This window comes from Parambassis ranga, chromosome 12 (assembly GCF_900634625.1).
Source record: "Parambassis ranga chromosome 12, fParRan2.1, whole genome shotgun sequence".
In the NCBI taxonomy this organism is placed as follows: domain Eukaryota; kingdom Metazoa; phylum Chordata; class Actinopteri; family Ambassidae; genus Parambassis; species Parambassis ranga.
The window spans coordinates 3272477-3531552 of record NC_041032.1 but is presented as its reverse complement, the minus strand read 5'-3'; the positions used below and the strand labels follow the sequence as shown (position 1 = coordinate 3531552).

At 40.7% G+C, this 259076-nt stretch overlaps 4 protein-coding genes across 9 annotated transcripts; all 4 read right to left on the bottom strand.

Annotated features, from left to right (window-relative positions):
- Nucleotides 1–15742: 15742 nt before the first annotated feature.
- Nucleotides 15743–27433, bottom strand: man1b1a (mannosidase, alpha, class 1B, member 1a). Its single transcript, XM_028418311.1, has 14 exons — nt 27167–27433; nt 26404–26540; nt 24044–24152; nt 23313–23518; nt 22794–22942; nt 22531–22643; nt 22094–22285; nt 21527–21675; nt 21103–21291; nt 20430–20620; nt 18588–18708; nt 18142–18336; nt 16678–16809; nt 15743–16377 (listed from the first exon to the last, which is right to left on the bottom strand). The coding sequence occupies exons 2-14, from the start codon at nt 26503–26505 to the stop codon at nt 16168–16170; spliced, it is 2058 nt and encodes a 685-aa protein (XP_028274112.1). The 5' UTR covers nt 26506–26540; nt 27167–27433; the 3' UTR covers nt 15743–16167.
- A 1740-nt stretch (nt 27434–29173) lies between these two features.
- LOC114444085 (collagen alpha-2(I) chain) lies at nt 29174–100730 on the bottom strand. Its single transcript, XM_028418490.1, has 68 exons — nt 100699–100730; nt 100056–100183; nt 75192–75345; nt 74605–74763; nt 73348–73540; nt 70850–70984; nt 58366–59028; nt 56807–56851; nt 56526–56645; nt 55457–55495; nt 55302–55355; nt 55161–55214; nt 53415–53522; nt 53238–53291; nt 52373–52426; nt 51915–51959; nt 51384–51437; nt 50501–50545; nt 50374–50427; nt 50226–50270; nt 50094–50147; nt 49969–50013; nt 49603–49656; nt 49225–49269; nt 49074–49127; nt 48409–48516; nt 48188–48241; nt 47207–47260; nt 47086–47130; nt 46857–46910; nt 46332–46376; nt 45527–45580; nt 44246–44299; nt 44073–44126; nt 43223–43276; nt 43009–43062; nt 41676–41720; nt 41520–41564; nt 41312–41419; nt 41130–41183; nt 40993–41046; nt 40813–40866; nt 40596–40703; nt 40325–40378; nt 40142–40249; nt 39954–40007; nt 39792–39845; nt 39444–39497; nt 38954–39007; nt 38522–38629; nt 38394–38447; nt 38223–38276; nt 38091–38144; nt 37690–37743; nt 37439–37492; nt 37288–37341; nt 37082–37135; nt 36051–36104; nt 35824–35877; nt 35629–35682; nt 34879–34896; nt 34609–34662; nt 34406–34468; nt 34157–34322; nt 31374–31483; nt 30941–31021; nt 29922–30104; nt 29174–29323 (listed from the first exon to the last, which is right to left on the bottom strand). The coding sequence occupies exons 1-68, from the start codon at nt 100728–100730 to the stop codon at nt 29174–29176; spliced, it is 5436 nt and encodes a 1811-aa protein (XP_028274291.1).
- A 2747-nt stretch (nt 100731–103477) lies between these two features.
- Nucleotides 103478–234152, bottom strand: cacna1bb (calcium channel, voltage-dependent, N type, alpha 1B subunit, b). 5 transcript variants are annotated; one of them, XM_028418265.1, is made up of 50 exons: nt 234086–234152; nt 232614–232926; nt 229683–229994; nt 227847–227952; nt 225238–225377; nt 188695–188786; nt 187565–187717; nt 183318–183505; nt 166747–166850; nt 166301–166416; nt 166120–166209; nt 164162–164251; nt 162572–162793; nt 162377–162489; nt 162189–162301; nt 160827–160958; nt 152260–152332; nt 151850–151967; nt 151188–151255; nt 151008–151114; nt 148376–148438; nt 145735–146469; nt 145426–145631; nt 145007–145136; nt 143927–144056; nt 143339–143398; nt 143048–143154; nt 137593–137689; nt 136426–136586; nt 136207–136344; nt 135093–135294; nt 134477–134641; nt 133530–133640; nt 130153–130236; nt 127148–127264; nt 126499–126564; nt 123837–123928; nt 123596–123746; nt 123214–123341; nt 121352–121448; nt 117342–117447; nt 117125–117232; nt 116711–116820; nt 116183–116361; nt 115447–115576; nt 115242–115352; nt 113675–113713; nt 111126–111390; nt 107575–107798; nt 103478–106780 (listed from the first exon to the last, which is right to left on the bottom strand). In XM_028418265.1, exons 1-50 carry the CDS (start codon nt 234144–234146, stop codon nt 106205–106207), a joined length of 7599 nt encoding a protein of 2532 aa, XP_028274066.1. In that variant the 5' UTR covers nt 234147–234152; the 3' UTR covers nt 103478–106204. The 5 variants fall into 5 exon arrangements, with proteins under 5 accessions (XP_028274066.1, XP_028274065.1, XP_028274068.1 ...); XM_028418264.1 differs by lacking the exon at nt 121352–121448 and adding an exon at nt 120397–120493; XM_028418267.1 differs by lacking the exons at nt 113675–113713; nt 121352–121448 and adding an exon at nt 120397–120493.
- A 2770-nt stretch (nt 234153–236922) lies between these two features.
- On the bottom strand, nt 236923–258737 carry ehmt1b (euchromatic histone-lysine N-methyltransferase 1b). 2 transcript variants are annotated; one of them, XM_028417885.1, is made up of 26 exons: nt 258695–258737; nt 251417–251504; nt 250834–251345; nt 249008–249254; nt 248738–248886; nt 248354–248506; nt 245484–245555; nt 245213–245315; nt 244670–244792; nt 243105–243382; nt 242768–243003; nt 242478–242681; nt 242301–242383; nt 242090–242196; nt 241850–241972; nt 241657–241758; nt 241089–241193; nt 240848–241002; nt 240592–240762; nt 240034–240178; nt 239880–239957; nt 239681–239796; nt 238757–238843; nt 238193–238271; nt 237876–238051; nt 236923–237129 (listed from the first exon to the last, which is right to left on the bottom strand). In XM_028417885.1, the coding sequence occupies exons 1-26, from the start codon at nt 258713–258715 to the stop codon at nt 236940–236942; spliced, it is 3903 nt and encodes a 1300-aa protein (XP_028273686.1). In that variant the 5' UTR covers nt 258716–258737; the 3' UTR covers nt 236923–236939. The 2 variants fall into 2 exon arrangements, with proteins under 2 accessions (XP_028273686.1, XP_028273685.1); XM_028417884.1 differs by lacking the exon at nt 258695–258737 and adding an exon at nt 254546–254780.
- Nucleotides 258738–259076: the final 339 nt, after the last annotated feature.

Below are 259076 nucleotides of genomic sequence, written 5' to 3'. Positions count from 1 at the left end.
GTCAGCAAGCCGTAACACAGGCGACCGAGATAAAAGGAAGAGCATCTGATAGCATGTGCATGGTTTCAGAAGAAGAGGTTTATCAGTTAATGATTTCCTTCACTAAGTCAAAATCTCTTCTCCAAATAAGCTATTTGGCAACAGTGATGGTTAATTTTAGTTTATTTTTATTTTTTTAATACTATGACTGAAGCTCTAATTATCTTTTTTTTATGGTAGATTTATCTGAAAATTAGATTTCAAATTAATCATGCTTGTTTGTTTTTTCTTCTAAATAACCCCCCCCCCCCAAAAAAAAAAAAAAAATCTAAATAAATAATATCAGACAACATCAGCATGCTCAGACATGTGTGTCATGTTACCCTTGCTTATAAAAATCAGGAAATGAGTTTATTGTTCCTGCAACAATAAACATCCACTCCAGGGATTTGTAATAGAATTGGGAAATTATTAACTTCAAACAGTGATGATATTTGCAATCAGGAGTAAATGCATATAAAACAGAGCCTTTAGAAATTTCTATATTGCTGCATAAATATGTCCAGAAACATCATCTGATTTTTACACACGTCCTGAAAGCAGAAAAGGAGAACCCAATCAAAGAAATGAAGCAGAAATATGTGACTGTTGAAGAAAATAATCCATTTTAACCTAAATATAACTGGCAAAAGCATGTGAACCTTCGCTTTCAGTATCATTAGCCTATTCTTCAGTACAGAACAGCTTTAATCTGAACATCAACTCTGGGCAACTTTATCCATTCTTTTTTAAAACATGTGTGTTTGTTGCTGTCTTGCTGCATGACCCGCTTTGTGTTGAGCTCACAGACAGATGTCTGATATGTTTTCGTCACATTCACTGATATCTGTCAGTTCAATGCTGGTGAGTCATCCTGGTTCAGATGCAGCAAAACAGGCCCCAACCATCATACTACCACCACCGTGTATATAGGTGATATAGGTTCATAAACTGGAATGTAGTGTCATTTTATTTTTTCTACTCTGGTCTCATCTGTCTACAAAATTTTTGCCACTCACTATATCTTTTTTATTTTGACCATAAAAAGTCCCAGCAATCATAAGTGCACTCTTGTTCTAATGTGACACTGCATACAAAGAAGGGTATGGAAAGACTGACTTCTCATCCAAAACCAACCAACCAAACCAATCTTTACTGGGCCTTTGTGTTTGTGTGTATGTCACCTGGGGTTGTGGAAGTGTTTCAAAATAAATCACCAGCAAAATGTCCTTGGCCACTAATAGTCTGTTTTGAATTACAGTTTTCATAGTGAAAAATCAATATAAAGTCAAGTGGTTCCCATTAACAAAGACACTGAACAAGGTGGTTATTATAAGCTGCTTCAAGCGACCCCTTTGAAACGGCTGTAAATAAAACAATAAATCAGTTTAACTCAAATTCTGCAGCCTTTACACTGTACACTGTATGTGGGTGGTGAGGTTAAAAACTTCCTACTGCTTTTTCCTAGAACAATCTCAACAGACAAATGAAAAAAAATGTGAATTGGCTTCTAATATGACTGAATGCTATTTGACCTACAAACAATCGGAATGAAGAAATGCTAAGCGAAACAATACATCCTCACATTCAATCAATATTCACCTAACCCTGAAACTGTGCTCATGTTAATGCGAGATGGGTAGCCTGGCCAACTATACCCATTCACTTTGAAAATTTTCTCCATGAAATGGGTCTGAAATCCTCCTATCATACCAATCGTTTGGTTGTTGATCTGCTTACGCCACATCTTTCTCTGATTGTATGCCTTCAATTCATCCAGAGGTAGCTGATTCTGTGTCTGCTGGTTCTGTCCCCTCTGCCCCCCATGTAACACAAATCCACAGAAACCAGGAGTCTGGGTTCAAGTCACCTGATTTTTCCACTGAGATTCTTTGCTGTTGGGTTTAGGCATGAAAAACAATTGGGTTTAATAATATGATTGCATAGCATTAAACCCATTTTAGGAGGCAAAACGTTAACTTCTGCTACCATAGTAAAACCTTTAACTTGCAACCACAAGTGTGCACCTGATTCATACAAACCATCACAATCTTTAAACCAAAGTGATCAAGGTTATCAATGGAGCTAAAAAAAAATAGGCATAATATCCTATCATATGAGTGCGCCATTTTGGACCAGTTGTAAGTGTAAAAAGGGAGCATAGACCACCCTCTTTAGGTTAGCAAAGGACTAGAAAATTACCCTAAAAAAGTTGAAAAAAATCACAAACATGCGTCACATCGGCACTAGGGGTGGGAATTGATATGTTTTTATCAATATCGATGACATTGTCAATTCTGCCTATCAATCCAATTCCTTATGAATTCTCTTATTGATTAAAACAGCACCGTTAGCACTCCGCAGGCAGTCGAACACATGACATTCCTGGTACTTAATTCCATGCTGGGTTGACAAATGTTTTTGCATGTTGCTAGCATTTGAACCCTTACAAGATATCATAGGATTACACTGGTTGCACATGTCCCGTTTGGAGAAATGAAGCCAGGCTTTTAACCGCTTTCTCCTCCAGTCCATGACGCTACTTTCCACCACACGGTGGAAGTCTGAATTGTCTGCAATTCAGTCTGCAACGCTTGATTTGTTGCAGAGTCTGACGCAAATGAACTGTGACGCAAAATTGCAGGAAAACTGGAAAACGTTTGCAGGGAAATGATAGTAAGAAGAATTGATGCGTCGGAGGCGTACAATTCCAATGGAATTGGTCAGTTGGAACCGATTCTGAGTTGGAACTGGGTCTCAATTTCCATCCCTAATCGGCATGTCATGTCATGTTACATTATGCTACGTTACGTACCACCTACAGGGCAGATAGTGCTACTACAGGTGTTAGCAAACAGCAAAACAGCTCGAGTACAGATGGGCATCAGCACAAAACCCAAATAAGAAAGTGATCATTAAATAAGCGAAGTTTGCTACTAAAAAGGTGGTGTCAATATTGTCTTAGCAACTCTGCAAAAAGAAAACAGTCACTGATGGTGTAAATACCTCAATACTACATTTGCTTCCATCAGAACAGGAGGTCAATGAGAGGGTGTTTAAAGCTGATCAATGACAGTAATTAGAGCGGTGGCAAACATGGTAAAGCCAAACTGTGTTATAATGGACAGAGACGCACTCTGAACAGCAAGCGGCGCAGGCAGAGACTATAAGACAGGAAGTGATTGATGGACAGAAAGAGCCGACAGAAAAAAAAAAAAAAAAGGAGAGTCAGTGAACACAATGAGCTCTTCAGAACACCCATGCAGCTAATGATTTTGGCTCTTATCGCAGTTTTCAATTTTCACAGCACAAACTCCCTCGACAGGCAAAGACGGCCTCTCTGGCGGCAGAAGAACAATTGTTGAGTTAATGAAGAAATGACCACTGTAAGCTGAAGGGCTGTGTTACACGTGGAGTGTGTATCTGTGTGTGTGTCAGACAGCTGGCTGATCTGTATAGGATCAGGGCATTTTGCCCCAGAAAAAAGATTTCCCAAAATAAAGACTCACAATTAAAATGAATGGTAAAGTGTAATCATTTAGGAGGCTTAACAAGGCTTAAAGACTTTGCTTAATAGGCTTAAGTGCTTCTGATTAAATGCTAAAGAGTCATCCATTTTCATCACATGAAAGATAAATAAACTTGGAACGTAATTCAAATAAACGCCCAATAATGCATGACGCCACATGAACCTATATTTCTATATAAACAATCAGTCAAATAATAACTGGGAGCAATTGAAAAGGGCAGAGAATTATGATCCATCCCCACCTTTTCCTCATTAATGTACACACAGCACCCCATCTTGACAGAAAAACACTGAAGACATTTTTGCAGATATGCAGGGTTAAACTCCATGCGGGCTTTCATGTGTCTTACACTGAGAAGAAGCTTCCGTCGGGCCACTCTGCCATAAAGCCCCGACTGGTGGAGGCTGCAGTGATGGTTGACTTTCTACAACTTTCTCCCATCTCCTGACTGCATCTCTGGAGCTCAGCCACAGTGATCTTTGGGTTCTTCTTCACCTCTCTCACCAAGGCTCTTCTCCCCCGATAGCTCAGTGTGGCTGGACGGCCCTCAGCTTTAGGAAGGGTTCTGGTCTTCCCAAACGTCTTCCATTTAAAGATTATGGAGGCCACTGTGCTCTTAGGAACCTTAGGTGCAGCAGAATGTTTTTGTAACATATTTTGCAGGGGCAGCAGTGGCTCAGTGGTGAGCAGGGTTGTCCAATAACCGGAAGGTCGGCGGTTCGACCCCAGCTCCTCCCTAGTCATTGTTGTGTGTCCTTGGGCAAGGCACTTTACCCGCATTGCCTCCAGTGCACTCACTGGTGTATGAATGCGTATGAATGAATCGGCGGTGGTCGGAGAGGCCGTATGCGCACCTTGGCAGCCACGTCTCCATCAGTCTCCCCCTGGGGAGCTGTGGCTACCACTGGTAGCTTACCACTGCCACTGTGTGAATGTGGTGTGAAAGAATAATGCATCTCAATGTAAGCGCTTTGAGTGCCTGCCCAACAGAGCAGAAAAGCGCAATATAAGACCAATGCATTATTATTATTATTAACCTTGGCCAGATCTGTGCCACAATTCTGTCTCTGAGCTCTTCAGACAGTTCCTCTGACCTCATGATCCTCATGTGCTCTAACATGCACTGTGAGCTGTAAGGTCTTATACAGACAGTGTGTCTTTTCTAATCAAGTCCAATATCATAATAAGTCCAGTATCATCAAACACAGCTGGACTCAGATGAAGTAGAACCATCTGAAGATGATCAGAAGAAATGGACGCACCTGAGTTCAACATATGAGAGTCACAGCAAAGGCTCTGATACTTAGGACCATGTCATATTTCACTTTTTCTTTTTAATACATTTAAAAATTGTCAACAATTCTGTGTTTTTCTGTCAATATGTGGTGCTGTGTATACATTAATGAGGAAAAATGAACTTAAATGATTTTAGCAAATGGCTGCAATATAACAAAGAGTGAAAATTTGAAGGGGGTCTGAATACTTTCCGTACCCCCTGTAAATGACATAATAGACTGGCCATTGAAAAAAAACTGTAAAAAATCTTTTTTTGCCAGAATAGTTTTTCCAACCACAGCCACCAACCTTTTACTTTTAACTTTAAAGACTTTTCTTTTCTTTTGCAGTGCATCAAACTTATGCTGCTATGAAGCAGCAAGGTCCAAGTTCACATCTGTTTAGATGAAAAACACTTTAGAACACCTAAATACTGAAAATGTACCAGCAGCAATTAAACTGAAACTATTCAGGACAAACAAACTTGTTTATTTGTAACTTTGTGGCAGCTGCAATTTAAAGAAAAAGACGCTTAATCAGTGGGAACACTGCGTCTTTTACATATATAGGAAACTTATAGATGCAGCCGTCCCTCTAAGTGCAGGGTTTGACAATAGAACACTAAGTAAGAATAGTCTGGAAAGACTCACCTCAGTGAGTCATGTTCCCTGAGTCAACTTTCCCACTAACTTCATTCAAGTGAAAGTTACCATTGCTAGCTTTAAACAGCATCAATATCTGACAGTAAAAATGAATATTAAGCCAAATGTCGAGTTTAGTGCTAATATGCCCCCTCAGGTGCTGAAATAAAATACCTTCTTTCTACAAGTGACACACAGCTTAGTGGTTTAAACAGGGTTCAAATTCAATTAAACAGATTGGAAAGATAAAAGAAGCGGTGCGTTTATGAACTGCTTTCTAGTCTTCCCAATTTTCTACACAGGTGTCTCCCCTGTGGAGAAGCTTTCATGCCGTTTAAAGAGGTGCCTCGACAGGAGCTCCCAAAGACAAGTCAACACGTAGTGACTTATTATATTTTTAGTCTTTTATGTCTTTGACAAAGCAGGTGTGTAATCTGTAAGCCACCCACAAAGGGGTGCAAGGGTTAAAGTGATGCGCTTCAGTTTTTTTCTTTTAAATAAAGCTCAGTTTTGTTTTGATGCCACCAGCACTGTGTGTGGTAGGAACACTCAAGGAACTACACAAGACCTGCTTTATGTCCATCCTCACAAGGAAAACGTAACATGAGGTTGATATTTCAGCTCATAAAAACATTACATGTGCATATTTCTCCAGCTGTATCTCTACGAGTTCAGTTTCTTGTAAATTGTGTTTAATCAATGTGTTTAAGGATGATCTTTATCTGACCTCTTACCATATTTTAATGCCTAACCTTAACCAGTAGTTCTGTGCCATAGCTGCCATTAAAAATGAAAATGAGAGTTAAAAGTGAAAGAAAACGAAACAGCACACGGTGTCAGGGGACTCCAGCCTCAGACTGCTAATTGAAAGTCCACCCCATTGGTTACCCATCCACTGTCCCAACACTACCTCCTTAGTCAGACTTTTGCAGATATGTTTCCAGATTTTTTTCTCCTGTGTTCAGATGACGTTGGGTAATACGACGGTTCGGTTAGCATATTTTCGGTTAGCATAAACGTAAACATGTATCTGGCAGGTGTATTATCAAATGTGTGTGGCAAATGCAACCTTTCTCTGTGAGGATGTGCTGGTTATGACAAAGAAACCAAACATGTTCCTTTTACAGGAAATAGAAAACAGAAAGTGAGTGAAGAAGAGGCGGGACATGAGTGAGTATTGGACCAGCAAATGCTTGTTGGTTAAACCAAGAAGAGAAAAAGGGATGCAACACCGACAGTGATGTGTCCTTGTTGGATTAAATGTTAGCTTAGCTTTTCCCCCCCATCAGTCGATGTCCAATATGAACACAACCTCTTAATAACTACACAACAACATTTGCAATGAGGTCACAAATGTTAACTTTCCAACCCACTTTTAATCCACCTCACTTCACAACAACACATTGATCACTTCTAAAAATACCCCACCCCTGTGTTTGTGATTGATTATTTTAGGTGCAGCTGCTGGACACACTGGATGACACAGTTTCACACTGTTCACACACTGGCAGGTCGGCCATCTAGCTCGCTGCGAGAGACTGGACATCGGTCGTGAATCAGGAGCGTCATTTGAAAATCGGCACCGCTGGAATCCCTGCATGATAGAGCCCGATCTGTCTATGTAAACAAAGAGATGGCAGCTGGAGCTCTGCGCAGCTCCGTACATGAGCAGAAATAACCTGCAGCCTGCATTTCAAAGACAAAGCCAGAGGCTCCATTTTGATCAGAGATTCTTCTTCAAGTTGGATGATTCATTATTCTGTATTGATCAATGAATGAATACAATAAAAAAAGACAGAAACAGAGATACAGTTCTGAAAGCAATAATAGATGTCACTTTGGGAAATACACAAGTTTATTGGCATCCCGCCTTCAATGAGGATTAGCAACAATTCCGACCCCAGTTTCAGAAGCTGGTTTTGACAGCAGTCCCCCCTTTTCTTTCCTTTCTTTTAGTTTCTCATCTGAAAGGCCAAGGGGTTGCGCCTGACATTTTGCTGATAGATGGCAGCTCACAGCATAGCATAGTGCCAAGGCTGCTCGGATGAGTTCACCTCTCAGTGATCAAGCAGCTGCGTGAGCCTGCACCACCCATGGATCACCCTACAACTGAGGAAGAGGAGGAGAGGACAGACCTGAGAAGATGAGAGGGCAGAGTATTATTTTGCGGTTGCCATGGCGAGGTAGCATCCGAAACACCACGAAATTATCTCCTTGACACCGTGGCGATAATATTAATATCATTTATACATGCAAATTAGAGTGGGAACACCCACTGTGACAGGCTGAATTTGGGAAAAAAAGTGAAGAAATTAGAAGACTTTTCTGCTCAATTTGTTGGCAAAAAGCTCCAAGTGAAAATCCCTTTTAAACTCTCCCATCGGCGACAATTAATTTGTTATTCTCCATTTTCTTTTGGGAAAGAGGCGCAGCTTTAAGCCTCGGGCTATATCTCTCGGAGCCAAACACAGCAGCAGCAGCAGCACTTTACTTCCAAAAAGCATCCCTAAAGTCAACACAGACCTGAGAAACACCCGCAAACTAATTATGCACAAGAGAAGCTGTTGGATTAGATTTGGAGTGTAAAACTGTCTGGATGTAAAATCCCACGCTCCTAAAAAAAAACTATTAATGAGATCAAAACAATATGTGTATATGGCTGCACAAAATTCCAGGTTGTATTGACAAACAGGTTTTATTTTTATTTATTTATTTTTATCCAATCTGCCCATGTATTTCACCACTGGTGTCTCTTCTCAGGATGAAAATATTCAGATTTATTGAAGTTTCACTGCTTAAAAAAAGCCTGTATCATCAAATGGCTTATGAATAATTGTAACCTTTTTGGATATCAAGTAATGCAACTCTAGATTTCAATGACTTACAGCAACATGCTATAGTGGTATGTTTCATCACATAATGGCAGCAAAGGCAACAACAGTAGAAGAAGTACAAGTCAGCGTGTTATCTAAAATTAATGTCATGTTTATTGTGTATACTTTTATCAATATTTCGTTTCCATCTAATTTTTCTGAAGCATTTTCTTTTGACATTGGTGGGGACCTAAGATTCCATCAACTGTGGCGCATGTGTTTTGGCGCTGCCAACCGACGTAGCTACACATGCGACAACAGGGAAAGGCAAAGCCAATCACATGGCCCATATGTGTTCAGGTAGGACCAGAGCCCTTGATGACACCCAATCAGAATGAGAATATCTAGGGCTTTGGGTAGGACCAACAACAGCAGGATAGCTACTGGTAGGATGCCAGAAAAGAGTTTAACCCTTCCTGCACCCAATGAGAATCTTTTTTTTGGAGGGGGTTAAATTATTGGTGGGGCAATTTGGTGATCGCAGGACACTGGTGGGGGGGGCGTGTCACCTCCGTCCACGTTAAAACTACGCCCTTCAAAATGCACATGAAAAAAACATCTACCTCTCTATGCCAGATCTCCGAGGAGGTCTCTACTAGTACGCTTGCTTAATTAGCTATTAAATGATACCACATATTTTGTGATGCTTTCAAAGGCCTATTGCTGTCATCTTCCATACATTTATAAATAATACAAATTATCAATGACAACTGCAGACTACAGAAAACAAAATAAAGGGAAATTATTTTAAAAATAATCGATTTATTCAACAAACTGTGTGACTCTCTGCAGCTATCTTGGAAAAATTAGCTCAAAAACACACAAACACACAAAGTCGGCCTTGATGTACCATTCCTGGCCAAACATATCCCATGATTCATTGTGCACCCATCACAGCTGAATACCTCTTACACTAGAATTGCACTAGTCGTACTCCACACACTGACCTCTAATAGCCAAAAAGTAAACTACAGGTTGCTATGCAACAGGAGCAGCACATCGTGGCAAAATGTACTGTATATGTAGACTGGGAACTGGGACACTGGCACATTTAAAAATTAAGCTTTCCCTTAGCATAAAGGTAAATATCGGATGCACCACATGACTTTCAGACCGTGCATTGAAAGGCATGAAAAGCAGCATCAGAACACTCATGCTGTTGTCTTTGGACTTAACAGCAATCTAATGTAGTCATGTGTGGATAAATACTTATGTCAACAAATGATTATATTTGTTATATAGTAGCTTATTTACTCGTTTTCAACTTAGCTGATATTGCCTGAGGACATTAAAGTTGATTCAACTGTTCACATTAGTGTACCTCAAAAAGCACACACTTACCCTTTAATCCTCCATCCTCATCTCATCGTCTCTCCAACTTCACCAACATCCATCCACCAATTTCTAAACTGATTAGTCCATTAGGGTCATGCTAGCAGCGCTTCGATCAGACCTCTCAGACTCCAGCAGGTTCTTCTAGCTCCCTCCTTCCATGCCAGCCAGCAGATGTAACCTCACCAGCTGGTCTTGGGTTGGTGTGCCTGGTCCACCTCTGAACTGGTTCCCCTCTGAACATGTTTTATTAAAACATTAACTTTTCAGCGGTCTTTAGACTAAGGCGATTTTTTCTTTCTTTCTTTTTTTTGATATCATCAGTTTTTGAGAATATTCTCTCACAGACCATCTGACAACAGACAACATGAGGGAGCGGGGACCTCCGGGTGTTTCTTGAACCACGTTCTGAAGCAGTCACGTGATATAATCGGACGTCACCACTACGTGTACGATACACGCTACTTCCTGGATTACTCGCGGCACGCGCGCCGAAATCCCATCACTACGTGTAGGTCTGTAGGACTATAAACCCTGATACATTGAGCACCTCTGCTCTTTCAGACAACAAATATCACACAATTGTTAAGAAAAGATACGACAATATTCAACGCCACACCAACAACATCATCCTTTGAACGCTTCAGTTATATTGAATACACAGGTTTCTTTGTGGGGTGTTCTCATTGGAGTTACCTGTGTGCTTCTTGTGTGCTGCTTCCTGGTTCGGTCAAATGAGGCGGAAGGGGGCGGAGCCTTGTTAAATAGAAGCACAGACAAGGACCAGACCATCATTTATTCTTACTTTGTGTTTGTCATAATTTAATTTAATTTAACTTAATTTAATTTAAACACATGTGCAATTATAAAGCAATCTTCCCTCCTCCTTTTCAGGCCCATATGCAAGACTCATGTGTGGTAGCTACTTCATTTTTAAAAGAAAAAATAAAATACATTCTTACTTGTCAGGAGTACAGTTATACTTCACCCTGCGTGACAGTTTGACTGAAAAAATCCCAATGACCCAATTTTTTATGCATTTATGACAACTCAAAAAAAAATCTGAATCTCATGAATGTGCGTGCTTGTGATTAAAGCCACTGTCTCTACCTTTATTGTTATTCAAACTAAAGATTTATAAATGTCTCTCAGGCTGCGTGTTGCTGCAGCAGCTGTCATAAGAGGCCGTGCAGAGAAGGTGTTATCAGGCTGAAAATTACCCACGTGTGTGTGTGTGTGTGTTTTCTGACTGCACAGTTGTATTCTGGGAACGAGAGACTGTCACACGCTACACAACCAGCCTTTACCATTATTGAGGCTTCCCAATTTATAATGTGGATTTCTGTGTCAGGTTTCATTTGCTGTAGAACGCAGCAGCAGCAGCAGGGACTGCAGCACAACCTCCACAGAAAATAAAAACACACACTCATCTCTTACACATGAACTTCTTACATTTATTGTCTAAAAAAAAACACTTATAACCGCACGTCAGTGAAACAGGAGTCAACAAGAAAACAAAGAAACTATGAAGATTTAGAAAGAAATTTTAACCCATTAATGGAGATTTTAGTGTTCTTTACAGCACTGAGCTAATTACATGACATAATCCTTTATTTGTCCAACAAGGGGGAACTTTTGTCCATATTACAGCAGCAAAACAGGGAGCAGCACACCGTTAAAAAAATAGTAAATCAATAAAAATATTATTACAAATAGTTTTAAACCTATGAATTAGTCTGAGGTCTTTCACCACTCATGCCATATTATTACTATTTTCTTTATTAGAACATTTAATTGAACTTTTTAATCACTATAGGCACAATTAGGATCATTAAATCTTGCTTTACATTCACCTTTCAAATGTGATCTCAGTTCTCCAACAGCAAGGTTGTCAACTCTAATTAATATCAAAACCTACTCATGTACACTACATGTATAGTGGAGCGGCAGTAGTGGTGTGGACCCTCACAGCATCTACCATAAAGGCTCATAAACAGCTGCTTGCGATGTCAGAAGAAGCAGCTGCGGTCATTAAAATACTCATTTTAATCTACAAAGTACAGCTTTGTGTGTTAATGTGTAATGTAAAAAAAGTGAATGGTTTCTACTGCCCCCTAGTGTTGCAGTACTATAGATCTATAGGTGCAGATTGAGTTTACGTTGTGATGATTTTGCTGATTGCGTGATAGCACACTACAGTGTACACAAAACAAGTGTAACCTTAAAGGAAAGAAAGTCTGCTGTTTCCATCGTGTCTGCGCTGCAAATACACAGAGGGATAAAAACAGTAAACACGCAACAAGAAACATTCGCTGAAAATATTTATTGAAAAATTCTGTGGGCACGAAAAGAAAAGGTTAGACTTCAGTGAACATTGCAATAAGCCACAAACTTAAGTTACAAAGTGCTGATAAGTGATCTGTACAGTCAGTGGGTGCATGATTTAAAAAAATGTTTGCACTCCATAGAAAGTGAAAAAAAAAATGGATACAAAAAAAATTAAAAATGAGGACGTCTTCAAACATAGAGATGAGTTATTTACCTGCACGCTGCTTCCGAGGAGAGACCTGACTGCAGGTGTTTTTTTTTTTGTTTGTTTCTCCTTTCCCTGCCACGACCTAATTACACGACTAAGCAGCAAAAAAACATTACTGATGCACGTCTCTGGCCTCCTGACACCAGGTCACAGTCAGTGTTAGCTGAACTTTTCATGTAAGAAACCACAGCTGTCATTTTGATATGGTTTGAATTTAATACAACTTTAAAAACCTGGGGTCAATTTGAACCAATTTGTCTTTAAAAACCACTTACAGAGGGAAATAAAAGAATGTGAAATTACAAAGCAGAGTGACTTCATACTGTGCAGCTAAATGAGACATTTCATTTCCCTTTTTTGTTCCCATCATATTTTTTTTTGCCAGAATAGACTGATTGTGTGAAGAGGCTGATATTTATGTCTGTAGTGAAGTTATCTGAAGGTGTAGATATTCTACTCTGGATACAGGGCATACTTTATGATGGTTTTAAGTACAATATACAAGGTTTTCTTAAATCCAGTAAGGAAAATTTGGGTAAAACCTGAGACCATTTTGTTATAGATGACACCATCACCACAGATATGACATTTTTCTGATCATTAGTGAATCTGAATAGCTCTGTCTGTGCATACAAAGCTTGGTACTCTTCTTTGGCCAAAAGTAAATAGACATCATATGCAACTTTTCTGTTCCCCTGGATAAAATTCAAGTAAACAAATCTCAGTGCTGCACTCTACTGATCTGCAGCTGATGTTTGCATTAATGACTGAAAAGCGTTCCTATTTTCAAACTAGTCTGTTCTGACCTCATCCCCATTCATCAGACATGCTTAACAGGCTGTCCACATATTTTTGTCCATATAGTGTAGTTGATCATTTTTCAATAAATAAATATCAGAAGGTTTTCTTACATAAAGTAATAAAAACTGACTTTTAAAGAGACAAAGCCATCTTATTGGCAGACACTATATACAGATATTACTGGATGTGTGTCTTTTTTTTATTATATTATTGTTGAATCCAATAAGAGTTTTGTTTATGCTTTTAAATCTTGGTATATCCTTTTCCACTATAGAAGTCAGCGGCTGTCCATTCAACCTTCGCCTTCAGGTGATTGTGATGTAATAAAACTGAAAAAAATATATAATCCTATAATCTATGTAATCTGATATCCTTTTACGACATGGTTAATCCTAATATATTAAAATTAAGCAAAAGTAACCGGACTGTTTTCAGTGAAAATCACACCTCATTATGGACTTGTACTGCTGTGACCCTTCTTTTACTGTTGATATGGTCACATTAAACACTCAAGGTTAATAGACATGCATATAAAATGCATGTCTGATTTCACCTTCTCGAGACAGCTCTGGAATAAATTTCATATTTAATCACCATTTCTTAATTAAAAAAAGGGTTCATAAGTTAAGAACATGGTGAACAAGACATTCTTTCATGTAGAGCAGATGTAAGCATGTTTAATTGTTGTGTAGGGCAAGGCTCATCAAAATGACTAAATGATCAGACACTGATCTCCATAAACGATCATTAATGCCTGCTGCCTTACATACAACATGTGAGAAAACATACTGTACTGTACTGTACTGACACATGATGGATTGCCATGTCACTGTCTGATGATGTCATGACTTTTCCTCTACTGCCACATCCATATGGAAGGCATCATGGATGGTGCAGAACACCAGATTTGATTCAATCACACCAATTATTTTGTCTCATACACACACACATACATACATCTGGAGTTAATATACCACAGCCCAAAATTATAAATAAACACCTCCGATGCAGCAGGAATTATGGATCACACTAGAGTAGCACAATAGATAGGCACAGCAGAGCGTTGGCAAATGTAGTGCACATTCAATAATGTGGGTCATTGTGGCTCTGGTTGTCAGAGTGTATTAACAAAAGGGAGAGTGAATTAAAATCTCATCATGACTTTCTAGGAAAAATAAAAAAAGGATAAGCCATCTCTAAAGCAGCATCCACACTGGATATGTCTTCAAATAGATTTTCCAGTGTTACTATATGAGTCATGAAGTGAAAACAAAATTAAGGTGATGACACACCATACTCGTTCTCAACATATGTTTTTAGACACTTCTTCTGTTGTTAAGGTTTCCCTGAGACACCAATGGACACAGAAGAAGAGCTCATCACTAACGACTTTACTCTCATATTCAGTACCGTGAAGGTGCGAAAGACACATCAGTCTCAGACTCTCAAGCCTTCGTTGTTTTTCTCTCTCTCGCTGCATTTTTCAGGTTCGTCCTCCATGACCTACATAAGATTGTATTCACAGCACGAATGTATCAGAATCTATGGCCCTGTTCAAACAAGGCGGATCTGATTTGCCTTTCTTGACTGTTCACAGAATGGTGCATGACCACATCCTAAAGTGACTCAAGTCTGACTCACAAATCGAGACTGGTGATCCGATCTGTGTGTTTATACAGACCTGAAAAAGTCACATCTGAGTCACATGTCTGGGGAAAAAAAAATCAGATTTGAGTTCTTCAGCCTGGTAGTCTACAGGAAGCCTAAGCTCACCATAGGCGCTAAGGCTTTTACTGTGGTAGGGAACACATGATAGAACTAAAAACACTCACTACCCAAGTGACATTAGGACTATGTAATGTAACACTTTACAGAAACTGTTGTTTTGAACAAATTACAGTCTAGTCTATAATCTAATATCACAAAACAGAAACGATATTAGTCCCAGGCACAAAGAATGGTAATGCTTATGTGACTGTTTAAATCTGACTTCACAGATCTCCTGTAAGACTGCATGGCAGCCTTAAAAAACAAGACCTCCACACAAATACTGTAAAACAAAATGTACAGTCATTAATTAAACCTGCTGTCATTGTGTGTGTAGCCCTGACAGATCATTCCTTCAATAAATCACCTTTACCTTCATTACCAATCATTTAGGGTCATATGGACATGACCTAAAGAACCATGACTGCTCTAAATAATCAGAGAAAACAACAACCAGAATTCCCACCGAAAACACAGAGGCATGGATACGCAGGAAGATTTACCATAATGTTTCACTTAAGAGTTGCCGCTACATATTTTAATCTGATTATGAAGATGAAGTGCATTTTAGTGCCCTGTCCCTTAATGGAGGCAACAATGTACTAATATCAGATGATGGAAAACATCCGATGAGAATCAAACGTAGTGAACAATAAAGCACAGACAACACAACAGGCCATAATTAATTGTAGGGAATTAAATTATTATACCTAGCCATCATCATCCTAATAATTTAAGTCTTTATTTAATAAAATACAATTTTTTTTAGGTGTAAGGAGAGTACTGCCTTTACCTTTTCCGTAAAATGTAGGCACTGATCTCACACCTGGGATTGGTCCCTGGGTGCTGCATTGTGCCCTCAGCTCCTAAACACTTAGGACAGAGTCATAAAGGGAGAGAATGTCCTGAGGGAGTTCTTTTTTATATATATATATATATATATATATATATATATATATATACATATATATATAAGTGACAATGTAAAGACAACAAATTTCTCCACTCGATCAATATTTTCAGCTGAACACGCTGTTTACATTGTAATCACAGGCTCCTGCACACAATGAACTCGTTCACACCCAGTGATGAGAGTTTTCATCCAAACTCAGGCAGAAACAGGATCCAAACCAACATAAACTATCCCACTCACCCAAGTAACAAAATGTGCCATCTAGCCTGATAGGATTTTTTGTTGTTGTTGTTGTTTACATTAGAGACCAGCTCTGTCACAAACCTTTTCCTTTGGAAAAATAAAGAAAAAGGAAAATCACCAACAAGCAAATGAACCCTCTTCATGAATCAAAGTAGGACAGCACAGGTCTGCTTCATCCTTTTCACACAGCAGTCCATGGCCTGCTTCGAGGTGCACCTGGCACGTCTCTTGTGCATGGTCACTTTGGAGGAGATGGCCATATGGGGAGAGGATGAGCCTCCGTGTTGAAGACATACTTGTCTAGCCCGAGCAGCTCCGTGTCGTTGGAGAAAAGCAAATAAAAGTACTTGAGAGTCTCACCCAAGAAGAAGCTCTCCATCTTGTCTCGTGGTCCGGGGTTAACGGGGTCGTGGACGTTGTTAATGGAAGTGTAGCCGCCATCGGAGACCTGCAGGCAGTTAATGTTCCAATTAGGGAAACTTTCCTCCAGCCAAAACAGACTTTTTATTGACTTAACCTTAGTCTGTTTTCATTTCCTTGTCAATGTTCTGTTTCAGCACATTTTTATGATTTCAAATAATTGTCTAACAATAACATGACTGGACATTACTCAGTAATATTCAAAGAACAGAATGATTTACACCTTGAAGCGAAGGCTGCGATCAAATAATAATGACTAATAATGAAGAAGTGTAATGAAATATTTTAAGCTTTAGGCAAAACCTGTCTGCAGTAACGTTGTCTGTACCTTAGTGTACTTATTGAAGCTCTGCAGTATTTCCCATCCCCAGTCTCTGTACTTGGTGTCCTTGGTGAATCTGTACATGTAGAACAGGCTTTCCACTGTCTCTGGTCTCAGCAGGTTGTGCCTGTCTGCAGGCTGGAGGACACAAGAGAGGTCATGAATAAGTATCATAATAACAACAACAATCGACAGAGATAGCGGTTTTAGTCAGACCCTTGAAAATGACTGTTGAGACGTCTTTTTATGAAGGCAATTTATATTTGAGGCACCGAAGGGGAGAAAAAACAGATTGAGAGAAAAAAGGAGAAAGAAACAAACCGGGCATTTTGTTGACATTAATCATAGCTTTGAGCATGAGGTATTTTATTTTATTTACTTGTTTATGGTTAGGAAACAACCCCAGGGGCAAGATGCAACATTGGCTTGAAACATAAGCATGTTTCTTGTCTGTAAAACTCATGCAGTCTTCGGGCACAACCTTCAGCTGCAGCATCTACTAGCAGGAGGTGGTCAGGTACAGTGCTGAGTGTCCATTGTTTGTATTCACTTTTTTAGTCATGCTCAAGCTCTCTGGACAGTTCACACAAAACATTCTCTTACTCTGTTTTAGTCTATTATAATTCCTAGTATTTTTTTTATTCTGCCTCCTTTATAGCGAAGCCCAGCTTCATTTTAAAATCAGCTCACAGTGTAATGCGGTGTAATACAACAGCCTTCAAAATGAATGAAGACCTTTGTGAAACACTTTAAAGAAATGCTGAACAATGTAACCTTCTTGAAGGTGAGATTTATTGCAAAGCTTCTGCACTAGACTGCATTAGGCTGCTAGATGAATGTGGCTGTGCAAAGGTGCGGGTGAATAAAAGATTGTAGTAAACCGTGAGTTGTAATGCAATCTCTTGATATGAAATAATCCCATTTTTGATCAGCTGCACTCTGAATCACACACAAAAAATTTTCATGGGCTGACATTTGATTCTTTAGCTTTTCATACTAGAATATAAATAAGCCGTTTGAAATGTAATTATACTTGAGGTTAACAGGTCAGCTGTGGAGAAAAAAAAACTACAGGAAAAAATATTTGATAAACCTGAGCTGAAATAAGCTCCGGGTTAGGAAGGTTATGATAACAACAAAAGCAGAATGGTTGATTAAAATTTTCTTTAGCAGTCGGACTCCGTGTATGCTGAGTCAGTGTTAGACAAAGCTGTGAGCTTACATGACATTTTTACTTTCTTGTTTTTTTATCTTTTTGGTGTCTGTCACAGTCTTATGGCAGATTTACAACAGGTTAAGGGAGCACAGGAAGTTTTTGAAAATAATAAACGAACCAAAATAATATTATTTTTTAAGCAGTCTGAGTCAGTGTTAGAATAAGGCAAGCCTCTAAATGCACATTCATTCTTCTGACAAAATGCAGTACAACTACCAAAAAAACTCTACTATTCAAAATGCTTTCAGTCTCACCTTTACAAAAACATCATGGCCGTCACTGGCTTGTAGGTTGAAGTGCGCGATCTCCGGGCTCAGCCCAGTCTCCATCTGTTTGTACATCTGATGGCAGGTCTCCAACAGCTGCACGGCCAGATCCATGTGGTCTCCTGGGAGGCCGTTTTGTGCCCCCAGAGCCAAAGTTCCAGGCAGGAAACACACTAGGTGATCCTACAGAGGAGTAATAAAGAGATACAGATACGATCAGGATGGATGATGCTGATGGAAGATAATAGTAGGAACTGGAATTGATTCTGACAGGCTGACAAGCTACAGGTTCAATAACAGCACAGAGGCAGATTGATTTACAAGATAGTCACTGTCAGCGGAGGACTGACTTTGGCAGAGTGCAAATTACCTGATCTAAACGCTAGAGGATAAGGTCAAAGGTCATCATATTGATAATGAAAGAGCATCTCTACCATCTTTGGGTTGAAGCGGTTGTGGGATAGCTCTCCAACAAAGGTCAGCCTGCCGGGGCCCGTCTGTCGTACAAGGTGTTTTTTCACTCCCTCTATGGCCTGAAGGTAGTCCTCCAACAGACTGGACAATACACACATAAAGAGAAAATATTCCACACATAAATAATGGTGAATATTATGTCAGAAATATAACAGTAGTAGTAGTTCTTAGTGACTTGTGCCTAGGGCTGAGTAATATAAATACTATCAATATTAGGACCATAGACATTTTCCCACATTTTATTTATTTATTTAAACATTGGCACAGTACTGTTTATCAAACTATGATTAAGATTAAGAAACCTTTATTAGTCCCACAATGGGGAAATTGCATGGTAAATACATGAAACTTTAGACTTTAGTCAGTACTGTCGAATGGAAAACACTGTATTCAAAATGAAATACTTATATTTTTAATTAGACTTCTTAGTGGGGTAAATGGCCAATACATTAAATTAAGTCAGGTTATATCTGCATCATTTCTGCTCTAAGAAGTGCTTTCACTCAGTTGTGCTCTCTGTTGAAGCTGAAGAAATCGTGTGTGTTTTGTTCAAGAGCTTCAGAGAGACAACTGGACTAGTAGAGCTACTTGGAACTTACACAATCAATCTCTGCATACTGATTCAATCTTTGTAATTGTGTATACAAATTAACTTTCTTCCTAACTCAAGACAAAACAACATATATACTGTATTATAAGATACTGTCTTATAAGATACCCCTCTTACAGCATCCATAGTATTTAATTAGTTGAGCTGCAGCAGGTGCTGCTGATGATCAGTCCTTGATGAACTGATCATCAGCAGGTGTACAGACCTCTATAAAAACAGATGTTTTGGCAGTTTGCTGCTCTGGAACATTCAGGTGTGTGTTAACACAATGACAAGAGGGAAATACATACACTGACCCTGCAGGCCTAATTGAGCATGTTAATGTTCTTAAAAGCACAATTAGAGGAAGACATAACAATTTCAGTTTGTTTGGAAGGGCTGTTTTTTTGGCACAGGACCTGTGCGCCTTGCAGTCATTGAGTCAACCCCGAACTCCTCTGTATACCAGATTATTCTAGAGACCGGGGGATGAAAGAGCCTGACAGCAAGAGCCTGACAGGAAAAAGTTAGAGCATTACTGATTTGTGGGTAGAACTTTCCCAGCAGGACTTGTGTAGAAGAGTTTTATATCCTCTGTTCCCATAACTGTTTCCAGCTCTGACTGCTTGTCATAGTCAGCAGTGCACAATGAACTTAGGCTGTTACAGCTGATTAAGAAGTGTACGAAGCAGCCTGGTTTTTCAGATCCTATCTGCCTCACCGAGCATGTTAATTGTTAATTTCTGACAGTATATTAAAAAAGACTGAACAAGTACAGTTTGTTTGAAGGGTTACCGGGAAAAAAAGACTTGTCTGTCTAAAAAACACATGGAAGCACGACTGAGGTTCACCATGTTTGCTGTAAACCAAACAGTATTTCAGCAGAAACACCTCATACACACTGTTGAGTATGGCAGTGGAGAGGTGACAATTTGGGCTTGTTTTGCAGCCATGGGATCGCTGCACCTTGCAGTCATTAAGTCGACCATGAACTCCTCTGAATACCAGAGTTATCTAGAGACAAATGTGAGGCTGTCTGACAGGTAAAATTTAGTCCAAACTGGGTCATGCAAGCTCAGACCACAACCCAACTGAAATGCTGCAGTGAGACAATAAGAGGTCTGTGCATAAACACACAAAATCATAAAATTAAAAAGGGGGTACACGACTGTAATCTCTCTAAACCACAGAAAAGAAAATTCTAAATTCTTACTCGTCTTCTGTTTTGCCTCCCTGGATCCACTGTTTGAGCAGATATTCGTAGTAGCTGTCTGCCCTGGCACCGAGAGTGAAGACTCCTTTGTGTGTAAACTGGCCGCTGTTCGTGTTGATGAACATGGGCACCAGGCCATCATGTTTCCCGGGCAGCTTGTGGACCAGCTTCATAACCTCATTCGCAACATCCTGAAAAATTAAGCAAACAAATCAGTATTATTAGGATTGAAATGTCAAAAATACATCTACAAGCACGTTGTAAGTGGAAAATGATAAGCAAATTCATACTCTGATGACACGTTGTAAGCAAATTCATACTCTGATGACACTGAGCTCATCAAAAGCTATGTCACTCAGCACCGGCTCAGGTTATGACAGAAATGATTCAAGTCCATGTCAGACTGAGTTGAACATCTTCAGGCACAGGCTGTGGTTTCTGGCATTGCTCATAAACTGACAACATGATGGATTTAAAACAAAATCCTGGCTCACACTTGTCATTTCAATCATACTAATGTTTGCAAGCTGTTCTTAATATAGGACCACTTTAACTTCACTAAAAGAAATATTTATATAAACTGCCTTCAATCTTTGAGAACGCAAATCAGAATTATTTGACACACACACTGCAGCATATTTCACTGTAACGGAGCCCCTCCTGGTGTCCTAACCTGGTACTGTGGGTCCTGGGTGAGGCGGCTCAGCTCTCTGAATTCCAGCTGGATGCTTGTGACTTCTGCCAGCGTGCTGTCGGACGTCCATCTTGGCGGGTGAGCGGTTCCTTTTCCGATGTTGACATCTGAGAACGGGATCTTTGAGGGTGTTTTGAAGGCAGGCATCAATCTGGACCCGAGGTCTTTCTTTAAGGGTAGAGGGCAAATTGAATTATAGGAGGAAATGCCATTGATTTTTTTTCAGACAGTAAAGTATTACTCAATTTTCCTTTGTTTATAAAGATCAGTCTTAGAAAATAAGATTTTTTTGTTTGTTTATTATTTCTTCACATTTCCAAAAACGTCCTGTGCTGTAGTAAAACTGCCATAAGACTGACAGCCACACAAAAAACAGGAAAGTGAAAATGTCATGTCAACTCACAGCTTTGTCTAAGAAGAGTTGGTCTCCTGTTAGATGGTAGGTGCTCAGCAGTCCCCCTAGGATACGTATGGTTGTTTCGAAAAGATTCACGTCCACATTCTTGCTGAAGGACAGCTCTTTCTCTACCCAGTTCTTTGCTTCTGCAAATTCTACGTCAAGGGAGGAAAATTACAGCTGTGTGAGAAGGGGAAACAGAGGACGAGGAAGAACTGCAGTAGTGTAGAAGCAAAACTCCAGAGCCTTTCACCTTTGAGAGGAATACTCCTCCAATTTAGAAAGATGGAGAACTTGACTTGATTCTTCTTTCTAACTCCACACTTGCATCCACAACTGACCCTTTAGATTTTAGTTTTTTTGGAGCAACCAAAAACTTCATGCCCAAATTCCCATATAAGCAGTAGAGCTGTAAACTTTGTTGATGCTGATGTTGGTGGAGTTAGTGAACCTTAAGTAAAATGGTCAAGCTAAATTTCATTTATATGGTCATTTCGATGTTTGTACCAACTGTATGGCAAAGAACAGAAAAAAGACATCAAAAGACAAGAGATAATAAATGACAACAACTACCTTCTTTCAATTCCATAATCCACATGGTGTCCAAAGAATCAATAAGTGTCAAACCCAGTCCGAACCATTCACCAAAAGACTTGGAGATGGGCTTGAGCTCGTCGTGACCCCAGGCGTAGTCCTTGTAGCCTTTCCATGCATGTCTGAAGGCATCACGTACTGCCTCTAGTCTATCAGGACTTCTAGTTGAAACTACACACAAGGGAATGAATAATGAATCAAAACGTTCATGGCTCATTTTCTGAATACGTGCTGGAAATATTTATATTTATATATTTAATATATATTGATGCTTTATACAAAACAGGGCTTACAATTAGTGCTGCATATTAAACAGCACCACTGTAACAGAGAGCTGGCCAAGGCAGGAGGTTGGATTTACTTTCAGAATGGACCTCAAAAAGTTAGAACTCTAAACCAAAAGATTTAGAGCTGACCTGGGACAGCATCAGCAGGGTTTGCAGGGACTGAAGTTGCAGCAGCTTCTTTTCCATTGGCAGACGGAGGGGGCTCTGTGGCTTGGTCAGCTTCGATCATTGCTCCTCTCCAGCTGCATGAAAAGTAAAAACCTGTCTTACATCTGAATTATTTATAGGTGTGTCTCTCATATGTGTGCTACATCTGCCACCACAGGGCCGAGGCACAGATGGAAAATATTTGATTTCAACCTCCTCTCATCAACATGCAACAAACCAATCACCTGACAATCTTCTTCTCTTTGTCTTCCTCTTCTTCTTCACCTTCATCTTCTGGAAGTGCCACTTGCGGTAGCTTTTCCTGTCCGACTGCGTCTGACGCATTTCCATCTTTCTGTAGGTTGGGTGGACCTCTTTTGTTTGATGGCTTTTTCTGTGGATAAACAAATGGCTAGAGCTAGAAACAAGGGGGACAACATGAACATGTCTGAGAGGGGGTCCAATATGTATTTCAATATTTGGTCCTTAGGGTATTATTATCAAATAATAACCCATGTAATCAACTTATTACTGACACTAAAAACACGTTTCAGTTCCGTAACTACATTTTTGATTAGGCAAGATTTAACTCTCCTAACAGCCAATCAGAACTTTGCTTCTAATTTGGTCATCTCACAATAGATTTAAACATATATCATAATATAATGAACATGTTTTATTATAAGATCTTTGGAGGTGGGACTAGTTTTCTGTTGTTTTTTTTAGGTTTGAAATTAAAACAAATAACGGCAAATGAAACCAACCTTCATGGGGGGTTTAACAAAAATGGGGATGGTTGGTCCTTTAGGCTCCACCACCAGGTCTGGACCTACAGCTGGCCGCAGATGTGGTCCTGCCACAGGAGCTGGAGCTTTACCTTGAGCTGGGCCTAACTCAGACTTCACACCTGGAAGAATGGGCTTCAAATCCCGGTCGTTAAGCTCCAACCAGTCATCCTTGTCAGACGAACCTACACACACACAGCAAAGACAATGTGCAATCCATCTATTAGCCGCTATATCAAGGTTCTAACATTGTCTGAGAAAATACATTATGTGAAAACTAAAAGAGAAATGGCTTTTGGCATTTACTATAAGCTTAGCTTACCCAGTGGGCACCATAACAAAGTTTCTTTTTAGATTTATCTACTGTGTGGAGAGATTTTCAGGCACAGAGACTTTAGGTATAAAAATACAGCTGCAAAGGTAAATATGAGCATTTCCAGACTCAGTGTTGACGTCATTTAAAAAAATACACCCAGTAATATACAACAGTCAAAGCAAGCTTTCTAACCCAAGTTAAAAAACAAGCACAAAACTATGCATGTTTCCTCTTGTTTTAGTAATTCCCTGCAATTTATCATCACTGCAAGCAAAGACAGTATGCAATCCAACTCATTAACTTCAGTTAGTCGAGCAGCAACACCATTAGATTTATTGACAAGCTGCCTCTGGCTGTGTGCATGTGAGCTTAGCAATGAGTGGGCATTGTTTACCTCTCCATTGCTCTGTGATGCTGGGATAAGAGAGCAGTCCTAAAATGAGCAGCAGAGCCAGCAGGAACAGGATGAGGCTTCGCTGGAGCCGAGACAGCTGCTTCCATTTCTGTGGGCAAATACATCAACTCTTGTAACTACACAGACATAATCCAAGATGTCTTGAAACAGACTATAACGCCAAACCCCTCTTAAAATATATTTCTAAATGCTTCCTTTATGATGTCTCTCCTTACCCTCAATACATATGACATCTCTCTCCACTTGTTCTGAGTACAGTGACAGCTCAAAAATAAACTACCCAGCTCAGCTCAGCAGTGCAGAGGGAGGGACGAAATCAGAGTCTCACAGGAGAGACGACTAACAGGCAGGCTTGTACCACTCTGTTACCTGCTCTAATTAACACCTGTGCAACACCATGAAACTATTGCGCAATCGTCTGTGACCTATGACGAACACACACAACACGCCGTTTCTCAGAGGACACATTTAATTTACTTTACTTGAGTTTCATGACATTTTGTACGGCACAGTGTTTGTTATACTGTGCCAACATGAAAATGTACAAGTATATCCCCTACAAGCAAGTTAAATATGTTTATGTGAATATAATGCAGCTAAAAATAACAACGGAGATGCTACTGCCTACTTCTCTATTCTATAAGAAGGCTGTTACCACTGGTGGAAAAAAGCTAAAGAACCCAGAAAAAAATAATAGTAACTATACTCTATATAAAAAATAATATACAATATGTAAACAGAGTGTAAGGGAAATACATGTAAAACATGTATACCACCACATTTTGTCATCTTTAAATAATTTCCTCATTAGTGTTATAACGTCACCCTGTGGTAAGAGCTCCGTGGTAGTCCAAGATTTTTTCAATTGTTGTGGGGACATAAATAACACTTATTCACTGGGTGTTGATAAAGACTCTTTAGACTGTAGAATTTTCTTGAAGACGTCCAAGCAGCTTCATCAGTTCTAACTGTTTGATGGGGAAACATGGTTCATATGTGCTAGATCCGCTGGGCATATTCGTGGGGTTTCTTAAGATTGCTTAAAAATAATTAACAGAAAAGCCAAAATAGATAATAAAGGCTTTTAACTATTAAACATTATCAACAAATATTTTATTCAACCTGCACCCGACTCAATCACTCAATCAATCAATTCAGTCTAAGCAGACGATTTTGAAATATTAAAGTTTCTAGTAGCTCACAGTAGTGATTAGTAGTGTAGCATAAATTCCATTTACAGCCAACCATGACGTTAAAGAGGGACAGAAATAAGGACAATTTTCCGATTTGTTTATCTGCAGACTTTCTGAAAGCTAAATTATTTCTTCTTTATTACATATGATACCAGTTTCAGGACTACACTTCAAAATGGATGCAAACATTACATATTGACTGTATGTTGTTGTCATTTCTTAGCAGTATTGTATCCAAAATATATTGCTGAATGTACAGAGGTAATGAATAACTCATTATTTGCTTAGCCTAAACGTTAATTCTTGTGCTTCCATCTGAGCCCTTTAAACTGACCCCATTCCATCAGAGGCAATCAGTTAACAACCAAAGTAGGTTCCTTGTGATGGAGTCGACAACCAGTTATTTAGGGATAACAGATTTGAACAGAGCAGCACAGTAGTTTTCAACCAACTAAGCAAGCAAAAAACAAAGATATGGATGACACATAGATCCATACAACACAACATACCTGTAAAACTTGAGTAACAAGCCCAACAAAGGAGATAAGGAGAGTCACAAGTCAACAAGATTAAAGAAAATGTTCCAAGAGACAGGAGAGGGATGCGAGACGAGCAGATCCATTTTATCTCAGAGTGGGGATCAGGCGTATAATGTGCTCAGGGGATGCTTTTATCTGAGGAGCTTGAAAGTTGAGGCAGCTTCACAACAAAGGAAGCATAAGAAAGGAAACTCTAAAGCACAGGAATTGATTTGTTGCAACAGAAAAACAGACGCACATCATAAAGAAGTAGATAACATATCTCATCAGACCTAACTTAGGACGTGGATCCTCAAAGCAGACACCTTTTGAAGAGCTGATTTAGAGCTGAAAACCCCCACACATAATCTGGGTTTTTATTAATTATTTATTATTCCAATAATGTCTGGCGTCAGTGTGCCTTTTCATTTAGTTATCCGAGTAGAAATTAGCACTATACTGTAGAGGTGAACGCCCTTCCTTTAAACAAGGAACAGAAGAATGTATACATATCTCCATAGCTCCCTTTAACCTGTATTGACTTACAGATGGAGATCATTATGTTGTGTAAATGACAACAACCTGTAACAACAGCCTGGTGTAAATTTCTCAAACACAAAGCACTCACCCTCCAGCAGGATTGTCTGCGGTGTTTGCCGTTGTTGTAGGTGTGACTGTGCGGGTCACTGAGTGTCAGAGAGATGAAGTCCTTTCTTGAGGGCGGATACATCCTCTGATCGTGGCAGACAGTCGTAGGTCATAGACCTTGCATTTAAATAAGCAAAAAAAAAAAATGTGGAATGTGAATGTGTGGTATCTCAAGTTTTAGGACTGGAAAATTAAATTTTAAAAAACAATCCAGATTTTACAGGACATTTGGCAATCTGATGTCAGTATAGTGCTTAAAGCTGACTAAATAAAACCCAGAAAAAGGAAACTTTCACTGTCTTTTTAGTCATTAAGTTATTGATCCACACCTTCCACATACTTTCAAATGCATTCACTATCTTCAGCACCATGGACAGCTAACAAATAAACGCTCTTGAGCAATGTTTTGGGGAATTTCTATAATCGATTGTTATTGGTTGGTAGCTGAACGTATCCCCGGCACAGTGATCCTAACGTGTTTACAGGAAAAACAAGGAAACAGTGTCACACTGAATGTATTCACTTCTAACCACTGTGACTGGTGACATGTCAGGTCGCTCGTTTATTTGAGCACACAACGTGTTACTGTAACTTTTGACAGTCAATTTTCAGCTACGAGCTATTTAAGCTAAGCAGACTAAATAGGTGCAAGACGAGCGTTTCTCTCACATCTATGACATGCTGTGTCAACAGACCACCGAAAAACAAATCGTAAGTCAAACCCTCAGCTGCCTCCCCCTCACCTTTGTGCCTGGTTGGCTGAATCACAGCGACGCTATTCTCTCCTGAAAGCTAAACAGCTGTTAGCTAGCTACGAGTGGCTAGCTCGCATTTCCGGCTCGTTTCTGAATGGAAAGTGTCTCTGTTGCAGTGTCAGAAGAACCAACGTGTAACACAGCCGTTCGTCCGGCTGTCAAATAACACGCACTGCCGTAGCATAAAATGTCAAACACATAAAACAAGGAGAAATATGGCTAAAGTTGGGGAATAGGTACCCAGAAACAGATGCGGAAAAGAACTGACAAAAAAAATGACGCTGTGCGTTACGTGACGTACGTACGTACGTGTGTTAACCCTTAACAACCCAAATCCATGAAAAATCAGTCTCTATGGAGAAAAAAAAAACGTTGCCATGAAACGTTGTTGTGCACATTTATGCTTCCATAAGGATATCTACCAATATTATCAGTTATATTTATGACTAATAACACTTTGTTTATGTATTTTTTTAATTGAGCTGACACAATTCTTTGATGGAGGGATCATACAAGGCAGATGTCCAGCATATTTTGATACTTTGTACAAAAAAACAACAACAACAAAAGTAACAATGATCAGTCTCAGCCAGCTAAGGCAATCATATGAAGGGCTACTGAAACTAAATAGAAACAGAAAATACTGAATATTAAAACAACAGACTAGAACTGCAGACCATGGCTAAAGCATTTATGCAGAAACCCACATCATCTTCTTTCTTATATAGCAGTGGCAAACCTGGCCCTTTGGTTATCTGAAGAATTTGGCATGAGCTAAAAAAAAAAAAAAAATAAAACTGTAGAGATGAGTGTTTTAGCTCTCTCACTACAAACTCCCTGAGATCTCACTCCTGCAGACTGTAGCCTACTCTTCATCACTCTCTGCTGCCCGAGCTCTAGGATACAAATCCCAAACACCAATTCTGCTGAGCAGCTACAACGTTTGCTTCTTTTCACCGGACCCAAGCACGTCTCTCATTGAGCGAAGCAGAAATGTATGTTGACAGCAGCTGCTCAAGGCTAAGAGGGCGCTGACAAGGGGTGCCGAAGAAGCTCTGCAGGGCCAAGGGGAGCTACTGTTGTTCTTAATGTACACTCTAACAGCTTGTTGTGGGAAGAATGTGTGCACTCTGGCTGCTTTGGTGTGTATGACAGTACTTCTCTTACTTAAAAAATAAGTAAGTGTGCTAGGAGTTCAGGGGTTAAACAGTGGACAACATTTTCCTTACATGGTATTCGTCAAATTAAATGTGGAGGACGTAAAATTTGTAATCTCAGATGTTGCTGCATTTTGTTGGCATTTTACAAAGATGATGTTTAAAAATAGTCTTAAAGATATCACCCCACTGTCCTTGCAGTGGTTGCATAAGCACATTTAGATAATGATGAACTAAGCCACAACCTGACCAACAACACCACTGCCCCTGTGTGTATCATTAACATACCTGAGATGTAATAGAAACATACAATTATATGACAACTATAAAAAAAAATCAGGAATTATTTGTTCTTGTTGACATCAGACTGTCCCTTTGTATTTGTTTTGGGATTAAATACACATTGTTTTTTTAATATCAGCACCTTGAGTAAAAAGTGAAATGTTCACTCACAGTACAAGTTTACTGGCCTTGTAAGAAACGGCCAATGGGACGACAGAAGCTGTGTCCCCCCATGCAGAACACATTGTTAAGGAGGTCAGTATATACACAATGAGAGGGTGATAACAGAATAGTTCGTCAAAAAAAATCATTGTATATAAAGGATAAAAAAAACATACATTTTTAAATTAATACAAGATAAATGTCTCTGTAAACAAACTTGACAACTTGACAAAATTGAGGGATCTTGTGCCCTCGTTCATATGGAGTCACTTAATTGAGAGATCAAATCTCCCAATAGAAGAACTTTAGGAGGTGTTCCAGATGTCCTCTCGGTGTCCATGTTTTAAACAGAGGTTTGCGTCCAGGACCTGCAAGTCTCTTGCGCAGACAGACTCTAGCTGAAACACACAGGTCCAATAGTGAGGCCAAACTGGTGTGTGAAGTTCCCTCCTCCCATTATTGCCACATCTCTCAGAGGAAGCAGCTGGAGGTCCTCGAACTCCAGCACGGACTCCCGAGGACCAGAAAGCGCCTCCTCTCCTGGCTGACAGAGAGAACAGAACACATTCTAATGATGATGATGATAATGATGATGATGTTTATGCATTGCTCCAGTCACTAATTGCACGTGCATCACATCAATCTTACCTCCCTAACTGTGATGCTGAAAGTTTGCATTAGATACATTATACAAAGTCTAATTCACATCGTCACTATTTTAACTATGACCCTGCAAACTTAAATTACTTATACAATAAGTATAAAATGTATATTTTTTTCATGCTCTAGCCACATAATCTATCACTCAATATCAATATGTTTGTCCTTCCTTGCTCCCTCCCTCCCTTCCTTCCTCCCTTCCTTCCTCCCTTCCTTCCTTCCTTCCTTCTGTCTTCCCTCTCTTCCTCCCTCCCTTCCTTCCTTCCTTAGGATCTTAGCACTAGCATACACATTGGCTATTCTTCCTGAGCTCTACTACTTTTGGTAATATGCACCTCATATCTGTCACACATCTCATTTGATAAGAATGTTTAACAAAGTGAGAAGAAAACTTGTCATGCAAAATCATAGGCCATCTTGTCACCAACATATTCCTCATAAAAAATAACAAAACAAAGACATAATAAAATAATTGTACATACCACACAGTCTTTTAGTGCTCCGAGGTAACTTTGCTTTCTTGTGTCGGTGAGGAATTTTACTTCTCTGTCCGTCTGGCCCAGTCTGTTTCCTGGATGGCAGGAGTAGGTGACCATCTGTACAGCAGTGGTACTGTGCAACCTCAGAAAACGCATCTGGACCACATTAGCACCGGGATAGTGAAACTAACATGAAAAATACATAAAGTCAATTATTATTTAATTATGTATGCTAATGTATGACACTGAAAACAGTAAGATAAATGTCAATGAACGGTGCAAGGAAAACATTGTTTACTGTCTTTCTTCTACTATGTATGATGTTTAGCCTCTTTTAGTTTGTTTCTGTTTTAAAACACATTACGCCACACATTATATGGATGAAATGTCTGTGACATCACACATAGGTTTCTGAAGGGCTGTTTTGAGTCCTTGTTGGAGGCTTTGATGGTCACTATGTTGGCAGTGTCATAGTCCACCTAAACTTCTGGATTTTTGTGTGGAACTCAAGTGGCACATCACTGTGACAAAAGACTTTTTAAACCTTGTTCCAGTCTTTCCCCATTAAGACACAGACATCTCTGAACTCTGAGTACAGAAAATACCACCTGCACTCCCTACAGGCAGGATGGGAGAACAACACACAACAACAAAAAAATGTAACCTAAAAGTCATATCAAAATTTACCCCCATACAGTTGTCAAGTTGGACATTTTCAGATGGAGGTCTATGGGGATTGAGTCACTTTTGAGGCCAGAGGCCAAAGGAGGAACTGCAGCTTTAAAACTGACCAATTCCCAGCCCCAAACACATACACCCATAAACATAAAGTCTCCACCTGTTGACTATGACAGATGAATTTGAATATATCAAGTAATTGAGTCAGAACCTTTACAATCAAACACAAATCTGACATGCTGCAAATTTGAATTAGCAGTTCTGAGAGCTGCCACCTGTCTACACACACATATATGGACAACATAAGGCAGGGCAAGCTGCAGCAAAGCATGGTATTCACTCACCTGAAATCCCTGATCCAGCCAGCTGAGCCACTGAAAAGATCCTTCTTCAGAATATTCTTCCATCCAGGCTTTCATGGGCAGCTGCGGAAAAACAGATTTGCCAATTTGAAGCAATGAAATAAGATCACCAATCGCTAATTAACCCTGAATTAGCATGCAATCAATGACTATTAATAGTGGGTTTCTTGAGGGCTGAGAAATTTGGTAATTGGTTCTGAAAACTGTAGTGTTTGCTTGTGTGTGTTAAGCAGAGAGTGGATCTCTGCTTCAAGTACCCACTGCAGGAGTCTCTGTCATTACAACAAGAGTGTGAACTGACTGACAATTCCTCAAACTGACATTCAGCTCCTACAGCGTGGCCGTAATAGGTAAGCGAGCTCATTGATCCAGAGGGGCAATTTCCTGCAGCCTTCCTCTGGTGATGTCTTCATACCTGTGAGACCTGAGGATGAAGGCAGGTCTGTTTTGATGTGGAAGAAAAGCTGCAGTGGGCCAGCAGTGCGTCGGCCGCGCTGCCCTGGTTGGGGTCGATGTAATACATTCCTGCGGGGAAAGGTTAGCAAGAGCTCAATGAGATCTGCAGGGATCAAAGTAATACGCTCCGTGGTGACAGTAACACCTACACAACACAGAGGAAACTCCAAAACACCACACTATGCTACACAAAAGATTAAAGATGTTAAATTGTAAAAATATTTGGTTTTCATTCACAAACAATATAACAACATTTCACCTCATCAGGTCCCACTACAGCATTACAATTGGCTTTGTATGGACTTTGATTTGTCCAGTCCAAAATCTTGATTCTTTTATTTTTCAGCCATTCTGATGTAGATTTGCTGCTGTTCTTTGGATCATTGCTCTGTTGTATGGTCCAGTTTGGACCAAGCTGTAACTGTCAGAAAGACGGCCTCATATTTGCCTCTAGAGTTACTGGTCCATTCAATGACTGCAAGGAGTCCAGGTACTGAGTTTCAAAATTAGCCCAAACCATCAGCCCTCCACCACCATGCTTGACAGTGGGTCTGCTGAATTTGGTTTTCACCAGACATGTTGGTGATCATTAAGGCCAAACAGCTCCATTTTGGTCCCATCTGTCCATAGGACATTGTTCCACAAGTGTTGTGCTTTTGTTCAGATGCAATTTTGCAAAACTCAGTTGTACACAGCCTGAATTAGCTGGGACGTCCACTCCTGTGAACATTGACAGCTGTCTTGAATGTTTCCAGTTGTGAATAATCTTTCTCTCTGTAGAACGTTGAACTCCAAATAGTTTGAAATGGTTTTAGAAGTCTTTCCAGATTGATGTGCAGCAACAGCTGCTTCTCTAACACCATTGTTCATGTCTTTCTCTCTTGTCATTGTGTTAACACACACCTGAATGTTCCAGAGCAGCAAACTGCCAAAACTTCTGCTTTGATCACAGTGTGATTGGATGGTGTTTTTTCTTATATAAAGTACAGAATTTAAAGGGTGTGCTAACTTTTATACATGACAGTGTATGTTTAAAACATAGGGTAAGAAGGCAATATAATGTAAACAGCAGAAGACTTTAAGGCTACCATCTATGTTTACTGCGTAGAGTCACAATAAACTTGAACAGCTCATAATGGTTCTTTTCTCCTTGCCAAAGACATTAATGAAGTATTCTTGATGCGTATGTGTGTTCCTGTGTTGACGGCTGATGACTGATAGACTGCTCGCTGTACTGCCTTGATCTTGCCCTTGACTTTCACTGAAGCTGGAGAAATACAAAACATGTTTTAACTGTAGCTGTTGCAAATCAATCAAACAAAATATAAGCTGAAGTTTTAGGTTAGGTGTATATTTTATTACAGGCTTGGGTAAACTGAAGTATAATGTGTAGAGTAGGGCTAAAACTGTAAAAAGTTGAGAGTCTGGTGCAAATCCTGAGTGAGGAAAATAAGGGTTCAATTCTGGCTTTACTGGCAGAGGGATACAGTGAGTGTCAGGTTGCTTCCATCCTTAAAATTTCCAAAACAGTGCTTCATGAGAACAAGGTCAAGCAGCAGACATTGGGGACAACAAAGCTAGGGCGGAAACGACTTTCCACTGACCAGGTTGACCATCAGCTCATTCGAATGTCACTCAACCGTAGGATGACATCAAGTGACCTACAAAAAGGACGGCACCTTGCAGCTGGGGTGAACAGTTCGACACAGGCTCCTATAGGGGACAGGGCTTGTAAAGCTCGAAAAAAGCCCTTCATCAATGAGAAGCAGAGAAGACCATCAGAACTGGACCACAGAGGACTGGAGTAAGGTCATCTTCTCTGATGAGTGCAATTTTCAGCTTTGCCCAACTTTGGTCGTCTAATGGTTAGGCAGAAACCTGGAGAGTCCTACAAGCCACAGTGACTTGCACCCACTGTAAAATTTGGTGTGTCGGTGATGATGTGGGGATGCTTCAGCATGGCTGGAATTGTGCAGATTCATCCTTGTGAAGGATGCATGAATCAAGCCACATACAAGGTTGTTCTGGAAGAAAACTTGGTCCCTTCTGCTCTGACAATGTTCCCCAACTTTGAGGACTGTTTTTTCCAGCAGGACAATGCACCATGCCACACAGCAAGGTCAATCAAGGTGTGGATGAAGGGCCACCAGATCAAGACCCTGTCATGGCCATCTCAATCTCCAGACCTGAACCCCATAGAAAACCTTTGGAATGTGATCAAGAGGAAGAAGGATGGTAACAAGCCATCAAAAAACATCGCCCAGACGCAATGTGAAAAACTGGTGGAAAGCATGCCGAGAAGGTGGAAAGCTGTGATTTATATATATAAATATAATCAGCACAATTTCAGATTAAAAATTAGATTTTAGATTAGATTAGATTTTCAAATTAAGCAATGCTGTCATTTTTGTTGAGGATATTACCATTTTGTATCTAAAATTTTCTGTTGTTGGTAACAAGGGGGACATTTGATGTGCATATGCTGTTTCAGAGGACAGCAAGTGCAATGCAAGACACCTAATCCATTCCCCAAAAAATTACACAATGTGACTTGCAATGTGACATGAAAATTACAGTGTGTGTCTACCCACCGTTTGAAGGCAAAACCTTTTATCATGTAACAGCTGAGGGCTCATAGGCCACCAATACGTACTGAATACTAATGAAACTTTTCTTTATTAGAACACTTACTCTATGATTGTTCAAAGCTTTTAAATACACATAAAAGTGTCTGTAACTGACCGCTCCTGAATTCGGGGTGGCAGAGCCAGAGCTCCAGGCAGGTGGTGGCAGGATGCTCCTTGCTTCCATCAGGAGGATCCAACAGCAGGCGGAGCTCCAGCTGCACAGAGTCCAGCAGTGTCTGGATCAGAGGGTAGTTGGGCTTATCGGACACATACATCAGGTCCTGAATATGAAAAGACATTGACACATTTAGGGGAAAAAAAGGTATGTCACCGCCACATTTTAACACCAAATTCAGACACTTGCCTTGAGTTGCGTTAAGGTCAAGTTAAGTGACTGTCCTGGAGGTCCAGGGATACCAGGTGGACCCTAAAATGCAAGCTTGATTTTAAAAAAGAATGGCTTTTTTCACCATGGTCCATTATAATGTAACATGCAGCTTCTGAAAAAAATGCACTTTATTTGGACACAAAGGAAGCAAAGGTGATCTAATAACCAGTCAAACGTACTGGTAGCCCCCTCCTTCCAGGCAATCCAGGCAGACCTTGGTAACCTTTCAAACCCTGCAGGAAAAAAAATTAAATATAAGCACAACATACAATTCTGCACAGATAGCACACACATCAAGTACAATGATGTGGAAACAAAGGCATGAAAGTGTTACAGCTTTATGATTGTATGTGTCATAAACGTGAAAGAAATTCTCCAGGCCGTTAGATAGCAGTGCTTCAGATAGCAGTGAGTAAGATGTTTGATGTGTGCCTGGGTTTATATCATACCTTTAATCCGAACAAACCCTGCAGTAGGAAAAAAAGAACAAGAGTAGAAAAGGGCATTAGTATATTTTTCCCACCTTAAAGTGCATTTATCATGAAAGAGCTTCCTATTCCTTTTATCCGTTGCATTATGAGCCCGTCGGCCTTGGTGTCTCAAATTTTACAAGCCGAGTCAATAGATTTTTATATTTTTCTTAGATACAGCAGTGGGTTGAGCGGAGTCATAATGTGCCTCTGAGCTCTGAATGATTCAACAGCCTGGCAGCTGAAGAAAAGAGTAGTTGGCTGACAGATAACAGCCTGCACTTCATGGGAATGACAAGGATTATGATAAAACAATAACAATTCCATCACTCGTTCCACATCTGTCCTGTCTCCATTTTTTTAGGCACAATGGAACAAAACCTATGATTGACACATGAGCCAGCATACAAAATATTCCAAAAACACAGAACATATAAGAAAATAAAAACACCAAAACAGAAAACTGGTAAGTTATATAACTTAGCACGACGATCAATATTTTACCAAGCACACGGCAATTCTTTTGGAAGTTAGCGCATGGATTCTAGTGCTTGTAAGTTTCCTCATTTAGAATTGAACATTATTAGTGTTGTTCTATCTCTGTAGTGGTGCTGGGGCATACAACTATATAGGATCACAGCAATGGTAAATAAGCTCTATATAACAAAAGGTGTGTGGTGTATAATAAAAGATTTAAGATGCAATACTGGATCGTAGGATATCACCTACTGGAAATCCAGGCATTCCAGGCACTCCCCTTCGTCCTGGTGGACCAATGTTTCCCTAAAACAGAAAATAAAGTGACAACACACATCTGTCAATTTTCAACCAATCAAAGCATATTTACAGAAAAGAAAGGGTCATATTTTAAGGCAAAAAAAACAAAAAAACAAAAAACGAAACTAGAATCTGTATTTTGTTTACCTGTGCTCCCTTTTGACCCACTGGACCTGGCAACCCAGGAATACCACGGATACCCTGGGAAAGAAGATTACAATGATCAACTGATCCCAGTAAACATACTTTTTAGTATATTAATTATGATATTAACATTGCTAGCTGTATCATCATCCCACAGACAGACTACCTGTCATCACTTTATATGCACATATTTTGTAGGTTTAAAAATATTAAATGATGAAGGCTCCCACCTTCAGGCCATCACTGCCGGGGGACCCATTCAGACCCATGTCTCCTTTCTCTCCCTTAGGACACAAACACACTAAAGTTGATTAAAATATTATAATACACTGCTCATAATAACTAAATAAATAAAGGGAACACTTAAAAACACAATGTAGCTCCAAGTCAGTCCCACTTCTGTGAAATCAGCCTGTCCAGTTAGGATCAACACTGATTGTGAATCAGCTGCTGTTGTGCAAATGGAACAGACAACAGGTGGAAATGAGAGGCAGTTATCAAGACAGCCCTATAAAGGAGAGGTTCTGCAGGTGCTGACCACAGACCATTTCTCTGCTCTCATCCTTTCTGTCTGATGTTTTACTCACTTTTGCATTTTGTCAGTCACAACCCACACAAGTTGCTCAGCTAGTGCAGCTCATCCAGGATGGCACATCAATGTGAGCTGTGGCAAGAAGGTTTGCCACATTTCTTTGTAGGCACACCCCTCCATGTGCTAGCCAGAGGTACCATGACTGCCATTAGGTACCAGGATGAGCGTGCATGACAATGCTAGGCCTCATGTGGCTGAAGTGTGTCAGCAGTTCCTGCATGATGAAGGCCACTTTGCACCACAGACTGTTCAGGAGTTGACTGATGCTTTAATCCAGGTCTGGGAGGAGATCCCTTGGGACAACATCCACCGACTCATCAGGAGCATGCCCAGGCGTTGTAGGAAGTCCTACAGGCACGGTGAGGCCACACACACTACTGAGCCTCATTTTGACTTGTCTTGAGGAATTTCCACTCAAGTTGGATCAGCCTGTAATGTGATTTTCCACTTTTATTTTGAGTATGGCTCCAAATCCAGACCTCCATGGGTTAATAATTTTGATTTACATTGATCATTTTTACGTTATTTTGTTCTCAACTCAACTATGTAATGAATGAGAGGGAGGTCTGGATTTTCCTTATTAGGGTGCTGTCCGACTCCGTAAGTAGAAAAAAAAATGGAGGGAAGTTTTTTAATTAAAATATCAAATTAATTATGGTTTATGTTTACCTCTTTCCCCTTTTCACCTTGATCCCCTGGCTCTCCGCGTAAACCTGGGATTCCCTTGGCAAAGACAAAACACACACACACAAAATACATTGAGTCATTATATTTAATCAGTGACCAGGATTGACTCTTAAAGAAGCAATTGCAAAATGTAATAGGTGTATATAATCAGCAATTAGGATGTTTGGTGAAATGATAAATTGACTTACAATGAGGCCTGACCACCCAGGGAGGCCTGCTGGTCCCACGTCTCCCTTTTCACCCTGAACGACAAAAACACAATCCACTGTCCTCTCATACATCACAATTACACCAAGTGTACACACACAGCCCACAGTGTGGTGTTTCCATGTATCCCACCTTTGGTCCTCTGTCTCCCCTGGTCCCTCTGGCTCCAACCTTCCCTCGTTTCCCCTGAGGAGGAGATGCTCATGTTTTTCAATGTGGCAAAAAAAAAGCAAGAGGGAAAAACCATATAGGAAACCAACAGTGTTTTATGTATGAAGCTGCTCATGCAGTTACTTTTGGAATGTCTTGTACTTGATTCAAGGGTCCACCTATATAAAAATATAATGTCTTTCACCTGCAACACTGTAGCAGCGTGTTCTTACCCTCCTTCCGATATGTCCTGTCTTCCCCAGTGGTCCAATGTCACCATCGTCTCCCTGTTACACATAATAATCAGAGAAAAATCACAGAAATTCATAAGAAGAATCACAGAAATTCAAAGTTTGAATGACCATTTTCATGCTGCAAATGAAAATACATTTAATCAGTGTACCAGGAAAAGAGATGGGCAGACGCAGCTGTATTCTGGTTAATACTTGGATGTAATTTAAACTATACTGTTCCTCCCAAAATAGATAATTTATTACCAGTTATCTATAAACTAGTGGTAGAGAATGTTTCCAATGTGAATCATCATGGTAATTAGAAGGTAATTTACAGTGTATTTTACTATGTTCACTGTTAATATCACATAAAATGGTACAACAAGATCTGAGGACCTTACCTTCTCTCCCTTCATGCCCTGTTTCCCTTCGGGTCCTGGTCTTCCTTGTGCTCCCTGCAATAAAAAAAGACAATGAACACACATAAACACTGTGACTTTTCCTATTAATTAGGACATGTTTTCAACACTTACAGGTGTTCCTATGGGACCTGGAAGACCCTGGGGTCCCATCTCTCCAGGAGGTCCCTAAAAAGCAAAAAAGAAAGAGTAACATAGACCCATTAAAGGAGAAAAACAGCAATGCTTTGCATTGATAATAGCAAAGACAAAGTTGATTCTAATCAGCGTTGGATTACTTCTCACCTCAAGCCCTGGCAAAGCTGGAGGACCTTGGATTCCTGGAGGGCCATCCTCCCCCTGTACATTCAAAAAACAGAATGCAGACTTACAGTATAAATGTCAAACTGTATACACAGAACCATCACACTAACCTGTTCTCCTGGTGGGCCTGGAGCTCCAGGATCTCCCTTATCTCCTAGTGCCCCTGGTTCCCCTTTAGCCCCATGGTCTCCCTGAGGTCCAAGCTGTCCTACAGGACCCTGGCATCCAGATGTCAATTTATTATATGAATTTCCTTTACATAAAATCAGGCTCATTATCACAAACAAATCTTCTTTCATCAAGCAATGCAATCTGATTCTGGAAGATTAATGTAATATACAGTATAGGGTTGGGCGGTATTAAGGTATTAAGGTATACCGGCAGGGCACACAGGTAAGGACGGTGTCATTATTAATACCGTCAATAAAAAAAAAATGCAATGTACTTATATAGAAGCTAAGGATAAAATATTAAACATAATTTATTTGATGCCTTGTGTGGTTGATGTGGGATGATGCGGTATCCAAGGTTTAGTTACTCACAGGTGGTCCTTGCCCTCCAATGTCTCCTCTGACACCACGCAGTCCTCTTATTCCCTGTAAACAAAGAAAAGGGAGAACAAATGTGACGTCTTTACTCACAGTAGGGAAGAAATGATTTGAACCCCTGTTGATTTTGTACGTTTGTCCACTAACAAAGAAATGATCAGTCTATAATTTCTATGCTAGGTTTATTTGAACAGTGAGAGGCAGAACAATAACAGAAAAGTCAGCTCCTTACCTGTATAACATACACCTGGGAGCCAAACATCTTGCTAATTGATAGGGGATGAAATACTTATTTCATTTATGAAAATGTTAATTAATAACGTTTTTATATGCATTTTTTCTGGACTTTTTTTCTTTTTTTCTGTCTCTCACTGTTCAAATAAACATACCACTTAAATTATAGACATTTGTTTGCGCAAACGCAAACAAAATCAGCAGGGGTTCAAATAAGTTTTGTACTTCACTGTAACAATAACATATTTACCTGAAAACCTTCTAAACCTGGTGGTCCGGTAATCCCTGGGGGCCCAGACTCCCCCTAGACAGATGGAAGAAAACCTTTTAATATCAATCCTCCAAATTGACTGATTCTATTGAAGCAGAGCCCTGCAGAGGATGTTCTGTATATAAGAAACATGGTGTCTGGTGGTGTACTTGACCTTTATTTTACTGTAGTCTGCTGTGTAATCCATGTGTCCTGGTTGTGTCTCTGAATCCGAAATTTATTTAATAAGGTTTTGTTTACCTACCACAGCTTGTACACTGTAACAGCAACAGCATTAAATAAAGTGATCATTTTGACATGTTATTGTATTAATATATCATTTATTACCTTCTCTCCCAGAGGTCCATCTGGCCCTGGAAGACCCCTCGAACCTGCGATTCCCTGAATTACACAAAATTAAATAAATGTCCATCATAGTTGTTCAGTGTTCAATAAAGGTTCGTTCAAAGAGCAGTCAATATCACCAATACATCCAGGTAATAAACTCACCTGTAAACCTGGCAGACCTGCAGGGCCCACATCACCCATCAGCCCATGGTCACCCTGTTGGAAATGATGAATAGGTACATTTTCCAAATAATGAATTCATCTAATACATTCTTTAATTTTCTTTTCTCTTCATTTGATCAATGGGTTCCAGACAGTTATAGCTTTAAACTGTGACCAACTGTGCTCACCATCAGACCAATGTGGCCCTTTTCTCCCTTTGGGCCCCTGTTACCAATTTCTCCAATGGCTCCCCAGGGTCCTTCTTGACCAGACAAACCAGGAAGTCCTACTTCACCCTGTCAAGAGTGAGCACAGTCTGTTCAGAAACCGGAATCCATCCTTGAACACACAAAGTTCCACACAAAGTTGACCTTCTCCCCTTTGGGTCCAGGATCTCCAGCTTCTCCAGGATGTCCAACATCTCCCTGCAAAAGGCAGAAAGTAGAGACAATTCTGTTTATAATCTTCATATGAAAACTTTCAAAGAACTCTAAGTGATGATGCTGTAATGCTTCTCCAAATCTCTCACAGAGCATTTTCAGCTGAGAATAATTGAATCCTACCACAAATATGCACATCTGTTGAGTATAAAGTGAATGCAGTGTAGGAGCTGAACATGTGTGGTAATGCTCATGTACCTACCTCTTTACCCATCAGTCCAGGGGGGCCCTGTAGGCCTTTAACACCTTCAAGCCCTCTCTCTCCCGGAGGCCCCTGAGGGCCAGGTTTCCCACAGGGCCCGAGGTCCCCCTATTGAACAGAACAGCATAAAAAGACTCATCGACAGAGATTAACTGAAAGGATTAAGTTGCTTCAACAAACAGTAATGCAAAGACTTATGGGTGATCTTTTTACTGACTTGGTCTCCTTTCTGTCCAGGTGGGCCCTCAAGTCCTGTTAGGCCAGGGGGACCCTGATGAAATGATGAGACAAAATGTGTGTCACTATGTGTTGATAGAGCTTCTCTGGCTACATACAGCAATAACAGTTTTGTTGTTTACTTATAATATTAGGAAAATAAAACAAAAAATGTACCAACCTGCTGTCCGTCTTGTCCTGTTGGGCCAACATCACCATGTGGTCCAGGTAAACCCTGCAGGTCAGGAGGTCAGGGATTGGATAAACATCCAACCACAACAGAATAAAAGTAAAGTGAAAATCAGATTCATGATGTACCTTGTGTCCCTTTTCCCCAGCTGCTCCTAACAGTCCATCTGTACCCTGTGGCCCCTGAGGAAACATCCAAGAAAACAATTTTGTCAGCATTTGTATGTCATGATGGATCAACAATCACAAGTTCTGAAATGAAAATAAAGAATACAAGCAGTGACATAAGCCGATGCTAGGTACCCACTCACTGGGATTCCTGCTGGTCCCTGTGGCCCCTGAGGTCCTAAGGGCCCTATACTTCCCCTAGGTCCAGCTTTTCCAGTTGCTCCATTAGGACCTGGGAGACCCGGAGGCCCCTAAGGATCACGATGGAAGCTGTTAGAGTCTGTAATGTTCAACATGCAAAAAGCCTTAGTGAAACTCCTGAGGACACCACATGAAAACTAAATAACTTACTGGTGGGCCCTGTATCCCTTTGGGTCCTTCATCTCCAGGCCGTCCCTGAGAAAAATAAAAATGAAATTTTTGTTTGAAATTTAGTTTTTTTGTTTGTCTCTCTCTCTCTCTCTCTCTCTCTCTCTCTCTAATTATGGGTTCAAACTCTTCCCTCACCTGAGGTCCCCGGGGCCCTTTCTCTCCAGGAGGACCAGGTAAACCCTAAAAAAAAATACAAATAAAATAAAACGGCATGTCAGAACATGCTAATCACTCCCACAAGACATGCTTTCATCTGAGATTGGTACTTACGCTTAAAAAAGGGTAGAATTTGTTTACTTATTTTCACATCTAAATCTTTCAACGTGCAGTATTTTAAATAAGTAATGTAAAAACAATGAAATGATGCATTTTAAATATTGATTTATTTAGAAATGTAAACACTAAAAAACACAGGGAAATTAATAGATTTTAATCACACATGCATCTGCTTTTCACTTTTCACTTTCAAAAATATATTCAAATCATGCATTCAAAAATACAGGCTAAACACTCCTTATATACGTTAAACTTCACATGTGCTACAGCAGTGGGGTCAGAATTAAGCTGATTTCTGTCCTAATCTTTTAACCGGAGCTCAGACTAAACTTAAGTCCCAAGTGTTTTAGGCCAGCTCCTCTGCAGTGTACTATATGACTTTTACTCTATGACAGATTGATGGATTTCACCACAGCAGTGAGCAGCCATGTGAGTGAGAGGAACATTTTCCCAATGACATTGCATGGAAGGACTGTAAATTGAAGAGAAACTAAAACTTTTTTTTCCCATGCAAGAAGGGGTTTCTTATTCTAAGGTCTAACCAACCAAAAGACAAGGTCCAATTTTAAGGGTGAGGGCAATTTGACTCAAAATGATTATGATTATACCTTTGAGTTGACTTGTTTGCTTGTTACACTCCATAGGAGTGCTCTTCCAACAAGGATCACTCCAAAAACAAGTCATGTAATAGGCTGCAAGGTTATAAACGAACCCACAGTAACCTCTAAGCACCTTTAGTATATTGCATTTGTGTATGGAAGGCAGCTTGACTTCCAGTTTTCCTTGTTACAAGTGAATGGGAGGTAAGCCAAGTGCTCTCTCACAGGGGAATTATTAGCGAATGTAGCTCTAAGCGGTAAACAGAACTGTTTCACCACCACACACCAGCACTAGATCCAGGTTACAGCGATCAGAGCAAATTATGTATCCTTTATTAGCTAAATATAACTGCCCACAATCAGATTTTCCACCACACAAAAATCAATCACTGCTTGCTCCCATAAAGTGGCAGCGTTTGCACACAGGCTGCTCTTTTTATTTGCCAAAGCCTCCTTGGTGTGACCCCATCATTGCTGCTCTCTTAATCAAATCTCTTGTAAAATACTCAGGCCTGCTCTCATATAGCTCCCAGTGGCTGTAGGTTAGAAAAAAACAAACAAACAATCAAACAAAAATAACTACAGACACTTACTGCAGGTCCTGGCTTTCCAAAAGTCCCAGGTAAACCTCGTAAACCCGTTTCACCCTGGTGTGGAAGAAAAAGAACAAAACAGCTCACAGCTTTCTACCAAACACATAACACAACATGCTTGAATCAACCCTTGTGGTGTTAGGGTGGATAAAAGAAGCTCATCCACCCTTACTAAAAGGTTTAGGTGAGACAGATGAGAAAAGGATGACCTTACCCTTTCTCCAATTAACCCTGGAAGCCCACGCATGCCCACAGCCCCCTGGATACCCTGGTGGTAGAGGAAACAATAAAGTTTAACTCTTATTTCTGCATTTCTTTATTAAAAATATAGAATTTGAGCCAATGTATGAATGAACTTTATCAAATTATATGATTTATTTAGGGGGTTAAATTAGTGCCGGACGTTAAAGGACTAAATGTGTAGGATTCAGTGAAATCTAGTAGTGAAACTGAAAACTGCAACCAAGTGACAACAACCCCAGGAAGTGCAACATGTTGGGCCTCCTGATGACATAATTTTAATTTAATAGAAATTATTAGCAGATACAATGCTACACACATTTTCTACTCATAGATTTTACCACAGCACACTGGTCCTTTAATCTATCAGCTTTTTTCCTTTTTTTTAGGGCTGTCATAGTTAACACATTAATTAATCAACCATAATGATTAATCCGATTAAATTCTTTTTTTTCAATTAACGCATCTGCAGCACAGGACTCTCTGGCTTGTAGTATTTATTTTCGGTGGGGGTTTTGAGAGCCAGGCTGGCTTAGCCTCAGTGAATTTCAGGTATTTATTGATTTATTTGATTTATATGATACTGTGTGCCACCATCATATTATTAGCTATTAATAAAACATTATTTTATGTTATCTCATGCTAAGCTAAGCTAACTGCCTCTTGGTTCAAGCCACTGAATTAAAATAATTTACAGTATCAGTTGATTTCGATGTTTTACTGCCCGTTAATATTGAAAAATGTTGATGTATATGGATGCATGTGTGTAATGTTGTAAAGCCATGCAGGTGTATACATATCTACCCGCCAGAAGAATCACTTACATACATGCCTACTGGGCCCTGCGGTCCCTCCATGCCTGGCTTCCCTGTAAAACCCTGAAAAAAAATACACAGCACACATATATGTACACAACACACAATGACAAACACACATGTAATACATTTCTCTGTGTGCAGATGTAAACAGAGGTCACAGTTACAATTTGTCATCTTACCCCTTCACCCAGGGGTCCTGGTGAGCCTGGAGGTCCCATCTTCCCTGGTGGCCCCTGTTAGATATAAACACACTCTCAGTAAAGGGCTAATCAATAACATGTTCATCTATTAAAGCAATCAGATTGGCAAGAATACACAGACTTGTCTACTTACAAACACTTACACTTTACAGGGTAAAATCTAAAAATCTAAAAATCTGAATGTTTGTTTTTATGAAATTATCTCTTTGTCTCTGATCTACACATTGTAATGTAGTGTAGAAGTGTAGTGTAAAAGTATTTGTCCAGTAAAAGCAATTACAATTTTTTCCATATTTTTTTTTTAGTGAATGTGATCATATCCAACAAAACTTAGGCATTGAACTTGGGTGAAAGCTTGGCTGCCTTCACTCACTTTCCAAAGTAATACTGTCCCAGAATTATTTGCAGCAGTTCATGGTAATAGATGGTAAATGGTCTATAGTGCTCTGGTGAATGTGCTCAAGCGCACACATTCACACACCAGTGGTGCAACCCCTGTGAGCAACTTAGGGTTAAGTGTCTTGCCCAAGGACACATTGGCCTGCAGCCAGGGCAGGGGATTGAACCACCGACCTTCCAGTTGGTGGAAAACCACTCTAACACAGCCAACCAGAAAATACACAGATTACTGACATCATTACTGACTGACTTATTTTCAGCCACCTGTTAGAGACATGACAGAAAAATGTGTGTGTACACAACTGCGATGTGCTGTGCATTGATCAGACAGGAGTCTATAAACTGTGACTCTGACCCTCTATCTACACCAAAGATCCTTAGAAGCCTAAGGAGCCTGTTTCTAACAGTGCTATTTTGTCTCAGTCTCTCTCTTTGGAGCTGCGCACAGAGCCAAAGGATCCTGCTGCAGTGTGTGATTCTGCAGGTAATAAAGTAAGCAGAGCATATTTTATTTAAAAGCCAGATTATATCATTACTGCTATATCTCACAAATAATCTATGACAAATTTGGTCAAAATAAAGTTGTTTGTCATGCTGCTGTAATCAACATACTGAGAACACTAACAACATTTCAGCCTGATAGACCTGATAGCTCAGTGAAAATGCAATCACATTCTCTCAGCATTGGTGATGTCCTTAACTAATTCCTTAAGAAGTCTTTTTCTCACATTTCTTTGACATCATTTCCATTAACGTCAAGGAATAGTAGCTAGGACCGGACTGCAAAGGTCCATTTTTTGACTATTCACATTCGACTGCATACACAACTCTCCTCCATGGATGGAATGACAGCACACATACCGGAGAACCAGGCGGTCCATCTGCTCCTCTCTCCCCAGCAACTCCTTGAAAGCCCTAGAATACAGCAGAAACAGTGAAAGATGAAGAAAAACCGCCTAGCCTAACTGCAATTTATTTATAGCAATTAATACGCAGTGAGCAGTTAAATTATTGGTTTGAATGCGTTGATTCAGTATTTCACTAATAGATGTTTAATGTTGCATTTAATTGTTTATTGGCCAGCTCATTAGATGGAACTTATGAGGCTACTCAAATGTCATTATCGATAAAGGATGGGCAATTAAGAGTTTTATTTAAGACTCTTTAGCTGTTAGCTAATGATGTGACTGTAAAACTGCTGTTATGAAATGTGCTAGTGAGGAGATGTAAAATACTATTTAACTTTGGAGGAAAAGTTTGAGTCACATGACCCTCAATCTGATTGGCTAAATCCAAATACATAAGAGTTTGCTTATTGTGTTAAGATTAATGGCTTTGCAACATGTTCAGCAGTTCATCTTTATACGCAAGTGTGTTTATAATTCATACACACGTGCACCAGGCCTTGTACAAACACACCTGATATGTTTAACTAGTTGGTAGCAGGCTCTGCTCTGGCTGTTTGTTTCCTGCTTTTATTGGCTGCTCACAAATCTATAAAACCCTCCATAATTTTGTCCCGGGCTGTCTTGTAAAACTGTAATAATGTGTTTTTATTCTGCTGAAGTTTGCAGGTTGTGGCAAACAGCCAAAAAAAAAAAAAAAAAACTGGCTGAGGGTGTGATGTCACCAACTGCTGAGGTCGTTCTGCGGCTAACAGTCTTACCGTCGGCCCTTCAGTGCCAGCGCTGCCAGCTGCTCCCGAGGGGCCCTGAATCACAGAGAAAACAACAATAATGCAATTTTTTTTCCTAGAAAGAAATGAGTCTCACACATATAGAAGTTATAATACTGATTTAAACGACATGTAGCCCTTTTTAAAAAATAATAGAACAATCACAGTCGCTAAAATATGTCTTTAATATAGGCTAAAATGCAGTGATGAATCAGTGATGCATGAACTCTGCACTGATTTCTTGACAGCTGTACAAACACTGCCTCCTACTGGCTGAACCAATAAATACAACACTCAACCCTTGAGTCATTTTTGACAGTTTAAATGGCATTTCTTTAAAATGAGCACATAAAACTTTAAAGAAGTGTATGACAAACTGATATCAAGCGAGAAATGACACAAAAAAATGATGCTGGTGCTACACATTTTGAGGCATAGTTATATGAATGGCACACACACACATACACACACAGCATGTTCAGATGATGGGATTGAAATATGATAGAGAATGGGAACCTGTGTACCAGGCTTTCCTTCTGCTCCCTCTGGTCCAGGTGGCCCGGGCAAACCCTAGAAAAAAAAACACACACACACACACACACACTGTTTATCCTGTATAACTGTTTTTGTACTGTACTGTCAAAAAGATGCAGAATAAAAACATGGAGGTAAGCTCCATGATATTGCATCGTATCACATCTGCATGAGAATATCAGTGCAGCAGATGCATCAGTGCAGACTTTACCGATGGGCCTGGTTGGCCAGGGTGGCCTTTTTTTCCAATCCAACCCTGGAGAGAGACAAAAAGTTAAGTCGCATCACTGTCTTATAATGCTTCCTAACAGAAAGGCTGTAATAAAGAGTACCTTGCTCCCTCTGGGTCCTGGTTTTCCGATGCGTCCGTCTGGTCCTCTATTCCCCTTCAAGAAGGTTAAAATGTTAGTAACAGTAATATCCATCTAAACACTCCTAACGTGTGTGTTCATGTATATTATTAAATTATATATTTTCATTTTTTAATTTAATTTTTCAATTTTTACTATGATTGTACTCATGATTCAAAGAAATTGGTGACATCAGCTGATGTCATAAAGGGGTACTCCATCACTTTAGGACATCTACGTCAGTACAAGTACAGCTCAGCCAACGAAAACTGCTGTGTAATGGATTTCTGAGGCTCTTTTATTAGTTCATTTTTTTAAAGGTGAAAAGGTGATGTGGGCTACGTTCCAATTCTGCAGCCGCATCCTTCAAAGGCTGCTTTTAAATGCATTCCATCATCAAGTGGATCCTTTGTGACCCATCCCATCCCAATGAAAATCCCAAAATGCATTGCAGGACTTAATTTCCCTATGGGGATTAATAAAGTAAATTTTAATCTTAATGTTTTTTTCCAGTAAATTTCAAACTGGAGCAGGAGTACACTGTTAAATGTGCTCAGTTGTCAGTGTTGCTAGGCGACAAAGATGAGACTTAATGACAGCAGATGATTAGGGAATGTATCATTGAATGACACACAAGCTTTGAAGCATGCAGCACCTGAATAATGACAGACTGCATTGTGGGAAACGTGGTCTTTGATGTTGGTCTATAGATTGTGGTAGCTTTATAGTGTTTTTATTTTACTGTTATTTAGTATGAAGTCTCTATTAACTTTATTGTAAACTCTACTGACTTTGATGTCAATGCTAAAGGGAAAAAAATTATTGCATTTCTGTGTAGTGTATGTAAGAATAAAAACATATACTGTAGCTGCATGCTGGTCTAACGTTTCATAGTTAAATCTGCATCAACATATGAAGTCATCTGACATTTCCCTGCGTTCAGTCGCACAAATCATCACTGACCTTTAACCCGTTGCTGCCCTGTTTTCCCTGAGGGCCACTTTCTCCATTTGTGCCCTGAATCAAGAATGTAACACAATATTAGGATGCTTTTTGTTACATCTGGTGATTGTAGTATTAGTGTTTTAATAAATATGTTTGATAATCTCAGCATCAGTTCTAAATTGTAAATCACAGATTAAGAAAAGGAAAAGATTGTTTAACTGTAACACCAAACACTGTACCTCAGTGCCTATAGAGCCAGGTTGGCCTTTTGCTCCTGGGAAACCTGGGAAGCCAGTTGGGCCCCTCTCTCCCTGAGGACCCCTAATGCCAGCTGCCCCCTGAATACCCTAAAAGAAAAACACAGCAACTTACTTATTACTTTTTACGCCATAAAAAAGGGCCTTTGTGAGTCACACATGATGTTTCAAATTATTTTCACTGTTCTTTTATTCCTTAAGAGAAGCCTGTGTGAGTCACACAAAATGTCATTTTTATTTTTTTTAATGTTTTTTTAGTGTTCTTTTATTCTATAAGAAAGACCTTTGTGAGTCAGACAAGATTACTTTTTTTTATTTAATTAAAATAAAACAACTTTTTTAAAAAAATTGGAAGCACCTTAGCTAAACGTTAATGGCTATGTTAACTAATTATACATTATTACTTACGTATCATAAAAATTCTTTATGTAGCTACATAGTAAAGATAGGAACTTCATGTACATATTTTTTTTATTCAAAATATTTATAACTATTGCAGAAAAAAAGATCCCCTGATGTCGCCTATCTAGACAATAGGACGAAATTGTATTTTGAATCACTACTTTAGTCAAATGATAGACAGCTGTCTTGTTAAAAGAAGCAAATGCATGTTTGCAGTTTTTGTCAGTGTTGTTTCAGGTTCTTACTTTGTCGCCTTTAAAACCTGGATCCCCCTTGTCCCCATCTGGTCCTCTGTTACCCTGTCAGGATAAAAAAAAAACAGAGGAACATTCAGCTAATCTTTGTTATTATGATTATGATTATCATGATGATGATGATGATTATTATTTTGCATACCGTAACTCCAGGAAAACCCACATGACCCCGTTTGCCTGGTGGACCCTGCAAGAATGATACAATAATCATCAAATAATGCAAGTAATGTAAACATTAGTCTTCAGTGCAACACAGCAACCTATCACAATTCAGTGACACCCTGACACCAGTAGATGGCACTGTGAGGCTTTTGAAATATTTTATTATATTAATATATTTTTCTTTTAAAGTGCTTTTAAAGAACATTGTGAAATTACATTTATTTATTATATTTTATAAGACCACTTACAGAGCACTGTCTCTCTACACAGCTGGCACACGTTTACTTCTTTATAACACTCTAACTTTATCTGCAAGTGCAATGATGTAATACCCAAGCGAGGCGTAAGTGGAACTTACCATAGGCCCCTCAAAGCCAGGATCCCCCCGTTTACCCATGGGCCCCACTGGCCCCTGATATAAAAGGAAAAGAGATAACACAGAATGAAGACGATGTGTCTTTTTTAGGCTTCTTATCATGCACATCAAGCTTTATAATTAATTCTTTTACATTAGCAGCTTAATATGGAATAGAATATGAGTAAAATGCTTTTATTAAATGTGTTTTAAAAAGCCCTCTAGCTGATTAAATCAGATCAGTAAAGCGGTGGAGTGCCCCTTTAAAACACTGCCCTTTCAACAGTTTTCACAAATTCTTTATTCTGACCCAATTTTCTATTTGAAAATATGAAATACATAAAATAATATTGATGACAGCAAACTTACAGGATCTCCTTTAGGTCCAGGAGCCCCCATCAGCCCTTGATGCCCCTGTTAAGATGATTATTTTTAATGTATAGCTGTTCACTCACATCAAAGCTTCTATAGACAGCACCTTGATCTGTACTCACCTGAGGGCCTCTGAGTCCTGGAGGTCCCATCTGTCCCTCTAAACCTGGAGGCCCCTAGTCAAAGAAGAAGGACGGTGACGCATTTTATGTCAAGCAGAGACAGTAAACAAATCACTCCATAAGCACACATACCTGTGGGCCTTGGGGGCCAACGCTGCCAGCAGGGCCCATGTCACCCTGGAGAAGGAACCATTTACATGTAAGCTAGGTTTGTCACTATAAATGGAATATAATAACACATTAATCAGGTTAGGATTAAGAAGTAATTAAAATTCTATACCCTTGAGCCATTAACTCCTTGAGCGCCAACTCGTCCTGTAGCACCGGGTGCACCCTGTGACACACACAGATTTGTACTCGGCACAAATAGACAAATAACTTGTGATCTAAAATGCCTGTCTGCTTACCGGTGGCCCTGGCAAACCAGAAGGGCCATCAAGTCCACTCTCCCCCTAGTGACAAGAACAAAACAGTAATGGTTGTTTTTAAGTTTAAAATAAACTTGTTCACTTGTTATTTTTAACAAGTTTAAGGCTCGTCTCTTGAGGAATCGTAGACCATTCATCTTTGGTCAACCTGTCGACCTGCTCCAGATTTGATGGTTCCCTGACATGGACCTTGATCTTTAGTACACTACACAGACTTTTACACAGATTTAGAGTAAGTCAGGTCTTTTTGCAGGCCAGTCAATAACATCCATAATAATCTTCACAAGAAGAGACATGTTTTAGATCATTCGTAAAAGAAAATGACAATCAAAGCCCAGTTTTGCTGTCAATGGCCTTAGATTTTCCTAGCGATTTAGACTTGGATAGCAAAATTGGTGTTTTTCTGTCTCACTTCAGCCTCTTATCAGGCCCATTGATGACACTCAAGTGGTCTGCATCCGTTTGCTACATCTGAGCCACAAGCAAGGTCAGACCGTAGCCACATCTCCACCAAAATGAACCAAATAAGCCGCAACTGGCCCAAATCAGGACCACTATAGAGTCACAGGCATATTACCAGGGCTAACCGTGCCACATCTTAGCCAAAAGAGGCCCACATTAAATTTGGGAATTTTAAACCAAATGCTTGCTATTTTACATGTGGGCCACTAGAGGCTCCCATCCATTTCATCACAGGGCCAGATGAAGGCTAAAAGTGCTGTATCAATGCCAGAAGTGGGCCACATTGACTTGCTATCATGAGTCCTTCCACCCTTACAAGATTCCCAGTTCCACATAGTTCTTGGAACTGGAAACTCTTTGATAAACTTTGATAAACTTGTCGTGCAACTGCATCACTCACATCAGGTCCAGGAGGCCCCTCTGGCCCTGAGCCACCTCGAATCCCCTGAGGCCCCTGCAGAGAAGATTAAAGATGTCGTAATAAATGTATGTATCGTTTAAACAGTGTATTCAAAGAGAGGACTGAGCTTATTGCCTGGAGGTCAGAGCGTATGTACTAATGCTGTGACTAGACCGAAAATAGCCCAATGAGGAAAACAGGAGTTGCTGTTTGGAACTCAAAGCTCAAAGGGATTAGGGATTAAAAGGGATTCAGGAGCGCACGTCTTTCTTTCTTTCACATAAACTAATAGTTTGTTTTGTTCTTTTTATACTACGGCAGTTGGACGCCACACTAAAAAAACAAAAAACAAACGTGTCACACATGGACAGCTGGTTCTGTCATTCTTGTGCTTTTAATTGATCCTTTACCACACTGGCCTTCTGTCCAGCTCATTGTACTTAACATAACTCCATGAAATATATAAAGGAAAAAATGTTTCCAGCTTTTAAACCACATTGCTCATACGCTAATAATGGTAGAAACACTTACTGGTGGTCCGACAAGTCCCAGTGGACCAGGTAAACCAGCTGCACCCTATATAAAAAAGACCACAGTATATTATTGTGACAACATATTTATGCAAATATAATGATAGATCTAGGCAGCATGGCCTGTTAAAAAACAATATGAAGGATTAACATTCAGAAAAACCTTTATTTGTCTCGCAATGGGGACTACAGGATGATGGTCCTTACAGAAGTTAAACCTGTTAATTGCAATCTGTAACATCACCACTAGATGTTTCTAACACACTGTTACTTTAAAGCAAACCCCATAATGAGGAACCAAAAAATCAAGACCAGGACAAACCCATTGGGGAGGATAGAGACGTAGCCCTTGTTTACAGGTCTTACATATTTCTTCCAAGAGTTTTTCACATCATCTGTCACTGCTCACAATATTCTGGCTCAAAAGTAAAATAATCAGGTTATATTAGAAATGAGTACCTTCTCTCCAGGTTCACCAGTTTCCCCTCTTAGACCTTTGGGGCCAGTGAGACCCTGAAAAGATACACAATGTGCACAGTGTGTACAAATGATGTCTGGTTTATTCTGTATACATCAGTGTCAGTGACTTTGATGTGCATGCATTGCTATTATCACTATTGTTATTCTAACACTGAAGCATCTGTGATGAGACTCTGTATCATAGCGAACCTGCAATGACCATCACACATTTTATTTTTTATTAGAGGAAATAATCAAAGCTATGCTTTTGGCTAATTTGCTTAATTTCTACAACTGGAATAAGAGTAAAACCCTGGTTTGGTTGGGAAAATACAAATGTTCAATGTGCTTTTTTATTATTAAATATGACTGTTATGACTAATGTAAGGCTAAATGTGATATTTTGAGCTCTAAAACCTGCCAACACATAAGGAATGATACCATTCATCATCCAAAAAGAAAAAAAACTATTAAATACAAAAACCTCTCTAATGTTTTTATGGTCCTTGAATGCACCATAAGTGGTTTGAAGAGGTTGGAGAAAAAAAGTTTTAATTCCCCAGATTTAAAACTCCTGTGGGTACCTGTAAAAAAACGTGTACATACAGTATTTTATTAGTATAATTAATGATGAAAATAAATAGTTTTTTCTTCTTTTGCACCTGTTTTCTTACTTCACAGCCATGTTCTGTTTTTCTATAGAGGTACAGGTTTGTGTGAAAAACAAGCCCACACTGACTAAAAAATGTTACAGAAGTGAAAACCTTGTTGGGTACAACACACACAAAAAAATACAGGAAATGTACAAAACAACGTTGTGTTCTTGACTTTTCGTCCTTACAAAAGCAGCTGTGCTATTCCTCACCTCATCACCCTTTTCCCCTTTGGCGCCTCGCTCCCCTCTGTATCCCCACGAGCCCTGATGTCAATGAGACACAAGATGGAAGGATTTCAGTGGAGGAAATCACACTCAATTTATCATCTGTAACAGAGACAGTTCTGTGCTGTTTAACATTAAAAAAAAAGTACAGTATGTGCCCACCTGCTGCCCAGGAGCACCATTTGCTCCAGGTTGGCCATCTTCTCCATTTTCCCCATCTCTTCCTGGGGTCCCGGCTCGTCCATGTGGACCCCTGGGACCTCGATCCCCCTGTAAAGAAACAGACAAATGGAATGTGAAATCACACAAGCAAAAGTAAGATCTCAGTCCAGTCTCCAGCACACTGTTAATGGTGGATTATAAATTAAACTTTTATGCTGTGACGACACTGGCCCATTTATCACACAGACAGGACATCACCTGAATAACAACACGCTGTCCAAAAAGATTGTGCTGCGCAATAACTCTGCCTGCAGACAGGTGGGAAACATGTACAGATCCAGAGTCAATGGCAAAAGCACCTGTGCTGGCGCTGGAATATGTTAGGATGATGGATGCTGTGTTAAACATGTGCAGGCTGGCATGATGATTTATATAAGTCGGGCATTTGTGTATTTACGAATGAAACATTGGATGATGCTAATAAACAAACGTCCATGTAGGCGATACATGGACTGGATTGCCACATACGTTTTTTATTCTAAACCACACTGTTTCTCATTACCCATCTGAGACCCCACACACAATACATGGCACCGCTGCTGGATTTATGTTTATGAACTTGAATATGGCTTTCTAGATGACTATAATAGAGTTAAATGTACCTTCTTGATGTGACTGGATTTGTTTGGGTTAGCTTCTCAAATTCACTCCAACTCAGCAACAGAGAAACTTATGAAATAACATAATTTAAACTAATTAAATTGGTAAAAAAAAAATATGGAACGTCTCAATTCAGTTATAGAAATACTTTTACGGCTTTTGTAGTCTGCATCTGAGAATGGTTACATCATAGGGAGCTTTGTGTTCACTCCACTAACCACACTGCTCCACCAAAAGAAGAAGTGTTAACACCCACAGAAAATCATCTGTGACATTCCAAAGTTTGTGTGGAAAAAAAATGTGCACGAATGTATTTAAAAAAAGAAATGAAGAGAAGTATACAGTGGTATTCAGTATTCAGATCCCCTTAAATGTTTCACTCTTTGTATGTATATCTTGTACTTTGTATGTCCATCTTTGTACTGTTTGTATATGAGAGTCACAGCAAAGGCTCTGATACTTAGGACCATGTGATATTTCTCTTTTTCTTTTTTAATACATCTGCAAAAATGTCAACAATTCTGTGTTTTTCTGTCAATATGGGTGCTGTGTGTACATTAATGAGGGAAAAATGAACTTAAATGATTTTAGTAAATGGCTGCAATATAACAAAGAGTAAAAGATTTAAGGGGGTCTGAATACTTAGTGGGTACAGTGGGTACTATAACGTACCCACTGTAACTCTGATGCCACCTTGATTGACAGGTTTCAAAAACTGTATCATCACTATGGACAATAGTCAGTATTTTTGGCAGATTTATATAATGCAATATGTATCATATACAATGACTATTACAGTGTGACTCGGTGTACAGTATGAGGTTTTTAAGATTAAAAAATATGAGTTTTACACCTGTTTTGTCAATGACAAAACAAATTGACGTGTTTTGGCCTTGTGGCTGCCCTGAGCACCGGTACCGTAAGACTTTGTATAGACGCACATCTAAAAATGCTACTATGGCTCATTTGATTACAGTAAAATATTCATTCATCTCTCACACATACAAACAGGATAAGGTGGAACGTCTTGGTGTTTTACTATACTTTCCATCATGTTTACACTGAACTGATGATCAGAAATCTCACCATCTCTCCTGGAATCCCTGGCTGCCCTCTTTGCCCAGGTTCGCCAGGAGGACCCTAAAAAAAGGAGAGCACCAGAATCCATATGAATACATCTTATACTATCATTTATATCAGCAATAGTGATTGGAGGTCGTATCTGACCTGTATGCCAGGGTTTCCCATCTCTCCAGGTGGTCCTTCAGGTCCTTCTTTAGTCTGCATACTCACAAAAAAGAAAGCAGCCTCAGGTTCACAGAATCCAATGAAACAGCTAAATCCCAGCAAAGAAAGGCTGTCAATCGCCCCGGCATACTTACAGGCCAACCAGCAGTCAGTAACTGGTAGAAATTGGTTTGCTGGAAGAAGAAAGCAAACGTGATGAGTTGCTGTTTCAAGTACAAAAATAAAAAAAGAAGAAGAAATTAATCCAACCTTCAATCATAGTGACATTTTACTGTCTCTCATCATTATACCTGTAGATAAAAATCTATTTTTGCGTCACCACTGACCCTCATTGAGAATGAATGTAAATATAAATGACCCACAGGTCCTGTCCATGTGAAGTTCAAAGCACACACAGTGACAAATGGCCTTCACAAACCACTTACAGACTTTTATTCCAGTCATCTTTTTTCAATAACCCACTTGAAGTTCTCCATCATGCTGTCATGTTGTCTGTGTATGTGTGTGTGTGCGTTATACAACTTACAGCTGTTGCCAATGCAGAGATTAAACAGATGAGGACAAAGCATTGGCTTGCACGCACTTTAACTGTGAGGTCAAAGGTTTTACAGATAGTCTAAGGACCTTATGGGTTTGTAGGTAAGATAGCTAAGCCAGGAAGAGCATTTGATGTGTCTTTTTGTAACTTATGACAATTTATAGAAGGGCTAAAGAAAAAGATGTTAACAGCATCTTATCTGAAGACTTTTAATGGCTTTATGTTTAATGTGCACTACGAGAGAGATTCATATGTCGCTTGCAAGTGGTTTCATCAGTGCACTGTGTTTGCAAGCCTATAGCTAAGCATGAAGACGATAGACCAAAAACAAATCTAACATATAACATGTAGCTTACAATTTAAAGGTAACATTGTTAGCAAGCTAGCTCTAAATACAGCCAGAAACCTTGCAACTTGTCTGCGTGCCCAGATATTAGAAGGTGATGCTAACTGATGCTAACTAACAGACACTACATGACCCTATGCTGTCAATGAATTGATTAGCCGGCAAAGTTTGGGGCCTGGGGACCACAATGGGCCACTATTCTATTTGCAAAGCCCAACTCTTATTTTGTATATTACATCCCATTTTAAAAGTAGATAGATTTCTTTATTTTATTTTTTTTACGATTACGATTATAATGAATTAAAGTAGTACACTGTACCTGGAAAGCAGCCCATTCCTCAGCAGTGTTCTTCCACAGATAGAGGGTCGGTAATCCCGGTGGTCCGGGATGTCCTCTCTCCCCCTTTTTTCCTGGTCCCCCCTCAGGGCCAGTCTTACCCTGTGGCCATGAAAAAAGAATTATGCAAAGACAAATCAATTGACAGGGGGTACATTTGAGCTTTAAAACAAGAAGTGTACAAAATAGGGGTTTAAGGGAGTCAAGTTGGCTAACCTAACACATTATCATGGGTTATTACATTGTAAACCTTATTCTGTTACCTTGTCACCTTTAAACCCAGGTCGGCCAGGCTCACCGGAACATCCCTGTGGAAACAGTACTTCCATTATTCTCTGGGAAACACTCTGAGGATACAGGAGCCTGTGGCATTGTGTTGTGTTGTGTCAGACAAGGGCAAGTAAAAGTGTTATCCAGGAAGTTTGAAGAGAAGCAGGTGCAGTGCTTTTTAATCTACTATCAATCTCCATTTTTGTATGCTTTTAACACTCTGAGTATGTCCTGTAGCTATGGCATCCTCTTGTTCAACAAAATGAGACACCAAAACCAAAACCTGGGATGCACCTAAGGAGAGAGGAGCTAACTGTCCTGTGCCCTGCAGCCGGCTCCAATCACAGTAATGGTGCTGAGAGATCCTGTGGATTTTATGGCAGCGTGACTCCAGACGTAACCAGATGTTCTGTCTGCTTTTGGTTCTGTCTGCCCTGCAGTACCCCACTAATGACCCACCTCTTAAAGCAGGTAAGCTTTCTAATTGGATAGAAATATTTGACTCTTCTTGGCTCTTCTGCATCAATCGGATAAGTCCGCACCCAGAGGTTAAAACTGTCACATTGAGTAATGCTATGACAAACTGTTGAAGCTCTTTAACCATGCAGTTCTCCAAGTCTCTCACATCACTGCATCAAAGACATGTGGATCAGCATATGTTCTAGCTGCATAACCGCCCCTGATCAGATTCAGATGGCAGCTTATGGAGAACAGCTCTTATAAGCTGTAAAGCAAAAACAGTCGTCATGCTTTCTTCATTCACAAGACTTGTCTCCATTTTTTTTAAATCTTATTCAACAACAGATAGTATGATATGATACATCAGTTTTACTGCTGAACCACTGGGAAGCTTTTAAACTTGGTAGTAAATACCCCCCCCCAAAAAAAAACCCAGACAAAAATCAAAACATTTTTACTCACAGCTGACTAACCTATAGGTTCAAACATGATTATACTCAGATAAAGTGGTGCCTGGAAACTCTTTAAACCTTTCTAGGATTCTGGATAAATATTAGATTAGATTATAAAAAAAGTCCTGCAAGCAGACTGCTAAAGATGCTAAGATGCTAAAAGATAAAGATGCTTTACTAAAGATCATGTGGAAAAGTCAGAGCTCTGCTGGGAAAATGCTTGGAAAATCTAAAATACAGAATTTCAGCATAAGAACCTTATCCCATCTGTGAAGCATGGTGGTGGTGGTATCATGGTTTGACTGTGTATGCTACCAGGATAGCTTGCTATCATTGATGGAACAATGACGTCTGAATTATTCCAGTAACTTCTAAAAGTGTTCCAACTAAAATGTTGTTGAAGAACCTGAAGGTAGCAGTTGATATAAGAACCCCAAGGACCCCATCAGCATCTTTTGAAGCTAATTGGTACCAATGAATGGGCTAAATTCCTCCAAGCTGTTGTGGATGACTGATTAGAAGTTACTTTAAACATTTAGCTGCTTCAAGCAAGGGTTCACATATTTTGTTTACCATAATGTAATATTGGATGTACATACATTAAAGGTATTTGAGCAACAAGAGAATGATGAGATACTTACTTCCAACCCTGGGGGGCCCATTCTGCCTGGTGGTCCTCTCTTAAGTCTGTACTTCTTGCCATCTGAGCCTAGGACCAAGTCTCTATCTCTGGATATGACAGTCACAATTCCTTGGCGGTCTTTGTCTGGTTGTTTAACATGCACCTCTACTGTGGTCTGTGTGTTGATGGACCCCCCTTGTTTAACTGCCTCCTTCACAAATGGAGCAGAGGTAGTGACATGAGGTGTAGGTGAAACCATGCCCGTCTGACGGTCTAGTATGTTGGGCTGTATGGATGTTATGGGACTTGAAGGGACTTTGGGAAAACCTAGTGAGGGCTTCTTAGGGGAACTACTGATGTCTAAGTCAATGATATCATCAGAGGGTTTTCCGGGGAACAGTGATGAAGACCTCTCACTAGAATCCACCTTCTTCTCGATTGTAATATTCTCCTCCAAATTTTTCGACGTTTGTTCAGGTTTCCCCTTTTGGCTTCCCTTCAGTCCATTTCTGGAAGGTTTCCACTGAGGGTTCACTTCTCCGCCATTTTGAAAGACCGGATCCAACAAGTCAGTGTCCTCGTCCACCACAAATACGTCGCTGCGACCTACTGAACCTTTCCGATCAGGTCTGGAAGGCACTGTCCCATCCCCTCGAGAACTCCCTCGTCGCAGGAATGCACTCTGTTGAGAAGCAAAACAAAAATCAAGATTTATTCACAGTCCGTGTCACAGACTTTGTCACTCTGGTATGTATCGTGCTTTAATGGTAATAGTGGTATTGGTTGCAGATCTCTTGTTGTGGTAAACTGTCTGAGGAGCATTAAAAAGTACTAACAAACATCCACTTACTGCAGTTTGTAATTTCCAAACATTGGCACGACATTCAGACAAACCAATGGTAAATAAAATATTGACTAAGTATTGACCCCAAACCTGCAAATCAGTAAAGCATGAATAAAATAATAAAAAAAAAACATCCGAGTGCACATTAAATCAAAGTTTGTATCCTACCACAGGCCCTAACCCACAGCAGACCTTCTTCCCATCATAAACCTGTCATCTCTTCACTGACATCTGGTATCAGTTCATCTGCCTTCAAGTCAATTAGTTCCTCATCTTACCGTTACCACTGACTCATCTGCCATCAAACTTCACACCACTACTGATTTTTGTTATCTCTTTTCAAAACACATGAACGTGCCTCTCATTAACATTGTGGATGTTTGCACTGAGCATTGTTGCAGCCAAATCAGTGAAAACTTCTGGTAACCCTCAGCTTAGTGCGACCACTGTAGACCGCTACTGATATGTTGTCCCTTGTTGAAGGACAGATACCCGTTGCTGATCTGCCAGGTATGTTGTTGTCTATTCTAAGCATCTTTGACAATTGTACCATCTTTGTATATCTAAGCTTCTTCCAGGAGGAGAGGAAAGTGTCAGGGCTACCCGAAGGAAGGATTCCAGACACAGACACAGATCGTTTCACAGATGTATAACCAAAAACAGGTTGGTACACAGAGAGTCAATCCAGAGACACTACAGAGCTGAAGTAGTCCAGGCTAGGGGTCGGTAATCATCCGCGAGGCAGGGGGAACAGGCAGGGAATAAGCAAAGAGCAAACCTGAGTACAGAGTCCAAGCCAAAGTCCTAACTAGGAATCAGTCTGCACAGGCGAAGGCACAGACAAGGGAGAGGCAAAAATCCAAAACTAGGTCCAAAGACAGTAGTACACGAGAATGTAATCACGAGACGATCTGGCAGAGAATGGAAGACCGGTGAGAGTTCAAATAGACAATAGGCAACACTTGATACACTCAAACCAGACACACAAGTCAGCATCAGTTGTATCAGAAGGACTGAGAATCCCTGATTTTGTCTTATGCTTGTTAGTTTAGAGAACTAATTAAAGTCTATTCTGGTTCTCAGTGTGTGTAAATCAGTCCAGTCAGCTTTCAAAATCTGAACTTATTATTACCTCTCAGCCTCCTCAGCCTCTTTCTGGCTTCTTTCTTTCAAAAACAAATACATGCAGAGTCTGTGGTATCCAGAGGTGACAAGTGAAAACACTGCTGTTGCAATGTGCACAACAAAACACACCAAAATATTGGGCCTCAGGGAACGGTGGCGCAGCGAGAGGGGAGCCTTTCAAGGGAAAGGGACTGAAGGGCTATAAATTATGTTTGATGACCCTAGTGGGCTGAAATAGAGAGCACTAAAGTGGAGCTGAGAGGCATATGGAGAGCAGGAGGAGAGGAAAGTGAGGCATAGGTGTGCAAAAAGTAGTACTTCTTGGGAGTATATTAAGACATTGTGTTGTTGTTTAGTCTCTTTTTGCATGCACATTCCCTATTTGGGATTATTTAAATGATAAATACAACAGCTTATGGCACTCCAAGGTAATGTGGATTAATTGCACTTTGAGTAATATGGATGTTTTGCTTTATTAGGTTTGAGGTTTGCAGACTGCTCAAGCTTTTAATAAGAAAACTAGGGTGTATGTCTTGACCCTTGTACATTATGTGCTGTCATATATATTCTGCCATAAATCCAGCTCACTAAATACCATTATAAAAAGGCGAGGTGAAGTAAAGGTTACATTTGGTTAGCGGCAATGTGACTTTCTGCGATTTCAAATTACCGTTTAGGGTTCTGATGTGTGCCAGGAACACCATTACACTGACAACAAACTACACTTTTGACAGGAGCCAGAAGGCAACAGTTCATAGAGTTTTGACCCTTCCATGAATGCCTAAGGATTCATAAAGGTGAAAGACAGGATATCAAACATGCATTTTATGAATTATTACTGGGAGGATCTCAGATTTCACCTTTGGTTACAGATATTTGTCAAGGCTGAAATCAATTGAACATGCTCTGATTGAAAGAAAGGTAACACTACTGAGAAATAGACTAACTGTTTCACTTTTCAAACCTAAATTATGAGGCCAAAGGTCACCCCTAAATGCTGTGTGTGCAATGAAATCTAATAAAACCCTGCCAGAGGGTTCAGGTCATAGGCAGAAGACCGAACATGGAGCCTAAATTCTAAGCAAACGTTCTATCCCAGGTTACATTTGATGAACCAGAACCTTTCAAGTCAATGAGATATCCCTATGAATTTGATAGATAGCTTATGAATCAGAAGCCAACAGTTGTTTACTACTACAAAATTTTAATAAAGAAATGCAGTATGTAAAGTCTTAGAGGAAGAAAATTGATAACAAAGGCTGTGTAGGTCACTTTTGACAAAGAAGCAGTAAAACTTCAACACCTTTAAATCACTGCGTTTGATACATACTTGATATTTGGCACGTTTCTGAAAGAAACAATGACTACATTTACATGCACAGAAACCCTCTGATATTGACCCAAATAAGAATAAGAGCACAGTCAGAAAAAAAAATATATGTAAACACATTTTCTGATTAGTTTAGCCCAATTCAGGTCAGATTCTGGGTAAGCCGTAATCCAGTTAGGACATGTGAAGTCTGCCGATCTCAGTTATATTATTGCAGCATGGAAACACCTTAATTGCACTATAGAATTTTAACAACATTTTACAGCTTGGTTTCATTGAATGAGCTTTAAAACGTGAGAATTTCCTGCGTCACTACTCTATCCTATCAGTGCTGTCGGTTCTCTTGGGGGTTCTTGGCATAAACGGCAACAGTAGCAACTCAAGCTAACACTGGCTAACTTTTGAGATGGCGAATGAGACAGCTGATGTAGAATAAAACAATGCTATCTGCTATCAGTGCTAGTGTATGTCACAGGTTTATTCAGCATATGGTTAATACGTAAACAGGAATATTGCTGCAGTGCATGTAAACACATCTGATCTGTTGGTCAATGAGCTATATGCTTAAGGGTTCTTTGGGACAAAATGCTGCTCTTTTAACAACCGTGGTGAGATTTATTAAACAGGCAACCACCAGGTCACGACCCCACTCTGCTAACCCAAACATCACCAACAGATCTGCGAAGATGGTTAACCATCCTTGATGGCCTGTTTTTAGAAACTGAATGTGTCTAAAGTCTGTATGTCAACTGTGTCACTGCATCATTTATGTAATCTCATAAATCATTAAATATACATACCATAAGCCAAGACAATGTTTACACTCACTGTCTTTCTAAAGACTCTGTAGTAGCCTCTGTAGTCTGTATCCTGAGTGTCCAAAGTCTTGTTCCTGTATACCTGAACAAATGGGACGAATGTTTCAGTCCGTCACTATGCACAGCCAGAGGCTGATCAAAAGAGACACGCGTTTAATGTTTACGGGATCCTATAAAGCTTCACTGTTATTATTGCTGTCAGGTGATAACTCTTTTTTCTTATCTGAATTGAAACCTGTCATCACTTTTCTCACCTTCCAGGAAACACAATGGTGAAACTGCTCCTTGCTTATTAGCCATGCTTTGGCCTTTTGTTTGATCTGAAAGCAGCTCACACAGCATTTCAATCAGGTTGAGGTTTGGACTCAGCCATTCTGTTATGTTTGGGATCATTGTCCAGCTGATGCATGACCCAGTTTTAGCCAATTTCTAGCCTCAGACACATTAGAGTCTAGAATATTTTGGCACACAGAGGAGATGATGGATTCAGTGACTGCAAGGTGCCCAAATTGTCAGCCCTCTGCCTGTGGCCTGGACAGATGTAGCATTGCACGGTCTGACCTTAGGGTCAATTTTCTAATGTCCACCTGTGAATAATCTTTCTTAGCCTAGAATGATGTATGAAAATGGGTTTACAACCTTACAAGATTAAGCAACAGTTGCTCCTCTAACATCATTGCTGATGTTTTCCTCATTGGCATTCTGTCAACACACCCAACGCCCAAAACTGACAAAACATCTGCTTTTATAGACATCCTCACACTTACTAATGATCATTTAATGATTTGATTAGGAAAACCTGGATGATAATCCTCATCTTAATTCCCATAAAAGCATTAGGAGTGTACTTGTGTGACCGTAAAACCGAAATTAAATTAAGATATTTTGGCTTATATCTCACCTATAATGTGTCTTTGTTTTCAACCTTGGAGGCACCTATACTTGCAGGGACTTGAATGTTTTTAATCCACCACAGTCTCATTGTCTCAGAGTACAGCTGGAGCAGCCAGGACAATTTGTACAATCATATAAGTTCAAATAAGACAAAGTGTTATGTAGATATGAGCATTGTTCATCATCATAAAACGATCACGTGTAAGAGAAACCCCGTAAATAAGAATGCTGACAGGGCACATCTGGCCTAGATTAATGGTTTTTGCTAATTACTGAGGCCTTCCATGTGGAGCTGTTAGGAGAGATGAAAAATCTACGGAGGCCTGAAAAACTGTGCTGCAGGCGCTATCATCAACACACACACAGACAATGAACACACACTCCTACAGAGGGCTAATCAAACTGCAAGGTCCGTAAATCTCGCCAAGACACAGGTATGCAGGCTGGCTGGGTCTTGCAAAGCAAGCAGTAGCCAATCTGGCCTGGAAAAACTCACAATGACAGAGGTCTGATGTTTCAGGATGACTGATGGGACGGAGACAGTGCTGCACCACTCATTACATAAGTTAGGCATGTTAATACTTGTTAATACAAGTTAGCGTGTGACTCAGCAGTGCCGGGCCGGGGGTGGCTTTAGTGGGTCATGATGAGGATTTTATTCCCAGGAGGACCACCCATGTTAGAAATGCCACCATTTATAAGGATCAAAGCAGTTCAGCAGTGGTGGTCCCTGGATATATACAATAAGATCATGAAGCATGTAGAAAGAGGGAAAGTTGTGGCACAATAAAAAAAAAATGCTCTGCAACTTCAAGCTCCCACTCGCAATGCAGAAGCACACAAGTCAGCCACAGAAACTGTGTTGGAGGTTTGGGAGGCTAAACTTGGGATACCATCACACTGCTGTCCAATCCAGATCAATACATTTTATTTTATTATTTTTAATAGTTTTTTTTATTCTATTTCTTTTATTCTATTCTATTTCTTAGGTCTTATTATTTTATTTTTTGCTGTTATTATTATTATTTTGCTATAGATGATATGAGGTACCAGGTATCCTACTCATAGTCATAAATCATGCATGCTATGTGAGCATAGGGACATCTATAAATCAATATCTATATAATCTGAAGGAAAAACAACACAACAACATCAACAATGTTTTGTTAGGATAATTATTATGATAAACTTTATATCACTAGGAAATCTTAAGGGCATTATTTTAGAACCTGATAACCACACAAAGCACAACCTTAAAAGCCAATACAGCCAAGCAGAACTGAATGTTTTGCAGAGGAACCAGAACAAAGTTTTAAAAAACCTGCATAGTACCTTTCCATTCCTTCGCCTTTGACCGTGCACATGCCTGCTGTTTAAATCCAGCAGCAGGCATCCCAGCAGCAGGTACCATCCGACATGGTGGAACATGACTGCAAGGAGACACCGCAGGTTTTGCCTGCACTTCAGCTGCACAGGCAGACCTCTCACGGGGGGTGGGGGGTGTGTGATCCAGCTCCCAATGGACACACCCACACACCTATACACCCTAACAGCTTAGATCAACACATGATACTCAGCCCATGGATGTCAATGGATCATTGTACAGAAATGGTGTGAATGAATTTGATTAGAGTCTTTTAAATAATCTTTTACCCACATCAGATGCTCTAAAACACATTCAATGCACATTCAGCTAACCAAACCAAACTAAAGAGCGAGAGAGTGAACATCAGGGTTTTTTTTGATGGTCTGACCGCAGTATTACGAGCAACTGAAAATTAGCGAGTGAAAAATTGTTTGTTCCAAATAGGGACAAGGATGCTGGTATAGGAAATCCCTTACCGCTTTCACACATGGATGGATTTTCGGGTTGGATGGAGCCTGCACAACAATAAAAAAATCTCTGTGGTGAATTAAAGGAAGGGAAGCCACAGTACCCAGATTCAGTGACAGAAACCACAGCTTAGAGAACATTTGAGGGCAAATATTCAACACAGATTCTCTTAAATTGGCTTGATTTACACTGAGAAGAGACCTCCTCTGCGTGTTTGCAGGGGTTTGCAGGAAGCATTACTTCATGTCTGTTAGGAACAAAAGGAGAGGTGGTGTAGTACAAACAGCAAATGACAACACACTGAGAGCAGAGGGAGGTTGATTCGGGGTGAAGAAAATCCTCTGTGGGCGTGAAGGCAGATACGTCTCTCTCTCTCTCTCTCCATCCATCCACCCCGCAGCATAATGTCTTCCAGAAACACAAGGGTCGCCCTGATCATTTGCTGACTCAGCACTGTTGTGATGACTTTCCATCACCTATAGCGTCTGATTTATCTTCACCCGCGCTAAATTATAGTTCCGGAGAGGAAAATTATTAGCACGAGCATGTCGGGGCTGAGAAATATGTTGTTTCTGTGCTGCTTTAGTGACAAAGAGAAAGAAACAAGTGATGATTTCTTCCATTCCTCTCTTTCTTCTCTTAATCCTCCTTCTCTTTCATCCAAGCAGCTCCGCTTTTAATAACCCAGTTCCGTGATTTGGTCTGTAATTACTTCATTTTAAACTATAAACTTTGCCAAGCAGATGAAAAATGACTAAATCCACAGCATCCAGGGACGGCAGTCAGATGAGCAACACACAAGCGTACTTTACGTTTTAGATTAGCAAATAGTTTGTGTGCCTTTTTTTAATTTTATTAAAATTGTAAAGATGTCACACTTTTTAGCAGGTCGATCTAAGGGTATTGTTTTCAATTTTATTATTATCCACAGAATTCTGCATCCTGCTGTCTGCCATCTGTTCCTCTTCTCACATACATATGTGTTTCAGTGTGTCACCTTCCTGCAATGCAATTGTTTGCTTGTTGTGTTTTATTAGACAATACGTGATTGTATTGACCTTTAAAACATAACTGCTAACAGAGCAGTAAAACTGAAAAAACAAGCGTTATAAAGGCTACCATGTGAAGGTTGTTGTGGCACTAAAGCTTTTGTTAACCCCCTAAACTGTGCAGATTCTGAACTTCATTTTCACTCCTGTCACATGTGAGCTGATGGGTCAATGCAATATAAAATTGCATATTTACACATGCTCACAGGTGTTACTCCACATATGCTATAGATGTTGAACTAATTACAAGAAGAATCTGCTTCAGTCGATCATGAACATTGAGGGTTCTATTATTTTTTTTTTTTTACTGTTTACCTTTAAGAGGAATGTCAGCATTTTGACTTGTCTTATTTTGTTGCTAAGCAACCTGGCAAATTCATCTTTGTTCACCTGGGCAACAATACAGAATTAAGTGTGTTATATAAAGATGTGGCAGAATGTGAAAGCACATGGTGATACCAATCATTTATATAGAGAACTTATTCAACAGCTACATTAGGATAATTTGTTAACTTTTTTGTCCACACAGTGCACAATTTATCCTGGTTCAACAAACAGATGATGTAACATCCAGAGTTCAGCCTTTGCATCCATAACGACAGGAGCAGCTCATATGCTTATATGTTTGTAGCGGGGGTTGAACTTAAGCTAACCTGTTCGTGACCCTGACCTGGTCCCTGACCCCTGACCTGAACTCCAGCCAGCTTCTGTTTCTGGTCAGCAAATGAGAGTATGTAAATAAAGGAAGAACTACACAACATCATAGAAGTGGAGCTAAAAAAATGTAAACATGCTATTTTCTTGTCTATTTAAATGGCTTCAAAACAGCAACAAAATCCAAAATTATAGTTTTAGACTATAGACAGGCATGTGGTGTTCAGGGTCAAGTCTGATAATCTGAGGAATAATCCCACTATTTCCCACAAAACCAGGCTGTACATGGAGAAGGAAGGTGAAAATAAATGTGAAAACAGGCCAGAATGGTAGTAAAACACCCAGAATGCATCGGGACTATTTTCATTACAAATAGACGATCAGAGGCATTAAAGCAACAACTTACAATTTTTCAGTCTTTGCTTAAATTCTACTCAAGTCATGGAAAACTGTCAAGATGATGGATCCGTTTTTTTCCACCTCTTAGTTTGCCAGTTAAAAGCTTTTGTTTGACAAGTTTTAATGAAAGCCAAGGGTGGGGTGGAGTGGGGTGGGGGTCTCTCAGGAGACCCTGTTGGAAACATTTGGATGTGATAGGATATAGAACAGGGAAGATTATGGCCACAGGCATGTGTGTGTGTGTGTCTGTCTCACTGATGGATGTAGCTTCAGGGATCAAGTGTAACTATTTATAAAAAGGTGATACCTCTGACAAACTGTAATCAGTCTCCTGGTGACGTTGGATGTAGAAAAACAATCAAACACAAGCCCTGTCATGTTCTACAGAGTGTAAGAACATTTGTGTGCACACTAAAAACTCGGTGTTTATTATATTTCCAACACATGTTCTATCAAACTGCAAAGATATGGCTGATTAGAAGCATTCAAAGCCATCAACATACTCTGAAGTTCATAGTTCTGGCTTCATAATAATATGTTTAGCTAAGGTCCCTGACCTCCAGGAGTGTTTAACATCTTAGTGTACATTTAAAGAGCTGTAGATTAACCAATTGAGCATTGTGTCTCTAAAGAGGACACCTGTCAAGGGAGCCCCCACCCCCCAGACAGGACATGCATCAAAGTCAGGAAATCCCAACGACGTGGCCCCACGCTCCGAAATGTTACGCTTCAAAGATGACGGCAGCAGACCTTAGTGAAAAGGGAATCAGTCTTGCTAATATAGCAGTGTTATTTTATTTCGATTATTTTCTTTTCAAATGTGTAGAATCTGAAGAGAGCCAGAGCCTCCACAGGTCTGCCCATGTAATCAGAAACGGACTGAAGGCAGGAAGCAGCCTTACTCTAGTTCTTTTAATTCAAACAATCAAGTTTTTTTTGTTAGTTAGTTTTGTTTGATTGAATAAAAAAATGAAATCAGCAGCTAGGAAACTAATTGCTGTTGTTAAACCCTTTCCACCCCAAGCCTATTTTAAGGCCTGATTTGCATGGCACAAAGCAAAAGTCAACCATTTTTTTTCTCGTCTGTTGAAAATTCACACTTTTACAATGAACACCTCCTTGAAAAGATGCAGTTGCAGCACCAATGTTATATCACGCTGTAGCTAAGCTTGTGGATATTATCTCTGCCAAGTTCCATTTCCTTGTAACTAAGGGAAATAAAACCAATGTAGACATAATTTTCAACATGGCTGCAATTTCAGAGAAAATTTGAGAAAATCACACATTCCAGCATAAGAACCTATCCCTTATCTGAAACATCATGTTTTTGGCCTATTATGTCTCCCTGATGAAACAATAAATGACATAGTCAGGTACTTGATTCTGATTGGTCCATCGCTCCATTCACAATTTCTGAAGAGCACACTGAGGCAAAATCGTATTTGACTTTTGTGACATTGTGTCCCATGATTCAATTATTTGAAGTAGCTGTGTGCTAAGCTAAATAATGCACAGTGATGATGATGATCATGAGAAAATTTAACCTCTAAATGATAATGAAGATACATCCAGCCATCAACCATCACTGTCAGGGATCCATTTGCTCATGGCACATCGACCCTTTAGTAATAGCTACTACTAAGGACTACTCATTTGGACTTATGCTGCCTGATACAAGTGACTGAAATTGCTAGTGTTTAATCAAGCATAGTGGCCAATAATTATAGTTTACTGGGGACAGAGAGACACAGAAACACAAAGAGACAGACAGAAAAAACACAAAGGCACCTACAGCCAGAGGAGACACATTTAGACACAATAAAAACCTGCAAAACCGAAACAGATGAAGAGATAATAAGAAAGAGGTGCAGCCATCTGAAGGAGGTTTCACCATCTATTAGGCTGGTGCAGCTTGATCCTGAAAACAGTCTCCCACACCACAAAACAGCAGGAAACAGCCTCTGCCGCGTACATCATCACAAAGGTATTCCAATGCCATCCTGATGGAGACACTCTGCTGCAGGCCTGCGAGCATGGCATGCTCTGGTTTATATACATGCAGGATGGTAGTAGCTCCTCTGGCTACGCTGACCGTAAGAAGAACCAGATCCTCCCCTGATCATTCATGAAAATGGAAATTCAAAGCAGCTTCTCTTTTCCTTTGTTTCTATTTCAAAAGCGTGCTGATGCCACAAAGACCAGTTCACTCTGCAGTGTGTCATGTGCATGGATTGCAAGAACTATATTTTGTTGGGTCTGTGAGATCACGCTGCAGTGTGTGCAGTCAAAATCAAACCACACGGGCTGTGCAACGATCCTCTGATCAGACTTAAAGCTTCATCAACGTGGAATAAACACTATGGCAGCTAGACTTAATAGGACAGACAGGTAGATGGGAACTAAAACAACAGAATTATATTAATGAATATAATAAATAAAAGCTATATTAAGGCAACTTTTTCACATTTATAACCAACTTAATCCGCTGGTCACAACATGGATGCCCTGGTGAATTGAACATTTAAATAAAGTGATGATGCTCTTGACATCCACCTATGCTTATAGGAGATAAAAGGGAGGTAGTGGCTGATACATTTTTGCCCTAAGAACATTGTTTTAAGTTTTTATAATCACCCCTGCTACAATCCATCAAAGCAGACTTGTAGCTTTAACAACCAAGTGAACCCTTTTTCTGAGCAGACACAGGGTGATGGGGCAAAAGGCAGACAGGTCAGGCGCACAGGCATATCCCACAGGACATGTACACACTTTTCAAACATCCAAAGTCGACCAGTCAGCCAAGGACAGGACAGGAGGTGGGAGTGCTGGATGGGGCCTCTGACGCCTAGAGCTCTAACGCAGCAGCGCTAATTAATGACAGACTGCCTGGACTGAGGCAAGAAAGTAAAGCCAGTGAAACCAGCCCATTTGTTGGCTGGTATATATACACAACTGCCAGGCTGGCCACAGCTGGATGTGATTGCCATGACGACTGGTCAGCTGACCGCAGTTTCAAACAAGAGCTTTGGGACACAGCTGTGAAACCAGGCAACTGTGTGTGTTTTCCTTGTTTTAGCACCTAAATAAAGAGGGGATTTCTAACAGCCTTAAAAGAACTACAAAAATCCCACTTACAGTTCGGCTGAAGCTCAGAAAGAACTCTTCAGGATCCCCCACGAGGTCCTCCAGGTCATTTGAGGACAGCATTAGATTCTGTGTGGAAACAGAGGCGACAATTGCTTAATTTAAGAACCACAATCAAAGCCAGTTCAAGGCTAAACCCATGTTGTTAAGTTCACCAGACTGGATCAAAACCACAGGAGTCAGAGCACTTTCTGTTCTAAATCCTCTGATGATCATTTATCATGCTTATATTACAGTATATAACAGGTCTTTGGTGTCAATGTATTTAGTGCAGGAGTCTGAGTGTCTGGGCTTTGAGACATCTGACTTCACCTTGAACACCTCGGTGACATGCCAGAGCCTCGCTGTGTACACAAATCAACAGTTAATTTCACACATGCTTTTCCATGACGCTCTGCTGTTCTTTCCTCACCTCCGGGGTGTGGTTGGTGCGTGGGGAGCGGGGAGGCTTGGGACCGTTGTGACTGCAGCAAGGTGGGTGGTGGCTGCAGTGCTGCTTGGCGGCATTGGGCTGACCCATCAGGAAGGTCAGCTGTCGAAGGTGACCCTGAGGAGACAGAGATGTTTGGATCAACTCTGATCACATCACAACATTTTTTAACCTTAATTATTTAAATTTGTACACAAACTACCAGGGTCAGTATTATTAGTCCCCCTAACAACTGTCTTCTTTGTTTACCCATAGTACAAATCACTGTTATACAACTATGTAGTCTATGCTCATAGTCATCTTGCAGCACACACACACACACACACACACAATATCAAGTAAAACAAGTTTTAACACTTAGAAACACATCATAGCAAAACTAAGAGAAATAAGTTTAGACATGATAAAAGGTTGCCTACAAAGAGAGCAACCGCAAACACACTACTGAATGATTTAACCAAGTCTGCTGTCTGGGAAGTGTCTAAGAGTCCTGCAGAAAAGACACCTCCAAGCCAGGAGCTAGGGACAACCTGGAGAAAGATCACACACAGTGGAATAGTGTGATTTGGTCGGATGAAGCAAATTAGAGCTCTTTGGTGGTGGCAGTATAATTCTGGGGGGATGCTTCAGTGCATAGAACTGGGAATTCCGCCAGGGTGGAAGGAATCCTGAAATAAGAAGACTATCTGAATATCTCAAAAGGAAACCTAAAGCCATCAGCAGCAAAACTGGGTCTTGGTGATTGTTTACTCTTCCAACATGACAATGTTTTGAAGCATCTATTCTAGTGAAGAACTACTGAACTACTAAGAGTGTACTAAAGTCCAGGGTTAGGGACCATCAAATCTGGAGGAACTGGAGAGATTCACCAAAGAAGAATAGACTGGGACTTCTCAGGATGTGACTCAAACTTGTTGAAGACTATACTGAATCCAGACAGTTATCAAACAAAAAGGGATACACACTTGACTACTAGGGGGGTTTCACATTTTGACCTTATTATTTTTTGGCACATAATGTTGTGTGTGTGTGTGTGTGTGCAGCATGCACAGACACGCTGCAGTCCTCTTTACTCATCAGGCTAATCAAGACAAACAAAACACCAGCAAACGTCTCTCCTCGGGCAATGTTTAGTTCGTCACTTTTAATAAACTTGTAACAATATGCAAATTAATTCTGTGGCAGATCCTCACATGCAGGCTCATTTGGGGAAAAAATTTTTCTTTTTGATCGCAGTTAAATATAATCAGCTCTTCTTGTGAGAATGTACACATCCATCTGAGATGTGTTATTTGTTTTTATGTGTCATGTGCTGTATATAGAATTCAGAACTACCAAGAAACAGACATGGGGATCAAACAACACATGTCTGCTAAACACACACACACACGACTGTTGGCTTCATCTGTTAATATGACGCTGACTTTTTCAGGTCAAGATAACTTAATCCAGGATCAACAAATCCAAATTAGCAGGATGGGAATAAATCCACAGATCCAAGCCACATTGGTCAATTTACCAAAAAATGTATTGTTTCCTGCTGCAGTTACAGATAAGAGCTGAGCTCTGATTGATATGGATTTACCATGCTTAATACAAAAGACTGTCCAGAGACAAGACTCTCGCCACCTCTGAGTGTGTGGAAGTGCTCTGTCCTTGGAGCTCGGTAAAAAGCTGTCAGCACTGGGTATATGGAAACGGAGAATTCATTTTATTGATGCTGAGAACAGATCCAGATGCTGAGTCTATAAACCCCCATTGTGTTACAGTCACGCCGGGGCGCTCTCTGATCCTTGGGCTCCACGCTATACACTGCTAACTGGGAAAGGGATATCCACAAAACGAAAGCTGCGTGCCTCATAGATCATAAAAAAATCAGCTTTTAACTGAGCGGATTTTGGATTATGCACTTGAGATGGACACTTTTCTCAACATTACGTCAAGTGTAGAATTTGTGTCAGTTTACAGTCTGCCAATAGATTTTGATTTAATTCAGTAAACACCAGATTCCAAACCTTTCAAACACCCATTTGTGCTGCCTCTGCAATCTTATGTAACACTGGTGGAGGTAAAGTGCAGTTAAAACAGGTTGCTGGGGATGTCTATGCATACTTTAGAAAAACAAACACATGGTATCTAAGCATCACACATCTTTGTCTGTGATTAAAGGCTGTGGGTGTGCGTTTGTGTTTTCCTTCCCATGCACAAAGGATGAGCAGGAATGCATGGCTTGATCAGGTTTGATTCAAATGAAGTGGACTTTATCATTACACATGTGGCTTTTTATTGCTGGCTGCCATCTGGTTATAACTATGTATCAATTCAATATTCTGTGCAACAAATTAAAAAAATGGACCACTCAGGAAATGTTTTTGAGTGTGTTAAGAAAAAGGTGTCAGGGTGTGGGGTTTGATCACACTCACTGGTTGCTTTTTTACTTTGTATGATCACCTAAGAGAAATAGTGAAAAAGCCTCGTACTTCAAACGGAGTCTCAAAGCCCTCGATGATGCCTCCGACCATGAGCAGCCCGTCCGTGCTGATCCCCATCCCGTGGTACACCCAGTCCACACTCTCCAGCAGAGAGCAGTCCACGTACAGCGCCAGCCGCTTGGTGGACACGCTAACAGCCACATGGTGCCACTTTCCATTGGACAGACCGCTGACTGGGAACCTGAGGGAGACACGTGGGATGGTACAACACTGACTGAAACAATAAAGAGAATAAGAGGATCCCACTTGGGCCTTAAGGATATTGTAATGCAACCTTTTTTATCGATCAAACAGGGAGAAGGAGGAGGAGGAGGAGGAGGAGATGTACAACAAGAGTGTGAAGGAGGAAGAAGAAAGAGAACAGACAATAAAGATGGAGGAGGAAGAAGTTGAAGGAAAAAGAAGTGTAAGTGAAAAGGAGAAGCAGGAGGATGAGGAAAGAAGAATGTAGATGAAGAAGAAAGAACGGGGAGAAGGTGGAAGAAAGAGGAGGAAGAAGAAGACGAAGATCACAGAGACAAAAAAGAGGAGGAGAAGTATGAAGAAGGAAGAAAAATAGTAGGAGGAAGATGACAAAGAAAGAACAGTGATGAGGAGGAAGAACGAGAAAGAAGAAGAACAAAGAAGAAGAAGTGTTTATAACCCTGTTAATAGTCTTAGTACAACAGATTTTAATTTAAAGGAAAACTTTCTAATAATTTTATGAATAAGTTTATGACAGAAAGAAAGCTAAAGCCAGATATTGGGGGGGGGGGGGGGTCCATCCAGGAGCATGCAGTACGAGGTAAGCACAGTATCTGTGTGTCTATCTTTGGCCCAGTTCTCTTGGCTGTCTCACAGTGATGTATTGCTTCGAGCTCTGTGGTTACCAAAGAGGAGAAACCCGCCAAGAGACGCCTAATAAATCATACCACCGTGGAGACAGCCCAGTGCAGTCATCTTCAAACCAAAACACACAAACTGCACATAAATACACTTCCAAGGGGGTTTCCTTTTGTCTCTCTCACACACACACACATACACACATTTGCATATTGGTGAAGAAGCAGGAAGAAGTCTGGGCTGGTCTCTATTAGCTCAGACAGATGTAAACATCTGAAAGCATGAAGTTGTTTGGAGTCATCTTGTGGGAGGTTTATGTGCAATTAATCATAATTTAATCTTCTTTAGAGGTGTCACCATGCTCATTATGCATTAATTAAGGTAAGAAAAAGATGGGGGAATAAAATGAAGGGTTGGGCTTACTCGTAGTGTCGCTGTTGTGTTCCTATGAAGATGACGCCATGGACGCTGATCCGGAGCTGCAGCATGATGTGGCTGTCAGCGCTGAGCATGGTGAAGACACTACGTTCCTCCTTCTGAAGGCTCCTCAGCTGCACCAGTAAACTGAACTCATCTGCAAACCTAAACACAGACACACAACGAGTTATACAATTGTGACCAAAAAGAACCGAAACAAAGCAAGTAAAAACATGCAGCCAAGCATGGGACAGTTACAAGACATTGCTTTCAACATAAAACATGATGCATTTTTTAGCATATTTAGATGTCAAAACTTTGTCTAGAGACCCACTGAGACCACTGGACCAAGAGGGTTTCTGAATGAGCCATCCAGGTAATGTTTCTGAGTTAATTGAACTACAGTAATGTGGCTATCCTGCCTCATTTCTACCATGGCACCAAGGTTATGGAACAGGGAGCTCTGTTCTGGAAAGAGGTGTCACCAACAGCAGCTTTGCATTTGCATTTTGAAGTTACGGACACAACCTGTTACAATGAAACAAATAATCATTAAAAGGGACATTATATGTAACTTGTCGATGAAACCTTACCCGTCAGTGAAGAGCTGTTGTAGAGGGAGAGCCAAGGTGGAGTATTGTCCCACCTGCAAGACTGGACAATTGTTGTTCTCCACTGTCACGGAGGCATTACTGCTGTTGGACACCTGAAGGGACAGCTCCTGCAGAATGTTCACCTCATCTGTAGTGAGACAATAATGGACACATGCATCAATAAAACATACACCACCTGCACGTGGGATTATGGGATTAAATTAAATATATTGTATTTACAACATATCCTCATTAGCTTCAAGGAACATTCTAAAAGGCTCGCCAAAATAAGAGTCTCTTAATAGCAATTAATTCATTTTCTTTGGAAAATGTCCAAATATAAACATTGGTTATTGTTCACTGATATGTGACACATTGAGGGGGCTTGTGCTATTTAGAGCAATGGAGAATTAGCTGAGCATGTTTGATTAGAATCTCATAACTGTAGTCTTTTATTAGCATGCAGAAAAAAAGATGGTGGTGAACAGTTTTGTGTATACATGAGATAAATGGTGGCAAATCCATTCCACATGTTTTTAGATGATGACAGGTCCATTTGTCACCTATAATTGGCTCCAAATCCAACATGACCTTCTCAGTTTAAAAGCAGACGATGTGAGAAAATGGCTACCGAGCAGATTAATCAGTTGTTGCCACATGTGGTTACATGCAGCTTAACAGACTCTGTGTGTCGGACTCTGCAATCAATTTCCCTAACAATACAGGATCACAATGATCAGCAGCTTTTGGGTGTTTAATTTTTAACTTTTGGCTATGTAGGCATATGTATAAAAAGGGACCCAGGAGGTGACCACCTGTGGTAAGCAAACTAAATCCTTCAGACTGCAAGCACTTAGGAAAAACCACATGCTGTGAACACAGCACTTGCTGATGGCATTACAAAAAAAGAGAAAAAACACATGGCTATTGCCATTTAAAGCTTGAGGGGCTGCTGCTATTCACTTTTTTTTTTTTTTGCCAAATGTCATTGTACCTGTCACACACAGGCTTATTTGCTGCATGTATGTTACAGGAGAGTCTTTATTTTCTCCCCTGATGTGAGCAGGTAAAGTGCCGTTCGTCATGTCTGGCCCACAGGTGGCTTCATTCATTGAACCGCTCCTCCTTACTTTATTTGGAGAAAACGAGTCACCGTTCCAAAAAAAAAAAAAAAAAAGACCAGCATTGTCTTGTTTGGGAAGTGAGTGACATCATTGCAATCTGAAATGAAAATGTCATTATGTAATTAAGCTAAAAGAGCATTTGAGCACTGCACGCGAAAGAAATCCATTTAACTGAATACTGTTGTCGGAGGTTATTTACATGAGCACAGTATGAACATGCGGCTGGACTTTTTCCCATAGATAGGATTGATAAGGCAGATTTAAGCCAGCTCTACTCAAGCGTTTTTACAAATGAATCTGTGTCTGCCAGCCCCTTTAGAGACCCATTTGTGCTGCACAGGGTCAGCCAGACAAATCACTGGTCTATGGAGAGCTGTGTGGTCACACTCTGCTGCCCTGAGGAATGATATTGCAGGAAAGTGTCTGGTGTTGCCAGGTCATAGTTTAAAACCTGTTTGACACAGTGGGAATATTGTACCAATTTTGTACCAATTATGCAATGTCAATACCTTAATAACAACAAATATTTGACTAATTACATCATTCTGGCCACCATAGTAGGCTACCTTTAAACTTGGCTCACTGTTTCCAATCACATCACTGCTCAGTACTTCTTCAACAGCATGCTGTTTACCCTGTAACAAGGTCACAGTGTGACGTTCTCTGCCCAGCTGTGAGCTTGTGGGTTGCAAGTTAAGACACCAATCTACTGCATAGAGACCTAGAGAGACAAACAACCTTTTCACATGAACACACAAATTTAGAGTCTGCAGTTAACATGAACAACTCTGGTATGTGGGAGGAAGCCAGAAAAAAAAACCCAGGCAGGTATGGGGAGAACACACACAAAATCCAGATTTGATTTATGCAAGGTTGGGAGGGTTACTTTAAAAATGTATTCCAGTACAGTTACAAGTTACCTGTTGAAAAAATGTAGTAACACTAACTTTTGTGCATTCGGTAAGACAACAGAACAATGTAACCTGAGATGAAATTGAGGAAAGCAAATTTAGGCAGTAGCTTAAAGTCCTGAAATGAAAGTGCACAAGTTTTACCCACATAGTACTATATTTTATTAAAAAAGAAATCTGCTCCTTTTACTTAGCAGACACCATATGCTCTGTTTTAGTTCATAGCATGGACCAAGAGCACCCATAATATTGTTTTAAACAAATCCCACGGTGTTCCCAGGGCCTTATTTCTGCCTCAAAACTTGAATTCATTTTTGTCTGTGTCTATTTTGTCTATATTTAAAATATATCATCCAACCAGGACACTTATACCCGTGAACACAAATTTAAAGGGTTAGTACACAATCGTGCACTGTTATTTTTGACAGTTCAACAGTAGGTTTGTTATCATGAATACATCCAGCTGTAACAACATACTATGACATCTTATTTCCTGGAGGGAGTGATGTAATCCAACCAGCCCATCTGTACCTGTTAACACACCTTTAAAGAGCCAATACACCTAATCATTCATTCTTGTCTATTATATGTGGTAGATTATAATAATTGACACAACATCGTCATGATTGAGGGGTAACACAACACCTTCTTCATCTTCATCCTCAGACTCTGGACTACAAGCAGTCCAGCAGTACTGTCCTCTGAATTGGCCCGCACCATTCAGCTTTCGATCTTTGTTGCAGCAAAACTCTATTCTAATTACCATCTCTTTAGATTGTAACTGTAACAGAATACAGTTCATATTTTATATTCTAATTATATAATGTCAGTATATATAATACATTACTCCCAACACTGGATATATGATGGGTACAATAAGGTTTCTACTAAGAGTACCCATTTAAAATAAAGTTGTTGTGGTTGGCCATTCTGGATGTACATCATGTCACACCTAATACATGCTGAACAGTATAGAATTATGAGTGTTGGATGCAGCCCAAATGAAAGTTGTGTTGCATTCTGGGAAATATAGGATCTCTCTTTCTTCTTATGCTCCAAGGAAAGTGTCATTCTTCTTTTTTTCCTACTTTGTAACACTCCAGGGTCACTGTGTTGTCTGATACTTTTTTCTGTTGATCCAGACAAGCCACAGTGGATGAGAACATACTCCATATTTAACAGTTACAGATTTCAATGGGAAATGGATAAAAGAACAGTGATTTCACACAGCTAAATCAAAGAGAACAGTGACATCATCTACAATCCAAACAGATGCACTGATCAAAAACTGTCATTAGTGTTTTGGCTGATGAACTGATGAAAGCACAGAATTGCATAACGCACAAGAGCGGATGCAATCTGAAGGTAGCAGCAGACTAAGAAGTGAGACAGGGGTCAGGTTAGTATGGGAGGCTTCCCATAGGTTATATAGGCTGGACCACACAACTGGAGCTTAGTCAGCTGTTGAGTTTACAGTAAACGAAGCAGGAATGGTAGCAGGTAGCAGTCTGCCCGAACTGAAACGTTTGTGTGACAAACATCTGTTACACAAATTAAAATGTTCCAACGAGCGCCTGTCATCCTGTCCTCCTTGAAGAACACACACCACGAAGATATATTCACACGAAACTGTTGTTCTGCCAACATTAAGCACTCACTTTCCAGAAATGTAAATGTAGACGTCCAGTCTGCATAGTCAACAAGCAAATCCCTCATTTTTCCGCTTATGTTATGACCCGCTGTGACATAAACTCGGAATATTTTACAAATTGCACTGAACCATAATAACAACATTTACATCAGTCACACAATCCGCAAACCCCTCTGCTGATGTGAGGGATGGTTGAGGCTGCAGTATCTAAATGAGCATTAATTTACAGCCTCAGGAACTGGAAAATGTTCTCACACACTTACTGATCTAATGCTCTGATGGTCCTTATTAGGCCTCAACTTGTGTGGGAGTGTTCATGAAAGTGTACTTCATGCCCAACTCCGTGCCCTCCAGGAAAACCTAAGAAACACACTCAGGTTTTTTTTCCTCACAATGACTGTAATCAAAGGATCAAACCATTATGAGGGGAAGAAGGGGAGGGGGGGGGCTGCCAATCATGCCTGTATTGTTTCCTGCAAAAGTTAAACAGATGTTTGAGTCCTGCAAATGTGTGAACAGCAAGGCCCTTCAGGGTTAGTTCAGTGCTGCCACAGGGTGGGTGTTGATTTTGTAGAGTAAAAATAGAAGCCAGCCAAAAGTCCAAAACTGTATAGCAGTTGTTTTAAGTAAACCGAATCAAGTAATAAAATGAAAGGCCTTAAACACGTGATTTTTAAGTAGAATTCTGCTCAACATAATAGTGTAGGAATTAAATAAGGACACCCTGCTTTGCTGTTCTTACTAGTAAAACGACAACAATATAGTTAGGGAAAAGATTATTTGATGGCCTACAGATTTTGTAAGGTTGTCCAATTACAAAGAAATGATCAGTCTATAATTTCAATGGTAGGTTTATTTGAACAGTGAGAGACAGAACAATGACCAGGCCACTCCAAGACCTTAACATGCTTCTTCTTGATCACTCCTTTGTTGCCTTAGCCATGTGCTTTGGATCATTGTCATGCTGGAATACCCACCCACGACCCATTTTCAATGCCCTGGCTAGGTGAAGGAGGTTCTCACCCAAGATTTGATGGTATATGGCCCCCATCCATCCTTCCACTCCTGTGGTGCATTTGTCCCATCCCCATAGCTATCAATGTTTTGAAGTTATATGCTATCAAAATAGATGTTATATATATAGTTTTTGCTCTGTGTGGCATTTTCAGTCAAAACTATTCATGTTTTACATTAAAATGTTAAACATGCTGTAAAATAGGACATTTAAGTTGGAGTAAAGTACTGGCAGGTTAAAAAAAGTGATTCATGGGCTATGAAGGAGAACTGTATTCATCAGGTGGTCTTATAACGACCCCTGTATGAAGCCAGGCATCCTACCCCACTATGAATTGTGGCCATTTAGAGCAGCTATAAACACATTTAAAGTGTTTTGGTGGTATATTGTACAAAAGTTCATTATGAGCCCAGCCACTGACCCCGTCTTGATGTCTGACAAGCTTACATTCTAGCCCATAGAGATGTTATCATCATGCAACATGGATACTCACTGAACCTATTATAAAGTTATTTGAAATACAGCCTGGCACTCGTTCAAGGCAAACAGTCTAAGCATTCTCTTGAATCAGACCATATAAAAGCAGTAATATCACCACATGTTTCGTTGGTAAGCCAAAGACATAAACGCCAAGACATACTGTAAGCCCAAACCTTATATGATGCTCATGATGAAAAAAAAAGTTATAGAGGACAGCTGTGTATGATCTTTAAGTGTCACTGCGAGGCATTTTTGGTCTTTTTGTTAGCATACCATGCCCTCATCCTCTCCATAAATCTCCTCAGTCTGCCTTCTGATGAGAAAAAGTGAAAATCTGCACACAGGCCTTCATGGCCAGCCACCATTGTCATCCAAAAGAATACAAACACCTCAAGGGAGACATCCACATAGTAAAACACACCCTGCAGATTCTGTAGTTTCTCTTTCTTTCTCACTCTTACTTCAATAGCTACTACAACAACAACAACAACAACAATAGATATTTTGATTTATTTGAGAACACTACAGTGATGGGTGAGTAAGTCAGTATTAGATAACAACGATTGTTGGGAAGAAACAATACAGTTTACAATCTGAGAAAAACTGTCAGGATCGTAAATCATCTGTGATCTTTAAGGAAATATTTCTTTGTGTTTATGAAACGCACATATGTTTCCCAGTCATTCAACCTCGCTCTGAGGCTGCGTGTATTCAATCACTAAGCGTTACTGTCTACACATGTAAGCAGCTGCGGCTGAGTGTTGATGTGTCAGAAGGTGAATGACATCTTACATGGTGTGCTACAGGCTCCAAGCAAGGGCCCCTTCTCAACACCAAAAAGTCGTTACATTGGTTGCCATAGCAACACGGCCATAAAGGAAACAGGTTTCTTCAATGTAAACATGATACGCTTAAATGGGAAGTCCATCCAGCATGGCTGTGTGGGAGGAAGTGGTTGTGATTGGTGCATTGAAAATAAGTAGAGCGTTTCACATAGAGACAATACTGCGTAATCCTCTGGCTCTGCATTCATGCCTTGGTGCTCTTCAGATTTGCTCCTATGCACATCAATTAAATCATTTTTTTAATCATAAATACAGTTTATAGTAAAACCAATACTACGATTGACTGCTCACTACTTAGAATGTCTCTGGGATTTTGTTTCCTGACTATGATGAACTATGAACTATGATGCTGCCAATCTATTCACTTCTATTCTTTGGTTGGAACAAATGCTATGTCATGCATAAGGGGGATATGGGAAAAGAAATTGTATCACCATATAAATCAAGTTTTGCAGTGTGACTTGTTAATTGTCAGTCTTTCACAGTCATTTCCTGTCACTTCTCTCCTGGTGACAGTGGGCCAATTTATATGGGGGTCGGACATTGCTTGTGTTTCAGCTTTGACGTGATTCAGCCTCATGGTTTGACCAGTGTTTTTTTTTGTCAACATTATTTTGTCTTTATATCTATATCCATTACATTGCATTGTATTCTGCTTCTGGCTGCACCCCCTACACACTGACAATACTCAGAGACAACTGTCTGACAATGGAATTATAAACACATCTGCACTAAAAGAAAGAAAAATAAACAACACATCCTTTAGATACAACACATTGTTACATTTATACTTAATAGGGAAAACGTAACATATGTTCATTTTGCCCGATGCCATCTGATCGAAGGACCAATACAGCTGCAGAAGTCCATGTTGATGGATGGGGGTACGGGCAGCACAGTGTTACCTTCACTCAGGATTCTGGGGTTTACATCCCCCTGATTTTGCTCCTCTAAACACCACAAGCTGCTTGTTTTTATTCTTGGTTTAGTTTTGTTTTTGCTTACAGTTGAGTTTAGGTATTAGACCGAGATCATAGATTGTCTTATAACATATTATGTCACAACATTAGCAGCAGGCAGCAAGAGAAATATGCATGTGACGGAACATGTCTATCCTGCCTCTTTATAAACTTTAAATAACCACAGAAACATGTATATAGTATGGTCATATGGACAAGATCTGTATCCGCTTACCCACAAAACCAAAACAAGAATCACTGTGTAGTCTGGCTGTGTTTTTGCATATTTATTTGTTTTTGGATCAGGCCCACTATGAAATGGCTCTTATACACACAAAGTCCAGCTGCTGGCTACACACAACATCGATCCAATCATGTCTCTGTAACCACAGCATATAAATCATACGGCCTAATTAGCCTCAAGAAAAGAATACGCTGTCTTAGGATGCTGTCATACATTTGTTAGATAAAAATCACTTTGACAGCAATGAAAAATGATTCACTGAAACCTTCAACAGATGGAGCGATTTAAATCCAGAAACATCTGAACATGTTGCTCCTTTTCCAGAGTGAAAACCTCAAACATTCAAATATTCCCATTCCACAGGGATGATGATGATGATGATGATGATGATGATGATGCTTCAGCGTGAACATGAACACTTGTAACAAGATTTGCTTTGGATAGGACCTTTTTTTTGTGCTAGGCCATACAATCCACTATAGTCTAAACGCGTGGACACACACCTCTCCTGATGGCTCAGACATCAGTGGAGCATATAAGGAGCTTACACAAACTTCATGGCAGGCTGTTACTGTAGGTACCAGAGCCAACAGCAGAGAATGGCATGGGGCCAGAATAAAGCCAAGTCTGTACTTCCTGTATTATTGTAATTCTATAGAGGCGCAGCAATTATCAGGCTTGGCTGGTGCTCAGTTCTCAGTCAGTCCACTGCAGTCATGCATATAAACAGTTTGAAATTAGGTAACGTTGGCCAACTTGCTAAAAGACATGCAAAGCAAATCACACTTTAAGTTCCACTGAATGGGGATCAACTAGCAACTATCGTGCTTTACATTACATACTTTATATTACATAATATAAGTATACTATGGTAATTCTGCTAATATAGATGACTTACTGTTTTTATAATAGTAACTTATAATAATTATAATAATAAATAACAATTTGTAGGCCAGCAAAGGATACATTTTGGTGTTTAAAACTGGAAGAAGAGGGCACCATGAACCATGTGAGTCCAAATTTTATCCAAAAGATTCAGGACCATGCAAGAATCATTAATTCATCCATGTTTTAAATAGAACAATCAACAAATATGAGGCTTCTTTTCCTTCTTTTCTTTGTTTTGTTTGTGCATTGTCAATGTAGTTATGTACCAGCTCATGTCTGTGCGTGGTGTTTTATTTTGAAAATTAGACTCACATTTTTAGCAGAACAGAGCCGAGAGTCACTTCCAGGATGCTTCTAAAACTCACTGCGGTGTGTCTGATGGGAGCACACATGTTTTGATTGAGTGGCTGCAATCAACTATTGCATCAAATGCACCCAGAAGGACCAAGAGGTGAGGTCTTACGTGAATATAACAGTACCAGCCTCATACAGAACACCTCTTTTAAAACACCTAATGTTCAAGAACTTCAAGCAGTTCAACTTGACTTGTAATTCCTTGGAGACGTTTCGCTAAAACTCCTAGCAGCTTTTAGACTGATAAAGCAAAAATGTCTTCAAAGAACTTTAAGCACTAGCATCATTTTATGCTTCACTCTGCTGCAGATGAGGATAGAGAAAAGTTGTGTCTTTGCTTGACAGGATTCTGGACTCACTCAGGCAGTTCAGAGAAGGATGGGGCAGTTGGCTGGGTGATTGGATCTATCACTCATCTCAGTTTACCAGTCATTATTACTCAAGTACAATCAATGATATGTAGATATGGGTGTTATACACAGGGGGCAGAACAGTCCCCACTCGTGCAACTTTAAAAACGGGAACAAACGGAACAAAAGAACCTCAGTGAAGCAGTTTGCTATCTTTCTTACATAGAGTGCTAGCAAAGGGTTTTGTAGGGTACCAGTTCATAAGTATTTGCAAACATACAATCATGCTGGGTTCGCTAGAGCACTAGTGAAGGCCCTCGCTGAGGGGGCACTGAGGGTCACAGATATAGCCCACAAACACTGAACATTCCCACAATGTAGGCCAAAGGTTCAAACTTCTTCTACAGAATGCTGACTTTGTGAGCTAAACAACGGGGGCCATTTCCTTCTTAAACCCAGAGAGGCACGTTTCTACTGTTTACATTTTACACATGGTGGACTTTGACAGACGCCAAGGGACACTGAGAGGTCGAAGCTCGTAGTAAGGTCATAGTCATGTTGTGCAGCTTGGGCAAAGTGATTCTATTACAAAGGTTATACCACAACCACAAAACAGTGAGATTTAAAACATGAACTATGCTAATTGTTGTGTATATGTTCTATGCCCACCCACGTGGTGAAATCATCAGTTCTAATGGGGCATTAGTCATGTCTTGTACTTGAAAATGAGGGTTCATAATTTCAAAGCAGTATTCTTTTACTCTGACAGTGACTGGTTACCATAGTGATAACCACAGGGACACGATAAGACATCCCCTCTTCCTTCAAGTTAAATCAACTCGCTGCTGTCTCTTGGCCTGGCTGACTTCCAGCAGCCCTAATCAGGGGAAGTGGAGCCGGCTGCCGCGCTGTCCTCCGGCGGGATCGCATTACTCTAATAGGCCGGGACGGACCAACAGATAGCTCAATTACTGCGTTGGTACAATTACTGGCCTCTGCTCTGGTGAAGGAGGCGGCCCAAACAGGCAGAAGATTAAAGACTTCCACCTGCCCTGGTGGAAAATGAGCAGGGAATCACCGGGCCAGATAAGCAGGAAATGAGCGTTGGAAAGTTGGAGAGGACACAGGAAACATAAGAAACATCTCAATCAGTCAGTCATCAGGAAAGCTTTGGGTGATGAGCACACCTACTGAAGCTTTAACTGGGAAATGCTCACAGATGCTACGCGCTAATGAAAATACCTTCTGTTAGCACAGGCAGCGGCTGCTGATTTTATAAGGGCTAGTGGCTATGACAGAGTAAGAGATCCGATCCTGGGATATTGTTACAAGTTTTACAGAGGATATGGTGTAAAATCTGTGTTTGTGTGAAGACAGGCTTGTTACAGCCCAATGGAGGACACAGCGGGAGTTAAGTGGACTGAATTGATATAACAGCCTGTGTGTGTAACAAAGCCCAGGGACTGGCATATGGGCTCTTGTCTTGAAAGTCTACAATACTTCCTCATGTGGAAAGCCATGGGACATTACAACTCCACCAGGGGTATGTTTTAGGAGCACTGATGGTAAAAAGGTACAGCAAGAAGGGTCTGGACACAGTTACAGAGCAGAGACATTCAGCATGTTCACTATAATACTTTCTTTATAATGAGTCAACCTTTAAACAGCAAAGTTTGATGAGGTCTGCTTTCACTCAAGTCTAATTTGACTGATTGATTCTACACTATATAAGTGCCCAATAATAACCAGGGCTTTAGGCCAAGGATTTGGGGTTAGGGTACATGTACAAGACTGTGTATCAAATGCATTACACAATGTTGTGTACAACTAATGGTCACCCTAACAGCATTGTGTACTGTCACACATTATGCTTAATATTTTTTACTGGCAGCTATGCAGAACATTTTAACTTTGCAACAGCAATGATGCAATCAACACTACAGTGTTAATGATGAGTAATCAGTAGAGAGTATGAGTTTCATACACAAGCCATGGTTTTGCCCAAAATGGTGGCAACATTAAAAGGCAGAGGTCCTTGACTAGAAGCACCAGTCCTCCTGTGCATCCTTCCCTCTAGAGCTGGGTGCGTGTTGATAACATATTTTGGATATTAACAAAAGATATGGGCAACACCAATTACACCCCGTACAGCATAACTAGTGCAGTGGTGGTTGGTGTGTTTACATCTAATTCGGTTACTGAGCTGTTTTGAGTTTTCTTTGGAAGGTTCAGGTCATAGTCTGCCTAAACTCCCAATACAGGCAAAACGGTGGAGCATGAGTGGAATTGAGGCAGACAGGCAAGAAGCTCACATCGTGCATCTGCTCCTGCTTATTGCATAGTTTGAAGTCTGATAAATGAAGCAAACAGCCCCTGGTACAACTGTCACAGAAAGGGAACTTAATAGAGACCGGACACTGTTTTTGTACAAGGCTGTAAAAATGTTGTTGCTCTAAAGTTGGCCATTTTAACATTGAGATCAATACAAGATACTCAGGAACACTGCAATCACTACATGGACTTCATTTCTCAAAGACACTTCAATATCTTAAGAAACAGCGCTCTTTTTTGTTTGGAAATAGTTTCGTAAAAGCACCTTTATCCCTCACAGATGAACATGTTGCTGCAAGGCTAAAGTCCATTGGTCTTCTCTCTGAGTGTTTATCCAGAGGAACTAATCACTGGAGGGCTGAGAGAGACGTAAAAACTTCCTGTGCTGTTTTTCTTTTGGTTAACTGCAGTTGTAATCCCTTCAAAGCGAGCTTTAAGAACAGTGGAGCCAGTCATCAGCAAAGGAACACAGTGGTCATTATTAGTGGCATTGAGGAAAGTTCAGCATATATGTGTGCTGGCACTGGCATTTTTATGTGTAGTTTTGGAGTACCTCAAATTAAAGTTAAATGCCCAACAAATGTTGTAGGTTGATATCTTAATACCTCACCGTGGCTAGACATCATTACAAGGACCTTTTCTTAGACAACACATAACCTTCACTGGCAGAACTTCCCCTTGAGCATTTTCTCATTTCACCCCTGAAACATAAGTATGAGTATATAATTCCTCCAAACATTTGTGAAAAAAACAGATCCCTGAGACAATGTTGTTTCCCTCAGGATGACTTTAAGGAGAGGAAACGCACAACAGAACCAGTCAACACTTGTCCGTTTCCAGACTACCAGATGAGCATCCCCCTCAGGTCAATACCTGGACAGTACTAATAACATGGTGACAAATATTTGACAAATATTTGAGCTGTTTACGCCACAAGCCTAAAATACATACTCCTGGTAATCTGTAAGCATCTTCATAAACAAATGTATTATTTGTTTTTTCTTAAGTGTACTGACAGGTACTGAGCTTGAGACGTCAGATGAAATAGCTCCGGCAGCGTAACATAAGCTTCTCGTGTTTTAGCAAGCAGCATCAGGGCAAGAGGGCAGAGAGAGAGAGAGAGAGAGAGATAGTCTGACTGTGTGGGGAATCCAGACCATTAATCAGAAATTTGTTCCACTGTTTGACACATGGCCCTCCAGAGCACAGTGACCCCTCAGGTCACCGAGGTTTAGGTCAATGCTGGTGTGACTAAAAGGACAACCGAATGTCAGTTTTAAGACAAAGATGGTGATAAATTTGGATTCGTAATCCAGCGTTGCAAAAAGTTACCCTCTGGGGTCTAAGCCATTTTTACTCTTAACTTGCATGTAAACACTAAAATACATAAATGTGTAGAAACTCTACACTTATGCACAACAACAACAACTGGTATGACATCATAACTGTATGGCCAAGGCTATATACAATTATAACATGTAATAAGTACAATAAGTTATAAAGCCAAAAAATAAATATTAATGTTCCTATAATTCACATTCATATTTCACTTTGTTCCACAAACAAACACCTATGTCCATTCATTTATTGTCTTTAGATTTGTAGTTTAGTTTAATGCCTAATAGGTAGGTAACAAGGTAGCGCGAAAATAAATATAAATAGAACAAACACAAAATTCTGAAACTTCATATAGAATAGAATCTTTATTGTCATTGTGCACAGTACAATGAAATTGGCTGCAATCCTTATATATACTATACATATAGTCCATACACATATTATCATCATCATCATGACTATAGATAAACATTCATTGCATTATATTAACTAAATATATAACATTTTATGCATTATATATGAAACAAAATACCTATTTTTATGAATTATTTTGAAAATGAATAGATCTAAATAAATAGGATAATAATAACGGACAATAAATATCTGCTGCCTGATGCAAACGGATCATACAAACAAGTGTTGGCTCATTTGAATGACTGGCTGCAGGACACTTTTTAAAGTAAGTCACTACATGCATCTGTTGCTTAGATAGTATTAAATATCTAACATGAGTGCTGTGACAATCATCAGAGAGCATGAACCCATGAGTGATGAGCCTTTCAGCATTGATATTAAAGTTTTATCTTTACAGATTTCCACAAAAGGAAACGGGGCTGTGTGTTTTCACAGATGTGAGCCTGACTGTTTGCTTCGCATGAGAGATGTTTCATTTCTTACATTGCACATCCATCTCCAGGGACAAGGCTACATCCACGGACCCCACCTATCCAAGGGCTGCAGAACAGATGAAAGAGGTTAAAGGGTCTTAACAGACAAACTCCCGAGTACATCTGGAGAAGTGGTCATGTTTTACAGACAGCTAGTCCTCTTTAAGCTGGATTCTGACCAGGCCTGTGGCCTGCAAGCAACACAAGACGCTCTTACACCGTGTCAAGCCAGGTATTTAGTAAGATTTATTTTAAGGGTTTAGCTTCAAAACCACCACAAAAAAATGTATGGATTATTCATCATTACATGCTCATTAGTGTTATTATAACACCATTGTTCCTTCTGTTGCCCTGTTCTGACCCTTTGCAATTCCAGGAAGCCCAAAGCCAGATGAGGAATGTGTCGGCCGAACCTGCGAAGACACGAGGCGGGGTGGAGGGTGGAGGGTGGGGGGTCTTCGTGGTACGTGTTTAGGAAAAAATAAAGCTGCAGAGTGGCCTGTAAATTAGCATTTTACCCGAAATGAGGAAAGCAGAGAAGGGGTATTTGGGTGGCTGAGGGAGTCAAGTAACGAGCCTGCTGTAACACTGGAAGAGATCTCAACAGGAGTGGAAAAGCGAGGAGCAAACTGGGGCGTGCGTTGGACGGCGGACAAACCGCCAGATCCCAGCAGCCACTGTGAGATTATCAGGGGATTAGAGGGGAGATAAAAAAAAAAAATCTTGTCCAAGAAAGGGAAGCCACTCTTTCTACAGAAAACATTCATATGAACGCCAGCGCTCTCTCAACACACTGAAATAAAATTTTAATTTACAGCACCCTGAGGTTTGTTGATTTGTTTTCATGAATGTTGTTGTTACCTGGAAAACAGTTTCCAAATTACATAACTGATACTGTATCTTACATTACAAGGTATGTTGTGTTGCAGGAACTTGACAAATGAAATGAGATCCAGGCCTATCAGTGTATGGGAACAGCACCATGGTGCTGCTGCTGCTGCTGTCGCCTCTGTGCAAACAATGCATGCCTGCTGTGCTGCATCTGTCTCCATTTGGCAAACACTACATACTTAGGTTAGACATGCATTGACTAAACATGATTTTCAGAACATATGTTTTTGGCTTTAGAGATAGAAATGTAGATTAAACAATTGAGTTTTCGGCTATCCAGTGAAATATCCCAAAATCTACTTGATGCTTTTGGAAATATTTGTAGTTCCCATAGAATCAGAACATCGCGCCTTCACAGCAGTGACATTAACGTGTTACAATGGGCTGATGGATTGCTCTCTTCCTTGCATAACCATTAGAAACAGCAACTCTGTTAAATGTTTCTGGCACTTAAATTACACAATACTGCAGACATGCTGTCTAGCTAATCAATACTGGTGTCTTGCTGATATCATCCTGGTCTCTCACCACAGGGATCATTAGGTTCCAGTAGCTTCAGCTGTAGTACTGTGAACACCACTGTATGGTATATGCAGTCTTTAGCTGGACATAGCCAACGGGTTCCCAGATGGAGTGCCCATAAACAAATGTTGAATGCTAATTTGAAAATGGGGAACATGGTAAATTTAGCATGGTAACATTTGATGTTTGCATGTTTATATCCAGTTTCTACCAAGTGGAAAACTACAGGGCTGAAAAATGAAATCCATATGGAAGTGTCAAAAGATGCAGTCCCTATGTGGCCTCTAGGGGCCTGTTCCACAAGTGAGTCAATCCTCAGTCATCCATGGCAGACAATAAAATTTTAAGTGCACATCTTTACAAGGTGTTATGGTATGGGTGCTCATAGAAAAAACGTCAGTAATTATTTATCAGCTTTGATAAACCAGGAAATGTTATCAGATATTACTTTGTATTATGAAATATTTCATATTTGATTTATTTTTCTATTGTCATCAGTGTCAAGTGGTACTATACTGGTTATTATATGTTATTCAAATTGTTATGTGCCAAAAAACCTTCTGATGTACGCATTTGGAAAATATTAAAGGAGAATCCAGCTCAAATGCCAATGGTCATGCCACATGGTGACCATTTAGGCCTCACACAGGGACTCTAAACAGCTCTTTATAAACCTACGGATGACATCACACATGCTTTGACCATGCAGTCTATGGTTACAACTTGAACATATTGAACATACAAAAGTTGTTTAATTAGAGTTAAATACATATTAAAAATGAAAAGAGAACAGAGTCGGACTGAGCTGTCCTGACCTCCAAAGTCTTTACTGCTGTGCTAAGCGCTGCCTTGTCTTGTTAAGTCATCATCCAGGCAATGGTGGATGGGTAAGAAAACACCGAAGTTACATTGGCGAAGCCATTAAAGTGCTTGTAAAACTCTCTTGTAAAAAACTTTACAAGACTAGCCCTCCGTTGCATGAATCCTCACCCCCTGCGAGTCAAGTGCAGATGATCTGGTGACTCTTCAGGTCTTAGTTAAACAAAGCCTGGCTGAAGGTTTGCACCCTTATAAGGAAGACAGCCTAAGAACATAACACAACAGAGGCCACTGCTATCCAGACCTACACACTGGACAATGTGTCTTCAAAATGATTTCTTTTACATACACTAAAGGAAACTCAATCTATAGGTCAGAGGCCTGCAGCATAGTGATAGCCACACTCAGGCCTCCAGAGAGGTACGTGTCTGTGAGTAACGGCCCCGGCAGCACAGACATGACATCACTCTCACCTAATCAGCAGGGATGAGAACACAGCTGGGTCACGACAGCCAGGTTGTCCTCACTTCACTTATAAGGGGGCGACCATGAGAACACACGGAGGAGGTCAAAGACGATGGTTCACCATGTCAGTCTGGAAAGCATTTTACACGGTGAAGCTATTCTATGTTCGTATCAGTTTGGGAATCATTGTCATCTGTTTTCCTACAATCTGCTAATCAAAAGCATCCCATTTCTACTAATTTAGCATGACAATGCTGCTAAATTAACCATTTTCATGCTGTTTTTTACCCACTAAATCTTCAGATGTTTATCTGTCAGTGTAAATTATAATTCAACAGATTTTTGTCCGCAAATTTTATGCGAACAGCTGTTTACATATAACTGCTAGAATCCTCTGTATACAGTGTAGCCAGGTGCGTGTTATGTTAACTTATTTCATTTAACTTATTTTTTTGCAGTGTAAGCTTTCTTATTATTCTTTATAAAAGCAAGTAGCTAAATTCTGCGTCTACAATCACAAATATCATCAGATCTCATGGACACATGCGGACATTATTAACACCCTTTATTAACCCATTATTAACACCCTGCTAATGGTCACAACAATAACATACGAAAAGCTGATCCCTGCAAGAAAAATAGTATTATTGATTTAGCAATATCATTGAGCTCTTGCATTGATGTCTGAGAAAAAAAACTAGAAACATCTAAATATTCAGAGGATGTGAGCAAACAGAAAAAAAGTGTGTGTCAGCACATATCCTGTGGACGCTTATTCAATATGCGTGTGTGAAACTCCCAGCAGGCTTTTAAAGTAGGAACACCCATGTTTCCATGGTATCCACAGCCATCTCACAGCCAGTTTAAATGATGTCACTAAATATGGATTCAAACTTAGCAATCTGGCTCTAACCCATTATAACTGAGTGTTCAGTGTTAGGTGTAACATAGTCTTTTGCCGTAAAAAAATGAACTGTTTGCAGCCCATTTTGATCCACTTTCTTTCCCCTTTTACAAACACCAATAAACCCTATGTTTATCCTGTCACATGTTCAGTTCACGGACAGCTTCTCCTGTCTATAAGTGTGACCTGGGCTGATATGTATGTAATATATATGTAAATTAACATTGCGGCAGGAATGCAGCTGCCGGGCCTTTATCTGTAACATGTCAGTCTGCAGATGTACAATCCCATGTCTCAAGGGTATGCGCTGCAGACAGAGAGGCCAGAGGAAGCACAATCAGTCGCCTTGTTCATTGTTCACATGCTTTTTTTTTCTCCTGCAATCTCTACATTTACTGTACAGCTAATTGAGGCAACATTTTGGGAGGACAACGCAAAGAGGGAAGACAAAGGGTCCAATTTTCATGACATGATGAGGATAATAGTTACATATACCCTTGCAGTCGGTAAGTGCATGGATGTATAGTGTAACATACATATATATATTAAAGAAAGACAACCCTGAAAATGCCCCTTATGTTATTTTCTCTGTAATTAGACCAAGCATTGTGTTCCACTGCACTTCAGCTTTGCTTATCACACTGACATTGATGTATGTGCAGCACATACTATGGTAATCATTATCAGTTTCTTTATTAAGTTTAATGTGACCCACAAACCTATACAAAACCTTAAAAACAAGTCTCCATTTCTGGGAACTGCTTTGATTAGAGTGGCACAGGCTTTAAAATCCACAAAGACTGATAAACCTTGAGGGGGTCTGGACCAGGTCTGAGCAGGGACTTCAAAACAAATCAATCACATTAGAGTAAACAAAAGCTTAACAGGTTGAGCGGGTCCTGACAGACAGCAGAGAACATGGTTCAACCAAAGAAAAAAAACAAAAACAAAACAAACCTAATTTGAAGTCGTTCCCTCTGGCTGTCACATGTAGTCATAACAGAGTTGTCACCTCGGGTCCTTCATCAGTCAAGTTCAGCCAAACCAATAAAGATAAGCATCTGCACATGTTCATCATGATGGAGGACATTCATGGATGTGTCAAGGCTTTTCTTGTTTTAACCCATTCATATTCTCCAGCTGGTTTACAAGTTCATTATCAGCTTTAGAAAATAAGGAATGGTCTCTGGAGACAAGACAGGAAAACCCCAGAAACTAATGTTAGACTGATTTTTACAGTGCTTGGGAATGACTGCTTATCCGCCTTCTGCACATAGACTGTAAATAAAAATGGATGACGTGACTCTGCCTCCGCCCATTGTGCAAAAGTAAAACCAAAACATCTTACTTGTGGAAGCTGCCATCTTGGAACCCAGATGTAGACCTGCCAAAACTAGCTAATGAGCTATAAATCATCTCTGTAAAAAAAATGATTTAAGTAGTACTTTGGGTTCTTAGTTGGGTCTGTGTTGCATCCACTAACATTGAGGGGGTAAAGTTTATGGCCTATACAGCAGCCAGCCACCAGGGGGCAATCAGGAAGTGTTTGCATCGCTTTCAAGGAGCTGCCATGTCATCCATCTTTCTAGTAGTCCATGTATGTCTTTTGCAGCTGGCAGTGGGACTGGAACAGAAAATAGGCATAGTTTTCTTTGTTAAATGTGTTTAACATATAAATGCTTGTGTTTTTACCCAATAAACCATGATCTGGTTTGGCCACCCTGAAAACGTGCTGTAACTGGAAAAATTAATTATCGACCAAACGTGTGGCTTATTTGTGAAGATGTGCTAAAAATGCCCCGATGCCCTTGTATTATAGGAATATCTTGACACACAGACTGCAGTGTTAAACTTCAATAATCAGCACATTCTGAAATGACAGAAAAGGCACATTTATGTAATGTAAGCGTCAGTAATTTGCCTAAAAAAAAACTCATGTTGGACTTGACTGAACAGTGCATGACTGCATGTTCAGCACTACCACATGTTTACTTTACTGTGCAGTGCACCTTTCTGATGTCACACGGGGGTCAGAGAAAATACATATGGCTACAGAACAGTACTGTCTGTGTGTTACTGTGACGTCCCACTGAAGAATGTGTGGCAAAGACATGAAGTAAGCGTGTGTAAGTGCAGGTCTGTTTCACTGGTATGAGACAACATTGCATCACCTGGCATCTATTTGACGGAACACAAGCGTACTAAGGCCATTACACGTGTCACAGCTGCAGCAGTTAAAACCAGCCTCCTGGCTCTGCCATGACTTTTTTTTCATAATGACGAATTACAATAATATGATAGTTTAAATGGGTCCTCCGGGGGCGAATTCCTGCCAAATAAAGTTGGACCATGCAATTAGACACCGATCTGCACCAGACTTAAGGTTGGATGAGCCAAAATCGTGCCAAGCGCTGTAACTGAGCCCTGTGCTTGTAACCATTGTTTTGAGGCAACAGGACAGTGTGGTTTAAGCTCGGCAAGACGAGCAATACCATATCCTAAAACGACAAACCTCACAGTATTGACATATTTCTCAAGCAAAAAATCCAAAAATAAGTAGCACTGTCTTCACCTATATTACACAAGATAGACTGTATATAAAGACAGAGGACATGACAGCTCCCCAAGTGAGTGAGGCCAAAACATCTTGATCGCCCCCTGGTGGATAAAAAAACTAAAAAAAACATGACAGTACCTATACGCAAGACACCTTGGCCTCACTACAATGGGTAATAAAAATGGATATAAATATGCCAAGTTCACGATGTCACATCAAGAATTTGATTGATTTCCTCATGTTTTCAATGTAAGGGGTTAAAATAGATATAGTTCAATTTTATAGCCACTTATGACGTCACACATTATGACACACTACTGAGTAGCAGTGGAGCCCCTTATATAAATTTAGCCTTAATTTGAAGTGCTTGATCAGCATCCATTGGAAGAATGCATGTGTGCTAACAATGTCTTACGTGTAAGAACAATTAAAGGGCATGAATTTTCCAGTTCACTTCTTATATAATCAATACTGTGTCAGCTAAATATTAAATTTAATGTGAGCTTTTTTTGTCTAAAAGATTTTTTTTCACACCAACTCATCTACAACAATGGACCAATAACTAAACAGTTCGCTTGTTGTATTAAATGCCATAGACTGCTGTCACATCTGTTACTTTAGTAATGACCATTGTGCAACTGTGTTTGACTTTTAGACCAGATGCAGTGTGAGATTTTACAATGCTAGAGAATGACACAACACTTGCAACAAAGCTTAGTAAAGCTATAGACTCAGATTCAAATTCCCATTAAGATCAATAACACAAAAGGTCTGAATTTCCCGCCTTAAGAACATGTTTCTTGGGAACATCTTTACATTCTGACTCAGATCTGTGCTTAACCGTACAATTACACATCCTCACAGTGAGCTATCGTTAGCATTCTGTTACAGTGTCAGAATGTTATTTCCAACCAAACATAAATCTTTGGTCTCATGAGACATGATTTGTGGTTTAAACGCTATAATATTGTATTACATGTATCGTAGCCATAAATACAATCCATTACCAACAGTACTCCATCAAACATTATGTGGAAGCTGTTTCCAAAAACACTGTAAAGTGACGCAAATAAAAAGAAACGCTACCGCTTCGGTGAGCTCTACCACCAGGTGTACTGTGTCACCATTGCTGCTTTTAGTCAGCACCACAGACAGGTGTTTAACATTTGTGAGCTAAATGAAGTGCTGCACATTTATGTGTGTCAACACTTTAGTCAAAGCAGAACCACAAACAGAACAGCCCAGGACCAAACAACTACACCATTAAATTGTCTCCTTTCCATATAAGTCCCGCAGGCTGTAATGTGTCTGCGGTCGCTGAGTGATGAGAGACACGCTGAGAAGAAACACTACAAAGTCACTGAGGTAATGTTGTAAATGCTCAAAAAAATATATAATAAATAGCCCTTTCTTTTATTCATCTCTAATCCCAAACATCTAAGCAACTCTGAACATTCTCACCCGCTGCCATCTGGTTCCAGTTGGCTTGAGAGGAGATTACAGATGAAAAAAAAAAATGGGTTCTGGTCCAACATGTGGTTTGCACCTAGCCCTCTCCACCCGCTTTTGTTCACACAAAGCTAACCACAAGCTGTGTCCTGCTCCACGCCCAGAACCGGCTTGATGACCCAGGCTGTGTGTGCGCTGCAGGGGTATATCGCCACGCACGCCACGGCGCATGTGGGCCTCTGTCTGGTGGACAAGCTGGCTAATGGGCTCCAGATTAGGCCTCGCCGAGCACTAAGGCCCCCCCGGGTCGGGTTTCATTGGATGCAGATGCCTGGTTATGGATCTGGCGTTATATTGGCAATGACATCATGAGCTCAACCTGCTTGAAGCACATCTCAGAGACATGGCTGATTCTGTGCTTTTGATTATGTTTGACTCAGTGGCTTCTGGAACAAAACATTACGAGAAACTTGCATTAAACTTTTTTTATCAGTGTGGATAGTCTGATCAGGTTGAGTAAAAACTTAAAGTGTGACCAGCAGGCTCTTGAGAACATTGATGCTCTTGGGAACATGAATGTTACCTTGCAAGGCACCTTGCAGTCTGAAGGGATTCTCGAGGTGTATGTTCTATTCTATTAAAGCTATGTGCGTTCAGTGCAACTATGGGAGAAACAAACCTGCTAGAAAGTACTGACATTTATAGACCTGGCTTGAAAATGTCAACAGTTGATGGTAACAACTATGACGTGGTATAAATGTTGGATATCAGCCCAGACATTGGCTGAATAGCCAGATCAGGTATTCACTGTATTCACTTTAATTATCATTTCTACTTTCCACTTTTCTACAGTGTCCACCCAGATGGTTCTGATTTGGCATATCAGGTTAGTATAAATGTGCTAATCCCATGCAACAGTAATCCACTCATCTGGTGGCACATTGTGCAGACAGGCCTATTTTAGCTCAAGAAAGACAATTTGACCTGAGTTCAGGATTACGACTGCAAATCATTTTTGGGGATACATACGCTGCTGATCAAGTGTTTGACTAATCATTAGAGATCTGGATAGGGTTTCATTGCAGTTTCATGGCAATCTGTCTGGTAATTTGAGCGATATCTTTGGTTAGGCTTCAAAGTGCTAGATGAAAAGATATCCTAAGATCCCCCTCTGCTTGGAGGGTAAACGTTTTTGAAGCTGGGTAATTTAAACCACATATATGTCATCCACGGTATATATGACTGGAAAGGTCAGCTATACGTTGCAAAAGATGCATTCCCACTTGAAACACATTAAAGGACCACTCAGTACCTCCCACTGTTGCTCCACTGACACTCTGAAACAAGGTCAAGATAGTTAGTCATAGATTTACACTTCTGACGAGCGTGTGTGAGGGCTAGGGTTATAGTTAGAGTTAGAGTGGATGGGTGATGCTGAGGAGTATGAAGACACGCGTGGGAACTCTTTAGCAGCATCTCAAAGTGTCAGAAGCTACACTAAACGACACAAGACACGGAGGAAGACCTGCAGAGCTCAAAATGTTAGGAACCTTCTCCTGAAAATTGCTGTGTTACTATTGAGCTCACTGAGCTCATCCAAACAAGCTGTCTGTCTTCACCCAACCAATCAGAAGCAGAGGGGGGCCGTTGTTCAAACACATCAATGCACATACACAGTCACTCACCAGCGAAGAAGTCACACATGCTTCTATGTCAAATCCAGTGAATCTAAAGTTAGTATGTTATGTTAACAAACTTCCCTTGTTGAGATAAAAAGCAATGTGTGCTATGTCCAGGAACAATGCATGTTTTCATGTCGGTTACAAACAATTTGAATCTTATGAACCTGTCATCGTCACAGCTTCAACTAATTGACACTGTAGGGTGATGATGTGAATTCGGAGCCGCCACATCAAGTCAGATTAAGCTTGATTTTTTTCGCTCCACAAAATCTTGTGAACAAGAGGCAACCTATGGGACTGAGAAATTCAGCCCATGGGTATGAAAGTATCACAAAGTGCAGTTCCCCTTGTAGCCTCTGGGGGTTGTGTCCAAAAGTGAGTACAGCCCTGTTATTTACAGATGTGCACTACTATTTCAGTTTCACTATGGCCCACAGTTCAGTTAGGTATTAATACTACATGTCTATGCCATGAAAAAAGAACACACACAGACTTGGCATGCAATCGGATGTTGCAACTGTTAGCACCACCAACGTCTGTCACAATTAGCAGTTAGCATGTTGGAGGACACCCATAACTGGCACACTACTTCTTCAAGAGACCCTGATTGAGCCAAACCACTCATTGTTTGTGAACAAGTTTGAGGTTGTGAACTCAAGAATGACCACAGCTGTCGTTTTACTGGTGAGGGTGGGCTGCCAAGCGAATATGAGGGTCCAGATCTGGGTCAAGTTTTAGTAACATCTCAATAAAGATGTCCAAGTACATTCAATTAAGTTTTGTGATCTCCATGGCAACATGTTGCTTCAGGTAATTGGACTTACAGTAAAGACTTACAGCATGTGCCGTTTCATTTAAACAACAGAAAATCAATTCTCAGTTAGATCTGGAGCTGGGTGAGATTGAGCGTGGCATTAAAACCTTGTGAATGCAATAAGATTATGACCGGAGTATTACATAACCAGTCTATTCAGTGACGCGTTGTGCCATGTACAGTAACCCTGTGAAAACATTCAACATAGATTCAATCAACACACTGCAGGATTTATCTGTCACCTTGGCAGACTAATCCAAACACCGATTCTCTGTCTCAAGTGCAGGTATCTAACACACAGACGACGGCAGTAAGAAAACGAGATAAACCCCCAAAACTGGCAAGCAAAACAATCCAGTCATGGATGTGTACAACAACTCAGTCGCCTGGCACAGGTCCAATCTAAAAATCAGCTCAAAAATCCTGCACCTCTGTACCACTGTATCAACAGCGCTGAGAAAACAAAGAGGATCCAGACAAATATACACACATTGATGAGACGACAACAGCTCTGGTTCTTTGAAAACCATGTTTTGATTAACCAAAGTCTGCTTGGCACAATAAAAGCATTCCATGTGATTTAATAACCGTGGATGACTTCTGGCTTCAGTTTCCACATGTGTTTTATGCAAAACTGAGAAGCATGGGTTCAAACATCTCTTTTGGGCCATATAAAAAAGTGATGATCACATTGTTTCTGTATAGATAGATAGATTTTGTCTGATTTTAAAGGTAATTAAAGGAGGCAGTCCTAATAATATATATCTAAGGCTTGCAAAGTCAGTGAAGCATTTTACAGTTTAAAGTACATTAATGAGAGATTTGGGTGTTTGAGGGTGTCAAATTTACGAGTGGATTTGTTGATGTAGAGTAGGTTTTTAATTTGAATTACAAACTTAACTCTCAAACTCTAAAAACACTTCTTAATTGGTGTTTTTTTCGTACTTTGAAAAGCTGTTAGAGTAATTAAATTAAGTAAGTAAACAGCCTGGTTGGTTTTATTGTTGTCCAGTCTGGCTGAACAATATTATTTTTCCAGTCTTGAAATCACTCAGCTGGACAATCCAAACTGAACACATGATGTTATGTGATAAAATCTTAATTTAAAAATGAAATGTTTTAGAGCATTTTAAGGTAAATCACTCAAAACAAAGCTAATTTGCAGAATAGTAAGGTTTAAGAACACCACTGTCATTTGACCATAACACTGGCCCTTTAAGTCAAAGAATGTTTTAATTGTCTTTGAATGCATATTAAAGCTGATAAAAGTTCAAACCCTTTTTGTTTTGATTTAATCTAATGTGTTTATTTAACAATACATGTGACGTTTTACTAGCTACATGCACCCCCACAGGTGTTTTTCTACCGCTCTTACCTGCAGCCTGCAGCATCCCGGAACCGGATTCACCTCCAAAATCTGCCGGTGCGTCGTCACGTGATGCGATGCTCATTGTCAGAAGCCCGAGCAAGCAAACAGTCCATTTAAAGATCAACATGTTTAATCCCTTTGAACTGTGGGATTAAACACAGACCACAAAAAAGAGCAAGAAAGTAGAACTCCAGATTAACAAAAGACAACAACAAAAAAAGTCAGAGTTGGAGCATTCTTCTTCTTCTTCTTCTTCTCTTCTTCTTCTTCTTCTTCTTCTTCTTCTCTTCTTCTTCTTCTTCTTCTTCTTCTTCTTCTTCTTCTTCTCTTCTTCTTCTTCTTCTTCTTCTTCTTCTTTTGTAGGAGTGGAGTGTGATGAAACTAACTGATCATCCTCTCCTCCTGCACCTCCTCAGCCAGCAGCAGCTGCAGCTTCTCTCTCCCCATGCAGCTGCATCCCATCATCCAAGTGCCAAACGACCGGCCAGAAAGCCACACCCCTTCCTTTATAACGCTGACCAATTAAAATCCTCCAGGACCTCCGCCCATTTTGATTTAAAGCAAGTTAGTTTCTCAATAGAATCCACATAAAAATGAAGTTGAGGTGAATAAATTGGCCTCCTACACAGTTCCTTGGGCTGATCAGGGAATTGGATACAGGTGTGCACTTCCTGAGAGGTAGGAAGTCATGGCAGGTGGGGATTGTAGTCCATAGGGACACACTCAGAAAGCCTACAGAGAACTGTAGATTGGTATTGCAGATGTACAGTCACTTTTCCACTATTGATGATCAGAGACTTAAAACTGAGCTACAGCTACACTAAACACACTCACACAGCTCTGCTTATTTCCAGGCTTCTGATTGGCCACCCTGGCTGTGTGAGTAAAATCATGTCCCTCCTATAGTGGACCCCCTCCAACCGGAGAGACTCTGGAAGTCATCAGAGCTGAGGGTGCTGAAGGTCAGAGCAATTTAATCATGTTATATCAAATGATTGCCTTTGTGATTTTTATATTAATGGCCAAAGATTGGCACCAAAATGTTTTAATTTTTTTTACATTTTCATTTTATAGCAAAAGGTAAGGGACACATTTTTGGGCCATTAATACAAAAATCCATCCATCCAAAGCCATCCATTTTTTTTTTTTTACAGCCATGATCCTTGTCGCCTGTAGTTACATCACATCAAATAAATATAAATGATAATATAATAAATATAAGTATGACACCACATTGTAAAGTACAATATGTATTTATTTAGTTTCTTGATAAGTTATGTATAGTTAAATCTACAAACCACTCGCTCATACCTACACTCATCTGTGCAATATCTGTTAATATGTTATCTTATTTTGAACTCTATTGTCTCACTAATAAGTGTTTTATTTTATACTGTATCTTTTATTTTTATCTTCTTATCCTTTTTTTGCAACAATTTCCCCATTGTTGGACAAATATATTTCTTTTATTACATACAATTTTTGATTTAGATTTTTTTCCCTCCTTGCCATTGCAGATCCTGCCAGTAGGAGGTGCTTCAGACCCAGTACTTCTATTATCCCTTGAACATAATGGGACTTTGAATGGTGGTCAATGGAGAGAGAGAGAGAGAGAGAGAGAGCACTCGTTTTTGTAGTAAAAATGTAAAGCAGTGCTTGTATGTGCAAACAACAACACAACATGATCAACATTTCATCTTGGATTACAGATCACTTTCTAGTTTTGGGGGCTGTTAGTTATGATGATCACGGGTCCAATTCGAGTGACTGATTCTTTAAAAGCTTTTGCAGCAAACTGTGGCTTTACTGTATTTATTTGCAAAATAGTTGAAATTGAAAGCCATTGTTTATATGATCCAGATTATAGGTCAAACTGGGTAAAAAAAAATATTTTTTTAATATATTTATTTATTTTAGTATAGACTTTACCTTCAGGGCTCCAAGTAACATTTTTAAAACATGACAGAAGTTGTTTCTAAATACCAGACATAAAGGCTTCTACATGCCTCATCTTGAACACTTTAAATCATTTTTCTTTTTGGTATGTAGTCATAAATGTGCTGTGAACTTTGTGAGAGCCATATGTACTCTGCCTCTTATGTGTAGAACTATCAGCCATCACTCCATCAACCCCACTTAGTCCTGCAGGGGGCCGGAGCCTGTCCCAGCTATCTACGGGTGAGAGGCTGGGTACAACCTGGACAGGTCACCGGTCCATCACAGGGCAACACACACAGACAAACAACTATTCACACTCACACTCACACCTAAGGGCAATTTAGAGTGACCAATTGATCTTTAGAATGTGGAAGGAAACCCAAGCAGGCACAGGGAGAACGTGCAAACTCCACACAGAAAGGCCCCTATATTGCAGAATACTCACCTATAAAATCCCCACCTCTGTTATGAGCAATCATCACACATCCTCGTGTTGAAATTTTATAATCATACTTCTTTATTCAGGACTTATATTCATACAAAAGTCTATATAGGTACAGTCAAAATGACTGTGGGGTAGACAGTCAAGTAACAGATCAGGCAGCGAAGGATTCAGCCACTCCAGAACATTTTTTTTTCATAGTTTTTTTGTGAGAAAGAAACTTGTCTGTTTGCACTTTGATGGTTCTGTGAGAAAATCTTAATCAAGCTTGTTTTTTTGTTTTTTTACCTAAAACATTGTGGTGTTTAGATAATCAAAAAATACAACCAGGAAATTGTACAAATCATGGACTCAAAGAAGCCAAACAATACTGTTTTTCTTTGTTTGTTTTTCATTTTGCACATGCACATTTTCAGAACATGCAAACAAAGAGATGTCCAGATGGGGGCAGGGACAGCCGTACAAAAACTGTCAAGAGGAAAACTTGGCACCAAATTGTTTATGTAGGGGTCAATATTGGAGGTTCTACTACTGGATGAACACAACTCTCTGCTCCAATATGGCGACTTACAACGAGACGACAAGCGGTTCATTGTTACTGTGACGATGAACAGATCCACACCTAAAGTTAGACCCTAAAAGTCTAAAATGTCTCCTGTCAGAGCCGCCAAACATACGTTTATGAAACGAATAAAACATAAACATAAAGGAAATGATGAAACTAATTCACATGTTGAGGAAGTTGCCAGGAGAATACAAGGTCTGTGTTTTGAAATTTAAAAATGATACCATAGAATAATCTAATTTGTTTTTCTGACATTGTAAACAGGACAAATAATCCAGGATGTACAGTAATTACATTTAAATAAAATGTTTTTTGTTCTCAAATATTCCATAAAAAAAGAAAAAAAAACACACACAGTCATTATTGATTTTTGATTGATCCACACACCGCATAAATAATAACTAGGGGGTATCTGCGTTTAAAAGTAGTCCACAGCAAATCCACTATTTCCTTGTCATGTTTGCAGAAGGTCTCAGAGTTTTCCATCTTTAGTGTGTGTGTTTATGTGAATGTGGATCAAGAACTGGTGACATAGAAATATTTATGTGTTTGATCACTTCTGCATGAATGCTTCAGCAAAATTGTAACATTTGCCAAGTAAGGAAGTCATGGTTACTTTATTTATGCCTTGACATCATATAGAAATTTTTGTGCATAATATGATGTCAACAACTTGGCACATCAAGTGTTAACATTTTTGCAGATTCAACAGATGTTGCTACTAGATTTTTTTGAGTGAGTGTGAGGGTGGGGGGGGGTTACGTTTATGGAACAATAACTTGGTAATTTAGAAATAGATAATGGCACATCACAATTATTAGTTAACACATCTCAGGGTTACACATCCCTTCCAAATGACACACTACATGTATTTTGATCTTTTATTGTGAAACTACTGTGTTTGGCTGCAACACATCTTTATAAATGAACAACACATGCATTGATAATTTCATCCTTAAGGGGTCAACACATGGCGATGCTTATAACGAATGTTCAGAAGAGAACTTAAGGACGTACAGCTGTGGAGTCACCTGATTGCAGGACTGACATGGCTGTATAAATGTCCTTGTAAGGCGGTTGGAGGAGTGGGCGATGCTGTAAATCTGCAGCACACTTTCACTCAGGTATGTTGGGTTCAGCCCTGTGATGGACTGGTGACCTGTCCAGGGTGTACCCCACCTCTCACCCGTAGATAGCTGGGATAGGCTCCAGCCCCACCGTGACCCTGCACTGCAGGACAAAGCGGGTTTGGATGATGGATGGAGGGATGGGTTCATGTTCATGTTTTGTTAAGCGCTTCATGAAAACCGCAAACATCACTTCCGTTTCCTTTTCACCCATGGTTGAGATTAGGCATTTAAAACTACTGATTAAGATTAAGTGTTAAAAACAGGATTAGGTTTAGGTACAGATCATGATTTGGGTTAAAACACTTTTATAACAATAAACACAATTTAAAGGGAAAAACACTATTTTCAGACAGAAAATATCGACATAATATCACATTATGTTTTCCTGGTGATGTGTAGTTTCTTTATAATAATTAGTCCTCTTTGAGTTGATATCTTAAGTTTTAGGAATTGGTGAGATTTATTGAAGTGTATAAAGATCCATAGTTGGGATAAAGAGATCTTTTCCTTTTTATAATGGTTTGTTTACAGTGCTAAAACATGAAGTTATGTCCAGCCGTGCTAAGAATTAGACCATATTCTGCCAGGCTTGTGGTCAGTAATATGACATTTGGCACAAACAAATCTGTCAGAAGCTGTTGGATTTATCTGGTTCGGAGCTTAATGAGATGGGTAAATGTTGGGTTAGCTCAGCTTTCTGTGAGCGACCACATCGTAAAATCCACTTTATTAATCTGAAGAAAAACTTGAAACTTGACCCAAGTCTGGAAAGAACACAGTTTTATATTTTGGGTGGTTCTATCTGAGTAGGCGTTATGCAGTCAACCTGCCAACTTCTTAAAAAAAAAAAAGAAAGAAAAAGAAATGCCCTGTGATTCACATATATCAGTGTCTGTACATCATATAATACATTTAGAATCATTTACAACTCTGAAAAAACATAAAATAAAATTTTGGTCGCAGTCACGCTTATAAAGCCTGAACCCTGGAGATTCCAGAGGATAAAGCTACAGGGGAAGAAAAAAAAAGATGAAAGAAGTGTCGTCTTGTTGCATAGCCCTACTTTTAAGTCAACAGTCAGCAGCAACAACACAACAGTACGCATGTCGTCTGCAAACTCTCACCGCTCTTAGAGGGAAAAGGAATAAGAACAAAGAGGGATGCCCATGTGATTTTGGGCAAATATGGCGAAGATGATATATATATATATACTGCATGCTTGAGGAGGCAGATGATTATTTGTAGTTTTTTTGTTGAATATTGATTTAAAAAAATGGCACTTTTTCCTCATTCTGAGCTTGCTTCTTCACACTGACTGGCAGTATATTTGAAATAGATAGGCAAACATCCTTGAGCAAAAAAATGAAAGAAAAAAAATAGTGTATAACAACCCTGCAAGCATGCACTACATGGTTTACTTTGGATTTCTAACTCTGGTACCACAGTACAAAAAAAAGTACATATATATATTTATATATTTTTTTGCATTCACCAGTTTTTGTTTGTTTGTCAGTACACACTCCAAGTCCATCTGCCACACATAGCCAGGCTGCATCTTAATACATCGTGGAAACGAGGCACTTGGTATATTAGCCACTTAATGTCAGAAAAGAGTTGTTTACAACATCAAGATGTGATCGTGGACACTGCTTTAAGTGTGATTTTTTCATACTTTCTACAGGTGTTATATAACAATTTGTTTCCCTAGTCTGATAATTTGATGAAACATAAATGAGACGTTGTGAAAAAAGTGTGTTGTGAGCAGCCACGAATGATGAGGCGTTCTGATAGAATGAGGAGATTTTGGCTTTTTGTCTTCTGCTCCACTGGATTTACTGGCCAAGGCAAAAATACTTACACATGTGCTATAATTTCAGTGCAAGTTAAAGGGGGTAGAAAATGTGTATTTTTTTCTTATTAAAAAGAGAGTAATACTACAAACTGGAATGGTTTCTGATCCCCTTTTACCTTTTCCTTTGACTGGTCTTCTGCTGCGCCACGTCACTGGACCTGACGTGAGCGCGGAACAGCACTTACAGTACGTGCTGCCCCGTTCTGGCTAACAGACTCCTTTCAGGTTTCTACCCTGTTAGCACCAGTCCTCCTCCTCCCCCCTCTCCCTGAGACTTCCCGCTCCCCTGTTCCCAGGCCCAGACGCGGAGTTGACCCCGAGGGTGAAGTGGTACCCGTTAGGCACGACCCCCGACCGGCCCTGTGATGTAGGCGTGGTGACAGGCGCGGCAGCAGTTCCGTGTGAGGCTGAGGCAGTGGTGGAGGCAGCAGTTCTGGCAGAGCGCCCTCCTACGCGGCTGCTCACAGCATCCTGGAAGTCCTCCTTCTCTTCGAGGAGGACTCGTTGGGAGGAGTCCTGCTGCTGCTGCCGGTTTAAATTAGGGTCCGAACCGATGCGGGTTACAGGTATGGGGGACTCGTCATGGCCCCCGAGTAAGCGATCGTGCTCTGAAAGGCCACGGCTGAAGCGAGTCTGGTGTCCTGACATAGCAGTGCCGACACCGGATGAGAGAGGTGAGGAGCTGGCGGTCTTGTAGGCCACGGCGGGACGGGGGGTGAGGGGTGTCTGTGGGAGCTGCCTTCGACCACGGCCCGGTGTGCTCGAACCAGGCGGGAGCGTCACAGGGCCAGCTTTGACCACACCGCTACCATGCTGAGGAAACAAAGGGTTCAGATATCGTTTGAGATTTTTCACAGTGTTTGCTCATAGGCAAAAAATAAGGATCATCTTGACAACAACATACACAGAAATGTAATATTGCAGCTCTGTGTTTGTTGAAAAAGTTGAAAACTTGCAGCACCCAGTGTGTTGCTAGGTTACATCCTAGGTTGCTAGGTTTTTATACAATTTTGGCCAAGCAGCAACCTCGTTGCTCAGACTTGAAGCCCAAGTGTCAAAACTGTAGTTCACGCTGCAACCACTGGGGGCTGGCTCCAGAAGCGAGTCATTTCCCATAGACCCCCATGTTAAAGTGGCCGACTTCACAGCAGAAATGAACATGTTTACAGCCTGGTACAAAAAACACTCTGGTCTCAAATGATAAGTTCTCTTTTAGTGTCAATTGTACGGGGGGGGGGGGGGGGGGGATTGTTTTACAACTGTCTTGTTTTTATATTCGGACTTAAAATTATGCATAATTATGCGCGTTGCTGCTTTAAGTGACAGCTGGTTGCTGTATCACAGTTTCCTGCTTGCACGATCGCTGACCCCCTCAACTCTGCTCGTGCTCCCCCTCTTTATCCGTATATGGAGTTTTGGTGGACTGTGACGCTGCCAACATTGGAAGCGGCAGTTGGAGCATCCCGGAGCCTCCCACCGAGGCTCAAAACAGCAAATGGTGACATCACAGAATCTTTGTTCATATTTCTTACTGTCAATGATTTTTGCAGTAATAACTTCAGTTCAGTGAGTTCAGTAGAAAAACAATCATGGAGGTCGATTCTCACCTGTTTGAGGATCCCCGAGTCCTGTCCCTCTCCAGGAGACGTGGATCTGCTGGGACCGGCCGACCTGGCATGGCCCTGCTCCCTGCTGCCATATCGCTCGCAGGAGTAATATCGCTGCTTCTCTCCTGCCGAGGAGTGGTGCCTCCTCTCGTGCGGCCGACTGCGGTCTCGTTCCCTCGCTCGCTCTCTGGACAGGCCATCAGCGGAGGGGTCGGTGAAGGAACCTAGAGGACGGCACCAGCAAATAAAAAGTAAGAGGAGGTAGGACACTGAGTGAGATCTTGTCATAATATGTGTTTTGAATGACCTGCAATATCTGTGCCATATAAGTAGACAGTTACTCCATATATTACTAAAATACCAGGTAGCCTACATTAGAACGGTATGTACAGTATGTATGGCCAACCTTTAAACATAATGGCTGCAGCTATGGCTGTCACAGGTGTGAAGAAACTGCAGGTTATCCTGATGTGTTATTATAAGGCCTGCTGCATGGTGGCCCCATAATATCTCTTATCTTCCAAATGCGGTGCCACTCCATTAGACCTTTAATTAAAGTCATTTTTGTATGTCTACATGACTTACTTTTCTTCACTGTTGGAATAATTCCAGTTTTGCAGATTAAAACTGTGATGACAGAAACACAGAGGCCCATTCATCATAATCTGATGTGTCATATGTGCCTCTAGAATGACCAGCTTTGAGGCCTGCTCGCTCCCTCTCTCTCTCTCTCTGTCTCCCTCTCTACCATTTAATAGATGTAGAGATGGCTGCTGTTCTTCTGCTATCTCACTAGCTATAAATCCCTCTGCTGGAGCAATCCACTGAGGCCTTTCATCTGAGCAATAAAGCCCAGCTGCTGCCCTCCAGTGTTGACACACACACACACAAAACACTGCCACCAGCTCCCTGGCTCTGATCGCTCTACCAGACGAGCCCTGACGGCAAACATAAGACTGAGACCTGCACTGAAAAAGAAAACTCTTAGCTCTTTTATTTGAGGTTTCACACAGTTTCTAACATATTTATTTGATTTACATTTATAGATTTTATAGTTGACCTTAAAGTTCAGCTAGAGGTAGAAAAGTGACCTCATTTCGTGTGTGTGTGTGTGTGTGCACTTGTATACCTATCTAAGAGAGGACTGTGATGTAATTAAAGAGTCCACGGGGTCCACGGAGCAAAGACTGGACATGTTTTTCCATTTGGACATAATTTTAATTGTTGGTAAAACTATTATATATATATAATTTTTGCCAAAATGTTACGGTCAATGCACCTACTTTGCTGCACCTCTGGTAGTCAGAAAAGGGATTTTGGAAACCCATTTACACATGTCATTTTTTGTGCTCCTTAAAGGTAGGATAGGAAATTTTATTCTGATGCACTTTTTGTTAAATTAGTGTAACTTCCCTTCCCTACAATCCGATAGCAACCGATTAGTTCGGCAGTTTCGTTTTCAAGCGAAGAATATGAATCATCTGTGGAAGCTATAAAACGCTAAAAACATCAGCCAATCCTACGAGGCGCCCCTGCGCGGAGTATTGGCTGGTTGGCTGCTCTCTTCCTGCTCTGCGCGCACCAGAGAGGTACGTGCATGATGAGGAGGTGTGGCTTCGGGGTGAACTTGGAGAGAAAGGGGCGTGTGTTTACTTTAGAAATCTGGCTGACTCTCACTGAGTTTTCAAAATCTCCTACCCTACCTTTAACTGGATGCTGCTTCACGCATGTGTGTGTTTGTGTGTGTTACAATTTTTTACCTATCTAAGAGTAGACTGTGACATTGTTACACATTCACAAAGAAGGGTCCATAGCGCTACCAGGGGACATTGTTACAGCCCCCTGTCAGGTGCTTTAAACCATGCTAAAATAATGTCTAAGGCTGTGCTCATGTTACAAACTACATTGTTACATCGCATTTTTTTCTTTGTTTAGATTTGCCTATCTTGTCAGTTGCACAGCCATGAATCGGTTCAGTTAGAACCTCATCCAGTCTGACTAATGATCACGTTTATATGTATCCATACAGACCTGAAAAAAATACAAGATTTCAGTCACTTTAGCCTGGTAGTGCACAACACTGAAATATTTAGTGTTTTTGCCAAGACAGCCAGCCACATTTCAAATGTGACTGAGGTCAAATGGTAGAAATGGAGCAACTGATTTTAAAAGAAAAGAAAAGTAATCTCCAGCAAAGTAGATTTTCCTCTAAAAGCTCACAACTCTCTGGGCTAATCAGATGGAAATCCTGACATGTAAAATCCCTGGTTGAAGCACAGCAGAAAAACCCTTCACCTACATAACCAGATCATAGGAACTTTAATCCTATAAAGAATTTCTGCAGCAATGTCAAGACATCTGAGTTATCTGAAAGGAAAGCCCGGCCCTATCTGTCGCTCCATTGAAGGGACGCCAAAAGGCTGAGGTATATTAATAAATATGGCTGAATTAGAGTGATGGATCCTTCAAAACCCTTAAGTTTGCGTTCTGTGTGAGGGCTTTTTGATAACAGACAATAGCAGTTTTGATGGATCACATTTTAAAATGACTTGCATCAGGACTTGCATATTAAATAAGTGTACATCACTGAGCTCTGAAAAGGCACACATGCACGATGATACTGTTGCATGTGTCACCAGCATCGCCAGCATTAGAAAACGTCATATGTACGACCATGCTGCCGCTGCAGGTTGATGCCGAGTCGACAAAGCCAAATGAATTCCAATATGACATGTTGCATGGCCGTAACCCTTCCATGGACCGCCACCTTATCGTGGTTTGAGTGCCCAGATGATCCTAGGAGCTATGTTGTCGGGGGCTTAATGCCCCCAGCAGGGTCTCCCAAGGCAAACAGGTCCTGGGTGATGGGCCAGACTAAGAGCGGTCCAAAAACCCCTTATGAAGAGAAGACTGGTATGGCGCAGCCGGGGCCCCACCCTGGAGCCAGGCCCAGGGTTGGGGTTCGAATGCGAGCGCCTGGTGGCCGGAGGACGTGGGGCCGACCTCCCATGGGCCCACCACCGGTGGGAGGAACCGTAAGGGGCCGATGCATAGTGGATTGGGTGGCAGTCGAAGTCTGGGTGTCCCTGCTTAGACTGCTGCCCCTGCGACCCGGCCCCAGATAAGCGGTTGAAGATGGATGGATGGATGGTATGGCCGTAAATCATATCTGATTTAGGATCACATCCTGAAGTGACTCAAGGCTGAAAATTGAATCGAAAATTGGGATTGACGGCACCGATTTAAGATACATCACTAGAAAAAAATCTTCTGCTTCAGCTTGGTAGTCTTCATGTAGTCATACAGAAAAAACAGATGCAATAAAACTGTCAAATGCTCTTTTTCATGTGGCAAATCAGGTTGCAGAGGGTGTGGGAGCTGTCTTGGTGATAACTGAGCCACAAGCTATGTTTTTTTGTGTGTGTGAGGGGCTTTTGTCTCCACCTAACCTGTGTGTTTTTCCAAAGGACGTATAAAAATCACATTCAATCCATGAGTGTGGAAAAGGGACGAGTATGTCTGCAGTGTGCAAAGCTTTTTATTTTTCTCACCAACAGTGCTGGACGGCTGCACTGATGCAGCTCTGTCCAGCGACTTCTGCTTCTTTTCTTTGTCCTTGTCCCTGCGTCTGTGGCAGCGGTGGTGGTGGTGATGGTGGTGGGCTCTGTCCTGGCCCTGGCTTTGTCCTATGCCTGCAGAGGCCTGGGCCAGACTGGGCCTTTCCAGGTCGTACTCCCCCAGCCTGTCTTCCTGTTGGTAGCGCTGCGGGGTAACAGAGGACGCCGATCGTTTGATCGGACTGAGATCGACGATCGGCTGAAAGATGAATGCGGAGAGGCATGATTAAAAAAGAGAGCAGATTGCAGGCGGTGGACGTTTCACCTAAACCACTTGTACAGGATCACCAATATATTCACAAGACACAAATGACACAACCAGTGGACGGCAACTTTTTTTTGTCTAAAGGCCGACGTTGAACCCGTTCTTCTCCAGGCACAAGATGATAGAAAAGTTTGAGAAGAATGTACACACTTCTGTGACAGAGCTTGTATACTTACTGCTACAGAACTTACAACATTGTAAGCCAGCAGGCGCTTCTGCTATAGAGAACAAAGAAGAGGTGGGGTGTGACACTGACCTTTTCGGCATTTCATCAAGTTACCTCTGACCACATGAAGAGGTGTCATGTTATGTACATGCTACTTAACATTCTATTTAAAGGAAATGGTTAGGCTTCCTTTGCTAGCCATCAGAGCTAGGATTTACATGTATTCCAATCCACATTAGCATCATATGCTACTTCTCCTGTCCTGTTTTTACAATGACTTGTTTGAGGTTTTTGGCACGCAAACACATTCACACAGAGACCATCTTAATGTGGTGAACTTACAAGTATTTAACCAATTGTGGAGCTTGTTTGTATCAATATGAACCTGTCTCATGTAGAAACATCAGGCCTAATGCTACATGTTGAAGTTTGATTTTTTTCAGCCATTTAGTTCACTTGTCACTTGTTGAATCTCCACATGTGGGGTCAGTGAGGCCTATCATGATAATTTAGCGGAACAACTATTATGTTATTATATAACAGTCTTTGTCCTAGGTGAGATCCTAGGTGAGCATCGAGTGAGCATAATACTCAACACACATTTTTAAATGTGCTGTAAAATGTTGCATCAGCCTTAAGTGGTTTAAGAGAGAAACACAAATAATTGTGTTGCTTTATGTTATATTAATAAGATAAGATAAGATAAGATAAGATAAGATAAGATAAGATAAGATAAGATAAGATAAGATAAGATAAGATAAGATAAGATAAGATAAGATAAGATAAGATAAACCTTTATTAATCCAGAAGGAATTCTTGAATAATAATACTATTATTTCATGCTTTTTATTTGTTAAATTGGACATTAGGTTGTTGACAATAATTATAGGTTATATAACATGTATGGATAACATGTATGGATAATATACCTTACTTTGTGAGAGCCAGTCGCTCATCCTACACTCAGATGTAATTAAGTGTATCTGTATTTTTATTGATTGCGTGGTGTACTTAACAGGTACCATGAATATGTCAGCTATCCATTGTTCGTCACTGCATCATAAGAGCAAGTCATGTGCCATCTTATTATTATCAATTTGACTTCTGGAAGTAGTGGTGCATTCCTGATCTTGTATTTGACTTTGATAAATGCTTTGAGGACAGTGACACTCAGCCCACCTTATTCTTACAGACCAGTACAGCTACCAAGTCACAAACTGGTGTGATAGGAATCTGGAACAGAAGCTAAGTTACCACCCCACCTGCTGGCTAACTGCAACGGTTTCATGCAATGGGTTTCATTTGAGATGATTTAGATGTTAATTGTGTTAACTTGTAATAAAATATTAGATTTGACAAAATACTGTATATTAGGCAGGGTTAGGGTGGCTGTGCTGTTCCTCTTGTTCCTACCTCACAGTTTAGCCTGTAGCTACAGTCGGAGACAACAATATCACAACACTGCATATATTAATATAGTATATTATATAAAAAATAGTCATTTTCATTTAGTAAGTCTTAAAATCTTATTTTTTAAAAAGTTTTTGTTTCTACTCTTCAAAAATTAATTAGTTATGAATTATTCTAAAAAATGAAATTTTGTTTTAAATAAGATTTTAAGACTGAATATAAGAAATGACAGAGGCGACTTTTTAGTGATTAGTTAAAAGAATTGTTCAAAGCAGAAAAGCGGCAGAACTGTCTTTAACTTTCACAATCATTCACAAACAACTACACACTGCTACACACCACAATCACACACACACGATCACTAAAGTGTAGTATCCTTAGCTGCCGCTAAGGGCTAAAAAGTGGGACACAATGTCCCTGGATACACATACAAATATATATCTATGTATTTTTTTAGAGATGTAAATGTTAGATGGGTGATGTAAATTTGTATGTTGGTTGGAGGGCTGTGAGCTGTGATGAGAGGAGCGCATGGAGGCAAACACAGACATGAGAAGAAGAAAAAGAAAAAGAGGGAGAGGACGAGAGGAGGGAGGGGAGGAGAGAGAAAGAGAAAGTGGTGGCACAACAGGTGGTACATACTGCCAGGTGGGTCCCAGGGGCGTGGCGAGGGTGGCTCCGCTATCAGACAGCACACACAAGAGGAGGTGGGCAAAACATTAGCAGTGAGCATAAAAATCAGGAGAAAGGGAGGACAGAGGAGGACAGCAGAGATTCAAGGAGGAGGAAGAGGAAGAGGAGGAGGATATTCTGGATTCTCTTGCTATGAAGACATCTCATGAAAAGTGTCTGCTCATTATATACTGCTGTTTATACTTCCTCTGTGTTTACTGGCTTCCAATCCATAGAATAATGCAAACATCAGTCGACGTACCTGTACATAGTCGAGAATTAAGCGTTCCCACTTGACAACTAAAAACACATCACAATAAGTTGGACATAGTGTCCATTTAGTTTTGGTCACATAGTATATATGACATAAAAAGACCCAAGTCATTAAAGATGCAGGCTTAATTGTTAAGAACAAAAGTTTTGGTTTTTAGTTACCATGGTTACAACTTCACCGCATGAGGTTCGGCTAAATTTTGTCTCATTGAAATTGTACAAAAATGATTGCAGCTCTGTTATTCAGAAAAAATAAATAAATTTTGTTGCTCTGTTATTTTGTGTTTCTACTACTGAAAAAAACATAATTTGCCTCAGAAATAAAACAAAATAATGTAATATATTTGGGAATATAGAGCTAATACATGCAGTAAAATGTTAAATTTGATTCTAGTGGATTTCTTGACAAAAAAAGTGAATATAGTATATCCCTAGCTTCTTCATTCAAAGAGAGAGAGAGAGAGAGACAGAGAGGGAGGGAGAGAGAGAGAGAGACAGAGAGGGAGAGAGAGAGTGTGAGAGTTTAAAATGCAACATAAACATCAGGAAAGCACATGTTAAGTGTTGTGGGGGAGAGAGCAGGGTGACAGAGAGAGAGGGAGAGAGAGAGACATAAAAACACAGACAGACCAACAGCAAAGCTATACAGACAAGATCAGACAGGTGGAAGAGTCCTGAGAGACCAAAAAAAAAAAAAAAAGACGGACAGAAAAATCATCTCAACATAACATCTATAGGCAGCAGACAAGGGTCAGCTACTGTAACTCATAAGAAAATCATTAGAAGTGGGTCATAAAAACTGAAGTTGAACGTGATGTTTAGTGAAACACTAGTGTATCAGATGTAAAAATGTGAACACTATTTAAACAATTTTTAATAAATTCAACAATTACTTAAAATCTGTTTAGTGTATTATGCTGTATAACTATATGATGTCTATTATAGCTGCTTTAATCACTCAGTACACTCAGTGGATGCTCCCCTCCTTCCTGTGCACATCTCCATCCTGTGTAAAATCTGGGGTCAGCAGGCTGAACTGATGTGGACTGACAGAGAGCAACTCTTCTGCTTCTGTTTGCTTACGGCTGCTTTCAGCCCATCAGCCTTTTTGTTTTTTTTTTTCTGCCTGTTAAAGCATCTTCTACAGCAGCCTTTTTGTTGCATTATTTTATCAAGAAACATCCACATGTGTCTGTGCATTTAAATCCTGATGTACGACTGTAAAAAAAAAAAAGATGCTGTTTGTTTTAAAGAAGAGGCTTACGTAGTACTCGGCGTTCAGTCGGGGGAGAGAGGCCGCTCTGCAGTGACCCTCCAGGCTGGGATACCCCTCTGTGTCTGAAATGTTCTCCACCTGCTTCAGTTCAACCAGTTCCTAGGAAACAAGAGGGATGCATACAGACAACACAGGTATCGGTGCAAGTCAGGATACAGTATGACGGTGAGTAAGTCATCTTTTTTTTTTGTACCTGAGGTTTTGTGAAATATTGCACATCCTCCGACTGGCCTCTCTGCAGCTTTCTCCGGCCTTTAGACCTCTGTGCTGCCTGAGAAACATCTCCAGACTGGGAGTGCTTGATTGCGCTCCTCTGGTTCAGTCTGTATACAAACACAGAGAAGCACTGGCTGTATAGTAACATTGGAAGAATACTGAATTTTACTTAAAACCTGTTTAATATGTTCCTAACCTCAAGCAGTTTGATTGATGCCTTAGCAGACACATGCTAATTGACTGGATGTGGCCAGTCGGGTATATTTTTTGCTACAGCAAATAAAATTGGCATCATTATCCTTCAAGAGAATTTTTCTTAAGGTAATTTAAGTATAATTTGATAATTTAGTCGCCCATTACTTCTATGCAGATGACAACCAGCTAGTCGGGACACCTCTACGGATCTTTTGTAGCACTGTTGGAGTAGATATTAAGGCCTTTAAACAGGCTGTGAGCACAGTCTGCTGTTTATTTCTTTAGCAGCCAATTCTTCTGCATTATTATAATTAATTATTATTATTCATTTTAATAATAATTACAATTTTACGTCACCTCCCCCAAAAAGAATACTGCAATTCCACTGTTGGTGAGCTTCATCTTAGTTTTGAATGCTGCTACCCACCTTCTAAGTTTGGAAGCTACATGTCAAATAAAGCTATAATGTTTAAATAATAGAATTTTTTCCCCCTTTTTCTTATATTGTAGTTACTCACATTGAGTCCCTGTTAATGGAGGTGGCGTTGGTGGTGATGCTGGTGATGGGTGGGGCTTCTGGTTTTGTTTCCTGCTCAGGTTGGGGTGGCAGGGTCTGTTTGGGGGTTGGGATCGATGGTTCTACTTCCTGTATTTGAGTGAGGGGCAGCACAGGACGGAACAACGCCCCCAGTTTACTCTGCAGGAGAGACAGACGAACAGCAATGATCATACAGTGAGGAATCCAAAAAGCGCACTGACTAAAAAAAAAACACATAAACACAATGCTGGTATATGATTACCTATAGAGTCAGGTGAGGTGTGGTGGATTTAACACAAATGTTGGTCTGTACGTTGCTCACAAGTTAGTTGCTAAATGTATTTTTCTGCTGTTAAAAGGGTGACGTGCAAACATGGGGATCACAGAGTGATCCATAATAAAATTAAATAAAATTAAATAAAATTAAAAAAAAAATTATATTTTTAATGTCAAATTGGACCAAAAACAAGTTTATATTGTGGTTAGTAGTTTCTGTATAACACTGTACCTGAGGCCCCCCTGAAGAATTCTGCTGCTGGAGTCTCTTGGCACGATTCTGCTTATAGTAGTCAAAGATCATATGCGCTGCATAGACCTTCCCCACTGTCAGTTCATTATCTGAAAGAAGAGAGCAAGAGGGAGAGACCATTACTGCCTGTAGCCAGCAGATGGCGTCACATCAGCAGCATAGAACATCTAAGAAAGTTAAAAGCGAAGAGAGTTCGCCAGCACAGATTGCACAGTAGATCAGAAAATATTATCTAATAATGAAAGATGAAATAAAATTAATCAATCAAGAAAAAGCTCAACTAAATGTTTTGCTACAAGTGAGCATATGTTATTTAAAAATTAAGAAAATAGCTGTCAAGTGGCAATCCAACAACTGGTCCTGTCAGCACCCAAACACACATCTGCGTCTCACATTTATGTGGCGTCACCAGCAGGTCGATAGTCTTCTGCGACAGGTTGGGCCAGACCCGGTTCAACTCCCTCTTCAGGTCAGCATCGCACAAACGCTGCGCCAAGACCCCTGTGGACAGAGCCCGTAAACACATCACACCAGTTCCCATTCTCAATAACCTCTAATCAGGTCAGTGCGGCTGCAAGGGATTGTGGATTTTGTAGTTTGAATCTTTTACCAGATGCCAGCTTTATCTCCAGGGCAGTGCGGATCAGGGCCATGAGCGTGGAGGTGAAATGCACCGTGTTGTCATCGGCGATGGGCATGTTCATCCTCACCAATCGCTGAGGGCAGTGCAAAAGCAGAAGGGGAGGGGCCATGAACCAGGAACCAATGACAGAGAGCTCAGACAGGAGAGGATGCCAAATTCAAAGACGAGTAATTAACAATATAGCTTTGCTCAATAATTCTGACTAAGAAAGGTGAATAAAGTTTTGAATTTCAAACATAATTATAAAAAAAAATAAATGATCTAAATAAATGATCTACAATCACAAATTTTATCAGCTCATATCGGAAAATAGTGAGAGGCGGCCGCTGATGTCAAACACCTCACTCCCTGTCTCTTGTGTTACAACAGCTCTAAACAGAAGAATGATGCCATTTATGGCTGATGCGGTTGCTATGAGACCACAGCATCTTCTCCCAAAACCTAAAAGATGATTAACTTGGGACTATAATGCTCAGCAGAGCGAGCTCTATGAACATGCTAAGCCTTCACTGCTGCAGCAGCATGCCCTTTATCCTCAGAATAAGGACTTAAAGAGGATGCTGGTGCTTTGGACTCTTACTATTAATGTCGTTAAGATGGTGCAAGAGATACCAATCACAGTGATGTCCTGGTGGACTGATACCCTAATAGGCCGCTATTATTCTGTGACAATTTTTCTGGCTGTAAATCAGCGTGGACTTCTTTGAATTAGGCCCTTTTCCAAAAATAGTATGTGGGATATGCTGGTATTAGTCAGGTTTTAGGAGGATTCTTTGGTTCTCTCAGAACATGCATCTTTTTTACTCTGCCCACATACAGTCCAAAAAAACATTTGAGGACAAGAAACAAACCTACTCTTTAAAAACAACCTGAAAGATGGACCAGAAAAAAGGCAATTTCTAAAGTCACCTTGAGCTCACTATTTTCTGACAGGAGTTAAAAATTGCAGTGTGCACAAAATTGTCCAGTTATCAGTAAAATTGCTGGACAGCACAGAGGCTGAATATTAAATAACATGACATTCCACACCATATACAAGGCTTCTGGATTAATGGTGATGATTTATGTACACATGCATGTTTGAATTATGATGGCATCAGAAACTTCTTCAAGCTTCTTCAAACTAAAACAGAAATAAGGCAAAAAGAAGAAGAAGAAGAAGAAGAAAAGTATCTCTGGGAGAAGCTACAACAATACACATGAAGAGATGGAGTGATGTGAGGCAAGGAAGAGGAGGAGAAGGGGGACTTCGACTGAAGAATATCTACTTCCCAGAAGAAGGATGACAGCTGCCGGCACCATAACAAAAAGAAGTACATAAGCAGAGGACACATGCTCCAAGACAGAGACTGAACAGTGGAGAGAAGTTAAAGTGAACAGAATGATCCCAAGAGAGGGTGAAATAAAGATCATTCAAAAGAGAGACAGTGGAGCCTGAAGACAGAACATAAAACAGGAAACTGTGTGTGTGTGGGGGGGGGGGGGGGGGGGGGGTAACAGGGACAGTTGTGACTATAAGGGGAAATGTGTTCATTAGGAACATTGGGGGGTCAACATGGAGCACGATCAGACAGAAGGACAGAGCAGACAAAGAACAGGGATGAGGAAAACAAAACAACAACAACAACCAAAAGGCAGCCTCGCTCTCCTGCTGCTCTGTGTCTTTGTTCATGTCTTTCCCTGTCGATTCACAAAAACAGGAGTTATATTTGGAGACGCGACCGCGTCAGACCCACAGACATTTTAACTGGGGCAAGGGCAGGGCTGTTTCAATCTGATTCATTCGGACAGCTGTGCACGAGCTGGAAACACTCACATTAAAGCTTGCATGCTAAAGAGGTAAAGCAGCTGGCACCAGGAATATACCTGAGGAATGTTGAAGAGCATATGATTGACTCCTACTTCAAGGAAAGGATCTCAGGTGCTGAGATGGTGGACTAAAAGTGATCTAAATAAATCCTTCCTAGCATCCTCAATCATTCTGCCTCATTCCATAATTTCACTTTAATCTGTTTTCTGGAGACATTGTGGCACAGTGAGAGTAATTATCTCTGGGCCACTAGGGTGTATAAAAAGTCTTTTTTTTTGCTTTTGTTTATCTGTCTTCATCTTTATTTGATGTTTCCAAAGAGAAGGCTAAAGGGAATCTAAAGGCCTGCAGCACCCTATGTCATAATGTTAGCTTAGCATGCTACCATTTGCTAATTAGTACTAAGTGCCTACTTGCTGTTTCACACATTTCAAAGCATATTCACCTAAAAAAGTCAATCTGATGGTGTTTGATTATTAAGGATTCATCCTCTGGTGACCATGAATGTTTATAGGAATTTTACCTTAGAGCCCTGCTAGAGACAGTTATCCAGCAGGGTGCATCTTTATAATATTTTAAACAAAAAAGACGATGTACACATCTACCCTGCTGCCAGCCACAAGAAGAAAACCTTGATGGAAGTACGTTCATGTATGTCAACAGATTAGTGTGCTATTCGCAGGTTGTCACTCCCACAAAGGTGGGAAATTAAAAAACAGTCAGTGGCGCTTAGAAAAAGAGAGGCCATGCTGGTCGAGTGTCCACATACTTGTGATCATATTGTGTATCAGAGTCTAGTTGCTAAATGTTCCCTCTTGTTTCACGAGCTCTGTTTACTGCCTCCTGTCTGTATGCTAAAGGGTGCAGGTAGGTGACCCACAGTACAATAGGCTTATCTGAACTAAAACAACCAACAAAAAAGAGGCTTCAACACCTATTGCACTTTGGAGATTTGTATCATATTGTTCCTGTAGTTCTCTTCCTTTCATGCCTTAAATAGCTGAAGAGACTATTCCACGATCCCTCACAGAGCAGGACAAACTCACATATAAACAGAAAGAACATTACAACAAGAGGACAGAAGATACCGGCTGAAGCGCACTGACAGAAGCCTGAAGATGTTTGACACGTAGAAGCAGCAAACCGGCAGGAAAAAAGGAAAGTAGAAGCAGAAGTAGGAGAAGGAGGATGGAGAGCAAGGAGTGATTCTACCTTATAGGCGACTCGGGGTGGACATTTCTTTCCCAAACCTAGCGGAGGGGGCATGTCACGGAGCATCTCGTACATATCGCGGTAAGTGATGCGGCCGCTTCGGTTTGGAGGTATGGGGAAAAGGATGGTGGGAAGCCATGGATAAAGGGATGAAGAGTTCCCAAGTGAGAATATGGAAGGGATTAATAGAGGTTGGGGGGGGGGGGTTACATCAGAACAGAAAAATGGGGGAGGGAGAGGAGAAAAGGAAAACACAGAAATCCTTGTTAATAAGATTTCCAGGCATGTTATGATCTGGAAAGCCATCCTGGTTCCAGATACAGGGATGGATCCCAGAGAAGGAGGAAGGAGAGGAGGATGCTCTGGAGGATTTATTCCTATACAGACATGTTGGATGGGAGGAGCCTGGTGGAAGGTATGCATTTGGGAATGACAGGCGATTTAGACTTAAAGGAATACTTCACCCAAAAGTCCTTATTTTGAGAAACACTCTGCTTGAAAGGTGACACTGGAAGAGTTGTAGATTTGAATTTTGATCAAATCCAAACTTTCCAGAACACTTGCTTTCAAGTCTACGACTCAAAATGTGATTTTCAGTGGAGTTTCCCTTTAAGATGCCCTTTGTTTCTGCATGCTAAGAGACACCAGCAGTAACCAAAGTGGAAACAAAGCACACAATGCTCTCTCTGCACTACCCACACTTCTTCAGAAGCATCTCAGATCTGATTCTTTTTTTTGTCAGAGCCTGACTTGCTACATTGTTTCCTGCACTCGCCACGGTTACGTGCCAGCTGGTTAGTAGAGGATCGATGAGTGTTTGTATGCATGTGTGGTCAGATCATTCACTGGCCCCGCAGGGAATGAGAGCAGACATCCACAAACTGAAGCCATCACAGTCCCTTGTTTTTTTTGTTTTCTTGGAAAATAAAGGACTGTGTGGGATTATAGTGCAAACCTTATAAGCCACCCTGTTAGGGCACTTCTTCCCCAGGCCCAGGGGAGGCGAGATTAAACGCAACAATTTGTACATATCTTGATAGCATATCCTCCCGCTGAAAAAGACGAGACAAGTTCAGAAGGTTAGGGTCAGAGGTGATTTCATAACATCTAGCTGTGATACTCTCATCAGTTAGCATTCATTAATATTTACACTATGCAACAAAAACAAGAAAACACTTCAGGCGTTTTTCAGTTTTTATATTACTGACAAAATCTGCAGAGTTTACTTTAAATATTCAGTTGCCTAAATATATTCTATTTTTTTTTATTATTCCCAATTGTCCTCCTCTACAGCTCACTGATTCTTCAGTTTTTGGCAAAAACCTGGGCCACATAAGATGTTGTTGGAATTGTCATTCAGGTTTTTAAGGAGCTGTTTTGAGTGGACATGAGGTAGGACTCCACCTGTCACAAACATAGTTATTGTGTAATTTGTAGTCTTAGCTCTTTTTTTGTAAAGTTGTAAAGGTGACATTTTCTTCAGCTACATCTCTAATACTTCATGCAGATAGGGACTCATCCAAATGGTAGACAGTTAACTGCAAGTGAAAACAACTTGTGTTGTCAGGGGGACTCGAACCCTAGACTCTATGTAGCCCCACTTTTCCCAACCTATCTGCTCTTGTGGCTGCATCCGCCTCATGATCAGATGGCAGGGCAGTATGATCATATGTTATGTTAGCGTAAACATAACCATGTGTCATATCTGTGTTCTTGTGTTATTAGCTTTTTGCTAATGGATGCTGGTGGATTTACAGTTTACAGTTTTGACATCCATCCATCCACCCATCATCTGAACCCGCTTCGTCCTGCACTGCAGGGTCATGGGGGGCTAGAGCCTATCCCAGCTATCTATGGGTGAGAGGCACAGTTTTGGCATGTTACTTAAAAAACATAGGAATAGTAGTCAAACATAAGAGTCAGTTGTACAGTTCATTTATTTAAAGTTTTTCCTCAAATGTTTAAGACTCAGTGAGCTAAAGAACCCCAGAATCCTTAAAAAGTATCATCTCCATCATTCTTCATGCAGCACAATTATATAATAACATTTTTAAACTGATTTTATGTCTTTAATATCCAATAAAAACTGAAAATGATGAGCCTTAGAAATGACGATGAGCTGAGAATATCCTGACTGTTACTGCAGGCTCTTCTGAAAGCATCTCATTTATATTCAAAGGAATAAATAATAATTCCTCCCCCCCCCCATAATATCTGTCAGGTGATGGAAATTTCATATTTCACATCTCGCACTTCTCCTGGAGCCCTGACTTACTGACGAGGCTCGTGCGAAGCCTTCGTGAAAACTTAACGAGCCTTGCATAATCTCAGTCAGATTAGACCTCACACCATCTCACGCTAAACACACACATTGTGCTTTGGTGGAGGTAAACGTTGTCAGGTGGGTGTTAAAGGGCAAGAGAGGCTGCTGACAGGAACCTGTGGAGGGATGGAAATCGTCTCTATCTCTCTCTCTTCCCACCGTGGTGACAGACTGAGAAGCTTTGTAGCCCTCCAGCTTATCGGCGAAGGCAAGGCTGAGTGGACGTGGAGCGGAACCGCTGGATTTACATGCATCAGTCCAGCCTACAAAGGGGTGGGGCTCGTCCCCTACTTTAGCCAACACTCTGGGCTCAGGCTTATAATGTCACTCACCCGTCGCTGCTATAAAACAGGGATTTTTCCAGTTTCACGCCACCAGCCTGCTGGAAACCCAGAAGTCAATCTGGAAAGCTTCCTGTTTTATAGCCCACCTTTGTTTTTACAATGCAAACCTCCTCTGTAAGAGCTTTAATAATAGTCAGCAGGAGCACCTACCAGGCTGCAGGGTCATACTCGGCCCACACACGGATGAACTCGTCCAGGTGATGAGGGCCCAAGATGGAGGCGTCCCTCGTCAGGTACTCAAAGTTGTCCATGATGACAGCGACAAAAAGGTTCAACATCTGGAAAATATATATTGGAAACAAAGTATTTTAAAACTGTTATGAATATTCTAGTTATTGAGTTGTATTTTATTTAGATATTAAACATATGTACAAACATATGTTTGTTTATTTTTTTTTAAATAATGTCAGACTGATTTTATCACACCCTGAGCAGCTCATTTACATTTTCTTCTCCTTTACCTGTCAAGAGAGTTCAGATGCACAATCAACAAACTTTTCTGACATCCACACAGCTGGTATGAGGTACTGACCAGAAAGGAACAGAGGAAGATGAATGAGACAAAGTAGAAGTAGGCAAAGTCACTTCCACATTCCTTCTCTGAGATCCCTGAGAGGTCCTCACACGGTCGGTTGCTGAGGCACCCCAGCATGATCTCATGCCACGCCTCCCCTGTTGCGCTCCTAAAAGATGCATGGATCACAGTAAAGGTACATATGTGAGATATTTGTGTTGTGGATTACTTGAGCTGCCTGAGCTGAAGCAAGGACTACCTGAAAAGGAGGGTCAAGGCCTGGGAGAAGGTCTGGAAGTTGTTGTGGTGGTTTATGGCTGCCTCTTCATTCAACTTGATGTTACCGAACACCTGAGGCAACAGGAGGGCAGGTGGTGTCACATAATATAATATAAATAAATACATACATAAGCCATACACTGCAGGGTTGGTGGATTACTCACTCAAGCATAGTCGTATCTTAAAATCAGCAAAGATTATTGTGCTATATGAGAGGCTTGGTGTATATATATATATATATATACTAGATTGTTGCTCATTTAGAAGGAGAGCTAGTTTACAGGCACTTCCAAAATTAATGCAACCCAAAAAAGAAAAGAAGCTTTATGCTAATCAGCCCAAACAACACATAAGAACTGTACAAAATATGGGTTGTACTGTGATAAAAGATGTTGCCATGTTCGAGTTAGTACCCCCTCTTTTAATTCTATATTGGTCTTAGTTTCAGGAAAACACAACTTTAGATAAACAACATCATATGACCTTATTACTGTGCTGTTATTTACACTTAGGGAAAACAAAGAAATGCTCATTCGGCACTTATCTCAGCAGCAAATCTACATCAGAATGGCTGAACAATAAGAGAATCAAGGAATGACCTAGTCAAAGCCCAGACCTCAACCCAGTTGAAAACAATCTAATTTTACTAATGATTACATGTGTTACATTCATGTGAACTCATATGTGCTTTAACAGCCTAGTTTTATTTGGTTGTTTGCAGCAAATTTGTATTGATCTAAATTAAAAATTGAATGTGGTGACAGAATAGATAACTGCCATAACCCATGATTTATTTTCAAATATTTATATGCCTGTTGGCATGCCCATCACACTGACCACTAGAAGCTCTAGCTGCTGAGCCCTGGAGACCTTTGACAGCAGGCAAATATGCATGCAGCATCTTGAGGAAAGGTTTTGACTTTTTCAGTAACACTGTGAAAAGTTGACTATTGCTGTCAGCTACAAAAAAAACATGCAGAATAACCTATAACAAAAATCAACTATGTGTGGTCCTGCAGTAAAGTGAGCTTTTCTTTTAGAGGGGAAAAAGCATAGGATGCTTAGAAGACCTCGAAGGGACTGAGAAGTCTTATGCATAAGGATTTATTGATAGAACTCAATAAAGAACAGCCCAAGTGAACACTTGCGTGTTTGTCTATTCAGACAGGTCCCTTGCTCCGTCTCCCAAAGAGAGATTGCTTCCTCTGTCAGGAAGACCCAGTACAAATTTGTCCTGTATGTGGAGCTGAGGTGGGCAGTAGCAGAAACAGGAAGCTAACCCTGCACCATACATCGTGTGACGTTCTAAGAATTGATATAATAAAAACAAATTAGTTGTGTAAAGATGTAAACATGTTTTTTTTCTGCTGTAAAGATGGACATTTTTGGACACATGTAGGTTATTGACAGTAAAAACTATGCACAGAGCTTCCCAGGCAGAACCTGTTTGATTCTGAAGAGCCGTTTTGAGGCTCGGTGGGAGCCATGTTGGCAGCATCACAGTCCGCCAAAACTCAAAATACGGATAAAGAGGGGGACCACGGGTGGAGTTGAGAAGGTTGGGCGATCACGGAAGCAGGAAACTCAAAGTGGCAACGCTCATAATTATGCATAATTTTAAGCAAGCGGCAACCTTCGGGGCTCAAAGTGGAAGCCCATGCGGAAGTGTCAAAACTTGTAATTCACGCTGCAACAGCTGGGGGTTGGCTCCAAAAGCGAGTAATTTCCCATATACTCCCATGTTAAAATGGCCGACTTCACAGCAGAAATTAACATGTTTACGGCCTGGTACAAAAAACCACTCTGGTCTCAGATGATAGGTTCTCTTCTAGTGTCAATTGTAGGGGGGGTGAATTTTTTTACAACCCACTCGTTTCAATTGTATTCGGACTTAAAATTACGCATAATTATGGGCGTTGCCGCTTGAGTGACAGACAGTTGACGTATCACAGCGTGAGTTTCCGGCTCCCACGATCGCCCGCCCCCCTAAACCCCGCTCGTGCTCCCCCTCTTTGTCCATATTTGAGAGTTTTGGCGGACGTGACGCTATCAACATGGCGGCGGCCATCACGTCCCGGAACCTCCCACCGAGCCTCAAAACGGCTCTTCAGAAACAAACGGGTGACGTCACGGAAGCTCTGTCCATAGTTTTTACTGTCAATGATTTTAAGTCTGAATATAATTAAAACGATAGAGTTGGAAAAAAAAATTCACCACCGTGCAATTGACACTAGAAGAGAACTTATCATTTGAGACCAGAATGTTTTTTTGTACCAGGCTGTAAACATGTTTATTATATTATATTTCTGCTGTGAAGTCTGCCATTTTAACATGGGAGTCTATGGGAAATGACTCGCTTCTGGAGCCAGCCCCCAGTGGTTGTGGCGTGAACTACAAGTTTTGACACTTCTGCATGGGCTTCAAGTCTGAGCCCCGGAGGTTGCCGCTTGATGTAGGTCTGTGGGGATTTACTCACTTTTGGAGCCAGCCTCTAGAGGCCATGGGTTGAATTGCATTTATTTTCTATTTTTTTTGGACACTTTGGCTTCATTTTTCAGCCCTTTAAATGTTAGACCATCTGGTCACTTCAAAACAAGGCTGAGAAATAAAGTGCCAAGAGTGCAGTTCAGATCAGAACCCACCTGCATTCCGATGATGGCGTAGATGAAGAACAGCATGGCAATCAGCAGGCAGACGTAAGGCAGCGCCTGAAAACAAACACATGAAACAGATGTTGCATCGGTTTCCACAAATACACTTTTTACACACACAGTCTCTCTTTTGATCTCTCCTTCTTCCTCTGCACACACTCAGAAATCTGATTCTCCACAGAGGACTAGCGCCCTTGTAAGATTTTACAGTCTTATTTAAGAACCAGAGCAGTCGAACCTGACCTGCAGGGTGGATTCTTTCAACCGGCTATTTATTTCACGGTGAGGAGGAGCCGAACGTTTGCTGTAATTAAATAGCCACCTTTTAACACTCTGCAGCTACTGTCCATTTTCATTGGGCTTAAAAGCTCTCTCCACTGACATTAAACCTGCTATAAATTCCCTCAGCTGCGGCCCCGGCGCTCCGCATTTAACTCAACTTGTCCCGAGGGATTTAGAGAGCAAAGCGGCACTGTGTGAAAAATCCAAACGGCTGTCTGCTGAGAGCCTTTTAGTTGAACACTAACAGAGGAATTCTGCAGCGAGCCTCTGCCTGCTCTGAGCCCTTTCTAACACTATATGCATTTACCCATTAAGTGACAAATGAACACAATTATTTTTGTTTGTGCATTTTTCTTACCTTGAAGGACTGAACAAAAGTCCACAGCAGGATGCGAATGGTGTAGCCCTGTCGCAGCAGTTTGATGAGACGAGCGGCTCGGAACAGCCGCAGGAAACTCAGGTTGATCATCTTGTTCTGGAAAAGAAAAAAACAGGAACTCAAAGAGGACCATACCACTTAAAGGAACGCATGCTCACTTTGAGTAATTAACCACACTCTTGATCAAGTTCTTACGCTTGTGAGTTGTCACATTTTTGCTTTTTAACAAAAAGAAGGCAACTGTTAAATGACTTCTGCAGTCTCAAAATTGATTCTATCATCACCAAGTGCACATGTTTGCAGACAGTTGTTGTCCCAAGCACACCTGATGCAGCTAATGGAGGATATTATTGATTGCATCAGGTGTTCTTGTGGCAGAACACCTGCACTGGCTGAAGGTTTGTTTAGAGTTCTGCAAGAGAAGATGGACACCGAAAGACAGCAAAGGTACCTAATATTTCTGGTTCCTAGCAGGACCTGATGTTCCACTTAGCTTACGAAACTGCATACTGAAATCTCTCAAATGAGGAATAGTCACGTATGATGATTATAATTTCATGTATTCATTCTTGCATAATGACACAAATCATTTTTCTAACCTTCGCATGACAACCTACAACCTTACCTTGCTAACATTAACCAGTTGTAGGATAGAAGTAACATCTGCAATGGTAATGAAGTGCTTCACCGAGATGAGGTTACAGCAATAGCGATGCACACTAAGGACTCCTGTTTGTATGGGTTCACTGTGGGTTTGTGCTATCACACACCCCTTTTTCACTTTTCCTAATGACTTTCACAATCTTTATACTGTGGCTGGAAAAAAAATGGGTTGTGTATGTGTTATCACCAGGAAAATGAGGTGCTGCATCTTTATGTGTTTATGAGGGCGGGACTTGACACTACACTTGCTGCAGAAGGGAAGTGTTTAATGAATGTGTGTGTTTCAGGACAAACAATAGTCTTTACCTAAGCCCTTACCATGGTTATCCTTTATGTTAACCAGTAGTATTGAATGCCTAACCCCAACTATAAGTGAAAAAAGGAACCTAACTGCAGGTGCAAACAAAACTTAAGTAACAATAAGTGAAAGCAAAACAGCTTGCGGGATCGGGGGGGTTGAACCCCAGACTCCTGGGTGAGGGTTGGCCACGCTGCATATGCCACCATTAATTGTTGATTACAAACAGTGAATGTAGGTGTGTAAGAGTAAAAACCTGGCCACTTACTGACAACAAAAAAAATGTGACATAATGTAACCCCGAAGCAAAATAAACCAACCAGTTCCTAGGATTTTTTTTGCAGAAAAGGGCAAGTGAACATTTTGACATTAGATCTGCGGATGGTTTCATATCATCTCATGTTGAGGATTCAGCGAGTGGACACTTTTAAATCAAGACTGTGGGAGAGAACAACACATGCTGACAAGGGAATCAACAGAACCAGCGGCCAACAAGAAAAGCCACTTACCGTCTAGAGGTGTCAGATGTGACAGAAGGGGCAGAGTGGGGGCACAGGCGCCAGGAAAGACACAGCAGAAGATGGAAAACAGCGAGAAAAACAAAACAAAAAACAAAATAGAGAAGGCAGAGAAGACAGAAAAGAAGACTAATGATCACGTGAAGAAAAAAGTCACACAAAGACCCACTTTGCAACAGAGAAAGCTGCAGTAATACGCCCCAGTCCTCCATCTCCACCATCAAATCCCTCATTTTTCATCTGCGGTGGATTCACAAACATCTAAACTGTATTAGTTTGAATCATTTTTGGAGATTTTGGATGAAGGACTGAGACTATATGAGAGCATATCAGGGGCGTAGCCATCGTTGCTTATTAAAAATGAATATGATTATTTTAAATTTAGATTGTTAATTAGTAGAGATGGTTGAAATTTATGAAGTTAATCTCAAAGTTAGTGTTATCCTATAGACCAGAGGTTTTCAAAGTGTGAGTTGGGCCTCTCCAAGATGGCCTCAAGGGGACACTTTATGAGCAGAAGTGGGGGAAAAAAGTGTTCTTACCTTCCTAAAGGGATACAGTAGTTTGGGACACTTTGAAAACCTCTGCTATAGATACTTCCTAAGCCTGATATAATGTCTTCTCACCTTTGATACCTTTTCATAACAGTCAATGCCGTTGCCAGTGGTTGCCAGTTCGGACTCCTGATTTGCACACTGTGCAAAGCAATAGTGAAATTCTGAGCACAAATTAATTATCACAATGATCCGAAGCGACATCATCATTTTAGCTAATACTACATATTTTTTTTTTGCCTCTTCACTATGCACTGTTTACTTTATGCATACATCTGCTGCTTTTTCAGACGTCTCTGTCACACTGTGGGGGACACGCCCCATGCGTACCCCATGTCTGCTACGCCCCCATATTATAGCAAAGCAATGACTTACACTACTGTCAAAAAGTTTGGGGTCATCCAGGCCTGGTTTTTATGGCTTCTCTGATCAGCACAACAGTTTTCAGCTGTGCTAGCATAATTGCACAAGGCTTTTCTAATTATCAATTAGCCTTGTAACATGATGAGCTAACACAGTGTACCGTTAGAACACAGGAGTGATGGCCCTCTGTACACCTACGTCTATATTCCACTAAAAATCCGCTGTTTCCAGCTACAATAGTCATTTACTACATTAACAATGTCTGGAAAGAAAAAGTTTCTAAGTGACCCCAAACTTTTGAACGGTGGTGTATACATCCATTTTGAAGCTGCAACAATGCAAAAAAAGACCCGTCTTAAATTAAAACAATCACACAATCAGGAGGATTTATATTTCTCTATAAAAAAACAATGTGTGTGGTCAAAGGTGATGGGTATGAAATAAACTCAAATATCTTACACACAAGTGAAATATAGTTCAGTAATCATTTCCCGTTTCAAAACATGTGACTGAAGCTTAATACTGGTGTAGGAAGCGACCAATGGGAGGACGATGGATGTGATAACACTCAGTGGCTGCAGCTCTTACGTTGATCTCTGTGAACAAGATGTCTGTGATGCTTCCGATCACGGTCACAAAGTCAAAGACGTTCCAGGGCTCCTTAAGGTAGCTCTAAAAAGACAAAAAAGACAGGTTAGACACAAAGAGTTTACAACATTAATAGTAAAATTGCTGTGTGTAAGTGTGTGTTTGGTTGTGTGTGATTCATTTGACATTTTATTATCTTTAACCGATGCTTCTTGGTTAATGAGTGTTAAAAATAATAATAATCAATGAATCCTTATGTGTGCTAAACTTGACTGTCTTAATCTCTACTGTGGGCCTACAACATAGAGTACGGACAACCCTAGGTGGATGTAATTATCTTTGATGTGTATGGACTTACACAAAAGTCTATCTTTACTGCTTCCTCTGGCATTAGGAGGGGAAGTAGCAGCCAGGTGCTGCTAATCAAATGATTAATTGATCATGGGTAAGTGTGCAGACCTCAATAAAAGCAGGAGTTTTCTGCTCTGGAGCACTCAGGTGTGTGTTAACACAATAGCAGGGAGGAATCAGCTGTTATCTTAAAGAAGCTTATGTCACCATATACTCCTGTGTACACGACAGTATTCTAGTGAGTCAAATGTGAGGCCATCTTTCCTACAGCTGAAGCTTGGCTGAACCTGGGTCGTGCAGCAGGACAATGATCCCAAACACAGCAGCACATCCGCAACAGAATGGCAGACAAAAGAATCAAGATGCTGCAGTGACCCGGTCAGAGTCAAAGAAATGCTGAGTGAGAACTGTTAACAAATGATGCAAAGCTCAATCAACTTAAACAATCAGTTTGGATCAGATTACTTAATCATTTGATTAGGACCAAGCTTATACTAGCTACGTATGCTACTTATACTAGCTACGTATACTCATATACTATAGGGAACCGGGATGTGCTACAATAGAGACCAGGATACTGATGCATAGAAGAACAAAACATAATTTATATACAGGTTTGTGGGTTGTTTTTATTAATAAATTAATTATAGAGAGAAGTGATGTACCAGATCAGCTCCATGTAACAGACTCCATGCGTTCTGCATGAAACTCTGGGCCTCAAAAATAAATAAATAAATAAATAAATAAATAAATAAATAGGATGAACGAAATCAATATCAAAGGCCTAAAAATATGAATTCTAAAAAATGTGAACTTGTTTGTATATATATATATATAAAATCTGAGGGGGAAAATACACTCAACAAAAATATAAACGCAACACTTTTGTTTTTGCTCCCATGTTTCATGAGATGGACTTGAAGATCTAAACTTCATTCCAGATACACAATATTACCATTCCTCTCAAACATTGTTCACAAATCTGTCTAAATGTGAGATAGTGAGCACTTCTGCTTTGCTGAGATAATCCATCCCACCTCACAGGTGTGCCACATCAAGATGCTGATCTGACATCATGATTAGTGCACAGGTGTACCTTAAACTGCCCACAATAAAAGGCCACCCTGAAATGTGCATTTTGTTTCTGCTTTATTGGCAGTCTGGGGACTCAGAACCAGTCAGTATCTGGTGTGACCACCATTTGCCTCATGCAGTGCAACACATCTTCTTCGCATAGAGTTTATCAGATTGTCTATTGTGGCCTGTGGAATGTTGGTCCACTCCTCTTCAATGGCTGTGCGAAGTTGCTGGATATTAGTGGGAACTGGTGCACGCTGTCGTATACGCCGGTCAAGCACATCCCAAACATGTTCAATGGGTGACATGTCCGGTGAGTATGCTGGCCATGCAAGAACTGGGACATTTTCAGCTTCCAAGAATTGTGTACAGATCCTTGCAACATGGGGCCGTGCATTATCTTGCTGAAACATGAGGTGATGTTCATGGATGTATGGCACAACAATGGGCCTCAGGATCTCATCACGGTATCTCTGTGCATTCAAAATGCCATCAATAAAATGCACCTGTGTTCTTCGTCCATAACAGATGCCTGCCCATACCATGACCCCACCACCACCATGGGCCACTCGATCCACAACATTGACATCAGCAAAGCGCTCACCCACACGACGCCACACACGCTGTCTGCCATCTGCCCTGAACAATGTAAACCGAGATTCATCCGTGAAGAGAACACCTCTCCAACGTGCTAGACGCCATCGAATGTGAGCATTTGCCCACTCAAGTCTGTTACGGCGACGATCTGGAGTCAGGTTAAGACCCCGATGAGGACGACGAGCATGCAGTTGAGCTTCCCTGAGACGGTTTCTGACAGTTTGTGCAGAAATTGTTTGGTTATGCAAACCAATTGTTTCAGCAGCTGTCTGAGTGGCTGGTCTCAGACGATCTCGGAGGTGAACCTGCTGGATGTGGAGGTCCTGGGCTGGTGTGGTTACTCGTGGTCTGCGGTTGTGAGGCCGGTTGGATGTACTGCCATATTCTCTGAAACGCCTTTGGAGACGGCTTATGGTGGAGAAATGAACATTCAATGCACGAGCAACAGATCTGGTTGACATTCCTGCTGTCAGCATGCCAATTGCACGCTCCCTCAATGCTTGTGGCATCTGTGGCATTTTGCTGTGAGACAAAACTGCACATTTCAGGGTGGCCTTTTATTGTGGGCAGTTTGAGGTACACCTGTGCACTAATCATGATGTCAGATCAGCATCTTGATGTGGCACACCTGTGAGGTGGGATGGATTATCTCAGCAAAGCAGAAGTGCTCACTATCACACATTTAGACAGATTTGTGAACAATGTTTGAGAGGAATGGTAATATTGTGTATCTGGAATGAAGTTTAGATCTTCAAGTCCATCTCATGAAACATGGGAGCAAAAACAAAAGTGTTGCGTTTATATTTTTGTTGAGTGTACATAGACATAGTCCTTATCTCCTTGAGAACACAAACCTTCACTGCATACATGATGAGCTGCTGCCTGCTACCTGGAACCCTTCAATCACCCCCTTCCTTAAGGCGGGGGCCACTGCCAGGCCCTGCAGCTGCATTTTAAAGAGCTGCAGCAGCAGCAGCAGCGGAGCGTTTCTAAAAGCAGATGCGAGCCCTGTTGTCTGGGATCAACAGCTAAACAGGTGGAGGTAAGTGGTGTGTGAGAAAAGCTATTTAATAAATGGGCCTTGTAAATGGAATAGAGCCAGAGATGAAATGCCTCGCTGCAGGCCAGACGGCACCATGTTGGGGGGAAGATTTATTTTTTTTGTGTACTCTTCCCATCCCTCTTTTCTTTTTGTCATCAAATCACTATTCCTAATGCTGGATTAGACTTCAAAACCAACTTCTATTAACAGTTTTTGATTGGTTGTAGAATATGTGACCTCACAAAACCTTTTGTTTGTAAACTGAGTGTTAGCAGGGTGCAGAGCACAGCATATGGTCTTAACAGCTCACCAGTGGATTGAAGGCAATAATCTTGAGGATGCACTCTAGTGTGAAGAGGCCTGTGAAGATGATGTTTAGGTACTTCAGCATGGATTCATACACATATGGGGCTCCGTGGAACTGAGGACACAGGGTGAAACACAAACGCACAGACACAAACAGTGAGTGGATAAAAACGTTGCATTTGTCATAAATCTTGAATTTCTATAGGACAGAAAGGTGAAAAAAAATGAATCAGGCTGTAAATACAGTAAAACTTCAACACCCAAAATGCACTGTGCTTCTTCTTCTTAGGCTGTTGCTTGTGAAAACTGCTGGGTAGATGTATTAATATGAGATTAAATATAACACAAAAGGATAACACAGTGGAAAATAGTGTTTGCAGTGGTTTTTTTAAGATTAAGATTAAGATTAAGATTACGAATTACTTTATTTATCCCTGTGGGGAAATTAAGTTGCAGCATATCACAGAACAATAAATACAATATATAAATAAATACACATACACACACCTAGTAGCAGAGTCTGTTTTAGAGTCAGAGTCTTTTTTAGAGTCTGTTGGGGCCCGAGGCAACAACTATAAAAATGTGTAAAATCTAAACCTTAAAAAAAATTAATAACACATAACAAAGCACCAGAAGCTAAGTTTAAACTTGGAGACTATAGCTTCAGTTTTTGGGGCCCCTGCTCCACCAGGTAAAAGGTCTGGTCACCCTATACTAACCATTTGTAAAGATATAAGGCTGCATAAAGTATATGTCTTTATGTATGAGTAGGGGCTGTGTACGGCCACCATGATGTGATTTTGTGTTTGATTTCAGTCCTCCTTACGGCTCTGCAATACATTTTCCTGCAAAAAACAGCGACCTGCCTAACTCCTACCCAGCCTGTGTTGAAGTTTTACACTTCCTGAGAGGAAGCGGCGCTCGGCCTTATTAACGGGAGGAACAACTGACCTTCATCATCAGCACGACTGTGTTGAGGGCGATTAAAGTCATGATGGCGTACTCAAAGGGAGGCGACACAACAAACTTCCACATCTTGTACTGAAAAGACTGTTTGTTCTCCGGCATGTATCTCGTTAGCGGTTTGGCATTGATGGCAAAGTCAATGCAGGCCCTCTGTTTGATGAAGAGAGAGAAAAGTTAAAAAAAAAAAAAAAAAAAAACAAAGCTGGCAGGCTACAAGAGGGATTCTAAGTGTTTTGTAATATCAAAAGAAAACACTTTCCAATATTACACAGACAAAAAAACAGCAGGAATTTTACAAAATCTCTGTGAAGTGAATAGGAGAGCAAAAAGATGAATACCCCGCTGACTTCTCTTCTGTGCTTTATTCTGTATAAGTCATGTTAATTTGCCTGGCAGTGATATTTAGAGGAGTATCAGCGTGAGCTCCAAATTCTAATGAAGAAGACATTTTTGATGTAGGAGATAAAAAATTTTAACAGAAGTCATTAGCATCTGTTTGCGACACACGCTGGGGAGAGGTTTGTTTTGTTTTGTTTCTTTTTAGGAGTAAAAAAAAAACAAGAAGAGTTTCCAGCCACCCCCCCTTCCTCTTCCTCTTCACCTCATTCTTCTCCAAGCTGCACTCGGACATGGCCTTGTCTCCCTGCTCCTGGAAGGTAATGATGATCAGAGCCACGAAAATGTTGACAAAGAAGAAGGGAAACACCACAAAGTAGACCACGTAGAATATGGACGTCTCCATGCGGAAACCCGGGCTGGGGCCCTGGTCCTCGTATGTGGCGTCCACAGAGTGCTTTAGGACCCTGAAAAGAAGGAGACCAAGCAGAGATTTACTGGAACAACAAGTGCTTTTCAAGTCCTCTACCCACTTCTGTGTGAGCAGAAACTCCATGTTAGAGCGAAAAAACTCGCGACTATATTTGAGTGGCAGCTGGGTGCTGTGTCATGTGACAATTACTCTACTTTGCTGCTGCAAAGATAATCTCTTACGGCAAGATTTTTTCCTGATGGCTGCTTGTTTGGTGTGTGTGTGTGGGTGATGAGTGAATGATGAGTGAATCTGTTGGTAATCCAATATCTTTGGATGTTTTTCTGCAGATATGTGAGCAATCATTTGTGAGAGACCAGCCAATGCAAGGATTTTAGCTGTGCATTTATACAGGGTTTTACGGTAAGGCTGCTCAAAAACAGCAAAGAAAGGGCAAAAGGGGGTCCAGATTTTAGTGCTTAATTTCAATATTTTCTTTATTAAAAACATATATTAGATTTCATAATACAGTACTGTCCATTATATATTATTTAAGCTATATTATCTAAGTTAATTTTCATGACTTATTACTGTGTTACTCTGGAGATCTGGAGAAAATTAAAGCCGAATTCAGATCAAATGCTATTTTGGATATTTCAGCACTTTTTAAACCTCAGTAAGAGATCCTAATATACAGTCCATGTTCACAGCTCCCTGCTGTAAGGCAGAAAGCATAATGAATGAAAGAGACAGAGAGTGATGTGAGTGGCACCGACAATAGCAGACTGAAGCCTTGATTGCATCTTTAGAGAATGTGCAATAATTAAACCCTGGGAGGAATCTAGCAGGTTTAATCTGAGCCCTGCTATTAGCCTCCAGGTGTGCTGAGTGTGTTTAACTAAAACGAAAGCACTGATTTTTTTTTTTGAAAGTTTATCAGGAAAAGTGTTAGATTGTCCTGACTCACACTGGCCAGCCCTCTCCGGTGGAGACGGTAAAAAGCGTCAGGAAGGCCCAGAGGACGTTATCGTAGTGGAACTCATACTTCTTCCACTCTCTGGTCTGAGCTTTGACGTCATCCCGGTCATAATCCAGGAATTTACCTCTGTCAAATCAAAGAAAGAGAGGTGACAAAAAGAAAGAGAAGCAGTGATTGTGGGTTTTTTTTCCCATGTGTTTAGTATACCTGCAGTCTTTCTCCAGGCCTTTGGACTCATCAGTGCAGTAGAAGAACTTGCCCTTAAAGAGCTGCACAGCGATGACCGCGAAGATGAACATGAAGAGGATATAGACAATGAGGATGTTGAGCACGTTCTTCAGGGAGTTTACAACGCAGTCGAACACGGCCTGGAAAACAAACACAGACTGGTGTAAGGCATCAAAACTGACTTTTCGGAACCAACAATCAATGCAAACTACATACATGAGTGCACATTTGCATGAAGTCCAACTCTCTGCCTGCCATTTTCTCTCCAGCTGTATGTCTCTGTCTGTGATTTCTCCATGAGATGAAGTGCTCTGTCGATCTATACTGACACAACCTAACCAACGAATACTCTACCTCATGAGTAATCACCGTCAAGGTTTTTTTTTTCTTACTCCAGAGTGGGGACTGAGCATATTTCTCCTCTCCTGTACAAGCCTGTCCGTCAAAACGCTCTATGCAAGTATCCGAGAAGAGTCGGAGCGTCGTGGATGGGCGCCTGTCTGCCAGGTCCGATCTGTCTCAATCATCCCACTTTTATTACTCCAATCAGATTATCTCATCTATTGTCAGATGCATTACTTTTGGGTGATCAGCTGCCTTTGCACACCAGAGGGAAGCTGTCACATCTCTGCGATGAAGGATACAGTTGAGGGTTCTTGCCTTGATGAGGGTCACAACAGCTTGTGTTTGCCTTTACAGATCTTTCTTTTGAGATCCAGTCTCAAACAAGTATTTGCAGTAGTGATTAAGAAGCAACCATCACACATGCCTAGTGTGTCTACACTAAGGACTGAGGGGTACAGACAGGATTGTTTTTCTTGGTTCTAGAAAATCTGGCCCTAATTTCTAAATTCCACAACTGTAGAAACAAAACACAGTAAATTGTGTCTATCAATGATTGATTGATTGATTGATTGATCGGTTGCTTGGTTAGTTGATTGATTTTATTTGCTTGAAGCAAGACTCCAACTACACACAAACTGAAATTCATAGACTGGGAACTAACCAATATGTCCTTTAAAGAATGTGGTCTATAGAGGTCTTTACTTTATAGACTGCAAGTGTAAATTTAGATATATCCATAAATGACTTAGTTTGTGTGTGTGTGTGTTTTACTTCTGGTGACAGATGGGATTGCTGGGATACCTTCAGCTTGGGCAGGCGTTTAATGGTCTTGAGTGGCCGCAGGACTCGGAGGACCCTCAGGGACTTGATGGTGTTGATGTCCTTGCCTTTGGTCCCTCTGTACAGATTGAGACTACAGTTAGTCTGGTTTGATGTAGTGTAGTGTGATCATGTCCTTAATCCTTTAAACACAAGCTCCAGAGAAACACCTGTTTGTAATATGTTAGTAGAGTACATGCGTGAGTGAATACTGTTATTCTACAGAAACAGGAATTATTCACATTATCCAACACTATTCTCACCTTTCTTTCTTTCTTTCTTTCTTTCTTTTGTCAATTATTCATTTTCTTCTTACCTGTCTCGCTTCTTTTCTTCTATCCTTTTTGATTCCTTCTAAACCTGCTACCAGTGGAACTAAGGTTACTTGTTTACTTGACTACATACAGTAGTTTATAGTCATGTCTTGAATGACTGTGGTGGTAATAATTTCACTGCCACACAGAGTTCACATCGTTTCTGTTGAATAACACACAAACATCTTGTACTTCTTTTGTTTTTTTCCCAGTAAATGACCAAAGAGCCTGTCCCCGATTCTGGAGGCAGTTTCTTTGCAGGAACCACTGCTGCCATGGCTGCAAGTGATGTGAACTGGTCACTGTAGGGGGGGGGGGTTAAGATAGCTGTTATGCTAATAACATACAGCTGAGGCATCACTCAGTCGCAGACTGACATTGACCAAGGACAGTGGGAGATGGATTTTTAATTAACCAGTGACACATGTCACACACAGTGTGGCTGTCACTCACCATAAAGTGAAAAATACTTTGTAGTAGATGAAAAGTGACTGTGTAAATGTGCACATAGGAAAACTTTAATGTGTGAAGGATGTGGAGGACACAGGGGATTTAAACCAGGAGTCTAAAAAAGCTGTCAGCTAACACTACAGGCACCACCGCTTCTTATGTTCACATAAGATGTATCACAAACCACCCTACTCCTGATTTTTACTCAAAATGCACCCATAGACCATTAAACAGATAACCAAAGGACACATATCTAATATGTTTGACTACACAGAGCACCAAAATATGTCATAAAGTTTTGTCAGGTGGAATATAAGATATTATGTTAGCATACCAGGCTATATAGAGAATGACCTGCATTGCCCTAATATGAGTAAAACATGTGTTTTAAAGGATTAGCAACTGGAGGCTAGCCTTCTGCCTCATGAAGCTTTGTTTGGAATGTTATAACAAGAAAACTGTGCTTTCTAGGAATCATACAGCAACACCTTGCTCTTTAATCTGCATGTGCCTGTGCCTGTTTTGCTTCAAATATCCCCTAACACACACACACAAGCGGCAGAAGCTCACTTCAAAAGACACCTTGTTTCCAGGGAATTGATTTTAAGAGACTCAAGAGACCAATAGAAACTACTAGAAAATCAGACTCTAAGCCATTAAAGTTGAAAACTAAAAGACTATGTTTGTGTAAATTTGTTGAAGAAAAGGCCATGGCTCATACCTGAAAGAAGCATGGTTCCTCATACTTTCATTTTGTTTTGTTTTTCCTCAAGGAAAAAAACCTAACAAACAGCATGCAGCCCTCATGCTTGTATAACCTGGATATCTCTGCATGCAATCTGCAAAGTCAATGCCAGCCCTGCTAATTCAAGGACCTTCGACACATTGAGATGGCAAGAACGGTACTAACGGTCCCGATAGCTTTCAGAAGCACCGTGGGTGAATTTGTGTGGCGGTGCATGGTTGTGTTCACCTCATGTTGCATGTGAGAGACATGTGAGGTCATCTCAAGTCATCACGACTCGGAGCTACTCTCTCTCTCTCTCTCTCTCCTCGGAGAGTATACAGAGACGGGCATTTCCTGTTTAGGCAGTGCCTCTGCAAAAACAGGATTCACACTAGGCTCCTTCTACTGTATTTCACAGGAACAATTACTTGTTCCAAAAAAAACACTGCATAGTTTTTTTTTTGTTTGTTTCTTGGAAAAAAACGTCATGAAATTCAGGTTAAAATTATACTTTAAAAAAATATCTGCACCAAACAATCAGCAGTATAGGTCAAGAGTTAGAAGAGTGTTTGTTTTGTGAATCTGGGACATAATCTGCAGCTCATTTGCATATGTTACTGTATTTTTATTTTTGTGTTGTCAAGACTGGAGGAAAATGTGTCCTGATCAAAATCTTTTTGTTACAAACACAAAAAAAGGGTACAAATATATTTACATATGCTAATATGTATCTTATTGTCTAAGGCAGGTCAAGGTGAGATGCTGTTATCCACTTTGATCCACTTCCTTCTATATGCTACATAAAGATGGATTGATAAAGATGCAGGGAGCACAGGTGAAGGCTTGGAGAAATTGGACTGATTAAACCTGATAGAATGAATCTGAAAAAATATCCACAGCAAACTTCTGAAAGCTATGAGGCGGACTTCCCAATATTGTCATTTTACATTAGTGTCCCAATATTGGGACAGGAGGAGGACACTTTTCTATAGAGGGAAATAAGCAAGGAAGGAAGGGACATTATATCCCAAGGAGCTTGGGATAGAGAGGAGGGGACAAGGTTAATCAATAAATTGATAAGAGGTGTGGAGCGGAAGGGGAGGGATAAAAAGGGGGGGTCAATAAGCACATAAATTTAGAGAAGGACAGTTTCCCACCTGGCCACGCTTTGTTGCGATCTGATGGGGAAAAATAATGATAAGCAAGCAGACAATACACACAAAACAAACAGCATGTAAAGAAAGACGGAGCAAAATAAAACCTTTGAGCAACATTTGCACAGAAGTTAGGTTATTGATATCAAAAGAAACACTTCACCATTTGGTAAAGCAAAGCAAGAGACAGGTCAGATAAAATATGACAGAAAAAAAATCACATTTATAGCTACAGGACAGAGGTGGACAGAAAAATGAAAATGACTGGATTCACACTGCTGAGAATCTATAATCACATTTTTCATGTGTGGTCAGGACACAGCACACTAAGATTTGGAGCTGTCCTCATTAGTGGTCTGTGATCGGACAAACACCCAAGATGAGATTCTAAATGAGGGCTTTGCACAGTGGATGAAAAGTGTACAGTTTTTAGCCAACGTTTTGCTACAGCGTCTCACTGGTGATGACAAATAACCAAGAAATGTTACAAAAACATACGCAAAATAATCTCTTTTTTGTTCTTGCTTTGTTATAATATGTAGTGCTAACACACCTTGACACTGCTAACTAAAAATCATGTTGCATGTTATTTCCTGCATGCATCACCAGCAGCAGAAGATTCTTGTAGCCTTCTAGCATTGTGAATGCAGTCTCAAGAGCACGAGGTTGATGAAACAGGAAGTAAAAATGGAACTGATGGATGATTAGTCGGTCGACGGTTGACATCTAATAACACCTGAATAAGTCCAAGTTCACTGAATAGGATGATGCTATTAAGCTTATTATACAGATAAGGCTATAGCTACATTCACTCTGTTTAACATTTTTTGCATCTTATACGTGTGCTCATTGTGTGCAGCAGTATTCAGACCTCATGTAGTTATGAATATCTGCTATGAACAGCTTTTAAAGTCAGCACAGTAATAATCACTGTGATACCGCACGTTGTTCCCGCTAACACATGTAAAATATACTTGATAAATAGAAAAACAGGTAATTGCACTTATGTAACCTGAATACAGATGGAACAAAAATGCAGTTACATAAGACAAACAGAGTAAATGCCAGTGTCTTTAATCGAGACTGTGGCCATGATGATAAGAATAGCAAATAACAAAATATGACATTTGCTCAAACCGTTTAGCAGAGAGAGAGAGAGGGTGGGGGGGAGATAGAAATTCTGCAAAATGACTCTGGCTAAGATGTAAAAGGAGGAAAGCAGAAGACACAAACAGGAAGATGTAGATAATTAAACAGATAAATAGGCATAAAGAGCAGGCTTTACCCCATAAGGCTCCTGAAAGCAATCCAAGCCAGAAAACAAAAAAAGGAGAAAAAAGTGACACAGAGAATACAGAGACAGAGTCAGCAACAGATAAAAGACTGAGAGAAGCATCAATCTGCAGCTTGCAAAGGCCAAAAAAATCAGAGGGACAGAAAGGAAAACACACAGGAGGCCACAGGAAAGAGTCAATATGAAGAATACAGACATTTAAAGCTTGATCCGGAAAACATGGAGGACACATTTTCTAGAAGATGTAAGAATCATATGCAGTGCTCCTTGAAGGTTTGTGAACCCTCATATTTCTGCATAAATATGACCCAAAACAAATGATCTCCCAAGTGACCCAAGCATTTCTCATCTGTGAAGCACAGCGGTGGTAGTATCATGCTAAATTATAACTGCATATTTGCAAGGAAAATATCAGGACATCACAGACATGAGTGGTTCGACCAACGAATGGTTAAAGAGGAACAGAAAGTTTTTACTACCTGTAATTTACTAAAATGCTAAAATCAATGTTCATCCAACTGAAATGTTGTTCGAGGACCTGAAGCAAGCAGGTCATGTGAGGGGATTTTGCATGCACCCAATAATAAAAGCCATAAAACATACTGTTTGGGTATGCCTTTTTTAAGCTGATGCCTTAAAAAATAGGCTTGAGGTGGAAAGGGTTAACACACATATATGTAATAGTGGACCATTTTTCTGAATAAATAAGTGAAATTGCTCTGTGGCTTCGTGTTGTCTGCTTGTTTTAGGTCATAAATGTGCAAAAATATTGAAAATTCTGAAGGATTTACAAACCATACATAGCACAGTATGTCAAGTACTGCATTAGAAATCAATATAGATTTATTAGGTCCTGGACATACTGAAAAAAGAACAGACTCAAAGGCTAGCATCGTACAGAAGGACACCCATTCCTTCTGCTCCATCCTAAATTTTGAAGCTGTCAGCCAAATTGTACATAGCCCAGCTTAGCGGGCAGGTTGAGACTTTACATAACAGTGATAAAGGAGTCTGGCATATTCATGTCGTGGCAAAATAACCTCCAGGCAGCACACAGTGTATAAAGTAATGGCAGCATATGATCATCAGGAAAATGACGGTGATCATTAAGGCAATCCAATCAAGTGGAGTGCACCACCTGGGTAGAAAAATACCAGGATTGTTGCCAAGCAACAAAAAAAATGTATCAAAACTTCATAATTTAAAGTTGGTTAAAACGCTTGGTTCTTAAATCCAATGTAACATCACACCCAGGCATATGGCCAGCTGATGCACTCTACTCCTGGTTTTTCTACAGCTACTCCCATGTTTGTTTGCCTTATTGTCATTACCATGGCAACCAAGAAATAAGCATAAAGTAATCAATAAAAAAACAACTTTAGATTCCTCCCCTATAACAATACAACACAACATATGTCATTTCTATTCCATTGTGTCATTAATGAGGATGTATTAGGGAGAATGGTAAGCAAGCAATAAAGAATAAATTCCAACTTACGTGCAGGCAAAGGCCACCAGAGCTCCACTGACCACAATGAAGTCAAGGATGTTCCACAGGTCCCGGAAATAAGAGCCAGGGTGAAGGAGCAGTCCCAAGTCAATCATCTAGGGTCCAAATCAGACAGCAGAATGCAGTGTTACCTCATGCACCATACATCAGGTTGTACTGTAGGTAACCTAACAATGTATGTTTACGTTCACTTTTAGTCAAATCTAGAGCACCAGATGTTTTTTTTTGACTTGCAAATCTAAAAAAAAAAACGCACTCTGATTCTTATAGCCTTCTCACCTTAATCACCATCTCAAAAGTGAAGACTCCAGTAAAGACGTAATCCAGATACTTGAGAACCTGCACAGAGTAGAAGGAAACATCCTCTGAGATGACTCATCAGCTGATCCGGTGACAGATGTTGTCAGTTTAAAACTCTTTGGAAGCGTGTGTGAATGGACCAGATATGCACAACGTGTTCCTGTGTCTCAAGCTGTCAGCTTTGCACAAACACACCCTGCCTTGAGCATCCATCCCAATGCGGGCTAACACACACACACACGCATGCACACAAATAAACAACAAGATCACAGCATCACCTCAGTTTCCCTCTGTGCCCATGACTAGAATGCTGATGAGCTGTGCTTTTCTATCAAACTGGAAAGTCACATGCCTGTGTGTGTTTTGTCCTCTCCTCAACATAAGCTAACATATATGTGCCATCAAAATATATGATCTATATAAAAATAATTTCTAAATCAATCAGCTAATCGGCAACAAATTTGTATTTTTAAATCTTTGTTTTGCTTTTTCATTTAAATGCTTATTTGTGCATTTAAATGACAAACAATTGTGTTTGTTGTGTACTTCCATGTCAGCCTGACTCACGTTGTTGTGTGGCGCATTAGCTTGCACGGGGTCCTCGGCTGCCAGGGCGATGCTGCTCATGGTAATGACCATCAGGATGCACATTTCAAAGTAGCGCAGGTTGACCACATAGTGACACAGCCGTCGCACCCTGCAAGACCAAGCACATGTAAAAACACACATACACAAGCACGTGGAAGAAGGGGACAGCTCACTGGGTACATTCAGGTGACGTTCTCCTTTAGCCACAGACTGCATGCGTATCCGTCCTTCTTAGAATATTGCACAAACGTGGACATGTATCAGCCACAGGTGATGCTATGGGACTCAGAGACATTTGAGTTTGCAATGTTTATACCTGAATTGCTAGGAAACATAAATTTCATCTGTGTGAGGAACATGCTAGTAATCTAAGTAAGCTGTAAACATCATCTGGCACACGTGAGGTGTTCGACTCATCAGGCCAACAGAACAGCGTTATCTGCATAGAAGAGCAAGCACAGATCCGCTTGAAGGTAAACATCGTGAGTATTCCAGCTTTACTGTACTTCTGCAATATGAACTTTCACCTTCCAGTCTCATAAGCTACAACCACCGGAACTAAAAAAAAAAAAAAAAAAAAAAAAAAAAAAACTGATGTGCATTACCCTAAATAGCCACTTGAAGCAGCCTCTAAATAAGGTCAATTACCAATGACCTCAATGTTAAAATGGCCATCTTCACAACAGAAATAAAAATGTTTACTGCCTAGTACAACAACAGATTTGCTTTATATTAATAAGTTACTTTACTGTCACAACTGCGTGTGTGTGTCTTTTAATTATATTAATCAACATTATGTATAATTAGTAGTATGATAAGTGAGTTATCAAAGCTTCCACAAGTCACAAGCCTAGTGCTCCAGCACCTGTCTGCCCGCCTCAGCTTCACTCTCACTCCACCTCTTTGCTTGTATCTGGATTAACTGGGATTTTAGGTGGACTTGTGATTTTATGTGGCATTATGTTATGAATACTCTGTCCTTCAATCAATAACAGACCCTTTAACAAATTCAGAAAGCATATTAATGCTTATTCCATGACACTCGACTTTGTAACTTACGGGTTTGTTTGGCTAAAGACAAACATTGAGCTGTAGGGAAGGATCTGCCGGGGCCCATTAGCTGCCTCCTCCTCTTCCAGATCTTTCTTCTCGTCACTGAGCTGGAAGTTGTCACAGTCGATGTTGTTCACTGGTGTGGAAAAATAAATACACTGATTTAGCTCAACACCAGATTTATCCTCTATGGAACTGATATTTGGTCTGTGCAGTAGCTGTAAAAAATATATATATATAATTTAACACCATAACATGGTGGCTGCAGGGTCAAGATTCACACATGCTTACTTGCTGATTTCTTTGCTGACGTCCTTTTTTTTGTGGTTGACTTTCCTAATTACCCCTAATTACCCTAAATTATTTGTCAGCAAAGTGATGACTAATGGAAATATATTCTCCCTCCCAGCACATGGTGTACTCACTGGGTATGATGGTGGTTTCTCCGGGCGGGGCGGTGACAGTGACAGGGATGTGGATGGCATTGCTGTTGAGGCCGGCCTGGCTGGCCCGGGTGGAGTTCTTCTGGTTGTCAGCGTCTTCTTGCTTCTCCCCCAGACTTAGGTTGCTGTGCATTGGCTGCAGAGGACTGCCGGTGAGGCCATCCTCCTCAGCATCTGGCTGCGTCTCCCTGAGGGGGGCGGGAAGTGATGTGTATCGTTTAATAGGCTGCAACATGCTCCAGCTGCCTTAGGCTTTCCCAAAAATGACACCTTTCTTATATCACGTCTTACCTATAACATTTGGATCCATTCTTATTCCTCATATTGTCGTCTCCACCTAAAGTAGACTGAGCTTTTACCATACGAGAGGAGCGTGCCTTCCTCTCCCTCTCTCCGTTACTGTCCCCTCCGCTACTTCCTCCTCTTCCTCTGCGCTCGCCCTGTGCATCATTTAGTAATGTCCCATTTCCCTCTTTTGGGAGACGATGGGAGTGATGGTGGCGGTGCCCCCTTTCTTCTCCACCTGTCCGTACATCATTGCCCTCCTCCTCAGGCGAGCCAGACTGGTGGTGGTGGCGCCTGTGTCCCTGCCCTCCTTCATGGCTCTGGCTCCTGTCCCCCCTCCTGTCTTTAGTGTCTGCGCTGTGTTCTTTGCTCCTGCTGTGATGGGTGTGGTGCCTCCCTCCCCTTCCATCCCCTCCATCCCCGTTCCGTTCACAGTGGCGGTGGTGCTTCTTGGAATGTGAGTGAGAGTTGTCTCCTAGTCCAGTATCCCCTGCATCTTCCCAGCCTCCTTCGGGTGGCCTGTTGGATTTGTCACCATTTTTGGATTCCACCATGAGCGGCCGGTCCAGGTGGGTCTTCATGTCGGGGTGCAGGTGAAGAGTGCTGGACAACCGCAGTCGGTCTTCATGGTCGAGTTCACTGAAGAGCGCCTCGCTGCTCGTTCTCATGGCGTGTCTCCTCAGCTGGTTGGTCCTCTGCTCCCACACTGACATTGTCTTTGCTGAACGCTGCTGCTCCTTGCTGTAATTCCACGGGACAAGATTATATAGCAGTGAAAGACAAGGAGATAGAAACATTCTGTGTAATAATGGAATTTGGATTGAACAGAGCAATCCACAGTCATCCATAGGAACACCACTTCTGCTAGTAAATCTTTTTTACTGATACTCACCAAGTCATTAACAAGGTAAGACGAGGTCTATGGATGCGTCAGCATGTATGTGTGTCCCTCATGGTAAAGCTTTCGCTTACCATGCATGCTTACTTTATGGACAATGCAGACTTATATCTACAATAAGAACATTTCCAAACACCTAAGATGGTAAAACTAAGTGGTCCATTCCAGTATGAGACAGTCATGGAGGTCTCTAAGTCCTCTATACTTAAGTCTTTGAACACAAAATTGAAATTTTTGATTCATGCCACAAACTTAGGAAACCTTAAAATCGTGATATATTTAAGACCTGTTAACCTGTGCAAAAGCTATGCTAACCTGTTGTAGTTTTGCCATCAGTGCCCACCTCCTGGCATCTCAATGCAAGATTAAAGCAGTGACAAAAGTCTATGGAGATGGCAGCAAAACGGGTCTGACTGAATAAGAATAAAATTTGTGTTTAAACAATCACCCTACTTGTCTATGGGGGAGACTAGGTCAAGAGAACTGCATCATCTGCATAGAGCAGCACAGTTCTCCCTGCAGGTACACTAGGAGAGTATCCCATTTACTGACACTGATAGTAACTTTTACCTTGCAGTCTCAGAAGCTGCAACCTCCAGGGCTGAGAAATTAAGTAAACATAAACACCATAAACATGATGTTGCAGTTCAATAAATAGCCACTTGAGGTTGCTTCAAATTAGTTTAATTACCATAGACTTTAGGCTTTAGAGTTTAGGTTGCTGGTTACTGTATTGAAATGTTTCGCAAACATATAGACATGAAAAACATGCTATGGTTAATGATCATTCCCTATATGTATATTCTTCAGGCAAAAACAATGAGCTGATTCCTTATTTGAACAAGGTCTGACATCACAAAAATGAGCGAAATGTAATTTTTTTTTCCCCCTACAGAAATCATCTTACACCATCTGATGTGTCCACATTTCCATCAGATATTGTTTCTGTATGTGATTTGCATGGGGCTTTTTTATGGATTAATTAAGTTCCATTTGTACCTCAAGACACGCCGGGTGGGGGAGGAGTAGACAGTATAACTCCTAAAAAGACAGACAAGAGACACGTAGACAGAGGACACAGGACAGGTATCCACAGACGACAGGTGAACAGGCATGATTGCAGTAAAGAGAGTGAAAGACACTGAGGGGTGTTATTTTTTTTGAACAAAGCACAAAGTTAAACACACAAGACAAGGCGTTTCTGGTAATAATTTAGCAGAGGTGACATGTTAAATTAGAGTATCTGGCCTTCCATTTGCACTGTAATTAATTAAGACAACAGATCGCTGTTCAATGAAGAGCAACGCTCGGAGAAATTAAGCATTTATAGACAAATTAGTCACATCACATCACAGAGCACGGAGCGCCAGATAAATGACTGTAGGCGCCAACACAGATGAGCTGCAGCCATCAACCAAGCACACGATGGTTGGTTGATGGCTGGAGGCAGGCGTAATTGTTTACCGTCGGCAGTTTACTCAAAATTACACTCAGTGCCGAGCATTAAGGTGTGTGATGTGCTGTCTGTGTTTGTCTGCTCTGCGGGGCTAAATAATCATAAATACATTTCACTTCCCAAGAAATTAAATTAAGACGTGCTTAAATTTATGGAGGACCAGAGAAGAGGGAGAGGAATGGTGGAGAAGGAGAGGGCAAAAGGAGAGAGAAGAGAAGCAAATAAGGAAAGGAGGGAAGGGGAAAGGAAAGGTGACAAGGAGGAAGATATTGTAACAAAGAGTGATAACTCACGGTGACTGAATGCTGTTGATGGACGACCTGCGAGAGAGTGGATCTCGATTTTGCTTTACAAAACTGCACATGCAGAACAAAAACAAAAAGAAAAAAAAATGAGACACAAAAGTGAAGAGGACAGGTGGTGTCGGTCTTTATCCGTCCACCTGTCCCCTACCCTGTTTACAGTAAAGGACTGTGCAGCAGCAACAGAAGCAGTGAAAAGAGCTCAGGAGTTTCATTCCAAAACGAACAATGGGTAATATTTTCATAGTAAAATGTGTAATTGGAATTCTTTAAAACTGCCCCTGTGTTGCTCATTTTGTGATGAAACCCTGAGCGTCTCTGAAACAACACACAGAATGCACATAAAAACCGTCCATTGAAAACAAGAAGCAGCTGCGTACATATGAGCTCGCTCACTGTGTTACCACGCTGTTCGATGTACAAATTAAAACCTGAGAACACTCAAAATAATGCAAATAACAGTAATAAGAGTGAAAAGGAGGGGGGGGCTGTGAAGTTAGCTAATCAGTGATCTGAGGCACTGATTATTCTCTACAGCCTGACTGACCTCATTCTCGCTGAGGAGCACGGCAATTAAAGAGCGAGTGTGAAACAAAGACGGTCATCACTTTGTCAAATGAGTAAAATGCCTTTGTTATAATAATACACACATTTAAGAAAAGCTTGTGCAGAAATATTCACAACACGCAAGTCAATGGATCTGAGCACAAAGCCTGAGAGAATCTGCACTATGGTTTTTGTTCTGCATCAAACAGAGCAGATGGGTGTCAGGGAACGAAGCATATTTTAACTTCTAACATGACAAGTTATAGCTATAAATTACTGAAAGCTGCAGACCAGCTATGCTCCTGACAGACCGATCATTTCTATGTTCACCGGGGTCTGATTGCGGCGGAGAGATGACAAGAACTATTTATCATCGCACTATGTAGACACCGCTGTCATTATCTTATTAGGGAAAAAATAGGAACTGCTGACAGTTATCATTATTAGGATTTTCTTCTGCTCACATGATTCTCTCTTGCTGCTCTCTGTTGTATTTAATCTGTTCATTTTTTTCTAAATTTGTACCACAAAGAAGTCTTAACTAAAAACTGTACTAAATTATATCATTACTTTTTAAGTAAGCAAAATCTATTATACAGGTTTTTCATTGAAAATGACCATTGAATGCGCGACTTGAGCATTGGGTCCAAAAATGAGCCAATCCCTATGGACCTTCATGTTAAAATGTCAGCAGCAGATATACCACTTAGCATAAAGAAAGTAGGTTTAGGGCAGGTCACACACTGCCCTAGATGTCCACACTTTATTTATAGTGTGTAACCATGGCAACATAACTGAATTTTCATCGCAGCCTCATCCTATTATGTGAAGTAGTCATGTAATGTAAACTATTTTTCATCCACATCAACAAATTACCCACTTATTTTGTAAAAAAGATTTTTTGTCATGCAAATATGCACTAATTGGGCATTTTGTGGTATAAAGTTATAAAGGTAGGGCTGTATTGGTCTCATGATTGGATAAAGTTGGCCAATATGATAATGTGTTCATTAGCATAAATAGAAGCAGGAAGTTTGTCACAGGAGTCACAGGTTTGCATTCCATTTTGTTATACTTGTAGTTAGTGTAAGTGCTCATCACAATTATGATTTGTGTCACTCTGCAGAAAACAATACATTAAATTGCATCGATGGGAGGAGTGAGAACGGTGATAGATTGGCTTTGCAGGCTGAGTCAAAAGGCCAGGCTGTCTTACTGGTTGATCTATGTTCCTACCTTCACCTATGGTTGTAAACTGTAAGTAGTGACCAAAAGAATGAGATCTCGGCCTAAATGAGTTTCCTCCACAGGGTGACCAAACTCTCCCTTTGAGACAGGAGTCAGGAGCTCGGTCATCCAGTATGGGCTCAGAGCTGCTGCTTTATAGCTCTGAGAGGAGCCAGTTGTTGTTCATGCACCTAATTTGGATGGATACCCCCTGGAAGCCTCAGTGGTGAAGTGTTCTGGGTATGTATATCTGGGAAGAGGCCCTAGGGCAGACCCAGTATGCAGTGGAGGTGGATTATACAGCTGATTATACAACTCCTCCTAGATGAGCTGGTGGATGGTGTTGGTCATGCCCCCATGATGGATGGATGGATGGATGGATGGATGGATGGATTGAGAATTATGTGGCTGTTTTATATTAAGGGATGAGGCTGCGTTGAAACTTAATATATCATAACACATAATGCAGAATTGTCAAATCTGTTCTTTCAATACCACAAAAAAGCAGTCTGGAGAGCTGAGAGATCTGGATTATATGGGATATTATTATACAGTGAATAACCTAAAGTACGGTAGCTTGGAGAAAGGCTTACGGGCAAATGTGTGAACATAACGTGCTACTAACTGAAGCTTTCTTAATTGCCAATAATATTGAAGACGGTCAACAGTGAGGTGTAATAAAGAAGGCAACACCACAGGAGCACTCTCTTAATGGGAGTGGATGAGGAGAAATACACAGATCAAACACAGCACACATTTCAGACTGAGAGAGACAAACACATAAGGACGACACACTCAAAGACAAAAGGACACTTATTCCCTGCGTGGGGGCTGTCTAATTAGAACTTACGCGGCAATTGAAATGTTGGCCGCTGACATCGGGCTGACTTCTTTCACTTCCAGAGCCTTCTGCAGGGCGAGCTTCTTATTGGCCGCCTCCTCCTGCTCCTCTTCGTCCTTTTACCAATGGGAGCCAAGACATATGACAAATGTCCGATGAATATGCACGGATTTACTTGACCCAGCCTACCTTAGTCAGCTCCTGTGCATTCGCCAGGTTATCAACAGCAATAGCCAAGAAGACATTCAGGAGGGTGTCTGAGTAGCAGTCAGGGAACAATACAGTAACCAGTGTTTGTCCTTGCCATAGGAGCAGGTCTCAGTAATGATGCTTTACTCAAGCTGCACTTAAAGGCTCCTATTTGTGAGGGACCGCCCTAAGAGTTGTAATAAAATTTAAAAAAAGGTAAATATTATACCCATATGTTTATTTATTTTGTTGTTGTTGGGATGCAGAGATAACTATATGGACAAAAGTATGTGGACACCCAGCCACCATTATGTGTTCACTGGCCTCCATGTTTCTTGAACACAGGGCATTATTAGACTGGACCAAAAGTCATACACATAAAACCACTAGATGGGTTTTTTGAGCAACTCTGGCAACAATAGAAGAAGAAATAACAGTTTCCAAGTTGAGTCAACAACCAGAGTTGTGATGGTCTGCTGAGTAGGCTACAGGATCTCTGCTTGTTGCTGGGGACTGATGTGTGACGCAGCTAAAGCCTTCTGAAACGCTGACTAAGTCACCAGACAGTAGCCGGTACCCAGTTTGGAGAAGAATGAACCTATGAGAGTCAGGCATCAATGTTCCCCACTGATGTGCTTGAAAAAAATGTACACTGAGGATACAGTTTCCAAAGAGTGTGAGGACGATGAAGTAGACGGAGGAGAACATGCCGCGCCGGACGCCTCCCTGAGACTCTATGCCATGGTACATCACAGCATTCCAGTCCTCACCTGTCAGAATCTGAGGATGAGAGTCAGAATGATGCCAGAGACTCACACCATAAAGCACTGTGCACTTCTCACTGAGTGAAGAATTAAATTACTTTACAGAGTGAAGGGTTATGAGCACACACTAATTGAAGGATTATCAGTGAGCCCATTAGGGCGCAGGAGATACACAGAGTAGTCATCAGCTCTAATTAAAATGACTGATAACAAACTTTCTTTTTCCATAATGTGAGGATTCTCTCAACTATTCGAGTGTGTGTATGCAGGTGGGTGTGTGTGTGTGTGTGTGTGTGTGTGTGTCTTACTTGGAACACAGTGAGAATGGCTGCTGGAAAGGTATCAAAGTTGGTTGTTGGCGTCTCATCTTCAAAGTTAAACCTAAAAGAATCAGAATCACATCATTACAAGGAATTAAAAAGTACTTCCAGGGGTCAGGTGTTAATGAGATCTACCTGCGGTTCGGGAAAAGCACTATAATGTTAAAAATAATAATGTTAAAAGGTTGGTGGTATATATACAACACGTACAGGGCATGTTTCATGTTAGCAGAAACATGACAGCCAAAAACACATTCACATCCGGAGTCTTCTTTTTCTTCTTGTCTGCTTGTACGCGTCAACAAACACACACACACACACACACACATATTTGTACTTCTATACTTGTGAGGACCTTCACAGCATTTATAAACTCCCTGACCCATAAATGAAAAGATAGATCCGGTTATTATAATCCTAGTTTCCAAGTTTTCTTATCGTGCCTTATTGCATTCAGATATCAGGAAAAAAGCTAGTTTTTGGACAAGAGGAAATGTGACCGATGTGTGTTGTTCATGTGTAAGGAAGTGTGGAGCAGTTGGCTGACACTGTAACCTTCTGAATAAAAATTAGTTGGATGACTGAGAATCTTCATTAATGTGTGCTGTTTCGGTTTGTTTGTGTTGTTAGATAGTTTCCATTATTTAGTTCCATCATTTAATATATATATATATATATTACCGTAATGTTCTGAAAATAGGATGACCCTGATTTATAAGTACCTTTTGGAAAATATAATAATATAAAATAAATATAATCATATAATAGTGCAAAAATTGAAAATGTCCTTGATACAGCTCTATGTGTTCATGGAGTCAGATACTTGCGATAGTATTAGGTATTAACCTTACCTAATAATTAACCAAGCAATATTTTTTAACTTTTTAACTTTAGCTAAATTCAACTCAATGAACAAGAAACCTAATAATGGGAAAATCAAAATAGTTCTGAGTGTCAGGGGGGCTCGAACAGATTTTTGTGTCAAGGTCCACCTGCTGCCTGTACCCTCAACTTGCATCCCAATATTGACTTTTACAGCTGTATTGGTATATGTACTGTATATGGCACCATTACTCATTGTTGCAGATTTTGAGACCTGAGTAAATTCTTTTCAAGAAAAAAAAAATCATCTCACGTCTGTCCTCACAAAGACAGAAATACACCACAAGTTTAGGAGCAGGTTTTCAGGTTTATTCACAGTTTCTGGTAGTAGTATCCTTATAAGCTAGTTTTGTATTAATAATGGGTGCAACTGAAGGACAGGGAGAGAAACATGCAGTCACCAGGAAGCCACAGCTCCAAAGTCCAAAACACACTGCCTCTGCAGCTCAGGGCTGCATCATGTGACATTTGTGATATATATATATATATACACAAATAGGAAACACAGCGATGCAGCATATTAACAAATCAGCATGTCACATTAGCCATCCCGAGGAAATGAAGAGGAAATGGAGTGATTTTGACATTATTCCAGCTCCTCTGGGAGGCTTTATTTTAATCAATTTTATCATCTGTGACAGCTTAAAAAAAAAAAAAAAAAAAACATGGCCATCTTGACATGCGCCCGACAGTGCCAGTCTGTTTTGGTCTCAACAAAACAACACACCTGAATGGAAAGTTTAACAATGACAATGAATGAATGAATAACTACTGAAAAAGCATAACACTGTTTTGTTTGTGTCATTTCTTTCATCTGCTCACACAACTATTGTTTACTACATGTATAAAAAATACAAAAAATAGACCAAATGTCAATAAATTTGAGTATCATATGGCCCCGTAACTGCGTTTTTATTTTTTATTTTTTGTCAACTTGCAATTGTTTCTTTAGTATTAACAGCACCTTAACTGATTATCACAGCTATTTTCATCACACATGCACACTTTCAACACAAAGAATCTAAACCTTTGCAGAAAGCCCCCAAATGACCCAACAAACCTGCCAAAACCTGAATCCATGGTCTTGAAACTAAAGAAGACAATGAGAGAATGACACAGAGATGCATAAGGATGGGTTGGTCATTTGGGTTAAAAAAAATAACCTGCATTGCTTATATATATATTCACTTTAACCATCAGATAATCAGGTGAAAGAAATATCTGGGGTTGAGGAGAAGAAAAACACAGACTATAATAAAATATGGCAAAAATCAACACGAACCTTGGATCGATGGATTAATGTACGAGAGTTGCATCCAGTCAATATAAACAATCATGAATGTGACACAGATGATTAAAGGGTTAACGTATTTTCCGGACTATAAGGCACACTTTTTTTCATACTCAGGTGTGACTTTAAAATATATATTTTCACACTTTATTTTCACACTGACAGCCGCTAGAGGGCACTCTAGGCTTGTCTACTTCCGGAGTTGTGCAAAAGTGACACAGAGGATGAAGAATTCAGTGATTTGGAGTAAGATCGAGAGTTTGATAAACTTTTTTTGTCATGTTCTTTATGCTATTATCTGAATAACTGTTAATATGTTACATAAAGGACACATATTGAGTTTATTTTTTATGCTTCATGTAGCTGAATAGTAGGGCTGCAACAGCTATTCCACTAGTCAACCAATAGTCAACGGCAAAATTCATCGACAACTACTTTTGTAGTCGACGGGTCGTTGGTGACTTCGTCGAAAGCCATGAAAGTGTAACACATTTGCAGCTGAGAATGTTTTGGCACTTTGGGTGCAAGAGGTCCTGGGTTCAAAACCCGGATGAGCTGTCTGTTAGGTCAGTGTGGAGTAATTGCGTAGATTCGTCAGGCAGATGTTGGAATGGGCGGTGAGCGGACACACACACACTCACACTCTTTTTTTTAAAGCACAAACCAATTTTCAGATTTATACATTGAAGCAGCAGCACAGAGGCGGATTAACCAACGACAAATTAGCGGTCCAAAGTAGTCGACTATTTGTCGACTAGTCTAGTCTAGTCGACTATTAAAATAGTCATTAGTTGTAGCCCTACTGAACAGCCATTAATGTGTTATGTTAGCATACCATACACCTATTCAGCCTGTTGTCCTCTATTCTATTGTATTATTATCTATTTTATTTCCCCCAAAAATGCGACTTATACCGGTATATGTTTTTTTTTTCCCTTTTCTTCTTCCTTATAGATTTTTTGGGTGGTGAGACTTATAGTCCGGTGAGACTTATAGCCTAGAAAATACAGTAATTGTTGTGGCCAAAGCGTTATTTCAAATCATCATGCCACATAATTTTTCCACCATATGTCATTTCTCCTTCTCCTTATATTTTATGCTGATGATGCATGCAAATTCTACTCCAACACCAACCACATTCTAAAGTAAGACTGGGTTGCGTGGGCAGAAAACCTCGGCACATCGCACTGTGGTATCATTTATTCTGCATATATATTAACACTAAGTCACTGTAAACAACAACATATGAGCTGACGATAGAGGAAGAAAAAGAAACTTGAGTTCTTTTTCACTCTTTCATTATTCCTGACATATAAAATGATTTAAATGCTTAAACCATAATAATTCCAAACACCATGGAAATCAACCAGAGGACCAAATAAAACACACAGGAAAGAAGAGGGGACAAAAGAAGAAGAAGGGTCTGTAAAAATGAGGTGAGGATGAGGAGCTCATTGTTACCACAGCGACCGTCTGCACAAACGACAGCTGGCTTCTTGTCTTCGGAGCAGATTCACTGATATGTGTATGTATGTACTAGTGTGTGTGCATGTGGACATGATCCTGAACGATGATGACATTTGAGGCTGATAACAATAATGAAACTGAAAACACACATTTAGTGACAGAGAAGCAACAAACAATAATAAACATCTGATATGTTACGTGAGTGGGCTCATTATTATTGTTAGTATTATATTTACAATAGTTAATTTCTTTGATTACTCATTTTATAAAAAATTGTATTACCTTGTCTTGGAATGTGAGCTATACTGTGTATTTTTACAGCATGTATTTTTTCATTTCACTGTTTTCTGCACATTAACTATAGAAGCTGATCAGCCAAATATTTCCTGATTTTTTTGTCATGTGACTGCTAGTTGCGAGTCAATCATAGCTTCTTAGTTGTGTGGAGGAGTGAAGGGTTTTTAGTATTACACATTTTTATATATAGCAAAACTGTAATTGAGGTAGAGTATGTAGAATAAAGTGATTGTGAAGACATTTTGAGCACAGTCTGGGTCATACTTTTAGATGGATCCAAACTTGGACCAATATTTTATGATGTTAAATTTGTAATTTTAGAATTAAAAAATTAAAATGTTGTGTTCTGTGGGTTACAAAAAAACTACAAAACAATGTGACATAATACGATTATTTAACAGTATTTTTCCAAATTTGTGCAAATGTTTGCAGATGACTCCACTTTTTAGAGTACCCTACACATTTATTGAAAACCCAATATTACCCTGCATGTACCAGTCATATGCATGCATGAGGGAGGTGGGTGTGGGTGAGGGATGGAGGAGGCAAGAGATGTAGAGGAGGGGAGGGGGGAGGGGAAGAACATTCAGTGAGCCTTTTCTCTCTTGGTATGTCATCGAATTCACTTTCTCGGTGCTCCTCTCCTTCTACCTTTGTCCTTCTCTGTCTCATTACCGCATCCTCCATCACCCACTCTCTCCACCCATAGCTCATCCCTCAATCCCTCCACCTCTCCTCAGTCTTTATTCATCCCTTCCAGCTTCCCGCTTTCCTCTTTTCCTTCCCCACCATCCTCAGGGATTAGCAACGAGTGCAGCGGTTTGTTGCCGCGCCTGTGTGTGCCGACCTCTGTTTACTCTGATAATAGGGCTTGGAGGCGCACTGCTCGGCTTCCACTGCGTCGTCTATGGAGACTTCATTAAATCAATCCTGGAAACAAGAGCATGTGAGAGGCCAAACTCCCGCACAAGCTTGCACCCTGTCTCCCTCTGTATCTGACTCTTACGACAATAGCAGCATTTACATTGTATACGTGAAGTCAACACACTTCTCCCAACGCACACGTGTGAATTGGAGATAACAGATGCAATATAATGGAGAAGGCGCACAGGGATATGAATGAGAATATTTTGCAACTTGCCAAGACATAAAACAAGATTTAACTATATGCAAAGAGGGCTGCATACAAAGGGGCAGTCTGGTGGCAACTGATCGTCCCCTACTTCATCATGAAAATGTGAAGTGGTTGATTATTTAAGATGGCTGGTGGTCATGTGAATGTAAAATCTCCTGCTTTTAACCATGATGGTGTGGTACCAAAACAATATGGTAATAATATGGCACTACATGAAAAACGAATGCTCTAACATAATGTAATTGTATCAGAATGTTACAGATCTTTTGGGGTGAATACTTGCGAAGACGAATTCAGGGGCAGCAAAGCACATCACTAATGAACAGAATTGCTTCTGGAAATCATTATGGCTCATTATGTGAGTTTGAATTTTGATTTGTTTTGCTTTCAAGCAAATATCATATTTATAAAAATTGGGACTTTTCAGAGTCATAGTCTTCCTAAAAGCCTGGTTAATCCAAATACAACTAAAGCAGTAGAATGTGATGGAGCTGAGGGAGAAGCAGGAAGCTCATAATGTGACCTTTAACCTTTAAGAGATAAAAAAAACTTTATTAATCCTGAAGGAAATTCTTGAATTAAAGTGATTGAGCCCTTAATTATTATCTTCATATAAATAAAATGAGTAAGATATACACTTCATGACCAAAAATAAATGGACACCATGCAACCTTATCATACTGCTACTCTGTTTTAGTTGTAAAGCCTGGAAATCTGAATGTTATGCTCTAGGTAGATCTGCAGCTGATTATTGTTTGTCAACCATAAACTTGTCAACTTCTTTTTTCAATCATTAAAAAATCTCAAAGAAATTCTTTTCTAGTGTGGTAAGGAAGAACTGTGGACGCCTGACCTCATCACCCCACATTAGACTTTGAAAATGCATTAAAGGGTGGACAGACACCCAGAAAACAACAAATACCCGAATTTCCCTGAGGGACCTTCCCAAAGGGATTAATAAAGTATATTCTATTCTAAATATGTTGGCTGGGTGTCCACAAACATCTGCCCATGTAGTGTATTCACTTTCACCTATGTACAGTAACCAGGCTGTAAACATGTACTGCTGTAAAGTTTTACAATTTAACATGGGGATCCATGGCAGCTGTTCACTCCATCACTTTCAAAACCACCCCCCTATAGGCCAAGGGAGGAACTGCAATTTTTCAAATGTCCACATGGTCTTTGCAATCTCAAACTTGGATGATGCTGCTTGGCTAACCATGAAAAAAATTCTTAACAGATTACCTGACCTGGTTGGGATTCAACACTATTGTCACAAATAAGAAAAAAAAAAAAAGGAAAGAAAAACATTAAAAAGCAATCCCTCCTCTGTGTTTATTGACAACACAGATGGTCTGTAGCTCTAAAACTAAAAAGCTATCACAGCAAACATCATTATTCCACTAGAGTAAATCCTGCACACATTTCCTTTGAGCTTATCACATGTACTTTTTTCCAAACAGTCGCCTGTGATGTCCTGTGTGTCTCAGCAGGAACACGGTTCTCTGCCTCAAGCTGTTCAATTCTCACAATTTTACCAGGAGATTACTTTTGGTGTTTTGAGAGTAGGAACATAATCTGTGAGCCAAAAATAAAGTGTAGATATAACAAAGCTTTCCTTCTTTGTAAAGAGTCATTTAATCTTTATTTTAGGTATTTTTTTTAACATTAGCCACATCTGTCTGAGGAAAGATTGCTTTTTTCTTACTTTACCCCATCTATTTCTAGGTTATACATGATTTTGTAAATAATTCTGAAATGCATTTTTTTAGATTTAAGGTTAAAAAAAAAGAAAAAAAGAACAGAGAATGACGCGCTCAGTCTGATGCGCTCGGCTGCCTAGCAGCACCATGTGGACATCAGACTCATCTCACACTTGTCCAACACCTGAGACTGATGCGATGTTAATGACGGTGCAGACAGATGCGAGGCTTGGCGCCATGGCAACAGGCAGATGCTTCAAAGACATCATGTAGTGTTTGTTTTTTTTGTGTGCGAAGGCCAAGGTGAGGATACCAGACATGGCAGTGTGCTAATCTGACAACGCAAAATTGGAGACTAGATATTCAAAGGTTGTTGCATTCAGTGCATGATGTGTTTATGAGATACATGTTTTAAACTGATTTGTAAACATCTGCACATCATGTGAGACATCATTAAATGACACCATCAGGTGTATGTTATTATTCGTGATTACAGCTAGTTATTTAACAATTTTAGTCAGATTGCCAATTAAATCTTGGCTTTTGCTGTGGTGTAATCTATAGCCGTGGGGGTGGTACACACAGGTGTGAAGGCTGACGCAAGTTAACGTTTGCTTTTGTTTTCATTCATGATTACATTCCAGGCATTGATGCTACTCGGTCGGGCACTATATTAACTTGGCCACAAGGCGTATACAGGGGAGTATATTTTACTGTCAGAGTTCACTTCATGGCCACAGTCTATACTATAAATATCCATTCCACTTCATGGAACAACTTCAAAATAAAGGCATACAATAGAGACAATTTTGCCTTAAATAAAATAATTATAATTAGTTATAGTTCTGAAAAAAGAAAAACAAAACATTTTCTTGCCTAACACATGCGACGTACATTATATTCATACTACCACAGGAGGGCGCCATATATGTAAAACATATAGGTGTTATTGTAGTTCCCTTTATGGTCACTGGTGTTGCTGATATTACATTCAGTTATTTTAGTAGTCGTTCTGAAGATAATGTTGAATGTTTCTTGTGAATTCCAAAGTGCTTCTCAGTTTTGGTTTACGACTTTCAACAGTTTATCTGACCAGTGTTAAATCAACATGTCTAATTGACTTCTGTGGAAGAGAAAACAAATGCAAAGCATAAAATAAATTCCCTAAACAGACTACTGTAAACATAATTTCCACTTTATGGATTTACTTCCAAATAAAGGCATTTAGATAAAGACGTATTTGCCTTATTTACTTCCTGCTCCTTCCATGTTGGTCCTTTATCAGCAATGTTCTAGGCAGTTGTATCTCTAAGCTGTGTAATTCGATTATAATCAGCTGGAAATGTAACAGCCCATTTTTTTCTCTTTAGGGATCACTGAATGACATACAGTGCTAAAAACAAATCAATCAAACCGTGTGGTTTTTAGCGGCTCTGGTGTCAGGTGATATGTGAGGAGATAAGAAAGTAAAACGTTTGTGTGTGTGTGAGTGGAGCTGGATGCCAGGCCTGGCCTTTGATTAACTGCCAGCCCAGAACCAGGAGGTGTTCCTGCCATTAGAATACACGGAGCTCCCGCTGAGAGCCATATCAAAGGGCTGCGGTCTGTGCTGCGGATCTGCCAGCTACCCGCTGCGTCAACATGTCTGTCACCACTGCCACGGCGGGCCAGGGATAACGCACACACACACACAGTGGTGGGGGGTTGAGGGGGTGGGGGGGTCAGCAAGGAGATAGATGGATAGAGGAGAAGAGAGTGCTGGGAAAAAATGGCTTACTGTCCGCCGAAGAGCTGCATGCCGAGCAGAGCGAAGACCACAATGAAGAGGAAGAGGAGGAAGAGCAAGCTGATGATGGACTTCATGGAGTTGAGGAGGGAAACGACGAGGTTCCTCAATGAGTTCCAATATCTGCGAGGAAACACAAACAGAGGCGTGCAGAAATGATTCTGAGTCTGAAACGACCGAAACAGAGGAGGAAAGAGTGGAACAAATAGTAATAATAGCTGTAGGTGGCATTCAAACAAATGAATGAGTCAGGGTGTACAGCTGCCAGTTTGAACTGAATCACAGGATTATAACTAATCTAATGAAATAAAAGCATTGCCGCCAGGATTGTCACTTCAGACAGGAAGGAATTAGGAAAGCCTCTTTTGAGGAAGTAGTACAGCTCATATAACATTAAAATGATGTGTCACTGAAACAACAGATTTGGATGTGAATGTGCACAATATGTGTGTGTGCCAAGTATACATTTGGTTCACCCATATAAACTCAAATATAGGGATGATGTCTCATATTTTGCATTGCAGGTACAGGTATTTGTTAGTATATTATTATTATTATTATTATTATTATTATTTTGTATTGTTTATTTGTAACTGATATAATAAATAAAATGAAAAAACAACACTGTAAAATTATTTTTTAAATTAAAAATCTATATATTTTTTATAATCTTTTTATAATCCTTCTGATTATGTATCGTGTATTAAAGCTCACAAAAACTGTGCGCTCAGGCATATACCAGGACCTCCACTGACATTTTCTCATCATTCCCTTTTTTCTAAATTTTACCCATCATGCTTTGCATTGTGCCACAGTTACACAGCATTCTTACAGCAGGAATGTCTCCAATCAGTCCATCCAATCATTAGTCCACTGTAATCAACAAACACATTAGCTTTTTCTGTTATGTTACTTGTTTGTAGCAAATGATGTATTGCTCCGTTTAAATGAGATCAATCATCCTGATAGGGCTCATGCTAAATGTCAGAGATATTTGACATATTGATGTCTTATTCTGCAGCTTGTAATTATGCCAACATAGAATAAGCATGGCAAACTACTTCCATGCAATTGTTTTTATGATGAGATTTGATAAAAGTGATAACCAGCATGATGATGCTGCTAGAATGTCTGTGTTTATGTATTCATTCTGACTGATTTATGACACAGAGAAGACAACAATATCTCATGCAACAATAATATACTTACAGTAATATACTTTATATACAACTGGTATGTTAATATGGAGAACAAAAATATTGTACAAGCCTCCAAGGTTGACAGTGACACAGTGAAAAATTCTGATGTATAATTATCTGTACTTCCACATTGTGTTTGCTGAAATGAACTCACTTGGTGACTTTGAAAATCCTGAGGAGTCTCAGGGCTCTCAACACGCTGATACCAAACGATGCTCCTGGTTTAATAATGTCCCAGATCACCTCAAAAATACTTCCCACAATCACCTGCAGACGAGAGCAGAGTGTAAAGTTAACGTGCATCTTGTCGTCCTGACTACAGAACTGTTCATTTTTACTTACCCCAAAATCAAAGCAGTTAAAGGAGGAGTGGAAGTAGTTCCTCGCTCCTAGTCCGTACATCTTCATAGTCATCTCAGTCAGAAACAAACCCAGGAACACAAACTCTGCTGTGTCTGAGGCAGGAAGTAACACAACAGGTCATAGCAGCTGTCAGTATGAATAAACAGAGACAACAGGCGTGTGTCTTACACTTACAGAGAGCCTTTGTGAGCCACTCTGGTTGGTTGTAGTGGACTATGGCCACACACAGAGTGTTGAGGCCGACCAGACACAGAACGATCCAGTAGAAGCTCTGAGCTTTCACCATACGCCGGATGAAGAAGCGGATCCTCTTCTCTTTACGTCGGAAGTAAGATGAGCTGTCCATCTTACCGCCACTCTTAACGCTGGCCCGACCGAATGGAGATCCAGGAGGAGCTGGAGGCGAGGATGAAGAGGAAGGGTGTGAGGTGTCTAATGCAGAGAATGGTGTGAATGGTGGGTTTCTGTTTGATGCGCTTACTTCCTGCCTTTCTCCTGCCTGTCATGTGACTTGTAGAAATGTTTGGAAACTCTAGGGAGGGGTCGCCCACATTGGGGCCAGTGGACCAAACTTATTATTATTTATTTATTTATTTATTTATATTGTTATTTTTTTCTCATTTCAGAGGAAGTAAAAGAAAGTCATTTAGAAAAAATAACATAAAAATAGTTATTTTTAAATTCAGTTTTCATAGGTTATTATTAGATATTTTTTGGGGGAGGGGTATTTTTTGAAAAATAATTTTTTAAACCCAATTTATAGATTTTTATTTTTCATTTTTTTATTATTTAGTTATTATTATGGTGTTCTAATATTCGTTTATTTTTCTCTTATTTTGAAAGATAATAATTAGCCTAATATTTTTATGATGATATGATGTGATATATTTTAATGACATATAGACTTATTTGAAGATATGCTTATGTAATGTGCGCCTATATATCAGTGGATTTAAATCTGCTATAGTAAAGATGGAGCACACGGATAAACAAAAATAAAAAAAGATGACCGGACCACACATATACTATATTATTGAGTAGGTATCCTTCCTACTTTATGTCTGCTAACAAGCATGGAAATGTTTGTGACTAAAATACCTACTGCCCCCATGGGAGAGAGGTAACAGCATAAAAATATTAACTGCTGCTTTACCTTTACCTGCAGCTGCTCATTAAAAAATGCTGCGCCTACCATTTGCCAACTGCAGGCATTATGTGTGAGTTTAACATCTATTCCCACAGCACTTTATTTTGTACAAAACAGTCATTAGATGTTATGGTTCGAACTAAATTTAAAAAAAAAGTTTCAATTGCCATGCTAATGCCTATTTCCAACACAGACAAGCAATTACATGTTGTCTTTGTGTGAGCCCATGAGCTCCATTAATAATCAAAAGTAGAATTCTAACATGCTGCAGGTTATTCTCTTGCTTTTTTAATTTAACATTTTAATTAGAAAAGTTAATTATACTCATTTTCCCTCAAGGTGATGTAAAGCCAGGAGAAAAAAAAACGTAGCCAGGATCAGGGCGCTTCTGCTGTAATGTACATTATTAAGATCTTTAGCTGCATGTTTTATAATGCTGAGGTGATGTGACATTCTAATCTGATAAATGGAGGCCGGACATGGTTATGTTCATTGTAGAAGACAGGCTTTTTTTTTATTATTGTAAAGGTCGACTCTGTGGACAGACAGCAGCACGCTGAGGCCGGAGGTGACCCGCTGGGGGCTGTGGATTTTTTTTTTTTAAATGGAGGATTTACCAACAGATGAGATGTCAGCGAAAGGGTCCTCTCCTTCCTCAGCACTGATCAGGTCATTTTTACCCTTCTTGATTTTGCCTCGCTTTAGGACTGTAAAGAGAAGAGAGGAAAGAAAAATAATGCAGTAGCCCTAATAATAAAATGAAATCATAGCTATGGATGGAGTAACCATGGCTGGATGAGCATGTGTGTGTGTGTGTGTGTGAGGTGGGATGAGCTAATAGGAAAATATGAATAGCAGGCATCCATCACATTCTTTTTTCATTTGGAGATTTTCTGCCTTCCTGCTTGAAGTCAGCCTTGGAATGAAAAACTGCCAGCATGACATGAATGTGACAAGACCACAGGACCACCTCCATGCTGGTGGAGTGGTGGGCTCTTTCCTCAGAGCTATACGACTGCACGAAACCTACAGCACTGCACAAAAAAGAAAGGAAAAAAGGCAGAACCAGCCTGACAAAAGGCTCTGAGACTTTAAAAATTATTATTTATTTTTATTTATTTATTCATTTTTTTCTGTGTGCTTTTGTTTGGCTCTCCTGCTGCTGAACTGACTTTTTGCATTTTGTAAAGCTTGTTTTTAAGAAAAATAAAGTCATTATTATTCCATATTAAATTTAGGAATTGCTTCAGGATCGATCATCTTTTATCTCTACATGAAACGTTCAGTCTGTACTGCATTATAAATTTTCTCTGTTTCTTATCATCAGAGGACTAGCTGAATCACTAAAGCGTTTGAAGATGTCTTCCATCGAGACTGACTGCTATGACTGACACTTTGCTCCACTATTCATACCTGTCCTTCATCTGACAAAGGCCCAATACACATTTTCTGCTCTAACAACATCAGAGTGGTTTTTATCCGGCTGTGGACTCTAAGTGAGAAATGAAGACAGCCTGCTGCTGTCCCTTTACTGGAGTCACCAGCATGGATGTGCATTCACTCTTTGTTATATTGCTAAAATCATTTAAGTTCATTTTTTTCCTCATTAATGTTCACACAGCACCACATATTGACAGAAAAACACAGAATTGTTGACATTGTTGCAGATGTATTAAATAGAAAAAGTGAAATATGACATGGTCCTAAGTATCAGAGCCTTTGCTGTGACTCATATGTTGAACTCAGGTGCGTCCATTTCTTCTGATCATCTTCAGATGGTTCTACACCTTCATCTGAGTCCAGCTGTGTTTGATGATACTGATTGGACTTGATGAGGAAAGACACACACCTGTCTGTATAAGGTCAAAGGTCAAAGGAGCTGCCAACTATGTGTGATAGGAAGTATATGGTGAATTTACTTTATCAAATCCAATCAGACTAGGACTGTAAATCTCACTAATTAACCCTTGCCTTCACTTTTTATTTTATTGTTTATTGTTAATAATATGATTCCAATATTAATTGATGATTATTTCATGTTTTTTTTAAGTTCAGTGAGAGCTAATATGGAACTAACGTACATGCATATGGTCATGCCAATAAAGCTTTGTGAATTGAACTGAACTGAGAGCTGAACAACAGTGTGCAGTAAGACACCATTAGGACTCCATATAAAGCTAATCATAAGTGCTGATTATCTGATTATACTCACACTGTAAGACTGGCTGAGGTGGGTACAAGCACCCGTTGAGTAGCATGGCTTCACATAAAGAGAACCTTCTGGCATTTCTACTATATTATATTGCATTGTAATGCAAAATCTATAAATTAAGCATTCATTTCAACTGTCAAACCTAGTGTATTATCTAACAAGATTTTTTTTTCCTATTATATATAAAACAGCATGAACTCCTTAGAGACAAAGGGCCCATGATAGATGATGTTGGGATGGTTTATGTGCAAAATCAGCCCTTCAGATGGAGATGATGAGCCTCTCATTGCCTGCTTTACCATCAGCCTCCTGTGCTAATGGACCATGGTAAAGCAGGCAACAGATACTCAGCCCTGTTTTCACCTGGTAGGTTTTGTTTCCTCTTGTACCACGCACCATCCATCGGGGACTTCTCCTCTGCGATCTCGTCCTCCTCCTCCAGCAACACCTCCTCTGCAGCAGGAGAAAATGGACTTCCTCTTAATTTGTCATGCTTTTTTTTAACAGACACAAATCTTCACACTGTTTAAAGGATGAGTCCAACCTGCTTTGCAGATCCACTCCAAGTATCCCGTGAGTTCTCTCTCAATCTGCTGCTGCCTGCGAAGCTTCAGGAACTCCTGCCTCTTCTCTACACGCTCTCGCTCTTTGGCAAATTCACTGTGGAGAAATATATACACGTAATCACATGTGGCAGCTTGGAGTTAATTTTTTTCTTTCTTTCTGTTTGGATGTGGTTGATACAGACACTGATACATTTACAGCAACAAGCAGGATACACTGCATGACAGACACGGATTATTAACGCTGGAGTTAAGATGACAGCTGTGCGGCTGCTGAGGGTGCGATAGAGGGGAAAAAGGCTGCTGGCAGAGCAGTGTGTGTGGACCGAGATGATCAACAGTGATGATACTGGCATGACGAAACGTAATGGACTTTTCACGCAACATGCAATTAAGGCAAGCGGCTATTACATGTAAAATAACTCACCCCGACAGGACACCGAGCACCAGGTTGAGCATGAAGAAAGAACCGATGATGATGAGGGGGATGAAGTAGAGCCAGTTCCAGGAGCCTCCAACTACATCATTGGTCTGCATTCACACGCATACAACATAGGAAACACAAATACACAATTATTTTAAAACATGAATGTTTTTTTATTGAGGTTCATGAATTGTCAGCCAGTGGAATAGGGTCACTGTTGATGTGGCTGCTAATAGAAGCAGCAGGGTGAATTCTGGAGGGTATAGATCTACACTCGGTGCTCAGATGCAAAACTTCTATGACTGCTGCTTCATATTGCAGATGGATAATGACTCCAATTCAGCAGCAGCTACCCAAGAGTTTCTCAAAACAAAGAACTGCAAGATTCTTCACTGACCAAGTCCCAACCCAACAGAGCTTCTGTTCACTTACTGAAGACAAGACTGAAGGCAGAAAGAGCCACAAACAAGACATCCTTATGTGTGTGAGTATGCATGTATGTATGAACCACCAAAACATGTGTGTATATGAAAATGATGTCATTTGAAAATAGGGATGTCCCGATCAGGTTTTTTTGCCCTCCGAGTCTGATTCATTTGATTTTGAGTATCTACCAAGTCCCGATCCGATACTTTCTATAAAGGCACTCATTACAGCAAAACCCATGTGTGTGGCCGCACTGAGAGATTTCACACATGCAGCACATCGAGGTCTCGAACCCAGGACCTGTTGCTCCAAAAGCAACTGTCATACCCCTACACTACAAGACACAGAACCACCCTGCACAGAAGGCGTTAACTTTGACAGCCCTAATAAATATATATCCGAGTCCTGATTGGGAGGTAATGTCTGATTCCGATCGAGTCTCGTAAATCACGTAATCGGGCCCGATTTCCAATCATGTGATCGGATCGGGACATCCCTATTTGAAAATGGTTTATGCCACACTAAAGCAGAAAGCCTGGACTTCACTCACAAATTCAATGTACGTTCGATATCTGTGAATCTGCCTGTAAGGTAAGTTTACATCTGTAGTAAGAACACTTATTATTAATGCATTCATCTTCTGATTGGACCTTTAAATTCCTTCTGAGGACTGTAAACTACAACGTTCCCAAAAGGTCATCGGAAAAACGTTTCTGAGAACTACTACATCCTCTTTTATTCATATGATGTTGTGTCCGGCTCCTTAAGGGAAACACTTATCATTCATGTGAAATGAATGATTTCTGATTGTAATCAACCGCACGCTGTGAGCATGCTGTGAGGGTTAAGGCTGCGTTTTGGCTGCTGATGTGTGCATGCTTATTGCATGTGTAGAGTAACAACCATGAAATATGAATTTGCCACAATCACAGTGACAGCTGTGTAATTCCAAGGCTGCAAGAAGTCACTAAGTGGTCTGCAAAGCAGCTCCTGTTCTTTCCTGCAATACTGCAGACTTGCTATTGTACCTGAGCCGCTACAGTAAAGGTTGTCTACTAGGATATATACTGTCATATGTACAAACTACAATCTGAGTTTGCTCTGTGATAGCTGAAAGCATTTGTAGAAAAGTTCATATGGGAAAAAACTAACCCTGGATTATGTTGTTGTTTATTCTAGTAAGCCTTTAAAACACCTCATATAAATGTGTCCCCATAGTACAAACTGTATGCCTAATTTAAATTAGCTGATTAATTAAAATGTTGATGGATTGATGCTTATATTTTTTTAATCAATCAACTTGGGATGACATCCTACTTTTTTTAATTTCCCGACAGCTGCTGTGAATAGAAATCGATTTTTTTTCACTACCATGGCAGACTGAACAAAAACTTTTAGCAACTTCTTTCATTAAAAAAAGAAATACTGACGACTTTTCGATTTGAAATAAAACAAAACAAACAATTCTCTTTCAGTCTCTTTGCCGTCAGAGCAAACATCCTAAAAACAAAACTGTCCCTAACTCCTTTATCAATGCAAACCAGAAACATCACAATATGAGCTGGTGTTGTTTTTTTGTAGTGAAATCACTAATAGTTTAGTGTATAGCACACATATACACACTCACGCAACACAATAGACGTCTTTTTTTTATCATACTGGTTGTGTCCAAACATCTCTTTGTTGTGTCCACCCTACAGCAGGACTAGATATTTGTGCCCCTCTGGGCGTTTTAGGGAGTCAGCACCCTCTGTGTCTGAGCACGCTCCCACAATGTGGCCTGTTAGCAAGGGGTGGGGGGGGGTCGACCTGCAGACTGATGGGCCGTGTGAAGCACAGTGACATTTTGCAGACACCAGTGTCGAAGTGTGTCGCTACACGCTGGCTGTAATTGCGATAGGAGGTTCAGGAGGCGGCTGAATCAGCAGGTGGGAGATCTATATTATGCACCCGAAGATGCGCACAAATTTACAGCAGCACACCAAACGCCGAGATAAAATGGCTGACATGTAGTCTTTGCTGTTATTGCTTGCCATCGTTTCCTTCCCTAGATTTCCAGCATTTCATCACTGTCTCGTCATCTCATCGCTCAACTTCATGTCTGTAAAATTCTCTCGGTATGAATGATACATGAGCGTCCTTTTATCCGCCTCCGGCTGCATTCAGTTTGATTCAGTTCAGTGAAGTTTGAAATAATTGTTTAAACTTACATGCTTTATTGGTTGAGATGAGAAGATGATCTCATATTTGTGACTGAACTGAAGGCTAATCACCCCATATGAAGCAAGAAGAAGCATGGCTCTGGAAACAATATCCTGCTGTATCTTCCATCAGTAGCAAAATGCCTTATGTGTTGTTGGATGGATCAGTATCAGTGATCGGAGGAGTCAAATCAGGTATGGGCCGGCCTGGAGCGGCTTTCAGGAGGATTCCAGATGAGCTGGTTCATGCCAATCTCGGGTTTGGGCGAGTTGGATGCAAAAAAAAAAAACGACTTCTCTGTCACTAATCTAATCTTCTTCTTGCAGTCATTCTCCAATTATCTGACAGCACAGCCCCTACATTGCAGTAGATTAGAGGGGTTCCATCATCTGAGGGAATTCCCCCTCCACGAAGGTTTAAGTTGGTTGGGCCCACAAGTCGTCTTTTCTGACTGGAGCCGTAAAATTAAACATACTGTAGCTACAGTGGTGGTGATGGAGGCCAGCATAAGGCCAGGCTAAAGAAAAGAAAGGTGTTGGAGGAAGATGCTGCCAAATGTGTGAAGTTAACAGACATGATTTTCAGAGGACAGACCCGAGCTGCAGCTGGTAAAGAGAGATATGGAAATATTTTGTATTGTCAGTAAAGGCTACGACGTTTGCAATGTCAACTTAGCGTAGTTTATTCAGTAGAGCTCAATACACACCATTAATCACAAATATCCAGTTTCAAGCTGGAAATAATAAACATAATTTAGAAGTGTAATATATTAAATCTTTATCTGATTTAAATTTAAACATACTGAACTTATACCCAATAAAAAGGCATTGTTTCATTTATTCAGATTCCTCCTCCAAGGAAAAAGTGGGCAGTTCGGCCCTGGGTATGGGTAAAAATTCAATACTTGGATGCTTCAAGAGCTCATTTACTCTGCATTGGGTGATGTAAACTACACCATGTGTCAAATTGTAGAGGTCCTGTTTAAACTAAAAATTGTATTTCTGTATTTTCACATGCTAGTCACAGTCCTCATAGATTTTAAAATATATATACGAGCAGACTACAGGTGAAGAATATCAACATTTTACATCTATATGCAACTGATGGATGTTAACAAGCTTATTTTTGCAGTGTCTTTCCAGCATGTTAATGTTTCCCTCCCTCTCTCTCTCTCTCTCTGGGGGAACCTGTATGAAGGCCTGGTGAGGAGCTGAAACGATAATGCACTCCGTTGCGTCAGCTTTCACTCCCGGAGTTTAGAGTGTGTGAGGAAGGGAAGGACTTTTCTCATTTGTTGACACGGCCTAGATTCCTCAGCTTGGCAGCTTATAGGAAGACGAGCTGAGTTCGGTTGAGCTTGTGCAAATGTTTTTCAGATTGTGAAACGCAAGTAAGGTCTCTGTGGTGGAAGCCTCAGAGCTGCTGGATTTAAGAGGTTGAACGCGCTAACTGCGCACACAATCTGGTTTTGTGGTATTTGTCTGTATAATTAAGAGTCTCATTTAGGTTGTAAAATTAAGAGTGTAAAATTGTCAATTTAAATATTAATTAGATTATGAAATATGACTTTTTAATATAAAAAAATGACCACCATACAGATTCAGTATATCATATGGTGTGCTGCCTGATTACACAATAATAAAAGAAAAGTAAAGACCTGTACTGTGGCCTCTGGGCGATAATGGAAGGACATCCATCACTTTAATTTATTATATGTCACTTTTGTATAAAAAAAAAGGTGCGATCCATGATTCTATATAGCAAACAGCCTCTGGCGCCCATCTGGCAAACACATCTGTGCTTCCATCTACACTTAATTTATATATTAAGGTGTTGAAAACAGCAACAAAATAATGAGCATGAAAATACTTGTTTATGCTTTTACTCACTCCTGTCATAGTGTCACAGTTATAGCTTTAAATATAACAATGTGTGGTGAGTGGATGTGTAATTGACAGTGCCACTGTTCAGCATCACGCAACACTGTGTCACAGAAAGCAACACAACAATAAGTGCGTTAAAAGGGAATGTATTTATAAGTTACCTCAGTCACTAATGACTTGTTATATAATAAATAGTTACATTTTAGAAGTACCTACTAACATATTTTCAGTAACTAGCTCAACATTGGTCATTTCCACTGGTCAATTATAACATTTTGAGCGCTGAGAGGTGAAGTGAATAACGCTGATTATCTGGTTACCATGGTACCTGTCAGTAGGAGGGATGTATTAAGCGGCATTTTGTCCTCAAAGTTGATGTCAGAGACAGGAAAAATGGGCCCTAACTGTGATAGGCAGGTCAAAAGTGGTCCAGAGAAGGAAACCAAGAGAACTGCTACACCAGCAGACCATCTACTGTATTAAATTGCTGAAAGAGTTACTGCTGGTTCTGATACAAATGTATTCACAGTTGGAACCACTGGGAAATTCCCATGACTAAAGCTTAGTGTCTAATACTTAGTTGTTGTTGTTAGGGATGTCTGGATCTGATCACATGATCAGAAATTCCCGATTACATGGTTTCAGGACTCGGAAATATATTTAGTAGCCTTAATATGCCCTGTGACAGTGCAACCACTTTTTTTGTTTCAGTGCATGCGTCACCACTATCTTAGCTTAGCATAGTCAATGGAATCTAAAGTAACCAACTAGCATGTCGTAAGCAAAAGTGAGCCTTTTTTTTCCTTTCCTAAATACATATTCACAATAAGTACAAATGGCAATGCTAGGCTGATATATCTTGGAACTATATTCTGATGAAGCACTGCTACATAGGCACAGAGATATCACGCAGCATGTTTATGTCTGTACACACCCCAGCCAGGTGGTGGTAGTGATGCATAAGAGTATGATTTCTGGCTCATGCTGGTATGAGAAGTCACCTCTTCATTCATGTTGCTTGCCATTTACTTTGCCTATTGTTGGAAAATGACTAACTGAGCCACACTGGTATGCAACAAACTCAAGTTTTAAGCCAGTAATATCCGACTACTAAGGTCCTCAACCACATATAAACTTCTCTTCCCCATCTAGATTTTGAGACAAAACATCTTCAAGGAACTCTAACAAGTCTCTTAGCTCTGCTTTAATCTCTTGAATGCATCATAGTGTGTTTACATACACACTACAAAGCTGAAGTCCGTCCTGGTGTGATCAGTGTATGCCTTGTTTCCTTCAGTGCAGTGAGTACAGAGCTATGCAACAAGACTGAATTACATTGCGTGTAAAAGATGCAAACTAATACAGGGCATATGGCAGACAAGGCCAAGGGCTATATTAATTTAGGTTATTATAAAACCACTTATGCAATATGTTGCCTTTAGCAAGGTGCATGCAATGACACCATATGCTGTTTAAACATAATGAAAAGAAAACAGAAATTGGAGCAAAGCGTAGGTTTTAAATCTATGTCTTATTTTGAAAACTTTTTTTTCAGTTTTACAGTATACTCTGCACAGTAGTTCAATCGCCACATCAGTAAAAGATACTACACATGTAAACATGACCTGCTTTGCCTTGGCAGGCCGTGGTCACATCCTGTTGATATCTAAAAAACGACCTCCGGGAAATGACTTGCATCCACTGAGTTTGATGTTTTTTATATGAGTTCACTTGATATGGTTATTCCACCTCTGTTATTCTCATGAGTCATCGCTGGCTCTGAATGATCAGTGAGGAAAAAAAAAGAAGAAGAAGCAAAAGCTGCCACAAAATTTGGAGTCATGCATCATGCAGTTGCGAGGTGACAGTGTACTCCCACTCTCAGCTTACAGAACTGCCATCGCGCACACCAACGCGTAGGGAAAGCCTGCTGAAATGAAGACAGCCACTCTGAATCATTTCAGCAGCTCTGAATTATTCCCAACCAGCAGAAATGACTGTGCTCAACAGATCCGGGGGCTATGGAGTCAAAAGGTCTCTAAAGAAGAAGAAGAAGAAGAAGAAGAATACCACAAAAACGGCTCTCTGCTTAAACTGAATTTAAGGGTTTTATAGCTAGAGACAACCATTTTTCTCATTTGCATTTCTCTAATTTTACTAAATAATGTCAATTACTTCCTTCACAGTCAAGTTCCCAGCTCATTTTACACTTCTACATCCTTAGGAGCGCACAATTCCGCTAAAGTTCTGCACTGGTTTTAGTTATCGTAGCATTTTCTTAGCTACAAAACTATTCATTAAGTATACATAGGGTATAACAAATGTTTACTGTAGCTAACCATAGTATCCATGGCTTACCTCCGACATAATGCTACAAGCTCTGGTAAGTGTATCAATCTCCATAGAACTATATGTTAAAAAGTCTTTGTTTCAGTCAAGTCTGCACCATTATCGGTGACCCCTTGAGCGACAGGCCTGTCTTGACCCACAGCACAAGCCTCCTGCTTCCATAAATGTCCATCTGCCTCAGCTTCACTCATACCCCACCTCCTTGCCTGTATTTGGGGTTTAAGTGGACTGTGACACTGCCACCATCACAACAGTTGGAGCCTCTCACAGGAACTCAAAATTGCCCTTCAGAAACTATGGGTGATGTCACATATGTTCCATCAGTGCTCTCCAGCACAGGACAGCCAAATCAGTGGTCCTTGTTAGCATCATCTGTCACATTTAGCTCTGTGCTATAATGTGAAATGCAGAGAGATGTACCTGCTGCTACGACAAGTTCTTTTATACAGCTGGGACTGTCTGATGAAGAATTCACAGACATATCACACCTTGTATTCCCTTTTGTGCTGCTCTATTTTTACAAGAATCTGACAGGCACAGCGGCCCTCCTGATGGCACAAAACTCCACCGTGACAAGGTCAAGGTGCACCTGCCTGTGTGACTCACACACCTCTAATGAAGTGAGAAGAAAGGGTGTGGGTGACCTCGTGCACATTACACACATTAAACACTCAGAGATGTTAACACTAGTCAGTGCTGGGAGAGGATAGTTTAAAAAGTATTTAGTTACAGAATACAGATTACATATCCTAAAATGTAATTTGTAATGTATTCTGTCACATTCTGTCAATCTGAGTAACATTCAATGAAAAATGTCAGGATTGTTCCAGCTGACTGCTTTCACATCAGTGTTATTCTATTTAGAGAAACAGAATGTAATGATGTCTAAATAATAATAATAATTTGTACTTAAAAACAATTGAAACAATTTCCCCCCGGGGATCAATAAAGTATTTCTGATTCTGATTCTGATTAAATGTTAATCAGCCTCAGTTTTTTTAGCTAGCTCAGCTAATAGATAAGTAGTTCACTCATTCAAATGACGCTAACAGTGTACCGGTGTTGTACCAAAAACTGATCATCATGATTGATGGGTATTATAAGCACACAATGCAACACCTTCACTCTTCATCCTCATCCTCAGACTGTCCTCTCTGTTGCCTGCAGCATGCAGCTTCCTGTCCAGTTTGCTGACATAGCCCAAAAAACTTTAGCTTTGATCAAATATTTTGTATTTTCAGTAGGAGCTCTCACTCCAACAACTATTCACCGTCATACACATGTACGTAAACACACAATGAGACAAGCGATCATGAGAAAGTCAGACATCTGCTGTAAACAAAAACTTTGTTGCAACGAAGACAATGATATTTATGTCACTTGTTTTATCCAGCAGAGTGAATAAACGTGTTAATACCATTGAGTAATCCACTGATTTCAACAATGTAACTGTATTCTAATTACCATCTCTTTAGCCTGTAACTAAAACAGAATACAGTTACTTCCATAATGCCGGTACATGCTGTTACTCCCCATCACTGCCAGTAGTACACAGCCATTTGCAACACATAGAAGTTCTCTGCAAGTACAGCTAAGATCTACATGACACCACCTTCCTCATGCAGACCCCAGCCACTTCAAACCAGGCACAGATACTTCCATCACGTGATGTAATGTATTTACATTTGAGTTTTTTAGTGTAAAGTCTGAGCATGACACAGCAGAAGTAATTAGGCCCGCTTCTAATTTTATTGCAGCCTCTGGGTCACCAGGAGAGACGGAGGAGATGTAATAAAATCACGAGCCATGAAATGAAGATTGCCACATTATCGACTCTGAGAAACCGCCCACACATTCTGCTGCTGCTACAACAGTGTCACTTCCCCGCTGACTGGCTCCGAGCTGAAGCAGCATTCGCAGTGTGAGCCAGTCAAAAGCTTCACTGTCTTTTGTAGACTGCTATAAAAGAGAGAGCAGTAATGGCGGGAATGTGTCAAAACAAGACCTGAGGCTTGCATTTATAAACTTTAGGATAATAGGGCTTATTATTTCTCACAGAAACAACTGAAACAATGAGATCGCAAATACAAGCGGCTGAAATGACCTTAATCCACAGGGAGGCTGGTCTCTCAGCCGCTGCTCCACCGCATTGAGCGGAGCTAGCTGAGGTGGTTTGGGCACCTAGTAAGGATGCCTCCCAGGTGATGTGTTTTAAGCATGTTCAACCTGAAGGACACCCTAATGCAGACCAAGGACACGGTGGAGAGATTATATCTCTCAGCTAGCCTGGGAACACCTTGGTATTCCCCAGAAGAGCTGGAGGAGGTGGCTAGGGAGAGGGAGGTCTGGCTTCCTGACTATGGATAAGCAACAGAAAATGGATGGTGGATATAAGTGGTAAAATAACGTCCTAAAGATGAAGATGGAAAACAAAATATGGCGGTATGAATGACGGTATATAAAATAAACCGTCATTCATGCCGTCAATAATCTGCCCTCTTACTAAAATCCATTTTTCTCTTTATAAACCTGACTGTCATTATCACAACAGAATGACGTTAGCAGATGTAAGAGAGGGAGGAAGTTTGAAGGAAAATCCAGCAAGTGACAGAATTTGAAGGATAATGCTTATTATGTCTCCCCTATATGGGCTTGAACTTTCCTGGATATACATGCCTCCATAATCTCCTGGCCTCCAGCTACACATCGGTAACATCCGCAGTGAGATTTAGCTGTTAAAGACGACACTCATTGCAGAAGGATATGTTCCTCAAGTCAAAAGCACAGCTCTGCAGCAGCTGGCAATGTTACGATCATTAGCATAAGCTGAAATCTCCCTTCATTTGCACTGCCTCACTCCATTCCTTCTGTTTAGTTCATGCTTATAACATCAAGGAGTGTTGACTCCGTTTGGTGACATTGCCCTCCCTTCCAGGCTCTCTTGTACAGTGTAAAGACATCACTGAGGATGGTGTGTGGCAGGGCCAGAAAGCTAACACATTATTTTCCCATTTGTGACAAGTGTAAAGTGGTAAAACTTACTCCTTTATATATATATATACAATTAGGGGTTAAAATATTTAAACCCCTGCTGGTTTTGAAGGTTTGCCCCCTAACAAAGAACATGAACAGTGCTTTAGTTCTTGGTAGCAAAACCTTTGTTTCAGTCAAAGAGGTCAGATGTTTCTTGTAGATGGCTACAAAGTTTGTACACATCTCAGGGAAGATTTTGTCCCACTCCTCTTTGCAGATCCTCTCCAAGTCATTCATGCTTCGTGGCTCCAACCTTCAGCTCGCTCCTAATGGGATTAGGGTTTGGAGACTGACTAGGCCACTCCAAAACCTTAACATGCTTCTTCTTGATCAATCAGTCTACTCAAGGTATGTAAAGCTGAGGAACGGATGCATTTAATAAAACTAGAAAAAGAAAAGTGGCCTCCCTGCTTTGTATCGTCTCTGCTGTGAGTCAGAATGTCACCGCTCCCTCTGGCTAAAAAATAACATGGCAGGCGGCAATGCATCGTTCCAATACATCAACTGGATCCTGCACCGTGGACCTCTTACCAGGTGAAATTATGAGGAAAGAGGGGGAGGATGGGTAATCATGGTGGGGGTTGGGGGGGGGGCATACTGCCATTAGAGAAGAAGTGATCCACCCTCCACCTGCAGCACCATCATTCAACTGTAGGGTTAATGCTGGGTTACTATAGAAGAAGCCCCCGCCCTCTGGATTCATGATGTTTTCAACCTTCCCTTGACTTCACCCCCCCCCCCTGCCTTTATCCTAACAGTACATCTACATGTAGAGATTCAAGATATTAATGCTCACATGACATGCTCCAGTGCATTCACACAAACATAGCTACTGTACAGCTCCATTCTGCTGCATAATGCTGTCTTGGTTTGAATCGGAGCATCGCTTTCTGTGCCATGCTTCATCTCTGCCTTCTGTATCTCTCTATTGACCAACCTAAGCCTGCACGATTCAGGGAAAAATATAAATCATGATTTTTTTTTAGCTTTAAATTGATATAACTATTCTTTCCCACAATTTTTTTCTTCATGAAGTGTATTGTTTATTACACACATGACATATCAAAACAAACAGTACCATACAGCCTGAACATGGCTCTAATTGCTTCGGGTCAGAGCACCCGCGGAGATTGCCAAGCACCCACGTGTGCCAGCCTACAGCTGTCATTGATTTGCTGATGACCACTTCTCTGCTACCTATCAACACAATGCATAGACTGTGTGTTTGTAAAAGAGAGTGTGCGTGTGTGTGTGTGCACGGGCATGTAGGAAGAGCATATGTTTGTTCATTGTGTTCCAGCAATTACTCGCAAGTCTTCTGTGTATGATCGATTTCTGCCTCTGGTTTTCTCCTTGCCTGTTCTGTCGGTACCGCTGCCTGTTGGATTGAACTCTGGACTGACCCCCGCTCTGGACCTGGACGAGTTTTGCCTGCTCCCTGTTGGCTCTGTCTGCTAGCTGCTACTTGTTGCCTGTCCTTCAGCTATGTGCCCCGGACTGTGAGTAAGCCTAACACCGTTGGTATCTTTGCCTGGAGGCGCCTAATATGTCGCCGCTTTGGTCAAGCCCCACCCGTACTGTTGCTTCTGCTGGACTCTTTTCTGTGTATCGACTTTGTATTTGGGCTTTGGACTTTCCAAGTTGAGTCTTCACCCTGCATATTGGGTCCCCTCTCTGGGAAACCCTGAAGCTGAGAAAATGAGAACACCCAACAACGAGTAAATCATACACAGGAAATTACCGCTACATGCTTATAGCATCATATCAGCTCTTTACAATCAAACTTACATGAGAATCTAAGTCATTTAAAAACTAAATTGCGCACAGGGGTGAATCGACATTGCGATTTTATAACAATTAATCATGCAGGCCTAGACCAACCTGATGCTCCGCACTGTCATCTGCTGCTACACCCACCACATTACCTGTGTGCAACACCTAATCAGCTGCCTTGTTTACCATGTATCAGAACTACCATGTTGAACCTGAACCAGTGATGTAAAAAAGTTTACAAAGACCAATGCAGGATATAGTTAAGTATCATGAAAAAATATACTTTTTAAACACAAAATATGCATAGCTGCACACTGGACTGTGCATAATGGTTGACCTAAAAGGCACCAAAAGTTCTTTAAAAGGTCAGGTTATTTCAGTATCTCATCAAGGGTTGTTATGTAAGCAGTAATGCCTGTGAGGTGTGGTAATATAACAAGTATGGAAGGTAGAGGAAGAAGAGGCAAGGATTGTTCCAAGAACTTCATTCATATAATAGTTACATTCAGGAAACAGTAAAACCGCCATGAATCTAGCTGCAGAGGTTGTAATAAACTCAAGGTGCAACTGAAGAATACAAAGCAGTAACATTCTCAATGAAACAACTCTCTGTGAAGTCTGAAGACTATTTCCTGCTGATATGGTAATGATCCAACACATCCTCACATATAAATGAGGTATTTGGTCAATATTTTCATCTCCCACTCCCACTACATTTGTGTCAAAAAAAGCAGCTAATGTCACTTCTCACTCAATGTTAGGGTTCAGCACTGGAAATTACTGGTTGATGTTAGGTGTTTAAGACAGGGTCAGGTATGAATAATATAATATCAGGATTTGGAGTGATTAGGGATCATTTTGGATGATGGATGTTTATTCTATCAGGAGATATCGATGTATTGCCCAACGTCATCCGAACTGATACTGCTGCAGACGTCTGGGTAAAGAATACAAAGGTATGTTGAAGGTGTTGGAGATAGGATGTAGGATTTGGTATTAAAGAAAAACTACTTGTTAAATAAAGGTCACCATTTTTAGCTACCATCGGGATGTCAAAATTGCTGCCATAGAAAACCACACAAATGTACGGAAGCGCTGAACTGCCACAGTAGAAAAAAAAAATTAATCACTATCTCGTTATAACGTCAAATGCTATCACGTTATAACGACATATTATCTAGTTATAACGACATATTATCTCGTTATAACGTCAAACCGTAGCTCGTTATAACGTCAAACCATATCTCGTTATAACGTGATAAGACGCTATCTCGTTATAACGAGATACATTTTATTGCTGTAATAAAAAATGCACTGTTTATAAGTAGCCTAACCTAACCGGTTTGCTGCTCACATCGGAAAATGACACATTTACAAGACTTAATTAAGTTCTATTTCATGCTTGGATTAAGACATGGGGAGATTCTGTCCTTACTGCGCACAGTGGACGATACTGTGATCAGTATGCGGACACTCCGCGGAATGAGACCGACCCTCTGGAGGTAGTTTCATTTCTCATCGATCAGCTGGAAGGACACAGAAGGCTCGATGTACAAACTGCATCACCTTCACCTTCCTTCTCGTTATAACGAGATAATATCACGTTATAACGAGATACGGTTTGACGTTATAACAAGATAATATGTCGTTATAACGAGATAATATGTCATTATAATGTGATAGCATTTGACGTTATAACGAGATAGTGATTCAATTTTTTTTTCTAGTGTGACAGTTCAGCGCTTCCGTACAAATGGTTCATTTTCAGGGACCAAAATATCGACCTAATGTGATGTTTCCCAGGTTTATTAACTGACCATCCTGGTTCACCCAAAGGATAAAACTCTCAATGAAAAACACAGTAATGTAATATATGAAGACCAGTGATCTGTCTTGGAAAGTGAACAACCACTCCACAGAAGAATGGCACAGCACAGGAGAGCCAGCTCCAGAGGACAGGACTCAGCTCTTTTAAGGACAACAGTGTTCACATTTTAGACAGAGGACAGAGGGTTTGAAAGTCATCTATGTTAAGCTGGAAAAACCTTCCCTTAACAGAGGTGGTGGACTCAGACATCACCGAAGTTTCACTTCAAGTCACATGTGCCCATCAAGGCATTGGGTTGTCAACATAGTCATAGCCAGTCAATAGACACACCATGCACAGTCAGTCAGACCAACACAGGTAAGTATGGAGACATTTAGATCTATTGTTTGTGAGTTTTACCCAGGCCCACCCACTAAGGTCCTCCACCACATAAACCATGTTCCCATGAGCCATCCACGAAACGTCTTCAAGAACACTGTACAAGTCCAGATGCCTCGCTTCAACCATCTGAATGAAAATGACCTGGATGACTGAGAATCACATTAGAATAAAGCCTTCTCTCCTGGCTGAGAGGGTTAGAATTTTTGGAGTGCATATTTTTCCATTCTGATTTCCTATCTTTTGCCATGGGAAAGGACCATGGGCCTTGCAATCAGACCAAGCAACACACACTGTAGGTGTGAAATCTCTCTCAGCAGCCCTGTCTTATCATGGAAAGGACAAGATTAAAAGAAAAGAAAAAAAAACATAAGAAAAAGAGGAGTATAAAGACCTGGTTGGGTAGGTTAAAAAAAGAAAAATAGTACTGAATGCAAAAAAAGCTGAAGTAAAAATAACTAGTAGATCAAAAGGAATGACTTTGAGTGGATAGAAAAGTAAAAAAGGCCAAAAGAAAAAGTTCATACAGAGAAAAAAGGCTTTCTTGGATCATAGCAGAGTGGGACTGCAGCGTTTAGAATAATGAGCCAGAAAACGCTACGGGAGTAAGAATCTAGCTCTGTAAGTGGCACAGAATGCAATACCAGTAAGCTGCTATCTCCAGGGAGAGCAAAAGATGAGGAGGGGAGTGGAAAGAAATCAGCCAGCTAAAGGTAAAGGGGAGGTGTTTAGGTATTGAAAGCATACATTTAATGACAGAAACAATGGGTGAAATTGAATATGTGTGCAGTAAATAAAAATGCTTCTGCCAAGTAGAATTCATAGCTAAACACATGCTGCATTTATTTAAAAGACACAACAAGCTAGAGAGAGTCCTCTGTCCCACACACAAACACACAGTGTCCAGCCCACATGTACTTAGAAGACTCCGCATGATGACATTAGCAGGTCAGGCAAGGTACTGTTGCAGTGGTAAACCATTTCTCAGTAAAGCTATGATGTCATTTATAATTTTACAATAAAAACAAATCCCAAACTATTATACAGCCAGATGATGTGTGTAAAGTGCTCACAGATGCTTATTTAAATATTGGTCACATAAGATAAATACAAAGATTTTGCATCACTACTCTATTAGTGACATCTGCCAAATTAAAAATTCTAAAGATGAGCTATGGATGCTTTGACACCTACAGAGAAGACAAGAATCTCCAGCCAGGCAACTCTAGTCCAGCATATTGCATTCCAGTCATAAAGCACTTTATTTTTACTGATGTGGCCGAAGCGGTAAATGCAAGCAATGTGACCGTTAGACCAACTGGTGAAATTCTGTGCAACTGTATTGCAGAAACATGCAATAGCCCTGTATTTACTTTTCCGTTCCTGTAGCAGACAAACCTCACCAATAAGCTGAGAGGACATTCCCAATTACATAAAAATAACAGAGCAGATGAAGCTAGGTCAGACAGCCATTGTGAAAATGTCCCATCCATTTTTTACTTTTGCTTGGCTGAGCAGCCCTAATCCTTCAGGGAATCTTGTTTTCCTTTATGGATTCTAGGATAGTGTGTTTTCATCATGCTTTTGATTGCCCTAAAAAAACAGAGAGCTGCTGGTATTTAGATAACAAAACTGTTTGGGTTGGAAACAAAGAGAAAAAAAAAGTACTAAAAACTTGTGAGGCTGGTGGGGGTCTAACCCAATGACCCAGCTGTCCTACACAGAAGTCTACATAGCGGTGTAATTTCTGCTTTGAGTCCAGCTGCAGAATGTTACATGACATCAAGTACAAAGCAGTAAACATAACAAACAGAAAAGTGGTATAGGATGCACATTCAGGATGCTTCTACAAGTTTCTCCCTTAAACTGATGAACGCGTGTTTTCACGTCGATGACACCCACATTTACATTCACAATATTTTCGTGTTTTTTTTTCACAAATTGTCCAACCGATGTTGCTGCACCTATTCGGAAGCTAATACACTGACATTAAAAAATCTTCCTCTCCTGTAATTTAACTGCTACTGTAAGCATATTTTTAAATATATATAAATAGGTAATAAATCCTTTACTTGCCAGTATAATGGGAATTTTTTTGGTTTAATGGATTCTTATTACACGCACTCTTTTTACTAGAACCTGGACTGACACTAGCACCTGTCACTATTTCTGCTTAAGCACTTATACTTATAGTAAATGCACACAGAGAGACATGATATCAAGATGAGAGGGTCTAAGCTTTGCAGATTTATGATTGGGTGTCATATTTTTAATCTATGAATCAGTATGGAAAACCAGGATGAAAAATGAATGACTATTGCTCTCTATTCTATTACCAGCCACCTTCAAGGTGCCCTTAAGCAACAAATGAGGCATCAAAAGGCTCCAGGGGAGTACATCAGTTATCACAGGTTTGTGATTGGCAGCTCCCAGGTGTCGGTGTGTCTATATGAATGTTACAAGACGTGTAGTTTTAAAAAAGCATGCATTTTTTCAACTAATTTAAATCTTCAGCAATTGATCCTTGGGGCATAAATATCCATTAAAGTTAAATATATAAAAATAGCAAGCTGTTTACATTAACCTTTTAGTAGGAGGCTAATGCTGCAATAGTTGCCCTGAAGGTGCTGTTAACAAAGGAGAGGAGTCTGAAGATTGAAACGACAGCACAGAACAAATCCAATGGATGTAATAAGACTCACGTTGTAGAGGATGTCCACCCAGCCCTCCATGGTGATGCACTGGAACACAGTAAGCACTGCAAACAGGATGTTATCGAAGTTGGTGATACCAAAGTTTGGACCGGTCCAGTACTCCCTGCACACGGTGCCATTGGGACAAGTCCTGGCTGGAGGATCTTGACCACAAGGCCAGTCAGCTGCTCTCTCACCTGATCAAAAAGAGAAAGAGAGAAAAATGGATCAGTCAGCAGCCATGTCTCTATCACCTCTAAAGGGATACCCTACCCACTGTGCCTGGTCCATACACTGTATGTAAAGATGGACGATGTGCTTTGTCTTTGTCTGTTGCCCATTGTGTAAATGTGACTTTAAAATACCTTGCTTATGCCGTTGGAAAAAAAAAGATGCCATGTTGAAACCAGAGTCTGTGCAGTAGATGTTGAGATGTGTAGCTGCATGGTCACATTTCCATCCGTACTCCCACCCCACTTGAGCACACCCCTCCCCTCAAGATTTCTTTGGTGCTCTATTGGCCGCTAAATGCCACATTACTTCCTAATCATTCTAGCCAACAGTAGGCAATTAAATAACAATTAGGATTTGAATACAGATCAGTGTGATAAGTGCTAGCTAACAAGCCATAAGCCATCTATGGAAATCCAACCCACCAACTAACATGGGGGAGGCAGGGTTTATCACCTAAACCTATATATATAGGTCACCTAAATCACCTAAAAATATATATATATCTTTCCTTTAGAACAGGTCTATAGGCTACCTGATAATAACTTAATAGCCTTATGTTATTGACCTAATTTCATGATGGCATGTTGCCCAGCGAAGTTCACCCCATCACATGCACACACACACACACACACACACTGACTGTACTAAGTAAAACTAGCAGTCACGCTGCCAGACAGTAGTGAGTGAAGTCAGTTCGGGGATGTTTTGTGTGTTTTGACATATCATTCACTGTAAATGAATAATACTTTTCGGACCAATAATGGAAATTTGATAATTTCCCACAGCACACCTGAAGATGTCTAATGGCACGTTAATGTCCAATTGAGGTCTTTCTGACTTTATAATGCAAAATCAAGATGCAGCCCTATCCTGGCATTTAAAACTTCAAAGCTTGGCATCACAGGTGAGTGTGGTGTAACAATCAATTGATGAAACACTTCATCGCTTGACTCTCCTTCCAGCTGCAGAATGATATGAAATTGTGCATTGTTTTCTGCACCTTGTGGAGCGCTGTGAGAGCAAATTCTTTGCCTTGCTCAGCAGGTGATGGTACCAGGACTGCTGATCATGACTTATCATGCAAATATACCTTTAACAGTCAGACAACAAACACAAATCAAACCACAATTTCCTCAAGAATATGCAATTTCAAAAGCAAAAGGGCAGATAAAAAGTTTGAAAAAGCAACGCTCTGACTTTGTTTTCAAGTAAAATATGAACCAGTTCCATCACATACAAGTAATAATTTTTCACAGTGAGACTTCTGTCTTGTCATTTGAAGCAGTGGAGCATTTATGTGTGGAAGCTACTGGTGCAAGCACAGCTACATCTGCACCTACAGCTGCCATGGGGCTGTACACCAGGCTGGCTGCTTTTCACTAGTTACAAATCCACCTGTTAAAGACAAGTGTCCTAACATCTTTACGAAAGGTTCTAAAACAAAAGTGCTTTCATGTACAAGCTTATAGTAAATAAACAATCTTTGAGTTTTAGGATTATAATTCAGACAAGAGAAAGCAGGAGTCTACATGGAGGATACTGAGAGTCTGTTTGAAGGATGCACTTGCACACATGTCAGCAGATGAAGATCAGAGTAAAGAATAAATATGCTGAGTATAACAGATGCCTTGTTGCGCCTAGAGTTTCATGAGGGATAGTGCCGCGATCACGAGCTGTGCCAGCTTTTAACGATGATTTGCAGAGCCAGATTGCACAGCCAACATCCCTCCAGTGTCACTCCAGTAAAAAAAAAAGTGTCCTTTCTTTCCTACTGACAGGTGCTGTGTCAGCTGGACTCAGCATCCAGGGCTGATACAGGAACGTCTCAGGTCTCTGTTTTATTTGGCTGTGTGTAATACCAGTGCAGTCTCATCCTATTAGGTGAACTAGTCATGTAATGTAATCTAGTGTTTCACAACAGACCTTCAATCAGGAGTCCCGGGGTTCATGTACACCCTTAACCACTGTTTTAATTTTGTTTATGTTGTGTCACTTTAATCTCGTTTTCCACTCTGTGAGGGTTTTTTTTCCACATCTGTAACTGTTCATGGGGGACAGGGACTTGTCCCGATAGCAGCCTGAAAATAGGGACCACCAAATATGTTTTGAATTTATCAAATTACCAACCGTATAACCCTAACCAGTTGTTTTTCGGCAGTTAGAAGCAAAAGTTAACCGCACAAAACTTAAAAATGAGGTTGTGGCTGTGACTCGTTGTAGGCGGTAATGCAGGCTGTCGTGAACATGATTTATGTCAGTCAGCACAAAACAATACGATTAATGACGTCTATTTATCACTGTAAAAAAAACTGCAAACATTAAACATGTTTTCAAATGAAGTGGCCACTGTCACACACACACATAAAAAAAAAATATATTGTGTCATAAACTATTTAAAATTACATGTTATGGGATGAAACTGGTAATAGGCTGGTAAGAAAAAGAAGATAGAAGAAGAAAAAAGGAAAGAAAATAACAAGAAGAAGAAGGGAAAAAGTAAAAGAAAGAAGAAGTAGAAAAAGAAAATAAATAGGATCTTAATAAATCATATCATCATAAATACTCTTAATCTTATAGACTTTATAATTTTATCAATACTTCTGTGCATTTATTATTTGCTCCCAGCTATATGTTTATTATTTATCTAAAAGCAAACAGGCAGAAATAAACAGAAGAAGAAACACTTTTTTTATTATTATGCATAGGACGGATGAGCCAGGGATACCTACTGAATGCAAATGCACTCACATGTGATACACAAGGTCCTTTGACAACTTTAACCCAGCACTACCAGCTTGTCACTCAATACAACAACCCTCTCATAGAAAGTGTTGCAGCTCAGCTTCATCAAACCAGCTGTGTCCTTGTGATGAAAATAACTCACTGTACATTAGCAAGCTGTCGCAACTGCTCACACCCCTACAAGCACCCTTAATGGGCTGAAACACACACACACACACACACACATATATATGCCAACACATCACACAGTTACACATATTTTACAACTGGCCCAACCAATAACCCCCAAGTCACGTTTTCACACTCTATCTGACACCAGCAGCAGGAAATAAAGCCTTCTCATAATTTTTATCACTGTATTACACAATGGGTAATTTCAGCCTCGCTGCCTGACTGTTGTCTATAATTACTATATTGCTGTGGAATAATAACAACACTGTAATGGCTGCCTGGCTTTGATTCATTAGTAGAAATGATTTCTGCTGCTACGCTAAGTCACACACAAGGGAGGAAAGCTGTTTCTCCTGTTTAGGTTCATTTAAAGGACCATTACAACACCCCCCTCCCCTCCATGCTGTGTCTGTCTGTTGTCATTGCTGTCTGCTCTTTTATCTGGGAGGCATTTGGTGCTGCTGCAAACATGAATCTTAATGTGTGTGTCTTTTTTGATCAGTCATTTTTAACCTGCCATGGTTTAAGTTTTGATGACACTTCACAGAAAAAAAAGCAAGCTCAAAACACAACTCCAAGTTGAAACTGCAACCAGCACGTCCACATGAAAAAACACCACATCTGGTCAACGATACCTCCAATATCCTAATATATACTATAGAATATATGATTGTAGTAACATCATCTGATGTGGGGCTAATACAGCCACAAACACAGCCCTTTACTGAGTCTAGGGTTTGAGTCCCCCTGACACCACAAGCTGTTCTGTTTTCACCTGCAGTTTGGGTTACACATTAAAAAATGACTGGTTAAGGCTAGGCTTAAATATATATATATATAGTTAAAACAGAAACTTGATCAATCAGAACCTGAAGAGTGAATATGCACCATTCATCAAAATCATGATCATGATGTGAAAAATGGCAGAAATCTTTGTTACATTGATGTAGGCGTGCTGCCTGCGAGCACTGCAAATGCTGCGAGCACATCCACAACATTTAAATCATTTATGCATGCCTGTATAAATATGCAGAGCAATATATGGTCTCATATGTAGCAAATATACAGCGCTGTGGTGCAGACGCAGACGTGCAGATGTTTGCACTCACCGGTGTCGGTCTTAAAGCAAGTCTGGTGGAATTTGCCCATGTAAAACTCCACCCCAATAATGGCGAACATGACGATGGCGAAGAACAGCAGCAACCCGATCTGGAGCAGCGGAACCATTGCTTTCATTATAGACTTCAACACCACCTGGAGACCTGACAGACAGAGAGAGAGAAAAGATGGAGCCAATTAATTAACAAGTGAAAATATGATTTCTCTTCCAACAATTCACTGACCCATGAAAGTGTGTGTGAGTGTTAATACGTTTATTTGTGGAGGAGTTTTCAAACAAACAAGCAAACTTATCAACTGACTTTTAAACTTTTAGTAATAATTCTATAAAGCCAGTAAACAACCTACTGTATATTTTTTTAAATCTATTTCAATGTCCATACATGTACACTGTTTAGCAAGCTGGAAAAAAACTGGTCAGGATGAATAGACTGTATATATATATATATATATATATATATATAGATGACATCACAGGTGAACAAAACCAAGGCCAAATTCATCACAGTTGCCCCCTGGTGGCTGACTGCAGTATAGGTCATAGAGCTATATTAGTAGATAGGACTGGATAGCCTTTCAGCTGGATATGTTCAGACCTATTTTCAAATCTGGCACACATGTGTGTCCGCGCTCAATTCAGTTTAACCCGGCTTCTTTGTTGTCCTCCAAACCACTAGGTGGCACCTTGTAAAATACAAAGTCTGCTCAGGCTGCGGTAGGACCGTGTGTGCGCATGCGTCATGCGTCTAAATAAACTCCGGGCAAAGCTGTCGTAGTTTGACAGTTGTTTACCTCCGGCTTGTGTGCACAACCCGGACACTGTCCCTGTGAACCCGGAAGTATGACGTCACTATAGCTGGATTCACTAGCTGCATTTGCATTCAGACCTGAGCCAGATGTAAGCCAATCTGGTTAGATCCACCTCCGAGAGGTGGATTCAAATCAATCCGGATTCACGTTTTTTCAGACTCCGAAAAAAAGTATCCGGATATGCGAGCTAGCATACATGCTTTATACTTTTTGAGGGCATCCATAGTAAAAAAAAAAAAAAAAGAGCCTATATGATGCTAAGCAACAAACATCACTATTTTGTCCAATTCAGGTAAAATAAAGGACTTACTGGGGATTCCTGACACAAGTTTCAGGGGCCTCAGCACTCTCACTGCTCTCAGTGTTCTCAGGTCGAACTGCGAACCCACCGTGGCCAAGATTCTGTAAAAACACACACAAACACAAACATAAACATACAATAAGCACATCAGATATAATTTATTCACACTGCAGAAAAAAGCTAATCATAAGTCCATTTACTGTGACTAAAATCACAAATCACTTGGAGCACCACACAATGATGTAATTGCTTTTTCAAGGAACCAAGGAAACGTCAATGGGTTTTTTTATTGATTTCTTGAAAATGAATCATATGTTATTTTACGTAAGACCTGTCAAAACAAACACAACAATAAAAGTCAAGAAAAAAACAATAGTGAAAAGGAATAAAATATATATATATGCCTTTTCAGTCACTTACTCACACTCAGGCCGGTCACATGTGTCTCATTACATCATGTGCTTCTTATATCTGCTTTTACCTACGAGTGGAGAGGCGACATACTGTGGCAAGTCCTTGTGTGTAAGCGTGTGTGTCTTTGTGTGTGTCTGTGTGCGCCCAGGCTACTGAGCCACAGCTGGCAGCCCTCATTACAGGCTGTACACACAGGGGGAGACTTAAGTGCTTCACTGAAACACACACAGAAAAAAAACTCCTCCAGGCTAAGGAGGCAGAGAGAGAGAGAGAGAGAGAGAGAGAGAGAAGAAGATAGAGAGAGACATGCAGGGGAAGAAGAAGAGAGAGAGGAAAAAATAGGGAAATTAGAAATTAGAATTGTTGTAAATAGATAGGGGGTAAATGAATCCGACCTAGGAATCACATCTATTAATTTGATCTGTGGTCTAAAAGTGATGCCTTTGCATGTCCCGTGTTATGAGACCTTGCAAGGTGTAGGTTTGCTTTTAAGCTCATAACAAAGAGAAAATGCATATTTATTTTCATATAAATATATGATTACACTATATATATTACACTATATATGGGATAATGGGATGTAACAATATATATATATATATATATTGTTACATCCCATTATCCCATAATATATTATCCTATATGAATATGCTCTGGTGGGGTATAAAAACAATATAAACCAGCAGGATCAAAAGATCTCAGTTTGGTCTTTTGAGTGAGAAAGACTGAGATTTATCCAAATATAAGTACCAAATAAATCAGATAAAAATACATCCAAATGCAAATCTTTAAAAACACTAAGAGACCAGACTAAGAGAGTATTTGAGCCACACACCTTCCAGTGGACTTAACAGACCTTCCTACTTACCTATCTACCTACCTTCCTACCTACGTACCTACCAACCTACCTTCCTTCCTACCTACCTACCTACCTCCCTACCTCCTTCTTACCTACCTACCTACCTACCTTCCTACCTACCTACCAACCTACCTTCCTTCCTACCTACCAACCTACCTTCCTTCCTACTTGCCTACCTACCTTCCTACCTTCCTGCCTATCCATCTGTACATCTATGTATCCATCCCTGTCCCTGATCCAATTTGGCAAAAATCATGTGGGTGCAACTCAGACAGGAAGGAACACAACTTAAGAACTGAATTCTATATCGTGAGTTGTTTTGTTAAATTTTAACATCCTGCTAACATTTTTCCTCTTTAGGTAGAAAACATTATTTGCCTGCAAATTCAAAAAGCTTACTTTTCTTCATTTCTGTTTGTGCTGTGAGTTCCTGCCGGCGTTGTGAGAAGCAAATCATTTATTGAGTATTTTTGTTTATTTTCATGCTTGAGTCAGGGGAGGGTAATGTAACAGTATTATCTGGGTCTTCTGAATTTGCTTATGCCTTTATTTATTTTTGAGGAAACGGGACATTAGAAAATATGTTTACTGCCGATGGTTAATTTTGCATACGTCTGCAGTGAGAAAACAAATTCTGAATAACTGCCTTCTTAACTGATTCCAGTGACTTTTGGTGTAACTTTGTTTACTCCGTCTTCAATGATTTGTGTATAAATGATATTATTTACATCATCCCAAATGGGTGTGCTTTTAAGCATCTTGGTTAAGTACTGTCGGGAGCCCCAAAGCAGACGGAAAATCCTCAAGGGTGCAATAGCTTTTATGTAAAAGGCCGAATACAATGATGACTGACTGAAAAGAATTCTTCACACACACACACACACACACACTCATATAGACAGGAAGAGTAGAAAACAAGAAAGGCTGCATATCGTTCCCTCTTTGCATGTTGGCATGGTAACCAATAAAGCACATCTGTGCTTTATGTTATTACCGTAGAAGAAACACGAGGATTAAATTGTACTACAGAATGTATTGTTTTATATATCGGCTTCTGACAGTGATGTATTTACTGTAATATTTCAGCCATATATGGAAACAGCAGCAGCGAGAAACGTAGTGAGAAATCAGTTCAGAGTGATGGCTTGAAGATGACACGACATCAAGTGCATCTTAAAAACAGAACTACAGTAAAGCCCACACATCAGCGCGCACATTCAGAAATGCAATTCCACTCGCAGGAACTTCTTAGAAAAGAATTCGATCAAACCCTCCGTCTCTGTCTGCACTTCAACCCATTGTATGAAAGCATTTACACAATCTAGACCTGTCAAGGCACAAAGGTAAGTCATAAAGAATCCATAAACCTGTTCCAAATAAATAAAAAGCTAAGAGATGCAGCACAGAAAATTTCTCAAACTTTGGTGGGCAGAACTAGCTTTTTGTAGCTATCCGGCAGTTCACCATTTTATAAATCAGCCCAGCCTCACAGGAAACAAAATGTGTATGTGTTGACCAATAGATAAGAATGGGTTAAAAATGCTGCACATCTGTCGAGCTTGTATTCAAGAGATGGATTAAGTTAATTTAAGTGGGCTGAAAAAGGAAGTCAGAAGGCAGAAATGAAGAAATTGCAGTTCCTCCTGCAGCCTCTAGGGGATGGCTCTTTAAATTTAACTTCTACATTATGGGCATGACCACTTTGAGTGACATGCAGGTGCTTACCCCACATAGCACCGCTGCCTGCCCACTTCAGCTGCATGCTTACACTCCACCGTCTTTGCCTGCATTGGGAGTTTAGGTGGAAATGAACAAGCTGCAGTGAGGTTTCTTCTATATCAGAAAAAAAATAATGAATTGAATGCACAAAGCATTTCACGTAATTCAAAACCTCCATTAATTACTCTAGGATCATAATGGCATTTCATTTAGATGCAAATAAATTCAATGATGGCGATCAGAAAAACCACAGAAGTCATGTGCTTCGTTTTGCACTGTGAAAACCTAAACATGCATTGATGCATATATGAGAAAAATAATGAAAGAAGGTTTAAAGAAGAGGCAATAAGTAGACAAATTAAAATTTGATAGCTCTTTATTTTGTGCTGCAGTAACAGATTATGTGCATATATATACTTTGCTGCCTCTTTTAATCAATAAAAACACACTGCAGAGTGCTGAAAAATTCCAGCATTATCCATAATTCAACAGCACTGGTTTGTTTTGCATTCTCTTTGTAACATTTCACATGTATAAAACAGCCAGTATAATCTTTTTAATTCTGATTACACTGTCACGCCACAAAAGGAGATGCTTGTGTTGAGCGGCCGATCCCCAATTTAGACCACTTTACAATCCTGTGTCTGAACATAACAGATAATAACATCTAAATGAAGAAACAATCAGCAGTGGAAACACATCTGAGAGGATAATTAACACCTGAGTTAACCATAGACCAAAATGTTCTCTGAGTCCTTCTTTGTCTCTTTTTAAAGTAGGGATGTGATTTGACTACTACATCTACTTAGATCACTGCTTCAAGTCCTGTAAGTAAGGTGAGACCACTGCAAACACACAACAAGCCCCATCCTCACTAGAAAAACATAGCAAAAGAGTCTAGGGGGAGAGGTCCCTGGTTCAAATCCTGAATGAGCCCATATTATGTTACATCCCAGCTCTGCTAGGGACCACTGGTGCGTTAGCCAATTGCAGAGGAGCTCCGTCGTTTTTGCCTACAAGATTACACTCATACATACGCTCACAGCCACTCTATTCAGACATGCACTCACACAGCTAACCACACCCAAATACGGGTCCCAGGGGCCGTAAAAGGTCCGTGAATATACAAACAGCTCTTGTTGTCCACTAGTAGCATTAGCTAACCAGCTGCAATTGCTTTCACAATAACGAAAAGGCTAAAAGGGATACAAGAGGTCACACTTGTATAGACACTTGGATGTAGTGATGAAGTTTATAGTTAACCAGGGGACGGCTGTGCACTGGGCTCCTGTTAGCCAATCGCCACCATTCAAAACAAGACTTGAACATGGGAGAAAAATGAAAGATAAGTCGAGTGAAAACAAAACGGCTTGTGTTGCCAGGGGGGACTAAAACGCCAGACTCCTGAGTGACAGTCCACCTCTTCGCAGTTGTATCAGTCACATTATAGGTTGATGTTGTGCAGTATGTTCATTAGCATAAATGTAACATTGTCATGTGTTGTGCAATATACTCCCATATGTATGTACGTTAGCACAAACAGAACAATGTGTCATATCTGGCGGATGAATCATAGACCAAATGTTGCTGTCTCTTTCATAGGAACGTGCTGGAACAGACTGAGCTCCACACTATATTTTGTAGTGTGTAACCGTCGACTTGAATATGTTGTGTGTGTGAACAACGCAGAAACTCAGTGAGAGTCATTGCAACCGTAGAACCTCTTCAGAACAGAATGAAGAGAGCATATAAATACATGAATCACCCTCTGTGCTGTTTAAACACAATCAATAACACAATTTTTTTCAGTTAAATACATGTGTGTGTCTGTGTGTGTGCACATTTGCAGGGACCATCTGATGATTGTGTAGACAGATAGCGGAGCAGGGAGCAGGCTGAAGGAGAAGCAACAAGTTTAATATCCCTTTATCGTCGCCACAATACGTCCATGCAGGCGCCACACACTGGAACAGGAAATATGGACGCTGATGCTATCGTCTGTCACTCACACACACACACACACACACACACACAAGCAGGTACGCGTATGTACGAGAACTGAGCAAGTGTAAAAGAAAACATTGCACGGATGACACACACACACACACACTTGGTTTACTCTAGGTGCACAAATCCACGTGTGCACACGAAAGAGCCACTTCCTGTGTTGCACATCACAATGAATCCAGTGATTCAGTCACTGGGGTATAAATAGAACCTGCGCTGCATTAACAATGAATAAAAACAATGGCAGACAGGGAGATAAAAGTGATTCATGCTGCCCATCAAAATCTGTAGGACAAAACTGCTCTTCATTTAGCTGTCTGCCTTTTTTTGTTCTTCATGCCAAAAAAAGTGACTGCGTGCACGATAATCATGTTCTCCCTCTGCTAAATTGACATGCTTTTAGAAGTTAATTACCACACATGGGGGATGGCAGAGCTTTTTTAACATGAATAGAAGTGTGAAGTGGCCAATGACAAAGGAAAATAGAAGATCATTTCCATTTTCCAGCAGCACTTGAAACATAGGTTTTAAGGCTGATGATTCTGCCACCCCATTAGTGACAGACCATTGCAGGGTTAACACCAGCAACCACCCCTTCAACCTTCCAGAATGAGATGACATTTAAGCCATACACTAGTTTGCAATGGCAGGTGACTGCATGGTGCTGTTCGGCCATCTTGATTAGAGCAGTTCAAAAAATCAAACAACTTTCGTGGAGCCAAGAAATAAAGTGTAATGCTGGATATCATCAGCAAGTTCAACGTCAGTGGCAGAAGAAGAATGTGTAATGAATTAGCATTTAGCATTAGCACTAAACTACAGAACAAGTCCTGCCTGACACTGTTCCTTCCTGACTAGAGAAAATAGCTACTGTATTTTCTTATATATATATATATATATATATATATATATATATATATAGAGAGAGAGAGAGAGAGAGAGAGAGAGAGAGAGAGAAACTGCAGTACCACATATGACCACATGGGCTCCAAAGGTAAATTAATCCCCATATGACATCATAATACAATTAGAGTAAAAAAATTTTCACCAAATCTGAATAAAAACTAACACTGTAAAGCAAATTGATACCCCAAAAGAGTCACAAGAATGATGTAGCTGGAAAAAAAGAGGAGAAAATGGAAAAAAACAGCTTTCTTGGTGAGGCAGAGTGCTGTAGTTTAATTACTGCGACCCAGGCCAGCTGGGGGCCGTGATTGAGTTTTTCACACATTCCAGTAAGAGGAGAGACGGGGATCCTCTGAGGACGGACAGGAGAACATGGTGCTGACAACCTGACTGGATAACCGCTGCCTGTCTGTCTGAGCAGCTGCTCTCAGGCTGTCTGTCTGAAAAGCAGTGTTTAATGCAACACCTGCCTGTTAGTCTGTGGCAGCTGTTTTATTCTGAGATAACTCAATCATTTTTACCTCACTCTTACAACTGGGGGCAGTCGGAGGTGTCATATCAATATGTGCTGCCATTAGTTTACATACAAAACTGCCAAAGCCAGTAGTGATATTCTTATATTTTAATAGGAGGCTGACTGCATCCATGTTCAATGGTATGGTTAGAAGCAGGGGACAGGGGGCCAGTGACAGTCTATCTACTGCTGTGCTAGAGCTCTGCTATCATTGGAGCCGATAGACACACCTGATTGGTTTAAACTCCAGAGACAGCAACACATTTCATATTTTTGTGTAGAGTGCAAATGTAGAAATGCAGTAGAGTAGAAAGTATAAAGTATGCACTCAGTATAAATACATAAAATGTACTCAAGTACAGTAAAGAAGTACAAATATTTAGTTATATTCCACCACTGAATATTTATATATATATTTATATATAAGTATAAAATAATAAAAAAGAAAACAATCTTTAACATACACATTGCCAGCTTCCTGCTCCTGTTGCTGGCCCACCACTCGTGCACTGTATTTGGATTAAACTGCCAATTTAGGTGCACTATGACACTGTAAAGTCCCCTGTTGGAGGTCTAACCCTCAGAATCCTGGCAAGAGCACTTTCTGGGTGTATTCATTTAAAATAATTGCTAATTAATGTGATGGTTTTGTATATAAGTCATTAAAAGATATCTGATTATTTTATGTATCAAATAATAATTGTAATACTTATACACTAAAATAACCCATATATGTGTGTGTGTGTGTGTAGTGTGTTTTTTCTCTATGTATCAAAGAGAACATGCACACACACACACTCAAAACATAATGAAGAGAACTAACCCCATCATTAGACACAGACCATTTCTTACCAATTAGACCTCGTTTCTACCATCTCATCTAATAGGAAACGAGGCAACCAATCATAAAATGGATTTCAGTGTGTTGCATCCTGTTTGTGAACAAAAATGGAATGTGTGTGTGTTTGTTTGTGTGCCGTATCGCCGTGACGTTATACGATGCGAGCGGACAGCTGTGACAGTCAGGAGAGCAAGCGTTTCCCACAATGCACATGAGGACAGAAGGGGGGTACTCATGAACTCATCGTAGCTGCCAGAGCTGCTCGCCATCAAACATGGCTGATGCGCTTCTAAATTAACACCAAGCGTGCACGCGAAGGTGCACACACACATACGCACATGCAGGTCCCCTCGTTTTTATATTCATGAATAAGTCAAAGGGATGACAAAACAAACTAGCTCAGATGCTTCTGAAGACCTGATCACAGCATGAGCTCAGGTGTAACATCCTCTCTTACCACACATCCAACGTCATAGAAAAAAACACAAGGATATGACATGCAATATTTATCAACATGTTGGTAGACTTCACTTGACTGAGGAGAAAGAAGTCTCCCGATGGACCATGTGACCTTATTTTGTGAAAATTAATGTCTCTTTTTTTGTGAAGCTGCAGCTCTCACATGACCACATTATTTACTTTCGTTCTTGAAATCAAGGGTGACAAATATAATGACTAAAAGTTCCCAACATTTAGTTTTTTTTTTATGGAAAGCTGTACCATAACATGTGGAATTTAGTTTTTTTTTTCAGTAATTACTTCCTTAGGATGCATTGAGGCGAGTGGAACCTCACCATGCTATAATAGGTTAGCTTAGCATAAAAGGATAAAGCAACAAAACTGCAAAGTTATCAACATTGATCATATTTGATGTATTTTATTTTCCCATTGCTACAAAAATGTACCAGGCCTTATGCCGGGTATACACTTTGGGATTTTGGGCTGTCCCAGACGAAAGACAACCATCGTAGGAGAATCGTGGAGATATCTTTGGTTGTGGTTCTAAAACGATGCTCTTATAAGAGGTCTTATAAGATTGCTAAAAATTGCACAGTGTATGGAGGACATTAGAAACGACCCCCGTTTGTGTATCTGTTGCCACCTGTTTGTTGTGGTTGTTGTGGTAGAAGCCTCCATGAAGAGCATAATATGATTATTTACACACTTAAAAAAACTAAGCAAAACAAAAGTTGAGGAGTGACCAAGATCAAGTACATCCAAATGTATATGACATTGAAGCTAAGCTAACAATTTATCACTTACTAATCTAATAGCAACAAAGCCACCAGACTGATCACCATCAGTCTTACACCGTATGTCCTCTTCCAGCTCTTGCTAATGAGTGTAATCAGGTCTGATATGCACTCCAGTCCAGCCTCTTGCTCTGTCACTTTCTATTATTTATTTCCTGGTTTTTGGATAAGTTGTCCAACATCACCTAATCAAAATGCCCTCCTTATGCAGACCTTTGAAAGTACATAATAATAATAATAATGCATTGGTCTTATATTGCGCTTTTCTGCTCTGTTGGGCAGGCACTCAAAGCGCTTACATTGATACCAGAGCTCTGTTTGCTTTGTTTCTCACTAACATTGGAGTACAATCATAACAAAGACCCACGTTTCTTCACACATACAGTAGGTGCCTGAAATGAGTAATGACACAAGCAGAAAGAGAAAATGGAGTGAGAAAGAAAAGGAGGGGAAAGAGTGGTGCAGTCCCTACAGAGGATTGGGGAGCAGGGGGGTATGTGTCTCCATGGTTTGCCTCTTTTATAATTTCCCTCAAAGCACCTTAGAGAGGCACTTGATAGCCACCTAGCCAGAGTCTCACCTTGGTGATTAATGACCACGAAAAAAAAGAGCAAACCTTCTATAACATTAATATTTCTACCCCACTACAACCATACACTGTGTTCTAGAACTAGAGCATTGCTATTAATACGACTAGTCTGTACGTAACACAGCAACACAAAAGCATTCAGCTGTGACAATAGAAACTGACAGGACGAGCTCTGACCCAAGATTGAACACTGAACAGACCAAGGATCATTCAGAGATGACCCATGAACATCTACAGGGTATGATTCACCATCAGCTAATGAGCAGCAGTCCTTGTACATGAAAAAATAAATAATAATAAGTAGAGTAATAATAGAATAAGGCCGCCAAATCAAAACAGTCAAAATGTCAATGTCTGCAAACAGAGGAGGCAGAGCACAGGCACATTACCACAGGTCTAACAGTTCGTAGAAAGTAACCTTCAGGTTAAAAAGGGTCGTTTTCCCAGAGGAAACACATCATTGAAACAGTCCTATCACAATCTTTTATATTGATTCCATCAACAGTTGATTATTTACACGTCCAGCATGTCCATTATCCACCACAGCTCCCAAGGGAAATATCTGTTAAATGTTTCCATGTGGTTAAATCATTAATACATCAATTCTCACAAACAAATATAATACTAAAGAGAGACACTAAGACTGTGACAGAGGGAGAGGAGATGCTCCGGAGCTCGAAAACACGTGCAGGTTTTTCTTTATGTAGTTGCATAATATAGTTACGACTTAATGTCTATTATCACGCGCAGTGTAGTGCAGGTGTGTAGCGTTTCACAAGTGTCAAAAACTGAAGTTCCCCCTGCTGCCCTCCATCCATTTTCTTAATCAGGATCACAGGGGGGGGGGGTCACCACAGTCTATAGCAGGAATAACATAAAGACACAAACAACCACTCGTACTCGTTCCAGGACTGCCTGTCCACCCAGCTCCACTCAAGCTCCACTTCATTCTCTCTATTTGAATTAACTTTAGGTCAAATCTTCCTACAGAGACTCAAAATGTTCCGCACAAAACTGTGATGTCATAGATGGTTCCTCCATAGTTACATACAGTCTGTCATCAATGATTAATATTATCACATTATCATTATAACTGAAGTGAAATCATCATATTTTTATATACTGTACAGTAGTAGTAGTAGTATTGCTTTGATAGGACTACAGCATCTATTTTCACTGTAAGGCAGCTATTGTTAGAGAGCACCCCCCCCCCCCCCCCCCCCCCCCCCTCAAAGGAGACCTCCTGACAAGATGTGCAGTGATTTATGTTTGGGAATGCAGTCAACCCAAGCTGTCTCTGATGAATCCTTTCTGGAACGCTCCATAGACATGACACAGCGTGCATTCATGGATGGACGGTCATTGTATAGATCTCAACTGGAAATACATCACTGGGATGGTAGGTAGCCTGGGGAGGGCTGATGACGCTCCTTATAAAACAACGTCTGAGTCGCTTCTATTTGAACTGTATAGAACATTTTTTTACCAAAAAAAAACAAGCTAATAAAGAACAACATACACTAAGACATCATAAAACTTTATTAAAAAGTGAGATTAATATAAAGCCAGACAGGAAAGATATTGCTTAGAAATATTAGACAGAATTTGTTTATCAACGCCAGAAGGAGGCCTGTGAGAAATGATTCATATTACAGGTATATACTGTCTCACTTCTTTTTCAACTCCAGACAGCAACGAAACTTTTCCTAAAGGTTGGAAACATTTTATTCCTCATGGTCTGACAGTATTGTGCGATTTTTCTTTTTGATTGCAATATCCTGAATGTAAGAATTTAAAAGGTTTATGGGTTTCAGGTATGTTCAGCTGCGGCTTTTATCTTGAAACTGACACTGAAGGGTAACACAGAATGGCAAGGGGATCATATGGAAGTACAGTATGTGACTTATGGGGCTGATGGGCCCCCTGCTGTGGTGCCTCTGCTGCAAGCTAGCACATAAGCTTCTTTGCTATCTCCAGTCTAGTACCTTTGAAAAAATCCCTATCCAATGCTTCTGCTGTCTCTTTTTGGGCCGTTTTCAGCAGAAACACAAGGTGCTTCTGTGGAAGTTACGATCTTTACCTAAGCCCTTACTGTTTTTTTAATGCCTAACCTTAACCACAAGATTTTGTTTTAGTTGAATCTTACTGCAAAACAGCTTGTGGTGTCACAGGGACCTGAACCCTGGACTCTAAAGAGACCTGTCTACGGCATTGCCTCCTACCACAGACTTTTGCACCTGTATTGGTTCCATAATCAGATGATATTGGGTAATAGGATTATATGTTCTGTTATAATAAGTGTAACATAATGTCATATGTTGAATAATAGTCCGTATCTTCCCTTAGCATAAACATGTAGTATCTGGTAGATGTATTATAGACTAAATGTGACATTTTTTCGTGAGGAGATATTGTTTCTCTCATTATTGCACAGAAACACAGAGCTAATGCATGGTATGCACCCTCCTCTACACCCTTCTCTGGATCAGAAGCAAATTATATCGACCCTTTCATGCAGAGACGGAGCTAAAATGCTGCTATGAAGATGCTACCTTTGCTCATGAACAACAACCAACCAGAAGGCCAGGGCTGGATTCACACCAGGTGCAGCTACTATATTTATTTTCACTTTATCCCACCAATATTACATAACTTTAGATTTAGGTATAAAATACACAAAAGATTGGAGTGAGACATTCTTGTAAGCACATGTAAATTAATGCTTAATTAATGCCTAATGTTTATCGTGAATCACAGGACAGAATACTGCGTAGTAGTACGACATGTATTCCTAATGATATATTTAATGCCATGAAGAGGTCTTGCATCTACTGCTGTCATACTATTTCCTGCCTCTAATTTCTGTTTTCTGATTGCAATATTGACTTCGATATTTTTCTCCCTCTTCTTCTTCATTTGTTTTTCATCACTCATTGGCCCCTGTGGTTACAGGCACTGCCTCAAAGGCAGTTTCATCATCGCAGCAATCACTATCTGCCTCATTGAAATAACCACTGACCAACCACTCCAAACTCCCTTCCTTACATTGTAACAGCAGCATCGGCTGTATAAAACTTTATTTTTATGTTGCCTTGTCGCAGATTTTTTTTTGCCATGCTGCTGGTTGACATTCTAAGAGGCAGGCTGTCATTCGCAGAAGTGCAATCAGCAGGGAGGTCTTGTCTTTCTTGGAAGAAAAACTCCCTAATGTGCAGCAGACACCACTCGCTGAATTTGGATCACTGTCAAGACTCTGTCAGAAACAGACTCTCATTTTGCAGTGTTGCTGAATACTGTATCACATAACATCACGTGTGTTACATTAAAATCTTACCACAAATGTGAGTGTTTTTGTCTGTTAGTCGTGCAGGTGGCAAAATAAGAAGTCACAAAATGACAATTAGGCCATGTTAATGCTTAAAAATGACTGTTAGTGTAAGTCTTTAGTAGAAAGCTATAGAAAAAGTCCTAAATGCAACACGTCCCCATGTAAAACCGCCACATTTTGGTAATAACACACCCCTTAGAACATATGATGATACTGCCTCCCAGACACCACAAGCTGTTTTGTTTTCACCAACAGTTAAGTTTCATTTTTGCCTACAGTCAAGCTTATATGCAACACATTTTACTTTTCCAGCTACCATTGTGACAACCCACCCCGTTCCCATGACCACATAACTATGCAAGCACATTTGCTTTAAGGTGGATGTTAACTCAGGCATCATCTTTCTACCACATACAATGCAGTGCTTCCATCCATGCCCAGGAAGTTTCACTCCAGGTCACATTCACATCACATTTTAACAGCCACTTTTTAATACATGCAGCTAATTTGGTTGAACCAAAGCTTGTCACTTATAAATAAATATGTGTAATAATTGATCATTTCCTTGAATAAATAAATAAACTATAAACTAATAACTATATATACTATAACTATTGACAATTGAAATATTTCTGTTTTTCCCCACTTTCAGGACCTGCATAAAAACTAGCACTGAGAGAACAGAAAGGCTTCAAATACAATTTCCTCAACATAAAGTGATCAATAAAATGATGGATGGACATGTCACTGCCATAATCACATTTCCATTGCAATTATATGAGCAGCAAGAGGGGGCCCTGACTCTAACTGCAAAACTAACCAGTAAAACCACAGCAGATCTTAAAAAAAACATTTGTGAAACTGTAAACTTCCTAATAAAAAGGATTTATTTATTTTATTTAAGCAACATTTCTACAAATATTTAGCATTAATCATGGTCTATTTTGATATAGTATCTCATCTTATATCAGCTTTGTAAATGCTGTCACCAGAAATCTCCTGGTAACCAGACGCTGGATGGACTCAATGGGATGTGACTGAGAAAAGAGAATTAAGTGGAGTGAAGCTAAATGAAATCTGCTGAGCTGCAGGCGCCCAGGAGGTTTTTTTTTTTAATCATTTATTTATTTATTTATTTTAAATGGGTGACAGAGAATCTAATCTACTCTAATCAATTTAAGATGTGTTGACAAATGTAATTTCTAAGCAGACATAATGATGCATGCAACATGTCCAAACACAGCAAATACAATATCAGTGCACTGTCTTTTAGCTATTGTCCTTTATATTGTAGAGTTGTAGACGAAAACACCATCACACAAGTGTCTGTTATTGGCATCACATTCAGATGTATTTGTGTCCGCGTTAATCTGTCCCTGTTCTCTTTACAGTATACAGGAAATGAACACCGATACCTATCTGTAATCTGTTTACGTGCTTTGGCCTCATGTCTGACCCTCTTCAGGGTGTTCTGGTCTACATCTATTATTTACTGGGAGAAGAAGAAGAAGAAAACAAAATGATGCAGAAAATTGTTTTTATAGCAGCAATAGCGAATATGAGGTGTTATTAACTGGAGTCGGTAAAAGATGAAAATATGATCTCGTCATCAAAACACAGATTTGAACAGCATCTACTAAGCTCAGCACGCCCTTATTGCATAAATTGAAGCTCTCTCTCACAAGGCAGAGATTTAGAATCAGTGAATTATTGACTTAATGAAAGGCCGACTCAGTTGTGGCTCTGCTGAGAGTCACATCTGGATATTGGTAGATAATTATTTTCTCAAGATGGGAGAGGTGAAAATATGAGAGGCATGCATGGGTTATTATCAGCACTAACAGCGGAAATGTGACTGTGCAATGTGAGCAGACATCCAAAAGCCAAACATAATAGTGGTTAATACGCTTATTATGCACACAAACTGGTAAAAAAAATAAAATATACAATAGCGGATCAATGGTAAAAATGAACCAGTGCATACACCACATCACCATAAATTACCCTTTCTATACGAGGCCATTACTGAAGGCTATTAACTACAGTAATCAGCCTTCAACTCATTAGCGACGAGAAGATAAATCAACATGGTGGCTGTTGCATAATGAGAGGCTTATCACAGGAAGTTCAGCCAGTGGTGGAGGCGGTGGCAGGCAGGACGGAGTGAAAACAGACACTCGCTGTGGCTTGTATGGTGTATTTTGCTAGTAGCAGAACGTTGGATGACACTCAAAATGGTAATTGTAGAGGTTTGGGAAAGATCTTACTAAAGGCATGTAGGGTTAGTTGGCTATCTGGGTGTATTTATGTATGTATTTATGTTCAAGTCGTGTAATAGATGCCATAAGCCAAGTCGTGAGACTCATTTTTGCCAGTTTTGATTGTACGTGTTGTTATGGTCACTAGCGTCAGCTTTGTGAGGGGTGCACCATTACCATCTCCTGGCTATGTGCTCATTTACGTGTTTGAAATGTGTTTAGGCAGAAATGGTGTGCACCACATAAATAACAAGCGTGGATTGATGCTTCAGCTTCTGCTTCTGAAAAGTTATACAATAGTATATTAGATTTGGGCATGCCTTTACAGGGAGGTGAATATTTAATATGGCTAATTGTTCGGAAACAAATCAATGTGACTGGATTGCAGCTGTTTTCTTGTAAGGTTGGACCTCAACACACAAATCATGTAGCGTATTTTCTGACATCACATCCTCATTAAATACACATTCGTCTATGAAGTGACAGTACATCCCTCAGTGCTGTGTCCATGCTGGATGGCCAGAACATTTCATATGGGCATATGGCCTGATGTCATGTGATCACAGGACACATAGCCGTGTAAGTCCATGTTGGGAAGTTGGGAGTGGCAGATAAAAAGCTGGCGGTCCTTTCCGAGGACTAGAAATATTGACTTTATATGACTTTTTCCCGGTGGTGAGGCAGTTTTACTACAGCCAGTGTTGTAGAACTGTTTTTCAGAATCAGACATAAAGATCTTTACTTATAGGGGGTTCACAATGGACCATTTAAAAGCTTTAAAACAGAGAAGTAGGTCTTATAGCATCAGGGAGGTTCTGAATTGAGGTGGAAAGGTGGAAAATAAGCGTGTTATCTTGACACCTGCCCCACCTACAGGTGCTGCCAAGTCAGGGGTCCCAGAGTGGAGCCATACTACAGACACAGTCACTGTTCCACGTCATAATATTTTCTATAGCCCATTGGCTGCAGACCCTTCAAGATTAATTACATTCATTGGCTCTCCATTATTTACACACCAGCAGCACTGTAATACTACTTCATCCATCTCCATATAGCTGTGAGCGCTTTGTTTCAAAAAAAAAAAAAAACAAAGAGGGAAAGATGCCACGAAAGATGACACATGATCAGAAGCACATAAGAACATTACCCACACGTGCACAAAAACAACTTGACTGCATCATGTCTATTTTTTTCTATTATTATTATTATTTTTTGTGCCAAAGCCTCCATCCCTGCCCCCCTTCTCTTACACTCTGCATTTCCCGCTATTATGTTGGTGAACTGGAGCTGAAGAAGAAGCGGGAAGCCTCGACACAGAGCTGAGCTGCTAATGCAGAATCCGCTACTACACCGACACATCATGTGCACGGTCAGAGAGAGCGTCTACAGAACAGTGAGGGGCAGAGCTGGCACTGCATTCAAGGAACAGTCTGATCCACATTGGAAGTCTTATAGAAATAAATAAATACACTACAAGTCCAGGTCAGTATGGTAATTAAGAACAAGGTATTGATAACCTACCTGATATACAAAAAACTAAATAAAATACAACACTAAACTGAGGAAAAAAATATATAAATATATTCACAAACTCCATTCTTGGGTGGACACAATGATAAACAGGGTGTGTCAATTTGTGTAACTTGTAATGCATTAGCGTGGTGGTCACACAGACTGTGTATACAGATAGACAACACAGTTCCACCCCCAGCCCATTGTTATATCTTGCTTACGGGTGCTGGACGCCATCTTGGAACCAGTCTGCTGAGAGGTGAAGCTATTTAACCCAAAATCCCATCCACTTCCACATCAAGCCAACAGCCTGGCTGCTTTATTGGCTGCTGACTATGCCATTATTTCCTCCTTTTTTTCGCCAACAACAACAAATTAAAAACATTAAAAACATATATATTGAAAAATGATTTAAAAAAAAACTAAGCTAACTAGGAAAGATTTACTTGAGGAGTACTTTTATTTGTTAGTTGGATAAGTGTCCCATCCACTAACTTTAAGGAGGCAGGGTTTGTGACCTATACTGCAGCCAGCCACCAGGGGGCGATCAAGAAGTTTTGGCATCAATTTTGTGGGAGCTGTTGTGACCTCCATCTTTATTTACATTCAATGGTTGGTCGTTCATAACATGAATTTGTGTGAGGTGTGAGTTGGTTTTCGGCACAAGCCCTCAAGTGGCTTTTTAGGGAACTGCAGTTTTTGGCACTTGCATGATGGTTTCTTAATGGTGGCCATCTTAGATATATAGTGGAATGGGTTGGGCCATTTCAGTTGTTGCAATTGAAATAGATAACACAAGTGTTATCAATTTATTTCTCAGTGCATGAACCATTCTACCGCTATTTTGTTATAATTTTATAATTATTATGTGCACAAAAAACAGCAGTTAGCAGACAACTTTATATGTTTCCTGATGACTGACAAACAACTGACATATATGCACAATGAAGGAGAACTCCTTGACCTCAGTACCTCGGTGCATTCAAGTCATAGAGTTCACAATCTGGGCACTGAGTGCATACTGTAATGGTTCCATTGTTGCAGCCAAATCGGCGAGACTTATGGCTCATCTCCACGGGAGACATTTCTGACACGGCTCTGTGCTCCAATTGTAATCAGTATAGCCCACAGCAAGTGTATAGCTTTAGGTTAAGATTTGGAGCTGCTAAGCTAAAATTCTGCTTTTCTGTGTAGTAAAGGTAAATCTAGACCAATACAAACAAATAAACCAATTCTAACTATATTCATCTATCCGGTATCATTTGGAACCAGCGAATATTCAGACAGAAATATAATCAATACTACTGCACACCAACAATAAGTCACAGTAAGCAAAGGGACAAAAAAAAACAACAAACAAAGACAAATGTGAGGGAAATAAACAGTGGCGGGATACCGGTTCGCAAGAATGACTCAAATCAATCAGCTGGACCTGTTTACCAACTGCCTTTGTGGCTCAGAGCCAATGTGAGTGAGTGTGTGTTACAGTCTGTTTGCCAGGCTGCCTGTCACGCCTTGTTTGAAAACACACACCATCATAAAATATTGAAAATGGTTCCAGTGCACAATGAGATATTATCCAACAGTTTGTGACTAAAAATGGAAAACTTCAATGAATAATGTTGACTGACTTGGAAGTGAGATTATTTTTTATTTGTTTTTGTATTTTTTTTTCATATATTTAAGCACTTTTTACACTAATTTTCTGACACCTTCATTTATCAATCAGGAAGCTGTAGTACAGCATTAAAAGTACCACTTACCAGTGCCATGTTTGTGTTTACAGTGTCTTTGTAGAGCAACTGTGTTCCAACAAACAGGGCTCTCCACTTGCGTAGGTGTAAAATTTAGAAAAACTAAACAAAGCTAAACAAAAAAATCTCTCTCTCTCTCTCTCTCTCTCTCTCTCTGAACCCAGAACTACTCTGGAGGAACTTTTCAATGATCTCAAGGCAGCTGGGACCACAGTCACCAAGAGAACAGTTGGTAACACACTACACCATGAGGGACTGAGCTCCTGCAGTGCCCACAAGGTCCCCCTGCTCAAGAAAGCACATGTACAGGCCCGTTTGAAGTTTGCCACTGAACATCTGAATGATTCAGAGGACTGTCAAAATGCAGGTGGACACATTATGCTTTGGGGGTGTTTTTCTGCCAAGGGGACAGGGCAACTGCACCACATCAAAGAGAGGATGGATGGGGCCATGAACCATCAAATCTTGGGTGAGAACCTCCTTCCCTCAGCCAGGGCATTGAACATGGGTGGTGGGTGGGTATTCCAGCATGACAATGATCCAAAACACACGGCCAAGGCAACAAAGGATTGATCAAGAAGAAGCATATTAAGGTCTTGGAGTGGGCTAGTCAGTCCTCAGACCTTAATCCCATATAAAATCTGTGGAAGGAGATGTGTGCAAACCTTGTGGCCAACTACAAGAAACATCTGACCTCTGTGACTGCAACAAAGGTTTTACCACCAAGAACTAAAGCACATTTTGTGAAGAGATCAAACACTCTTTTTATTCATAAAAATGTGAATTAATTGATAACTTTTTAAAAATCCATCATTCTGGATTTGTCTTTGATCTGTCTCTCGCTGTTCAAATAAACCTACCATAGAAATTATGGACTGATCATTTCTTTGTTAGTGGACAAACTTACAAAATCAGCAGGGGTTCAAATCTTATTTTCCCTAACAACATTAGAACATATTTATTGTGTATTATTAAGTGCACGTATGATGTTAATGACATCAATCATTACAGAGAGGAATGTTCAAATCTAAATCTGTGCTGTCTTTTGTCCTATTTATTTTTTATTTTATTTTTTTTAAAGGCATCGAAAACATTTGATTCAGGCATCACCTCTATTTTCTTATTAAAATGACACATTTTGAGGACACCTCACACTGATTGTCAGTCTTCCTCAAAAGCACATCTGGTCTTCAGCTGATAACGCTCATAATACGCTGTGTGTATGCGAATGGACCAATTTATCATAGGGTGTTGTATCAGGGGCTCGTGTGGTGGTCTATGAACCTGCACATATGTGCTGGTGCCAATCATGTCTGCTCTCAGCTGCCTGAGGTTCTGTAGCAGCTGGCCGAGCGACAGCGTAACATGCTCCAAAGTGATTTCACAGCTTCCTGTTTGAGAGGGAGAGCAGGTGTGGGATCTGCTCATTCCTCCAGCTAAAGAGACGCCTGTTTGGACAAGAGGTTCCATACAGCTTCGTTATAATGGGCAGAAAAGAAAAGGGGGAAATAAGTAGAATGGGCAGAAGGAGAGCTGAACACACAGGAAGCTACATTGAACACAGAGTGGCCGCAGCCTGACAACACAAAGTAAACACAATGCGAAATGTGACCACAAGCAGTACATATACTGGAAGAAAGAGGGAGAAGAGACACACTTTAACACAAGAAACTGCACTATTTCCCCCAATTTTTTTGTAGAAAAACTACAAAATCAGAGATTGTCCGCACACTATACTCTCCTACACCTACACAACTGCAATAGCTCTCACCTATAGACCCCAAAGCCTCTCTTATGTCAGACAGCACAGGACACATCGGTTTTGTAACAGTATAGGACAGGAACCCAGAAAACAACCTGCTGTGTTTCTTCTTGTTCCATCTACAGATATCCTGCAGGTTACTAGAAGCATACTGTCTGTCACTTTTTTTATGTATACAACACCACGAATATCCTCCTGGAGAGACAAAGCTGCACTGATACATTGCTGCACCCTAATTGAAAAAGCAAATTAGATTGTGAGTAATTGTGTGTGTGTGTTAGAGAGAGAGAGAGAGAGAGAGAGAGAGAGACAGAGTGTGTGTGAGTGTGTCTGTGTGAGCGCAGAAGCACGCTGGCTCCGACTGTCATTTAAGAGATAGTGGACATGCTTAAAAGTCAGTGGGGCAAGTGAGGAGCGATGAGGCGAGAGACTCGCTGGCGACAGATCTCACCTCGTCGCCATAGAAACAGGAAGACGACATGACAATGGCTGTATTGGGTTTGTTGGAAGATACGTGGTGGCAGTAGGGGGAACGAGTCGTGGTAAGAAGGAAAGACAGGTGGGGTGGTGGCGTGAATCACGTTTTGTTTGTTTTGTTAATTTGACTCTGGGCTGTGGTCCAGAGACATATGGATTGATTTGATGATCACAACATGAGACATGTAAAAATGAACGCTGCCAGTCGAGCTTCTGTTTACATTCTGGCTGTGAGGGTCCAGATGTTGAGTCACTTGGACTTTTTATTTTAATAATATTTGTCAAGAGCCACACTTACTTATCCTGGCACATGGCATGGCACGCAATGCTTACATAGAATTGAAATGAGTAGATTGACCCCATGGATGAGCCTTAAAATCTGATATTCCATCTAGCTATTTAGCCAATACCAGGGTCCATTCATTGTGGATGGGCTGAACCCTATCCCAGCTGTCATCTGACAAGAGGCAATTGTTGTTGCAGTGCCACAATGAAACACACAATGACTCATGCTTACACTCACACGTAGGGCCAAATTTAGAGTCCCCAGAGCACCCAAAGAAAACTCGTGCAGGTGACCGATCCAACTGAGCGAAAGATTTGAAGCAGTCCAGAGTGAAGAGGTCCTAAAATGAGTGACAGGAAGACCTGAAGGTCACCACGGTTATAGTGGGAACTGATTTTGGGGACATATGAGGTGGTGTTCACATTTAAATGTCATTTGCTGGGACAAGAAGACTTGTTGGCAGTACATGACCCCGGGGAGGTTGTCAAAGGAGACGGGTGAAAAGATGAAGGGAAGGACAACAAAACATACAGCAGGAGGGAGAGAAGGAGAATGGGCACGTACTTTGTTTAACATTTTGACTGCTTGTCCATGTTTGCAGCTCCGTGACTAAAGATTGCTATGATCATCTGACCAACCCTGTCGTCATTAGCTGAACCAATGAGCATCAGCGCTGCAGGTCGCCTCCTTCAACCTCATTAAGGTGGCTCAGCTGGACACAGGCAGCAAAGAAAGCACATGTACTGTGCACTGTATATACTGTGCTGTATAATCTTTGTGTAGAAAGACAATAACTTCAATGCTACAGAGCAATAAGGAGTGAGTCCCCACAGGAGCCATTCTGACAACGTGTGCTGTGATTTATGTCTCAGAATGTAATCAATTCAGCCCTACAACATTCTCAGCAGCAGCATTCCTGCAAAGCTACAGAGACATCAAATTACAGCACGCACATATATACACGAAGGGACTGTATATAGCTTGTAGTCCGGCGGTTCATAAGGATTATATTTATGCTGTATACCTGTTCTATTACAAGATATATTACATTATCATGATTACTATAGCCTCGCTCTAAAATGTATGTACATACATAATCTGTTGGCTTTTACCACCTACAATATTTGACCAAAAGTAAATGGACCGTGCAGCTTTAGCGTATATTGCTGGTGCTTCGTTACTCGGTCAAATATATTCTATACATTTCATGGTTAAATATCCTGAAAATGTTCAGACTAACAGTTTTAAACGTCCAGTGTAAATGATTAATACTTTAATTATCCTTAACTAAGCTTACAAATATTAGATAAAATATACAGACAATATTAGAAAACGTTGCATCAGTGGGTAGAGAATGAATGTGTGATTTCAGACATAGCCTTTGACTTTACACTGCACTCATGGTCAGATGTTGGCAGGATGTAGAGCGGCTGCCTTCCTCTAAATTATCTGAACCATGTTAAAAAGCTAGCTGATGAAATAACTCAAAAAATAATCCAAGATAAGATCACACACAGGTTCATGCAGTACATAACAGCTCTGCAGACCATGTGATGTTCCCTACATATACTGTATATCCTGACTCTTTTTATGGTTACAGATTTATTGCATGGGTGCTCAGAGTCTGGATGAAGTCTTTACATCCTTTCTGTTGGATGATCCGGTTTATATTTGGCAACACAGACCTGAACGTTAGTGACCATTTTCCACCTTCTATCTCCTTGCTGATTGTATTTATCAGTGAAAACTGTCCTCTTTTTTCAAACCCCTCTGGAAGTCTCTCTCTATCTTCATCTGTCTCTCTCTCTCTCTCTCTCTCTCTCTTATGATTGCCCTCGCCCTCTCCAATCTGTCTTTACAGCCTTTTCTAATGTAGCGCAGATACACGACAGTAAATCTGTCGTCGTGGTGACTAAAAGGCTCACTTACAGTCTCAAATGTTAGTCCTAAATATCATTCTCTCAAACGCGGGCAGATATTGCGGTGAAGGAGTGGGATGTGAGTGGAAATGTGAGGCAGCAGAGAGAGATATTGATTAAAAAGGCACGCACAGTGTCGGTCGGCGGTGTATTGTGTGAGCTGCTTTGTCTTCCAGGAAGAGGTTTTTTTAAAAAAAAAACATTTTTCTAGAGGTAAATAACATGTATTTACACCTGTCGGCATGGTGATCCAGGAAACAGGTGTCAATCATCATGCATGTTTACAGTAGTATGGGTGCCGGTGTGTGTATTTAGAGACACTAAAACTGATCCAGTGATGTGTAACTTAAATTAACCAATCAGATGCAATTTCAGCACTGAAGCAGTAAAACTGAAAGACCTTGACTTGCACTCTCTGAGGGACTAATCTCTAACTGGTCTTTGTTAGGGGGAGGGGGCGTGCTTCCACTCCCATTCACACTCCAGTACCAGCGGAACTCTCTGTGGAGATGGCCCAGGAGCCACAACCACACTCTGCTCACCTGCTTCTCCTGAGACTTTTCCACCTCAGCACACACACACAAGCACGTCTTTTATTCAGTGGTCTATCTTTGGAACAGAGACTGGATCAGGTCAGGAATGGTGTGGATTTGGACAGGGAAGGTGTCAGGATAGAGATAATAACAGTTATCATCTTAGGTTTTAGTGCCACTGCACACTGCTTTTCTGTGTCTCAGATGCACCTGCAGAGTGTCAAGAAGGTTGGTTCAGCCACCATTTTGTAGTTGTAGTCTGTATAACATGTCAGAATGTATTGATTAATCATGGACAATCACTCAATCTAGTGATCAATTCTAGTGGACTGCAGCATTAAGACTTTCTCCTTTAGAATAAAAACAAGACAAGAAGGCGTTTTCAAGCAGCACTTGAAAACCTTCCATCTACATACTACCAGCGTGGCCTGGCTGCTAGTAATTTTCCAACAATAGGCATAGTAAATTGCAAGGAACATGAATGATTGTGTGAGAGCTGAAGAAGATGACTTCTCATACCAGCATGAGCCAGAAAACATACTCATATGCATCACTACCACCACCTGGCTGGAGTGTGTGTACAGGCATAAAAATGCTGCGTGATATCTCTGTGCCTATGTAGCAGTGCTTCATCAGACTATAGTCCCAAGATATATCAGCCTGGCATTGCCATTTGTACTTATTGTGAATATGTAATTGTAAATGAAATTTAAAAAAAAAAAGTTTTTTGCTCACTTTTGCTTACGACATGCTAGGTTACTCTAGATTCCATTGAATATGCTAAGCTAAGCTAGCGGCGGCGCTGCCAGTCCAAGACAATGCATGCACTGAAACAAGTTATGTTTGCCCACTTATCTGACTCCATAGGGGAGATGATGGATAACCCCATTTCATAAAATGATGGTGTGTTCCTTTGTGTACCGCTTGACTTGACTCAAGCCTTGTCAGGTTAGTAGCATTTTTTATTATTTTAGATACTTTAATAATGTGATTAATGTGATGAAATTGGCTGCTGCCAAGCTTAAGGCTGCTGCCAAGCAGTGTCATACAATGACAAGCAAGGCACGCCACACCAGTGAGTACACTGGAGGCAGTGTGGGTAAAGTGGACACACAACAATGACTTAGGGAGGAGTTGGGATTGGACCACCAACCTTCCGGTTATTGGACAACCCTGCTATACCACTGAGCCACAATCACCTCAGTGAATTGATCACAGTAACATCCCTTGAAATTCATCACCCTTGTAAGCCGGAAAATGGGGGGGAAAAAGTTACGTGAAATGGTGCGGTTTCTAAACATTAACAAGGAGTTTTGTTAATAAATAAATAAATACAATCTAATCACCACCTACCACCCCCAGCCTATCTTCTGGCAAGCCCAAAGGGTTGTTATCAGTTGTGCACAACACTTCCTGATAATGCACCAACTAAACCTATTGATTAAGCAGGACCCAACAAACAACTGATAACAGCCATTTACCAGGACGATAACATCCAACGACCTCAAACCTAAAAGACAGCTACGAATACCCAGAGATACATTGATCATCCAGGCTAGCTACAAGCTGACATGACATGAGAGATTCTGAGTATACTGGACTCATAGTACTATTGTTACGTGTCACAAATTCATTAACTTTGTCCACACACCTCTAACAAGCAACTTGCCATTAAAAGCACATGAGCTGACCTGAACGTGGCTTCCATGTTTGGTGAGAATCTAAAAATATTCATTCTTTTAATTTTGCACAACAGAGCACACACAGTAGTTACAATGGTTCCAGTAAGGGCTTTGGACTGTGAAGGACAAACAAGGTCCGGGACCCGATCGATCATAAACATTGCTACTCTCAGAGAGTGTTAACAGGCTTGTTCAGTCGCCCACATAACATAGTAGACATTTGGCCCGAGGGCCCGCCCGAAGAGAAGAAGGACCAATAACGAGAAAAGAGACACTCAGCTGGCCGATTACTGGGGAGATATCACTAATTCTCTCCTCCCACCTGTCTCCGCCATCCCTCTAGAGTCAATATTGACCTACTGTAAATTGTGTGACAAACCCAGCGTGCTGTCGATAAGGTCTGGCTGAAGCACTAAAATGCTGTGTTTTGCAAGAAAGATACAAGCTTTCCTTGTTTGCTCAATTTGCTTAGATAAGAGTTGGGATAATTAGGTGTTACAGAACATCAAATTAGGAGCAGGAAAAACAATAGCTGTGTAATGCTAAAAACCGCCCACCGGATTAATGAGGAAGAAACGAGGAAGGATGCTTAAGCAGATAATTTAAAGCAGATGAGGGATGCATTTAATTGCTCAAAGTTAAAACTGTATGTAATATCTATACCTTCAGCAAACCAACTTTGGGATAGTGATAATGCTAAAAGAATGCAGTATCGAAATAAATAAATATTTCATTTACAGAAAATGCCTTAAAGTTATACACACTAGTTATTCTGCAGGTCAGTGTGCAAGAAAAGGACTCATTATTGAATGTAGGGTACTTTTTTTTTTTACCACCTCCATTTTTTATATTCATAACAATAAAGACAGATGTAAAAAAATAACAATATACAGATTACACCATACAAAAAGCAGCAGGCTCAACAGGTTGCACAGCCATCACAGACCAAAGTTTAAGTAGCCTAAATATTAAAAACACAATGCTCTTGCCCTGTAGTAAAGCCAGCTAAATGTTACACATGAAGGTAAGGTAGTTTACTGTGAACTGGTCTCATGTGGCTGCGTGGCAATTCTGGAGTTGAAGGTAACATTTGTTTGTCTAACTGATCATCCTTCAGATGGTTCTACACCTTCATCTGAGTCCAGCTGTGTTTGATGATGCTGATTGGACTTGATGAGGAAATTGATTAGGGAATTAGGACACACACCTGTCTGTATAAGACCTTACAGCTCACAGTGCATGTTAGAGCACATGAGGATCATGAGGTCAGAGGAACTGCCTGAAGAGCTCAGAGACAGGATTGTGGCAAGGCACAGATCTTAATGTGAGTCCATGATCGAAAAGCACTATTTAGCCAACAGTAAAACCACAAAACAGTTCTAAACTTCTTTGCCTCCTGTTTGCAAATGTTATAATATATATTTTATATTGTCAGCAAAATATGAAGTACACAAGTATAGCTGTTTATTGTGACAGCTAATTCTACAGCACTTTGATCTCAGCCTCTCTTATCTCCCTCACTTTCCCTCCTCTCTGTTGTGCCCTACACCACTCTGTGTGTGACTCCGTCAGTTATTCCACAGTGAGAGCGCTTACACAGGGGCCAGGAAGGGTGAACAAACAGAGCGCCTCTCCACTGAGTCGAGACAGAGAGAAGACGAGGTGGAAAGGAGGAGGAGGAGGAGGATGAGGCGAACGCTCCGGCAGTGGCAGTGTCCTCCTGTTAGATCTAATGAGACAGAAGGGAAAGGAAGAAAAAAAAAAGAAAAACGGGGGAGGAATGTTGTTTCTCTCTGCGCACAGTGCAAACAAAACTCCCCACGCCCTCTGCTCGGCCCACAGCTGGAGGCAGCGGGCGGCCGTGGAGGAGATGCAATTCGCTCCATTACGCAGATGTTTGGGAAAACAGGAGGGGACGCTGCAAAAAAAAAAAGGCCACTTTCCAGCCTTTTTAGAGGCCAGCTATACAGCTCTGAAGAAAAACAAGGGGAGCCAAATCATCCATTACACCGGTAACATGACCAAGAGGGGCCCATTTTGTGGCGCAGCTGCTGCCCTTGTTGGTGAACTCTGAGAGAGAGAGATGGGGGGTGCTGCTGCCTGCCTGATGTGATTCAATAATTTAATATTTGGGCTTGTATTTTGAATTGAGAGGCTATGGCAAAGAAAAAACACCAATTGTTTCTGCACAAGTGGAGAAAGAAGAGAGATTTCCTTTAGCTCTACTCCACCTCTTTACCCGTATTTGGATTAACCAGAGGTTTAAGCAGAATATGGCACTGTCAAGATGTAGAGGTGCTGCTTGCCTTGCAGGCAAGGCAGGCAAATGCTGGAGGCCTCAACAGTGACAATACACAAATTTAGGAGTCCTCCCTGTGTTTAATAGTTTAAATTATGACAGTAATGAAAATATTGTTTTTCCACTTTGTAGGTAAAAATCGCTGCTGACATGTTGATGTCGGAGCCTCAACAGTCTATACTTAGATCTATGTAAAGCCTGCCATGTTGACATATTTTCTAAACATTAATTAACCGTATGATACGTTTCATAAAGTAAGAGAAGCCAGTAGCTCTATAATGTTCAGAAAAATGTATAATAGCTGTGATGGTCAATAAGATATATATCAATATGGTAATAGTTTCACAATAAAAGCGTAGAAAATCTGAATTTGGTGTTTAAATCTCACCAAAATACAAGCTAAATGAGACAGAAAACCATGGTCCAAAATGAAAGAAAGTGAAAAGTTAAGTCTAAAAATAAAGCCAAAAAAAATAATGATCCCACATGAAAATCTGACTTGAGTCAGCTGAATAACAGTCCTGAATTTGACCAGATCCTACACCACCCCCTCCAACCTCCAAACTTACTTTAGTCAGCCTTTGCACCTGCTTCTGCATAGGCTAAAAGAAAAGGAGACAAAAGTTCTTCGTCATTTTGTTCAACATTCAAAGCTGATGGCTTCTATTCAGCCATAGATTCATCTCGACTCATCTTGAGACCTCCAAAGATGCAAAAGCACCTCCAAGTGAGCGGAGATGCATTCAAAAGCACAAGCTAAGCTGCGTGTAGGACCCGTTGTCAGAGGTGACAGTCATGCTAACGTCCTGCAGGCTGATGAGTCACCTGTGTTTCATCGATGTGATAAACGCTGACATTCTCTGCAGACATAAGCCTTCAGAATTCAGAGGTCTCTGTGATTTCCCGTGAGCTGTTCGAGCATCACTAACACACTGACATCCAGGTAAAAAAAAAGCTGATCCACTGTCAGCTGGTAGATAAGGCCCGCTGAGACACTGCTCTGACATTTTCCATTCATTCATAGAGTTCTTTTATCATCGTTCATACAACCGTATAAATTTTAGTAAATACTTTCACTTCAAAACCTGTGAAAATAACCTGCTCGTCATTCTCACTGTGGGCAACCATGTCCAGCTAAATGCTAATGTCAGTATTCTAACGCTCACTCAAAACCACAAATGTCAACCTAAATGGAGGTGCTGGAGGAAAAATCACCGAAGCCAAGTTCCTCCTCAGGGTACCATAAATGTATTTCATGGTGATCCATCAAGTGGTTATATTCAGCTGAGTGACTGACAGATGATCATGTCCGTGCCTAGGGTCATGCTGCTGTCATGCATAAAACACCGAATATAGTTTCAGACTGTAAAATGTGAGGATTTGATACATTATTTTAAATTCAGTGGGAAAAAAACATATATATTTAAAAAGCCACACACACAGCCCTCAACACTGTGATTCTCGGAACAGCTCAAATTGTAACAATAGAGCAGTATGTCGTCAGCAAACAGTGGAAGAAGAAGTGCTTTAGCAGCTATCAGACTGTAACGGGTGCTCTTTTTTTTTAGGTAGCAAATCATCATTAGCTGGGTCCCAATTGAGGGGCTGCATCCTCTAAAGGATGCAATAAATATAGGTCGCACCGTATCAATAGATTTTAAATGGGATGGTCTAGGAGACGTTCTGTTGATTGTGACCTGCAGTTCATTTTTACTTCAAATCTTTTCTCTTTGGCCACACCATAAATCCTGGGATATGTTGGGTGGCAAAGGATCCACCTGATGCATCCCTTTATTATCAAGGACACATTTGTCAACTGCCTTCGAAATGTGACAGCCCTGTCATGTCCTGCTCAATTGGAACACATTTTACCCTTGGGTAGCGCTTGTTGCTCTGGTAACTGAACCTAAACCATGATCTTTTCACAAACATGACCATTTTTTTTTGTGCCTAAAACACAAAAAAATACTGAAAGTGATGTAAAATAAAAGTCTTTTTTCACTGTGTTAAAAAAAAAGGTGATTATAGACACTAATTTTAATGTGAAAGGGCTAATTGGTATTTTATTAATTGACTGCAGGGAAACACACACACACACGGCTGTCACCCTCTTCTGTCTCATTCTTACAAAAATGCAGCTGGAGTACTTGTAAATGTTCCGATGTTTGCCACACAGCGACACATTGTTTGTAATTATCTGTGGACTGAGTCATGTGTGAAAAAGGGAAACCTGCCAGTCTGCCACATCAGTTGTGCACTTCCTCTGCCTACAGGAAATGACAAGCATCACGTCCGGCCACGCTTGACTGAAACCTTGGCAGCCGAGCTGACAGAGACACAAAAGTTGTGGGTGTCGGTGTGTAAAAAGGGGAGAGGGGGGGAGGAAAGGTGCTAAAAATGGATTTTAGATGTGGCTTTTCATGCATCTAGACATGCATGAGTACACGTGTTGTGCACATCAATTAGTCGGACAAATCTGCAATGCGTGCGTGCGCCAAATTAAGACCCGTTTTACTCCTAATGTGTAATCCAGGCGCTCTTGCCAAGCACCTGCCAGATATATGTCATGGTGATAATTGCTTGCATGTATCCAGCAGCCATTTTAGTCAGACATAAATAGTCATGATAGCAGAGGGACAGATGCAAGCTGGATTTTTTTTTTTTCACCCGCTGTGTTATTCTAAGTCACCTTGGCGTCTTTCTGCATTTCTCTTCCTATAAATATTAATGAACTGAGGCCAGCCTGTTGGTTTGTGTGAGCTGCTATTAGTTAGTCATCGAGTCCAAACAAATCAGTGTTACATCCGTATTATAATGCAGGTTAAAAGCTGTCAATACACAGGTGATGGAGTCCACCATGAAGCTGTAGCCCTCAATAGGAGCATACTCAGAATAAGACACTGCCCCTTTTTTAATTAGCTCACCCAAGCCATATGTTCCTAGTTCAACGTTAATCAGCCTCATTTTTGGACGGAATTAGCTAACAGCTAACTAGTTCACTCCTTCAGTGTAGCGGCATCATGATTGAGGAGCATTAAAAGTGTGCAACGCTTCACTCTTCATCCTCATCCTCAGACTCTGACCCCCATCAGTCCGGCTGCACTGTCCTCTCTGTCACCTGCAGCATGCAGCTTTCTGTCCAGTTTGCCGACCCTAAAACTTTAGCTTTGATCAAAGATTTTGTATTGACGGTGAGAGCTTTCACTCCAATGACTATTTATCATCATACGCATGTACATAAGCACACATTGAAAAAAGCTGTAAACAAAAACTTTGTGACTTGTTTTACCCACCAGAGTGAATAAACATGTGAAAGTACCATTGTGTAATCCACTGATTTCAACAATGTAACTGTATTCTAATTACCGCTTTTTTAGACTGTAACAAAATACATATCTTGTATTCTAATTACGTAACGTCAGTAGGGTAGCTATGGCTGTAATTGCCATCTACAATGGAGAGAAAGCAGACATCTTTAGAGCTATGCAGCTGACGTCAGAACAGTCTAGATGCATACATCCTGCAGGCCACAGGAAAAATAATAAAAGGAATATTTGATTCTGGGGTTAACTGTGCCTTTAACAAAGTTAGCTTATAGACTAAAAGGTTGGCAGATGAATCAAATAAATCAATGAATGAAAGCAGCATTGATTGCTTCACTTTTAGCAGGAAGCTGATCAGGATCCTACCCGCTGTTTGGAGCTCCTGTGCAGCCCAGCCAATAGACCTAACAGAGCCTGTACAGCATGGCATGTGCAGCCAGGCCTCTGAGATCACACAGGGTTCACCGGAGCATTCACCGAAGAGATCGCTAACTGGCTAGAAGGCACCGAGGGGAACAGCCTGTACCATGCAGGCACATCACACACACACACATGCATGCACGGCCTGACAGCTGACAGGTCACTGACCATGTCTGCAAGAGCCGCAGAGAGTAAGAAAAGGGATCAATAACATCAGATCCACCATCAAACTGAGGAAACAACGCAGCAGGGGAAAAAGTGAGAGGTGAGTCGTGTCTGTGAGTCACACACAAAGATCCATAATAACAATATTCCGGGGGGACACACCAACAAGTCCACCCCTGTCAAACCTACAAGATCAGACAACAGCGTTTTGGCCCATGTTCAAAGGCAGCATTTTATTCATGCTGCTGTTTGTGGGGGCATAAGCTAAAGTGACCCACCCTCTGTCGTCTCTGCAACTATACTTTGAAGCCTCCTATTGTGTTAGCCTGTCGCCTGAGAGGCACATGAAAGGGCATCACAACTTTGAAGTCCACACAAGTACCGACTCTCACCCCGGCTACTTAGGGCTAAGACTCAAACCTACAGATAAATGAATTGTAGAGGGGAACAAAATAGTTTTTGTTTTTTGTTTTATAATTGCACGTCTGTCTTTGTTTCCGTGGTGATGACAGTGGGATTATTGATCTCAGTGACCACCAGTCTTAGATTGGCGTTGCTGTAGCATTTGCACTGGCAGTAAAAGGCCATGTTTAGACTGGCTATCAAAGGTCGAGGGATGTTTAACCGGAGCATGCAACCATGTAACTGACACGCACACATCGAGTGTGTGTTTTAAACAATCATCAAAATACTGTATTTATATGCACAGAGTTCAGGACCCTTCAAGTAACCTTTAACTCCTGCATCTTGCAATTGAATTTCCAGTCAATAAAAGCTATCTTTGCACATTTGAAAGGCCTTTCTGCTCCAAGAGCAAACAGCAAAGCAATAACTGTGTTATTTCATTGTAAAGTGTAGACTGACAAGTCATCTTATTCAATAAAAACATAGAATTTACAACACAGAAGTAACCACATATAACCTTGCACTACAGTAAAAGGATTACTAACACATTTATCCTACATGACCCATAATGCAATGTGACTGTTGGGTGAATAATCATGTGATCACAGACTCAGTTGCATTATACTGTTCAATCTGCATAAACCTGCAAGAGATCCTGCTTTAGATTCAGCTGTCAATCAGGCTGAGAGGCCAGAGGCCAGGTACACCCTGGGCAGGTCAGCACATTATCACAGGGCCACATGGACACAAACAACCAATCACACTCACACCTATGGCCAATCCAGACCCATTTCTCTGAGAAGGTTTTTTTGTTGCTAGGGTTAATGCAGAGGTCACCCCTCGAACAAAGGCTGGCAAAGGCTGGCCCATCAACATCTCACCTCAGCTGCTGCTTCTGCTTTTGATCACATAGACAGTATTTGAGGTAAATAATATATAACATCTGACTTTGACTGTGATAAAACTGGAAAAATCTCAAAATATAGACAAGCAATTCTACAAGTTCTTTCAAAAACAGTTAACTAATGTAATTTTTCTCTTGAAAGTGCAAGGATGGAATGCTCTAATATGTTTTATTGAATAATTAAGGGCATTTGCTTTGTTTTCTGATTCATATCAGACTTAATTTTAAATTTAACTAGCTAGGAATAGAATTGTTTAATTACTCTTCCTAATTGTTACCTCTATGGTCTATGGTAGAAATTACATGCAAGTGCAAATCACCCCAGATTTACACCAGAAGTGTTATGGAAGCAAGTTGCACCAACCATCTCGAGCAGACAGGAAGTCAGACACCAGAACAAAAGAGAGTTTCCAGTAGATTTTCAAAATAAAACGCCGTAAGACAGAACTGTCACAACTGACAGAGAAACACAAGAAGAGATTCAGTTTGGAGAAACAGCATTTTATATGACATAACATGCTTTTTATTGAGGTGACATCAGAAAGGAAAAGACAGGGAGAGAAGCAGCAACTGTTTTCAGAGTGGAAGGTGAAAAGCTGGCCTGAGGACATTAACCATCAGGTGAACAGGCAGATTAGTGTGTGATTTTGTGAATCTTGTGGGAGCTTGAAGACACTACACTTCAGAAACAGCTCTGGTGAGGACTGATGACCACTACCTGTCCCCAACGTCAGAGGTGGAGTTAAGTGTTCACTGTTTTTACCTCCCTACCTGTCCAAATGTAGGAGGGGGCTATGTTGCAAACAGGTCTGCAAAAACTTGCATATCTAATGAATATCTGGTCACTCCTCAACATGAGGAGGCCTGGTGGTTAAATCATGGACTGGTCATTGTGGTCACAATTATACATCAGTCAGGAAGGGACGATATGCAGCAGGTTTCAAAACTTTACTTTATCACATGTAAAATAGTAATAATAAGGCAGCTGTGTCAGAGATCTTGAGGATATCTGGTATCTAATTATAGTGAAAGGAACACACAGCCTGCTGGTTAGGTTGGATAGGTTTACCCCCAGTTTTTGACTTTCAGAATAATGGCGCTATTTGGCGTTGATTCCTTTCTTTAGCTATTCTGCATGGATTTGAATTCTTGTCACTTTTTCTTTCTTTTTTGAAATCCAGCCACCTAGCCATGGTTCCCACAATGCTAATGGTTATAAAAGCTTGAAAAGAAAGAAGGCTTTTTTTTTTTTCGTTCTTTCTTCTCACTCTCCCTCTTTATGTCGCTGCTGCTTGTCGTGCTCAGCGTGCGACCGGCTCTGTCTGGCTCCTCATCAGGGCTCGCTGCAGCTCAGTGTTGTATTGATTAAGCCATTGGCAACACTGGGCAGATTTATTCTCTTATTAGGGGCTTCCTAATGCCTGATCAGAACAGATTAAAGGTCTGCCACTGCCTCCAGCTACACTACCATTCAGACCCTTTCATTAGGGGTGGATGGCTGTAGCAACATAATGAAGCCTAAGGAAGGAGGACTGGAATTGTATGGCTGGCTGACTATGCTCATAGTTATTGACTCGTGTAATATTAGATGATAAATAGGAGCATACCTTAGTGTCTTTTAATTTTACACAAAGTAGGATTTATTGCTCCTCTCAGAGGACGTACGCTAAATTAGATTTCTGACCCGGAAGATCAATAAAACAGCATGACTGGTACCTTTTGATTGATTACAAGGCATTTTTTAAAATAACTTTTTATCAATCATTCACACAGCAATCGATACCATCGTAATATAACTCTGTCAGCTTGCTGATTTCATCATGTCAAGTGTAAGAAATCTTTGTTAGCAAGCATTTTTAACACCCAGGTGTGCAGTAAGATCCATCAAATAAATGTATTATGTCATCACACTTAGGCCTGGATCGGGACACCTTTTTCCCCTTTTTTGATCGGAGTGCGTGGCGCACAAAAACAAACATGCCACACACATACACCCCCGATTACATCGAGGCACATTATCTACTGTGGTTGCCAAGCAACGAAACTGAGACAGATATACACACACAACATAATAGTTAATTTGTATCCAGCTGTGTCAGCAATGGGTAGCCCAAAATGAAGAGCTATTTCTCTAGCTTTAGTGTGTGAAGACAAAAAAAAGATAATTTTAGATGCATGTTATGACGTAAACAATAAAATATTTTTTATTTATTCTCTGAATTTCCTTTTCTGGTAAAATGCAGTTTTGCAAGAGATACACCGGGAGTCTCTAAATTGTACTCATGATGGCTGATACAAATAAAAAAATTAAACTTAAAAATGTTAAATTATTTATTATTTATTGATGTTTTGAGCCACCCCTGTCTAGGAGGAGCAGCCAATGACAGGACAACATCTCACTGTGCATTCAACAACAACAGTAAAGAGCGACATATCTATGATCCTATTATATCAGTGACATGAGTAATCGGCTACTTCTCCTTAAAATGATATACAGAACTAATGGAGCTTTCCCAGCTTCCACCACTTCCATGCTAATTCACAGTACACTCTTGTCCCCTGGACAAAGCATTACACACAGTGACCAACATGCAGAGATGAGCTGCGATGAGCTGATGTGCCATGTATACGCTTGTTGTGTTGCTATTTCTTGCCCTATAGATAAAGTAAAAATTAACAAAACAACAACAAAAAAACACTAGAATTGAGCTTGTATAAAGCTTTAAGGCTCCTTAAAATCCCAGCAGTAACTGCTCAGAACTATTGACCTGACCATTGGCTTTTCATGACTCCTCTCTGATAATAAGAAACATAGGCCATTACATGCCTTCAAAAGCCCTAGAGCCTGACAGCCTACCTGCCAGGCAGCCACTAAGAGCTCTTCACAGAGAGCAGAAAACACAACTCTTCGCAATAAAAGCGCCTGTCACACAATGCACAAATGGGGTGTTCTCGTTCTTGAAAAAAAAAAAAAGCAGTACTTCGGCATGCAGATGCCGAGGTGGTATCAAACGGGGACAAGCGTTTATGTTTAAAGGGGCAGTTTGTGTACAGATATTGATGCCTTTTTCTTGTGGCCTGCAGGGATATTCATCCATCTAGATTGTTTTGATGGCAGAAGAGACCCTGTGGCACTATGCTTGAATGTGGTACAAAAATACAAAACACAATTGTGAGGTCTGTAAAAATAATGGCTGAATAATTACTCAAGTCTTGCTACTTTATTTTATGACAGAACTACCTTCAAGGCAGTATTGTACCTGCATAGCCAAAATGACGATAAAAAGAAAACAAAATCACATGTTCATATTGTGTCTCTCCTTATTACTTTCATACAATTTAATTAGTTGAGCTGCAGCAGGTGCTGCTGATCACCTTGATGAATTGATCATCAGCAGGTGTACAGACCTCTATAAAAACAGACGTTTTGACAGTTTGCTGTTCTGGAACATTCAGGTGTGTGTTAACACAATGACAAGACAGAAAGACATAAACAATGGTGTTAGAGAAGCAGCTGTTGCTGCACATCAATCTAGAAAGACTTATAAAACCATTTCAAACTGTTTGGAGTTCACCGTTCTACAGTTTCACAATTGGAAAACGTTAAAGACAACTGTCAATCTTCACAGGACTGGACGTCCCAGCTAATTCAGCCCAAGATCTGAGAAATACAAAAAAACCCAAGCGCTACATGTCAGAGCCTACAGACCTCACTGAGCATGCTCAGTGTTAATGTGAAAGCACAGTTAGAAGAAGACCGAACAAGTACAGTTTGTTTGAAGGGTTACCAGGAGAAAGAACCTTCTGTCTAAAAAACACATGGAAGCAGGACTGAGGTTCACAAACCTGCATCTGAACAAAGAACAACACTTGTGGAACAATGTCCTATGGACACATGAGACCAAAGTGGAGCTGTTTGGTCTTAATGATCACCAACATCTGCTGAAAACCACACAGCAGAAACACCTTATACACACTGTAGAGCCTGATGAGTGGTTCTTGTTTTGCAGACACAGGGTCTGGACACCTTCTCTACCATGAACTCTTCTGAATACCATATTCTAGAGACAAATGTGAGGACATCTGTCTGACAGATAAAACTTGTTCCAAATTGGCTCAAACACCAGGTTAGAATCAGAATGGCCGAAAACTACAGAAGATGGATTTAATCTAATTGATTTTGAGATGAACTGTCCCTTTAAATAAAGTGACTCCCACAAACTGTTGCCAACAAATGCTCTCTCTCTCACTCTGAGTTGGGTTACTTGTTGAATAACGTACAATTTCAGGCATGATGCTCTAACTGGAAGGAGGTGATTCCACCACACTCCTCCTCAGTGTGCTCACAGATACGCACAAAAAAAGCCACTCTCTCACTTATGGCTTCCATCAGCAGCTGACACCCAGCGGGCGTGGGACTCACCCAGTGAGGACGACCACGAAGTCCATTACATTCCAGCCGTTGCGGAGGTAGGAGCCTTTGTGAAACGCGAAGCCCAAGGCGATGATCTTAATGGCAGCCTCGAAACAGAATATTCCGATAAAGTAGGGCTCTGTGTCGTCCTACAGAAAAACAGAGAGAGCATGAGATTGGAAGAGGGAGATGTTTTTTGTTGGAGGTTAGTGAGTGTTTAATGAAGCTTCAACTGAAAGAGAGCAGGGGAAGTGAAAGAGAAGAAACATGGCTCTTTTCAGGTCTTCCATCAGCGTGAGCAGGAAGTGGAGCGCTCTTCTCTGGATGAAAAGAGTGTAAAAACAAATATTCACAAACACAGCATGGTAAATCGATGGAGCTCCAGGCATGCACATGTAACACATACAAACTATGGAAATAAACTGAAAGCAGATGTACAAACTGAGACATGAATTTTGTCAAAATGTCACTGCGGGTACAATCAGCAGTGTGTGACTTTATAAGGGCAAAGATCATGCCATGTCTTCTTTTTTCATATAAATTGAAGTCTTTCCATCTGACTTTTTTTGATGTGAATATGGCTGACTGAAACCCAGTCAGAGGTAAACCCTTAGCCAAAGGGACTCTGACCAAAGGACTGCCTGAGCCAATCAGAGATGTTGGCATAAATCTGGCACAACTCCCCTTTGGGGTGATGATAAAGGCCTACAAGATAAGGGCAGACATCATGCCTTGATCCTTGGACCAGTATTCCCCTCCATCAAAGTAAAAGAATGACGAGTACCAGACAAAGGATCCTGGCCCAGGAACAAAGCACTTGAGCTACCCAGAGCGGCAAAGAAACAGCAGAGGTACTTGAAATGGGAGACTGAGGGCTAATTTATTGTGTGGCAAACATATATGTATGGAAATGGCAGACAGGTGGGCCACTGATGAGAAAGCTGTGGTGGTATTAGTAGCTTGGATTCCATCTAGTCCATCAGGTGGATTGTGTTGAAAAACGTCAGAGGATGGCAGTATAGGTCACATAGATTGTTGTAATGTAATGTAAAATGTGGAAGAAGCAAAGGCTACAAACTGCTGCTTCTTCCTCTCTTTTCTCCAAAAACTTCATTAAATTTAGAGGATTTGTTTTCCACATTTTGGTCTTCCCACCTCGCTTTTTTGATGTGATCCTTACAAAATGGGTGATGGAAACCCAGTTAAAGGTAGACCCTTACACGGTCAGACCTATACGAAGGCTCCCCATAAGGGTTGTAACTGAAGGACTGCCTGGGCCAACCAGAGAAGAGAGCATGAAACTGACATGACAAGAAGGGCCTAAAGTCATTTTAAAGGGGTACTTGTGCTAAGATTTGGACCAATCACGGGCCAATCAAGTGAACCTTAGAATATCAGAGCTAAGAGAAACCTGGAGTGTGCTAATCACTTCTTGTGTGAGATTAGGGTGAATAAAATGAGCTGAATTAATTCGCCAAATGAACAGTTCGATCCTGAGTGGCGACCTGGGTTAACCCTGGTTGTATATGTACGTATGTAAGTAAAGGAGCTGGATTAGTCCTGTATGACCTGACACTTTCTCCCTTTGCATCCATTAAGCTCTGCAAGAGCCTAGAGCGACACAGACGGGGCATGGGCAGAGGATATCTTGCGCCTACACTCGGTTTTGCTCTCAGCATATACCACAACCTGACAGAGCATCCCCAACCCCCCAGCATCACCCAGCCTCTGACACGTAAAAGCAGCATGACGGGCCTATAGGAGACCTTTTCTATAGGACCAAGCACATCTCATAATAGCAGATGCATTTCATGAAGATGACTTGCTGTATGATTTTGGTCCATTTTTGGCAAAAGAAAAATGAATAAACAGAGCTTGGTGTGGTGACACTGCTGTAGGTTAAATGTTAACATTTATATATGAATTATAAAACAGCTGTGGAATCCTCTAAGGATCACGGCACTAGAGGCCTGCAATGGATGTGAAGTGCTCTCGCTGATCAGCTCCTGTTGTCGTCCCCCTCCACTTACAGCGCGCCCGCTAGACCGTTCACAGAGTTTCATAAATAATAGCTGATGCCTTGTTCTAATTAAAAGGCATCTTGTTGTATTACATCCTCAAGGTGGAGGAGGCACACACACAGCAAGAGAGAGAGGGAGGTTGCATCTTCTCTCCTTTTGTGTAAGCACTCTAATCACTTTATCATGTGCCACCTTACCCCCCACCCCTGTAATTTCTTCACTGCTGAATTTGCATCTCAGCTGCTGCTATGATAATGCAAAACAAGAACAGGTGGCTGGAAGAGGAATTCATTGACTTTTCAAATCTTTGTAACACTCTCTATTTTAAGATTTCTCCCACCCCTGAGCTACGGCATCCTCAGAGTGCTGAACCATGAGCCTTACACAAATTCTTTGTTTCCTGCCACTTGACCTCCCTTGTGCAGCAGTCTCTTTAGTTCCTGGTAAGATGTGTGACGCCACTGTCAGAGTTCGAATGTTGGTTAAATCCGAGTGCATATGAAAGCAGATAGTGGGAAAAGAGCCATGGTGGACAGAGTTGAATGATGGGTTGTTGCTGTAAGTAAGCGAGATCAAATTTTAAAGAATAAGACTCACCAGACGTTCTGACATGGGTGTCTTGTCACCGTCGGGGAGGTGCTGCTCCAGGGCCAGGACGATGCAGTTGGCTATGATTGTAGCCAGGATCATGTACTCGAATGGAGTGTGAGGGTTAAGGGAAGAAAAACAATAAAGTTGCATACATTTCATTTCATATAAACGGCTTCAGTAGGAGTGTTTTATAGCTCATTTAGTCTAACGAAATAAGGGTGCAGACTCATAGCAAAGCAAATTACCCTACTGCATGATGAATGCCATTTCATTTAGATATGGATTCCTCCTGTCCACTAAAGCATTACCATTCAGTTTTTTTTCTTCAAAAAGAAAGAAAAGCATCCTGTACATGTGCTCGTGATGCTTCCAGATGGTTGACCATTATCAACCACTTTCAATGGTTGCAATCCATTTTGACTGGGTCAGCGCCTGGAGGGGGGGTCAGGGCCTATTGAGGGCCCTCTAAATCGCAAGGGAATACGGAGCTTATGAACATTAAGGCAAAGATGTAGAACCGCAATAAGGACAACAACGACTACTCTGAGAATGGTTTCCTGCATTATTATTATTAGTAGTAGTAGTTTTGAGTATAGCATACCTAGTTTATATGTACTCTCATAAGAGGGCATGGATACACTGATAACTGCAGTTATTTGATTACACCTAATGTTATTCTCACTGTCGCCCACAGAGCAGATTCAGCTGTCTGCTTGTGTTTGTCGCACAAGCTCTGTCTTCTCAGCCTTAGCCACTTCACAGTGAAAAGATATTAATGGGCCGTTTAATCTACAGCTGAGTCTTTAAGGCTGGATGGAATTATTTAATTGCTCTTAATGCACATGCTGTTTATTGGCACTTATTTTGTCTGGTTTAGATTTAAACTTGGTGAGGAAGCTTTGGTAGTTTATCAAAAAGATCTTTAAAGAAGAGTACAACTGTGCATCATTTGCACCAGTTTATACGGTTTAAATGTGGCACTTAGAACATTCAAAATAAGTCACAAGACGTGTTTTCATGGCTGGTTTCAGGATGAGGTAAAGGCAATTCAATGTTATTTCATGTGGCAACATCTTTACACTTTGAAGGACTCTTTGAAGCGTGAATATATTTTTTGGCAGTGATGAACCTATTGGCGTGGGCGAGTTCAGCACCACGGAGAGGGCTCCCAACCACAAGACAACGAGGCGGTGCTGCGAAACCGCGTGCATGCGAGCGCAAAGTAAGCTGCGCCTGTTTCTTGTTTTCTTAATCATTTGCACATAACTGGAGAAAACGTAGAACAGGAGTAGAGGGGGAGAGGGGGAGAGGGGGAGAGGGTGGACGGTGACTTGACTTCACCATCGCCCCTTTTACGCACGCAGCTTTCTTTATCGACCCGCAGCTGCGGGGAAATCAATTGCGATGTTTGATCGTTACTGCGCTGAAGAATGCTTTCCGACACTTTCGGAGCTTTGACAAAGCAAGTTGTCATTACAGGAAGCTGTAAATTATGTAGGAGAGGGGAGCACAATAGATGACAGGTCTTTTCACGGCGCGCATCTATTGAGAGAACGCAGAGATAAGAAGCGGAGCGACAGGTGCGCGGAGAGGAATAAAGACTTGTGGGGGCTCCACCGCATGCGTAAATACCTGCTCATTTTAGCAGATTGCAATCCACATATAAACTTAACAGGCCTGCAGGCGGTGGTGCGTGTGTGTGTGTGTGTATATGTATGTGTGTGTGAGTGTGCGTGTGTGTTTGCTTTTGAACCATTGCTGTGTGGTTGCCAAGCAAAGGCAGATGGGCTACAGATGCACCTGCTCTGTGTGCGTGGTGGTGCTGCTGGTCAGGAAGGATATGGCCACTCTGTTATTCTCTTTGCATACTTCCTGATGAGATTGTCCTCGCGGAAGATGAAGAGGGAGCGGTTGACAGTGAAGCAGTTCTGTCTGACAGGGTTCGGGTTGTAAATGGCCATAGTTCGGGCTCTCTGGGCCATCGATTGCTTGTACATCCTCTGCCCACCCGGAGCGTGGCCAACACCGCCACCGCCGACGCCGCCGCCGACACCCCGGGCGCCCCCTCTCCCTGCGCCCGGTCCACCTCTCCCTCCACCTCCGCCTGCGCTCCCTCCATAGCGGGTGGGTAGATCTTCTGCGAAGCGAGCCATTCTGGAAACGCACAGATCCAAAAGGGTAAATCCAAACTGGTGTCAGTGGGAATAAAGGGGAGACGCATCACAACAAAACACGCTTCATCCAAAAAAAATAAAAAATAAATCAGCGTTAGTGTAGAGAAAGCGCTGCCTTAGGAGAAATGAAGAAATATTAAGGTGGCCTCACTGAAAACCACGCTCTCTGGGTCCTTTCCATTCATTCATTTTTTTTAGAAATAATCAAAGTTTCAAGCAATAAAATACTTCTGGTGTAAAATCTATTCACTTCACTGAGGCTGCTGCTTCCATAGCAGCCCGGTAGAGAGAGAGAAAAAAAATCAAAAGGCTGAAACAAAAATCACATCAGTCCACATCGTGTCAGCGTCCAAACACCAGTTGAAAACGTCCAGGGTTGTCAGTGAGGAGGAGCGAGAGCACCGGAGAGACCAACCGATAATCCCCGTTTTTCACCTGTTTTTTTTTCCCCCATCAATAAAACAAGCAAATCCAAACCAGCAGCAGTTGTCTTGTGCTTTCTGTTTGATCGCTCCCTGCATGGGGGGTGGGGGGTGGGTGGGGGCGGGTTTGGAGGCTGTAAGCAAGTCCTCCAGTGGAATAAGGAAAAGCGCATGTGACCATGAGCGGACCTATCGGTGACTGGAGCGCACAGACGCGCTCACCGTCTGTTGGCTGACACTAGAAACGCTAATGAAGTTCTGAAAAAGCCCAGCGGCTTAAATACATGAGCGTTAATCAATTTTTGCTTAGTGGGAACACATTTACAACATTCAGATGGCACAATTCCAATCAATAGTGTCACATATCATGTCAGAGTTTGTGCAAAATTAAATAAAATGTCACTTCAGTGACTTCAAAAACGTGTTGATTATTTATAGGTGACTTTTATTTTGGTTTTATTTTGTCACTGTTGATGTTTCTGTAAACACACACACACACACACACACACACACACCCAAATGATTCTATTAAGGTCAATCATCTCATCACACATGGATGATTATACATGATGATTGGTGTGTTTTTGGGGCAAAAATAAAAACGATTTGGTTAGGTTTAAAAAATAAATTAAAAAAAATCAGGCTTTAGGTCTCGGTTACCATGGTAACATTGCATCTACAATATAATGTGTTTTGCTGCCTGACAGAAGTAAGTGTCATGGTGTGAAAGTGACACATCCTTATACATAAATGACTTCATGCCAGAAATTACGCATTGTTATGCTGGATGACCAGATAGCAACATATGGAGGTACAGTGCTTCATAAAAACAACGAGCATCACTTACGTTGGAGGCATTAAAAATAGGGTTAGGCTCAGGTAAAGACTATAAATTGTGTTAAATTTTATAAATTTGATGACAGCATTGACCACTAAGGGGGCCCCACATGATTCCACTCATTTGCAATTTGCTAAAATATTCTAAAACAACATAAAAGCTAGTAGTTTACAGTATTAGTATTTCAACTTTATATATATACATATATGTATACATGTATACATATATACATATACGTATATGTATACATGTATACATATATATATACGTATACGTATATGTATACATATATATATACATATATATATACGTATATGTATACATGTATACATATATATATACATGTATGTATACATGTATACATATATATATACATATATGTATACATGTATACATGTATACATGTATACATATATATATATATACATGTATACATATATGTATACATACATATATACATATATGTATACATGTATACATATATATACACATATACGTATGTATGTATATACACACACACACACATATATATATATATATATATATATATATATATATATATATATATATATAACCAGGTTACTTAGGTTTGGGCATCACTAATTGAAATTGTCATCAATATTTACAAGGGCCCCGACAGACTTTAGGTTTGCCGCTGAATATGTGGGCAACACAGTGATAATTTCCAAAGACTGGAAATTGTGACCTCATGTTGTATGCTTTCATCACACCCATTTTGTTTTTTAACACGGCACCCTCTTGTGGTCATTTTAATAGAGGCATATAAACGCTGCGAGCCTTGTTACCATGGTAACCAAGAAAAGGCATAGAAGTTTGTTGTGCATGTGTTTTTTTTGTTTTTGCAGATAAGCCCTTTTTTAGCTTCTTTTTTTGTGCAGTGACTTTTGATTCTCCATACGTTCACTGTTGCTGCATGCTGTGTGTGAGCTTTTCTAATGCTGCAATTTATAACAGGAAGGAAGTAAAGGAGCCATGTTTATGGTGGTTACACAGGCTCTATAAATCAGGCCTGCTTAGTTGAACAATAATTGCCCCTGGGGACGTTTTTTGTGGGTGGCGTTTACTGGAGACGATGGCTATGCTTTTCCAATTAGATTTGGATGAATTTAAATGCAGCATCACCACACACTGTAGATTTAAAGCATGCATTCACTTATTCATCAGTTTCATCTCTTTTACTCAGCTTTTCATCAGCTTTAGGTCTCTGCAGGCCAACCATCCAGCTTTCTGGATACAACCGAGGAGCCATCTGGTGGTTCAACTAATGTACTGCAACGGCGATAAGACGTATTCAGTAGAATGTTACTATGTATCTCACCTCTCAGTCCATGGGGTGCTGTTCAGGAGGTCGTGCCTCCTCACAGCCTGATGGACACCATCTCCTTTCCCCTCCCTGCTCATTCCATCCAGGTGCATCACCACGTTATACTTCTCACTGTCAGCAGCTCTCCACTCCGGCTCATGGTCCTCCTCCTCCTCCTCCTCCTCCTCCTCTTCAGCGCAGCTGTCCGTCTCCTTCGGTTCTTTCTTGGAGGCATTACGCTTCTTGTTAGGTGTCAGAGCCCAGGTGTCCTCATACTCAGCCCCCAGGGTGAGCATCCTCCAGGAGCCGAAGGTGGCTGAGCGTAACGCTGGTGGGGAGGGAGAAATAAGTACAGGGAGCAGGCAGTTTGTAATCAGTGGATACAAAACGTTGCATACCGCAGCCCCATAATATAATGTGTGACATGTTAGAGCTGCAAATCAAGGAAGTAGTAGGTTAGGCCTTATCAACATGTATCCAGAGCCCTGTAAGGTGAAGTCAGGCAGCTTATATTCCAAATTTAAAGGCATAAATCAAAATACATATACACACTAATTTAAATATATATATTTATTACTCATTTTTTCTTTAGGTAGTTCACCTCTATTATCCAAAATAAAGAATGCAAACCACATATAGTGTAAATATTTCATGTGGAAAAGAAAAACAAAACAATTAGTCAATCATTTGAGCTAATGTAGCGCAGCGGCCTGACTTTGTATCATATAAAATGTATATGGACTTCAGGACTTGACACATTATTATTCAAAAATCTAAACCGCTTTTAATAAGGGTCACCTGACCTGCGTGACCTTTGACCCCTTAAATTCTAATGAGCTCATCATTAACTTTGTGCCAAATTTTAAGCCACTTTGGAAGATCAATCAGCCAAATGTATTTATAAATACATTTAAAAACAGGCAGTGTGCAGGCCACCCTCGCAGGTACCACTTGGTCTGAATACCATAATAACCCCTGTGTTTATGAGGATATGATATTCATGCTCATAGAACAACAAATATGGACAGAGGCAAAAACACTGGATACATATGTACGTCATATAGCACACTTTACTGCAGCACTGTTCATCTACCTATTTGTAAGCAGCAAAGAGCTAAATAAATACACAACACTGTATGCGCTGAAGTGTGCACACTCCTAACAATAAAGCAACAAAACAATGTGATGTCTTTATTTAGTATTTGAGATATACTCTTCAGAGCAAACCTCTCAACTAGTCCTGAAGTAGCTCCTCCATGCTACAGCAGGTAAGTGACGCACAGGTGTCCTCAATTCATTCATTAAAGGCGGCTGCATACCATTTCTTTTCACAATCCTGAGGGGCACTTAAATAGGATGGAGCCTGTGTTCATGTTAAGAAGTCTCTGCACTCAAATCTTTCAATATATTTGCTATTGTTTTTCAGGAAGTCTTTATTAATGCTACAGTAAAACAACATTAATCCAAAAGATGCAGAATGAACATACCGTAAACCACAGTGGATCGCCTCTCCGCCCATGTTGAGTTGTGTGGAACGTTCCTCTTCATGACTGCTCTCCAGCTGAAGTGCACAGCGACACTTTGACCCTCACGGACTTTGTTGTACAGTAGGTCTGCTGACAGAGGGCTTCCTCCCCACCCCCCCACCCACCCACCACCAGGGTGGCACCAAGGCAGGGACACCAAAGTGTTTTCTTTTTTTTTTTTCCTTCTGCACCTTGGAATGCGGAAAGGCTGCTTCCTGTCCTGCCAGTTAAGACCCCCTTTATATCAGAGCAGCCATCTTTGATGCTCGGGGAGAAACTTTCTCAGAATCAATTATCAGCTGTGTGTTTTGCTGTCCACCCCGGTAATCAGGAAGGGAGCAATCATCGGTCAGTTCATGAGAGAGCTAAAAAAAAAGGGCCTCATGAGGATTAAGGGCCATTTAAAATCCAAAATCCACAAAGCTTGTACAACTTTGATGCTTGACAGTTGCTTAAAGGCTGTATTTACAGCAGTGTTTGTTATTTTAAATGTATGTATTTAAAAGGGAAAGTGCATAATGATGAACATATCAATGTAAATATGCCAGAATAAGTCCAAAGGCTACTTACACCAGTAGTCCCTGACAGGTCAGAAGAAGGAACAACATAAAGAAAACACACTGTATTATCAATTATTTGAAAATGGAAGACGTACAAGGTCATTGATAATCTCCCTCAATCTGGGGCTCAATGATCACAGATGTGATTCTTCTTGAGCCGCTTGATTATTCCCATACATACATAAAGGAAAATATGGGACATGTGTAGCCATTTTTGCCTTGACCTGACACCTATACTTATTTGCTGTGATTTTTTTTCCCCCACTTGATTTTGCATAAAAAAAGGGGGGGGGGGTACAAATGTCCCATATTTTCCTAAAACTTAAAAAAAAATGTTGTTTAAGAAGGCACATTCTCATCCATCAAATGCCAATTGATGCATTCCTGAACTTCATGATATCACTTTCTACCTTCAAAGACCTACTCAGCAGCAGTTGCACAGCATACAGACCTCTTCTTGGAAGTCTCTCTGTGCAGGAAGTGGTCCACATCACTGGCCATCTTCATACTTGGGAGGAGGTGGCAGGCTTTAGGCGGTGAATGAAGTGGCGTTCAAACGCAGTCATCAGCTCGGCGGACAGGTCAGACCTGCAATTTCCATTTACTCATAACACAAAGTTACCAATGTAAAAGTAGCATTTGTTAAGAAGCTTTGCAGTCATTTCTTAAAAAAAAAAACATCTGAGTGGATTTACTTTCATCTCAAAATTCACGCTAGGAAATAAATCAACATCATCCTGCCTTAATAATCACATCCAGATTAAAGGGAAATATGTAAATGTACGTGACCTTTGACAATCAGCTGCTTTTGCTCATCTTACCAAAGAAACAGCACAGATGAGAAGCTTAAAAAAATAAAAACGACAGCAGATTGGGAAGCGTCAGCTGCTCCGATGCTGCCGCCGTTCCGATATTTTAGTACCGCTGTACCCTGTCAAAAAACATGTGGCAGCGTCCACCTGGAAGAAAACAAGCTGGCAGTACTTAAATCCTTTTCATCAACGAGTAAAGCATGTATGTGAATAAATGCATTAGTATTAAATTTATTGAAAAAAGATACAACCAATCAGATGGATGGTTCACGGTCCAGAAATATGTAACAGAACGTAATGGAAGTGCATTTTTTTATAACTCCCGCACCCACCCTAACCTCCCCCCCATGTATACCGTTCAAGACTTTGCACAACAGTCACTGCTTTACTAACAACATTTAAAATGAAGTGTTGGCTTCTGTCAGCAAAAACAAAACAAAAAAGAAAGAAAAAAAAAAAGAGAAATCTAACTACAGTTACCTACCATTAAAAAAATGCAGATAAAATTAAAACATTTAAAAAAGAAAAATTTAAAAACTTCCTCTTATTTTACAAACTATGTTCACTTGGGTAATAAAAAGGAGAACAGAAGTAAAAACTTTTGTCAGCACCATTTTCTTGATTTTTTTTTTCTTAACCGATTTTAGTTTAATCAGTTTTTCCACAACCGTGGCAAAAATATGACACGTCAGACCCCCTTAAACATGCTTAATAAAAATGTCAGCCAATTTATTCAGACTAAAAATGCCTCATTTTTTTGAGGAATGGTTTATCATCTTTCTACCAAACAATCATTACTCACTTAAAATAAAAAAAAAATTTAAAAAAAACGGTTTCCACTTCCTTTGTGTTACATGTTTTTTTTTGTATTTTTAGTTAATTAATCTTCAGTTGCGGCGACAAATGTTGTACACATCCTTTGGAACACTACATGGAAGATGACATGACACAGAAAGTGGCAATTCAATATTTATCAGCTATGTTTGCTGGAATGGTTTATGGTAGATGACCGCAAAAGGTCAAAAAAAAAAATTACGTTGAGGTTGTCTTTGCAAAAGACAACGATACCCTCATCTGCAACCCCAAAAATTCCTTGACTCTTAAAAAAAAAACAAAATGCACAGTTCTCCTTCCCAGCAAAGTCAGGTATGAAATGTTTTTTATTGTCCCTGTAAGCTTATCTGTGTGTGGTGATACTGCCCCCTGCTGTTCATGAGACAGATTGTGGAATAAAAGGAGCCGTAAGTTCTTCAAGGATTTGATTGTGCATCTGGATTGGTGTAACGTCGTCGTACAGGTTTTTTAAATGAAGTTGATGGTCCATGACTTTGATCAGCAGTGGAGATACAGTACAAGTCTGTTGATAAAAGTTCCAGGAGGATAAAGGGGGACGGGTGTCCCTGTGTATAGCCAAACGTAGTGTGCGTTTTTTTTTTTTTTTGTTTAGGAATGGCTGGAGGGACTGTTGGAAGAGCTGGTGTCTGGGGATGCGCTCGGCTGTTGCTGGTCCTCCGGTGTGCTGTCCGCCTGCAGGGACACCATGGCCGCCGATGAGTACTTGCACTTGGAGGAGCCGCATTCGCAGCTGAACAGCTTGCTTTTGACTTCCCAGAAGTGGTCGCCATAGTTAAATCTGAGAGGGAGAGATGAAAAGGCAAATGATAGTAGATATTAATCAAAATAAGGGGGGGGGGTGATGGGTGAAGAGGGAGAGGGGGTACACCCTGGACAAGTTGCCCGTCTGCCTCAGTCACACTCGCACCTATGGCCCATTTAGAGTCCCCAGTTAACCTAACATGCACATCTTTAGTATATGTGAGGAAGCCGGAGTACTCAGAAAAAAGCCACACAGACCTGGGAAGCACGTGCAAACTCTACATGTGTGCAAAAATATTTATAATGTGTATGTTTACTATGTTTGTTACACTTTGGCATGGCAAGGCTTGAGCATGGATTTAGGTGTTTGGTCTGAACTCTTACATAAAATCAGTCCAATTCCTCGTCTGGGCAAAATGACATGGCAATCTATCAAACAGATTTTTCAATCCAAAGAAAAATTGACCTGCCTGGAGGAAAGGTGATAGCTCTGTAAAATTCTACTGTTTCCATTTGTAGAAATGCAAAAAGAAAAGCTGGATTTGTGCACAACAAAGACCACAGACCGCCTGAGAGTCATGATGGTGGATATGTTATGTTAAGGGGCTACTTTGCTGCCTCACTGAGTGAGCAGTTGAAGCCATTGACTCAAATGTCAAGTCTGCGTTATATCAATGTAAAGTCAGTAAATAAAGTGAATCTGAAACCTGCTTAAATGTGCCTGTTAATAATTAATTGAGTGATATATGACTCTAAACAACCCTGCATCAACCTCAAACCTACCCGAGCTCTTCTCCAGCCTTGATGTTCTCACTGGCGAAGAAGGCAATGTGTGGGAAACGAAGGTCCTGGTGTGTTGTGAACACTCGGCAGGCAAACAAGTTGGGTTCGCACATGTGGTTTAGGAAGCGGCTGATGTTTCCATAGAAACGAGCATCGATGCAGTAGAGGTCTTGTGGCTGGGTGGGGAAATAAAAGAAAAAGAAAGCATGAGAAAAATACTGTTCTTAAAAAAAAAAGCAATAAAATGAAGGCTTTGAATCACTTCTTGTTTAGAACTATAGTTTCAGTGGACTTCTCCAGAGTTTGTTTATTCTTACCTTATCATCCAGACTGAACAGGTAAGCATCGTTTTGTCTCATCTCTGCTTCTGACTCGGAGATGATCTCGCCTACGTACCTGTTTAAAAAAAAAAAAGCAGGTGAGCAGTCAGCGGCTGTAGACTTGGCTGGATCATTTTCATACACACTGTTTACAGCACATTAGACACAGGAGTTATTGTTCATAAACCTGTCAAGTTTAAGTTAAATAAACAACACCACATTTATAGGTAGAAGGTAGAAAACATACTGCATGGATCTTGCAGCATCAAAAAAAATATTAAATTTGCTCCTCTAAGGCAGACAGAATCTTAAATGTTGCGATTTCACAGTCACAATACATTACTAGCACAGTGACTGGCACCACCAGCAGTTGTAAGCTCGAGCAAAGGTGCAATTATGCTGCGTTCACAGACTAGCAGGAGCCTCAGAAGCTGACTGTGTGAGAGTAGCAGGTTTTTCTAACTGTCGGTGATAGTGATACAGTGCTGCTATTCCATGAGCTGTCTGAATCTATAAATATACTTTTTGCGTAAATAAAAACAGGTGTAGTGTCTTACTCACTCGCATACAAAGGTCCCCTGTGGTATGTCTTGCAGAGCCCGGACGCCCCAGCCTTTCTTTGTTGTCCTGAAGAGCTGCAGCCTGACCCTACAGGAAGCATAGGAACATCTAAATTGCATTACGGTACAGGCCACACTATCTACAGTGCTGCCTAGATGGTTTTGATCATATAGCTCAATCTGCCCGTCTTAAAATAGATGCACATCTATTTCATTTGTTAATTATGTGATGACTCCTGCCACTTGGTCTGCTGGTTGTGACACGGCAGCTATTTGTTAGCACCTGTTAGCACTGCAGTGCTCACTCACTCTCCTCCAGCAGGAGCCCCCCCCTCATTAAAAATGTTTAATAAACTATGAGTTTAAATGTGAACTCTGAGCGAATTTACTCAGAGATGGAAAACCGAGTTTCTGGTTTGATTACAGCTTAGCTCAACCAACTCTATAAAAGCAAGCCATCATCAATAGAGCCCCAATGCACAGATTCACCATGGCAACAGACGCTGAAAAAAACCCCACCGACTTTGCTCTTGAAAATGCAGTCATGGGGTTGGTTTGAACCACAGGTTGGAACATATCATAAAAAAGAAACAACGCTGCAGTGGCATGGCAACAGGGGCGGTATGGGAGAATGTTCATGCTTGAGACAGTGCAGAGGTTTAGATTCACTGATTCTACAGGCGCTTGCATCCCATATCGTTTTGCTTGTATTATGATTTAGAAATTAACGTGACCAAAATAAAATTACTTGATGTCAGCTTGTGTGTTGCGGGTGGCATCTTTGTCAGAGCTCTGAGCCAGGTTGTCACGAGCAGATCAAATGAGAACCCCTGGGGCAACCTCCAAGTGAACCCACAGGTGACATCACTGAAGCTACATCTACTTTTTAATTTGCAGAGTATGCAGAGGATACATTTTTAAATACCTGAGGCCATTTTGCACTACGCGGTTCTTGCAGGTCCTCCAACAGGAGCAGGCGTGGTTGCACTCAAAGATGAGAGGGGGCTCCTCGCGGCAGAATTCAGGTAGCAAGCAGCCGCTCTATATGCGACAAAGACAGATACACCGTTACATCGTGAACATGCCTGTTCACATTAACTGTCCTCTTTAAGGAGACTCCTCACCTTGTCATACCAGCACCGCAGACTGAGCTGTCCACACATGCAGATACTTGATGAACAGTCTTCCTTACAAACACAGTACTGTTCGCCAAAAAAACAAAGTTACTACACATGAAGAAAAATGTCAACCATTTTATCTGGGTGGCTTCAAACCCACCTGTAAGTGTGTGATATTCCTGTCAATATTCATGGGAGAGGTGACGCAGTTTTCTGAGATGTATTTGTAGTCATCTGGGTAAGATTCACTGTCAACTGAGTTAACACAGGGGATGGGGACGCGCTCCTGTCCTAAAGTTATGTCACTGGAACCAGATACAAAGGTGTTCAGATTCTGGTCAATTCTGGTCACAAGTTACCACCTGTATTCACATGTCTACTGCAGTGTTAAAGGTAGGGTAGGAGATTTTGAAAACTCAGTGAGAGTCAGCCAGATTTTCTCTCCAAGCTCACCCCGAAGCCACGCCTCCCAACCAGTCTGTGACTTTGGCCATCATGCACGTACCTCTCTGGTGCGCGCAGAGCAGGAAGAGAGTGACAACCAGCAATACTCCGAGCAGGGGCGCCTCGCAGGATTGGCTGATGTTTTTAGTGTTTTATAGCTTCCACAGATGATTAATATTCGGGTTGTAAAGAGAAGTTACACTAAGTGCATCAGAATGAAATCTCCTACCCTACCTTTAATACAGCTATTCTGTATGGGTGAAAAGGTTCAAACCTGTGAAGCACTTTTTCCTCTGCTCGACTGTGCCTGCCGTTTTTGGCGTCCCTCTCCTTCCTGTTGGCCTGCAGGGCGGCCCATGCCTTCGAGGTGTGGCTGCAGCAATCCGAAGGAGATTCGCCCTCTCGGTTCTTCAGAAACACATCCGCTCCTCGAGACAGGAAAAGCCTGAGGACACAAAGACCGGATTGTAAGAACCTTCTGCTCCCATTCTCTTGTTTTTAATTCTGTTTTTAGAGAAACTGTGACATACGTGACACAATCCGCACGGTTCTCCCGAGCAGCAATGTGTAGAGGAGAGTCTCCGTGGATGTTGACAACCTGCAGGTTGCTGTGTGCGTCCAGCAGCAGCTGAGCTATCTCCACGCAGCCTGAGAACGCTGCCCAGTGAAGGCAGACGTTTTCTTCCTGAACAAACAAAACAACAGAACCCAACAATGTTGTTCCATCTGTAAAGCAGGTCAAACACAGGTAGAGCAGACTTCTAAGCTAACCTTGTCCCTGATGCTGATGTCAGCTCCTTTGGACAAAAGCAGCTTCACCTGGTCCACATGTTTGTACTCTGTGGCCCAAATCATGGGTGTCCAACCTCCATCATCCTGTGGAGAAAGGATACTTCAAAGCGCACCGCAAACAGAGCAACATGTCGGTGTCCTGTGGGGACACTGTGCTGGGGTCCTCTATGTCAACTGTCTTTAATCTTGAAAGGGCACAGCTACCCATTCAGTGCAAAGGAGAGACTGTGTCATTACATCACAGCTGTCCTGAAAGCTCCCTGCTTACAGCAAGGTCAGACATCCCAAACATGGACATCACACACAGTGCAGTCCTGCCTCTTATCTCTGTGTAATACCACAGCTGTCTATACCTTTTATGGACATATTCTCCATATGTTCGTGCACATATTAAATTAAGGTGCAATATGTTAATGAGCTGCTGTTATGCACTTTAAACTGGAGTTAGCTTGCCGGGTCCCCCTGCTTCTTTTTAGCAAGACTAATCAAATCCTGACGTCTTGTTGTGTAAAACAATTTAAAAACAAAATTATGAAATTATACTGACCTGACAGTTTATGTCAATCAGCCCTGAGGACAGAAGATGCTCAACAATCTTGTAATGGCCAGACTTTGCCGCTAGGTGGAGACATGTGAATCCTTCAACGTCCTAAAAGCAGCAGAGAATATAATCATTGACGGTTTCTCATGTTTAAAAAAAATATAAGTATCCATGTATTGAAATTCTGGAGAAGCTTTACCTTTTGCATGGTGCTGGCTCCAGCTCTCATCAGGTACAGCACCACGTCCATGTGGTTGTTTTCACAGGCCTCCATCAGTGGCGTCCTCTGATCTTCATCGCACATGTCCAAGTTTGCACCAGCCTGAAACGTCACACATCAGGCTGTTAATGTATGCCATTAAATAACTAAGAGACCATCACCAGTGTCTCTTATTTCAACTGGAGTAAGGCACAAGGCACCTCTGAAATATGATCTTACCTGTACAAGCATGTGGCAGATGTCTTTATATCCTCCCTCGGCTGCAGCATGAAGCGGGGTGCGTTTGTTTTGAGACTCCACCTTAAAGTTAGGATCAATTCCGTCCACTGGAATGTTAAGAAAGGAAACATTTTATAGAAAAAAAATGTGCGGATGAAAGCGAAGTAACAAGCACAGCTGCTGATAAATGGCCTGAATGGGGTCAACATACCCAACATAAGCAAGACCTTCTTCAGTTCGCCCTGCTTGGCAGAGAGGTAAAGTTGTTTGGGGTGGAAACGCAGTTTCTTGGGCCTGATCAAACCAAGTACAGAAAAAAACAAGGTTAGTCTCAAACACGTAGGCTTTGGTCCCTGACTTAAGAAGACACTCTCGTAGACCAGCTTACTTCTCTGCTTCAAGAGCCACGAGGATGCTCTCTAGAGTTTCTCTAGAAGAAGGACCTGGAGGAAATGTTCCTATCCCGGGCTGCAGTGAAGAAGTTCTGGACGAGCCAGGCACAGCAGAGGGGTCGAATCCATGCATAGAACGGATGGACACCGAACTGTCAGCCCTTCCCCTGACCTCGGCTCCCACAGCAACACAAAAAGAACTGAAAAGCAAATGAGCAAAAAAATGTTACTTACAGTGTGGACAGCTTGTTAATCCTTGATAGAATCACAAAAGTTGCCTACTGACCTGCCAGTGGTGGTGTCTGCTCGTCCCTCCGGGGCCCCAGGAGTTGCTGGCCCCTGCTGTGCAAGTACAAGAGGCACGGTGGAGGTGGTGTCAGCCTTGGCAATGGTGACCTCCTTGGCCTTGCTGGCCTCCTCTCCACAGTGCGGACAGAAGCTTTGACCTTTTAGCACTGAGGCACAAGCGCGATGGAAACGGTGCGAGATGTTGATGTCTGGTTGGCACTCCATAAAGGTCCCCTGCACAGGAAACACCCACACAAGTCTCAGGTTTGTCTCCTTGGTTACCTACTGTAAATTGTTCTTCAGGTGACACATTGATGGAGTGACTGTATACTCACAGCTCTGCAGAAGTAGCCACAGCCAGGGCAGCACTGGTGCTTCACCATGCCGTTGCGGTGGTCCTCACACAGAACCAGCAGCTGAACAGAGTTTGAAGGACGCATCATTTCATGCTTCATTACGGCACCCTGACAGCGCGTCAGATGTCCATCAACACTCTCTGTGGCCATGCATTTCCTGTCCGCCAGAATGAGAATCTCTCGGCTCTTGGGGGTCTCCATCCGGCAGCTGCACAGAGGAAGCTCCTGAGCCTCTTCCACCACTGACCCTGTTGTGTCTGAGGAGAGGCAAAGTTTGACTTGTTAAATGTACCCTCTGAGGACTGTCTGGTTGTAGAAACTCAAAAGCCCCTTTCAAAGGGCTTGTCCGTTGAGGGGTCTTTTGCACCTTTAATGCACCGTGCAGTTCTGTGTGAAAGGCACAGAGGCCGGCAGGGGAGATAGGAACAGTGCAAAATTACAAAGGCATTATAACACAGACCTTGTTTGAAGTTTGTGAACAAGGGGAAATGAGCAGAAGCAAAATAAAGAGTGGCATAAACAACTAACTACTAATCCCAGTATAAATGAGGGGAGGAAATATCATGGGAAAGGTAGAATTATTTACTTATAATTTACACAGAGGATACAAACATATGGTTGTTTCAGTCTATGTAAAATGGCTGTCTTACACAAATTATTTCAAATCACACTTTCTTATTGTCTTTTTATGTCTCACTGTACAAGGTTTAGGAGGTGGATATAACTTACTCCTGGCAAATGATCATTTATCACATTTTTTTCTAGCTTGATAACAACAGATGATTATATGACTGTAAATGACTGCAGGAGAAAGGAATGTTTTTCCACAAATGGTGTGTTCAGTGTCATAAATGTTATTTTGTAACCCTATACATGACGCTTGCTGATATCTTTTTTCCCCCACAATCCTCCAGGGCTTAAAAATAAACGCATATGGAGGTGTCTCAAAGCGACATTTGGGGGGTGGCTCAAGAGTTAAAATGCCCAACTTAAGAAATAAGCAAGTTATTTTCCTGAATTTGGACTAACAGGACGTTTCGGCAGATTATGATGCTGTGAAAATGCTCTGTGTGGCACAGAGAAAGAGTTGGTGACTTTCAACCTATGAGGATGGCATGGAGGCTACACCCATAGTTATATAGGGTCTATGGTCTCAACTGAGTTTAGAGCCGCTGAACATATGAAAAAAGCGTTATTGTTTTCATTAATCAAAAGTGTCCACCTGCACAAGTCATTGATATTTGCAAAGCAACAGCATAACCATCACATCTGGCTTGTAACCTCAATGACTGGCAGCCCTACAGCCGTTTCTGCTCACTCTAAAATGTCTGCACTACAACCAAAGCAAAGCAAACATTCTGCTGCTGGTGGCAAGAGAGAAACCCCCAGGATTCCCTGGAACTCAATACCTAGTGGATTAACTTACTTTGCAATCTACTGAATTGAGGCAATATTAGGTCGCAAACAGACTGCTCAGTGTGTGGTTGTGTACTGTTTTCTGTCCATAAGGGTTGTCTAACATATTGGATCTTTAAGTTTGTTACCTTTATTTTGAGAGGTCTTGCTGAGACTGACAGACTCCGGTGGGACAATCTCTGTGTACTGCTTGTCGTCACATTCCTCAGTCTGAGTTGATGCCTGAGGCTCAACAACAACCACCTCCATATCTGAGGAGAGCAACAGCGAGTGGTAAGAGCATGCATACAGAAAAAAACAAAGGACCTCAGGCTAGAATTCAATCTTGTGTGAATATTTGTCAGACTGTTACATGAAACACTTGTCAACCTAAACAATTAAAAGATGCAGGAATCTATGGTGCAATCAGCTCACACTTATACATACTGAGTAACCTCAGTGGCAATAGGTGATGATCTTGTCAATTTATTCTTAAGTTTTAGATCCCAAGAATCTCATTCAATGTAACAGACCTGTACCTTTTAGTCAATTAAAGCTGATGCGCCAAGAAGGTACAAAAATATTTTTAAAAATTGACATTTTCAACTTCTTCCTGAGACATGACACAAATTATTCTTATAAGCACATATGTGACGCATGACGTCCTATAGGTGTAGTGTGACAGAGCTCACCTTTGGCCTTCATCCTCCTCTTTCGTTTCCTGGATGGCCTTAGCCACGCACTGTCTGCTTTTGTTTTCTTCTTCAACTTCTTCTTCAGACTGGACTCTGTGCTCTAAGTCAGCACAATGAAGTTCAGTCACAGAGATGATATCAATAACCAAAGAGAGAATTACATTTTTACCTACACACATTTCTGCTCTCTCCACAGTCAAATAAGGTGGTATGAGATGAGATCTAATACCCTGATGTTACATATAATAAAGTAATGATGATGTCTTACCAAGTCCGACTCTGTGCCCTCCTCCTCTCCCTCTTCATCACCGGAGTCTTCAGTTTCCTGCTCATCTTTCACCTCCACCAAAAAAAAAAGCAGTTCAACAGTTCAACAGCAGCATTTAAAACATGGCATGCTGCCACTTACTCAATGACACAGTTGCACGATGTACTTCGAACTCCTAAATGAAATTTCTCACAACATGGTTTGTATACAGTGCTGCTGAAAAGTTTGTGAACATCAGTCCTCAATGTCAAGTTACTCGGTCCCGCAACATAAAAAAAATGCAAAACTAAATAAAAGGCATAAAAATATATGTATACCTGCATTAAGGCATGCACAATAATAAAAAACACAGTGAGTGTGCATAAAGCAGTGAAATTATAGCCCCAAAGTAAACAAACTTGTGTTCAGATGAGTGCAATGGATGAGCTAAGCTCATTGAGGGTGGTGTAAGAGGGGGAAAATGTGTGCGTGAGAGAGAGAGACGGGGAGAATGAGTGTGTAAGAGAAAGGGTGTGTGGGTTGAGGTATACAAAGATCCTGGTGGGGGGAGGTCAAAGTTCTTGTGCAGGGGACAGACTGAGCTTCCTGACAGCCTTGCGAATGAAGCTGTCCCTTGGTCTGCTGGTCCAGGACCACAGGCCCTGTAGTCTCTTCCCTGATGGGAGCTCACAGAAGAAGCAGTGTGGGGGGGATGGGTGGGGTCTCCTGCAATGTGGAGGGCTTTTCGGGTGAGGCAGGTGTTGCAGAGGTCCTGAAGGGCGGGGAGAAGGATGGCTGCTCTCACTATGCAGTAAAGCATGTTCCTGCAGGTGGCAGTGCAGGCTCTGTACCACACAGTGATGCTTTTCTTAATTGTGCCTCTGAAGAAGGCGCACATGGGGGGGGAGGGGGGCTCTGGCTCCTCTGAGATTGCAGAGGAAGTAGAGGTGTTGCAGTGAAGCAGTGTTGTTGCTCCAGAAGAAGTCCTTGGTGAGTGCTGGGTGTGTGCTCTCCTGAAGTCCCCACAGGCAGGGAAAGGTTGGTGTCTTTGCACCACAAGGCCCGAAGGTTCACTTCGTTCCGGTAGTTTGTCTCATCTGCATTGGAGATCAGACCCACCACAGCTGTGTTGTCCGCAAATGTGACGAAGATGCTGGTGTTGTGTGATGGTTGCAGTCGTGGGTCAGCAGAGTAGAGATCTGCACAGGACCAAGTTTTTAAATCCTGCTCCCACCCGCTCCCAAAGTCTAGTTCCTCTATGACTATCTGAGAAATATACGTTTTAATATGAAGCCTAAAGAAGGCTTAGTGCAGCGCTTTTCTACAAAATTATGGATTATTTTCCACAGGGCAGCGATGTATCAGTTTGGATTGGCACACACCGCACACACTGAAGTGTGCTGCATCAAGAGAAGAGCAGACGGTTTTACCAGCTTTACCTTAGTACCTTAGTACCTTGGTGTTAACTGGGCTGTTCGTATGTGTCGTTATGTTTATTAATTATTATTAATCATTTTATTTGGTTACAGGTTGATCAAAGATTTATATGATCTATAGGCTATGTGCGACCATAAGGAGTTATAGTACATGGTTAAATGATGCACACCCATTTAAAACGTATTGTTATTAACCTGCTATAGTGGAGCATTGTCTGTCAGTATGATGTCTGCATACAGCTAAACTGTAACAGACAAGTCTGTCAGCTGGAGCTCAGCTTTAGGAAGAGAGGAGACACAGGAGAACCTGAGGCAGAGAGGTGAGGAAGATGGAGAAGAGATACTGTAGCTGCATTAGAAAAGTGTTGAAGAAAACAAAATTAAATAGATATATAAAATATTAAATATATATATATATATATATATATATATATATATATATATATATATATATATATATATATATATATATATATATATATATATATATTAAATAGATAAATAGATTAAATAGATAATGGTGTGTATGATTTAATCATTTTTTAATTCACAAACTGCGGTGTTAAGTGTGATGCGGTGCACCTAAATTTTGTGCCGGTGAACCTAAGAAAAAAAAGTTAGGCGCACCGGTGCAACCAGTGCAACAAGTTAGTCTAGAGCCCTGTACTGGATTGCAGTATAAGAACTCATTCTTTTCTTCCAAAATTAGACTTCTTATTAAAAACAAATCTAGTCTGTCCTCAAAAATATTTCCCAGCAGCCCTCTGGTTTTGCCCACATCATCTTCCTCAAACTGCAGACAGGCAGCAGTGTTCTTTTTGGAGAGAAGTGATTTCCTCCGTGCAGCTCAGCCATGAACTCCATGGATGTTCAGTGTTCTCCTGATGGTGGATTCATGAACACCAACATCAGCCTAATGTGAAAGAGGCCCTTAGCAGCTTAAAGGTTACCCTAGGTTCATTTGTAACCTTGCAGCCTGTTACGTGACTTGTTTTTGGAGCAATCATTGTTGATAGACGCTCCTGTGGAGGGTAACGTCGGACTTGAACTTCCTCCATTTGCACCCAATCCGTCTGCCCGTTCATTTGTGAAATCTAAAACTCTTCAGAGATGACTGTGGAAAAGTTTACAGCCTGATGAGCAGCAAATTTGTTTGATTGGGCTATCTATTTACTTTTAGGACTTGTTTTGAAATCTGCTGATGTTTTGGTTTATATTCATAAAGAAATATAGAAAATACTAAAGCGTTCACAAACTTTCAAGCATCACTATATTTTCGGAGATGCTGCAAATGTGTTTAGATTTTTTTCTTTCTTTTTACACTTAATCACCACAAGTGAGCGCCATCTAGAGGAAGCAGATGTTTTCTCACATGTCAAATCTCATGTCAAATGAAAACCATAGATACCAGCACCTATATGATGTCGGGATAGGAAACTATTTTTATCCTCCAACCTGAGCAGTGGGTTCAGATATTTCCTGGATGGCACGGACAGGTTCCTCTGCCGACTGCTGCCGTTCCTCCTCCTCAGACTCTAGATCTTCTGACTCTTCCTCCTCTGAAGCATTTCCCACCTTCTCACCATTTATGTTTGTCACCTCTTTAGGCTGAAAAGAGAAAAAGATAATCAGAGAAAATCCAAAGGCATCAGTGTAAACAAATCCCTGGACATATCTGAAAGCACACTGATCCTTATCACATTATTACAGCTGCATGTTTACATCTCTATACCTCTGATGAAACAGGTAAGATTTCAGGTACAGTATGGAACAACAGGTGTCTGACTTCAACATTTGAGGACAGTCGACAAGGAGTATAAGAGACAGAGGAAAACAGACCTGTGGGCTCTTGGCAGACTTCTGTAGCTCCTTAAACATTTCCAGCACACTTCTCTGCTTTAGCACTTTGGTTTTCTTTTTGGGAACCAAGCTGTATGTTCCCATCCTTCTCTTCTTCTTACGGAATGACAACCCTCCTGAGTAAGAGCCTGTATCGGGTGGGGGGAAAAAATACACACACACACACACACACACACACACATATCCTCTGTTGCAATTCACTGATCACACTGAACTCCAAGAGCAAATCGTCACTTGAATTTCTCTAACCTAGTTGGAGCTTGGCAGGGGCTGGAGCTGAAGCTGAAGGAGCTGCAGGTTCTGCATGAGCTGGAGGCTGAGGTGCTGGTGAAGCAGATGAAGCGGTTTGTGCTGAAGCTGGCGTGTCTGGTAGACTCTGAGGTAGATGGTTCTGAGCGGATGACTGCTGCGAGGATTTCTGCACACCGGGTGCGACATGACTATCCTTTTTCTCCAATTTGGCACTCATTGCTTCTCTTAATTCCCTGTTAAGAAGCTGCAGGTGACAAAAAAACAAAACCTCCTGGTTAGATTTTCTCTTTTAATTGTACAGCAAAAAAAAATAAAAAAAAATCAACGTTTCCTTCTTCTAGCTAAATCATATTGTGCTAATATAATGACAACATACTGCAATCAATAAAATCAGTTATCAACGTTTATACACATCCTGCAACTGTTGTCTGATGTCATGAAACAGCAGCGGTTTCACTATTTTGTATATGATTTTGCATACATTTGTGCTATCATAGTACACTAAACAAAAGTGTGTTGTCCTGAATTGTACTTCCGGAAGCACTGGCTAAGATACAAACCCTTAAAAAGCACAAGGAGTTGTTTTTTGTACTTCAGTAAGATCTACTCACAGTCATTTAAAGCCTGTAGATAATTTATAAGTGTTTCAGAGGCAAAACAAGCCAGTAACACCAGATATGCCGGACCTGACTGTTAATTATTAATCAAATGACAGTACATAAGTGTACAGTATAACAAATGTTTCCCCAGCTAGACCGGTTAAATGTCAAACTATCAAAGAAGACATAGTGCGGAAGTTCAATCATGAAACATGATGTCATGCATAGCAAAGGATCAATCCTGAAGCGTCTTTGTCAACCTCGCTAAGCCTGCAGTCAGCATCCAAACTCTCAACAACAGACTGCTGGTGTCACCGTCCATTTGATAATAGAGTACATTTATATGTTGTAAAGCGTATAGTTAGCCTCAAACAAAGTGTGAAGGGCTGATAGGTATGGTTATAGTCACTTCACATCCAACCACAGGTAGAATAGGGCTGACCAACACGTAGTCTTTAAACTTTATTAGAGCTAAGCTGCTATAGGCCTACGCTGCCAGGGAACAAACATGATCCACCAAGCAGAGTACCCACCTCCATTATTATGTTTCCCCCTCCCCTCCCCTCTCTCTCTCTCTCTGTATCTTTCTCTCCGTCCACATCAGCATGCTGAATGGCATTCACAAATCCAGTGTCTACTGTCCACTCCTGCCCATGTAGTACTTGTATAATTAACTTGAACAACATATCAGCTAAAATAAATATAAATACAATCTCAGCTTTACAATTATAACAACCTGTTTGTTCTCTGTAATGTATGATGTTTATTGTATGTATGTCTCTTTCATCTTCTCTGTCCCGTCTATCTCTTCTTCTCCTCCTTCACCCGGTCGACTATCAGCAGGAAGTCAGCTTGTGAGTCAGGTGCTGCTCAAGGTTTCTTCCTGCTAAAAGGGAGTTTTTCCTGACACTGCTTGCTTGAGGGTTCAGGCTCTTGGTTTCTGTAAAGCACCTAGAGCTTAAATTAAATTAAATATTGATTGCAAAAGGTGCTATATAAATAAATAAATAAATAAATAAATAAAGTTGGATTTCACTGAATCCTATTTTAATTCCCAAATTATAGTTATCTATCTAATCGGCATCATTCTCATATGATGTCACAGATTCTGTCTGCACCACAAAGCATTGGTTGAATTGTAAATGGATGTTCTTCAGTAGACAGCGAAGAGGAGGACGCATATTAAAAAAAAACAGAAATAACAATGTATGGCTTCTGGTTTACCTTTTGTGCCGGGCTGACAGCAGGTCTGGACATGGTCTTGCGTGCTCTGTGTATAGTGACTGGTGCTGGAGCAGGAGCAGGAGACGAAATGCTGCCATTTTTAGTGTCCGATGTCCCCTGACCTGACCTAGTCCCCGTACCGGGGTTAGTCCTTAGTGCACCAGAATTCTGTGCACACCCCGATGGGGAGGCAGGAAGGGGTTTGGCTGTGTGTCCCCCTGTCGGTGAGCCCGAAGGCAACCAGTTAGTCCTGTGAGGGGAAACTCCCAAGCCGGGTGTTGCCGTACCACTGCCTTCCTGCTTCTGCTTAGTGAGAATGAATCCATTGCTTCCAGTGACAGAACCGTGCGGTGGTTCCATGTCCGACGTGCCGTTTTCGTTTACAGACAGTACAGTCTTATTGTTGCCCGTCATCAGGCTCTTGTGCCTCGTGTCGTCACATTCGGTGCCATTCAGCTTTGCCTCTGCTGCAGGGGAAGAGGCCAGTCTGGCTTCAATCTCTTTGTCTCCATCTAAAGACACAATGCAAATTACAATGTAAAACTTTTATTTACACAAATAAAGCAAGTTAACTTACTCATACCTGACTTTTCCCCATTGCTTGATGGATCAAGTCCCTCTTTCTTTGTGGAGGCACCCTTCTCCACGCTGCTCTTGGCTAGACCAGCGGGCTGTTGATATAGAACACTGGTACTGTTATTAACTATTTTTGTGAATGAATATTTCAAGTAATTGCTTAGTTTGTATAATGTCTAAAAATAGTCTCCTGACTCCAAGGTAACTTTTTCAAATCAGATGTTTTGTCTGTCACAGTACCAAAATATACTGCAGCAATAAATGCAGTAAAAATCAAGTTCCAAACATTCTTTTAAATGTGAGGAATTGCTTCCTTTGTTGATGGGCAACAAATCACATTTCTGATCTGTAAAAAACATCAAATTGTAGGCAGGGATATCCGAACAACATCATGTCCCTTTTATATACTGAGTGCTATGTAAATGGGTATTCCTTTGTACTTTTCACTAATGTGTCTTTGTCAGAAAGACTGTCGAGTAAGAGGCCACCCCCATGCACTTCCATTGTCCATCTCCTCTCTTTCTAAGCAAAAGCCAAACAGTGGGGCAGTACATGCCTGCCACAACTTCAAAAGAGATCTAAACCACCCATCGACCGTCTTTGCATCTCCCAGAGGCGATGCCAGGAAATGTTAAACTGTCTTCCTTCTGCTCACTCTTGGAAAATGACCCAAAAGGAACCAAAGGAAAATGAACATCACAAATTCATATTTTCTGCTGCATTTTAAGGTCCCATTTCCCTTCTGAAAGTCACCTCTTTTATTGCAAACCCTTAACTCGGAGTCAGCCTTTCAGGTTAAATACGAAAGGGAACCTTGACAAAAGCCACAATCAGTACTTAACAGAAAGGCATGCCTTCTCCTCAACCTCATCTGAGGCTGCTTACAGGCAAAACAAAGGCCGATATACAGACATGTGTGCCGGCAGAGGCAGGGGTCATATGTAAAAAGCAGGTACTAAATGTAACTGTTCCAGGAAAAACAGAGGAAGCCTTTTCCCTCAAACTGGCACAATCAAAAGACCAGCAAGAGACAGAGACGGCTGATACCAAACTGATTCACTTAGATATTCTACATTCTCTTTGTCGAGGACAGTGAAAGTCAAATCCTCAGATTTACCAGTGTAGAGTGTGAGTCCTGACCTACTGACAGCTGAGATCCCAACTAAATGAACCATTAGGACAGACTTCCCAAATCATACTCTGCCCATGTGCTTCTGAGTCCCTGTGCCAAACATAAACATGCATTTTGTCAAACAGCAACAAGGTCAGGCCAAGAACTGGTCTGTGCTCACTAAAACTGAGGGTGCTTCCCAATGAACATCTAGTCTGGGACAGCCCTCTGTGGTGTATGATCTGCATGATGAGATCTAGTGAGGATGAGGAGGAGAAGAATCTTTTAGATCCCTTTTTTCATGGATTGAGGAAAGCCAGACACAAAACATACCAGCCTCATCTCTCCCCCTAGTGGTGGAAAGTGGAACATGCACACTGGAGACAGAGAGGAGAGGGGGGGAAGGGAGGCAGAGAAGGCTGTCTGCAGATCTCCGCCATTTCGCAACCAGATTGTTTACTGACACAACGTGGCCATTGCAGTAGTTTTCCACTAGATGGGGACTGAAGGGGGTCTGGAGCCTTGTGGATGTGAATATGGAGGCTGCTATATGAAGCTCCAAATGAAAATCCAAGGCTGTCAGAGCTGTTAGGGAGCCCCTAAGTAGCTGATTAAAAATGGAAATATGTAATAATACACCACAGTTTCAGCCAAGACTGCGAAAATATGGCCCCAATGGTTCAGAGTTTACATTCCAGACTGGACCTTTTAGTGAATCTGCACATAAGCTTTTTTCAGTTATAAAAAAGAAGCTCTTAAAATACTGTTATGGTTCAATCATTTACTGTCTCTACACCCTAACCTGGTGTGTGACAAGGCCTGGGCCTACACTCTGATGTGACCTATCTTTAGATCTGTAGCAGGAGACCTGAAAACAAGTCAGACCTACCTAAACACAAAGCCGACGAATGCGTTACACAATCGGCTATTACACTGCCAGGGACAAGGACTAGGTGACAACACGGCAGTGAGATAAAATGATAATGTGCGTGCATGCCTTGCTTACAGCTACAGAAGCAAAGAGGGTTTTGTTTGAGGCCTAAATAGGCGACACTATACCGTATCTCACAAAAATATGGCAAAGCTTGGAGGAGGAAAAAATCCCAACACTGTGCTGCATAATCTCATCCTGGATTGTCCTATTTCAGTTAAAACATCAGGAAATGTGGTTAAGAGTTTGGGGATCGAAGCTCCTGTGTTTTAGTTTAAGAGGAGCTTCCTCTCCTCCTAAACTTCCCAATCGTCCACTGTGGGAAAAAAGGCAAAATGAACCTGCTTTGCATTAAAAAAAAAAAGAATAAGCTGAAATTGTGTAAACAAATCTAGACCCTGAAAATTAATGTTTATCTAGTGACTGGTAAAAATGAAAGTTAACATCACAGTTTCGTGCACTTTGAAATCGATAAACCCCAAATGCAGCCTTATGATCACATATCAGTCTGATCACATATATCAAGCCCCCACGGAACAAATCAGAGGAGAGATTAAAAAGCATAAGAAGAGAAGAGAGCTGGCCTTAAGTTTAGAAAATAGGAGTAGTTTCCAGATCTCCAGGAGGTCAGACTTATCTGGCCATAATGAAAATGACATCATATTTGTCATGCTGTGTGCTTGCTCTAAATACAGCTGTTGTGTTAATCCATGAAGGATCTCTCTCCAACAACAGGATCCAACAAGCCATCCTCAAATCTCTTTGATAAAGCAGAACAGCTACCACAGACACACGCACACAAAAAAAACATTGCTCCTTAAGATCAGGACTTCGCTTTTAAGAATCAAGAGCAATCCGTTTCTGATAACACAGCCGCAACTGTCTCGAGAAACGCATCTTTCTGTACAACCTTAAAGAAGAGAGAAGAAGACAGCAAGAGCTCAAACCAGTTGATGTTAACTTTTAGAGAAAATGGCTAAAAGGATCTGAGAAGCAAGGCTGTACATCTCCTCAGACCATTAAAAGCCATCCAAGGGTGAAGAATACAAAGCTAACATGTCTTTCCCCTTGTGTGCCTCAAGGAAGCATCATACCTGCTTTCTTCTCATGGCCTCCATTGAGAAGAAGAAGGCGGCAGAGACAGAGAGAGAGAGAGAGGAAGAGTGTGTGGGTGTGTGTTTGAAAGAGAGAGAGAGAGAGAGAGAGAGGTAGGGGGTGAGGGGTGGGGGGAGAACGAAGAGAGAGACAGAGAGAACGAGAATGTGTCGAACAGATTGTTCCTCTTTTCCTTTTCTTTCCCCGCATGCACATTCACCTCACCAGTCATGTGACCTGGTGGCTCCCTCTGTCGGTCCTCCTCTTCAGAGGGTCTCCACAGAGCATGCTCAGTCATTTCAAAGTGTAACACCACTCCATTTTTTTTTTAAACTGGAAGATCTCATTGCCACTGAAGATATCCACTAGAACCAAGACACCACACATATGCTGTGCAGCCAGTAGGAGCAGAAAAAAACAATGTCTATATTACTCCAATTTCAAGTAGAAGGTTTGCTTTGTTAACATATGTATACACTAGTGCTGTCTTGATTGGCTTTTAGTATTACATTTCTTTGCAAGCAGTGTATCGCACCTTCTTTGCAGTTCTCTGACGTTATTGTTATAGCTGCATTATGAGTGTGCAGCTTCTGCCCTTTCAGGAGTGCTATGCAAATGAAGCAGCGGTAAAAGAACAAACTGCAGAGTCGCCAGGCCACTTTGTGAACATCTCAACAGAAGAGTCTTTTGTCTCCACTGAGCCTTGGGCCAGTGAAGAGAGCAAACACTTCCATAACATGCATGAAAAGATATTAGGCCACAGTAAAGACAGTAACAGGTCAAGCTGGCTTTTGGTAAAAACTGAAACTAAGCCCAAAAGCAAAAACAAAAAGACAAGAAATGTAATATCATGCTTCGAGAAAACCAACTTAACACAAGTTTTTTTTGCCATTCTCGTCATTGTGTTTTTTGCTTCATAATGTTCCTTTGATAAAAAAGGAGAACTGTTTCTCATGGTCTCATGCTGTCCTACTGTTCACAACCTAACATTGAGTTCATTCAAGAGGAACTTCTATAATGGTTTCTGTAACTGTATCTCTTTTGTGTCAGAGTGATCTAGTTCAGAGTCTTATTTAGTTCCTACTTCACATTTTTGCAGTACATGAGTCACTTTTGGTGATGTAGACTGTTCCAGTGAAGGCGCGTCTTTTTTTTTGTCTTGAATGAATGAACACATAAAGGCCACAATGGCAACCACATCTCGAAAAAACAATACAAACATCTGTAATAACGCACATTTAAATACAGAGAAATGAACAAAACATAGCCGTTATGACACAAAAGTAATCTCGGTCTAAACATTTAAGCTATGGCTAACCCAAATACAAAGGTTAAAGCAATGCTTTGACATTTAGGATGAGAAAAATACAAAGGACCTTATGCATGAATCCGTCAGTACATTTGGCTGATCCTTGAGGCCACCAGGGACGTAGCCCACAATCCAACCTGGCGTAGGTACAGCACAAGTGGCAACCTTGGGTGCTGATTAAACCCATGTGTAAGTGTCAAAATGTGCAGGTTTGTATGGGTCCAGCCAAAAGCAAGTCAAGGCCCTTAGGTTAAACATGTGAAAGACATGTTGGGACTCGTAGCGTGAGCTTCTTGGTTCTCAACTCTACCTCAGCTCTGCTTGCGCTCCACCTCTTTGCCTGATTTTGGATCAACCAGGAGTTAAGGTAGACTCAGGAGCTTCCAACAAAGCGACTGTGAAAGCCTTTCAATAGGACTTAAAATTGTTCTTTAGAAACCTATAGATGACGGAGGTACTGCCTTGCAGTGTTAACCCTGTACACAGCATAAATCAAAACACTCAGCTTGTCCTGTATTTTTGAATACTCAGATAATACTTACAATCCACACTGACAAAACAGCAGGTATACTCAGTTTTTTAGCTACGTAAAACAAGAAATGTAGCTCTAAATTACTCACCTAAAATGCAAGTGATGAGTATAGTATAACATAATTCATACCTAGCACAGGCCTCTGCATAATGCAAGGCACATGGTCTACAACCTAATCTTTGCAATTATCAAAAAACACTCAAAGTAATTGTGCCTGTCGTGGTAGCACTATCATGTTTCAAGCAATTCTAGAGACGACAGAGAGGATATGACACCAGCAGGATGGTATCTGTCACAAGGCTAATAATGGATCTTTCTTCCTAACAATAAACTTTAGCTACTGAGGCCAAAAGCACTGCTCGACATTGAACCAAGGCCGTTCTTTTTGCCGTTTTCTCTTGTCCGTCTGCACACCCAAACTGAATACTAAAGGGAACACAAAATGTACATGCTGTAACAGCAAGCGACCAGAATATAAAACACTTGCAAGAGGTTATGTTAAGCTACATGAGGCATGGAGTGTGCACGCAAAAGCGATTGCTTCTTCGTTTATATACACATTTTGCACAAACGCTCAGCTGTAGCCCTGTATGGAAAGCAATAAATGAAAAAAAGCTGTTGACAATTTATCCAGCACTAGGCTACTTAGTGTTTGTTTACTAGAGTATCTGAATTCACTAGCCAGCTAGCAGTCGGACGCTCGTTTTTGGCTTCAAACACAGAAAGCAACATAGCTGCGGTACTATATTTTCTGCTGTCTAAGGCATATCAACATGTGTCGCTAGCTGGACATTCAGCTTTTACACTGACTATGAGAACAAATCAGACAAACACAGATATCAAATATCTATCTCTATAGCTCCTCGTCATACTGGCAGGCTCATAATTTTGATAACACCTCTACAACTCATTGGCTCACTGGACCATCTTGTGGTACAAAGCGGTATTGTCTAAGAGTAGGGAGCACAGTAAAAAGCAACATTTTAGATTTAGCACATGTCACATCTTTAAATATTTGACATTTAGGTTCAGGATATTACATGTAAGCTGCATAAAACACAGAGGAGTGAGTGATTTCTTTGACTCCCTTTGTAGTCAAGTGGTGGCTGTGACAACCACTTCAATAAGAGCAGAAAAACACACACTCAACGTGGTACGTGTAGACAAACGACATCAATATCACGCAATGTAAAGTTTAAAGAGGAAGTGGCCACAAACTCCACACCTTCCTTCGCTTTAAAGACACTCAGCACTGCTGAACAGGTTTTCATATCGGCGCTGTGCGAGCGACCTCTGCTGAACACGGCCGGATACTTTATACTAAAAAAAAAAAACACACACACACACACGCTACAAAAAGAACTGTAACAAAGACTAAAGCAGTGACACACTTGCAAGTGTGCACCGTTCAATCTTCACAAATAAAATATCTCCTTAAAAAGCAATGCAACTTCACACAACCAGCACAGGAATGCTTTGCACCGACTGGAAGCCATGGCAGTAGCTACACGAAGCTAACAAAGAGGAGCCAGCAACAGGAAAACAATACAACGCAAAAGTTTCAAACGTGGAAAAAATAGCAACACAGAGACAGTAAAGATGGTTTCGGAGCTGGCGCCATAAGTATGCAATGGGAGGCTGTGGCACCACTGCCAAAGCTGCCTTCATTTGCCTGCATCAGTTATCGTGCAGCTAAGATAATACAAAGCACAGTGAAGATAACATCAACAGCAGAGCATTTATACGTATTGTTTCATATTACACCAAGACAAGGTCCTGGCGTTTAATAAAGATAACCTCATAAATCAGTTTTGGTGTCAATTTGAAAAAGTGTGCACAGTCTGCTAACTAGCATCGCTGCTAGCTAGCTAAACAACACTGTCTAAATTAGCCGCCAGTGAGCCGGTGTCAAACAATACAGCTCCAACTGTGACTGATGTTGGCTAAAACAACGCAGGTACATGTATGTGCAGTTTATTTTGTACCGCTAAAGCTGGACACAGTGACATGTGCCTGGACCATGTATGAGCAAATCAAGGTGCAGAGCACAAAACGCGCCCGTACGGACCATTCAGGTTCCGGGGCGCAGCATCTTCCTGCACATTCAGTTGCCCTCCGGTCCAGCACAAAAGCAGAAGACTCCAGGCTGGCAACGAGCAGTTTCCGACAAAACCGGCACCTCCACACCGACAGTTCATTCGTTTACAAAGCGGCGTCCTGGCGGCCGGGGCGACACACAATCCCCAGTGTGTATAAAACGGTGTGGAAGTAAAACAAGCTTGGCGTAGATAAAGCTGAAACACTCACCTCGGTTCCAACCGAAGCCATGGTGCCTGCCTGGACGTAAACTCCGCCCACCCCCGGATTACGTCACATTTATTGATTCGCAAACACTAGTGTATCACACCTGAGGGTTTATCAATAATATGATCAACTATAACAATAATAATAACTTAATTTTAGGATGGTTGAGAGGTTGGCTGTGTTAACGATAATAAAATACAAAGTAAAACAGAAACAATGCATCAATGGTAGAGGTACCACAAACATTTGATTTTATATGAATTGAAAATAAATAAATATAAATGCAACACATGGCAATACAGGGTCCCACTGCACAATCTGCACAATGGGATTTGCTACCATTCATCCCCAATAACATCTGAGTGGGTGATCTTTGGTGCATGAA

Coding starts and splice junctions, on each gene's coding strand:
- man1b1a (XM_028418311.1), bottom strand. CDS start 26,505: ATGTATCCGCCCTCAAGAAAGGACTTCATCTCTCTGACACTCAGTGAC. Junction 24,153..26,403: donor GCAGACAATCCTGCTGGAGG/GTGAGTGCTTTG, acceptor ATTTGCCCACAG/AAATGGAAGCAGCTGTCTCG. Junction 21,676..22,093: donor GATTATGGAATTGAAAGAAG/GTAGTTGTTGTC, acceptor CCCTTGACGTAG/AATTTGCAGAAGCAAAGAAC.
- LOC114444085 (XM_028418490.1), bottom strand. CDS start 100,730: ATGACTTCCTACCTCTCAGGAAGTGCACACCT. Junction 59,029..70,849: donor GCACCAACCACACCCCGGAG/GTGAGGAAAGAA, acceptor GCTTCTCAACAG/AGTGCATTCCTGCGACGAGG. Junction 41,565..41,675: donor AAGGGCCCCGGGGACCTCAG/GTGAGGGAAGAG, acceptor TATTTTTCTCAG/GGACGGCCTGGAGATGAAGG.
- cacna1bb (XM_028418265.1), bottom strand. CDS start 234,146: ATGAAGAGGAACGTTCCACACAACTCAACATGGGCGGAGAGGCGATCC. Junction 183,506..187,564: donor TTGCTTTAAGACCGACACCG/GTGAGTGCAAAC, acceptor CTTTTTGATCAG/GTGAGAGAGCAGCTGACTGG. Junction 111,391..113,674: donor CCCCTGGGACCCACCTGGCA/GTATGTACCACC, acceptor TTCATCTTTCAG/CCGATCGTCGATCTCAGTCC.
- ehmt1b (XM_028417884.1), bottom strand. CDS start 254,569: ATGGAGGCCATGAGAAGAAAGCAG. Junction 251,505..254,545: donor AGGCCATGAGAAGAAAGCAG/GTATGATGCTTC, acceptor CTATATCAACAG/CCCGCTGGTCTAGCCAAGAG. Junction 244,793..245,212: donor GAGGAGGATGAAGGCCAAAG/GTGAGCTCTGTC, acceptor TGCTCTCCTCAG/ATATGGAGGTGGTTGTTGTT.